Source organism: Vipera berus (assembly GCF_964194415.1).
Source record: "Vipera berus genome assembly, chromosome: 1".
Classification (NCBI taxonomy): domain Eukaryota; kingdom Metazoa; phylum Chordata; class Lepidosauria; order Squamata; family Viperidae; genus Vipera; species Vipera berus.
Window position 1 is genome coordinate 16,096,658 of NC_138202.1, and position 255,079 is coordinate 16,351,736.

Below are 255,079 nucleotides of genomic sequence, written 5' to 3' on the forward strand. Positions count from 1 at the left end.
TATGTATACATAATTTATATATAAATGTAGTGGAATCAAGGATGAGTTTGCAAGGATAGAAAAGAGATTTAGAGAGCAGTTTTGGTACAAAGTAGATATAATTGAACCCCCTTTTTACCTCATATCATGCTGTTAATTTCTTTTGATTACTATATTTACTTCTTTTCTGTGCTTTGCAGGGAATATGGTGATGGTTACCTAGGTTAGGGGTAGGCAACCTCTGCTCTTTTATGACTCATGGACTTCAACTCCCAGAATTCCTGAGTCAGCATAACTGATTCAGGAATTCTGGGAGTTGAAGTCCATGAGTCATAAAAGAGCCGAGGTTGCCTACCCCTGACCTAGGTTAAAAGAGAATTTAACAAAGATTTAAGAAAGCTGCAGAAATGTCATTAAATACTAACTCCAGTTTGTTCTAAACATCACAAAAAGTGAAGCCAACCTTTTTTTTCCCCTCTTCAACCTATACTACCAATCTGATAATAAGAAATAATTCAAAGACCGGGAACAACCTGCTTTTGAAAAAAGCACTGTTGAGAGCTTAGAGAAAAGGACACGGGTACCTATGGGCCTGGATAGCGCAGAGCCAGGCTGATCTGGATCTATTCCAATGGTACTTTATTAAGTTTTGACCTGCTGGCCCTCAGCATGGAAAAGGGAACTAGGACGTCTCCCCTGGGTGGATTATGTGACGGGGGGGGGGGGCGTCTGGAGATTCTCAATCATCCAAGTCATGGTTTTCTCAAAGGTGCTTTGTCAAAAGGCAGCTGGACTGTTCTTTTTTTGAGGAGGAAGGAAAAAAACACATTTCGCTTCTCATCCAAGAAGCTTCATGAGTTGAGACTTGATGGTGAGGGGAGGGAAGGATAGGTTCTGAAAAAAAATGGGGTCTGTGTGAAAGGATTTTATTTCTTGGCAGCCACCGAGTCCTTTTCCCTGAGAGATCTTGAGGCCATCTGGGGGTTTATCTATGCCCTCAGGGTCACCTGAATCAGGGTGCAATTAGTTGTGGAATCTTCTTGGAAATGCTGCAAGGGCTGCATTGTAGACTGGAAATAGGTGGCGTCTTATTCCTCCCCCTCTGTTGAGAGAGGGCTGCTCAATTCTAACACAGATGGTATTGTGTAGTGGGTCCGACGCAAGGAAGAGACGCCAGCCGGTGTGTGAGTTCAGCTCTTTATTGAAGGGGGGTAGTGAACTGGGGAATGAGGGCTACCTGGCCTCCTTAAATACCTAGCCAGGTAAGCGGACAGCCAATGGGGTTGGCCCTAGGTTTCCCGCCGAAACTGGGTTTCCCGCCGAAACCGTCCAGGCCAACGCCCCCTGGTGGCTGTTGCTATGCAGGTGCCTGCATACATAACAGATGGATTCTTTTACCCCTCTTTCAAATCAGTGGCCCCCTCTATCCAGAATGTGGACTTTGCTGTCTTCAAAACGATGGGGTGTTCATGCCATGGAAGAGACTTAAGTATCAGCCCTTCAGGGACTCCAAAGAGTGGGCTCAGAGGTGACATCATGGCTGTCTTCCAGTAGTTGAAAAACTGTCAAAGGGAAGAGGGTGTCGATTTATTCTCCAAAGCAACAAAGGGTGGATGCTCGTCAAGGGTTGATTAGCACTGATGCTGCTGCTGTGGTTCACTTGAGGCACAGATTATGCTGCCTTTCATGACTCAGAAAGGAGCAAAGCGAAAAGAAACGGAAATCAGAACAAAATAGGAAACCGAAATCATTCTGTTGATTTAAACACTTGGTTGATTTGTAACTTGGAATTCCCCTTTGGCTGGGAAAATCCACAGCAATCTCTCTGTAGTTTCTCCTCCTTCTCCAAGTGGAACATCATTTTGGAAAACTGCTTTTTGCTGGCCTTTTGTTTTAAAGCAAAACAAAACAAAACAAATCTCTGAGCTGAGAGATCACTTTCGATTCGTCTGACTGCTGGAGCTACTTCTTCAAAATCACGAGGATGCACCAAAAGGGGGGGGGAGAAGGAGGGGCTAATTGGGCCACTTCGAAAACAAGACATAAAAGGAGAGCAGAATTTTGGAAAGGCAGCCAGAATTTCTCTGTGTCTGGGCTTTCCATGAACATGGGTGGATTTCTAACAGGCCGTCAGTGTTTCACGTGCATGGAGAGTCTAAAGGACCACAGTTTCTGGGACCTCTTTAAGACACGGGTGAGAAAGAGCTTATGGTCCATCCTTATCATTGTTATTGTGCTTACTTTTTCCATCATTTACTGCTCGGGAGCCCCACCAGAGCTTGACTGCAAGTGCCCTAAAGACCAAGCCAAGCTGCTTCACAACATCTCCCAACTGGAGGCGGAAAACCTGAGTCTGAGGAAGCAGCTAGCCAAGATGGAAAAGGAGATGCAGGAGCTCAAGAGTGTTATGGGCCAGACTGAAAAAAAAAATTTGCAACTTTTAGAAAAGAAGCAAGAAGAAGCCGATGTCCTGAGCAAGGAATTGTCAGTATCCAATCAGTCCCTTAGTACAACCAGACAATTTCTGGAGAAGGAAAAGGAGAAAGCCCAAAGCTTGCAGAGTCAACTGGAGAATGCTCGGAAGGACCTCCAAAAGATTCAGCAGCAGAGAGATTCCTGTCAGAAAGAGCTGGTAAATGTGGTGGTGGTGGGGAAGATATTCATTGTCAAGTAAAATTAGAATAAACAAACATGGTGCATTTTTTGGACCCAGCAGAATGGCTTCGTTTGTTCCATCTAGCTCAGGGGTCGGCAACCTGAAAAAGGAAAAGAGCCACTGGGAACCGGTTCCATCACACATAAAAAAAAGTGGGAGCCGAGTGCGTGCGTCCATGCAAAACGTTTTTTCTTGCGCATGCGCGGATGCGCGCGGTTGCCATTTTTTTTAATGTGTGATGGAACCGGTTCCCGGTTGTGTGACACCGACGGCCCATTTGCAGAGCTACCGCCTTCGGCAGCTTGCAAACGTGCCGCGGCAGCTTTCCCAAAGAGCGGCGCTGCTGCCTGTTCGCGCGGAGGTGCGCGCGCACCTCTCCAAAGGTTTGGGGAGGTGCGCGCGCACCTCCGCTCGTTCGGAGAGGTGCACGCGCACCTCTCAGAACGGGCAGCGGCGCCGCTTGTTGGGAAAGCTGCCGCGGCCCGTTTGCAGAGCTGCCGCTTTCGGCAGCCTGCAAACGTGCCGCGGCAGCTTTCCCAAAGAGCGGCGCCGCTGCCCGTTCACGCGGAGGTGCGCGCGCACCTCTCCAAAGGTTTGGGGAGGGGCGCGCGCACCTCCGCCCATTCGGAGGTGCGCGCGCACCTCTCCAAACGGGCGGTGCCACTCTCCATTTGGAGAGGTGCCTGCGCACCACTGCCCGTTCGAAGAGGTGCGTGCGCACCGGGTGGCTGGGAGCCACAGGAGATGGCTCAAAGAGCCGCATGCGGCTCCGGAGCCACGGGTTGCCGACCCCTGATCTAGCTGGATTCTATCGGCTTTCTTCGGACAGCTACCATTAAATGGGCAGAAGGGTTCTTCCTGCCAAGGTGCCGTGGCTTTCATGTTCTCTTACCGAACCACCTGCCAGATTCTTGCTGGAGTACATGTCAGTCTGCCATTGGGCTGCCCTCCTCCATTGTTCCAACCTGGCACCTTTTGGATCAAGGGTCCCCAAGCCCCAGGGTGTGGCCCACTGCCAGTCCGTTAGGAACTGGGCTGCACAAGTGGCGGGTGCTTGGCTCACACGTACAGCTCCACCCACACGAATCTGCTACTAACATAGAACCATTCCCCTCTCCCCTCCCCCACAGCAACTTTTAGAAAAGAAGCAAGAAGAAGCCGATGTCCTGAGCAAGGAATTGTCAGTATCCAATCAGTCCCTTGTACTAACCAGACAATTTCTGGAGAAGGAAAAGGAGAAAGCCCAAAGCTTGCAGAGTCAACTGGAGAATGCTCGGAAGGACCTCCAAAAGATTCAGCAGCAGAGAGATTCCTGTCAGAAAGAGCTGGTAAATGTGGTGGTGGTGGGGAAGATATTCATTGTCAAGTAAAATTAGAATAAACAAACATGGTGCATTTTTTGGACCCAGCAGAATGGCTTCGTTTGTTCCATCTAGCTCAGGGGTCGGCAACCTGAAAAAGGAAAAGAGCCACTGGGAACCGGTTCCATCACACATAAAAAAAAGTGGGAGCCGAGTGCGTGCGTCCATGCAAAACGTTTTTTCTTGCGCATGCGCGGATGCGCGCGGTTGCCATTTTTTTTAATGTGTGATGGAACCGGTTCCCGGTTGCGTGACACCGACGGCCCGTTTGCAGAGCTACCGCCTTCGGCAGCCTGCAAACGTGCCGCAGCAGCTTTCCCAAAGAGCGGCGCCGCTGCCCGTTCGCGCGGAGGTGCGCGCGCACCTCTCCAAAGGTTTGGGGAGGTGCGCGCGCACCTCTGCTCGTTCGGAGAGGTGCACGCGCACCTCTCGGAACGGGCAGCGGCACCGCTTGTTGGGAAAGCTGCCGCGGCCCGTTTGCAAAGCTGCCGCGGCCCGTTTGCAGAGCTGCCGCTTTTGGCAGCCTGCAAACGTGCCGCGGCAGCTTTCCCAAAGAGCGGCGCCGCTGCCCGTTCACGTGGAGGGGCGCGCGCACCTCTCCAAAGGTTTGGGGAGGGGCGCGCACACCTCCGCCCATTCGGAGGTGCGCACGCACCTCTCCAAATGGGCGGTGCCACTCTCCATTTGGAGAGGTGCGCGCGCACCACTGCCTGTTCGAAGAGGTGCGCACGCACCGGGTGGCTGGGAGCCGCAGGAGACGGGTTGCCGACCCCTGATCTAGCTGGATTCTATCGGCTTTCTTCGGACAGCTACCATTAAATGGGCAGAAGGGTTCTTCCTGCCAAGGTGCCGTGGCTTTCATGTTCTCTTACCGAACCACCTGCCAGATTCTTGCTGGAGTACATGTCAGTCTGCCATTGGGCTGCCCTCCTCCATTGTTCCAACCTGGCACCTTTTGGATCAAGGGTCCCCAAGCCCCAGGGTGTGGCCCACTGCCAGTCCGTTAGGAACTGGGCTGCACAAGTGGCGGGTGCTTGGCTCACACGTACAGCTCCACCCACACGAATCTGCTACTAACATAGAACCATTCCCCTCTCCCCTCCCCCACAGCAGGCCCCCAAGCTGGAAAGTTTGGGAATCACTGTTCTTGATGGTCTGGGGCTGCTACTTCAAAATGCCCTTGTACAGGTAGTTCTCGACTTACAGCCATTCATTTAATGATGGTTCAAAGTTAAAACAGCACTGAAAAAAGTGTCTTATAACCCGTCTTTCACACTTATGACTGTTTCAGCATCCCCAGGGTCACGTAATCAAAATTTGGACGTTTGGCAACTGGCATGTACTTATGACGGTTGCAGTGTCCCGGGGGTCACATCATGACCTTTTGCCACCTTCTGACAAGCAAAGTCAATGGGGAAGCCAAATTCACTTAACAGTTGTGTTACTAATTTACCATTTACAGTGATTCACTTAACAACTATAGCAAGAAAGGTTGTAAAATAGGGTAAAACTCACTGAACAACTGTCTCACTTAGAACAGAATTTTTGGGCTCAGTTGTGGACATAAGTCGAGGACTAGTTGTATTGGAGTTCTGGGCATTGCCATTCCAACATATATGCAAAGTGCCAACTTGGAGAATGCACCTGAATTTGTCACCTGAATTTGACAACACACTGCTTTGCCAAATTTTGAGTAAATTGTTTGAAAACAAGTCTGTGAATTTCTGTTTAGGTTCAGGTTTATGAATGAATGAAAAACATTAATATATAGAGAGAGAAGAATTTGCAGACTGCATAAGGTTTTTGGCTGAACTTACATGAGCTTCAGAAATCTTGGCACTGATCAGTAAAGCTGTATCTTTTTTCTTATTTTACATGCTTCATGTGTACAGTATTATGTGGAAAATTACATGGAATGAACACATTTTGTTTTTAAATATAATTTCTAAATAATTTGGAAAGAAAATCTATTTGGCAATTGTGGGACACAATCATAGCATATCAGAATGATAGAAATAAGCATTGGAAGGTACCAAAAAATCTATCCAGCCAACTCAATAGGTCTGCAATTCTGAGATCCTGGCTATCATGGCATTTATTTCCTATTTTAGATATCTAACTGATTATCATTTGATGCACATGAATTTTTATTTATTCACGTTCTTTGCTAATAAGTAGAGCAAAATACTCATTTTTGAATCATGTGATCATTCCATTTTGCATTGGTTTTCTTTCCCCCATTAGAACATATTGGAAGAAAAACTCAAGTCTCCAGATAGTAAAGCTGAAGAATACAAAGGTAAGGAACAACCGTGTGGCTGTCCTAATGCAGGACTTTCTCCACTTCCAGGTTAAACAACTTTCCACTTATCCTTGAGTTGGCAGAAAACTGTACAGCATTACAGACATCTTATATTTGCCAGGGTTGATACTGATTTAATGCCTCTGCTTTTGCTGCTTTCCATCTTTCTGAATGTTATCAGACAATGGGAGACCACCTGCAGTTCACAACTGCAATGTGAGATGGCCATGGATTGCTGAGTTTTGGCAAATGGCTGAATTTGCTAATCTTGCTTTACCCACAGCAAAGCAAGAGATGGCAGGTTTGTTTGGCTGTAGACCTGCTGTAGGCCTGCTCTGAACCCGGATAATAATTTCATGTCAAAACTTGCCAGTTTAGCAATAGCAATAGCACTTAGACTTATATATATATATATATATGATAATAATTTCATGTCAAAACTTGCCAGTTTAGCAATAGCAATAGCACTTAGACTTATATATATATATATATGATAATAATTTCATGTCAAAACTTGCCAGTTTAGCAATAGCAATAGCACTTAGACTTATATATATATATGCCTGCATTACAGCATTCTAACCACTGTGCCATCAAGTGTACTCACTTATTTCTACAAGCTCTAAATTGGCAAGTTTATATAGATGGTTAGATCCATGCCTTTCTGCTTTATCAGCTTTTCAGGAAAATATAGGTTTAGCCCTCTTTATTTCTGCAAACCTGCTTCAATAGCCAAACTTGCCAACAGGCAGTTTTAAAAGTGCACGCAGCCCATGTCCATTTACTTTGGTGTTCTTTAGCATTACTTAGCGCTTGCCAGGGTTCTTTCAAAACTCAGCAGTTTTGAAAAGCTGTCTCATGACTTGGGCTGGGGACCAGGTGAAGGCAACATGAATGACACAGCAAAGGAATAATGTAGCTAGCTACAGGGCTTCTATCATGGTAAGATGGGAGAAGGAAAAGGTCCTTAGTGCCAACAGGCTTGGGCTTAAACTGGGTGAAGCAATCTATAGTCCCCATGTTAGCCTGCACTGCTAATAGATGGAGTGCTGGGAACAGCAAGAATGGATTCTTCTTATGCCTTGCAGGTATGTATAAGTGGAAGTGAAATACCATCTGGGTAACACAGTGTTTTTCTTTTCCTTTTTAGATAAAATAGCAAAGCTTCAGTCACAGATAGAACAAGAAAAGAGAAGCCGAGTTATTTTTACAGAGGAAAGGTAAGAAACAGAATTTTGCTTGTTGGTGGGAATCACAGGTCCTTCATAGCCTGCATCCTCTTTGACAATTTTTATAGTTTTTTCTTCTTCATATAAGCAGCCACATTACAGTGAGATAATAATAGAACAATAATAAAGTAACAGAGTTGTAAAGGACCTTGGAGGTCTTCAAGTCCAATCCCTTTTCAAGCAGGAGACCCTGTACCATTTCAGACAAAATGGCTGACCAATCTCTTCTAAAAAAAACTTCCAGTGATAGAGCACTCACCACCTCTGGAGGCAGGTTGTTCCACTGCTTAATTGTTCTAACTGACAGGAAATTTCTCCTTAGTTTTAGGTAGGATCTCTCTTTGATAGGTTTCCATCCATTGTTTCTTGTCCTTCCTTCTGGAGCTTTAGAGAGCAGGTTGACCCCTCTTCTTTGTGGCAAACCCTGCGACATTGGAACATTGCTATCATGTCACCCCAGTCCTTCTTTTCATTAAACTCAGTTCCTGCAACTGCAAAAGTTTTCATTCTTCCATTATCTCCTGTGCTGTTATCAAAAACTTAATAAGTAACATAAAATAAAACAAAGTGGTATAAGAGATGGAAACTATCCTATGGTCCAGGAACACCTGTGATAGGAGCATGGACGGAAATCCTTCGTCCAGAGTCCTGTTATCTCTAGGCAACTGTATGGTCCAATCAATAGACTCTAATGAACTCTTTCAGGAGTATGTATGGGGTTGGATCAAAAAAGTCAAGATGGTGACTGGAGTGACATAATCAGTGTTTTGTCTCTGAACCCTTTTTTTCTCTTCTAGAGATGCACACGAGCGCACAATTGGAGAGCTGCGTGACCAAATTGCAAGGAAGTGTCCCACTCCAAATATCTTAGATTGTGGGTACTATGCAGTATGGGTGTTTGTGATTTTGGGCCTTCTCATCTGCTGTGTCCAATGTTGCAGGAAAGAGTGATAGCATTGCCATTCAAGAAGGTCCTGGGATAAACTACGGACACTGCTGCAGCTTGAAAACTAAGTACTGCTCGTGGGAAAGAAAACCCTACTCCTTCTTATTTGCTCATTTGAAAAATAAATGTCTTTGTCAAGTACTGGATTTGTTTCCCGACAGAGATATATTTATGCATTGGTTTTTTTAAATATCCGAACTATTTTAAAGTTGCACTTTAAATGTATTATGGTTGGTCACACAGTCAGCCAAATGTTTGGACTGTATTTGTCATTTTTATCCACCTATCAAGTCCTTCTCAAGGATTTAGGACAGGCAGATGTGTTACATCCTGATTCTCACAGGATGTATTGTAAGATGTTCTGAGAAAAGCTGTCTTTTGCAATTGACTGATGGTGATTTTGTCAATGCCAATGGTGTTCAAGTGGTGCTCCAGCCAAACTCAGAGAGCACCAAGGACCCCTCATTTCAACCCTGAACTACAAATATTCTCATTTAATGGTGCTCCAGGTGTTTCGGGATTAAGCCAAAGTGCCTATTAGAAATAGTGCTGCCTTTGGTTTCTTTTGCCAGTTTCTCTATTTCCGTTTGCAGGTCTTTGTCTTTTGTTATCTTCTCCAGTTCTTTATCTTCTATTCTGCTGTCTCCAAGTACTGCCACATCCACTATCAGAACTTTTTTGTTTTTCTTATTAACAATTGTTAACTCTGGCATGTTATGTGGCAGGTGCCTGTTTGAATTCTCAAGTCCCAAAGCACTTTAGCTTCTTTGTTTTCTATTACTATGATTGTAAACACAATAATGTGAAATCACAGTTGCCAGTTGTTTAGCTGGCACATGGAGTTCTTCTGAAGACCAAGAAGTTGTAATGTATTGGCATAAAGTACATGTGGATCAAAGCAGTATGGCCTTTTGTAACTGACAGATGGAAATTTTGTCAATGCATAGATGTTCTTGGTATTATTATCTATAATATACTAATATTTCAAATAAACCACAGCATGTGAAATAAAAACACAATGCATACTTATCTATGTCCTTATCTGTGTCCTCACCTTGAAGGCAGATACTTGATGTATAGGAACTATCCACAATAAATCTCTATTTAACCTTTTCCAAATATTTAATCTTTGAATTCTAGAGATGAATCATTTGTGTCTTCATGGACTACAAAACAGCATATACTAAAATTGGATTGGGTATCCTGCCAATGTTTAGTATGAACATGGTTTAATTTGTTTGGGCACAGCATCTTCCGTGAACACTTGTCATTCTCTTAGGGTTAAGGATGATATATGAACCCTTCCTTTGGTGAAAGCAATTTCTTCCCATTTCCATGACTGTGTTTCTAAATTACAGTTATTATAATTAATGGCATGCAGGGAGGGTGTATTTTGGCAAGCAATTTTCCCAATCCAATGGGGCTTATGCATAATTCACCCATTGTGTGCTTAATTAATTCTTTATGCTGCTCCAATCAAGCTACCTTAAGTCAAACTAACAATTTACAATTCGTCCATATGGTATTAAAGTTAAAACTTATAAAACACAACAAAACTCACATTGTTCCTCTCATCATGACATGGCACCAACTACCTCATGAGCAGCTATCGTACTCACTCTGTAGGCCAGTGATGGCGAGCCTTTTATACACCAAGTGCCCCAAACCTGCCCCACCTGCCCCTGCCCCTGCCCCAACCACCCGCAGGGCCACCTACCACCTCCACAGCCTGCCACAGCAGATCGCCCAGGCGGCCCTGCAGTGCCATGGCAGCCACGCCCTCCGCCCATGCCCCACAGCATCAACTGCGTGTGACAGGGCACGAGGGCGGAGTCTTGTCCCTGCTGCCCGGCTGCCATGTCCTTGGCCGCACTGCTCCGTGTGGGCCACACTCAGGGGCGACTCTCCTCCCAGGGAGGGCTGTTGGTGAGGAGGGAGGTCTGGAGGGAAGCGGGGGTGAGGCGATGGCATGTGTGCCCACAGAGAGGGCTCTGAGTGCCGCCTCTGGCATGCGTGCCATAGGTTCGCCACCACTGCTGTAGGCCTTCCAGAAGCCTCCCAACATACTAACATGGATAGCAATAGCAACACTGGGTAGGACTTAGACATAGTGCTTTACAGCACTTATGAGAGATTTACAAATGTCAGCATATTGTCCCCAACAATCTGGGTCCTCATTTTACCAAGAAGATGGTGTCCAGAGGAAGGGCACCATCACCAAAAGAGTTCAATCCCAAATCCTGGGTGTTGTCATTTCCTAAAGTAGGGACTTGTAGCACGTCTGCCTTCCTGAATCACACTGGCTAGGCAGATTCCTTAAAAGGAAACCAGGCAGCAAAAAACCACAATGGCTGGACACCATTTAAGTTGACACCAGCCAAAGCATAGAGAAACTCAAAGAAGTAGTACAAGAGTGAAAGATATGATGTTGACCCGGAATCAGGAGAAAGCATAGAAAGCATTGATTGTGAATATGTGTGAATGGCCCCGCTATCTCTGGGTACTTGCAAAGTCATGGAAGGTCACCCAGGGAAACACCCAATGTCCCAAGTCACCCGAGAACATGCAGTGTCTTTAGGGAAACACACAAAAAGAACATCTTTAGCTATTTCTGCTTCCTCTTACTTTACCTATGGTGTGCCAGCTTTGCTGGGTGAATTGTTTATGTAATCAAAAAGTATAAATGTAAGGATTTCTTGTCATTTAGGGCTTCCTTTCTTTTAGAAGGGCCCACCTTTGTTCAGCTGAATAAAAACGTAAAGCTTAAAAGGCAATTTCTGGTTTCCTGCATTTCTTTATCAAGCAACACCTCAGATCCTGCACAATAGTGGGGAGACCTGGCCCAGAGAATCACCAAACACAGGACAAGACTGAATGGATAACATCATCATCAGGAAGGTTCCACAAGGGATGGACAGTCTTGGAGCTATCTAGATTGTAAGCTTTACGTGAAATCCCATAATGGGATTTAAAGGTAGAACTTGACATTTTGAATTGAACTCAGCAGCCTAATGGTATGGTAAGTAGTATGGTTCCCAAAGCAGAGGTGGCAAAGTGAGTCAAGATCATTTCTACATATGCTTCTGGATCAGCTTCAGCTTTCAGTCTTCAAGAACAGCCCCATGCAGAACAGGTTACAATAAACCAAGAGTGAGGTGAGAAGGATATGCATGCCTATCAAAAATACCTTCTGTTTCAGAAACATATCCAACTAGTACACACAAGAAACAAAGGTTGGAAACTGATCAAACAGAGAAGCAACCTGGAATTAAGGAGAAACTTCCTGACAGTGAGGACAATCAACCAGTGGAACAGCTTGCCTCCAGAAATCTTGGGTGCTCCATCACTGGATATTTTTAAAAAGAGGCTAGACAGTCACTTGTCTGAGATGGTATAGGTTTTCCTGTTTGAGCAGGGGGCTGGACTAGAAGATCTCCAAGGTCCCTTCCAGTTATACTCCACTCCACTCCACACCACTCTACTCCATTCCATTCCATTCTATTCTATTCTATTCTACAATGGAGTTTACAAAGATCATCTTGGTCATAGCTGCCACCTGTTCTTCAAGCTGGAGCTTGGAGTCAATAGGACTCAGTGCAGATTAGTCCACATTGGAGAACACAACTGCATCTAAAACCATAAATGTATTATTCCAGAATCTATTGGCTTCCAAATTCCCAGGTCATCCATAACAACAATCCATGTCATCTTAATTCCCATACTCAGCCTTGAAACCCAACTGACCAGGTCCCAGATAATCTTTAATCCAGAGATCTCTGCAAATGCTGTTCCATGTCATCTCATCACAAAAACTCAGACACAGGCCAACTGGTGTCCAAACTTACCAGATTAAGTGAAAGTTTTTTGAGAAGGGGAACATCATCTCTTCTTTCAAGGCAGCTCTTCCAAAGATCCATTAATGCCCATACCCAACCTCCCATTATGTCCCAGGTAGCTCTTGCCATTCAGATAGGATGGGGGTATAATCCATTAGAGGCAGAACCGACTCCATAGAGGATTCTATACTGTTCCTATAATTGCACAGACTCTAAGGTCCAGAAAACCAAGAATGACACATGGAGTTACTTCTCAGTAATTTCTTTTGTTATTCGACTACAGACAAAATCTTGCCAAACTAAAGCAATTATCTGCATTACTGTAGATGTACCATGTTTCTCTGAAAATAAGACCGAGTTGTAAACGACTAGCATGCATGTGCGGGGCAACCTTTACCTTTACCTTTTTGCATTAATTACTGCTCCAAAAGATGCACTAGTGTTTATTTTCTGGTTAGGGCTTATATTCAGGGAAATATGGTACTACGATACTATGTGTTCATCTGGCTGACGGTCTTAAATGGTGCTTACTTGGGGGTGGGGCTTATATTATGAGCGTCCTGATTTGTGCAGCTGATTTCCTGGCTTGGTCTACCCTGTTGCGCTGAAAATTTTGACGTAAGAGATAGATCTTGCATTGTGAGTCTTATATGGTTCAGGACCATGACTACTTGGGGCTACATGTATAAACCATTCCCAAAACAGAAAAATCACAGATAACAAGTTAACTGTGCTTTGATTTACATTCAGGTGCCAGAAGTCTAAATTGGAAAAATTAAAATTAAAACACAAACTGAATATTTGCTGCCTTATTTTTTTTTAAGTGAGTGGCCAACAACAGACAAAAAAAGAGAAACAAGAAACTACAGGTAATTCTTGATTTACAACCATTCTTTAGCAACTGTTTGATTTTACAACCGCACTGAAAAACTGACTTACAACTCCTCCTCGTGCTTACAACTGTTGCAGCATCCCCATGATTGCGTGATCAAAATTAAGAGGTTTGGCAACTGGCATGTATATATGATGCCTGCAGTGTCCTGGGGTCATGACTGCCATTTGCAACCTTCCCAGTCAGCTTATGACAAGCAAAGTCAAGGCAGAGCGCTGGATTCACTTAATGACTGAATGATTCACTTAACAATTGCAGCGATTTGCTTAACAACCATGGCACAGAAGGTCTTAAAAGTGCAACTCATTTAACAATTGCCTCGCTTAGCAATGGAAATTCTGGTCCCAACTGTGGTCATAACTAGCTGTGCTGTGTGGTTCAGACCCAAGGCCATCCGAGGTGGTCAAAAAACCTAAGGTGGAATCTATGAGCTCACAAATGTAACCTTTTTACATTTGTTTTGTTTATGGCACATCTAGAAAGCAAACAGGAAAGCCTCAATTGAGAATTCACAGCCACCATTTTATTTTTTATTTTTTTATTATTCCCCCAGTTGGTGACCCTGATCAGGCTTCCAAGGGGAGACCTCTTGCTTATCAATGGGGAGATGGTGAGGATTCTCCCCACCCATCCTTGAGTAGGCAGAAAACAATAGAGTACAGAAAATAGTGAGATGGGCGGCGTATAAATGCTATTTATTTATTTGACATTTAATCCCGTCTTTATTATTGTTTATAAATAACTCACGGAGGAGAATATTCCAGATATACTCCTTGGTCCTTCTATTTTCCCCACAACAACTCTGTGAGATGAGTTGGAATGAGAAAGACTTGAGTGTCAACCAACAGGCTTTCATACCTAAGGCGGGACTTAGAACTCACATTTTCCAGACGATTGGCCCAAAGTCCAAACTGGCATGCATGCAAGCATGAAGAAAGAAAGAAAGAAAGAAAGAAAGAAAGAAAGAAAGAAAGAAAGAAAGAAAGAAAGAAAGAAAGAAAGAAAGAAAGAAAGAAAGAAAGAAAGAAAGAAAGAAAGAAAGAAAGAAAGAAAGAAAGAAAGAAAGAAAGAAAGAAAGAAAGAAAGAAAGAAAGAAAGGCATGAAGTTCATAGTTAAATAAATAAGTTCTCCATGTCTGCTGCCAATCCTCTCCTGCCTCTCTTCCCAATCACTGCAGTCTCTGATTTGATGCTCCACCCTGTGACAAAGCCCAACAAATTTTGCACACCTGGAGGATGTCTTTGGATAGCATTAGGGAGAACTTTTTTTTTAACACTGGAGCTGCGAAGGATGCCCTAAGGCCTGTCCCTCTCCTGGGCTTGACCTGAGACAGGGTCAGACTGAAGAAAGAAAAAAAAAAGAGGGTCCATTAAATGCAAGCGAGGACCTGGCCAAAGTGTGAGCAGGGAGCTTTCAGTATAAAATACTAGCTGCTCTGTGCTTTTGACCTTTCTGCCAAATCCTGAAACTCTTGGAAAGGAAGCCCCGATGAGGTCAGCACTTGGGAGAGGAGGGTCCTTCCAAAGCACACAGTTGCAACAAATCTCCAGGGCAGTGGAGTTGCGAGGGCAGTGGCTTTGCTGGTTTCCAAGAAATCTTCAGCTGCCATGGGTGGGCGAGATATCCCACTCCTATCTGCAAAAGGAAAGACTGGGAAGGCGTGCGCCCTTTGCCTGGGAATCGCCACTGTCCTTTTCCTGTTTTGCTTTGTTGTTTTCCTGATTTTGTACACGCAGGAGCGCCACGAAAGGACAACGGTCCATCAGGCTCTGGAAAGCAAATCCCGGGAAAAGGATGCCATCTGGATACAACTGCTGTCTACCAATCAGACCCTGATTGAAACAAAACGTCTTCTGGAGATGAAGCAAAGGGAAAACAAAGGTCTCAAGTCTACCTTGGCCACCACTAACCGGACTTTAGGAGAAAAGATACGGCTTTTGGAGGAGACAGAACAGGAAAGGTCCCGGTTACAGGAGCAACTGGGAATTGTGAAGCACAACCTCACAACGATGGAAGGGCACTGGAACTCCTGCCAGGCTGAGCTGGTAAAATACTTTAATAATACTTTAAAAGCAAATTCCTAAAAGAATTCCAATCCCTCAACCGGATGCCATCCAGATCCATGGGAATGGCAAATTCCACTGTCACCCTCCAGGATAGCCATGGTGTAGTCTGGCTGGGAATTTTGGAAATTGTAGTCTCTGTCTATCAGGAAAGCATAACATTGGGGATGGTGGTTCTCACTGTGTGTTTTAGCGTCTTCACCCACTGCTCTCCATCTGTCCTTGAGTCAGCAAAAAACAAACAAACCTTCCCAGCCTTTGTAATCTTCTGATTTTCCTTCAAGATAATGGTGGACAAAATGTAATAGTTCTTACACATACCTCAAGGCTGTCCTTGGGGTAGGGTGAAGTGTCAGAATAAGAGAGAAAACATTGCTTTGCAATTTTGCATTGCAAAACATTGCAACCAGTATTGCTAAGGACAATTTAAGCCTGCTTCACTCATGAGCCAAGGCAAGATGAAGGCAATAATATGGGAAAACAGCAAAAAAAAAAAGGAAGTTGCTAGCCCATATTACTTTTGTGGTTAGGCCTTTGGAACAGTAGTTCATCTCTCAGAAAAGTAGATGAATGCAAATTAACAGAGAAGCCAAGGATGTCTTCATTTAGCTCCATCAAAAGGACCATCTGGGATCCTTCTGAAGTTTTTGATCCTAATTTATTAATCCTTTGCTATTTGGCTGGGGATGATGGAAGCGGTTATTCAAAACATCTGAGAAGAGTCAACTTCCTTCCTTCCTTCCTTCCTTCCTTCCTTCCTTCCTTCCTTCCTTCCTTCCTTCCTTCCTTCCTTCCTTCCTTCCTTCCTTCCTTCTCTGAAACCTCTGGAACTTACACATAGAAATCCATCAGGAGACAATAGCTGTAAAGCAAAAGTAACAGTCTTGACAAGGTCACAACAAGGCGACACAGAATTGCCTTTAGTGCTGGATTCCAAGAATAGTTTTTCTCCAGCTCCTTGTCTGCTGCTCATGGCACATGTTGGGTTGGGCTGCCAATTATGGGCAGTGCAGCGAATGGACTCCTGAATCCCCAAGCTACAAAATGCTTTACTTTAACCCCAGGGATTTCAAGAAATGGGCCAAAAATATTGACTTATTCCTGGTGACACCACTGCATCATTGATTACACCCCCAAGCAATCATTGGAGGTTGGGGAGGAAAACTGGCTACAAATGTTTAGTGCTCTGGTAATCTAACTGGCAGCTGAAAAAGACATTCATTGTCCTGATAGATAAAGATCTTAAGGCCCTACCCCAAATTGTTTAAATTTTAAGATGAATGGTTTAATGCTGTATTGTGGATTTCTAAATATATCATGCTTGCTGACATGTAACCCCACTATATATCATGGGACAAGGCAAACACAGACATAAAAATGGAGCTTTGATATGGGAAAGAAGGAAATGGTGGCTTGGTTGCTATTTTTAACAAATGAGTGCATGCATGGCAAACCTCAACGTTGCCGATTCATAACAAAAATTGCCAAGAGGGGCATAAATCACCTTCATAACATAATGGCACAGGAATGTGATTCAACTCCCCCCCCCCGTTCCTATAAAGTAGGGACCAGGGTGGTGAGGGAGACACAAGCTTTGGGAGAGATCCCCTTGTTGTGTCCTTTCTTCTGTGTAGAATAAAAGTTGTCCTCTCACTCTCCACCCTGGTGTGCGGGTCATTGTGCTTCCACAAACCAGGCACAAACTCGGCTTTTCTGGGACAGCAGTCCATTACCTGAATATGCTGAGGATCAAACATGAAACACACCTGCAAAGTGGCCCTTCCCACTGGGGGGGGGAGTGGAAGGGGAATTGCAGATGTTTGCAATCTCAGTAAATGCCAGGCTTCCTTTTGTGAGTTGCGCGGCCCAGTCCTTTCCCTAAAAAGGGGAAGGGCGTGCCTCAAGGGAGAAAGATGGATTTGCTTACTGACCCCATGATTCACTTAACAACTGCGGTGATTTGCTTAGCAACTGATGAGGGAAGGAAAGGTCCTAAAATCAGTCATGACTCACTTAACAAATGTCTTGCTTAGCAATGGGTATTTTGAATCTCAGTTGTGGTCAGGTCAAGATTACCTGTAATTCAGGATTCAGGCACCTGTAAAAAGGGTCAGTAAAGTCAAAGAAGGTAGCCCCGATTGTGCAGTCACTGCCCTATTTTTTTTAGAAGCATCACAGTCTACAACACATGAAAAACAATTTCAATTGCACAATTGTGACTGCTGTTTTGGCTTTTTTGAGTACCCTCCCCCTGGCAGCCTTGCAGAACACCATGGTTATCCTCAGTTGTTGTGTTCTCTTTAGAGGAACTTGTAATATGGACTCCAGAATAAATTATAACTTAATACTCTTTATTACATGAGACTTGGATACGTAGCATTAATCTAGTCCTCTTCCTGTCTGTTGCAAAGCCTCTTGGGACTTGTAGTCCAATCGTCTCAAAAGACGATTTTTACCCAACTATGAAATGAGCATTTATTTGTTTGTTTGTTAATCAATTTTATATAGTTGCTCAGAGCCACCCAGAGTTGCTTCTGGATGAGATGGGCATCACATAAATCTAATAAATAGATAATAACTATAGCCCTGACCAAGCCTCTGTCTTCCCAATTTCTAGCATTATAGTTGGTTAACCTTTATTTTCATTTCTAGCACATAGTTCAAGAAAATATTACATCTTTTGTGGCAACAATCACCCGACAAGCTGCAGAAGGAAAGAAACTCAAAGGTGAGGCAAGAAAAGGAACATGTAATACATTCCTTCCAGAACTAGACCAACGGAGTGTGAAAACAATCCTGCAACCATGAACAAACCTTCATCCATCAAAATGAGGAATTTGGTTCTGATTTGCTGGCTCTCACTTCTCAAGTCCTCCTAGGCATGAGAAAGTTCATTTTAAGTTCTATCTTCCTGGGCTGGAAATGAAAGCCTTGTATTTTATTCCTGTTCATTCTGACATCACTTCTTCTATCAGTCATGTTTGCTTATAAATGGCATGAGTTTTCATGAAGATGATCATTAGACATGTGATAAACAATGATTGAACATGTTCACTTCCTGTTTAAAAATGGGCGCTTTGGAATTTGGTCAAGTTCTGAATGTAGTTATTTTATTAGATTTTTTTGTTATCTAGGCTTTATTACTTTGTAAACAACTCAAGGCAGCAAACATATGTAATATCCCCCACCCCAATTTTCCCCACAATAACAAACCTGTGAAGTGAGTTGAGCTAAGAGAGAGTGACTAGCTCAAAGTCATGCAGCTGGGTTTCACACCTAAGGCAGAACTAGAACTCACAATCTCCTGGTTTCTAAAACCAGTATCAAACATTAAAACATTTATTTTTTCAACAGTCCATATCCCATCCCAATACCCCTAAATACAATTTTAATCTACAATTTTAGGCCCAGTACTCTTCAACATCTTCATCGATGATTTGGATGGGGAGATAGATGGAGAAATCAAATTTGCAAAAGACACCAAGCTGGTAGGAATAGCCAACACTCCAGAAGATAGGCTTAAGATACAGAAGGATCTTGACAGACTTGAACATTGGGCGCTATCTAACAAAATGAAATTCAATAGTGAAAAAATAAGGTTCTACATTTAGGCAAGAAAAACCAAATGTACAGATATAGTATAGGTAGTACCTTGCTCAATAGTAGCAACTGTGAGGGATCTTGGAGTCCTAGTGGACAATCACTTCAATATGAGCCAGCAGTGTGCTGCAGCTGCCAAAAAAGCCAACACAGTGCTAGGTTACATTAACAGAGGGATAGAATCAAGATCATGTGAAGTATTAATACCGCTTTACAACGCCTTGGTAAGGCCACACTTGAAATGTTGCATCCAGTTTTGGTCACCACGATGTAAAAAAGATGTTGAGACTCTAGAAGGAGTACACAGAAGAGCGACAAAGAGAAACTACCTGACAGTTAGAACAATTAATCAGTGGAACAACCTGCCTCCAGAAGCTGTGAATGCTCTAACACTGGAAGTTTTTAAGAAGAGACTGGATAGCCATTTGTCCGAAATGGTATAGGGTTTCCTGCCTGAGCAGGGGGTTGGACTAGATGACCTCCAAGGTCCCTTCCAACTTTATTATTATTATTATTATTATTATTATTATTATTATTATTATTATTATTATTATTGTTGTTGTTGTTGTTGTTGTTGTTTTTGTTGTTGTTTTTGTTGTTGTTGTCTTGTTATTAAAGATGATCAGGGACTGGAGGCTAAAACATATAAAGAATGGTTGCTGGAACTGGGTATGTCTAGTTTAATGAAATGAAGGACTAGGAGTGACATATCTCAGGGACTGCCATAGGGAGTCAAGCTATTCTCCAAAGTACCTGAAAGCAGGACAAGAAGGACTAGTCAAGGAGAGAAGCAACCTAGAACTAAGGAGAAACTTCCTGACAGTTAGAACAATTAATCAGTGGAACATCCTGCCTCCAGAAGTTATGAATGCTCCAACATTAGAAGTTTTTAAAAAGGGATTGGACAACCGTTTGTCTGAAATGGTAGAGGGTTTCCTGCCTAAACTAGAAGACCTCCAAGATCCCTTCCAACTCTGTTATTCTATTCTAAGTGCTAGAACTCAGCAACACTGTTTTTCAGTTGAGAGAAACCAAAATGCATCCTAATTTAGATTTTCTATAGTTTAAGAAAAATCAGAAAAACCTGAGGTCCCATTCCCTAAACATAGAAATCCTGGCCCTGTAGTGATTCTCGCCTCTCAAAAATGTTAGAAGATTGTTTAACAGATTTATTTTAAAACACTTTTTACCTACTTAGCAGGACAGAAAAAGCCCTCTAAATTTATGGATATTTCAAACGTGTTTGTTGGATGCAAGTACAAGAGAGAAGCGAGAGCTTCAGCATCTAGCATACGGTTGCTAACTCTTCAGGCAAAAAATTGGAAGGAGGTTGCCACTGCCTTGTTCTAGGGTTCCTCAAATTCCCAATGTACAGAATAATAGACTTGGGAGCAACCTTGGAGGTCTTCTAGTCCAACCCCCTGCTCAAGCAGAAAATATATCGATTCAGAAAAAATGGTTGCCCAATCTCTTCTTAAAAACCTCCCATGTTGGAGCACCCAGAACTTCTGGAGTCAAGTCATTCTACTGGTTAATCGTTCTGTTAAAAAATTCCTCCTTAGTTCTGGGTTACTTCTCTTTATTAGTTTCTATCCATTGTTTCTTGGTTTGCCTTCTGGTGTTTTGGAGAATAGCTTGACTCCCTCTTCTTCGTGGCAGCTTCTTACATACTGGAACACTGCTATCCTATCACTCCTAGTCCTTCTTTTCAATTAGACTAGTCATTAGACATACCCAATAATGTAGTTTATAATTGTTGCTGGTTCCCTCTTCAAGAAGTAAGCAGGGCACTCCTTAGTCTTTTGGAATAGGCAAGGTTAGCTAAATACTTACAAGGTTGTCTGCAAGATGTGGTCAAAAAAGTCAAGATGGCAGCCATAATAGTGTGATAAAAGTTTCCTGGTTTTTTTAAGTACTAGTACAGTAAATGAACTAGCTGTTGAATGCACTGATTAAGAAGCTTACACCTTAGGGAAGGGGAGGAGATAAGGAGCGGGCACTAAGCAATTATCCAGGTAAAATGCTTATATAGAAATCTGATGGGCACTTTCTTGCCTGCCTTAGATATAACTGAACATCTTCTGGAGCAGCTCAGCAGCAAAACAACGCAGTTGGCAGATGCAAAGCGTGAATTACAAGAGGAACGGTAAGACCAGCCAGATAAAATAGGGCATATTTACCTTAGTTTCCATAAAAACACAAAGATTTGCTTGCTGGATTGGGTCAAAAATCCATCCAACCTTATGATCAGATTTCCAGCAATGGTCATCCAGATGTTTCTACAAAGTCTACAAGTGGATGACAGAACCAGTCTTCTCCTATTGACGGTCCCCACAATTGTTTGAAGGTTGATTGCTTCTGTATAAGGGGGAACTCTATTTTTCTAAAACAAAAATACTAATGTCTGGAGGTTTCTCTTGAAAAGTCTACTTGTAACAAGCCTTATAGCTGTTGTTTGATTAGTTCCCATCATTACATGGCATTAGACCCTAGGAATATTGTGAAAAAAATGGCCACATGAAGGCAAGAACCCTTTGCAATTTGTGTTCCCAGCAGTTATTTTGAGTTTCACCATCTTGAACATGGCAATTCCATTTAGTCATTATGTGTGTGTAGATAGATAGATAGATAGATAGATAGATAGATAGATAGATAGATAGATAGATAGATAGATAGATAGATAGATAGATAGATAGATAGGAAGAACCCAAGTGCATCAAAAAAAGCCAATGGAGTCTATTTTGTCTGTAGTATTAAACAGGGAGGGAGGGAGGGAGGGAGGGAGGGAGGGAGGGAGGGAGGGAGGGAGGAAGGAAGGAAGGAAGGAAGGAAGGAAGGAAGGAAGGAAGGAAGGAAGTGCTTCATCCTAATGCTGTACAGTCATCCTCAGAGCCTAACTGGTGTGCTGGACTATAACTCTCATAATTCCCAGCCAGTATGGCTAAAGAGGGACGCGGTGGCTCAGTGGGTTAGGACACTGAGCTTGTTGATCAGAAGGTCAGCAGTTTGGCGGGTCGAATCCTGAGTGCCGCGTAACAGAGTGAGCCCCTGTTACTCATCCCAGCTTCTGCCAACCTAGCAGTTCGAAAGCACGTCAAGTAGAAAAATAGGGACCACTATGGTGGGAAGGTAACAGCGTTCTGTGCGCCTTTGGCAGCGCCTTTGGCAGTCATGCCAGCCACATGACCACGGAGACGTCCTCGGACAAGCGCTGGCTCTTCGGCTTTGAAACGGAGATGAGCACCGGCCCCTAGAGTTGGAAACGACTAGCATGCACGTGTGGGGGAACCTTTACCTTTACCTTTATGGCTAAAGTAAGACATTAGGGGGAGGTTTCAGGGTGCCTCCTTCTGATGTCTCACATTGGAGTAAGAAATTCAACACTTCTGTATTTATAAAATTTAGCAGTATGTATTAATTTCAAAGGAATAGAAAGTACAGGATTGGCCATTTCTTCAAGAGCTAGTATATTCAGAGAGATTTTGCCATACTGGCCGGGCATTATGAGAGCTGTTGACTTTTCCTCCAAATCAAAACAGTCTACATTTCACAAGAGTCTTTCCATTCCCTGTAGGTTTGTGTTCCATTTTCCACTGACTTCATTGTTTCTTCTTTCGCCCATCCTCTTATTGTGCGCTCTAACAGGAAGGAAGTAGGCAGTTCTTAGAGCTTTATTTTGGCAACTACCAGAACCTCTCAAATTCACATCTGAGAAAATTGTCCAACACACTGGACTTTTTCAAATAGATCCTAGATGAGGGATAGTTTAGTGTAGTGTTTCTCAACTTTACCAATTTTAAGATGGGTGGATTTCAAATCAGCTTTGCTGGCTGGGAAATTCTGGGAGTTGAAGTCCATCCATCTTAAAGTTGCCAAGCTTGAGAAACACTGGTTTAGTGGATTTTGGAACTGAACCAGGGGCTGGACTAGATGATCTCTAAGCTCCTTTCCAGCTCATGCATTGGATTACTCCTCTTCTAGGCTCCTCCTCCTGAAGCGCTAAGACCATCCTTCTCTTCTCTTGAGACTGTGATAGCTACTGCAGAAATAAATGCAGAATCTCGCCGGTAGTCATTCGAACTCTGTGCTTTACAGCATTCACTTTCAAATCTAATTTCACCAATTATTTATTTCCCCAGAAACAATTTTGACAGATATCGGCAAGACGTTGCAAATCAGGCACAAGAAAATGATATTCCATGCAACAAAGGCATCCTTAGTGACTTCAACCTGGTTTTCCTGCCCTTCATCCTTGGTGACCTTCTCTTCTTATAATCTAATTGATAGGAGATGGACATTTTCAGCCTCTTTTCTCTGCACTTCTGTGATGGACAGTTGGTTTGGGAGGTTACTCCTCCACTCTTCAAAGCCTTTCTAACTGTTGGAGGTGTGACCGTGGGTTCAAACAGCTCATCGCCATTTTAACACTAAAACACATTGTATTCACTTAAGGGCCAACATTTGCCTGTCTCTCGCAGAACACCTGGAAAATAAAAACTGGTATCTCGTGTCTCCTGATGGGTTTCCCACAGATAAAATGTTTTGGTTTTGATATATACTGGAGTCTCTTATGGGGTGCAAAAAGTTGGAAAAGTTTTCCATGAAGTACAAAAATGCAGAAAGCCGTCAAGCGCCAGAGAAATCAGGAGATTCAGGCAGTTCAAAGGAGTATAAAGGTTTATTGCAAGCTTAAGCTCTCTAAAAGAATCTGATCAACCAACAGTCAAAGGAAATGAGCGGGAGATAAGAGAGGAATTCAAGGTGGGCTGGACTTAGATCTCTTATGGGCACGCAGGGACTCATGACTTATGATGCGTTTGACCCCCTCCCTCAGGCTAGCCTGGTCATCTCCTACAAAAACATCATCCATGGTCCATTGGCAAAGTGTCGCTGAATTTGTGTCTACTATGTGATACCAAAGGAGAGAGAGAATGTGCGTAGTGGAGCTCAGGACAATTTGACATTGACTTCTAAGCAGCCAATATGGGCATGGGGGCCCTGTTCCATCTCCAAATGCCTTGTATTTGGTCCACTTGAGCACTGACGATGTAAGCTAGTTTGGCAGTGAAACGTCTGCAAGAAAACCACCAAGCTTGGAGAGCACCAAGGACCCCACAATTCAACCCTGAGCTGGCCATTTGTAAGGCTTTGAAGCAGCATTTTGCCACTTTGGACATCTAGCTGCATAGTAGAATTTTTTTTTTTGCTCAATGGCTGCATTAAATGTGGCTGAATGTTCTGTATTTTGGCTGCTGATTACATTATATATACATTTAATATATTTGATATGGGCTTTATGTTTTACATGCTTTTTCAATATATTTTGTTTATTGTTTGGGGTTGTGTTTAGTGGTATAGTTGAGATAGGCAGTGATACAAATTGATATATCGGTAATATATAAATAAACCAGGACTACTTGGAATAGCCATATACAATACCAATACTTCAGGAGCTACGCTGTTGACGGTTTGTTTCCTGGTACTGGTTTGTTGTGATCATTGTTCTCATTTGCTTTTTCCAATCTGTAGAATGAAAGAAAAAAAATCAGCAAGAAATAATTACAAAACAATCCAATAGAGCGAGCTCAGAATCCAGTAAACAAGTATTAACCCTAAAACATCTAGCAACATTTTAAGACAATGTACTTTTTAAGCTGGAAAGATTATCACTTTTATAGCCTCCCTTCCTTGTGGAACCTGGCTATTGGGCAGTTGCTGCTCCAGCTCCTAGGCAGGGTTACCAAACATTCATCAAAAAAAAAGACAGGTCCTCTCCTTTTTCTCTTCATATCGTCTGTCCGGTAGTCATAGCTTTAAAATCAAATAGTGTCTGGTTTTAAGAGCAGCTGTTCTCAATCTTTTGAGCCTGGAGGAACCATTTTTTCAAGCTTTGGGGAACCACTGCACATTCAGGCTCAATAATAGGCCAGAGGTTACCAAAATATTATATTCACTTCATAGTAGTCCTATATATGCATTAACAGTGTTCTTAAACTAAAAATAAAGAAACTTTCCTTTCCTCTGTCTCCTTCCTACTCCCAGCCTCTGTGGGGTAAGGAGGGGTAGGGCCAGCCCAGCCCCAGATCTCTTGCACCTGCCCTAAGATGGAGCCTCCCAGGGACCTGCAGAATGGCAAGCATGCCAAGCTGGCATGCAGGTTTGGAGCCTCTGGTGGCATTGGCATCTCTCTCTTGCACATGCTGTCTTACCACCTGTTGCCCCTCCCTCCACAGCTCAGCTCCACTTACTTCTCATACCTCAGCCTGGACTTTGCTCACCTCCCTGCTTGCATGTGAGTGGTCCCTGCTGCCCCTCCCCCAGGGTGCATGCACACTCTTGCACTCTCTGGTGGAGAATCCCAGGGTTGGAGGGTTTTTGTTTGGTCTCTGCTTTTTAAAAATAAACCAAAATCTCTCAAGGAACCATTAAGTGACATCTCACAGAACCCTAGGGTACCATGAAAGCCAAGTTGAGAAACCCTATTTTAATATCTGAGACTCCTTTCCCAGAGTAAAGTTAATAAGCATCACCTGAAAATGACAAGAGTTTAATTAGTTACGTGCTGAAGGCTTTGTCTCCCAACCCACTCCAGCACCCTAGGCCAGGGGTAGGCAACCTCGGCTCTTTTATGACTCATGGACTTCAACTCCCAGAATTCCTGAGTCAGCTGACTCAGGAATTCTGGGAGTTGAAGTCCATGAGTCATAAAAGAGCCGAGGTTGCCTATCCCTGCCCTAGGCCAACAGCTCCTGCTAGCAGGTTTTTCCCCAGTGTGTTCCATACTGTGTGCCTGTTTATTCTCTTGTAATCCCTTTCTCTTCAGTGAATGTAAATTCAGATAAACAGTGTGTCCTTTCCCCCCCATTTGTGTTCCCTACTGTGTGCCTGTTTGTTCTCTTGTAATCCCTTTCTCTTCAGTGAATGTAAATAAACAGTGTGTCCTTTTTCCCCCCATTTGTCCTTTTTTCCAATTATCCATGTTGTGCTTTGCCTATTCAGATAACTGGTGGCCCTACAGATCTGCAGAGCACATGTTCTGTCTCCAGAAAATATGACAAGGAGGGAATCGGCAGCAGGCATTTTCAGCACAGCCTCCCTGCTGTGAGAACTCCCTTAACCCTGGATCTAAGAATAGTATCTTCGCTCCTGACATTTAGGAAATTGTTAAAATCTTGTTCTTTTGAAGAATATTTGGGCCATGAAAATGAGGGTTGCACATGCTGGATGTAAAATATGGCATGGAGTGAATGTAATGCTGGTTAATGATGGTTCAGAGCAAGTTTGTACTGTATGTCATTAGAATGCAATTTGAGATTATTATTGCATTTCAAAATAAAAAGTGTCCACATTTATGGCTGACCAGATACCCCTTATAGACTTTTTTCATGAAATAGGGGAAAAAATGCACATGATTTGTGGTTTTCATTAGAAGAAAACTGCAAGAAATAGCTTTTTCTGGAATCATAGAGCAAGAGATACAGTAATATTGTAATTGTGTATTTGCTGCAAAGAAAATTGGGGAGCTCTTCCCTTTTACTCCTTTTTCTAACACTTCTGCTTTTTTTTCTTTCTTTGCTCCTTTTTTTTAAATCCCATTTATATCCCGCCCTTCTCCGAAGACTCAGGGCGGCTTACAATTTTAAGCACAAACCAATGTGCTTAGCACTCGTTATGTGTTGGTTTTATGTTCTTTGTAAGACTTTTAATTAAAACTATTTTAAAAGATTCACTATTTTGTTGAGGTTGCTTAGATTTGTACCAACTGAAGTAGCACATCGGCCTAGTCAACTCTCCCATTATGAATCATTATTATGGTGCCCTACACTGTGCGACGCGGTGGCTGCGCTTGTCGATCAGAAGGTCGGCAGTTTGGCGGGTCAAATCCCGAGTGCCATGTAACAGAGTGAGCGCCTGTTACTCGTCCCAGCTTCTGCCAACCTAGCAGTTCGAAAGCACGTAAAAATGCAAACAGAAAAATAGGGACCACTACGGTGGGAAGGTAACAGCGTTCCGTGCACCTTTGGCGTCTAGTCATGCCGGCCACATGACCACGGAGACGTCCTCGGACAAGCGCTGGCTCTTCGGCTTTGAAACGGAGATGAGCACCGGCCCCTAGAGACAGAAAACGACTAGCACGCATGTGCGGGGGAATCTTTACCTTAACCCTGTGTGAATCCAATGGTGTTTTATACAGTAAGCCATAGTTTTGTCACTACGTTTGAAATGTAGGAATGGAGACAGAAATTGGGGGGAATATAAACTGGGAAATGGGATAGTTAAAAAGGGAGAAAGAAAGAACACTGGTTTTTTGTTGGCTGTGAGTTCCCAGACCCACAAAGTAGCCAAGCCCACATCACCATCTTCTGTTGTACAATATGCAGGGCTTTTTTTTCTCATAGAACACTCAGAACAGAGTTCCGGCACCTTTTTTTGGATGTAACCTTGTAGGGTAAGCAAGGCAGGTTGTATGACATGTGTGAGTTCCGGCACCTTTTTCTTTTACAAAAAAAGCACTGACAATATGTATTTAGCCCTGCTGGAGATGTGGAGATGAAGATGCAACATATTTTCATGTATGGTGGACTTGTAAAAAGATCAAGGTTTTTTGGATAAAAATTTGGTGGAATATGCAGATTTTTAAGCAAAGGATAAAGTTTTGTCCGCAACTCTTCTTGTTGGGAATAATTATGGATGCTACGGTTGTGGACACTAAGTTGATGTTAAATTTAATTACGGCAGCAAGACTTTTGATAGGTCAGTATTGGAAGAAAGAGGAACTGCCGACCATAGAAGAGTGGACTTTAAAGGTCTCCGACCTGGCAGAGATGGCGAAGATTTCGGCTTATTTGAAAGATCACTTGCAAGAACGTTATATTATGGAATGGAGAAAATGGATTGAGTTTATCCAGAACAAGTATAGGGTTAAGAAGTTTCATGTAGCATTTGAATAAGTCTTCTTTCTTTTTTTCTTTTTCTATTTTAGTTTTTCTATATATATTTAATATTACTAAGGTTTGTCTTATCCTATATAAGCTAGAGAGTGATGGATTTTAGAGTTTATGGTTGTTAGTATATGGTTGTTTATGATTGTTTTTTTATATATACCTTGTATTTAGCTCTGGGAAGTGGGGGGGGGAGGGGGGAGGGGGGAGAGGTAGGGAGGGAGGGAGAAGGGAGGGGGAGGGGGGATTGTTAAAGATAAATTGTATGTTAAAACTTTTCAATAAAAAAAATATGTATTTAGCCCTGCGGTTCCCACCATTCCGGAATAGTGGAATGAGCCAAGGGCAAGCCTACAGCATAGCCCAGTGCTTCCCACACCTGGATAAATTACCGCCGATTGTCTAAAAGTGGTTTTTCTTTAAGTACTGAGACACAACCCGTTACCTATCAAAACAGCGACTTTTCTGATAAGCCGTTTTGGATAACGAAAGTCCCGCTCTAGCCAGACCTCAGCAGCAAAAAAAGGCAAGCCCGCTTGGCAAGTGAAGAACATCTGCGCAGACCAATAAGAGCCGCGGAAGGGACGTAGCGGCGCCTCTCTCTGGAGCCGGTGGTCGCGGGAGGCGGACCCTTGACCAAACCTTCGGCAGAACTCCATTTCCCAGAAGCGATTGCGGCGGCTCCAATCCATCTCTCTCTCTCTCTCTCTCTGGCTCAGGTGGCGGGAGGGCTGCGAGTAGTTGCAGCTGCGGGCTCTTTGCGCTTAAATCTCCAGGAGCGCCTGTCCGCTGCGCTGGTTGGGGTTTTTTTTGTTGTTGTTGCGGCTTGGCGGAGGCTCCGCCGAGGAGTAGGAGAAGTTGCAGGGGGGGAACGGAGACCCGAGGTTCTGGGAAGAGAACGGAAGTCAAGGTCCACTTCTACAGGCGCGCCCCGGGAAGCCTTTGCGAACGATCTCGGAGGCGGAGAGCTGCTTTAGCGGGTCGGGTCCTGTTGCTGCTTGTACCCCCAAACCAGGATTTTCAGTTTGACCCTTCTTGGATTTGTGTGTGTGTGTGTGTGTGTGTGTGTGTTTTGTCCTGATTCTACCGCCTTGCCCCAAACTTAGCAATTTGCAGGGCGGGGGGGGGGGCTGTTTCTTGGGGTCAAGGTGTAACATGCTTTATACCAGGGGTCTTCAAACTCGGCCCTTTTATGACTCATGGACTTCAACTCCCAGAATTCCTCAGCCAGCGTACGCTGGCTGAGGAATTCTGGGAGTTGAAGTCCATGAGTCATAAAAGGGCCGAGTTTGAAGACCCCTGCTTTATACAGTGTCAGCCTCTTCTCAGCCGGGATGAAAAGGCGGAATAGCTTCACGACGGATGCCCTCGGTTCCCTACCGTCAAGCTCTTCTGTTCAGAAGCCCTCCCAAAGCTGGTGCTTTTTAATCTGTAATTTTTTTCCCCCCTCCTCTGTTGGCTGAAGGGCTCCGTCCCAGTCCCGCGGCTGGCGAAAGGGACCGCAGGGGATCGGCCACCCCCGCCAGCCATGGCCGTGCAAGGAGGAGAAGGAAACCAGCCCCGATTCCGCTGGGATAATTGGAAGGCGTGGGCCGCTCTTTCCACAGCCCAATTTGCGATCATCCTCATTTTAGCGGCCGGACTAGCGCACTTAATAATTCAACGAGAAGGGGAGGACTGGCCGGATGGAGACGCGTTGTCCCCCTTGGAGAGAGCGAACCGAACCATCCAGGTGGCCGCAAAGCGCTGGGAATCTTGTCGAAATCACACGGTAGGGAGGATTGTGATTGACGGGTGGGGTGGGAGTCGGCGAAGGGAGCGGATCCCGGGCATCTGCAGCCCAAAGGGAGCCTCCATTTAATGAAGCGAATTGCACTCCCCTTATGCCTACTCTTTGCACCAAGGGTCTTCAAACTTGGCCCTTTTGTGACTTGTGGACTTCAACTCCCAGAATTCCTCAGCCAACATGCCTGGCTGAGGAATTCTGGGAGTTGAAGTCCACAAGTCATAAAAGGGCCAAGTTTGAAGACCCCCTGCTTTGCACCATAGGCCAGGTTTCGGCTTCTTTCCCCAAAACTCCTGCTGGGGTTGCACGTCCGAATGTAGCTGTCGCCACTATCCTCGACGTCGGAACGCTTCGTTTTCCAGTTTTAAGTCTTTACACGTTTACTCAGAAGTTAGCTCTGGTGAAGTCACGGGGCGGGAGAGAAACTTTCGTAAAAGAGGGCAAAGCAATCTAGTTTTTTTTGTTTGTTTGATAAGGATTTTTGTGTGAAAGTTAGAATGCGGGTTTGCTTGCTATTTGCTTTTAAAATGAGATGGGAAGCATTGAAATGCATCTTTGATCAGGTGCCATCTAGCCATGAATAATTGTTTTGCCACTGGAAATGTTTCCAAATCATTTAAAAAATTGGAAATCGTGGAAACAGTGACACTATTTCCTACATTAGCTGCATGGCTACAGCAGTCAGTTTGGACAGTAAAGATGCTGAATCCTTGAACTGAATGGACAGATTTTGTGGTACTGTGTCAAACACTAGAGGGAGGCAGAGCAGCATCTGCAGAAATTGTTTCATTTAGTTTCTATTTCCCAGAAAAACTCCAGGGTTGGGGGAGGGCAGAGGAATGAATGACATGTGTTCCTTCCAACCACAAGGTATCAGGAACTCCCCAATCACTAAGAGGGATGTTAGTTATCTATTACTTGCAATACCATCAAACTTTGAACTTTCAAATCCCAAACTCCAATTATGTTTGAAGACATTTTCGTGGACACAAACAAAACAAAGAGCAAAGTCCAAAACGTTTTTTCCCTATGATCTTATAATCCTAAAAACATTTTAAAACTGAGGTTTCATATACTTTGCCTGTATCAAATCCCTAAAGCCAATATCCAACCATCTAAATCAAAACAATTCAAAACTCTTAAAAGAATTGTTTGAAATTTGGACAGGGATTATGGCACCAACACAAAACAGAAAAACTGTGACAACATTTTGTTATCTTGATGAAATAGCCTACTTATACTTCAGGAAGAATGTTTTCCCCAGCTTTGATTCGGGTAACTCGGGTAAGCAAATGGGGGGGGGGCAAAGGCAGGAGAGGTCCTTGTAGTTTAGCGGTCCAAAGAGGTGATGCGTAATAGAATACATAATTTCTATGAAGAAAAATGCAATGGAAATGTTTCGTCTTGAGAAGACTGGCAAGGGAGGTGAGTTAAAATAGTGTGATGGGGTGTAATTTCCATTGGTGGATGGTTCTTCAGAGAGCCCTGGGCAAGAGGAGTACCTGCATATAGGGAGGAAATGGGAGGAAACTTACAGCTCCACATGTGGCTGTATTTTGAAGATATAGAGACGATTGTGATGATTCTGTCTTCCACTGAACAAGATATTTATATCCCATCTTTATTTTTCAATGCACAATTCAAGTTGGCCAATACTTCCCCCCCCCCCAATTTTCCTTTACAACAAATCTGTGGGGTCGGTTGGGCTAAGAAAGAGTGATCAAGGTCACCCAATTGGCTTCTATAGCTAAGTCAGGACTAGAACTCACAGTCTCCTAGATGATTGGCCCAAAGTTACCCAGCTGGCTTTCATGCCTAAGGTAGGACTAAAACTCAGTCTCCTGGTTGCCTTAACCACCTAACCAAACTTGGTCTCTTAGAATTAGAAACCAACAGACAATTTTGGTAGGAAGAAGATAAACTGGGAACAAGTTAATTACAGGTTCCTGTTAACTTTTGCAGAGAGGCAGTAAAACATCTAACTTGACTGTGATCAAAGACCTAATAATTTATTACTCTGTTTCCTTTTAATCTTGTTTCCCTAAAACCCATCCTGAGAGGGGATGTGCTTTATAAGAACTATTTAAAAGGAACACACATTAAACGTGGGGGGGGGGCTCTATGCTTGTTTTGGAGTCTATTCTCAAATATGCAGAATTAAACTTTACAAAGATCTCTACAACTGGTGTAACCTAATTGAGTGGGCTACAAAGCCCCAGTATTCCTGGGACAACAGTCTCATTCAGTATCTGAGGTAAAGGCTATGTTGCCCAATGGGCAAAGAAGTGTCAATGAGTTGCTTATCCCCCACCCCAAAGAATGAAGAAAGTGGGGAAAATTGTTGCTACTGTATTAAAGGAAAACACTTAAGGACCCCAGAGAGGTCTATTTGTATAGGCAGGGGAACATGTATCATTGAGTCTTGTTGGAAAGGAGGAAGAGAAAATATTGGAAAGAGGCAAAAGAAGGCACGGAGAGCAGATTAGATTCTTATAACGGCCACAGAACAAATCTAGTTTTAATCATTTTAAGGACACTTCAAGAATTATTTTATTACTATATTTTATACTGCCCTTTTATATATCACTCAAGGGACTAAATTTAACCTAGTATTTCTGCCTCCTGTTTTCCTCACAACAACATTATGAAATTTCATGACAGTGAGGACAATTAACCAGTGGAACAGCTTGGCCCCAGAAATCACGGGCACTCCATCACTGGAGATTTTTAAAAAGAGGCTAATCAGTCACTTGTCTGAGATGGTATAGGTTCTCCTGCTTGAGCAGAGGGCTGGACTAGAAGACCTCCAAAGTCCCTTCCAGATTCTATCCTATCCTAATCCTATCCTATCTGAGAAAGATTGATCCAAAATCTTCCTACTGGTTTTAAAAATATTTTATATATACTAATATTGATTTTGGGATGCTGGTTTTTTTTTGGTAACGGACTGAAGTTTAATAAAACTCAATTTTTGTATATAATTTTTGTCTGGCAAAATCCAGCCCTGCCTATAGAATTGAGACAAAATCTCTGTGAGACACAATTGCCTTCAAAACAGATGTATAAAACTTCCTCCTCAATAGCCCGTCTTTGAAGTTTGCTCGTAAGGAGGGTGTCCTCTGAAAGGATTGTGTGTTTTATTTCTTTTTCCTCCCCTGTCTGCTACAGAGAATGCTAGAAGCAAATACATCCAATCTGAGCTCCCAGGTGGCTGAGCTAAACGGCCGTGTACGTCTGAAAGAATTAGAAAATAAAGTTCTAGAAGGTGAGAAGAGCGGGGGGGGGGAGTTCTTCTCATACTTTCCAACCCAATGCAATGGTAGAATGAAATTATATATAGGTTATCCTCAACTTATGACTGTAATTGAACCTGGAATTATAGCTGTAAGTTGTGCTGGTCATTAAGCAGATCATCGTGTGACCTACCCAATTTTACAACATTTTTTGTAGTATTCATGAAATGGACACTACTGGCATTAAATGCCACAGTCGTTAAGCAAATCCATTGTTCATAATGGATGGGTTGGTTTTTTTTACTGGAAACTAGAAATAAGGCACGCGGTGGCTCAGTGGGTTAGGACGCTGAGCTTGTCGATCAGATGGTCGGCAGTTTGGTGGGTCCAATCCCGAGTGCCGCATAACAGTGAGTGCCTGTTACTCGTCCCAGCTTCTGCCAACCTAGCAGTTCGAAAGCACGTAAAAATGCAAGCAGAAAAATAGGGACCACTACGGTGGGAAGGTAACAGCGTTCCATGCGCCTTTGGCGTCTAGTCATGCCGGCCACATGACTACGGAGACGTCTTCGGACAAACGCTGGCTCTTTGGCTTTGAAACGGAGATGAACACCGGCCCCTAGAGTCGGAAACGACTAGCACACATGTGCGGGGGAACCTTTACCTTTACCTTTATAGAAATAGTTTCCAGCAAAAAAAAGTCTTTAAGTTACAGTCACATGACTGCAGGATGCTGTAAATGGCCATAAATATGGGCTGGTTGCTAAGTGTCCAAATGTGATCACATGACTGCAGGGGGATGGGGTTGGCTGTCAGAACTTTGAATCTGAGTCATAAGTTTCTTTTTTGGGGTCAGTCATAACTTCAAATGGTTGCTCTGCAAAACGGGGCAGAATGGAACCAAATTTGGCAAGGAGGGAGAAACTGGCAGAAGAAAAATTGAGTTGGAAAATAGGTCTGGATCCAGCCAGGTGCTGTGGGGGGAATGCCTCAATGTATCTCTATGAAAGTAGAAGGGAATGGTTGCTTAGAACAGGGTTCTCCAAACTTGTCAACTTTAACAGTTGTGGACTTCAATTCCCAGAATTCCTCAGCTAGCAGCATGGCTGACTGGAGAATTCTGGGAGTTGAAGTCCACAAGTCTTTAAGGTTGAGAAGTTTGGAGATCCCATCATAGAATATTGCTGACTACTCAAGTCTTAAGCCCGCCTCTCGCAGTGAGCAAATATAATCAACATTTCAATTTTCTTTTAAAAAAATGATTGCCCGCATTAACTGGAGCATCTTGTTAGTGTATGCATAAATGATTAAGCAATTAAAATTTGCAGCCTTGCAAAATTAAGTGGAATTGCAGTGTTTCAGTTCAAATGTCTGGATGGCCCAGGGCAGAGCTGCTATTGGAAAGAATTCCAAAGAGGTTCTGCATCTTTCCTTTTTTAAATAAGAATGGAGGTTTTTAAGAAGAGATTGGACAGCCATTTGTCTGTAATAATATAGCCTCTCCTGCTTGAGCAAGGGGTTGGACTAGAAGATCTCCAAGGTCCCTTCCAACGGTTATTCTACCAGGATATTTTGTACTATGAGAAAGGAATGAGATCTCAGCTTCGGAATGCGGTCCTGTTCTTTATGGTGCATTGCCCAACCTAGTGCCATCCAGACATTTGAACTGAAACACTGTAATTCCGCTTCACTCAGTTTTGCAAGGCTGCAAATTCTAATTGCTTAATCATTTATGCATACACTAACAAGATGCTCCAGTTAATGGGGACAATCATTTTTTTTTTAAAAAAAGTTGAAATGTTGATTATATTTGCTCACTGTAAGTGCAGATAGCAGGTGAAAATAGGGGTTTCCATTCTTCTCACATAATGTCTCTTTCAGGGTGATGCATGCATTTGCTAAGACAAGCATTAGAAGATGGGGAGGGGTAGAGAGATTAATAATAATAATGATGATGATGATGATGATGTTGGAAGGGACCTTTAGGACATCTAGTAGTACAACTCTCTGGTCAGGCAGGAAACCCTATACCATTTCAGACAAATGGCTGTCCAGTCTCTTCTTAAAAACTTCCAGTGTTGGAGCATTCACAGCTTCTGGAGGCAGGTTGTTCCACTGGTTAATTGTTCTAACTTTCAGGAAGTTTCTCAGTTCTAGGTTGCTTCTCTCCTTGATTAGATTCCATCCGTTGCTTCTTGTCCTGCCTTCAGGTGCTTTGGAGAATAGCTTGACTCCCTCTTCTTTGTGGCAGCCACTGAGATATTGGAACAGTTATCATGTCACCTGTTTGGAACACGGTTCAATATCTCAAAACAAACGAACTCATTTGGAATTCCAAGAACAAAGCTTTATTTGGAAAGAAGCGTTTGCAAAGGCTTGGTGGACTTAAGCTCACACAGGAGACTTCAAGCCACACAAAGAGATGTAAAACACACTTTTATACCCTGCCCCTGAAGCAGATTCCCCCTCCCTTATCGCTCTCGACACCCCTTTCCAACTACCCAATAAACTAATCTGAGGTGCCTAAACCGTTTCTCCCCCTTTCCCCAGTAAGTCCTTTGTGCACGTCCTACAGTCTTATCTACCACAGTCTAGTTTTCTGTTAGCAAAGCTTGGCTCCTATATTTATTTTTACATTTCCTCTCTTATGGTTTCAGTTAGCCAGCAACTTCGACTTTGTTTGTGTAGAGTTAACTTGTCTGAGGTTATGACTTCCAGGTGGATTCTCCTACAGAACATTAGACTCATTAGAAATTTCTGATTAATAATCTATTCCTTTCACACCCCTTGTCATTCTCTTCATTAGAATAGACCATGGGTAGGCAACCCGGGGCTCTGGAACCGCATGCGGCTCTTTCAGCCTTCTGCGGCTCCCAGTCATCCGCCATTTGCACAGAGAGAGACAGAGACAGGAAGAGGCACTTGCGCTTCCCCCCCCCTCTCTCTGTGTGTAAAAAAGAGTGGCCTCACACTGTTCTCCAAGAAGCTGACAAGCTTATTGGACGGGGCTCCTGCCTTTGCTGCATCTCAGCAGAAAGCAGTAGCGCTCTCTCTCTCTCTCTCTCTCTCTCTCTCTCTCTCTCTCTCTCTCTCTCTCTCACACACACACACACACACACACACACACACACACACACACACACACACAAACTCACAATGAGTGGGGGAAGAGGGCTGGCAGACCAAGGGCAGGAGAGCCAGCCCAATAAGAATGTGTGACAGCTTGTCAGAGAACAGGTGAAGCCAGCTCCCCGCCCCCCCCTTGTGCGTGTGTTTTGCGGCTCCCAGTGTTTTCTTTTCTCTGGGAAACGGGTCCAAGTGGCTCTGAGTGTTTAAGGTTGCCGACCCCTGGACTAGACATACGCAATTCCAGCAACCGTTCCTTATATGTTTTAGCCACCGGTCCCCTAATCATCTTTGTTGCTCTTCTCTGTACTCTTTCTAGAACAGACATGTCAAACTCACGACGTCACATGACATGGCGCAACATATCGGGACAGTTTTGCCACTGCTGGCAATGATGTGGGCGCGGCTTCCGCATGATGCATCTGGCCTGTGGGCAGCAGTTTGACACCCCTGTTCTAGAGTATCAACATCTTTTTTACATCGTGGTGACCAATTTTTTATTTTTTTTTATAATCCCATTTATATCCCGCCCTTCTCCGAAGACTCAGGGCAGCTTACAATCTAAGCACAAACCAGTGTGCTTAGCAATAGCCTTCATTCTATGTATATGCCTGCTTATTAGGGCTTTCTCCCCCCTCCAAGCGGCATTATTACAAAGTCAGCTTATTGCCCCCAACAATCTGGGTCCTCATTTTACCTACCTCGGAAGGATGGAAGGCTGAGTCAACCTTGAGCCTGGTGGGACTCAAACCTGCACTAATTGCAGGCAGCTGGTGTTACTTAAGGAGGCATTAGCCCACTGCTCCACCAAGGCTCAATTTGATTGAATATTTTCTGGGATAATAGCAGAAAAACATAGATATTTGGTCAGTTGCTTTGGGGCTTCTTACCTAGCTTTGTTTCTGCCTGGAAAACCATTTTTCGACTTGTTGCTTCAAAGAAAAGAAATGAAACTTTTTATTTATTTGTTAAATTTCTACACCACTCATCTCACTATCCAAGATGACTCTCGACTGGCATTTAGGGACTGACGATTAGAACTGTCTATGATTATAGAAATACTGTTTTATATTTGTATCTGTCCTGAAGAAAGTTGGAAGTTTTTTTTTTCCTGACCATTTTTCCTCTTCCGTACGCCTAATTTTGATGTTTTTCTGATCTTTTCTTTCTGTTATTCCCTTTATTCTGTTTCTTTATATTTGTTGAAATTTAATATTTTTTTAAAATTGCTTTGGAGGTTGTAGTAGCAATTTTTTTAATAGTAGATCTTTATAATAGTATATAGTAGCTTTATAGCAGCTCTTTTTTTCCTGTGTCTGGCAGATGAACTTGGGCTCTTGAGAAATTGGACTCAGAGGCTTCAGGATTTAATGTAAGTAAATTTTGCAACATTCGTTTAGTGACTGTTCAGAGTTACAGTGGCATCCCCACAGCCAGCCACATGATCAGAATTTGGACACTTGGCAACTGACTCATATTTATGACAGTTGCGAACTTCTGACAAGCAAGTCAACGGGGAAGCCAGTTTAATTTTAACAACTGTGCTACTAACTTAACAACTGCAGTGATTCACTTAACAACTGTGGGGAAAAAGATCATAAAATGGGGCAAAACTCACAGCCTCCTAGTTTCTACTCTGGTGCCTTTTAACCACTACACCAAATGGCCTTTTAACAACTGTCTTAATTAGCAATAGAAAATTTGGGCTCCATTGTGATAATAAATACAGGACTACCGATTATTTATTGATAATATGGCCATTGGGGTGGGGTAGGACTCTATTGTGAATGCAAAGATCAGATCTAAGATTTAATCAGCATTGTACCCTCCAAGTTATGTTCTGCAATTAAGATGAGACAGATGGCAAATAAATAAATAAATTTACTAATTAATTCATGAATTACTGAACTGGCAAATGGCTCTGAGAGAAATGTATTTATTATTAAATTATCTATTAAATTTATATGCCACACATCTCACTATCTAGAGCAACTTTGGATAATTTACAAATACCTAATCAATATCAGGATCAACACAATAATAAAGCTGAGGAAGGACTAATTTTTAAAATCAGGTTAGCTTTTCAGGAGCATTTGGGGGTGATGTCAAAGAAGCTCCACCCCTTTTCCACACATTCTGTGGAGCTTCGATAATATGGCTGCCATCTTGACTTTTTTGACACACACACACACACACACACACACACACACACACACACACCCCTCCTGAATCCCTTCATTTAGCCAGCCCAAACTGTTCTCCGCAGGCGTGCTGGTTGACTTTCAGTTTGTCTTTCTTACAGCAACCGCCAGAAGGAGGTTATTGTCCATTTGCAGCAGCAACAATTGTTGGTACCTGACTGTGGGCACCAAGTCCATCTCCACGTTGGCCTAACCTCCCTGTTGCTCGCCATTATTGTCATCCTTCAGGTTTAAGAAGCACAAGTGGACGTTACCAGGCACAATGTGAAAACAACCAATGCTTTGCTTTTTCATATCAGCGGCCTTCTTGGCGCTGTCTGATGCCATATCTAGCATATCATTTGGGGATAAGGATGTTAACATTATCTAGAACAATGGTTCTCAACCTTGACCACTTGAAGAGGCATGGATGTCAACATGCTGACTGAGGAATTCTGGGAGTTGAAGTCCGTACCTCTTCAAGTAGCCAATATTGAGAAACAACAATCTAGAATACAGTGGTGTCTGCAGCATGTGGTTAAAAAAAATAAGCAGGGGGGGGCCACAGTCGCAAATCCACTTCATGTATTTGCAACACTGTGTGGCCACCATTTTGATTTTGATTTTTTTTTACCACACCTTGTGTACATCCCTGTTATATAACTAAACTTTGGAGCAAGTCCTTGATGAGAGTGTTTTAAGGACTATCCAGAAATATTCCTTTCTTATCCCAACAATTTGATTCCTCCCTTAAATCCCCCCCCACACAAATCTTAACTTCAGCCATGTTTAAATTATTTTATTTCTCCTGGGATGCAAGGAAAGCAGTAAGTATTTTCATCATACTGTATTCATGTTAAAGTGTCTACTCAGAACTAGGAAAGAAAGGGATGAAACTGTTGTGGTTTCTGTCAGCTCTTTGAGTTTGAATTCCGCTATATTCACTTTCTGCCTTACGTTTGAATTTTTTTAAAATATTAAAGTTTGTATGCAGCTTTATGTGCATGTCGTCTAACATGCATAATTTTGCCTGATCTGCATAGTTTGCACCTTAATTGTAATTTTATGTTATTTTAACTCTCCTGTGCACTTTGATATTTACTTTGCCTTTTGGATTGTTTGTATCAAAAAGTGGGTAAGAAATTTAAATAAAAAAGACAAATGTGTTCAGTGCCTTCTTATTTATTTATTTATTTATTTTATTGGATTTGTATACCGCCCTATTCCCATAGGACTCAGGGCGGTTTACAGGGCAGTTAAAACCATGAATACAAAAAATTAAAACAATTAAAACAAATTAAATTCAAGCCCCAAGAGTAAATCTAAAACCCAGTTAAATTAACAACCCCACAGTCTGGACCAAATAGATCGAAGAGCCAGGTTTTCAGGTCCCGGCGAAATGAGCGAAGGTCGGGGGCAGTCCTAAGTTCTGTGGGTAGTTGGTTCCATAGCGCAGGCGCACCCACAGAGAATGCCCTTCCCCTGGGAATAACCCGCCGGCATTCATTAACCGGCGGTACCCTGAGAAGGCCCTCCCTGTGGGGGCGCACAGGACGATGGGAAGATGATGCCGGCAGCAGGTGTTCCCTTAGATATTCCGGACCCAAGCCATTTAGGGCTTTATAGGTCATTACCAGCACCTTGAATCTCACCCGGAGGGCAACCGGAAGCCAATGCAGCTCACGGAGAAGAGGTGTTACATGGGAGTATCGGGAAGCTCCCATCAAAACTCGCACGGCTGAATTCTGCACCAGTTGAAGCCTTCGGGTGGTCCTCAAGGGCAGCCCCATGTAGAGAGCGTTGCAGTAGTCTAACCGGGAGGTCACGAGCGCATGAGTGACTGTACGTAGAGCATCTCGGTCCAGATAGAGACGCAACTGGCGCACCAGGCGAATCTGGGCAAAAGCCCCCCTGGTCACAGCTCCTATATGATCTTCCAAACTGAGCCGTGAATCCAGGAGGACTCCCAAGTTGCGAGCCCTATCAACGGGGGGTAATACCTCATCTCATCCCCTATTTTTAATGATGGAGAAGGCTGGTCAGCCCGAGATGCCGGTATGAACAGCCACTCAGTCTTGTCAGGATTGAGACGAAGTCTGTTTCTCCCCATCCAAACCCGGACCGCCTCCAGGCAACGGGACATCACAGTGAGGGCATCACTGGGTTGGGTCGGGGTGGAAAGAAAAAGTTGGGTATCATCAGCGTACTGGTGATACCCCACCCCGAAACCACGAATGAGCTCACCCAGCGGCTTCATGTAGATGTTGAACAGGAGGGGAGAGAGGACTGACCCCTGAGGGACTCCACAAACGAGAGATCTCGGGGTGGACCTCTGTCCTCCCGTCAACACCGACTGCGAGCGGCCTAGGAGGAAAACCACTGTAAAACGGTGCCTCCCACTCCCAGCCCCCTGAGACACCGCAGTAGGATACTATGGTCGATGGTATCAAAAGCCGCTGAAAGGTCTAATGGGACTAGGACAGAGGAACAACCCCTGTCCCGAGCCCGCCAGAGATCATTCACCAGTGCGACCAATGCTGTCTCTGTGCTATGCCCAGGTCTGAAACCCGATTGGTACGGGTCAAGATAATCAGTTTCCTTCAGGAACAGAGGAAGCTGATGCGCTACCACACTCTCAACAACCTTCACCAAAAAGCGAAGGTTGGAGACAGGACGATAGTTATTCAAAATCGCTGAGTCCAGGGTGGGCTTGGATTGTATTGTATTGCAACCTTTTAAGGTTGTGCAAATGTAAAAAGAGGATAGCGTTTCAGGTTGCCTAAAAGCTTGCAAAATGCAAAAATTGGAAGGTTCCCTGAAAGTTGATAGCCAAATGAATTCCCAAACTTAAATTGTGGGATAGCCCCTTCTAGCAAGTGCAGCTTTCTCCCACATCAGAGAGTTTCCATCCATGTTTGGTTGGGGAATTCTGGGAGTTGAAGTCCACGCATTTCCAAGTTGCCAAGATTGATAGAGAATTTGCTGTCGTGACTGATTATGTGGCAGCAAATTGATCTTGGCGTTTAGAGACCACATAGTGACTTTCTCCAGGATGATGCCCCATACTGGTCTTCAGGGTACATATCACTGCTATCATTGAGATCATCCATCTTATTAGTCCTCTTCCTCTTTCCTGCCACTTTCCCCAGCATTATGGATGTTTTCAGAAACCACAATCGTACTTCTACTCCAGTAGTCTTCAACTTATAACCATTTGTTTAGTGACCATTTGAAGTTACAAAAGTAACTTATGAGTGGCTTTCAAACTTACAACCACTGCAGCATTGCCATTGTCATGCAACTGCATAATTGAATTAACAACTGCAGTGATTCACTTAACAACTGTGACAAAAGTCATAAAATGAGGTGCAATTCACTTAACGGCCTCATTTTGCAACAGAAATTGGGCTCAACTGTGGTCATAGGTAAGGTCTACCTGTACAGAACCGTAATCCAACTATGGAAACAAGGTTGGCATTCACACAGATTTAGCATGGGACCCATGAAGAAAAGTGATTAGTGAACTTCAGTTAAACAGAGCACGTGTATTTGTGCTTGCTGGCCAATTCTTCGTGCTTGGTTCCTCCTCCTAATGTGAGCCTAGGCAATTATGTCCATAATTTAACTAGTATTACATACAAATCAAATCAATGACTTTTCTTCTCTAAATTTAGGGTTATGGGTTGATTCTGGCTTCAACATAACTGCATTAGGGAAGGGAAGGGCTTATGAATGATTATACAGGATGTTTATTTTTATTCATTTACGATATTTATATCCCACCTTTATTAAGAGCCATGGTAGTGCAGTGGTTGGAATGCAGTATTGCAGGCTAACTCTGCCCGCAGCCAGGAGTTCGACCCTGACCAGTTCAAGGTTGACTCAGCAATCCATCCTTCCGAGGTTGGTGAAATGGCCCAGATGGTTGGGAGCAACATGCTGACTCTGTAAACCATTTAGAGAGTGTTGTAAAGCACTATGAAGCAGTATATAAGTATAAGTGCTATTGCTATTATTTTCAGAAATAATTCAAAGTGGCAACCCAACCCAACATACCTTCCTCCTCCTATTTTACACACAGTAACAACCCTGTGAAGTGAGTTGGGCTAAGAAAGAGTGATTGGCCTAAGATCACCTGGCTGGCTTTCATGGCCAAGGCGAACTCGCAGTCTCTTGGTTTCTAGCCCAGGGCCTTAACCACTACACCAAACTGGTTAAAACTTTTCTCTTGAGAAATACTTCAGAATTGATTTCTGACAGGTATTGGCTTCACACTGTTTTTGTAGCTTTGTCAAATAGATGTCTCTGCCAATTCGGGAGTTAGATTCCAAAATGGTGCTTGATGTCTTCTCCAATAGGGTCTAGGACAACTCACTGTAGCCAACTTGTCACAGTCAACTTGCCGTGAGATAGCAGCGAGTTGGCCGTGGTGAGTTATCCCATTCCATCTACAATAAATTGTTCTTATGCCCAGGTTCTTGTCATTATGCTCCTTCAAATCCCAGCCAACTAATGGTGACTGAATAAAAGTTCTGCAAGCTGTCCTGTTGCTGCTTCATGAAATCCCAACGTGATGTGTTAATGACAGACAGCCCCTTTTCTGTATAGAAATTTATCAACTGTTGTCCTGCAATTGTTACAGAAAGCTCCTGTCCTTTACTTGCTATGCAAGGCCAGATAGGGGGAAAGGATGAGTTTTTCATTTGCAAATAAAAGGTTACCCAGAAGCAGATTCCAAAATGGGCACACATACAATTCGGAAAAACATACATTGCCATGAACCAATCATGGAAGCGTACATTGTTATAATCCAATCATAAGCAACATCATGCACACATTTTCAGAACTTGACTTGCAACCGGTCACTTGGTGAGCGTTCGATTACAACAGATCTGAACAAAGGTACTAAAGACCCAGATTCAAAGGTACAAAGGCACTGAAAAAAGCGACTTATGAGCATTTTTCACATTTACAACCATTGCAGCATCCCCATGGTCATATGATCAAAATTTTAGATGCTTGAAAACTGGTTCATACGTATGACCGTTGCAGTGTCCTGAGGTCATGTCATCACATTTTGTGACCATCTGACAAGCAAAGGACACTGTAACCATCATAAATATGAGCCAGTTGCCAAGAGCTTGCTTTCATGCCTAAGGCGGGGCTAGAACTCACAGTCTCCTGGGAATTAGCCCAAAGTCACCCAGCCAGCTTTCATGCGTAAGGTAGGACTAGAACTCTGAAGTCTCCTGGTTTCTGGGCCAGTACTTAAATCACTGTACCAAACTGGCTCTCAAAAGGATGTTTGCCATCGCTTTTGCCAGTTAGCGAAGTAGTTGGCAACATTGGGGGTGGTACACAAGTTTAAAAGCATGGCTCTCTTCTAGGTTTACAGTCTAAAATTGGCCAAAGCAAAACAAAGAAATTGTACTCTACGCTTTGGATGAAAAAAAGGCAGAAGAAGTGGGGGGTTATCACTTAACAAAGAAGAGGTTGCATTTGAGATTCTCTGGACTTTTCTCTCAAGATGTTCTTTCTGAAGATGCTAGTCTGCCCATAGCGGAACATATTGCAAGGAACACTACTGTGGTCTTTTTATTGTGGTTTGCCGTAAGCCACAAATGAAGGGTTTCTCTTACTTTGGGGAGGCCCACGCTGAGCAATTTTAGCAAACGAAGAGCAGGCAGAGCTTGCAGTACGTCAACAGAGAGCGGTTGTAAGAAACCTCACCTGAGAAAGCCATGGAGCCCTCGGCCACGCGAGCCACACTAAAAGTGCTGGGTTTGTGTGCCCTGTTGCTGCTCCTGGTGGCTGCAGTGACCATCTCGGTGGCAGTGATGGTGAGGCAATCCGAAGCGGCCCGCCAGCTGAGAGGGTGCCAGGAGCGGGCATTGAACGAGACGGCAGCCCTGACATCGCGGGTGGCCGAGCTGGAACAGGAAAGAACCAGGCGAGAAAAACAACTGGAAAAATTGGCACAGAGGGAGAAAGACCTGCAGAAGCAATTGAACCAAGCCAAAGAGGGCAAGAAGAGACTTAATGCCACCTTGATGGGCTGCTTGGACAACATGGTATGTGTGGGGGCAGTGCGGAATGATCTTTGGAGGCGGGTGGCATGCTGGAAGGCTGATAACGTTCATGGTAGCTAAAGCCCTAGGAATACGAAGCCGTGCTGCATCAGTCTAAAGTAGTGTCTCTCAACTTTGACAACTTTAAGATGTGCAGACTTCAGCTCTCAGAATTTCCCAGTCGTCCACTGTGCTGGGAATTCTAGAAATTGTAATCCTAAAAGGAGCAGGGGACATCCAGTTAGGAAAGGCAGGCTTGGTCCAGCAACTTTCCAATTGGGGATGAGAATAGCAATTCAGTGGTTGCTTTGAATAATGAGATGAGTGGCATATAAATTTAATAAATAAGTTTTTAAAAAAACTTCTGCAGGATCCAATCTGAGTCGGTAACTGGGACCAGACGTTTGTCCTTCCAAGCTTTCAGACTTGTATTGGAGCAATTTTCCCATGCCATCTGTACCCATTGTGTTGGTATTTGCCAGTGTCTTAGAAACTATGATAAACTGCCCCTGTAAAGGGAGGTTCTGTTTTAGCCTCTGTGGCTAATAAATGCTGACAGATCTCCAAAAATAAAAGTAGCCCATTTGGTTTAGTAATCATTGCCATAACAGTTTGTGCCTCTTGAATTTACAGCCCCCCCAGGTTCTGTGGGTTCCCATTGAGCAAGCCAGTTGGGTGGCTGGATGGGTGAATTAAAGAGCCAAGTGCTCTGGATCCCAAACTCAAAAGCAGCCCACTCTGTCAGCCCAGCCTACCTCAAAGGGCTGTTGTTGTGGGGAAAATATAACAAAAGAGTAGTATGTTCATCGCCTTGAGTTACATATAAAGTAATAAGGGTGGGATAAAAAGTATTGAAACGAATAAAGTATTATTCAGAACTTTCTAATGAATCTGAAGGTGGATAGAAGAAGCCATCTGAAAATCATAAATAACAATACAGGTTATCTTATTTATCTTATCTAGATGTTGACAAGTACAAATGTGAAAAACAGAAGTTGCTAGCTAACTGAAACCGCAAGTAGAGGGAACACAACATCTGTATATACGGTTTAGAGCTCAAAGTCTCAAAAGCACAACTGCAGACAGATGAGAATTAAGTGTTGTTAATAGAAAAGTAGATGGTGCTAGATAAGATGAGTACAAAGGGAATGGGGAGGGCAGTGGTTTTAGGCCGACTGGATTAGGTGTCTGGTAAGATAAGGGGCATTGAGTGTGATAGGGGAGGGGGGAATCTGGGTCCTGGGTAGGATATAAAAATGTGTCAAACAGCTCTTTAAGGTGTGGCTGAACTCCTGTGTGTGTTTCAGTCCACCAAGCCTTTGCATATTCTTCTTTTTAAATAAAACTTTCTTGGTAGAATTCCAAGTGAGTTTGTTTTGGGATCTTGAGCCACGTTCCAAACAGTATATAATCGCAAATTTAAGATTATTTTTTGCATTCAAAAACATAGATCTCATTCTTTTTGTGGCCTTGTTTTGTTTTAGCGTGTCAGCATTTTTAATTATAGTTAAAGGATTTAAAAGTTGAAAGTCACCCAGGCCAGCCTGGATCAGAAAAGTCCCTGCCACTGTGTGGGATGGTTCCCCTTTTAACAGCCTGTAATTTGCTTTTCTACTAGTGGTCCTTTAAAGTCAAGATAATGTCACAATGGTGCAACTGATGTTATGCCATTTTTCATATGCTTCTATTGTGCTGCTGTAGCTGCCATCGTGACTATTTTGACACAGCCTTGCTTTCTACTACACCAGTTCTCCCAACCTTGGCAATCTAAAGATAGATGGACTTCTAGAATTACCCAGCCAGCATGGAAGTTGAAGTCCACCTATCTTAAAAGTTGCTAAATTGGGACCTCCGTACTTTATTAAACTTCTCTCCTTACTTTGATGCCCTAATCCATTAGATTATCCCCTTTTCCTAGGCTGTGATTCCCATTTTAAGAAAGTACTGTTAATATATAGAAAAATATTACCTTGCCCCAAATAAAAAACTGGAGATTCTCCATCTGTTTTGGAATAGGGTCAAACAAGCCTTGGGAAATTATAAGCCTATAAAGCTGAGAACACCACCTGGTAAATTTAACATATATGCTTTGGCTCCCAGAATTCCATGTTGATTGGGGAATTCTGGGAGTTGGTTCACACATCTTAAAGTTGCCAAGTGTGAAAAACATTGGAATAGATAGCATTTGAATAGAATAGAATAACAGAATTGGAAAGGGACCCTGGTGGTCTTCTAGTCAAACCCCCTGCTCAGGAATGAAACTGTTATGTATTGGGCTTAATTGTAACACCAGTGGTAAGCTGGAGCTAGCTAACGGCTCCCAGCAACTCAGACACCCGGTCTCCAGTGCTTCTATTGGCTGCCCCTAGGTGGCAATGGGTTGCTTTAAACCTATTGGCTGCTGCCTAGGGGCCAGGCTAAAAATTGCTGCAGGCTGCAACTCAGTTCCTCAGTTCAGATCCTGCAAGCAAATAAACATGACCATTGCTGAACTCACTCGCCTCGTCTTCATTCCTGTGCAACGAACTCACTACACAACACTGGCGACGAATGTGGGATCCTGCTTCTCTGAAGGAGCTGAAAGTCACTAGGGGAGAGGCAGCATACGCCTGGTGGGAAAGGCATTTCCCCCCCCATGGTCGGCTAGCCAGACACGCTAGCAACCAGTTCACTCAGTGGATCAGTCCCTGGGCATCGGAGAAGCAGGATCAGAAGACATAGGAACCAGCTAAGAAGACCTGAAGAATGCCCAAGGTTGGACGGCTGCGAGAGTTCGACATCAAGCAACCAGAAGGATGGCCATCGTACCTGTCCCAGGTCGAAAATTGCCTCCAGATGAACCAGGTTGCAGAAGATGGACTGAAGGCTGCCACGCTGCTCTGTGTGTGCAGCCCAGCAACATTCAATCTGGCTGAAAACCTGTTCGCGCCAACGCTGCTGGAGTCAGTCTCCTACGCTGAGCTAAAGAAGAAGCTTGGAGAATATTTCCAGCCAAAGATGTCAGTGATTGCTTCGCACTACGCCTTCAAACAACGATTGCAGCAGCCCGGTGAGACCACGTTGGAGTACATCACGGCCTTGAAGCAGGCCGCATGCCTGTGTAAATTTTCTGACGTCGAAGAGCGACTTCGAGACCGGCTCATCTGCAGCCTACAAAATCGAGAGGTGCAGCAAAAACTTTTTGCTAGACCCAATCTGTCATTCACTGAAGCCCAGGACGAAGTCATGGCAGACGAAGCTGCCGGGGGAGCCATCCAAACAATCTGGCCCACCAAAACAATGCAATGCGAAGAAACAGTCCACCACGAGGACGCCGAATGCACAGAGAAATCAGAAGATGAAGAAGATGCTGAAGTCGGCAAACTGCACAGATAGTCCGACACACAGCACCGCAGCAGCAAGCAACAAGAGACTCCTTACAAGGCAGATCTCTTACCTAGATGTAAAGGTTGTGGCGGCTGCCACCAATGTGCAGACTGCAGATTCTGGTCAGCCACGTGCCGGGCCTGTGGCAAAACCAGCCACATTGCAGCAGTATGCAGAGCTCGCCAGAGGGACCGGCCATCGAAGCGCCAGTCGGAAGATCCAACCAGGAAAGGTACTGGGGCCCAGGGGCCATTTAGTGTGGGGTTTTGTGCAAGCCGCAGAAGTGTATGCTGCACCGGGGCCTGACGCCCCCCCCCCCAGACCCAAATTTAAACTTCAGGTGGAGCTACAAGGTGTCCCCTGTAAAATGGAGTTGGACACAGGCTCAGCCGTTTCCATCATTTCTCTGGACACATTTAATTTCATGTGCAGTCGCAGTAGAAAATGGGCCAAACTAAGGCCCTCCGACATAATTTTAACAGATTTTCAAAATGCTAAAGTCACAGTCAAGGGTGAAGCTACCTTGGCCGTTAAATTTAAGGGATTTTTGGGCACCTGGATGTCATAGTAGTAGGGGGCCAGAGAACGAGTCTAATTGGACTCAATTGGTTTGATGCATTAGGCATCCAAGTAACCGGTATCAACCGGACACAAGCCGCGTATCTAACGTCAGTTTGCGAGGACTTTGCAGACGTATTTGATTCAGCCCTAGGAACATACACAGGCCCACCTATATCATTCAAGCTAGACCCCAGCGTGGTCCCCATTAGGATTAAGCCTCGAAGGGTTCCCTTTGCCCTCAAACATAAAATTGACACAGAAATAGACAAGCTTGTAGAACAGGACGTTTTGCAACCAGTTGATGGTGGGGAGTGGGAAACTCCTATAATAACACCACTTAAGGCCAACGGAGAAATTAGAATATGTGCGGACTACAAATGCACAATTAACAAAGCCCTTAAACAACACACATACCCTGTCCCAGTGGTGAACCACATCTTGGCATCTTTGCAAGGGGGCACCATTTTCGCAAAGTTAGATTTGGCACAGTCCTATCAGCAACTGCTGGTTGATGAGGCCACAGCCACTGCTCAGACAATCGTGACTCACAGGGGGGCTTTTAAAGTGAAGCGTTTACAATTTGGGGTTAGTGTTGCACCTGGCATTTTTCAGGGAATCATGGAACGCACACTTAAAGGCATTCAGGGTGTTTGCCCTTATTTTGATGATGTGCTTATTTCAGGGGAACCCACAGAGATGTTAGCCAGCAGGCTCAGAGCCATCCTACAGAGGCTGCGTTTCTTCAACTGAATTTTTGGGATTTCGCATTGATGCTAACAGCATTCACCCAGCTGAGTCCAAAGTGAAGGCCATTCAAATGGCACCTAGCCCTAAATAAAAAGGAGAGCTACAAGCATTCTTTGGCCTCCTCAACTTCTACCATGCATTTCTGCCTAACAAGGCCCCATTGGCATAGCCACTTCACAGGCTCTTAGATAAAAAAGCTTCATGGAAATGGACCAGCATTCATGAGAAAAGTTTCCAAGACCTAAAGGCACTTTTGTCAGTTAAATCTACTGTCACTCATTTTAGGGAGTCTAAACCAGTCTGTTTAGCATGCGATGCATCCCCTTATGGGGTGGGGGCAGTCTTGAGTCATTTAGAGAAGAATGGAACACAAGTTCCTATTGCATTTTATTCAAGGACACTGTCCTCTGCTGAGCGTAACTACGCTCAAATTGACAAAGAGGCCTTAGCCATTGTAGCAGGAATTTAAAAATTCCATGACTATTTATATGGCAGGGACTTCACGGTCTTCACAGACCACAAACCACTACTGGGACTCTTTACAACAGACAAACAAACACCCCACATACTTTCCCCAAGAATGTTGAGATGGTCTATTTTTCTATCAGCCTACACGTTTAAACTGGTTCACAAACCCGGCAAAGAAATGGGCCATGCTGATGGCCTGAGCAGACTCCCACTGCCACTAATTGAACCAGATCCGGCCCCAGCGGCCAGAATCCTGTCCATTCAGGATTTGCCAGAATTTCCCATCCACGCAGGGGACATAGCTGCAGAAACAGCTACTGATAAAACACTTAGTAGAGTGCTTTCATGGGTGCACACAGGGTGGTTAGATAAGAGCCCAGGCTCTGAATTCCACAGTTATTTTGTTAGAAGACATGAGCTATCAGCTCACAAGGCTTGTATCCTATGGGGAAACAGGGTCATAGTTCCCACTTCACTGAGAGATAGAGTTTTACAGTCACTACATGAAGGCCATCCAGGCATTGTCTGTATGAAAGCTTTAGCAAGAAGCTACCTATGGTGGCCAGGCCGAGACAAGGCCATTGAGGCACAGGTGCATGGATGTTATACATGCCAGCAATCAAGGCCTGAAATGCCACACGCTCCAGTTCACAGGTGGGAGCAAACACACACTCCCTGGTCTTGTTGTTGTTAGTTGCGAAGTCGTGTCCGACCCATCGCGACCCTATGGACAATGTTCCTCCAGGCTTTCCTGTCCTCTACCATCTTCTGGAGTCCATTTAAGCTCACGCCTACTGCTTCAGTGACTCCATCCAGCCACCTCATTCTCTGTCGTCCCCTTCTTCTATTGCCCTCAATCTTTCCCACCATTAGGCTCTTCTCCAGTGAGTCCTTCCTCCTCATTAGGTGGCCAAAGTATTTGAGTTTTAGCTTCAGGATCTGGCCTTCTAAAGAGCAGTCAGGGTTGATCTCCTCTAGGACTGACCGGTTTGATCGCCTTGCAGTCCAAGGAACTCGCAGGAGTCTTCTCCAGCACCAGAGTTCAAAGGCCTCAATTCTTTTGCGCTCAGCCTTTCTTATGGTCCAACTTTCACTGCCATACATTGCAACTGGGAAGACCATAGCCTTGACTATACGCACTTTTGTTGACAGGGTGATGTCTCTGCTTTTTAGTGTGCTGTCTAGATTTGCCATGGCTTTCCTCCCGAGGAGCAAGCGTCTTTTAATCTCCCTGGTCTAGAATTCACATAGACTTCGCTGGGCTCTTTCAGGGACAGCTCTTCCTCATAGTGGTAGACAGCCATTCTAAATGGCTTGAAGTAATCCCGGTTGCAAACATGACTACTGCTAGGGCCATCGAGGTGCTGAGAAAACTCTTTGCCACACATGAGTTGCCAGATGTCTTAGTATCAGACAATGGGGCCCAATTCACTGCTCCTGAATTTCAGGCTTTCCTGAGAGCAAATCTCATGAGACATGCAACGTCTGCCCCATTTCACCCGTCCACTAACAGTCAAGCTGAACGTATGGTAAGGACCATAAAGGAGTCACTAAAACACATAGTAACTGGGGACTGGCATCACAGATTGGCAGATTTTTTACTTTGCCAGCATTCTATGCCCTGCACTGCTACTGGGAAAAGCCCAGCAGAACTACGCTGGGGGAGACGCCTGATCATGAAACTGGACAGGTTGCATCCAGATAGAGTGGCAGCAGAAGCCTCTTGACCAAAACCCCTGAGGGGGCTGCAAGTGGGTGATGGGATGTGGGCTAGAAACTATGGGCATGGGAATCTGTGGGTTCCTGGAAAAATCACTAAATCATCTGGTCCTCTCTCTTATGAAGTGGGGCTGGAGGGAGGGTGAGTTGTCAGACGCCACATTGACTGACTCAGAAAGTGGTTTCCAGAATGGCCACTAAGTGAGGACTGCGTCATAAGTCCCTCCCAAGGTCCCCAAACTGGCAACCAAGCCAGCCCATGCATAGACTCTGAAGACTCTCACAGCACAAGCAATGAGGAGTTGGCCGTAGAGGAGGGGAGTCCGGAAGTGCAACATGGATCCCCTGCTGGAGCAAGCCAACCTGACTTTCACAACTGCTGTGCCAACTCTGCTGAACAGTTTGGGGTGGGCCAACCTGGAGAGGCCAGCCAGAGAGCACCAAATCCTTCCAGCTCAAGGATATTGGAACACTGCTATCACATCACCATGATTTGTAGTACACTAGTTGCATTCTCTGAATTGTACCACAGAATCCTGCAAAGAATCCTTTTTGCAAAGATGCACACATCCCTTGGTTAGGAAACCTATTTTTAAAACAGTACTGTAGGTGAGAGAGAGAGCAAAGAGGTCATAAAATGGAGGCCACAACCGCTTATTCCTAGCCTGGCACAGACACCCTCAGGAGACTTTACAGCTAAACCTATAATTTAACAACGCCTCCAGGTTGGCAGTCCCGTTTTAAAAAGACTGAAAAATAAAAATTCTGACCAGCCCCCAGCTGGAAGGAAACACAGTTACCAGAAGGAGATTGTGGGCCTGCATCTATTAAAAGAAGTATAAACAGATACAATTACCAAGTTTGCTGAGAAAAACAAAAGGCAGGCAAGACTATAAAGGTTAACCAGGAAAATCATTGTTTTTCCCTTCATTGTTTTCCAAAGCTGCTGCATTGTAAGAGATGGAATAAAAAAAGGAAGGGACTTTTGAGGGAGTTGAGAGCAAATATATGCAATTATCAAAAGGCTATCTTTCTGTTCACGTCGATTTTCATTTGGGGCACTTTCCTTGCCAATGAGTCACTTAACATTAAAAAAGTAGGCTCGTTGTACATGGAGTTCTATCAAATTGCTGTTCTGCAGCTCAGAAATTGATCATCCCTCTTTTCTGTTTGAAGTTGTCTTCTGCTGGATCCTTTGCCCTCAACTTAAGCTAAATGTTGGCTTCCTTTATTCCAATAGCAGGCTCACTTGCAACATTTTTTAAGCTTTGAGCAAATTTCTGGAGCATCACGGCATATCAAGGAACGCATGTGGCTTGTCATTCAGAGGTGGTTGTGTAGCCCAGGGCTTTTCAACCTTTCCACCCACTGTACCACTTTTAGGATACGGCAACATCTGAGTACCACCAGTCGCCTAGCAAGGTGTCAAAAACTTGATGACCAAAAAAAGGAAAAAAGTGATGAAGTACAGGTAGTCCTTGACTTACAACAGTTTGTTTAGTGACTGTTCAAAGTTACAATGGAACTGAAAAAAGTGCCCCCCAAGCCACAGCCAAGCAAGACACCTGCCTGCCCAGCGGCGCTCTTCCTCCTGTCCAAGGTTTTCATTGTTGTGAGCATTTCTGTTGAGGATTGGCAGCAGGGGCGGGATGGGGAGATGTTTGGTTTTTATTCCCCCCCCCCTCTGATGGGTGGTTGCAGCAGGTTTTGGTCGCTTCACAGGACCCTGGGACACTGTGACCGTCATAAATATGAATCTGTTGCCAAGCATCTGAATGTAAATCACAAGACCCTGGAGATGCTGCAACATTCCAGCTGATCAGCGCTTCTTCTGGGCTCAGCAGAAGTGCCAGAATCAGTGCTGAGCTCCAGCTGGATCCTGGCGCTGATCCTGGTGCTTCCGCTGAGCCCTGACAGCCCTGCAGCTCCAGCCATCTCTCGCTCTGGCTTGTGCGGTGCTGCCACTGGTTCAGCTCATTCCCCTCCCCCGCTACCACTTTTCTGGAACGGTCGCGTACTACCTGCTAGGTGCCAATGTACCACAGGTGGTACCCGTACCACTGGCTGAAAAGCTCTGGTGTAGCCGTTGCATTTATCCTTAAACCTCCTGATGCTCCATTTTGTCACTTGAATGTGTCCTGCTTTCTGCCCACCTCTCAAGAAGAAGTCGAACCAACCAATCAGTATGCAGGATGCACAACTCCACACAACGTGTAGTTGTGGTTTGGGAGGTGTGAGTGTTGGCCTGTCTGCAACCATCTGCAACCTGTGCTTTCCCATCAACCACTTTGTGGCATAGATATACATTGATGACTATGCACAGTTATGCACAAGTCTAAACCAAGCTCTAGAAACATTCTCCAACCACATCCCTTCATCAAACTAATATCTCCTATATGTGGTATATGCCCACAGCATTTTCTAGCAAGCATCTTTGCTAATTCTTATGTGTCATTAAAATTATTGATTTCTGCTGGCAACCTGGTTGCTAGTTTATCTGATCTAGGTTTGCTGAATCTTATTTGACCTAGGTTGCTGAATCTTAGTTCATGACAAGCTTTTGTTTATCTAGCATTAATTCATTATGGCATAACTTGTGGCATAGCTCTGGCTGAGGCTTTTTCATAAGCTGAAGTGAAAGTACCAGGCCTTCAGTACTGCAGGTGTTCAAGCAGGTGTGGGCAATTATGGCCTCTTTACGATCTGTGGACTTCAATTCCCAGAATTCCTGAGCCAGCCAGGCTGAGGAATTCTGGGAGTTGAAGTCCACAAGTCATAAAAGGACCACGTTTGAAGACCACTATGTTAAAGGATTTGCCTCAGCTAGTCTTTGAAAGAATAGCCGATTCTCTCTGGCCCAACTAAAATACAGCCTTCTCAGGGGCAGAGAAATAAAATGAGTAGAGACTTGCTGTATGTGCTAGGTTGTGTTCTCAGGGGAAAAAATTGCAATTAGGCATGTCCACCTTGGTCAAAATGGCAGATGTGACGTTGTGAGAAAGTTCTGCCTTTTTTCCGCAAAGTGTGGCACAACTTCCTTTGCAGTGCCATGGCACCCATCTTGACTTTTTTGACCATATGCCCCTGGCCTGACCATAGTAAACAAAGGCCTGGAGAGGGTGGAGTCACTCTGATCCTGGGTGAAGTCAAAGCTAATAGTAGACAGAGTCGAACAAAAGTGAGTGGGGAAAATTTCTTTTTGTTATACTCCACAGCAAGAGTCTTCAAACTTGGCCCTTTTATGACTTGTGGACTTCAACTCCCAGAATTCTTCAGCCAGCCTGGCTGAGGAATTCTGGGAGTTGAAGTCCACAAGTCATAAGTCACAAGTCCACAAGTCATAAGTCACAAGTCATAAAAGAGCCTTGGTGGAGCAGTGGGCTGATGCCTCCTTAAGTAACACCAGCTGCCTGCAATTAGTGCAGGTTCGCATCCCACCAGGCTGAAGGTTGACTCAGCCTTCCATCCTTCCGAGGTAGGTAAAATGAGGACCCAGATTGTTGGGGGCAATTAAGCTGACTTTGTAATAATGCTGCTTGGGGTGTGTGTGAAAGCCCTAATAAGCAGGCATATACATAGAATGAAGGCTACTGCTAAGCTTGTAAGCCGCCCTGAGTCTTCGGAGAAGGGCGGGATATAAATGGGATTAAAATAAAATAAAATAAATAAATAAAAGGACCAAGTTTGAAGACCCCTTCTCTACATCATTGTTTCTCAGTTGTGGCAACTTGAAGAAGGGTGGAGTTCAACTCCCAGAATACCCAAGTAGGCTCATTGTGCCTGATTTTATTACCTTTTTTGCCACATTTGTTAAGCAAATCACTTCAGTTTTTAAGTAAATCAGGTGGTTGTTAAGCGAAGCTGGCTTTCCCCATTGACTTGCTAGTCAGAACCTGGCTGGGAAGATTGCAAATGGCAATCACGTCACCCTGGGAGGCTGCTGTCATTGTAAATACATGCTGGTTGCCAAGCGCCCAAATTTGGATTACCTGACAGCAGGGATGCTGCAATGTTTGTAAGTGCAAGGACCAGTAATAAGTCATGTTTTTCAGTACTTTTTGTAATTTCAAACAGTCACTAAAATAATTGTTGTAAGTTGAGGACTACCTGTAATTGTTAACAGTAAAGAAACAAAGTTCTTTTCTTTTTTAACTTGTGATAATTTATTCTTAGAACATGATCACTGTGCATGGTCAGGAAATTCTTGCTCAGAAATAGAACCTAGAATGCTGGGAGTGCTGACTTAATACATATGGAAGGCACCTGACTAAAGATGGAGTCCCCTCGGTTTAAGCTCCATGTAGGTTTTTTGCAATAATGTGGTTTTCCTTCTTCATCTGAGATTTTTTTTTTCAATTACCAGTCAAGTTTGCAACCCAGGGATTCCCAGGAAAAGTTCGAACAGGTCCACCTCTGCCTAGGTTGGGGGAATTTGCTAAGGTTTGTTAGATGGTTGAGCTATATTACGAATAGTTCTCCCCACTCCCTCCTATTTTACACCATTAACTTCTGTCTTGCTTGCAGATCCTCTTGAATGCTAACCTGTCAGTTCTTCACAACGAAATGTCCACCCTTCAGGCGGAAGGCATGAAGATGGACAGCCAGAATGGCGCCTTGCTAGGTAAAGCATCAGATTGTTGTTGTTGTTGTTGTTATGGTTCAATGCACAGTCAGTCAGATATTTAGACTGGATTTGGCATTTTTATCCACCTATTGAGTCCTTCCCAGGACGAGCAAATGTTATTGTTTGATGATGCCAGGACTCTGGGCAGTGTACAAAGTTTTAAAAAATGATACAAAACCCACTAAAATGTATAACTATAACTGATTCACACAGTACTGTGAATGCATTGCATGGGCTGGTTTCACAAAACATTGAAAGGCACAAAAAACTAAGGAATGTTAGAATCCTAGGCCTGAAGGGGGTGAGGTGGTCTACTCACGGCTCTGCGCAGAAAGCCAGATGAAAGTAACCCAGGCTAATATCTATCTATCCCAATGTTTCTCAACGTTGGCAGCTCTCAGATATCTGGACTCCAACTCCCAGAATTCCCCAGAGGAAACCACTTTTTCAGAAGTGGTTTGCCACTGCTTCCTTCCTACAGCTGAGAGAATGTGTCTGGCTTAAAGTGACTCAGCTGTCTTGTGCCTAAGAAGACTAGAATTCACAGTCTCCCGGTTTCTTAGCCACTAATCACTTTAACCACAGGACCAGGGGTAGGCAACCTTGGCTCTTTTATGACTCGTGGACTTCAACTCCCAGAATTCCTGAGACAGCCATGCTGGCTCAGGAATTCTGGGAGTTGAAGTCCACGAGTCATAAAAGAGCCGAGGTTGCCTACCCCTGCACTAGACAAATCTGACTCTTAAGGAGTTAAGGGAGAGCAGTGTATCTACGAAGGCTCAGTTTCCCCCTTAGCTTCAGGGAGTCAAAACATCCAACCCAAGTTGGATGCAGGGTCCTTGGCTTGAAGCCCTTTTCTCTTTCCTGTTCCCCGAAGTGGAGATGACCAAACTAGAAGAGAAACTGGAAGAAGCCGTCGGAGCACGAGATGTTATAGAGGCAGAGAAAGGATACTGTGAAGCACGGGAGAAGGCGCTCCAAGAAAGCATGTGAGTAAAATGATTCGCTCTAAGTCAGGGGTGTTCAGCCTTGGCAAATTTAAAACTTGCAAACTTGAACTCCTAGAATTCTGGCTGGAGAATTCTGGGAATTGAAGTCCACAAATCTGAAAAGTTGCCAGGATGAGACACCCCTGCTCTAAGTGGACTCGGAAAGATCAGAACGTCTCCATGAAGAAGATTCTTTCTTGTATCATCACACAAAAGCGTCCCTGAAAGAAAACCTTAAAGAATTTTAATTTGCTTTTTTTTTTAACCCATTGCCCCCCAAAGATTCTACTGCAGAGCACTGGAGGCGGAATGAAACAAAACTCCAAATATATTCGGCTTTTTCAGATAGCAGGTGCTGTGCTGACAAGCGTTATTCTTCCCCTTGCGATGTTTAACAATGGCGAAAATCTCAAAGGATTATTGAATCTCCTGAGAATGCAGGAATCTCATCCTCCTTCCTTTGCCCAGGATTTCCTGGATACACTTGAAATCTTGCACAATTTCAGGAGAGAACACAACCCCATCTTGTGAGATTTCAGCAAGGTTCTCTCTACTTATTCAAATGCTAAATGAAACTTTTTAGTTCCATATTTATTCTGAATATATTCAATCCATCTCCTCCATTCCACAATGTATCTCTGTTGCGATTGTTCTTTCAAATGCGCTGAAATCTTTGCCATTTCCGCCAAGTTAGAAACGTTTAAAGTCCACTCTTCTATAGTCGGTAATTCTTCCTTCTTCCAATATTGCGCTACTAAAAGTCTCGCAGCCGTAATTAAATTCAACATCAACTTGGTATCTATAACAGTAGTATCTGTTGTTGTTGTTAGCTGCGAAGTCGTGTCCGACCCATCGCGACCCTATGGACAACATTCCTCCAGGCCTTCCTGTCCTCTACCATCTTCTGGAGTCCATTTAAGCTCACGCCTACTGCTTCAGTGACTCCATCCAGCCACCTCATTCTCTGTCGTCCCCTTCTTCTATTGCCCTCGATCTTTCCCAGCATTAGGCTCTTCTCCAGTGAGTCCTTCCTTCTCATTAGGTGGCCAAAGTACTTGAGTTTTAGCTTCAGGATCTGGCCTTCTAAAGAGCAGTCAGGGTTGATCTCCTCTAGGACTGACCGGTTTGATCGCCTTGCAGTCCAAGGGACTCGCAGGAGTCTTCTCCAGCACCACAGTTCAAAGGCCTCAATTCTTTGGCGCTCAGCCTTTCTTATGGTCCAACTTTCACTGCCATACATTGCAACTGGGAAGACCATAGCCTTGACTATACGCACTTTTGTTGACAGGGTGATGTCTCTGCTTTTTAGTGTGCTGTCTAGATTTGCCATGGCTTTCCTCCCCAGGAGCAAGCGTCTTTTAATTTCTTGGCTACAGTCCCCATCTGCAGTGATCTTGGAGCCCAGGAAAATAAAATCTGTCACTACCTCCATTTCTTCCCCATCTATTTGCCAGGAATTGAGAGGGCCAGATGCCATGATCTTGGTTTTCTTAATGTTAAGTTTCAACCCAAGTTTTGCACTTTCCTTCTTCACCCGCAACAAGAGGCTCTTTAGTTCTTCTTCACTTTCTGCCATTAGAGTGGTATCATCTGCGTATCTTAGGTTGTTGATATTTCTTCCGGCAATCTTAATTCCAACTTTTGATTCATCTAGCCCTGCCTTTCTCATGATGTGCTCTGCATATAAGTTAAATAGGCAGGGCGACAGTATACAGCCTTGCCGGACTCCTTTCCCAATTTTGAACCAATCAGTGGTTCCGTGTCCAGTTCTCACTGTTGCTTCTTGATCCGCATATAGGTTTCTCAAGAGACAAATAAGATGGTCTGGTACTCCCATCTCTTTAAGAACTTGCCACAGTTTGTTATGATCCACACAATCAAAGGCTTTAGCATAGTCAATGAAGCAGAAGTAGATGTTTTTCTGGAACTCCCTAGCTTTCTCCATGATCCAGCGTATGTTGGCAATTTGATCTCTAGTTCCTCTGCCTCTTCGAAATCCTGCCTGCACTTCTGGTAGTTCTCGATCCACATACTGCTGAAGTCTAGCTTGTAGGATTTTAAGCATGACTTTACTAGCATGAGAAATGAGTGCAATGGTGCGATAGTTTGAACATTCTTTGGCACTGCCTTTCTTTGGAATTGGAATGTAAACTGATCTTTTCCAATCCTGTGGCCACTGTTGAGTTTTCCAAATTTGCTGGCAAATTGAGTGTAGCACTTTTACTGCACTGTCTTTTAAGATTTTGAATAGCTCAGCTGGAATACTGTCACCTCCACTAGCTTTGTTGTTGCTCAGCTTTTCTAAGGCCCACTTCACCTCACATTCTAGGATGTCTGGCTCGAGGTCAGTGACCACATCATTGTGATTATCTGGGACGTTAAGCTCATTCTTGTATAGTTCTTCTGTGTAATTTTGCCACCTCTTCTTAATCTCTTCTGCCTCTGTTAGGTCCCTGCCATTTTGGTCCTTTATCATGCCCATTTTTGCATTAAACGTTCCCTTCATTTCTCCAATTTTCTTGAAAAGATCTCTGGTCCTCCCTATTCTATTATTTTCTTCTATTTCTTTGCACTGTTCATTTAAGAAGGCATTCTTATCTCTTCTAGCTATTCTCTGGAATTCTGCATTCAATTGGGTGTATCTTTCTTTTTCTCCCTTGCCTTTCGCTTCCCTCCTTTCCTCAGCTATTTGCAAAGCTTCCTCAGACAGCCATTTTGCTTTCTTGCATTTCTTTTTCTTTGGGATGGTTTTGGTTGCTACCTGTTGTACAATGTCGCGAACCTCTGTCCATAGTTCTTCAGGCACTCTGTCTATCAGATCTAATTCCTTAAATCTATTTGTCACCTCTACTGTATATTCAACAGGGATATGATTTAATTCATACCTGAGTGGCCTAGTGCTTTTCCCTACTTTCTTCAGTTTAAGCCTAAACTTTGCAAGGAGAAGCTCATGGTCTGAGCCACAGTCAGCTCCTGGTCTTGTTTTTACTGACTGTATAGAGCTTCTCCATCTTTGGCTGCAGAGCATATAGTCAATCTGATTTCTGTGTTGACCATCTGGTGATGTCCATGTGTAGAGCCGTCTCTTGGGTTGTTGGAAAAGAGTGTTTGCTATGACCATCGTATTCTCTTGACAGAATTCTATCAGCCTGTGCCCTGCTTCATTTTGCACTCCAAGGCCAAACTTGCCTGTTATTCCAGTTATCTTTTGGCTTCCTACTTTAGCATTCCAATCCCCCATGATGATAAGAACATCATTTTTTGGTGTTAGTTCTATAAGGTGCTGTAGTGCTTCATAGAACTGGTCAATTTCATCCTCTTCAGCACTGGTGGTTGGGGCATAGACCTGGACTACTGTGATATTGAATGGTTTGCCTTGGATTCGAACTGAGATCATTCTGTCATTTTGAGGATTGTATCCCAGTATTGCTTTTCCTACTCTTTTATTGACTATGAAGGCTACTCCATTTCTTCTTAAGGATTCTTGCCCACAGTAGTATACCTGATGGTCATCTGAATTAAATTCACCCATTCCTGTCCATTTTAGTTCGCTGATACCTAAGATGTCAATGTTCAGTCTTGTCATCTCTTGTTTGACCACGTCCAGTTTTCCTTGATTCATGGATCTTACATTCCAGGTTCCTATGGAGAGAAAATCTTTACAGCATCGGACTTTCCTTTCACCACCAGACATATCCACAGCTGAGCGTCCTTTCGGCTTTGGCCCAGTCGCTTCATTCTTTCTGGCGCTACTAGTACTAGCCCTCTGCTCTTCCCCAGTAGCATATTGGACGCCTTCTGACCTGAGGGGCTCATCTTCCAGCGTCATATCGTTTTGCCTTTTGGTACTGTCCATAGGGTTTTCATGGCAAAGATACTGGAGTGGTTTGCCATTTCCTTCTCCAGTGGATCACGTTTTGTCAGAACTCTCTGCTATGACCTTTCCGTCTTGGGTGGCCCTGCACGGCATAGCTCATAGCTTCATTGAATTACGCAAGCCCCTTCGCCACGACAAGGCAGTAATCCATGAAGGGGAGTATCTGTAATAATACCCAATAAAAACAATTGCGGAGAAAACTTTATCCTTTTCTTAAATGTCTTTTGCATATTCCACCAAATTTTAATCCAAAAAGCTTTAACCTTTTTACAAGTCCACCATATATGAAAATAAGTTGCATCCTCACAACCACACCTCCAACATTTGGGCTGGCAGTTTGGATACATACTTGTTAATTTTTTAGGATCTAAGTGCCACCTATAAAACATTTTGTAAAAATTCTCTCTTAAATTTTGGGCCTGTGTAAATTTTACATTTCTAACCCAGATCTTTTCCCAAGTATCCATTGTTATAACTTCTTGAAAATTCTGAGCCCACTTTATCATACAGTCTTTAACAAGTTCCGTTTCTGAATCAATTTCTATCAATGCATTATATATCCTTTTTATATGTGCTTGACCTTGTTCTCTAATTTGTTTTACCAAATTTTCATCAGTCATCAAAAAACCAACTTTCTGGTCCTCTTTCCATCTAGCCTGTAGTTGCCCATACTGAAACCAAGTTTGTACAATCTTTTCTTCTTTTAAAATATTATATGGCTTTAATTGCCATACATTCCTCTCTAAACTTAAGATTTCCTTATATGTAGTCTCATCATGTTTAAATCCCACATTTATATTTTCTATTGCGTGTTTAGGTATTGCCCAAATGGGTATCTTATAATTTAACTTATGTCTATACTTTTTCCAAACTCGCAACAGAGCATACCTTAAAATATGTATCTTAAACACATTATCCACCTTCTTATCATACAATAAATATGCATGCCAACCAAATAACAAATCATGACCCTCAAGGTTTAATAATCTCCCATGTGTTAAATTAAACCAGTCACTTATCGCTGACAAAGCAGCAGCCTCATAATATAATTTAAAATTAGGCATTTTAAGACCACCTCTTTCACGCGTATCTTGCATTATCTTAAATTTAACTCATGGCTTTTTCCCTGCCCAAACAAATTTATTAATTCCTTTTTGCCATTCCTCCAAATTTAAATCCTTTTTAAGTATAGGTATCATTTGAAATAAAAATAAAAATTTTGGGAAAACATTCATTTTCACTGCTGCAATTCTTCCCAATAAAGATAATTGTAATTTTTTCCAACTATCTAATTCTTTTTGTATTTTTCCCCATAACATTTCATAATTATTTTTATATAACTTCACATTTGAGGCTGACAGATATATCCCCAAATATTTAATCTTTTTAACTATTTCAAATCCCGTTAGCTCTTCTAAAACAGCCTTTTGTGATACTGTCATATTTTTAGACAATATTTTAGTTTTTTGTATGTTGATCTTAAATCCAGAAACTTTCCCATATAGCATTATTATATCCATCAATTCTACCACTGAATAATCTGGCTGAGTTACTGTAACAACCAGGTCATCTGCAAACGCCCTCAATCTATAATCCTGATCTCTTATTTGAATTCCCCTTATTTTTCCCAAGTCACGTATTTTAATCAGTAATATTTCCAATGTTAAAACAAATAATAGAGGTGACAACGGGCACCCCTGCCTTGTGCCCTTTTCAATATTACATATTACCTGGTGTATTTTTTGATGTCTGCCTCCTGAAGTAAGGAGGGTCAAAGCCATTGAAGGGTTTATTGTCAGCTGGTCCTTTCAGAAAGTAGGGCATGGAGTGAAAGGGACAGGAAAGGCAATGGAAATAAGGACATTGAATGGAGTTAACACTGTGTTTCCTTTCCAGGTTCCAATTTAAAGTAAAGCTAGATAGACAGACAGACAGACAGACAGACACACAGCAGTTGTTGGACTAGATGACCTATTATAAAGTCCCTTCGAACTCTGTTATTCTATTCTATTCTATTCTATTCTATTCTATTCTATTCTATTCTATTCTATTCTATTCTATTCTATTCTATTCTATTCTATTCTATTCTATTCTATTCTATTCTATTCTATTCTATTCTATTCTATTCTATTCTATTCAATAGAATATCTGTAGTTTGGGATTGCAATGTGGGATCCCTGTTGCTCTCGGAGCCTGATTCTTTGCTTGCAGGTGTTTCGTTGTCCAAGTAGGTAACATTATCAGTGTGAGGGAAGGTGGGGTTTGTACTTATTTATATGTATTAGCCTGCCCTGTCAGTTTAGATGGATGGATGGATGTCCCAAAGGTGCTTTTTCAAAAGGCAACTAGACTTTATTTTTCTTGAAGATGTTGTCAGAACTGAAGAAGCTTCTTGGACGAGAAGCAAAGCATCTTCAAAGAAAAACAAGGTCCAGTTGCCTTTTGAAAAAGCACCTTTGGGACAACCATGACCTGGATGACTGAGAATCTCCATAGACGGACGGATGGATGGATGGATGGATGGATAACAGGGTATTTATATATCAACCTGAAGGTCCTGTGATAGACTTTGGCATTGGCAGTCCCATGACGGTAGGGGATTCCTTTCTCTGCCTAACAGTTCGGAGGGCTCTTGGCAACCAAAAAAAGGAATCACAGCTAAATGGAGAAGGGGGGAACGATCCGGCTATAAGGGGTGCTTCCAACTCAAGTGACCAGTTATAAATCTGGCTGGGCCACTGAACCCTTTGCAAAGGGGCAGGTGGAAGGTCCATTCAAGGCCTTGTCTGAAAGTGCAGCTTCTGGAGCTGCTGTAGCAGTCGAGAGCCGGTAGTGTTTCCCCTTTGACTGATGTGCCTCCCTGCTTTTTCCTTCCAGGCACAGCTACCTGGCTGAGATCGCCTCCCTCCAGCACCGCCTGCAAGCCCGTTCCTCCTCTGCCCGCCGCAGGTGCCCCCCCTTCTGGTACTTATTGTGGGGACTGGCCAGTTTTTGCATTCTTTTCCGGCTTGTAAGTTTGGGAGCAGAGAGAAGGGGGTCTCTGGGGCAACCTTGCCCAAGGGTGGTGGTGGCGAGAGTCCTGAGGAGAGAAAATCTAAGGAAAGGCAGTTGGGAAGCAGAGGTCACCTCTGTGTTGTTGGGATGTCAATTGGTAAATGATGGATGGAAATGGAAAGTGGAGCGCTCCACCCAATTTTCAAAGCTCTTTGCAAAAGTTCATTTTGGAGTTTTTTCCCCAAGAATGAGCTATCCATTTCTCTGAAATCTGCTCTTGGAGGAGGAAAGAAGAGAGAAAACAGCAAACAGAAAGTAAGGAAAAGGAAAAGGAAGTGTTAGAAAAACGGAAGAGGGGAATCAGAATGAAAAGGATCTGCCACCTTTGCTTTGGCTCCACCCACCCCTTACCTTGGCTCCACCTATCCTTGCTTTTCCCCCACCCACCTTTGCTTTGGCTCTATCCACCCCTGGCTTTGGCCCCACCCATCTTTGCTTTGGCTCCACCCATCCTTGCTTCGGCCCCATCCATCCTTGCTTTGGCCCCACCCACCTACTTTGGCTCCACCCAATAATGTTTTGGCTGCACCCACCCCTCATCAATTGATTTAGCCCCACCCACAAAGGACAGTGATGTGCAATACTTCCAAAATATTTTCTTTGGCAAAAAATAATTTGGCCCTTCCGGACTGCATGGAATAAATAATTCTGTACATCATTGGATCAAAGTTGGAGTGGGGCCACTGAGAACATCAAGCCCACCCCACAGGAATCCAAGATCCTCCCCTGCACTCTTCCTTCATTTTGGCTCTCCGAGTTCTCTTTCTTGATTGTTGGCATTTTGTCATTTTCATCAAAGAACTGACATATTTTTTCTTCTAGTTTCTAATCCAACACCTTAAAACACTACACACCAAAGTGTCTTTTTTTTAGCCTCTTCTGCTCTTATTTTATTTTCACTGCAATTGTACTTTCAGAGTTTCCTCTTTTAGAAACTCTCACTTATTCTGAGTTTTTCCCCCCACTCCTATTACCTTCTCCTGCCTTGGAACTCCCTTGCTGTTAATGTATGAAAATCTGCTTTTCTGAGTTTCAACATTGTCTGTTGACTACACTGGATTTTAATTTTCTTTAAAATCAAGAACTCCAGCTATTTAGGGCCATTTCTCCCCAGTCGCCTCCTTCTTCCACTTAATCAGTGTACTCCTCCTTATAGCTCAGGATCAATTCATATATTCAAATGTCTTGACAATTAAAGTCTTGACAATTAAAAGACCTCTTTGGAATTAAACCAGGACCAGAGAAGGGGGCTTACACTGACCAAATCCCAGAATAAGGGTGATGAGACTGTGTAGGTAGGCTGAAGTGAAATTAATTGAAATCTAGCTAAAATGAAATTAAGCCAGAATAAAACATCAGGTTTTCGGTTGCTTCATCATTATAATAACATAACATTCTATAATACTGGGACCAGACAAAATCACTGGTCTCAGAGACTGAACCATATTGGATTCTGCAACATTATCCTGGGACATGTATATCCACCTTCATCTGTGATATTATACTCTGCATATGTTCAGAGAAAGTTGTAAAAATTCTAATTTCTAAGATCTAAGAAATAATTTCTAATGCATGAGAGCACAGCCATAGATTCTGTTCGTAATAAAGAAACATATTTAATTATATAAGAAATCAAACACTAGGAAGGTGTGTGTGTGTGTGTGTGTGTGTGTGTGTGTGTGTGTGTGTGTGTATGACTTAGAAAGGAAATCCCATTAAATGGGATTTCTAAGTAGATAGTAGATACAGGAATGAATAGTAAAGCTACTTATTCTGTTCTGATTTTAATACCAAAAATCAAAGGGTTTTTTTAGGAGTTATTTATTCTTAAAAGAGCAGGAAATAAAATGAATTTAGGGAAGGCTTTTTAGCTGTTTAGTTTTGCTAATATTTATTTTTATAATCATATACAGTAATGATATTTTCAGCTCCTAACCATCTAGTGCCTTTCTCAGGCTTACTAAGAAGTCAATTTTCCACTTTCATATAAAAAGGCAACATCAGGTTAAAGGAAGCTGATTTATGCCATCATAAATGTGTGCAAATTACTAAAGTGCTGTGAGAACCTGCTTTTTTGTTATTAACTCCTGTTATTTTACTTCCTTCCGTTTCCTTCTGCTTAAACACATTTTTATTATGTTTCAGGAAGGGCTGATCTTTTTCCTCTAAATCAACTAACCGGACCTTGAAAAAGATGGGAACTGATGGAAGATATTTTTTTTAACCCTTTCCCCCATACTTTAAAGGAGGAAGGAGAGCAGATAGACCCTCACAAGAGTGAACTGCAATGCAGCTCCTTGACTTACAACAGTTCACTTCGTGACCGTTCAAAGTTACAACAGCGTTTAAAAAAGTGATTTACGAACATTTTTTATACGTACGAACTTTGCAGCATCTCCAGGGTCACATGATCAAAATTCTGCCGCTTGACAACTGCCTCATATTTAGGATGGTTTGCAGTGTCTCCGGGGTCATGTGATCCCCTTTTGCGACTCTTCTGACAACCATGTTACTAACCTAACAACTGCAATGATTCACTTAACATCTGTGGCAAGAAAGGTTGTAAAATGGAGCCAAATTCACTTAACAAATGTGTCCCTTAGCAACAGAAATTTGTGGTTGTAAAGTCCAGGACTACCTGTATTATGTTTTGAGGAACAGAGCAAACAGATAAAAACAGCTAAAGACGTTTAAAGTGGAGAATAAAAATATGTCAGCCTGAAGTTTTATGCTGAATTAAAACCGTTTTCTAATTAGTTGACTACTTTGTTATGTAATTTAATTTCAGTATTTCAGGTATTGAGATTAGAAGCACACTGGGCTCTATGTCTCTGTGGAGATTCTTAGGTCCTGGTTGTCCCAAAGATGGTTTTTTTCAAAAAGCAACTGGACTTTTCTTTGTTTTTCCTTGAAGACGTTTTGCTTCTCATCCAAGAAACTTCTTCAGTTCTGACTGAATGGTGGACAAGAACTGAAGAAGCTTCTTGAATGAAAAGCGAAATGTCTTCAAGGAAAAATGAAGAAAGTCCAATTGCCTTTTGAAAAAGCACCTTTGGCACTTTGGTTCTATATTAGTGAGTGTCAGCCTTGGTAACTTTAAGATATATGGACTTCAACTCCCAGAATTCCCTGGCCAAGGGATTCTGGGAGCTGAAGTCCACACATCTTACAGTTGCCAAGGTTGATAAAACCTGCTTTAAAGCATCCCCTTTGACCAATATTCTCCAGATATTTTGGATTTCAGTACTCATAATCCTTAAAGTTATACCTGGGGATTGTGGATTTAAAACCCAAAATGTTTGCAGGACATCAGGATGGGAGGACTTATTAAAACTTTGGAAAATTTTAATTGAGGAAAAGACATAACTCAGGCCAAGACTAGAAACAGTAGAAACTCTAAACTTATTTGTGTAATGTTTTCCTTTTTTTATTAAAGTAATAATAGAACCTGGAATTCAAATTTTGAAATTACTGGGTGGAATAGTGTGGACTAAGAGATTCAAAAAATAAAATAAAATCCATATCATATGTCATCCACATTTAAATTAGGGAGCTCCTTTTATGATAGCATTCAAAAGAAATTAGACAAATCAATAGAAGAATATGATATCATTAGTTATATGGAACCTCCAGTTTAAGGAGTAATCTATCTCTGTACAGCACTTGTTAGAGAAGGTCAAGAGTGGTAATAAGCTGTTCTTTTTCAGCTCTGCTTGGAAACTTCCTCTCATTTACTGGGAGAGAGAATACTCCAAATAGACTTTTGGTTCAGATTTTGTCCAATTCTCAGGCCATGTTCTCAGTAATTCAGGAGCCTTCCAGCAGAGGGCAGTGCCTGCTTGTACTATATTCTCTGAATTTATTTTTATGCTCCTTCGTTTTCTTTATTGCAGCCAGAAATCTTAAAATGACAGGTTACTTGGCTCTCTCACAATGCTCAGCAGGGATGGGCTTAGATGGCAGGCCCCCAGGAAGAAACCTAGGGCTGTAGGCTAGACTGAGAAGTCACCCGTACATCCCAGACAATAGCAGAACATGCTGTAAGGTTGCCACTTGAGGAAAACACCAGGATGCATCCTGTTCAGCTATAGAGAAGGCATTACCTCCTAACCTTTTCCCTGCTGACATTCAGCAAGAAAGGGGAGTTGTTTTGTTAGCTTTCTTTATTCGTGTCAGAAGCACCTTCAAATTCTAGGCATACAACCTTCAACACTGAGCCAGTTAAAATAAGTTAAAATAGGTCGTAGATATACAGGTGGACCTCGACATACGATCACAGTTCAGCCCAAAATTTCGGTTGCTAAGTGAGATGTTTGTTAAGTGAATTTTGCCCCATTTTTACAATCTTTTTTTCCCACGGCTGTTAAGTGAATCACCACAGTTGTTAAGTTGGCAGCTCAGTTGTTAAGTGAATCTGGCTTCCCCATTGACTTTGCTTGACATAAGGTAGCAAAAAGTAATCACATGTCCCTGAGGCACTGCAACTGTCATAAATATGAGTCAGTTGCGAAGCACCTGAATTCTGATCATGTGACCGTGGAGAGGCCACAAGAGTCGTAAGCGAAAAATGGTCATCAGTCACTTTTTTCAGTGCCGTGGTAACTTTGAATTGCCACTAAATGAACTGTTGTAAGTCAAGGACTACCTGTATAGCACATGTAAAAAGTATGTAAAATAAATAGGATTAAAACTGACATTTGCCCAGTACCGGGCTATGTCAATAGCATTTTCTCTCACCAGCATGAAGTCTTCCTCCATACATGTTGAAGGACATTTTATGCACCGTAACATATGTGAGATGGGTTATTCTTTTCCACATTCACACACAGTATCTTCTATAAAGAAGCCCCATTTTCTTAGATCGTCCTTTGATCTTACTACCCAAGAGCTCAGTCTATTTAGTTTTATAAACTTGAGAAGAGTTCATTTAAAGTTCCGGTCTACCCAGACATTAAGCCATGCTTTTTAGTTACTCCCGTAAAGAGCAATTGGGATTTCTAAATTGGTACCAGTCAAAAGGTATCAGCGGGAACTTCCCCTCCAGCTGCCATCCCATTCTGCGCTGTTTCAAGTGTCACTGAGGGAGTAACAGAACATTCTGATCAAAATGGAAAAGGGAAAAAAATGGATGGATGGAAAGGTAAACTTCACAGACGAACGGTGACGAGCAACACCATTTGGAAAACAAAATCTTCCTACCAGCTCTGGTTTAGAAGCCTAATTACAATTTGTCTAGACTTTTGAATCTTTTCATAGCAACCCAAAAGGTCAAGATTCCATTAAGGAAGTTTTTTTCTGAAAAGGAGATGTGAAAATAAGGAAAGCTTAAATTACTTACTTTACTGCTATCCTGACCTGCTTTTTTCATTCATTCATTTATTCATTCATTCATTCATTCACTCACTCACTCACTCACTCACTCACTCACTCATTCATTCATTTTCACTAAAGCAAAAACTGAGGGAGCAGTTTTTGGTGGATTTGAGATGAAGAGATTAGCCTCCTTGCTTGCAACCATGGTGGAGCCTTTTAAAGGACATTAAGTTCACAAGCCTCTCTCTCTAATCACTTTTGGAAATGGCCTATTAACCATCTCCAACTATCAGAGATCTTCGGAACAACAAACTTGAAGAGTCTTCATTGACTAAGTTTATCCTGAATTCTTAACAAAAGAAAAAATGTAACTATATGCTTAAAAACAAAGAATTTGAAATAAACAACAAAAAGCTAAGTAAGATTTGGATCTAAGAAAGTTATAAACAGATTAAGGGTCCAGATAAATTTAGAATATTGACTTTCCTGTAAGATTTTAGAATTAATTTTTCTTTTCTTTCTCTTTTTTTCTGCACTTTTTGTTCTTTTTTATTCTTTCTCTAAGTTTAGTTTGTATTAGTTTTGACTATTGCAATTAAATTTTTAATAAAAATTATGTTTAAAAAGGTTGAGAAACAATGGTTAGCTGTTTGTCTACCATATATGCTTGTGTGTAAACCCATTAAAGAATAAGCTTCCTCTTGAACTTTTAACCAAGATAGCATAAAAATGTGCCACCCACAAATAAGCTGTCCCAAGGGTTGATATATTTGCAAATGGGACTATGCAACTGTATATGAGAAATACTGGTAGTATAAAAAAGTATTATATAAGCCCATCTGCAGATATTTCAAACCCATTTTGTGTCCGGGGGGGGGGGGGGGGCAGGGAGATCTGTATACTTTGGTGCTTAAATTTTTCAGCTTATCTGCAAGTATATACAGTAACACAATGCAACGGAAAATGGGTGGCTGACAGTTAAGAAAAAGTAAACACAAAGAAAGAAACAGATCACAAGCAGCCAGAAGACAAATTTCACACAACAATAAAAACATTCTAAGGGTTAGCCAAACCCAAGTCCTGCAGCTGTTCTTCATATGTTTTAGTCTCCGGGCCAGTGTTTCTCAATCTCAGCAACTTCAAGATGGGAGGACTTCAACTCCCAGAATTCCTCAGCCATGGGAAATTCCAGGAGTTGAAGTCCATCCATCTTAAAAGTTGTTGAGGTTGAGAAACACTGATTTCATTTAAATATATAGAAGAGCTCTCCCTGAGAGTGAGATCTAGGCAACAGCCTTTGGAGATTGTGTCCTCCATCAGTGGGAGGTTTTAAAAACAGGCTAGCAAGCCGCCATATGGCTCCTATATTGTTGACCTTCAGAAAGTCATTGAAAATTTGGCTGTTCTCTCAGGACTGGGTGAAAAGGAATGGTTTATAGATTTTCCTGCTGAAGCAGGGGGTTGGACTAGAAGACCTCCAAGGTCCCTTCTAACTCTATTCTATTCTATTCTGAACTAAGGAGGAGTAAATTACCTGGTGCCTATACACTAATTAGATAGCCTTTTAAGCTGTATTTAAGACAGGATGTTTTTACAGCTTTGGTGCAGCTATTTTACTGGTGAAAGAAAGGGGAATAATCTCAAGGAAATAACAGCAAATTGTAGAGTTATAAAAAAGATAACAGATAGTAAAACTGCATGCAATTGCAAGGAAATTATTAAACCAACAGGACATGAAATGTGAGAACAATAGCATAGTTTCCATGGGACAGAGATAAACAGGGCTGTACAGAAAATAAGCTAATTGGAGATTCTATTTAGTGATAACAGGGAAGCAGCAATGGTGGGAACAGAAAGGCAACAAAAGATCTAAGACCCAATGATTTATGACTGTATATTGATAGTCCTTTAAGGAGACATGCTTTGTGAGAAGTGGATAAAAGGAACTTACCCTGAAACAGACAACATGCTTGATTTGGAGACTATTCCCAAGCATCCTTATTCTGCAGAGAATAAAGCTTTGCAACAATCTCTACCTCTATTGTAATTCAGTTGGGCAGAACACATCAATCAGGCTGAGAACCTCCAGCATTCCTGAGACAATCTCTCTCTCTCTCTCTCTCTCTCTCTCTCTCTCACACACACACACACACACACACACACACACACACACAAACACAAACACACACACACACACACACACACACAGAGAGAGAGAGAGAGAGAGAGAGAGAGAGAGAGAGAGAGAGAGAGAGAGAGAGAGAGAGAGAGAGAGAGAGAGAGAGATGTTTACTAAATACTGATAAGCTTTTCCTAAAAAGGTAAAGGTGAAGGTTCCCCCACATGCGTGCTAGTCATTTCCAACTCTAGGGGTCGGTGCTCATCTCTGTTTCAAAGCCGAAGAGTCAGCGCTTGTCCGAGGACGTCTCCGTGGTCATGTGGCCGGTATGACTAGACGCCAAAGGTGCACGGAACGCTGTTACTTTCCCACCGTAGTGGTCCCTATTTTTCTACTTGCATTTTTACGTGCTTTCGAACTGCTAGGTTGGCAGAAGCTGGGACAAGTAACAGGTGCTCACTCTGTTACGCGGCACTCGGGATTCGACCTGCCAAACTGCCGACCTTCTGATCGACAAGCTCAGCATCCTAACCCACTGGGCCAGGCTTAACTCATGCGCTCGTGACCTCTCGTTTAGACTACTGCAACGCTCTCTACATGGGGCTGCCCTTGAAGACCACTCGGAGGCTCCAACTGGTACAGAATGCAGCCGCGAGAGTTGTGTTGGGAGTCTCCCGATACTCCCAAGTTACACCTCTGCTCCGTGAGCTGCATTGGCTCCCAGTTGTCTTCCGAGTGAGATTCAAGGTACTGGTAATGGTGTTCAAGGCCCTACATGGCATGGGTCCGGAGTACCTCAGGGATCACCTGCTGCCGGCATCAACTTCCCTCCGCCCTGTGCGTTCCCACAGAGAGGGCCTCCTCAGGGTGCCACCGGTCAGAGAATGTCGTCTGGTGGCCCCCAGGGGGAGGTCCTTCTCTGTGGGCGCCCCGGATTTATCCAATCGGTTGCCGGTCGAGCTCCAGATGGCGCCCGACCTTCGCTCCTTCCGACGCGATCTGAAGACTCACTTATTCGAACAAGCCGGCCTGGCCTGATGGGGGATGGGTTGGGATTTTATTGTTGTTTTTAATATATCTATTTATTATTTTAGTTTGGGCATTGTGTTTAATTCTTTTTTAACTTTTGTACCTTTGTATTTTTATATGTTTGCCCTGTTCACCGCCCTGAGTCCCTCGGGAGAAGGGCGGTATACAAATAAAATTATTATTATTATTATTATTAATTCTGTGTTGGGACTCAAGATTAGTTGTCATATAAAGTTGTAAGTTTATTGCTATACAGGCAGTCCTCAACTTACAACCATTTCTTCAGCGACTGCTCAAAGTTACAACGGCACTGAAAAAAGTGAATTACGACCAGTCCTCGCACTTATGACTATCACAGCATCTCCATGGTAATGTGATCAAAATCAGAGTGTTTGGCAACTGACATGTATTTACAGAGGTTGCAGCATCTTGTGATAACCTTTTGTGACCTTCCCAGTTGGCTTCTGACAAGCAAAGTCATGATTAGGGGAAGCTGAATTCACTTAATGACTACGTGGTTCGCTTAACAAGTACAGTGATTTGCTTAACAGCTGTGGCAAAAAAAGATCATAAAATTGGGTGTGACACACTTAACAATCACCTTGCCCGGCAATGGAAATTCTGTCCCAAACTGTGGCCATAACTTGAGGACTATGGATACTTGCAGACAGCTGTTGGAGGCATTATAGTTTGAGATGTAGCATCACAAGCAGTCAGCCATTAAAAAAAAGACTAAATAAAACCAAGACCTTGTTTAAGGAGTGACTTCTGACCCTAATTATCTGTATCTGGGGCCCAGTCCAGTGGATTTTTGTCAAGGCTGGAGGGATTAGATCATGTTCTGTACCAGCCCGCTACCGGCCTTGCAGAAAGGCAACCCCTGTACAAACGGCAGAGGCTGGAGAGCGTCTGAGGCTGGAAAACGTCTGCCAAGATTTATTACACAAACAAGCAACAAAACATGAAACAAGATACCGGAACTTTGATCCTCAAACGGAGCGGTTGCTTTCAGCAACCAGCCCTTCCCCAAACACTCCCTTTATTAGAGTTCAGGGCGTGGCCTCCCTGTGCCTCCTTCCGAGGAGTCCCACAGCCTTTCTCTGCTTGCTCCTGCTTGACTGCCTCCTGCGTCGGGCGTCCTTGAACAGGGCCAGCTGTGGGTCATCATCATCCGCACTGTCGGGCTCGCGCAGCTGAGAAGAGGGGCCTGGCTGGGGGCTCTGCGAAGCCTCCAAGCCATCATCAGCAAGTTCGTCTTCAACACCCTCCTCCTCCCCCTCGTCTGAGTCATCCGAGTCATCCGACCCGGCTGCCGGACCCACAGGCTGACCCTGAATCACAACAGATCAGGGGTGTCAAACTCAATTTCATTGAGGGCCGCATCAGCATTGCGGTTGCCCTCAGGGGGCCGGGTGGGTATGGCCAGGGTGGGCGTGGCCTACTGGGTGGGCGTGGCTAGAGTGCGTATGGCCTACTGGGTGGGCGTGGCCAGCTCTACATCATTGGCATCAAGGGTGCCTATGGGGGCCTGGGCAGGAGTGGGACAGATCTGAGGGTCTCTGGCAGAAGGAGGGTCTCTGGGCCAGGGCCAAGGCAGTGGGGGCCATTCCCTCACTGTTTCCAGGATGGCTTCGCGGGCTGCATGAAACCACTTCATGGGCCGGATCCGGCCCCCGGGCCTTGTGTTTGACATGTCTGGATTAGAGGTTGTTGATATAAAACAAAGGGTGACAAGCCTTCCAGAGATTTAGCATCTTATTCTAAGTCTTCAATAGGTTTTCAAAAGACCTCCCTTCCCCCCCACAATCACAACGCCCCAAATTGCCATGTGGTCCCAGAATATGTTGGTGGGTCAATCAGAGGGTTGCTTGGGTGGCCAGAAGTGACTGTTCAATAGTTCACTTAGTGCCTGTTCTAAGTTACAACAACACTGGAAAAAAGTGATTCATGACCATTTTTCACGCTTATGACCATTGCAGCATCCCCGTGATTTACATTTGGATGCGTGACGACTGACTCACATTTATTGACGGTTGCAGTGTCCCAGGCTCACGTGATCCCCTTTGGCAACCTTCTGACAAGCCAAGTGTGGGAGATGAAAATATAGTCCCCCCCCTCCTCTTATAACGAGATGAGGCTGGAGCAAACCTGAGATAGGCCCCACAGTAGTGATTTAAAACAAAGCTTTCACTTGAACATTATACTATTTCACAACACGAACATACTATTTGTAATCTGCCGAGATTGGTGCCATATGAAATTGCAAAGTAGATAGTTCTGTTCTGTGTATATTTGGAACACAAGTGTTGTAACCATGGGAAAAAGGGGAACTGCAAGTAGCTGATGGATGTGGGTTACAATGTACACGGGTAGAATGAAGGCTATTGCTAAGCAGATTGATTTGTGCTTTAGATTGTAAGCCGCCCTGAGTCTTCGGAGAAGGGCGGGATATAAATGGGATTAAAAAAAAAGTTATGTTCAGCAGAAAGTATATGTGTTAACATAGGTCAGCAGGGGGGCAGTAAGAGGTCAGCAAAAGTCAGCAGAAGTCAGCAAAGGTCAGCGGACCATCTGACTACAGTCTTAGAACAAGAAAGGGTATAAAAGGTTTGGACTGGACCTGATTCATTTGCCATTGGTCTATAGCTGTTCTATTGGAATCTGCTATTGCCATTTGGTCCTCATTGCAATGGGTTATTGGTGTAAAGGTAAAGGTGCACGTGCTAGCCGTTTCCAACTCTAGGGGCCGGTGCTCATCTCTGTTTCAAAGCCAAAGAGCCAGCGCTTGTCCGAGGACGTCTCCGTGGTCATGTGACCAGCATGACTAGACGCCAAAGGCGCACGGAACGCTGTTACCTTCCCACCGTAGTGGTCCCTATTTTTCTACTTGCATTTTTTACATGCTTTCAAGCTGCTAGGTTGGCAGAAGCTGAGACGAGTAACAGGCGCTCACTCTGTTACGCGGCACTCGGGATTCGACCCGCCAAACTGCCGACCTTCCGATCGACAAGCTCAGTGTCCTAACCCACTGAGCCACCGCGTCCCTTATGTTATTATACTATGTTCCAAATTAGTAGAAAATAAACCTCTGAATCTTAAAGTAAGAATTGTTCTTTGTGTTGCTGTCTTTTGTCTTTTCTGTTGATTTTTTCCACGACACAAGTCAACGGGGGAGCCAGTTCACTTAACAGCCGTGTCACTAATTAAACAACTGCAGTGATCCACTTAACAAACGTGGCGAGAAAAGTCGTAGAATGGGGCAAATTTCTCACTTAGCAACATAAATTTTGGGCTCAATTGTAGTCGTAAGTTGAGAACTGTCTGTAGGAACCACCTACCTGTAGTCTAAGGAACCATCCAGATTCTTAGTATCTTTTTACCCACCAGAACCCCAGACTTCCATGGCTCTCTTGTTCGTGACTCAGTTTTGGAGGGCAAAGAGGAGGAAAAGGGCTGGACAGGACACGATTGCTCTACTTGTTTGGCTTCTGTGCAGCATAGTGTGTGCTGTTTAGGTGACAAACATCACTTTGGGTCGATCCCACCCTCTGCCAAGAGTTGTGGTTGACGTCTTTGAGAGGGTCCTCTGAGACCCAGTTAGCAAAGGGGAGGCAATGCTGGCCTTGTTTTGACAAGGAGCTGAGAGTGGGCCGGCACAAAACAAACAAGGAAAGAGGAAGCGTTCTTTGATTCACTGATAACAAAACTGCTTTCTTGGAATGGTGGCTGTGTTATGCTAACCCATAGCCACCAGCTTCTCCAACTAAGCAGGAAGGAAACAAGGAGCCAAGTGGGAGGAAGTATTAATCAGATGCTATATAAACAGTTGGAGATGTATATCCCCACCCAGTTGAACCCAAAGGCTGAATCGTGTACTGACCAAGGCAGTTGATAACATGATGGAGAAGAATGCATACACCATGGCCACCTTGGGCCTAGACACCAAGGATGGCCAACCAAAGCGGGATTGTGGCTTCTACATGAAATATTTCTTCCTCTTCCTCTCCCTCATCCAGTTCCTTATCATTCTGGGATTGGTACTTTTCATGATCTACAGCAACCCCCTCGAAGGCACAGAGAAACACATCAAGGGGTTGACGAACCAGCTTCAGGAGAGCGATAAGAAGATCAAAGCCCTCAATGAAGAGATTGGCAAACTCAAGCGCCAGCTTAATGCCACGGAGAAGGAAGGCCGTCTGTTACAGACTCAAATGGTCAGGTTAAACACCACCTTGAGGCTTTGCAACAATGAAAAGGTAAGTCCTGGGAGAGGAAGAACATCGCCCCAGACCCAGCCTTTTTCTATTCACTTATGGACATGAAGTTGAGTTCCTTCTCCAAAGGAAGGGGGAAATGATAAGAGCATGGGCAACGAGGATGGATTATGAAGTGCATGAAAGATTTGTCCATTAAATAGGGCATTACAAATGAATTAAATATTAAGTTATTTTATTTAATTTAAATTTAAGTTGTTACCCTATGGTAAGGTGGGCGGCCAATAAATTTTATAAATAAATCAATATATTTCATTTCTTTATGGAATTTGCTATTATTTCTGGTGACAATTGCTTGCATAGATGTAAAGCCAAATCTTTCAGTGAAGGTGGAGGGTGTGGGACACATTTTAATACAAGCATGGCTATTAGTCATGATGGCTACATTAAACTTCCATATTCAGAGGCTGTCTCTGAAGTAGCAGATACCAGAGAATAAATGCCAAGGAAAAATACTTCTGCCTTGGGCGTTGTTGGAAATAAGGTGTTGTGTTGGATTCTTTCAGCTTCAGATGATAGCACTGCGACTTAACCCACTAAGTAGGTGTTATGCAATCCCCAAAGCTGTTCAGATCTTTTCTGGAGACTCTCTCAAATCCTAAGAACTTGGGAGGGGCAGAATTCTAGATCATTAAACCCTTCTAGGACATTGAACAATTGCTGACAAACAAGAGAGGGATGGCATTGGGGATGCTCCAGAAGACAAAATTGAAGTAGATTGACTCTAAGAGGAAGGGATGCACAGACCCATGGAAAGTGACCAGCTCCTTGCAAGAGAAGGTTAAACACCAGGAATGGCCAATCTTCTCCCAGGGAGTGGAGAAGGACATTTGTGGGAAAACAGCTGATGAGATTGCTTGGGTAGTGGGGAATTTGTGTCCAACCAGGCCTGGAAGAAACATCATGACAAGTTGTTTCCCATTCCATGTCTTTTGAGACAGTGTAGTTTGTGATAGTTAATTCGTGTATAGATTGGATATTTTTAAAATGAGATTAACCATTTCACAACCACAACGGTGTTTACGCACCTATTGGAGGCTGATTTAATTTCTTAGAACTCATACAAGCCATTGGTTAAAATCTATGTAATCAGAGGAGGCTCCGAAGCTGAGAAGGCTGGAAAGCAAGCCAGTGGCTCTTCTGTTATTCCCCAGCAGCCACTGAAGAAACATAATGGATTTTCCATTCTTTTCTAGACAAAGCTGAAGGAACAACAGCAGAGCAATGCAGCAGCTCTCCTAGCAGCAAATGAAAATAAATTCAACTTGCAGCTTTTGAATATTACTTGTGTTGGTGAGTATTGCAAACCCATCTTTAGTCTTTAACACACAGCTAAAGATATCTAAATTATGTTTTCTACCTATATCTCTTTCAGATTCTTCCTTTCAAATAATGTTTACATTGTCTTTGAAAACAGTTCAAGAGGTTTGATTGGTGCAAAATGTCAATACTGTATTTGGAGGGTGGATGGGCCACGAAACCAGAGAACTGATTTGCCATGCAGATAATCTTTCACTCCCTAACTTTGGTGTCTGACCATCTCTGACCATGGTGTGAATAGAATAGAATAGAATAGAATAGAATAGAATAGAATAGAATAGAATAGAATAGAATAGAATAGAATAGAATAGAATAGAATAGAATAGAATAGAATAGAATAAGAAATAGGAATAGAATAGAATAGAATAGAATAGAATAGAATAGAATAGAATAGAATAGAATAGAATAGAATAGAATAGAATAGAATAGAATAGAATAGAATAGAATAGAATAGAATAGAATAGAATAGAATAGAATAGAATAGAATAGAATAAGAAATAGGAATAGGAATAGGAATAGGAATAGGAATAGGAATAGGAATAGAATAGGGAGTAGGAGTAGGAATAGGAGTAGGAATAGGAATAGGAATAGGAATAGGAATAGGAATAGGAATAGGAATAGGAATAGGAATAGGAATAGGAATAGGAATAGAACAGAACAGAACAGAACAGAACAGAATAGAATAGGGAGTAGGAGTAGGAGTAGGAGTAGGAGTAGGAGTAGGAATAGAACAGAACAGAACAGAACAGAATAGGGAGTAGGAGTAGGAGTAGAATAGAATAGAATAGAATAGAATAGAATAGAATAGAATAGAATAGAATAGAATAGAATAGAATAGAATAGAATAGAATAGAATAGAATAGAATAGAATAGAATAGAATAGAGAGACCTTGGAGGTCTTCTACTCCAACTCTCTGCTCAAGCAGAAAACCTATATCATTCCAAGCAAGTCGCTATCCAGTCTCTTCTTAAAAGCACCCATAACTTTTGAAGGCAAGCTGTTCCACTGGTTAATTGTTTTCACTGTTAGGAACGTTCTCCTTAGTTCTAGGTTGCTTCGCTCCCTGATTATTGTCCATCCATTGTTTTTTGTCTTGCCTTCTGGTGCTTTGGAAAATAGGTTGACCCCCTTCTTCTTTGTGACAGCCCCTCAAATATTGGGACACTGCTATGTGAACACTGTTATGGGAGGCTACAGTTCTAAAAAGTGACTTAGCTTAATTATATGTAATCAGCAGGGCTTTTTTTGTCATAGAACACCCAGAGTTCCAGCACCTTTTTTGAATGGAACCTTGTAGGGTAGGCAAGGAGGGTTGTATGACATGTGTGAGTTCCAGCACTTTTTTTCCCCACAAAAAAAGCACTAGTAATCAGTATTTTAATTTTTTTCTGATTATAATTGCAAAGACATCTGTGGTGATGTGGTAGAAGAAGAGGGTTCTTTAATGCACACAGTCCTGTTCAGTTTTGCAGTATTGACCGGCTGGCTTTTGTGCTTGTTGCTTGGTCTACAGCACAAGTGAGTTCTCTGGAGAAGCGGCTGGTGGCCACGGAGCTGAAAAGCCAGATGGAACGAGACAGCTTAAGCCGGGACAGCAAGTCTTGGCAAGACAAAGCTGAAAAGGCAGAGAAAGAGAAGAACGAATGCCAGCTAGACAAACTCCAGCTGCAAACACGGGAACAGAAGTACCAGGAGCTCAAATCCACAGTGGTCCAACAGTTAGAACCTGCCCTTCAGAACTTGAGGAATTCAGGGGACCAATTTTTGAGTTCCTATGACAGCCGTGGCTGTTACCGCCATGAGGTTGAAAACACGTTCCGCTCTCTCTTCAGAAATCTACAGACCCATATTGATACCTTGGGACAACAACTTGACCAGAAGGCCAACGAGGTGAGCCAAGAGAATGCCCTGTTGCAAAGCCAGAAAGCTGCCTGTAAGCAACACCTGCAGGACCGGGACCAACAGATCAGCCTCCAGCAGCAGCAGTTTGAGTGGCAGAAGCAGGCCCTGCAAGAAGCCCAAGAAACTCAAACTCAGAAAATAAGAGGCGAATACAGGAAGATGCTTGACGAGAACGAAAGCTTGAAGCTGCAGCTCCAGCAGACCAAACAGGCCTGCATCAGCCTGAGGGTAAACAAAGACCCCAATTTCTGTTCCTCCTGGGCAGGGTTCATCCCCTGGCATCTCCACTAGACCCGATCTCAGCAGCTCTGAGATTCTAGAAGCAGCTGCTACTAGAGTAGACAGAAGCCTCTACTAGGGGTGGGGGCTGCCCCTCCAAACCCGGATGGTGGCTGAGGCCGTGAGATAGAAGCCCTGCTCTTTTATACCAGTGGTGCCCAAATGACCCATGTAAAAGAGGGGTGGGCCCTCAATTGCACAATATTAGGCACCCAGTGGTGGGATTCAGTCGGTTTGCACCACTTCAGCAAAACCGGTAGCTAATTTTTTTTGTTGCCTGGGACCAGAATGGACTTCCGGAAGCAGCATCCACACAGAGAACTGGTTGTTCACATATTTGAATCCCACCACTGTGGGCACCCTTGGGACCTTCTCATCTGCACCCAGGTTACTCCTGGGTGGAAGGACTGGTCTCAGCAGTCCCAATTTAGGGTGGGGGCAGGCTAGCATTGAAGCGCTATGCAGATAGTCCTCACCTTACAAGCACAACTAAGTCCAAAATTTCAGTTGCCAACCCAAACAGTTGCTAAGTGAGTTTTGCCCCATTTTACGACCTTCTTGCCACAGTTGTTGAGTGAATCACTGCATGTGGCTTTCCCCATTGACTTTGCTTGTCAGAAGGTTGCAAAAGGGGATCACGTGACCCTGTCATAAATACATGCCCATTGCCAAGCGCCCAAATTTTGATCATGTGAATATGGGGATGCTGCAATGGACGTTAAGTGTGGAAAAAAAAGTCATAAATCACTTTTTTTTCAGGGTTGTTGCAACTTCAAACTGTCACTAAATAAATGGTTGTAAGTCAAGAACTACCCTGGTATGTAGAAATAAGCAAATCTGTTTTTTAAAAAATCCCTTTTTTATGAAACGTCTATTTGGCCTAACCCAGCCTCTTTGCTATCCTGTATCTCCTCTGCATTCCATTCACTTATGTAACTTTAAAGATTTAAATAATTTTCTAAACCAGAAAAGGGGATTAGTTGTGGCAATAGAGCAAAATGATACTAAAGGAAAAAAAGAAACTAGGAGGGTCCATCTCCGATTTTAGAAAATGCCACAAGATGTTTTGTAGGATTTCAGGATGCTAAATATATCTTCGTTTGCTAGTAGCATTCATGAAAATAAAACACGTATAGTATAAAACAAGATAGCTTTTTAAGAAAATAAGTATTGGAAAAGCAATGGGAGTTTCACTTACTCTCTTTTGTTTAGTCTATTTCTGGAATTAAAGGCCAGGTTTAAATTGGCTGGCCTGATTTTTACAACTGCATGATCAGGCTGCTGAAATTAGGAGATGCATTATTTTTGGTGCTGAGGTTTTTTCCATTTTTTTTTTAAAAAATAGGCTACTAGGGGTTGCATTCAAGTTTTGGAAACGTCAGCAAACTTATTATTTTAAATTATTTTAAAAACAACTTCCTGAAAATAAAACACACGGACTCAAGACTTTAAGAGGCAGAATTGTGGCTATTTGTCACAAGAAAAATATTAATGATTTAGAGTCATCAAGTTAATTAGAGCAGTGGATTCAAGATAGACAAATAAACTTGGCATTGTAGAATTTTCTTACAAAGCTCAGTGCTGGTTAGAGGCTTATAAAATTAGGAAAATGGGTAAATTCATGGAGGATGGATTTTGAAAAGAGGGCTAAATGAAAACTCTATGTCCAGTGATAGTCTACGTTTGATGGCCAGCTATTTTTGGGAGAAGGAGAGCAGATAAAATCCATGATCTGCTTTGTTATGCACTTCCTGCAGTTTGGTTCCTGCTGGACCCATAACGTGGGATGGAATGGACCTTCAGTAGATCTTACACTTACTTTTGGAAAAAATATGGTGTATTCCTCTTACCATTTCTTTTAGCTGGATCTATGCATTTAATTTTAAATAAAAACCAACACTATGCTTGTTCCATAGACTTCAGCTCCGGGCAACACGGCTTTAAGGAACCCTTTAAGTCTGGGTCCACCTAATCCCTTTGGCACCTTTCCAAGGAGTTTGGGGAACACAGGAAGTCTCGGGAATCCTATAGGAGCTGCAGCAAGCTCTAATGCCTTCAGCAATCCAAACCTATGGGGGAGGCCAAGTTCACCGGCTCAGCCGAGTTCTGGATCTCAGCGGAATCTAAGCACTGCTGGTAAGTAACCCTTTCCTGGAAAGAATGGTTCCCTAAGATGCCTTTAACTGACCTAAGACCTCATATAATAAAATAAAACCTTTTTTATTGTCAAAGTACAACATGTGTACATTGAGATTAGCTGAGCCTCGCCCCCGTGCTCTCTCCCCCCAACACACAGTGACAACAAACCCTCCATCCTACCACACCATGTGAACCAACAACACCACACACCTCATGTCTACCATTTACAGCTGAGGATCACATTTTTGAGAGATAAAGCAAAAGGCTCAGTGCTTTTAGCTTTGAGTATATTTAAAACTGCAGGGACATAATTATTGCTTATTACTGGATTATAGTTGCTAGCCAACTGTAAGATTGCATCATCAGTTTTCTGACTCTGAAGGGTACCATTTTGTAGAATAACAGAATAACAGTGTTGAAAGGGACCTTGGAGTCTTCTAGTCCAGCTCCCTGCACAAGCAGAAGACCGTATATCATTCTGGACAAATGGCTATCCAGTCTCTTTTTTAAAATCTCCAGTGATGAAGCATCCACAACATCTGAAGCAAGCGACACCACTGTCAGGAAGTTTTTCCTTAGTTCTAGGTTGCTTCTCTCCTTGACTAGTTTCCATCCGTTGCTTCTTGTCCTGCCTTGAGGTGCTTTGGAGAATAGCTTGACTCCCTCCTCTTTGGGGCAGCCCCTGAGATATTGGAACACTGCTATCATGTCCCCCCCCTCGTCCTTCTCTTCATTAAACTAGACATACCCAATTCCAGCAACTGTTCCTTATGCTTAATGGACTGAAAAAATTTGGCAGCACAGTCTTGTCCCCAATCATGTAAATCAGGCTTATAGTAGTGTCAGCCTTACCAGGTAGACCAGGCAGGAAACACAGTCAGATAAGATAATTCTACTTTATTGTAAAGCTACATTGGCAGAACCTTCCAAGTCTAAAAGTATAATTCTCCCACTGTGTCCTTTACAGCCTGAACCTTCTTCCCCACTTACAGCTCCAGGCTATGCTGTCTCTTATCTGACAGTTCCTTAGGCAGCACCTTTCACCCCATCTTTCAAGATTATTCCCACATACATTACATGATCCCCCTTCTTAGGCAACTGAAAGGGATAACCGATATCAGCAAAGAGAGAAGTCAGTACTGTTACCCACCAATCAGAGTTTATTGCAAAGAGTTCAGTTTTGATCAGGTTTCCCAACAGCTGAAACCTGCAACTGGAAGCAAAGTTCAAAGATCTCAGCAGTGGACCTAGGAAGTCAACTAAATAAAGCATTCTGTTATTTATTTATTTATTAAATTTATATGCCACCCAACTCACAATCCAAAGTGACTCTGGGCAGCTTAGATTGCCATAAAAGCATAAATACAAAAAAGATTAAAATTAATCCGAGAGGGATTGGATTGGATTGATGCTAAATGCAGCATGATGATGCTGAACCAGTTTTCTCAAATGAGATTAACCGACCCACCCCAGAAGCCCTTTTTTTTGGGGGGGGGGGGAGAAGGCTGTAAACCACCAATGCCAAATTTATCTTTAATTGATTGTTCCAACTGAGCCTCCTGCTTTCATCTTTGAAGCAAGATCTTATCGAATTTTTCCAGATCAAATAGTGTATCGCTCAGTGTCTATAATTATCATTAAAGGCCCTGTAAATTGCAATTAGTTTTGCACACTCTTGATTGTATCGGGGATTTGTTTTACACTTAGTTCTGCTATTCTTTACTGGAACTTCAACCATTAGATTCTTATCTGGATGTTGAGTCAAGTCAATTGGACTTCTTTTTGGTTTGAAACATTTTGCTGTTTATCCAAGTAGCTTTCAGTAGCTACTAAAAATGTCTAATATGACCATCTCATCTTTTATGATTCAACGAGCTGTTAAAGCTGGAAAACTATTGATGAGCTATAAAGATGGGCAATAGCCCTTTTAAATTCCCTGTACTGTGTAATTTGATAATTGCTCTCCAAAAAGATTTTCTCCATCCAATATATTAATTAGAAATAATTATTTCTAGCCAGCTAGTTGTCATATTGGAAACTAATCTTGCAAAAAATAAGGGAATGATTGCTGTCAGGGTAAAACAATTTTTAAAGAATTATAGTAACTTGTGGGTAACATTTGAGGATATTATTGTGTAGACAATGGTACTAATATCCATAAAATCCCAAAAGGTGAATTCTGCCCTCAGGAGCTCATTCAACCAACCCATTTATACTAGATTGAAATGGTGATCAATTATTTAGTTACTACATTTTCCACCACTTCCATTCTGAAGATGGTAACATAGCAATTATTTCATGCTTTTTCCCCATAACAACAACCTTCAAAGACAGATTGGGCTGAAAAAGTGTGACTTTCCCAAAGTCATCCATGAAGCCCTGTGTCTTGGGCTGGACTTGAATGTGGGTCTCTCCACTGCTTCCCCAACAACTACCACTGTACACCTTTCTGGCTTTCTATTTAGCCAAGCCACACATACCTCCACACACATTATTAGTTCCCTTATTTTTTACACCGTAAAACTTAGGAAGGAATAGACCACTGGGAAGATGATACCATTGCATGAATATATACTGTACTGTACCCTAACAAATATAGGGACGCGGTGGCTCAGTGGGTTAGGATGCTGAGTTTGTCAATCAGATGGTCGGCAGTTTGGCGGGTTGAATCCCGAGTGCCGCGTAACAGAGTGAGCGCCTGTTACTCGTCCCAGCTTCTGCCAACCTAGCAGTTTGAAAGCACGTAAAAATGCAAGTAGAAAAATAGGGACCACTACGGTGGGAAGGTAACAGCGTTCCATGCGCCTTTGGTGTCTAGTCATGCCGGCCACATGACCACGGAGACGTCCTCGGACAAGCGCTGGCTCTTTGGCTTTGAAACGGAGATGAGCACCGGCCCCTAGAGTTGGAAACGACTAGCACGCATGTGCGGTGGGAACCTTTACCTTTACCTTTTACCCTAACAAAGGGCCATTATGAGGGCCCAACCTAGTATTAAGATTACCAGCAAGAATTAAATTAGTATTTGGGTGCATTAGAAACAATTCCAAAAGACAATCCTCAAACTCAATAGTTTGGTTTGGTAACTTATGTTACAGAAAATAAATGTTCATTTCAAACTAGTGTCCCTAGCCAGACTGACACTGGCTCATGACTAAAATGGATAAAAATCAGGAAGGAGAAGAATACAGCTGACTAAGAATACACTCAAAACAATCGAGGCATTGGAAAGATTGTAAGGGGCTGAAAATTGAGGCAGGAAGATTGAAGTCAGCTTTGGCAGGGTTACATACAAATACTGCTGCTCTTAAAGCACTGCTAGACTCCAGTTTTTAACCATAGAGCATTGGGAATTAGCTCCTGCAGTCCCAAACTTACACCAAAAATATTAACATAATTTCTTGCAAACTGATAGAGGAAAGCATCTGTTGGCACCCGGTAGCCAGCCCTAATCTTTATTCTGCACTACATCATGACTGATAAACAATTGTAAATTGGTGCAATGGTAGAGCAGAATCCACCAAAAATATAATTTAGAAGATACTTGTCCTAAGATAACATGGTAAAGAACATGAACCACCTTCTCCAAATTAGCAATCTAAATATCAAAATATGGAGCCACTCTCCAATTGCCTTATGTTAGAGAGACGTTCTTACACTTGCTTGGACCTTCTGCTTAAGAATTTGGAAACGATACTTACAGAACGACTCTTGGATGCTCAACAGGAGATTTTTGCTGATCTCCTGGAATAAAACAGGAGGAGCAGTTTTTCCTTCAGGAACTTATTGGACAGCATTGATACAATCCTCTAGTACACAGGTCTGCAACCCGCGGCTCCGGAGCCGCATGCGGCTCTTTCAGCCGTCTCCTGCGGCTCCCAGTCCTCTGCCATGTGCAGTCCCCCCCCCAAAAAAAAGTGGGAGTAAAAAAGTTCAACCAATCAATTCAAATATGCAGGGTAGGTGCATATCTCGCCTTGGCTCCATTCTTCAGTCAAACCCTGTTCTGCGCATGCGCGCATATACGCCCATGCGCACACATTTTTTGCGGCTCCCAGTTTTTCCTTTTGTGAGGGAACCGGTTCCGAGTGGCTCTTTCACTGTTTAAGGTTGCTGACCCCTGCTCTAGTAAGTAATCTGAGAATAGGATAGTAGAGTTTAATGATGTTCATTACAGGCTACCCCTAGCTTAAAGGATAGATCAGGTCAGAAAGGACTTGGTATTGTAATTTTGGTCAAATTCAAGCCAATGTGAAACTTAATTGATATCAGCTCTTAAACTAAAGCAGAAAAGCAGAATATGTATGTATGTATGTAGGTAGGTAGGTAGGTAGGTAGGTAGGTAGGTATTAAATTTATATGCCTCCCATCTCACTATCAAATGACTCTGGCCACACTAGGAGTTATTATCACTAAGAAGCACAAATTGGGGAATGGAAATAGCTCAGTTCTTCATTTCTCCAGGCTAGTTACTGTTCTCTGCTCCTTGTCCCAAATTACACGACTGTCTTGAGTTCCTTCTCAGTTCTTTCTTAACGTGGTATTTAAAATGTGTGAGCATGGATTGTTAGAGTAATAGTTCTTCATAATTTATTTTGTCACTTTGAGTAGAATGGTCTTCTGCAACCTGTTGTCTTCCACATGTGTTGGGATGCATCTACTGAAGAGGTTTGTTGTTAGCTGCGAAGTTGTGTCTGACCCATCGCGACCCCATGGACAATGTTCCTCCAGGCCTTCCTGTCCTCTACCATCTTCTGGAGTCCATTTAGGCTCCCGCCTACTGCTTCAGTGATTCCATCCAGCCACCTCATTCTCTGTCGTCCCCTTCTTCTATTGCCCTCAATCTTTCCCAGCATTAGGCTCTTCTCCAGTGAGTCCTTCCTTCTCACTAGGTGGCCAAAGTATTTGAGTTTTAGCTTTAGGATCTGCCCTTCTAAAGAGCAGTCAGGGTTAATCTCCTCTAGGACTGACCGGTTTGATCGCCTTGCAGTCCAAGGGACTCGCAGGAGTCTTCTCCAGCACCGTAGTTCAAAGGCCTCAATTCTTTGGCACTCAGCCTTTCTTATGGTCCAGCTTTCACAGCCATACATTGCAACTGGGAAAACCGCGGCCTTGACTATACTGAAGAGGATTTTTACCCAAATATTTTGACTGGGCGGAAAATAGATCTTGTGCTTGTGGTAGGAAGGCTGGTGATCCTTTCATTACTATGTGCAAATTTATATCTGCTTTTTCTTTAGAACAAACCAAACTCCAGGAAACCTTAAAGGCTGCTGCAGAGACTGGAAAGTTGTCAAACCTAGCACCAGTGAATCCAGTGGGGCAGCCAAGGTATGTTTATGTATCTGTGGTTTTCAAGTTTTCCAATGAGAGGGCAGCATCAGGTTATATTTGAATGGGCTGCTGGAGAGCAGAGTTTGTGCAAATGCTGATTGATTCTGTACCAGAGGGAGTTGCATAAACACTTAGATCCATCTTGAAGTTGAAATATTTGGTCTCCAACAGCAAAATTTCTGAAACTGACTCTGGGGTTAAAACAAAATCAAGAACAGGTAGAAAATAGGGGGCTTCAAAGAATTAGATTATGAGAATTAAAGCCATATAACGGGATGATACCATAATCTCAGAGGTTTTCAAAAGATTTTTGAAAAGAAGGAAGGGGGTGGGATCAGTTCAAAGTTATTTGCCATGATGGCTAAGCAGACTGCAAATCACAAGCAAACCATCTCCATGAGGTATTGAGAAAGGAAAAGCTGTGGAGTGCAAACCATGTTTTTCTGTGCTTCCTAAGAACATCCAGTTAGTCACTGTGAAGAACAGGATGTGGAATTAATACCAACCTTGACATGTGTCCAAATTCTAATTCTAAGTTATTTTGACAATCCTCTTAATTCTTTCCATGTATTTTGCTTTTCTTATTCCAGGAGCTAAAGGAAACGTTGACAAAGACAACTAAGAATTCAAAACAGCTCCTGACTGAAGTGTTGAGTGGGGACAGGAAAACATTTACCTCTGTGGAAAAGACTTCGAGCAGTAATTGAAGAGAGAAGGCCCGGAAGAGCTCTGGAGCCAGTGGAGTGGATCTCAAGTTTGGATCCTGCCCTCTTCTCTAACATAACTGACATTTAATTCTAGCTCAGTCTTAAAAGACACTGATGTCTTTCATTGATCCAACTTTGATTTCCTTCAGTATCTTTAGGTTCATTCAAATATCTTACCCTTTCATCAAGCTGAGGGTCCATTGATGAAAATTCCACCTCAGTCATTCTGTCTCAGGTTGTTTTACTCGTAAAATTATGGCAAGCATAGAATGTAATCCCTGTGACATCAGCCAGGTGAGATATGGATGCAATCCGTCTATATTTTCAGTGATTTCATACCTCTGCTACACTCGTTCAAGATGAAAGCAAAAAGGATGGAAATTGTACATGCACTCTTCACCTAAATGAAGTATTATTGTTCCTGCAGTTTTGTAAAATGCTGTGGCATATTTATGTATATAGCTTTATGTAGGCATGCACACATATATTGGAGAAGTTGTGTTTCTCTTGATTATTAGCTGGGATGAAGGTTTCCTGTTCACCACTGGCATCTGATTATACAGTCCACGGGAACAAAGTCTGACTCTGTGGTATCCCACTGAAGTTGACCACAATTACTGTATGTTTGATAACAGAGTTGAAAAGCTCTTTTCACTGAAACTCTGAAGAACTAAAAGAAGTAAAAAGTACCAAGCAGGGCAGAGTTGTGGTCTATCAGTGATGGCAACACTCTTTCTCAATATAACTTTGTTTGGGGGTTTCTGGAGGCATCATGCTAGCCTGTTTAGAAACAATATCATGGTCTGTAGATCTTGGTTTGGCCAGTAAACCCATCTTACATTTGTTCTATTACAATAACAAACCATTCTGTGGAGATAAACTGCTATTTACAAAATATATTCCATTCAAATGATTAAGAGGAACGATTCGGGCTATGGAAGGTGCACAACTAATAAACATCCTATGAAAATCTAGCAGAGAAGTGCTTGATTTTGATAAGAGCTGTTGTTTTTACTTCTTGTAACACTCTGAGGAAAGTGAGTTATTTATGAGAAAGAACAAGGGCGATCTAAACTTACGTTGCTTTTCTCAACTTCCTCACCTCCCACCCACAAAAATCTTTGTATTGCAGGACAGTGTTTCAGTTTTCTCTGGCAAGCAAAATTTCTCAGAGAGAAATTCAAAATAGGGCAAGAGTAAATTACTAAAAATGCAAACTTCCTTTCTAGGTATTTCACAAACATGGATAGCCTTAGCTCTGATTATGTTGGGAAGCAGAAATGAACACTGCCCTGTGTTGTATTTCTTGAAATAATACAGGTAATCCTTGACTTACAACCTTTTTTTTAACCAACCATTTGAAGTTACAACGGCACAGAAAAAAGTGACTTGCAATGGATCCTCACACTTACAACTACCGCGACATCCCCATGATCAGAATTTGGGTTCTTGACAATTGGCAGGAAATTTACAATGGCTGCAGCATTCTGGGGTCGTGTGATCACCATTTCTGACTTTCCCGCCAGCTTCCAACAAGGGGAAAACTGATTTGCTTAATGATCATGTGATTCATTCAAAAACTGCATTGTTTTGCTTAAAAAGGTTGTAAAATCAGGTGTGACTCACTTAACTACCTTACTAATGAAAATTCTCATCCCAATTTTGGTCATAAGTTGAGGACTACCTTTACTGAACTCTTTCCCTTGCCCCACTCCTGATATTATTATTATTATTATTATTATTATTATTATTATTATTATTATTATTATTATTATTATTATTATTATTATTATTATTATTATTATTATTCATCACACAATCAGCCAGATGTTCAGACTGGATTTGCCAAGGACCTGGGATAGGCAGATGAGGATGTTTGATGGTATTATAGATATCGTCGCTGGATGGAAGCAGTTCCTAGTAAGGCCGCCTTTTGCAATTGACTAATGGCGAATTTGTCAATGCCAATGGTGTTCAAGAGGTGCTCCAGTTGTTTTGGGATTGCGCCCAAGGCGCCTATTACTATTGGTACTACCCTTTCTTGCCTTTGCCACAGTCTTTCTATTTCTATTTGTAGGTCTTTGTATTTTGTTATCTTCTCCAGTTCTTTCTCGTCTATTCTGCTGTCTCCAGGCACTGCCACGTCCACTATCCAGACTTTTTTGTCTTTCTTATCAATAATTGTTAAGTCCGGGGTGTTATGTTGCAGGTGCTCTTCTGTTTGAATTCTGAAGTCCCAGAGCAGTTTAACTTTATCATTTTCTATGACTTTCTCTATTTTATGATCCCACCAGTTCTTGCTTACAGGCAAATGATATTTCTTGCAGAACTTCCAATGCACCATTGTTGCTACTTTGTCATGCTGCTCCTTGTAGTCAGTCTGTGCGATCTTCTTGCAGCAGCTGACCAGGTGGTCTACTGTTTCTTCAGCTTCTTTGCATAGGTGGCACTTACTGTCTGTTGCTGTCTTCTCAATTTTGACTTTGTATGCATTTGTCCTTAAGGCTTGGTCTTGTGCAGCCAGAATTAGTCCCTCAGTCTCTTTCTTCAACTTTCCTGCTCTTAGCCATTGCCAGGTCTTGTTATTGTCTGCTTTCCCAGCTATTTTTTAATGTACTGGCCATGTAGTGCTTTGTCTTCCCATGCCTCTATTCTGTTCTTCATTTGGTCTTTCTTGTAGGCCAGTTTGGTCTCTCCAGTAGTCAGTAAACCTTCCTGATATACTAATTTCAGTGCATCTTCATAATTGTCCTCATCCCAATTTTAGTCGTAAGTCGAGGACTACCTTTATTGAACTCTCTTTTCCTTGCCCCACTACTATGATTATTATTGTTGTTGTTGCTGCTGCTGCTGCTGATGATGATGATGATAAAGTTGGAAGGGACCTTGGAGGTCTTCTAGTTTGACCCCCTGTTTAGGCAGGAAACCCTATACCATTTCAGACAAATGGCTATCCAGTCTCTTCTTTAAAACATCTGGTGTTGGATCATTCACAACTTCTGGAGGCAGGTTGTTCCACTGATTAATTGTTCTAACTGTTAGAAAATTTCTCCTTAGTTCTAGGTTGCTCCTCTCCTTGATTAGTTTCCATCCATTGCTTCTTGTCCTGCCTTCAGTTGCTTTGGAGAATAGCTTGACTCCCTCTTCTTTGTGGCAGCCCCTGAGATATTGGAACACTGCTATCATGTCCCCCCTTGTCCTTCTCTTCGTTAAACTAGACATACCCAATTCCAGCAGCCGTTCCTTATATGTTTTAGCCTCCAGTCCACTAATCATGTTTGTTGCTCTTCTCTGTACTCTTTCTAGAGTCTCAACATCTTTTTTACATCATGGTGACCAAAACTGGATGCAGTATTCCAAGTGTGGCCTTACCAAGGCATTGTAAAGTGGTATTAATACTTCACGGGATCTTGATTCTATCCCTCTGTTAATACAGCCTAGCACTGTGTTGGCTTTTTTGGCAGCTGCAGCACACTGCTGCCTCATATTGAAGTGATTATCCACTAGGACTCCGAGATCCCTCTCACAGTTGTTACTATTGAGCAAGGTACAACCTATATTATACCTGTGCATTTGGTTTTTCTTGCCTAAATGTATAACCTTACTTTTTTCACCACTGAATTTCATTTTGTTAGACAGTGCCCAATGTTCAAGTCTGTCAAGGTCCTTCTGCATCTTAAGCCTGTCTTCTGGAGTGTTGGCTATTCCTGCCAGCTTGTTGTTGTCTGCAAATTTGATGAGTTACCCATCTATCCCCTCCTCCAAATCATTGATGAAGAAGTTGAAGAGCACTGGGCCCAGAACAGAGCCCTGGGGCACCCACTACATACTTCCCGCCATGTAGATTGAGGACCACATTGCAGCTACAAATCCATCTGTTGGTGATGCTGTCTAGAAAGCAAAGCTTCACTGATTGATGTGGAGAAGAGAATATCAAGAGAATATCTACCATGGATGAAGAGGATTAAGTTTGCTTTTGAGAAAAATCCGAATCTGTACATGCACAGATAAAAGCAATAGGAGGGAAGGAATAACAAAATAACAGAGCTGGAAGGGACCTTGGCGGTCTTCCAACCCCCTGCTCAAGCAGGAGACCTAATACTCTTCCAGACAAGTGGCTCTTCTTAAAAGCCTCCAGTGATGGAACACCCATAACTTCTGAAGGCAAGTCGTTCCACTGGTTTATTGTTATAACTGTTAGGAAATGTCACCTTATTTCCAGGTTGCTTCTCTCCTTGATTTGTTTCCATCCATTGTTTCTTGTCTTGCTTTCTGGTGCTTTGAAAAATAGGTTGACCCCCCCCCCACACACACACACACTTCTTTGTGGGAGCCTCTCAAATATTGGAAGACTGCTATGCTGTCACCCATTCTCCTTCTTTTCACTAGACTGTACAAACCCAATTCCTGCAGCCGTTCTTTATAGATTTTAGCCTCCAGCCCCCTAATCAACTTTTCTGCACTCTTTCCAGAATCAAAATTGAAAAATTGGAGTTACGGTTTGGGAAATAATTTTTCCTAAAGCTTGAGCATAAGAGTTTTTTTTCTTTTATTTTTTATAGCACGAGCCTGAAAGCAAAGAACAAACTAGTGGAAAAGGAAGGGGTTAAGATGAAGATGAAGGAATGTGAGATGACAATGTCTAGCTGAAGCTAAGCAGAGTCCCTTCATACTTGGTTTGAGAATCATCGGAAATACCATGGTGGTTAGCTAAATAAGGAAGGGGAAAAATATAGAAGAACAAATTGAAAAGGATGTTGGTTTGGTTGCTACATGACTACATGCACAAGCTGACCAGGAACTGAACTTGAGTTTTTCTTTTTCAGAGAGACATGCCACCAAGGTCCAACAATTATAACTCCAGAATCCCCAATACACCCCTTACCCCCAATCTATTTTTCCTGAATTTCGCATCTATGTCTACCTCTCCAGCTTCTTCTGAACTGCAAGAAATTCTCTTGTGTGAGAATCTGTGGTAGATCTGTCTTGACTCTTAGAAAGGGCCATAACTCAGCCTGGAGCAGGTGAGGGGGAAAATCATGGCTGCAATGTGTGGACTTGCAACTTACACGTCCTCTCATCAGCTGTCAGGTGGTGCCGACATAACAGTGGCAATTCTATGATGACCTCAAGTACAGATTGTCATTATGACCACAATGTGGTTGCCTGAGGGCATTGCTGTTTAGCTATAATGTGGCTTCCTTGGCTAAGTCATAATGTAGTTTCCTTGGCTTTAATATGATCTCCACTCATTGATTTGACCTCACTCACCATTGTAGTTTGTCAAACATAATTTATAGTTAATACATTATATACACTTATCTAGTTTGGATTTAGTTGTTGAATAAACCATGGATAATTAAAACAAAGATTAGGGTTCTCTGTAAACACAACTAGAGTGTTTGTATGTCAAAATGTGATTTATTTATTGAATTGAATTTATTCCTTGAATTTAAATAGCCACCCATTTCTTGCATATGGCTCTGGGAGGTGTACACAATTAAAACAGAAGGCTAAACCATTGTTTCTCAACCTCGGCAACTTGAAGATGGGTGGACTTCAACTCCCAGTATTTTCCAGTCAACATGACTGGCTGGGAAACTCTGGGAGTTGAAGTCCACCCATCTTCAAGTTGCCGAGGTTGGGAAACACTGAGCTAAAGCATCAACATAATTCAAACACAATTAAAAACTAGTTAGAAAACTATGGAAGTTGGGTGGAGAAAAGCTGGAACTGAAGAAACGAAAGTGGACAGCAAACATAGCTGGGTTTGCTGCAATGCATTCCACTGCCATCTCTGCCTGCTTTCTTGTGCTTCACTTAGCGTGTCAAAATCTGCAAGATGGCAGGTGCCTTTTGTCATGGTTGAATTCTATTTTACTCATCTTGCTTTCCCCCCCCCCTCTTTTTAATTTTTTTTCCCTTTTCTCTTTGTTGTCGTACACCTACCGGTATTCAAATAAAGAGATCTTTAAAACTTTGTCAAGACAAAATTAAATAAAAAAACCCCTTTCTACATTAAAAAGATGGATTTTTTAAAAAATATAATTTTTACTGAAGTACTTTTTAACAAGATAGAAATAACACCAATAGTAGAAAAGAAAGAGGAAAAAGGGGGAAATAGTGAATAAGAAATAGAAAATGGGAATGGGAATAGAACAAAAATGGCATCAATCTTTGTCACAGTAGTTATAAATACAGTTATATTTTACCCCTCTCTCTAAAGCTACATCATAATTTTCTTGTTTCCCTAGCTCACTCATAATAATAATAATAATAATAATAATAATAATAATAATAATAATAATAATAATAATAATAATAATAATAATAATAGTTGGAAGGGACCTTGGAGGTCATCTAGTCCATCCCCCTGCTCAGGCAGGAAACCCTATATAATTTCGGACAAATGGCTGTCCAGTCTCTTCTTAAAATTTTCCAATGTTGGAGCATTCACTGCTTCTGGAGACAGTTTGTTCCACTGGTTAATATTTCTAACTGTCAGGAAATTTCCCCTTAGTTCTAGGTTGCTTCTCTCCTTGATTAGTTTCCATCCGTTGCTTCTTGTCCTGCCTTTGGGCGCTTTGGAGAATAGCTTGACTCCCTCTTCTTTGTGGTAGCCCCTGAGATATTGGAACACTGCTATCATGTCCCCCCTTGTCCTTCTCTTCGTTAAACTAGACATACCCAATTCCAGCAGCCGTTCCTTATATGTTTTAGCCTCCTGTCCCCTAATCATCTTTGTTGCTCTTCTCTGTACTCTTTTTAGTGTCTCAACATCTTTTTTACATCGTGGTGACCAAAACTGGATGCAGTATTCCAAGTGGCCTTACCAAGGCATTGTAAAGTGGTATTAATACTTGACATGATCTTGATTCTATCCCTCTGTTAATGCAGCCCAGCACTGTGTTGGCTTTTTTGGCAGCTGCAGCACACTGCTGCCTCATATTTAAGTGATTATCCACTAAGACTCTGAGATCCCTCTCACAGTTACTACTATTGAGCAAGGTACCCCCTGTACTATATCTGTACATTTGGTTTTTCTTGTCTAAATGTAGAACCTTACTTTTTTCACCACTGAATTTCATTTTGTTAGACAGTGCCCAATGTTCAAGTCTGTCAAGGTCCTCCTGTATCTTAAGCCTATCTTCTGGAGTGTTGGCTATTCCTGCCAGCTTGTTGTTGTCTGCAAATTTGATGAGTTCCCCATCTTTCCTTTCATCCAAATCATTGATGAAGATGTTGAAGAGCACTGGGCCCAGAACAGACTTCCCTCCATGTAGATGCAGTTCCATTGAGGACCACACGCTGAGTACGGCTGGTCAGCCAACTACGAATCCATCTGGTGGTGATGCTGTCTAACCCACTTTTTTCTATCTTATCAAGTAGTAGTTTGTGATCGACTTTATCAAATGCCTTACTGAAGTCCAAGTAAATTATATCCACAGCATTCCTCTGAACCACTAATTTTGTCACTTGGTCAAAGAATGCAATAAGATTTGTCTGGCATGATCTGTTTTTGACAAACCCATGTTGGCTTTTAGTAATGACTTTGTTTGCCTCTAGGTGCTCTCTGATTCATTGTTTGATTATCTTTTCCAGAATCTTCCCAGGTATTGAGGTCAAGCTGATAGGTCTGTGATTTCCTGGATCCATTTTTTTTCCTTTTTTGAAGATGGGAACTACATCAGCTCTTTTCCAATCCTCTGGTAGTTCCCCAGTGCTCCAGGATCTTTGAAAAATATAGTTCAGTGGTTCTGAGATCACGTCTGCCAGTTCCTTGAGAACCTTGGGGTGCTCGTCTAGGCTGGACAGGTGCTCACTTATTGTTTTCTTGCCTGTCTTAACTTGTGTTTCTATTCTGTTTTTTATGGCACTATTTTTGATAGGTTGGTCTGTTTTTTCCCTTTGTGTAAAGACAGATGCAAAAAACGAGTTAATCTCCAAATCCATAAATCACAAATTCTTTTTTCTCCCTTTTCAGGAATAAATCCAGTCACTGATAAATGTAGCTGTTGTCTTTCTCTAAAACAAGTTAATTTTGCCATATCTGCTTGTTCTGCCATCTTCACCAACCAATCATCCTATGTGGGTATTTCAGAGTCTTTCTATTTTTAATTTAATTTAATTTAATTTAATTTAATTTATTAATATTGCTATACCGCCCTTCTCCCGAAGGACTCAGGGCGGTGTACAGGGCAAGAATAAAACAAGAGTTACAAAAATTAAAAGATAATTAAATACATGCCCATAAAAACAGTTGATACATTAATAAAAACCCCAATAAAATGATAATAAAAAACCCCACCAATCCCCCCTCAGGCCAGGCCGGCTTGTTCGAACAGGTATGTTTTCAGATCGCGGTGAAAGGAGCGGAGATCGGGCGCCGTCCGGAGCTCAACCGGTAACTGGTTCCATAGCTCCGGGGCGCCCACAGAGAAAGATCTCCCCCTGGGGGCCACCAATCTACATTCTCTGACTGGTGGCACCCTGAGGAGTCCCTCTCTGTGGGAACGCACAGGGCGGAGGGAAGTTGACGCCGGCAGCAGGTGTTCCCTAAGGTACTCCGGACCCCTGCCATGTAGGGCTTTAAACACCATTACTAGTACCTTGAATCTCACCCGGAAGACAACTGGCAACCAATGCACCTCACGGAGCAGAGGTGTGACATGGGAGTATCGGGAAACTCCCAACACAACTCTCGCGGCTGCATTCTGTGCCAGTTGGAGCTTCCGGGTGGTCCTCAAGGGCAGCCCCATGTAGAGAGCGTTGCAGTAGTCTAGTCGAGAGGTCACGAGCGCGTGAGTGACCGTGCATAGATCATCCCGGCTTAGATAGGGCCGCAACTGGCACACCAGGCGAACCTGGGCGAAAGCCCCCCTAGTCACGGCTCCTATGTGGTCTTCCAGAGTGAGCCGTGAATCTAGGAGGACTCCCAAGTTGCGAGCCCTATCTACGGGGGGTAATAATTCACCCCCCATAGCGAGAGGTGGAATGTCCGAATAAACCTGGGATGAAGGTATGCAAAGCCACTCGGTCTTGTCGGGGTTGAGTTGAAGTCTGTTCCTCCCCATCCAGACCCGAACCGCCTCCAGGCAACGGGACATCACGGTGAGGGCATCACTGGGGTGGTTTGGGGTCGAAAAGAAAAGTTGGGTATCATCAGCATACTGCACATAAAATAGTCTCACAGCAGTAACCGTATGAAAAAGTAAACTTCCTGGATCTTTTCTAGTTGACTGTCCACTAATCCCAGCAAAAAAAGTTCTGATTTCAGATGAAAGTTGATCTTTGAAATTCTTTGTATCATTTATATGTATTCAAACCCAGAAACATCTGTCTTTTTACAAATCCACCAGACATAATAAAATGACCCTTCACGCTATCCATATTTCCAACATAAATTTTAAGTACTTTTAAACATTCTAACAATTTTCCTAGAATCATATACCAACATCATTTTATCCCAAATTCACCTTTAAGTTAATGTAAATTTCAATCCTTGTAATATCTTCCCACTGTTCCGTCAATATGCTGTGCCCAAAGTTTTTAGCCCATTTTATCATACAGCCTTTCACTTGTCCTTTTTCTGTTTCAGATTTCATTTTGGTAATTAACGTGGTTATTCTGCTTCTGTCTTTGGCTGCTCAATTTCACATGTCCCATTATCTACCTTAAATTTTCTCCTTAACTGAGAAGATGGAATATTTTAAGGAACATTTAATAAACCACAGATAGAAAAAAAAATCCCAATGACGTGCTTGCTACGCGAGTCCTTGCAAAATATTGGCGTCTTCTTCCCTCCCCATAGAAAATTCTACTTATAAGGTTTTCCTCTTCTGCCAGGTTTTGGAGAACCGTAAGGTCAAGCCCCTTAGTAATGTTCATTCTGAGCAGTCAGACAGGAAAAGAGTTGATGACCTTCATTGTTCTGGCATTTAGCAGAAATCTGGTGTCTCCACCAGATAAAGAATGCAGCCTCCAAGTTTCTCCTAGAAGGAAAGGTGCAAATCAGAATGATTGATGCCTCCCTTTCAGAGGCCATCACATCTGAACAAAGACTACATACTGGGAAGCCTAAGACAGGCACAGGGCACAGCCAAGAAGTTTGGAGTTTAAACTTTCTGTTTCCCATAATGGATGAATGGCTGCAAAAGTTGACGCAGTTAGCAGAGATGGCTAAATTAACTGTTTTGATTAAAGAAAAAAAATGCAATCACTTCTACTTGGAAACCGCTTCTGAAGTTTGTGCTTGAGGTGGAAAAAATGGAAACTTTTTATTTTGGGTTTCACCGATTAGATACGTTTGCTGTTGTAGAAATGGCTACTTTATACTATTATGTAAAAGGAAAAAGTTGAAGTTTGATATTACTATCTTATTCTACTGCACCAAAAAGAGTCGGAAGTCAATGCCTTTTCTTTCTTTTTTCCCTTTTCCCTAAGCTTCTCCCTTCCCTTCCCCCTCCCTTATTCTCCTACTATTTTCTTTTTTTATATTATTCTAAACTAATAAAAAAAAATAAAGTTTCTGTTTCTAGGAGCTTCAGAAACAGAAGACCACATATCCCTGGTTCATTTTATTAGTGCACAATCTCACTTTACATGCACAATCTTTCTGAAATCCAATTTTAAAGAGAAAAGTACTGCAAGCACATTATTGAAGTGCAGTTGATCCCTTGTATCTAGGCTCATTTACAGCTTTCCCCCCCCCCATCATGAAAACAGTGTTCTTGTACCAAGATTCTTTTTGTTTAGCATTGCACCAATGTATATGTGATATAAATCAAGGTTGCTTTTGAAAAATTGCCAGTGCTGACACAGTAATTTGCATTGTGGATATTTTTGTGTGGTATTTTCCTGACCAACCCAGGCATTTCTGCTCCCATAAAACATCACACATAAATACCTTTGTTCAAAGTTTGCCTTTTTAAAAATATATATATAAAGTTCATTAATGTACGTGGCTACCACTAGCCTTGTTAGAATTACAGAATCACAGAATCCTAAGGCAGGAGTCCTTATGCAATCCTGGACAAATTGTTATCCAATCTTCTTTTGAAAGCCTTCAGTGATGGAGAACCCACAACCCTAGGAGGCAAGCTGTTCCATTGATTAATTGCTCTCACTGTCAAGAAATTCCTCCTTAGTTCCAAGTTGGATCTCTGACAAGCTTCCACCCTGCCATTTCAGTCAACTCAAAGTGGATGCTGTCCAGAGGCGGCCTAGTTATTTTGACAAGAGACAGAAAAATTAACCCCTCCCCTGATAGTAGTAATGCAATAATTAAAACCAGATCTCTACCAACCACCCAGTCATTCATTCCTTGAAGTGGCCACACATCACTGGTGATCTTAAGTCATCCTTAGGAATTTCTCCCAATCCCTCCACTACATTTACGGGAAGTTTCATTCCACAGGTTAAAAAGTTAAAGTTAAAAGGTTAAAGGACTAGGGGAGACATGGTAGCAGTATTCCAGTATTTGAGAGGTTGCCACAAAGAGGAGGGGGTCAACTTATTTACCAAAGCACCTGTAGGCAGGACAAGAAACAATGGATGGAAACTAATCAAGGAGAGCAGCAACCTGGGACTAAGGAGAAACTTCCTGACAGTGAGAACAATTAACCCAGTGGAACAGCTTACCGTCAGAAATTGTGGGTGTTTTATCACTTGAGATTTTTAAGAAGAGACTGGACAGCTATCTGTCTGAAATGGTATAGTGTCTCTTGCTTGAGGAGAGGGTTGGACGAGAAGACCTCCAAGGTCCCTTCCAGATCTATTCTAATTGATAGTATGAAAAACAGAATAACAGAATAATGGAGTTGGAAGGGACCTCAGAGGTCTTCTAGTCCAACCACTGATCAAGCAGAATACCCTATACCATTCCAAACAAATGGCTGTCCAGTCTCTTCTTAAAAGCCTCCAGTGATGGAGCACCCACAACTTCTGAAGACAAGCTGTTCCATTGTTTAATTGTTCTCATTGTTAGAAAATTTCGCTTTAGGTTACTTCTCTCCTTGATTAGTTTCCATCTATTGTTTCTTGTCTTGCCTTATGGTGCTTTGGACAATAGGCTGACCCCCTTTTCTTTGTGGCAGCCACTCAGATATTGGAACACTGATATCATGTCACCCCTAGTCCTTTTTTCATTAAACTAGACATACCCAATTCCTGCAACCGTTCTTCATATGATTTAGCCTCCAGCTGCTTAATCATCTTCGTTGCTCTTTTCTGCACTGTTTCCAGAGTCTCAGCATCTTCTTTATAATATGGTGACCAAAACTGGATGCGATATTCTAAGTGTGGTCTTATTAAGACTGTATAAAGCGGTACTAATACATCACATGATCTTGATTCTATCCCTCTGTTAATGCAACCTAGGACTGCATTGTCTTTTAACCTTTTAACTGTGCTGAATTTCTCCACCATTCTCCTTCGCTGGATGACACCACTGTTGGGTTCATCTACGGATAGTCTGACAGACAGAAAAAGAAAGAAGCTCTTGTATTTCTCCACCTCTGACATAATCATACACTTGACGTTCCCCCTTGTTTGTCTTTAGCAGCTGACAGCTGCTAAAAAAAGCATGCTGACCAATTGTTGACTGAACCTCCAGGTTCATAAAACCATGGAAGAGGGAACATTCCCACCAGGCACTCTCTCCCCGCCATATTTCCTTTTGCATTGTTTGTGACGAAAGATTGTGAAACCGATTGACATCAGTTGAGTAATTAATTACTTTGCCATTGTGGAAACCTCCCCACACCCACCCACTTTCTTAGTTGTGTCCTGGCAGAGGTATAAGTAATGCTGGAAATCCTTCATTTGTTATTCATCTAGCCACCACAAGCCTTTCCTGTTTGTTTGAACTTCTGTCATCTCCCTATACATGTGGATTTGGTTGTCTTATATTGAAATGGAGGTGGTGGGTTGGCTGGGCCGTTCGTCTTTTTCCTTTCCAGTGACTCATAAATTGTAGCAATAGCTGGCTCGACATGTGATGTCCCAAGATAAAAATAATAAAATGGAATGGAACAAAAATCAGGATGTACTTAACGAGGCACATGCTCACGCACTCCCCAACAAAATTGAGAAGCAGCTCAGTGATGGCAAATGTCCTTTTGAGACACTATAAATAATATTTTACAAGTCTCTGTTTCCTCCTCAGAGATTGCAGTGATGGGAAGTGGGAAATGTCTGCTTAGTCTTCCTTTAAGAATACCATCAAATGATCCAAGGCAAGGCACACAGCCTTCATGACAGCTGCTGCAGTGCTTCTAAGCAAGGGTCAAGAGGCTGTAGGGTTGATTCTCAGCCCCTTCTTGCTCCATTAGTTCCTTCCAGAATGGGACAAAAGACTCTAGTAGGTGCACAATTGTCCAATAAATGAGTAGCATTAAAACTAGCCATCAGTTACTACAACAAGCAAAACTAAAGAAACAACAGCAAGATCATTTTACAGATGGCCAAAATAATTGGATGCAAAGTGCCATTGGCAAATATCAGGACATCCATGCTGAGTACAGAGAGAAGCCAAAGCTTGTTTAGTTGGGAGTCTTGTTTCACAGAATCATTGACATGGATGTCCTTAGCTTTGAAGAGCATTTGGAAGCTTCAACTGATGCAGTTCTTGGGGGTCCCTAGGATTACCCATGTTATACCACTGCTCCGTAAGCTGCACTGGCTGCCAGTCTGCTTTCAAGTATAATTCAAGATGTTGATTATTATCTTTCATCTCTCTCTACCCGCTTTTACTGTTTACCCTCTCAGCTTAACGTCTTTTTTCCCCAGCAGTGGGCAGATTTCCAAACAAAGCACTGGATTACAAATGTCTATGGAGATTCTCAGTCATCCAGGTCATGGTTGCCCCAAAGCTGCTTTTTCTAAAAGGCAGCTGGACTTTGTTTTCCCTTGAAGACGTTTTGCTTCTCATCCAAGAAGCCTCTTCAGTTCAGAAGTCAGAAACTGAAGAACCTTCTTGGATGAGAAGGAAAACATCTTCAAGGAAAAACAAAGTCCAGCTGCCTTTTGAAAATGCATCTTTGAGGCACTGGGTTGAAAGTTACCAATTTTAGTGCTTTTTTTTAATGGTAATTTTATTAAAAGTTACAACTAAAAAGGTTAATACTAATACAAACCAAGAAAGGAAGAGAGAAGATGCAGAAATGAAAAAATAAAAAATGGGGAAGAAAATAAGAGTAAAGAAAACAAAAAAGAAATATATAAAGAAATGACTTCTCCCTTCATCGCAGGTATAAACAATTTTAATAACATATCACCTTCTCTTAAAACACAATGAATTATTTATTCTTCTCATATCTCATCTCTTATAAATCCTTAAAAACTCTTCATTTCAGTCCTGATCAGCAAAAGTCCATTAAAGGTTACCTAGGATAAATACACATCTATTTTAATGTTGATCAAATAAACCACTACAAATAATGTCTTAGAATTTTATTTCTTTCCATTTTTTCTTTGTCCCTTTTTTACAAAATTCTTCAGAGCATGAACAAATCTCTTTTGTAAATCCAATATGGGAAAGTTATCCAGGTCCCTATCCAGGTACTAATACCACTTTACAATGCCTTGGTAAGGCCACACCTGGAATACTGCATCCAGTTTTGGTCACCACGATGTAAAAAAGATGTCGAGACTCTAGAAAGGGTACAGAGAAGAGCAACAAAGATGATTGGGGGACTGGAGGCTAAAACATATAGGGAACGGTTGCTGGAATTGGGTATGTGTAGTTTAACGAAGAGAAGGGTGAGGGGTGACATGATAGCAGTGTTCCAATATCCTGCATATACACTCTATGCTATCATCCTCTCTTTGTTTTGTTGTTTGCATATCCCATTTAATTATTAAGACATGAAGACATTAGCCAGTTCCATATTTAATACTTGTGAGGACCCAAGACATTCTCGGAAATAAATATGGAAGTTTTGCAATACGGCAGATTCTCATTTGTTTATTTTCCTTTGATTAAAACAATATAAAATAATACCAATAAATTCAAGAGAGACAAGGAAACTGGGCAGGCGCCTGAAGATATGTTGGTTCCCTCCGGTATTGTGTAAACTATTTCAGGGAAAGTGGAAATGACACAAACTCCACCAAGAACAGAAGTTCCCTTCTCCTCACGTCATGATCCAGCTGGAGAGAAAGCCAACTCCATCAAGCCATAAACTAGGATAGAGCCAATCATGCTTAATCAAAACACGAAATGTTCACTTCAGAATAAGTTTGAGTCTCACTGTCAAACGTTGGTGCGGGTTGGAGCCCCGAGCTTTTGATAAAGAAAAAAAAATTACAGGAAAGAGAAATACAAAGATGTGGATAGGAAAAAAACCCTTTGCTTTTCTTACCTGCTTTTTACTGAGATGCTAATAATAATAATAATAATATAAAAGCGCAAAGCATCCAGAATAGGGTGGTTTACACCAGTGTTTCTCAACCTTGGCAACTTTAAGATGAGCGGACTTCAACTTCCAGAATGCTGGTTACCGAATTCTGAGAGATGAAATCCACCCATCTTTAAATGGCCGAGATTAGGAAACACTGCTCTGCACCACAAGGGAAACCTCACAAAAAACTATGGCTCTTTTAATAATTTGTTAAAACACTCGTGTCTTTTGCACAGTTGCTCCAGATGTTCCCAACTCTATGGGCGTATATTTGGGGAAGCTATTTTCTCTTGCATGCCATTAATATTTTACGCACGTGATGGTTTGTTCCATCGTTACGGAATGTTAGAAGGACAGCCAAACTTATTTTTATTTCTTCATGATCAAAGGGTAAAGAGAAGGATTAGTCTTATATTTACACTCTAAATAAAGCTGCTTTTTGGAGGCTTCCTTCCTGTTCACCTTGAAAAGACTAAAATCCTTTGTGAGACAGATCACTCAGCAACAATTGAAAGTGAATGCCTCTCTCCTGCCTATCAGGAGAGGAAGACCTCTTCGGAATCAGAGTTTTCAAGTAGCATAAATGTCTGAAGAGCTGGAAGCAACTGATTCTAGCCAAGAAACAAATGGCAATACTCAGTATCTGGTACCTTCTCCTGAAGGCAACTGAAGGTGCTAAAGGAAAGACAGGATGCCAGGAGGAAAAAGTAGGCAGGACCAGGCCTTCTCTCAAACAGATAGATGATTTAGGCAACATGAACATTTAGGCTTGCCCTTTGTCATCCCTGATTTTGCTTTGAATCCAGATTCCTCTCTGAGGGACTTCTCAAACTGTAATCACAAGCAGATTTGAAGAATAACAGAATTGGAAGGTACCTTGGAGGTCATCTAGTCCAACCCCCTGCTCAAGCAGGAAACAAGGTCTGGGTGGTCAAATGGGTGGAAAGCCAGGTGGGCAGGACCTCTCTGCAAGACAAGGAGGAGACAGGGCTGTATGTGGTGCCTGGCAAAGAAGAAGGAAAGGGCCATTTGGTCTCCTCTCTCTTTCTGTCTCTCTCTGTGTGTTAATCAAGATGGCAAATAGATAGGGTAGGGAGAGCTGGAATCACCCAGTGCACTAGGCCCACAAGTCACCCACATGTTGGGTGAATGCAGTCAAGGTCCGAAATTAACACTGCTATAATCCTTAAACATCCAGGAAATTGGATGGGAGCACAGCATCCGCAGAACAACTGCTGGGAGAAGGGACTATGGGGTAGGTGTCAAAAAAATCAAGATGGGGGCCACAACCATCCGGTCAAAGCTGATTATCAAAGCTTTAATGGCACTGATGTGATTGCCATCTTGATTTTTTTTTTAACCCTACCCACAGACACCCTGCATACAAGCAACAGGAAGAAGAATGCAGCCCATTTATGGCTTCGGATAGGTATTCGAAGAATGCCACACTAGTTCAGCTGCTTCTACTGACAGCAATAACACAGGATGGGTGTTACATAAATTGTTATTTTGCAGCAGGGATTCTTAAGTTTGCGGGTAGATTTCAGGGGCTCCATGAACTTAGAAGGGAAAAAACAGCCAGCTTATATTCACTAAGCTCTACCTGAAATTTAGCTGAGAAAGAGTCTATAGGTTTCACCAGACTCTGAAAGGGATCCATGGCACCACAAAGTTTCAGTGGGTCTCAACCCCACAAGGTTTGAGAATCCCTCTTGTATATCTTTGAAGCAAATCTCAGCTTCTGAACCAAGACAGACCTGGCTGTGGACAATCAAGTCTTTTAGCTGGATACACATCTCAATAATTCCTAATCAGCTTTTCTACAGGTAGTCCTCGACTTATGACTGAATGGTCAGAAGTCATGATGGTCATAAAACAAATGTCCCTTTTAATGACATTTCAGTGGTCACTAAGCGAACGCTGCAGTCATTAAGCAAAATGTTTGTTATAAGCTGGTTTTACAGAAAACCAGCATCTATTTCTGATTTTTGGCAAAAGAGTCATAAAGAGGGGGGCAGCCATCAGAAATTTGGATCTGGGGTGTAAGTATCTCTGGAGAGGTCCATCGTAACTTAGAATGGTCACTAAGTGACTGGTTGCAAGTCAGAGACTATGTGACTTGTCTTTTCCTCTGCATGACACAATCTAGGTCAGAGGTCCCCAACCTTTTGGGCACCAGGGACCAGTTCCGTGGAGAGAGGTTTTTCCGTGGACTGCAGGGGGTGTGGTTTTGTGTGCTGCCTGCATCTCACAGATGGGGCTTTGCTTGTTTGTGTGGACCGGTTGTTGGCCTGCTGCGGCCCGGTACCGGTGCATGGACTGGGGGTTGGGGACCACTGATCTAGGTGAAACTTTAATCAATATGGCTAGTCCATGTATGATAGGCCATATGCTAAATAAATAGACTGCATGATATGCCAGTTTTCTCTGTAACATATATAGGTAGTCGTCATCTTACAATAGTTCATTTATTGACCCTTCAAAGGTACAACGGCACTAAAAAGAGTGACTTATGACAGTTTTTCACACTTACGACAATTGCAGCACCCCTGTGGCCATGTGATCAAAATTCGGATGCTTGGCAACTGGTATGTATTTATGATGGTTCACTGCCCAGGGGTCATGTGAACAGCTTTGGCAACCTTCTGACAAGCAAAATCAATGAGGAAGCCAGATTCATTTGACAATTATAGCAAGAAAGGTTGTAAAATGGGGCAAAACTCACTTAACAACTGTCTTGCTTAGCAATGAAAATTTGGGGCTCGTTTGTGATCGCAAAATCGAGGACTACCTGTAGCATCTGTGACTATACAACAGGATGCCGCCTCATTCAGACAAATAAGGGATACGCCCAGCATGAAGCATCTTGTTTTAAAAGGACTATAGAAGCATGCACCATGTGTGGATTCCACAGAAAATCCTGCAGTTCTGCTCTAGGCTCCCTAACCTGGTCAGGGAAGTTGCATTGAGATCCCAACTTACAAAATTCTTAGCACATCTGGAAGGCGCCAGGCTAGGGAAAGCTGCTGCAGCAGACGGTAACTCCGCCACTCCCAAGGCTGCCTCTGGAGGGATAATGGCGACCGCTCCCCAGGAAATATCTGCTTCCCAGTTGTCTTTATGATTACAGATGGACCGAGAGCCGCCTGAGAAGGGAAACTCCAGTCAGCCACTTCCTGAATTGATTTTCCGCTCAGAGTCCCCCAGCAGGAAATGTAGCCCTGTTCCCAGTGTGAAGCCTTGATGCAGACAGGAAGGAGAGAGAGAGAGAGAGAGAGAGAGAGAGAGAGAGAGAGACAGACAGACAGACAGACAGACAGACAGACAGACAGACAGACAGACAGACAGACAGACAGGAGCATTTTTGCTGGCCATGTACTTCTCCCCCCGCCCCCCCCCCAGCTTCACTGAAGAGAACCTCTGCTAATGTAATTGAATAAAACGCAACCGGCTGGCTTCATAAATTGTGCTAGTAAATCTTTTTAAAGTCACAATGGCTGGGGGGGGAGGGGTAGTGGAACCATGTTACGATATGGGAAACAATCAGTAAGGAGAGTGTTTCTGGATTTTTTTTTCTAGTCTAGCATCCTGGTTCCTGTAATAGTCATCCAATTCCCACTCGCCTACCCAAAATTTCATATGCAGGATACAAACACCATAACTTTCCCTTCATCCCCAGCATTTAATATTCTTCAGTACAGCAGCTGCTGAGTGAAGCTACTTTTGGCTACCAAAACAAAACGTAGTAATAAACTCAACTATTTCCATGAACTTGCCTGATCCCTTTCGTGACTATTTGTCTTGAATACAATTCAATTCCTTTTTAAAGCTTCGGATAATTGTTGAAAACTTTAATCCAGAAGACATTAGACAGTAAAGCTGGCGGAAGCCATTTAGTCACTTGTTTAGTGGGAGAACAGATTTTATTTTCCTGGGCTCCAAGATCACCACAGACGGGGACTGCAGCCAAGAAATTAAAAGACGCTTGCTCCTGGGGAGGAAAGCCATGGCAAATCTAAACAGCACACTAAAAAGCAGAGACATCACCCTGTCAACAAAAGTGCGTACAGTCAAGGCTATGGTCTTCCCAGTTGCAATGTATGGCTGTGGAAGTTGGACCATAAGAAAGGCTGAGCGCAAAAGAATGGAGGCCTTTGAACTATGGTGCTGGAGAAGACTCCTGCGAGTCCCTTGGACTGCAAGGCGATCAAACTGGTCGGTCCTAGAGGAGATCAACCCTGACTGCTCTTTAGAAGGCCAGATCCTGAAGTTGAAACTCAAATACTTTGGCCACCTAATGAGAAGGAAGGACTCACTGGAGAAGAGCCTAATGCTGGGAAAGATTGAGGGCAAGAGAAGAATGGGACGACAGAGATTGAGGTGGCTGGATGGAATCACTGAAGCAGTAGGCGTGAGCCTAAATGGACTCCAGAAGATGGTAGAGGACAGGAAGGCCTGGAGGAACGTTGTCCATGGGGTCGCGATGGGTCGGACATGACTTCGCAGCTAACAACAACAACATTAGTGGGAGAGTCTGATTATTACATTTGAAGGGTCCACTTCAACATGCCTTCTATTCTTCTGCCAAAATCCTCTCTTTACCACCACCAGTACAGCTTTTAACCCTAAATCAGTGTTTTTCCAACTTTGCTGGGGAATCCTGGAAGTCCCCACATGTTAAAGTTGCCAAGTTTGCAACACGCGGCCTTAAATAAAACTCCCATGGCAGCTTCTCCCACAAGCACTTCCACAAGTGCAGAACCACCTTCAGCCTCTGGTGGCGCCATGTGCTGACTAGTTCATAGCTTGTGGGCCTCCTTCATTTGCCAATGCAAAAGTCTTTGAAGATGATTGCCAAGAGCTCTTCGGTGCCCACTTGGCCTGTCAGCCGCCCTAGCTGTCGCCGTGCCAGTCGCAGCTGCTCTGCTGCCAACACCAAATCCATAACCTGGTACTCAGCAAAGCATCTGAGGGCCTCCAGGCACTTCTGCAAGCTGAGCTGGTGACGTGCTTGCGTTGGGCTTGGGGAATCAGTTCGGGGGTCGCCGCACCTGCAGAGTGAGAATATAAGATTTGCAGTTCTGAAATGGATGATTTATTGGCATGTATGAATTATGCTGGGTTGTTAGTTGCATTCGTAGGAAATGTGCAGCCCCTGAGCATCTGCAGCTGAGATCCACAGAAGAATGCCTCAACAAGATACAAGATCTTCTCAACCTGCACGGGTAATTTTCGACTTATGACCGTAACTGATCCAGAATCACAGTCGTAAGTCATGGTGGTCATTAAGCGGATCATCATATCGCCATGCCTGATTTTGCAACCTTTTTTGTGGCGGTCATTAAGCAAACCCATTTTACTCAATGGGTGTCTTTTTTGCCAGAAACTGGCAAAAACACTGAAAATCACATTCATGTCAGTGTGAACTGGTTGTCAAAACATCCAAAATGCAAGCATGTGATCGCAGGGAGGGGGCAATGAAGCTGTCAGAACTCCAGAACCAGGTTGTACATAGCTTTGGGGAAGTCCACCACAACCTCAAAAGTTTGCTAAGCGACTGGTTGTTAAGCAAGGCCTACCTGTATATATGCCTAAGATTAAAGGTTCTATCTCCAATTCCCAACCGCTTAAATTAAGATATTATCTCAGGTGACATCCACACAATTTCTTTGATGTGCTCCTGTTTGTGCAACTGGCAGGAAATATTGCCCTTTATTCTGTAGCCACCATAGTATCCCACTTACTATACACCCCCGACAAGCCCAAGCTGCATTGTTGTCTATACAGCTTTAATGCACAACATTCTAAGAAACATGACTGGCAGTTCCCTCATCAGATATTTCAGCCCCCACCCAACATCATCCACCATGTAAAAAGTGCAAGTCATGGAGTTTTAAAACATACGTTCCTTACAATATACACATCCACCCTCAATTCTTCCCACTGCCTTCTTTTCTCCTGTTCTCACATGCGTGCCAGCTGTTCCTGCAATGCGTTCAGGAAGGCCACAATCCCATCTCCAGTTTTGCAGGACAGCAAGCAGGCAGGGCCTACACCTAGTCTGTCACAGGTCCTCAGGAGATTTGCTTGGTCTTCTTCTCCGAGTAGGTCCATTTTGTTCAAAACCAGAAGGTAGGACTGTGTCTCATTTGGCTTGTTGGGAGACAGGACATCTGCCACGGACATAGTTAAGTGGTCAGGCTGCTGAGCTGCTAGTTTCCCATCCAAAATGACCAGAACAAGGTCTGCATCATGGACCCTACAATGAAATAATAACAACAACAACAAATCACGCTTTCTCTCCTAAGCTACACCCTCAAGAATCCTTGTTAATTTCTAATTATAAACTCTACAAGGAAATAATAATAAAAAAGCACGCCTTAATTCTCTCCTAAGCTACACCCTGAAGAATCCTTGTTAATTTCCTAATTATAAACTTTTGTTCCAAGAGCCATCTTAAGGTTTATTTTAACAGACATCCCCAATGAAAAGATGCAGATCATAAAGTGAAGCTTTTTCCACAATGCAGCCTTAATTACTCCACACATAAAAACAGGGTGGAAAGGAGCTTAATAAATTCCTCTCTGGATGTCCACCCGTTCTTCCGTTTTGAGCATGGTGATAGCCAGATGTTCTGCCTGGACCGCTTTTATCATGGCTCCCAGTTGATGGATTTTTCTCCTATATCCTTATCCTGCACTTTGCACTAGGAAAGCAAGCACTTTCCTTTTGTGGGTGTTTGAGGCTATGTGATTTTTCACCTAGCCCATATGCCAGGCAGTTCTGAATCCCTACATCTTAAAGTTGCCAAAGTTGAGAAACATTGGTCTAGTTCAGGGGTAGGCAATCTTGGCTCTTTTATGACTCGTGGACTTCAACTCCCAGAATTCCTCAGCCAGCAGGGCTCAGCTTGGAAACCTCTCCCTTTCCCCTCAGAATGGCTGGCTCAGGAATTCTGGGAGTTGAAGTCCACGAGTCATAAAAGAGCCAAGGTTGCCTACCCCTGGTCTAGTTAAACATTGGTCTAGTACAGGGGTCAGCAACTTGAAACAGTGAAAGAGCCACTCGGAACTGGTTCCCTCACAAAAGGAAAAAATGGGAGCCGCAAAAAATGTGTGCGCATGCGCGTACATGTGCACATGCGCAGAACAAGGTTTGACTGAAGAGTGGAGCCAAGGTGAGATATGCACCTACCCTGCATATTTGAATTGATTGGTTGAACTTTTTTAGTCCCACTATTTTTGGGGGGGACTGCACATGGCAGAGGACTGGGAGCCGCAGGTTGCAGACCTGTGGTCTAGTAGTTAAAAAAAGATGGGTCCAGTGTTTCCTTCTTCCGTAAGTGAGCTTCTTAAAAAAAAAGTCTAGCTTTTCACTCTTCCACTGCTAAACTTACTAAAAAAGAAAAAGAAAAACCACCACGGAGGACAGCAACTACTGACTGCAAGGAAGGGTGCTTTCCTGCAAGAGTGCAGAGTAGTTAGTTCTACAGGTAGTCCTTGATGTACGACCACAACTGAGCCCAAAATTTCTGTGGCTAAGCGAGGTGGTTGTTAAATGAGTTTTGCCCCATTTTATAGCCTTTTTTGCCACAGTTGTGAAGTGAATCATGTGGCCATTAAGAGAATCTGGGTTCCCCCCATTCACTTTGCTTGTTGGAAACCGGCTCGGAAGATTACAAATGATGATCAAACGACCCCCGGACAGTGCAACTGTCATAAATACATGCCAGGGGCCAAGTGTCTGACTTTTGATCACATGACCATGGGGAGGCTGTGAAAATCGGTCATAAGTCAGGGTTTTTTCAAGTGACGTAATTTCAAATGGTCACTAAATGAATGGTTGTAAGTTGTAAGTCAAGGACTACCTATAGTACAGGCCTTTTCAACCAGTGGTACGGGTACCACCTGTGGTACATTGGCACATGGCAGGTGGTACGCGACCATCCTAGAAAAGTAGTGGGGGAGGGGAAAGAGCTGAACCGGTGGCAGCACCGCACAAGCCTGAGCGAGAGACGGCTGGAGCTGCAGGGCTGTCAGGGCTCAGCAGAAGCGCCAGGATCAGCGCCAGGCTCCAGCTGGATCTTGGCGCTGATCCTGGCACTTCTGAGCCCAGAAGAAGCACCGATCAGCTGGAATGTTGCAGCATCTCCAGGGTCTTGTGATTTACATTCAGATGCTTGGCAACGGATTCATATTTATGACGGTCACAGTGTCCCAGGGTCATGTGAAGTGACCAAGACCTGCTGCAACCACTCAGCGGACGGGGGGGGGAATAAAAAAAAACACCCCACCCACCCCACCCCCACTGCCAATCCTCAACAGAAATGCTCACAACAATGAAAACCTCGGACAGGAGGAAGAGCGCCGCCGGGCAGACAGGCAGGTGTCTTGCTTGCCTGTGGCTTGGGGGCACGTTTTTCAGTGCCATTGTAACTTCAAACAGTCACTAAGTGAACTGTTGTAAGTCGAGGACTACCTGTACTTCATCACTTTTTCTTTTTTTTTTTGGTCATCAAGTTTTTGACACCTTGCTAGGCAACTGGTGGTACTCGGATGTTGCCATATCAAGGTTGACTCAGCCTTCCATCCTTCCGAGGTAGGTAAAATGAGGACCCAGATTGTTGGGGGCAATAAGCTGACTTTGTAATAATGCCGCTTTGTGGGGGGGGGGCGAAAGCCCTAATAAGCAGGCATATACATAGAATGAAGGCTATTGCTAAGCACATTGGTTTGTGCTTAAAATTGTAAGCCGCCCTGAGTCTTCGGAGAAGGGCGGGATATAAATGGGATTAAAATAAAATAAAATAAAAATATCCTAAAAGTGGTACAATGGGTGAAAAAGTTGAGAAGCCCTGCTACAGTAGATGTGTTTGCCGATAATGAAATTAAGTGCTGCAGGCAAGGCAGATATCATTGCTGGGATGAACACAGTAGAACCACTAGTTTTGATGGGCAGCAGGAAAAGACAAGCCGAGATGGCCTTTCTGCGAAGGGAGGGGGACCAGGGATGAGTAGAAGATGAAGCCATGTATCCCAGCTCTCATGCTTTTGGGGATATTTTTTCACCTAAGAAACCTGCTTGCTGGATGATCTAAATCTGTTTAATTTGGATCCTAGGCTAGGTCTTTGCTTGTGCCGAAGCACAGCAGAAGCATACTTGCAACCTGTTTGTTCAGCTGTGTCTCCATGAGGTTGCCTCCATCTCTTACCCAGCCTATGAGACAGGCCCAGATTGTCCATAGTAGGACTGCAGTTAAAGCCAGATTTTCCTCCTTATTCCAACAGGCTCCAAAGGCACTTTCAAGATGCCTTAAGACCTGTTAGGCTCTGTCAGGAATTACAGTGGGGACTGCAGTGATTAAAGAGGGAAGCAGGAAAGGGATTGATGAGAAGGACAACCAATTTCATGCCACTATAGGTAGTCTTCAACTTACAACCACTTGTTTAGTGACCGTGCAATTTACTTAACAACTGCAGTAATTCACTTAACAACCGTGGCAAAAAAGGTCCTAAAATTGGGTGCAACTCACTTAACAACTGCCTGGCTTACCAATGGAAATTCTGGTTCCCATCTGTGTTTGCAAGTAAAGGATTACTTGTAAAGTTGGATGGAGTAGCACTCTTCCTCAGCAAGGGGGAAAGGCCCTTAAGACAACCACAATTAACCACAACTACACAGTGAAATCTCTAGAGATAGCTTACCTTTGACTTCTCATAGCCACATAGCTAACCACTATTGGAAACTGGAAGCTGGGTCTCCTACTTACATTTCTGTGCCCTGTACTGCAATATTTGTGAAGGGTGTGTGTGTGTAAAGGATGGCTCCCAATGCATAACCCCCTCCCATTCTGATCCTCCCATTCCAGAATTCCTTTCACCTCTGCCGAGCCCGGCTCACTCCTTCCATCTCAATTACATCTGTGGTCCTCCTCAGGCCTGCTGTGTCGCTTAGCACCACAGGGAAGCCGCCAATGTTCAAGGCAGTCTCTACCACATCTCGCGTGGTCCCTGCCACCGGAGAGACTATAGCAGTAGGCTTTTGGCCTAGAGAGTAAAGATTGTTCCAGTCAAGAAGGGGAAGACAATGGGTGAATTCACATGATATTCTTAGCTTAGCTTAGTTACAGAATTAACCCACTTGCTTGGTTCATGCAATACAATGAACCATAATCTAACCCAGGGGTCTCCAAACTTGACAACTTTAAGACTTGTGGACTTCAGTTCCCAGAATTCCTTAGCCAGCCATGCTGGCTGGGGAATATTGGGGAGTTGAAGTTCACAATTCTTAAAGTTGGACAAGGTTGGAGACGCCTGATTCAACCAATTGTCAGTAAACTCCCACAGACTAAGCCAATACCCCAAACACAAGATTAAAAAGATTCTCTTTAGAGATCCAGTGATGTAGTAGGGACAATGTTGAACCAGGTCCAGCGAGATCTAGGTCTAATCCACCCATATCCACCAAAGCTCATTTGGTGACCGTATGCCAGTCACTCTCTTCCAGCTCAACTTCTGTCCAAGGTTGCAATGAGAAAAATTGGAAGAAGGAGCTATTGACAAACTCCTAAAGAAAGCTAGGGTATAATTCTAAGGAACAAATACATTGACCTAAGCTTAGCATCTTACCTGAAGCTGCTAGGTTTTAGCTATCTTGGTTAAGCTACATAAACTAATCCAAGCCATAAGTGTAAACTCTAAATTCCCCAAACCCCTGTGGAGACTTTATATGTGATTGTTGGAAATAAGTACTATATTATTCTGATTTGTTTTGTAACGTGCTCATTTCCTTCTAGATAGTTTTTTTAAAAAATTTAAAATAACATTGGAGGAAAGATTAGCTGTGAGGGAGTAGCCTCTTATTGAGAATCCCAGCCATTAAGAGTTTCCTGAACCATAAGTGGTTGCCATAACATAAAAAGGCCAATATGGCTAGAGTCTCCTTTAAACCTAATGGACAATTTTTTTTCTGAAGGACATCTGAAGACGTTTCCAGCATCTGGAAACCACCCTCCCTGAAATAATTTAAACAAGTAAAAGCGATCTCCCCTTGACTATTTACAGAATAACACAAAGCTAATTAAAATGAGTCTCCGCAAAACGGCAAGAAGGAACAACAGGGAAAGGTCTTAACGCACTTTGGGGTGAAAATACATTTGCTTTGCATATTATTGGTTTGCTCGTGGTTTGGTAACTATTCTCATAGCATAATCATGTTGACCTTTAATAGCCTGTCCAAATGAATCTTCCTCTGATGTGCAGGGGAGAATTTCGGCTTCTAAAACAATATCTTTCCTAAACAACAGTTTGCCTTTATCTGCCTATGATTTTGTATTCATTCAATACACAACCAATGACCCATTGGGTCATCCTTTGTCAATATTTATTTATCTGAAGAGATAAATACAGGCAAATGACTTTCGATTTCCTTCCAGCTTCTCCAGTGACTTCGCTTGTGCAAAGCTGGCAGAGAGTGTCACGTGACTGTGACAGCACTGCAGTGGCCTCAAAAGTTTGCAAATATAATTGGTCTGAAGATTCTTAAAATTTCAATTCTACAGGAGTAATGGGTCCTGGATTTGTACATATTCTTTAAGTTGGCATACTTGAGGTACTGTGATTCAAAAATTGTTGGCCTGCGATCCACTATTTTGGCTAATCAAAGGTTACAAACAGACAGTAGAGTTTTGGTAATATATAAATTTAATTTACCAGTGTAGCACACCCCATGGGATAGGTTTGAGTGTCCCAAAGTTTGGGAGTTTCAGTGCTAGGGCCATTTGCTATTACCATTCCCTTGTAACCTTTACTGATTTGGGAAATTTATTCCATCAGCCTATCTGTTGTGATTCAGCGTCAGCTTGTGGTACTGGCAGCTGAGTCTGATGTTTCTGAAGAGGAGGAGGAGGAGGGGTTTGGAGAGCCTTTGGTGTTAGAGGGAGGCTCTGATGCACTGCAGGACTCTCAGCCTGGCCCCTCCCATCATGTTCCTCATCAGACTCAGCCATGTGAGCACGAGGTATTGGATGTAGATGATTCACAGCTGGATCTATTCAGGGATGCTAGGAGCAGGAAGCAATCCATCAGAGTAGAACAGAGAAAGGCAATGAGGCAACTTGGTGAGAGGAGGAGAAGGCAATGAGAAGCCAAGCCTTGGGACTGCTGATAAAAGGGGAAGGTGTGGGAGGTGCTGGTTGCTGAAGGCAACCATTTGAAGATCTTCTGCTAGAGTCCTGGTCTTTTATTCCTGTTTAACTCTTGTTTGAACTTTTGGTTTAACTCTTGTTTGAACTTTTGATTTCTTTGTAAATAAATTTGGTTGGGTTTTTCCAGCCTGTTGACTATAAAAAGGGGTTATCCCTGACATTCAAACAGGGCCGGTCGTAGGCTGGAACAGAACACTATCAGCCAGTCTATTTTTGACAGAGGTTTGTCTGTCTTGCAGAAGACTAATAAATAGGCTGAGCATTTTCAGTGTATTAAGCAGGATGTACCTGTAATGGAAGCAAGAATGGTTTGTAAAAGTAGAAAAGGATGAGAAATATAACGAACAGTATCAGTGCAAAATACCTTGTTAGATTTCCTTTTTTTCTTATTTCATGCTTTAATTTTTTTATTACAGCTTCTTATTCCTTTTTAATGGTTTTGTGTAACATTGCTAAAGCTACCTTAGGACTGGTCTTTGTTACTCCAAGGACAGTAGTGTTTTTAAAATGGATTTCCTTGTTATTGTTTTATTTCCTTGAATTCTTTCAGAACAAATCGTAGTATTGTTAATTGTCTAACAATATTATTTTCCAGGGGGAATCTTTTACATGCTCTATTATTAAACAAAATCGACAAATCAGGAAAAGGACCCTGAACTTTTCACTAGAAGACATGAAGTACAAACAAAGATACATATTTGAGTATTTAAAATTACTTGCATTCAAAGTTACATCAATTAAATTTTGCAGTATACTATTTCTGAAAAATTGCACTTGGATCATTTTTCAGTGCTAAATGGGCATTATGGGGTATGTAGGCATTAAAATTTATATTAGAAATGACTATTAGGAAGATTTAGATAGATGCTGTGATTTTTACTTTAGAAAATATGGGAAAAAATAATTATTATGGTTGGTCACATAGAAAGTCAGATGTTTAGGCAGGGTTTGGCATTTTTATCCACCTATCTTTCTGATATGCAGATGCTGTTGTTTGATGGTGTTAAAGGGATTATTGCAGGATGTAAGCTGTTCCAAGTAAAGCTGCCTTTTGCAATGGACCAGTGGAGATTTTGTCATTGCCAATGGTGTTCAAATGGTGCAACAGTTGATTTAGAATTGCACCCAAGGTGCCTATCACTATTGGTATTATATTTGTTTTCTTCTGCCACAGTCGTTCTATTTCCAGGACTTTGTATTTTGTGATTTTCTCCAGTTCTTTCTCTTCTCTTCTCTTCTCTCTCTAGGCACTGCAATGTCCACTATCCAGGTGTTTTTTTTGTCTTGCTAACTGATAACTGTTAAAGTCTGGGATGCTTTGTGGCAGGTACTTGCGTCAGATGCCTTTATTTTTTTATTTATTTTTTGCTACTGTTTCAGTTTGTTTTGTTTAATGAAATAATGGCAAAAAAAGTATACTAAAACAAGATCACAGCCTTCAGAGAGCTCACGTGATAACTATTCCTTTCTCTTAATGGTCTCAGCTTTGTTGTTCAGGGTCTTGAGAAGGTTTCTCATAAAAGGTGACTGACGAACCTTTCAGCAAAATACTGAAAGACTCCTGTCTTCATCCCTTGACCACTCTCTGACCACCCATTCTCCCATTCCACCATTCCACATGTCCCCAGTGCTACTCACACAACTGGTTGAGAAGGCTGCTCTTCCCAGCATTAGCAGGTCCTGCAATGACTACATGGACCCCATCCCGCAGCCTCTGCCCGCGACGGCCATCTTGCAAATGCTCCCTCAGCTCCTTCTCCAATGCCTTGACAGTGTCTTCCACTATGGGGGGAAAAAAAGACCATCATGGCGGATGCCGTGGGCCATCCCTTCCTCCCCTGCTTCTTTCCCTCCCTGCCACTGTTTTGGAGGACTAGGATCTTGCAAGAAATCCTCTGGCTCCTTTCCTGGAGCTCATGTCTAGGAATGATTCTCAATCATCCAGGTCATGATTATCCCAAAGGTGCTTTTTTAAAGGCAGCTGGACTTTCTTGGTTTGGGGTTTCTTCCTTGAAGATGTTTCATTTTTCATCCAAGAAGCTTCTTCAGTTCTGGCTTAATGGTGGGGAATTCCCTACCATTCAGCCAGAACTGAAGAAGATTCTTGGATAAGAAGTGAAACATCTTCAATAAAGTCCAGTTCCCTTTTGAAAAGCACCTTTCGGGATTTCCTGGAGCTTGTTCACCAAAGGGCAGCTTGGCCTCAGGGAGTTTCTAACAGCAATTTCCAAAGAAAAGAAGGGACACAGGGGTGTACAAGTACCGCAGCACCTATGTGCAAGGAGTGATTAAGAAACTCAAGGGCTGGCCGTAACTGTGTGATTGAAGCTCTGGCTGCTTTTCATGTGTGTCACGTAAACAGATGCTACCTTGATTGTGCCACTGTGGCTGACATCTTGCCTTTTTGACCACACCCTGAGGACCCCCCTGAGCAGAAGGACGACTCACCTTGAGCAAGGACATTGTCCTCAATATTGTCATCTTCACTGAAGTCGATGTAGGCCTCCAGATGAGCCAGGGTCTGCAGAAGAAAAGGACTGAGAGCTATTTTTCTCCAGGGGGAAAGAAAGAGGAAGACGGGGAGAAGGCTGCAGAGAAAGGATGTTTAAATATTTATGGAATATTTGATGACTGTTCCACATAAATGAGTAATAGTCTAATCTAATAAATGAGTCTGACAGTGCCTTTTCTGATGGGCTAATTCTATTAAAAGGCATAAGGTTTTATGAGCTGCTATGACCCCCTACATTGGCCTAGTCACTCAATGCATGAAGTAAGTAGCAACTCATAGGGCTGGAAGGGCCCTTGAAGGTCTTCTAGTCCAACCCTCTGCCCAAGGCAGTAATCATTATATCATCCTGGAAAAATGGTTGCCCACTCTTTTCTTGAAAACCTCCTACAATGGAGCACTCACAACTCCAGGAGCCAAGCTGCTCCACTGACTAATTGTTCGTGCTGTCAGGAAGTCCCAAGGTGCTTTTTCAGGAGGCAACTGGACTTTCTTCTTTTTCTTTGAAGACGTTTCACTTCTTATCCAAGAAGCTTCTTCAGCTCCGACTGGATGGTGGGGAATGGAAGGATTTATACTCCTTGCAGACAGCTGGCTGAGGAATTCTGGGAGCTAAAGTCCACAAGTCTTAAAGTTGTCAAGCTTGCAGACCCCTGAACTAGTTCCCTTAGCCATTCATTGTATGATGTAGCATCCAAACCCATTTCAATCAAATTTCCTAGTCAGAAAAGGTGCTTCCAGATTCCTTATTTTTCATCACCACAGACCAACTTGGTTCTCCTTCTACAATGCCTAAACAAAGAGTCAAAACAGGTAGTCTTCAACTTATAACAGCTTGTGTAGTGACCATTCCAAGTTACAACAGCATTGGAAAATGTGACTTATGACTGCCTTTCCAGTTACGGCCTTTGCAGCATCCCCATCATCAAGTGATTAAAATTCAGAGGCTTGGCAACTGGTTCATATTTACGATGGTTGCAATTTCCTGGAAAGGTGGGGGGGATATGTGATCCCATTTTGCAACCTTCTGACAAGCAAAGTCAACAGGGAAGCCAGATTCACTTAACAACCGGATTACTAACTTATCAACTGCAGTGATTCCCTTAACAACTGTGGCAAGAAAGATTGTAAAATGGGGCAAAATTCGCTTAACAAATGTCTCACTTAACAGCAGACAATTTGGGACCAGTTGTGGTCATTAAGTCGAGGACTACCTGTTTAGGTCATCATATGACTGACTAAATTTTACAACATTTTTTGCAGCTATCATTAAGCAAATCATGGTCATTAAGTGAATCCATTGTCCATAATATGTGTTTTTTACCAGAAGCTGGAAGTAAAGGCTGACTTGACTCCTCCCAAAGCCCTAGATCAGGGGTAGGCAACCTTGGCTCTTTTATGACTCGTGGACTTCAACTCCCAGAATTCCTGAGCCAGCCATGCTGAGGGGAAAGGGAGAGGTTTCCAAGATGAGCCATGCTGGCTCAGGAATTCTGGGAGTTGAAGTCCACAAGTCATAAAAGAGCCAAGGTTGCCTACCCCTGCCCTAGATTATAGAATGTGGTGGTCCCCTTTTGGGGAATATGTGGGGTTGAAGGCTATGCTTTATTAATCTACCTTGATGTTTACTTTCTTGTGCTTGTGTGTGTGTGTCTGTCTGTGTGTCTGTGTGTGTGATTATAACATTTTCAGCTCTTTTTATTACTGGACACAATCCAGAGTTATTATGCAGCCAGTTTTAGAAATTTGACAAAAAATACATCTGCAATGTTCCAGACGATAAAATGAAGGCATACATAGTATTTATTTTTAAACAAAAATCCAGATTTGAAAGAAAATGTGTTTCCTTTCCTTCCTATATCGATCCACATTTCAGGGCTTTCCTGCTTCCACATAACGCTTTTTTTAGCCTCTCCAAATATTTGAGCCTTTGTTTGTTTATTGTAACGGATCTCATTCTTCAGTACAAGGAATTCTCAGGTGTGTTCTAGAGCAGAGTTTTTCAAACTTGAAAATTTAAAATGTGTGGATTTCAATTTGCAGATTTCCCTGGGCAGTGGTAGTTGAACAGTTGTGCAAGTTGAAATCCACGCAGGTTAAAGCTGCAAAGTTTGAAAAGCCCTGCTCTAGAGTACCAAGTAAGAGGGTGAAAGAGATATGCACATAATATAACAGCAATAAAAATTGAAAGTTGGTAGAAATGTGGTATCTCAGACAGGCTTGGACAAAGCTAGTTATTGATTGACATCCCTCCTTTCTTCTTAAATACTAATAATAATTACAACAGAGAATCCAAAAATAACATCAAAAACAAAAAATAAAACCAACGTACACCTTGCCAACAGTTAAAAGCCTGAGGAACTAAAATGTGTTTTTTTGGCTGTCTTTTTAAAGGCAGCAAGAGTGAGAACAAAATGAGAAAACCTTCTCATGCTTGCCAGATTTTTAGGAAAGGCCTATTTTGCAAATGTTAAAATCTGGACAAGTTCATATGTTGCAATGGACCAAAAGGGAAATTTTAGAACATTTCTTTTTTTAAAAAGGGAGAGGCTGACAGATTTATGAGGAAAAAGTTTGTGTTTCCCCACAACAACCCTGTGAAGACATTTGGGTTGAGAGAGAGTGACTGGCCAAAGTCACTCAGCTGGCTGGCTTTCATGGCTAAGGCAGGACTTGAACTCATGGTCTCCACTTTCTAGCCTGCTGCTTTAACTGCTTGAAGTCAAGATTGCCAAATGAAGGCTATCTTACTCTGGCCACATCATGCAAGCTGACTCACTTGAAAAGTCAATCATGCTTATGACCATTGCAGCATCTCTGTGGTCACGTGATCAAAATTCAGATGCTTGGCAACTGGCATGTATTTATGACAGCTGCAGTATCCCAGGGTCATTTGCAACCTTCTGACAAGCAAAGTCAATGGAGAAGTCAGATTCATTTAACAACCTGCACTATTAATTTAACAACTGCAGTGATTCACTTAACAACTATGGCAATGAAGGTCGTAAAATGGGGCAGACTCACTTAACTATCCTGGTTAGCAATGGAAATTTTGGGCTCCATTGTGGTCGTAAGTCAAGGACTACCTGTAGTAATAACTGCTTTTATATTTCTATTTTTACTATATTATAAGCCACTCAGAGGCACTTTGAATAGCAAGATGGGCAGCATATAAATAAATAAACTGAGATGTTTCAGTTTCTAAGACTTCTAAACACCCCCACTCCAAGCCTGCTCCTTGCCTTTGTGAGGGTGTCAGTCCAGCGCTGATACAGCTGACCCAATTCCCCGTCCATCTGACGTAAGGCCTGCCGACGCTGGCCTTCCGTCTCAGCATGAATCAGGTCTCCTAGGCCTTCAGCTGCTGTGAGGTCTAGCTTGCCATTCTGGAAGGCCCGTTTGGTGAATTCTCCAGGTTCAGCAAAGCGCAGCTGAGGAAGTGCACCTGAAATCGGGAAGAGACTTTCTATTGCTTTCCCAGTAAAGACAGAACCTTTCCTTGCTCCCCTAAAAATGGTCGGGAAAGAAGGATTAGCCAAAATATTGAAAAACCCACCCAAAGCATTCAGGACGCCGCTCACCACAGCTGGGCCACCATGCACATGGAACTCCACACTGTCCTCGCCTGTGAAACTACCTGGTCCTGAGGAAAAATAACGAAGTTGGAATTAATTCAGTAAATAAATTCAGTAAATGACAAGGTCCATTCAGCTCCTCAGAGAGAGGCTTCTGCTTCCTCCCTTAAGAGAGTTCAAGAGAGTTTTTCTGGTGGCTGAAGAAACTTAGACTCATAGGGCTGAAATGGACCTTGGGGTTCTTCTATAGTACAGTGATGGCGAACCTATGGCACAGGTGCCAGAGGTGGCACTCAGAGACCTCCCTGTGGGCACCCGCGCCATGCCTTGGAGGTGGCAACTGTCCCTCTTCAACCAGCTGCCCCCCACAGGTGTCCCTCCCCACGAGTGACATTGAGGTGACCACACCCACCTTGGCTACACCCACCCAGTAGGCCACGCCCACCACATCCACACCCACCCAGTAGGCCACGCCCACCTGGCACCTAGCGATAAATAAGTGGGTTTTATGTTGCAGTTTGGACACTCGGTCTCTAAAAGGTTCGCCATCACTGTTCTAGTATAACTCCCTGCCCAAGGCAGGAGTCCTTATATTATCCCAGACAAAATGGATCTCCAATCTTTTCTTGAAAATCTCCAGCGATGGAGCACCCACAATTCTGGGAGGCAAGCTGTTCCATTCATTAATCATCCTGTCAAGAAATTCCTCCTTATTTCAAAGTTGAATCTCTCTCTGAAGAGCTTCCACCCACTGCTTCTTGCCCTCCCTTCAGATACTATAGAGAGCAAATCAATGTCCTCTTCCCTGAGACAGTCCTTCAGGTATTAGAAGATGGCTATCGTGTCACCCTTAAGGCTTCACTTTGTCAGGCTAAACATACCTAGTTCCCTTAATCGTTCATTGTATGATTTAGCCTCCAGAGCCCTTTATTATCTTTGTTGCTCTTCTCTGCACTCTTTCTAGGGCCCGAGCATCTTTTTTGTATCATGATAAGCACTTCATAAAAGTATCCGTGATGGGTATTCAAAAATAAACTGTCCTCAATCTGCAGGGTTTAAAGTCTGCAACTTTAGACTATCCTGGCTTAATTTATCATTCAGACAGTAATGATAAATTCAGTTGGATGATGGGACTTTTTCAGCCAGTGATCAAAAACATATTCTCTGGCAATGATTTAATCGCATTAGGTGAAGAAATAATTTCACACATCCTGAATCCACCTCTAAGCAATCTGATCAGAACACATTGAACTCTGATCGTCCCAAAGGTGCTTTTTCAAAAGGCAATTGGACTTTGTTTTTCGTTCTTCAGAACTGAAAAAACTTCTTAAATGAAAAGTGAAATCTCTTAAGGAAAAACAAAATCCAGTTGCCTTTGGGACAACCATGACCTGGATGACTGAGAATCTCCACAGACACTGACTTCTGATATTGTATTATATTTTCTTCAAACTGGTCTTACCAGCTTAAACTATTTTTCCATTTGTGTTTTCCTTTTCTAAAAACCTGAACACCTTTCCTGTAAGGAAAGAGATTTCCTTTCTTGCTTGTTCTTGGATCCTGTTTTTGAGTATAAACTTGCTCGACCTTCAGATCAATCTCAAAAATTGCTTTCACAGGCTTACCAGGATAACCAGAGATAATGAGAGAACAGGAAATGGGCAATGGAATATGGTATTGTCAGCCAGGGCTGAAGCTGCCATACCTAAAGATGGAGGAGGCACATAAGCAGGGTGGGCAAAAAGCCAGGAATCTTGTCTAAAAGATCCCTTTGAGAGACAGACAAGAAGGTAAAAAATAGTTAAATGAAACAAAGGAAAACTTGTCACCTGAATCAAACAAAAGAAGTTGGGCCTAACTACATGGGAATCCCTCCTGCCAAGTCCCATCATTTGCTACCAGAGTTGTAAATCAACAAGGCTAGACTAGCTGCCAGTCTACAATCTACTGTGTATAAACAGGCAGCAAACCCCACACTCATAGCACTGAGGATGTTACCTAGTCAGGTAATGAAACATCTGCAAGCAAACAACCAAGCTCAGAGAACACAGATTCTGTTACTCTACCATATCACAAAGAGTTTCATTCTTGGAATCCCTCATTCTTGACCTTAGCTACTTCAAAGGGCTGACAGATGGCCAATACCTGTTTTTTTTCTTTTTACGATCCTGTAATCCCTTAATTCATAGTAGAGTTGGAGTGACTAAATGGAGTTGAGCGTTTACTGGTCCGGATGCCCTTCCTAACACCTATGCAGAGTTTGTAGCAGACATTTTCTCTTTGCGCCCTGAGAGATAAACATCTGCTGCTACCAATGATTGAACTCTCAACCTTCCAAATGGGAGGCGAGTGTCTTCACCACTAAGCCATCAGGCTGCTCCAGTCAGTACCTTAATTGGACTATAGCAATTAGTTGTACATGCAGCTGCCCTTGAGGAAGCTTGCAGTGGTTCAGCATCCAATGGCCTAGATCAGGGCTTTTCAACCTTTTCAACAATTGTACCACTTTTAGGATATGGCAACATCTGAGTACCACCAGTCGCCTAGCAAGGTGTCAAAAACTTGATGACCAAAAAAAAAAAAAGGAAAAAAGTGATGAAGTACAGGTAGTCCTCGACTTACAAGAGTTCGCTTAGGGACTGTTTGAAGTTACAATGGCACTGAAAAAAGTGCCCCCCAAGCCACAGCTGAGCAAGACACCTGCCTGCCCGCCTGGCAGTGCTCTTCCTCCTGTCTGAGGTTTTCATTGTTGTGAGCATTTCTGTTGAAAATTGGCAGCGGGGGTGGGGTGGGGGGTTGTTTGGTTTTTATTTCCCTCCCCCAATCTGCTGGGTGTTTGCAGCAGGTTTTGGTCACTTCACATGACCCTGGGACACTGTGACTGCCATAAATATGAATCAGTTGCCAAGCATCTGAATGTAAATCACAAGATCCTGGAGATGCTGCAACATTCCAGTGGATCGGCGCTTCTTCTGGGCTCAGAAGCACCAGGATCAGCACCGAGCTCCAGCTAGAGTCTGGTGCTGATCCTGGCGCTTCCGCTGAGCCCTAACAGCCCAGAAGAAGGGCTGATCCTGGCACTTCCGCTGAGCCCTGACAGCCCTGAAGCTCCAGCCATCTCTCGCTCATGCTTGTGCAGTGCTGCCACCAGTTCAGCTCATTCCCCTCCCCCACTATCACTTTTCTAGGATGGTCGCGTACCACCTGCCAGGTGCCAATGTACCACAGGTGGTACCTGTACCACTGGTTGAAAAGCCCTCACCTAGATCACGGGTGTCAAACTTGGTGGAGCAGTGGGCTAATGCCTCAAGTAACACCAGCTGCCTGCAATTAGTGCAGGTTCGCATCCCACCAGGCTCAAGGTTGACTCAGCCTTCCATCCTTCCAAGATAGGTAAAATGAGGACCCAGATTGTTGGGGGCAATTAAGCTGACTTTGTAATAATGCCGCTTGGCGGTGTGTGTGAAAGCCCTAATAAGCAGGCATATACATAGAATGAAGGCTACTGCTAAGCTTGTAAGCTGCCCTGAGTCTTCGGAGAAGGGCGGGATATAAATGGAATTTAAAAAAAATAAAAATAAAAAAAACTCACTGCGTCACGTGATGTGTCAGGATGTATTGCAACTTTTTTCAAATTGCTGGAGCTGGGTTGGTTGTGGCCTCCACATGATGCAACCAGCCCATGGGCAGCAATTTGACACCCCTGGCCTACATAGTGAAGACCATTTCTATCTTGACGAATGCAACACCTCTACAGTAGGAACTGCATTAGCTGCTAGTCAGTTTCCAGGTGCAATTCAAGACATTGAATTGCTTACTTGTAAAGTCCTACATGGCTTAGGATCTGCATATGCTGCAGACCACCTGCTCCAAAATGAATTTCTCTATCCTGTGAGATTTGGAAGAGAAGACCTGCTATGGTCCTGTCCACAAGGAGTTCTATCTGCAGAAGTTTTTCAATGGTGGCATTCCTCTTGTGGAATCTCTCTGTTGGATTGTGTCATTATGGTTTTTTGATAGTCTGTTATTTTAATCCTTATTTTTGCTGTAGATTTCTCAAGAGCTATTTGGAGTGGAATAGCATAGAAATATCAATAATACAAATAAATAAACAAAATGAAATATATGCATTCCAAAGGGCACCAATGAAAATGATCACCCAGCAGAATTTTAGTTCTAGACTGAACTAGGATCAAAAGGAATGCTACCTATTTCTTTATTGTGACAGGAAATTTGCTCCATTCAGTAAATTGCTGGGTTCTTGGGGTTTTTTGAGTTTGGGTGGCCTTTTGCAGATGTTGCAGGCTCAATAATATATCTCTCTTCCACGCTCTGATATTCTAACCTAGTAATCAAATGTCTGCAGAAAAACAACCAAGCTCAGAGAACACCAAAAACTCATCAGTTCACCTCTGAACTATGTAGAGTCTGTACTTCTGGAATCTGTACTTGTTGTTCAGTCTGAGAAACTACCTCCTACCAGTCTAATTAAATGTGACATCTTTCATGTGGTAGCCTTGTGTAGAAGATCTTTATCTGTTTCATTTCTTCCCTCAAGGGGGTCATGTTGCATTAACTGGTTGCTTCAACTGAACTTGATAATAACCACCAATTTTCTTCACAATGATTATGGATTGTGCCTTCTTCCTTCATAGGTTACAAACCCATCTGAATGTCTGATTGCTGTATCAATTTAGGGCAAGAATTAGAAAAAATTACTACTCCAGAGGAACACAGCTGAGCAAAAACAGCAAACAAAAAAGTGCTTACTGCTAATGAGAGCATAATACTACTGTATGATCTTTCAGAAACTTTTTAAATATAAGAGATATGCTGCTGTGAAAGATTTGGTGGCTTGTTTAATACAAGCAGTTAGAACCAAAAAGATGATGATGATGATGATGATGATGATGATGATGATGATGATAATAATAATAATAATAATAATAATAATGATGATGATGATGATGATGATGGAAGGGACCTTGGAGGTCATCTAGTCCAACCCCCTGCTCAGGCAGGAAACTCTATAACATTTCGGACAAATGGTTGTGCAGTCTCTTATTTTTTTAGCATATCCCAAAGCTCTTTCTAAAAATGGTACTATTCCTTATAAATGGCACTGTTCCACTTGAAGCATTTTAAGGAAATGCGAAGATGAATTTTTGGATCTAAAAAGCCATTTATAGAAGACTTACCAGCTTGGTGCTGGTCCTGCCTGCAGAAGTTAAGAACTTAATTGCTTATTTAAGACCAGGAAAGGCTCCACAATGATTTGATTCCTGTGTTAATTAAAAGTAATTCAACTCAGTGGGCACCAATTTTGGCTTTACTGTTTATATTTATAGATAAATATGCCTATATGTCTATTTACTTGTAAAGATAATTCCCATCTTTACAAAAGGGAATTCAACAAATTACAGACTCATTGGTTTGCTTAATTAACTGCAAATGTGATGCAATGTCAGACGTGTGTGTGTGTGTTTGTGTCTGTGTCTGTGTGTGTGTTAGAGTGACTGCAAAGTTGAGAGATTGAACAGGAGAGCCTCCTGGTGGAAGAACAAGCTGGCATCCAAAAGAATTATTCTACTATTGACCAACATCTAATGCTCTAATACTTAATAGAGACATATTAATCGTTACTGGTTAGTGGATTGTTTAAATCAACAGAGGGGAATTACTGGTAATTTCTCTTACCATAATGTAGTTGAAGTAGAATTCCAATATTTCTCATATATTTGTTTCAATACCTGATCTATCTTGAAGGGCTGATATAGTGCTGAAAGTCTAATAGCATTCTCTTTTCCTCACTCTTATACCACAGAGCATCAAAGTGGGGCAATCTGGAGCTGCTTTCTCACACTCTCCTGTTTTCTCACATTAAACTCATGTTTTAGTAATAGTTTTGACATCAGGGGTGTCAAACTCAATTTCATTGAGGGCCGCATCAGCATTGCAGTTACCTTGGTGGGGTGGGGGTGGCCAGGTTGGGCTTGGCCTACTGGGTGGGCATGGCTGGAGTGCGTGTGGCCTACTAGGTGGGGATGGCCAGCTCTACATCGTTCGCATCAAGGGTGCCTATGAGGGCCTGGGCAGGAGTGGGACAGATCTGAGGGTCTCTGGCAGAAGCAGATGGGACCAGGGCAAGTGCCAAGACATGGTCCACTGGAAGAGCCTCACTGTTCCTCTCAGGTCATGAACAGTTCTGTTCCAAGAACAGAGTGGTAGGAAAATATTTGAGATGAGGGAGGGAGAAAAACAGGCAAGAAACGCAGCTGGGGAAGTGTCATCCTTCACGAGGAATGAAGAAATGCACCATCGCCTGGAAGTGGCCAGCACATGGCCCTCGCCTACTTCACATATCCGGCTTGGTGGGCTCTGGGGGAGGGGATGCAATGAGCAGCATGGGTCGATGTTACCTGGGCAGTGCTGCCCAGCCCCCCGCCTGCCCGGTTTTGGCAGGCAGTGGGGCACTCTCCTCACAGTGCTGAGAGGCTGAGCCGTGTGGCATGAATCTGAAGAGAAGTACAACACTGCCCAGCCCCTAGCCTGCCCGAAGTAGGCAGGGCCATGTGCTGGCCACTTCCAGGTGATGGTGCATTTCTTCATTCCTCACAAAGGGTGATACCTCCCCAGCGCATGCCCAGGGGGCAGGGCCGACACGGCAGGGGCTGATCCCTCACTGTTTCCAGATGACCTTGTGGAGCTAAGACTGAATGCATTTCAGCATAGATGGCCGCCACGAAATTGTACATTGGCTCCCAGCCAGCCTGGGCCGGGGCCAAGGCAGCGGGGGCCATTCCCTCACTGTTTCCAGGATGGGTTCGTGGGCCACATGAAACCACTTTGCGGGCTGGATCCGGCCCCCGGGCCTTGTGTTTGACATGTCTGCCATACATTGTCTTCAAGGAAATTCTATAGTCTTCTATAGATGATAGGTCCAGCCTATATTCACTGATTATTTTCAGATTATAACAAGTTACAGTAACTCCATAACATACAGGTAGTCCTCAAATTATGACCACTGCTGAACCCAAAATTTCCCTTTCTTTGATCCCTCCAATAAGTATCCATAATCTAATGCTTTCACATTAGAACTCTGACCCTGTCATTTGGGGGGAAAGGTGCAATTATGTTACATATACATTTATTGAACTGAGAGGGGCATTGCCAAGACAATAAAGAATTATGTATCAGAAACTTGATAAGGCTTTAACGTTGGACAAGAATCAATACAACAGTTACGCTTAGGTACTTTAAAATTCTAACCTGGGAACCAAAGTACAAGGCCTCGGTCCAGGATTTCAGAAGAGCTGGGATCACAGATCCTACGTAAAGTAGCTGTTCTTGGAGGTGGTGGTTCCTTTGTCCCTGTCATGCATAGCAAGGCTGAACAGCTAGCTGGGCCACTGGTTCGAATCACAGCCACTCCACACTTTCCTTGACCAGAAGACAAGGCAAAGATGGTGTCCCTCTTTGCAGCCTGGCAATATAACCTGGAAAACAAGAAGGAAAAAGGAGAGCCAATTCGGTCTAGTGGTTAAGGCACCAGGCTAGAAAATAGCAGACCATGAGTTTATGAAAGTCAGTGCATTTCTTCTGATGATGACAAACATGTCATCCATATAGTGACCCAAAAGGGGGACATCAGTCATGAAGCTACTCCAATACTATCAACGTACAGTTGCAAGAAAAAGTATGTGAACCCTTTGGGATTACGTGGAGTTTTGCATGAATTGGCCATAAAATGCGCTCTAAATGTCATGTAAGTCACAACAATAGAAAAACACAGTCTGCTTAAAATAATACTACACAAACATTAGCTGTTGTCATGTTTTAATTGAACATAAGATGGAAACATTCACAGTGCAGGGTGGAAAAAGTATGTGAACCTTTGGACTTAATAACTGGTTGACCCTCCTTTGGCAGCAATAACCTCAACCAAACGTTTCCTGTAGTTGCAGATCAGACCTGCACAAGGATCTGGAGTAATTTTGGACCATTCCTCTTCATAAAACTGTTTCAGTGTAGCAATATTCTTGGGATGTCTGGTGTGAATCGCTCTCTTAAGGTCATGCCACAGCATTTCAATCGGGTTGAGGTCAGGACTCTGACTGGGCCACTCCAGAAGGCGTATTCTGTTCTGTTGAAGCCATTGTTTTGTTGAATTACTTGTATGCTTTGAGTCATTGTCCTGTTGCATCACCCATCCTCTGCGGAGCTTCAGTTGGCGGACAGATGGTCGTACGTTTTCCTGCAAAATGTCCTGATAAACTCTGGAATTCATTTTCCCATCAATGACAACAATCCGTCCAGGCCCTGAGGCAGCAAAGCAGCCCCAAACCATGATGCTCCCTCCGCCATGTTTTACAGTGGGGATGAAGTTTTGATGTTGGTGTGCTGTGCCTTTTTTTCTCCACACATAATGTTGTGTGTTTTTCCCAAACAACTCAATTTTGGTTTCATCTGTCCATAGTATATTTTGCCAGTAGTGCTGTGGAACATCCAGGTGCTCTTTTGCAAACTTCAAACGTGCTGCAATATTTTTTTTGGACAGCAATGGCTTCCTCCGTGGTGTCCTCCCATGTACTCCATTCTTGTTTAATGTTTTCCTTATTGTAGATGTGTCAACAAAAATGTTAGCATGTGCCAGAGATTTCTGTAGGTCTTTAGCTGACACTCTAGGATTCTTCTTTACCTCATTAAGCATTATGCGCTGTGCTCTTGCAGTCATTTTTACAGGACGACCACGCCTAGGGAGAGTAGCAACAGTGCTAAACTTTCTCCATTTGTAGACAGTTTGTCTTACCGTGGACACATGAACATCAAAGCTTTTGGAGATACTTTTGTAACCCTTTCCAGCTTCATGCAAGTCAACAATTCTTGATCGTAGGTCTTCTGAGAGCTCTTTTCTGCGAGGCATGGTTCACATCAGACAGTGCTTCTTGAGACCAGTAAACCCAAAACAGGTGTGTTTTTAAAGGGCAGGACGGCTATCAGCAACACATCCAATATCATCACACTGATTGGAGTCAAGGTTGGCTCACTCCTGGCTCCAATTAGCTCTTGGAGAAGTCATTAGGCTAGGGGTTCACATACTTTTTCCACCCTGCACTGTGAATGTTTCCATCTTATGTTCAATTAAAACATGACAACAGCTAATGTTTGTGTAGTATTATTTTAAGCAGACTGTGTTTTTCTATTGTTGTGACTTACATGATGTTTAGAGCGCATTTTATGGCCAATTCATGCAAAACTCCACGTAATCCCAAAGGGTTCACATACTTTTTCTTGCAACTGTACCTGCTTACGTTCAAAAGAGAAATGTATGAAGGGATGTCCATGGGATCCCCAATATCAAGAGTCATTGCAGAAACAGTCCTGCATGAACTAGAACACCATGCATTTCAAAACTACACACCTAGATTTTGGTGCCGCTACGGGGGTGACACATTTGTCATCATCAAAAGAAATGCACTGAAAGACTTTCATACTCTACTGAACTCCATCTTCCAAAACATACAGTTCACAATGGCTGAATAATTACCATTCTTAGATCTGCTTGTCACCATATAGGAAGATGGAAGCCTAGAAACCACGGTTTATCGAAAGGCCAGCAACAATTCAGGCATTGGCGAAGAGTTGTGTCAGAACACTATATAGCAATGTTTCAAAAGCAGTAGACCACAGCTTCCAAAATCTGCAAGTGGGCATCGCACACAGCCCAGAGGCTACCATATGAAGACAAATCATGCATCACAAAGATCGCTTGGAGACATGAGATACTTCTAATGTAATCTACCAGATCCCCTGCATGGATTGCCCCTGTGACTATGTAAGATAAAAGGGGAGGAAGCCTACCACATTGCAAGAACACAAGCAAGCAGTCAAACGGGTAGATCCAAACTCATTGGTAGCCTCACACTGCAATGAACAAGGACATACATTCAATTTCACAGCTACTAAGATTGTCGGCTATGAGGTACAAAGATAGCCAGGGAAATGATTGAAGCCTGGGAAAACCTCCTTGTGAGTCAACAAGAGTGCTGATTTATCAGGTACTTGGGAGCTGAGGACTTGGCAGCACAAGGAAACAACAGCCAATAGCTGGCCATCAACATACCAATCAATAACTAAAAAGCCACACACAACCAAGCACCACATAATATTACGTATTACAAAGCACATGTTCTGCTACAGAGAAGTTCCCTGAGGATGCAAGTCCAAAAGCTCAGAACACTAAACCTCTGGTCCCGGTGACTAACTCAAATTGGATCTTGCAACATTATCTTGGGACACGTATATTTGCCTTCATTCAGATAATGACCATCCCTAATTAATTAATTCAAAAGTGCTGTGATAAAGTGATTAAGCACTTGATCAAAATGTTATGTGAGCTCAAATTACTGGAACCCCAATTTTACAGCAAGTTTCCTCCTACCTTGTGAAGATAAAGTAGAGAGAAGAGGGTACTCAATTATTATAAGTTGTTATCACTGTCAGAAAAGTCTAAATACAAATCTGATAAATAAATACAGGGGTCAGTGATGCCAATCTCAGATTCTTAACAGAGGAGGAGTATAAAATAAAATATGCAATTGTAGTTATATGTGATCGCAGATTAGGCAACAGTCAGTTAAGAGCCTACCAAAGCAATGGGGATGTAACAAACATCTCAGAAGGGACACCTCTACCCCCTTCTTGGTTTGCAAATGACACGGGGGGGGGGGAGGGGGGATCTACTTTCAGATTTGCAAGATTCTGTTAATGTAACTGTACAGTAAATACTATGCAATAATCGTGGGCATGCTTCTTGTCTGGACTACCTTGCATGGCTGACAGTAATACTGTGACACTACTTTTCTGCAAGGAATTTCAGAGAAGCATGTATCATTTATCCTCACTGCTCTCTTGTGTGAGAAGTTACAGTGAAAGTATGTCTAGACCAGGGGTAGGCAACCTTGGCTCTTTTATGACTCGTGGACTTCAACTCCCAGAATTCCTGAGAATTCTGGGAGTTGAAGTCCAGGAGTCATAAAAGAGCCAAGGTTGCCTACCCCTGGTCTAGACTATGTATCATGGGCACTCATCAACTCTGTACAAATAGGGTTGCTCAATCCACTCCATGGAGCTCTTGAATTTTTAAGAACTAGAAAGCTGGCCAACAAACAAAGAGAAATATGCTCCTGAAGCTGTTATAACTTACAGAGGCAACTTTTTCTGTTGGATTCCTGTCTTCTATGCAGTTGTTACAAAGTACTGACTTTTTTAGATGAGAAGGCAGCAGTAAAGGAAGGCAGAACTAGCCATGGTAAGACCACACTTGGAATATTGCATCCAGTTTTGGGTGCCACAATATAAAAAAGATGTTGAGATTTTGAAAGAGTGCAAAGAAGAGCAACAAAAATGATTAGGGGCCTAAAGGCCAAAATATACGAACAGTTGTAGGAGTCAGGTATTCTACTTTAATGAAAAGAAGGACTAGGGGTGACATGACAACAGTGTTCCAATATTCGAGGGGCTGGCACAAAAAAGTGGGTGTCAACCTATTCTCCAAAGCATCAGAAGGCAGGAAAAAGAAGCAATGGATGGAAACTAATCAAGGAGAGAAGCAACCTAAAATAAGGAGAAATTAATCAGCGGAACGGCTTGCCTTCAGAACTTGTGGGTGCTCCATCATTGAAGGTTTTGAAGAAGAGATTGGACAGGATCCAATCTAGGTCGGTCACTGGAACTAGAGATTTGGTCTTTCAAGTTTTCGGACTCATGCTGGAACCCATCCTGGGGAACTTCTCTCACACAAGTCCAAAAGTTTGGAAGACCAACCCAGATTGTACCCTGCAACATTATCGCGGGACACATATATTTATTTCCCTTTGTTTGTGAGAGATTGAACAGCCATTTGTCCAGAATGGTGTAGAGTCTCCTGCTTATGCAGGGGATGGACTAGAAGACCTCCAAGGTCCCTTCTACCTCTGTTTATTCTAACCTGTCCGCAGGGAATTGCATACCAAGAAAATCACCTCTTCACACATGCTTTCTCAAAGGCGAAACTTAGCATTTACAGCCACCCACCTGCAGAAGAGCTTGCAGACCCTTTGATTTCTTATAGGCAACAGCATTCTTTTGAAGAAAGGCCACATCGCTCCCAAGAAGGAATTAGAGCAAAATCGTTCCTGTCTTCCCCCGCCAACTGTCCTCCCCCAGCCCCATCCCGTCCAGCCTTCTCCCCTATGCAAAATCCCCAGGCTTCCTTTGCTACCACGACCTGACGTTCGTTTTTGGCTTCAACTGAGGGCAACGTGCCCTTTTGCAATGTGATTGGTTGAGGGGAGGGGCTTCGGAAGGGGCGGGCGCCATGGTCTCCCTTTTATAGTATTCGATTGCGGGGTCTGTAACTCACAGTCCTGCGCGTCCTCCTTCCGTTGGGCATCGATTTGTTCCATTGATTTTTTTACATAGGCCAGGGGTCTTCAAACTTGTCTCTTTTATGTCTTGTGGACTTCAATTCCCAGAATTCCTCAGCCAGTGTGCCTGGCTGAGGAATTCTGGGCGTTGAAGTCCACAAGTCATAAAAGGGCCAAGTTTGAAGACCCCTGACATAGGCGATAAACAATACGCATGTAGCGTAATCTTGCATAATTCAATATAACCTTCAGCTTATTTTTTTTAAGGTGAGGTTCTCCTTGGGCTGAGTGTGCCGTGTTTAAAAAATTAATTCGGGAGGCGAGATGATGATGGAATATTAGAGGGCGGAGAGGGGAAAGGAAGCCGAGAAGTATTTTTTTAAACGAGATCACACGAGGCTGCCGTTGGGCAGAAGGAGATTTAAAACGCACTCTTCGTATGCTCAGGTGTAGGCTTGTCTTGCAGGGCAGGTGGCTCTCAGACCAATTAAATCCCTGTCTGTACATCGCCTCCCTAGGTGGAAAAGGCATGCACGCATCCGCAAGCTGAGAGATGACGTAGCAGCCTTGCTCCGCGTGGTGGGAAGCTCTTGGAAGGATCCTGGCAGCAAGTGGGTAGCCCTAAAATAGGAGAACAGAAGCCGGTATAATTTTATTGCTGATTTATTTTAAACCTGTTACTACAATACTAAATTTGTATCTTTTTAGCCCGTGCAAACCACGTTGTAGCACCCGCTTCCCCCGCAGCTCTGGTTGTTTGCTGCAGGAAAACGTACATAAATCACCCTTCCGCAAAGCAGCCGTGCCTAAGAAACATGAATTTTATTATCCGAGGTTTTCTCTGCCGCTCGCCGCTGCAGGAGGAGGATGCTTTGAATCTTTATTTTTTTTCCCCCAGACTTAAAACCGCGGAAGTGACCGCTTAGGACGTGGCCGAGAGGGAGACGGGCAGACGAGGTTTAAAACTGAAAGCCGAAAGCGGATTTAATTTAGAATTTGCACTGAATGTTGCTTGTGGGGCCCTGGTTATATAAATTATACATTTATAAAAAGGCCTCCTCCCACTTGATAAATGCAAAAGTCATAACATCCTGATTTGGGCGTGACCGTTTTCCTACAAATACAAACTGGAGAGACATGAGGCTGATCGTGATTTAGGGGATGATTGTATATTAATAAAGAAGCTAGTGTTTGGGTGCTTAAAACCCGCTGTCGGCCCTGATTTAATCTGATTCAATTCACATATCATGCTTTAAGCTAGCCAACTTTGAAACCTGGAGTCAGTAAACGAGAAAATGAGCTCATCTGATTATCATAGCTATTTTCATCTGCAGGCCTATTTTGTTTTGCTTATTCCTTTTATCGTGTATTTATTTATGCTCGCCCAGGGAATTTAAGCCACATCCCAGCTTTTCCACCTTTTATCTTTACAACCACAACCCCAGGTAGATTAGATCTGAGAAAAAGTTACTCGTCCATATGAATATTTATGGCATGAAAATTTGAACTGGAATGTTCCTTTTCTACTCCAGCACGTCTTTTTAAAAACTTGGTCTTAATTCCTCCTTTTGCTTTTATCTTCCTATATTGTGCTATGGTGTTGTTATCTGTGGGTGCATTATTTATGTGAAAAGGATTGAAATAAAGTTGAGCAAAATTTTTAGAAACTTAGCTACAAGCAAAGATTCTCAGTAGGTGGCAGCATGTAGCCAGCCTTGGCTGATCTTGAAAAAGCTAAGTAGATGAGACCTGTGTAGGGCTTGGATGGGAGGCCACAAAGAATCTAAGAGGGCTATAAGGTTGTCAGGCAAATAAAGAAAAGACTAGCCTGAAGATAAAGGCAAGCTGCCTCCATATTGTCAAAAAGCAGCCTGGCTATGGCCTTAAAATTACCAGACATCAAGCATATTGTAAGGGAGATTTTTATCTTTTCATCCAGTATTTTTCAACCTTGGCAACTTTAAGATGTGTGGATTTCCCAGAATTCCCCAGCTAGCACCTTGGATTTTGGAAGCTGAAGTCCGTGCATCTTAAAGTTGCCAAAATTGAGGAACCGTGTTTTAACCTAACAAAAATCTGGTAAGATGGGCCAGTTATTTCACTATTGCAGAAAAGATGGGAATGGGAGGTTTTACGTCTCGTGATGTTTTATGCTTTAAATTCAGCATCCATCTTTAACTTTTTAAAATTATTTTGGAAACAAGGCAAAGCTTGGAATGAAGAAGAAGTCAAGAATTGAAATGAAGCCATGCCGTGAAAACAGAGATAAGAATGTATCTAATTTAGGAAAGTGCAAATAATCTGGGGAGGTTTTTCTTTTTAAATCTAATAGAAGCTGCTGGCAGGACCAACAGGATTACTGATTATTTGTACACAGTACCATCACAGGTTCTTTTAAACCAGGGGTCTTCAAACTTTGCCCTTTTATGACTTGTGGATTTCAACTCCCAGACTTCCTCAGCCAGCATGCCAATTTTACCCAGGTCAGTGGGCTCCAAGACCCCAGGGAGCCAACAGAACCACACAAGTCTTTTGGCAACACCCACCCAAACACTCAAAGGCTAGTGTTCACTGCCCACACTTTTACTACAGCTTCTATTGATTCAGTGACAATTCAAAGTCACAACGACACTGAAAAAAGTAACTTATGACCCTTTCTCACACTTACAATTGTTGTAGCATCCTCATGGTCACATGATCAAAATTTAGAGGCTTGGCAGTTGGCATGTATTTATGACGTTTTCAGTATGCCGGGGTCACGTGATCATCTTTTGCAACCCTTCATTGACAAGCAAAGGCAATGAAGTTAAGTGAATCTCTGCAGTTGTTAAGCTAGTAACACAGCTGTTAAATGAATGTGGCTTCCCCTTGACTTTGCTTGTAAGAAAGTCACAAAAAGGTGATCACATGACCCTGGGAGACTGCAACCATCATAAATAGGAGTCAGTTGCCAAGCGGCTGAATTTTGATCACCTGACCATGGGGGATGCTGCAATGGTCATTAAGTGTGAAAAACGGTCATAAGTACCTTTTTCAGTGCTATTGTAACTTTGAACAGTCACCAAATGAACTGTTGTGGGTCGAGGGACACCTGTACTTTTTCAGTAACTCAGGGTGGTGATCACGAATAATACAAGTACAGGTACTCCTTGACTTGCGGCCATAATTGAATCCAAAATTTCTGTAGCTCAGCAAACAGAATGACATTGTCACATCGTAGGAGACCAGTCATCATTTGGCTGCCCCCTTACCTCCCCATGTGTTTTATATGAGAAAGATATGTGTGTTACTTTGACATTATTAGAGTATATATAGTAGCATAATATGATACACTATGCTTCTATGAACTGTAACTCACAAAATTATGCAATGTATTGGCAAAACCATATCTATATGGTACAAATAGTCCTTGATTTACAATAAGTCAATTAGTGACCAAAATTACAATAGCAGGGGAAAAATGACTTATGACTGGACTTTGCATTTATGACCATCATAGCTTTCCTCACAGTCACATGATCAAAATTTGGGTGCTTGGGAATCACCATGTATTTATGACGGCTGCAACATTCCAAGATCATGTGATCATCATTTGCGACCTTGCCCACCCACCAGCTTCCGAGAAGCAAAGTGTGTGTGTGTGGGGAAACAGGATGCACTTAATGACTGCATGATTCACTTAACAACTGCAGTGATTTGCTTAATAACCATGGCAAAAATGGTCGTAAAATTGGGTGCGATTCACTTAGCACCATCTTACTTAGCAATGGAAATTCTGGTCCTGACAGTGGTTGTAAGTTGAGGACTGCCTGTAAATACGTCTTTGAGTGAAGCTTGATAATTGTATAGTCATGGCCATTTAGTTTTCTTGGCAGCAATAAAGGTAGTCCTCAACTTACAGCAGTTCATTTAGTGACTGCTCAAAGTTACAATGGCACTGAAAAAAGTGACCTATGACCTTTGATACTTATGACCATTGCAGCATCCCCCTGGCTGCATGATCAAAATTCAGACCCTTGCAACTGAATCATATTTATGATGGTTGCAGTGTCATGTTACCACCTCTTGCGACCTTCTGACAAGCAGAAGTCAATGGGGAAGCCAGATTCACTTAACAACCGTGTTACTAACTTAACAATTGTAATGATTCACTTAACAACAGTGGCAAGAAAGATCGTAAAATGGGGCAAAACTCATTTAACAATTGTCTTACGTAGCAACAAAATTTGTTTTGCTCAATTGTTATATATAAGTCAAGGACTAGTGGTATGGAGTTAGCTTGCTACTGTTTTTTTTCAATTTCCTAGTCTAGAGATTTCCTGGTAGTCCTCCATCAAACTACTATCTAAGTTTCAGTCCTGCTTAGCTTTTTTGATATCAGTCAGATCAGCTGGATCTTGATATCATGTATGACGTCAAGCGCCAATATACCTGTGGCTTTTGAAATTATATCTCCACCAGATGAATGTCCCCATTCTTTTCCATGAATTAGTGTTTTGTAGTTTCTTATCCACCCCAAAATCAGCTTTAAAAGTGCATCAGCCCTTGGTGACTACATTTCCTTCACATTTATTGTCAGGTACTTTATAAGGCTGTTTTTTTAAAAAAAATCAGCAAAAGGAATGTTTATCTCTAGTTACACCTGTTCTGGAAGGAGTCTAGAAATAACAACTTGACCTTTATGATATGAAGTTATTTGAAGCCAAGACAAGGTAGGGAAACAAGGATGAAGGTCATGAAATGAAAGGATTTAGAGAGAACCATGCTAATAGATGTGGCATAGATTAAAGAATTTCCTGAAAGAGTGGAATATCTAATCCAATTTCAGTTCAAAAGGGGGCCCAAAAGGCTGTACACTTCCCCCAACCTGCTTTTCTGTAGATCCAGCCACTTTTAAAAAACCTTTTACTGAAAAGCAACAACCCACCACAGAGACAGGAAACCCATAAAAACTCTAGTAGAAGTATGTGGAACATCATTTTTAAAGAACAGAGAAACCTACAAATTGCCCCCATCATGCAAGCTTCATAAACTGTAATTTGTGGGGTTCATTCACACAAGATGTGGCAGACACAAATATAGGGCGTTTGATTATGAAAGGTTCAGTATTACAGTAGACAAGAGATCTATCCTCAGCTATTTATAAGAAGTAGAACATCTATATTAAAAGGCAGCCAATCGCTGAGCTCCTCAGATATGGGACAGATTGACAAAATATCTTCTTTGCCATCATTTCCCATTTCATTGCATTGTTCTCCATCATGGATTTACTGTTTTCATTTTGATTCTGGGCTCTGTCCTAATTTAACCTCCTCTTCTTAAAGGCTGCTTTTTTTTTACGACTGTCATTTAACTGTTTTTATTTCACTTCTGCTAAAACCCAGTCATAGCCATTACGAAATACGTTAGTCTGGGTGAAGTATGTAGAACGGAGGGTGGGGGAAAGAGGAGGCAAATTCGACATATATTTAGGGAAAATTATCTGAGATACTACTGTCCGTGTGCCGTGGAGGAAAAAGTACGAGCAGTTCTGTCAGTCAGAGGATCCCAATTCAACCCCGGGCACGCTGCTGACAGATGGCGCTCGGGAGTCGCCGACCAACCAGATTATTAAACGCTCTTTTGCCGTCTCTTCGCTTTCCCCCCTCCTTTGTCCCTCGGTCTGCGCGCTGGCTCGCTCGGAGGCGCTTTGGGGCGCTGGAGGCGTTAGGAAGGGCCATCCGGGGCAGGTGCCGCTCACCTGGGCCGAGCAGGGAAGCCCCCTTTCCGGCGTCCGTCGCTCCAACCCGGCCCTGATGGCGCGCCGGCTGCCGCCTCAGCCCAGCTCCGGTCCTGTGCACGCCACCCTCCCGTCCTGGCGGCTGTGAAACCAGCCCCGGCTGCTTTCTTGGCTCGGATGAGCCGCCCGCATCCCGACGCCGCACTGCGATGCTGTTTTCCTGGTGCAGCCCTCAACCTTGAGCTCGGGAGCCACGATGCCAGAGACCGGGGCGGCAGGACCGGCGGCGAGCGCCCAGGAGAACAAGCGAGGGGGAGGCGCGATGGATGGGGAGGCGGCCGCGCCACCTGCCACCGGGGTCCTGGGTGAGTAAGCGCTGCCCCGGGTTGCCGTCCCGGGCCATGGGATGGCGATGGCGGCGGCGCGGGCGGGCGAGCGGGACCTCGGGCTAAACAGGGACCGCACCGGCGGCTTTTCCGCAGTCGGCCGTAGGTGTTGCTAAGCGCGGACTTTGTCGAAGTTGGGGAAGATTGGAGGGCGGCCGCGTCCCTTCCGCGGTGGAAATACGGGCTGGAGGGCGCCGGCTGGGAAGGCGCGCCTGTGCGGGTGTGCAAAGGGGCTGCAGTCGCCGCGACGCCGCCGCCGCTAGTCTATTGTCTCGCAAGCGGGCGTGACTCCCCCGACCCAAGAGCCCACCGACTTCAATCGACGGATTGAGGGGAGGGGAGGGGGGGCGTCCTCGAAAGCCTTGCCGGGAGTGGCTGGGCACGACGAGCAGACACGGGCGCCTCGTGGAATTGTACTCGAGCGCCCGGACCTGACCCCCTCTCTCGTCTCCTCCGGAGGTCGGCCGGTCTTCGGGGTGCAGGTGGGTGCGGCGTCTACCGCCCCTCCCAAAATTGCCGTCCCGCCGGCGGAGGCCGAAGGAGACCGGCCCTGCAGGTCCACTGCGGCGGAGGCCATCCGCGCCGTGCCTTTGGATGACGCCGCCGCCATCGGGGGGAGGCTGGTTTCGGCGTGGCCGTGGCTAGGGGACCTTAAAGGTCGCGGCGAGGGACTTCTAGGGCGCGCCTGGGCTTCTCCCAAACCCGGCCTTTCTAGACGCGCAGGACGTGGGCTGCGGGTGATGGGACTTGTAGTCGAGCGTGCCTGGAGGGCGCTGGCTCCGGAACGCCGGTGGGAAGAAGCCCGAAATATGTCTTGAGATTGTGCTGAGAGAGAAAACCCAGCCATTGTAAAGAGGGACAGGACTAGATTGGAAGTGAGGCCTCTCCCCTCCCTGTGTACCTTTGGAAACCTCTGGCCGGAGTGAACTCGTCTTTTTTTTTTCCCCTCACTCTTCCCCTTTTGGCCCACTTTGGGTGGAAAGACCCCTCAAGAGTTGAGTGTATGTGCGGGTAATGTGTGAATGGGGTAATATTAGAGCACCTAGAGTTCATACACTGCTTGATGTTTTAAAATTTCTCCAAGAGGCTAGGTGCGGGTTGTGCAGTCCCAGTGACTTGCCATATGTGCAACAGGATTCATGTCCTTGGCCAGTTTTGCCTCAGTACAGTTTAGACACAACTTACACACACACACACACACACACACACTTGTCTCCCCCCCATGTTTTTGTATAGGAGTTCTTCCTGGAGGAAAAGCAGGATATAAATCTAACAAGTAAAGTGATGAAAATTATTTCTTGCACAAGCCTAATCTTTCTTCAAGGTTAACAGTGGAAAAACTGGGAAGACCCTGGGGCAAATCTGTGGGAAAGAGTTTGGGGTGGGAATTATCTGTTTGAGATATGATTCCCCCCCCCACCCCCAATGGATTGAGAATCCATGCAAGAGAGAAGTGATAAGAGGCACATCTTGGGGCTGGATGGGTCACTCGGCTTTCACACGGCACGTGTCTTATGGATAGCTAGTTCCCACTGTTTTAATGAAACTTCTTCTGATCTGCTGCCCCTTAGCTTGAACTTAATTCCCAACTAGTAAGGCTTAAGGCAGGGGTCTTCAAACTTGGTCCTTTTATGACTTGTGGACTTCAACTCCCAGAATTCCTCAGCCACGCTGGCTGAGGAATTCTGGGAGTTGAAGTCCACAAGTCATAAAAGGGCCAAGTTTGAAGACCCCTGGCTTAAGGTATTGGACTTCAGCTCTCACAAACTGTAGTCAGTACTGAACTGAAATCCATAATTAAAGTTAAACACATGGGTTGGATTCATAAACTGTTGAACCATATTTTTAGCCACAATTTATTGAATAAAGCACACTTGGCTGGTTTCACACAATACATTGAAATTATTAAAGACAGTGTGCTAAACCACTAGTAGTTTTAACCATTATTAGTTGCCTGAGCCACAATAGATGGATTCCTACAATGCATTAAGCCCTAAGCTATGGCTGACAAGCTGTAATTGTGCCTTATATCTGAAAAACCAAAACCTCACAGTCATGTTATGGTTTAGTATAATATGTGTCTAGAATTTACATGGCCAATTACATTAAATTGCTTAGGCATAGGTGCATCTAGATGTTGGAGAGAAGAATGTATTTTATCTCTGTCCCCTCAGATGAAGGAAATTCCAGCAATGCTAAACAGCTATTTCTGAGGACAGAGCCTCAATAGAAAGTATTTTAGTAGCTTTCTTTTGCCCACCTTATTTTTTTCTAGTACAGTAGTTTTTCACCCCACCGAATATTATAGCCTGTATTTAGTTCTGTGAGTTAAAACTATCGTCTCTGAATAAAACAGCCAAGAATCAAGCAAGGTAAAAAGAAGTATCTCTTAGGCAGAGATTTTGAACCCAAAGATGGTTGAACAAAAAGGATAAGTTTTGCAGTTGTGCCTCTAAGAATGTGCACTTTTGCAGATTAATTGAATCCTCCAATTCTTTGGGTTGATTTGGCCCAGAAATATATCTTATTAATATGTAAATTAATGTCACAAACTAAATTTATTGGTGCAAATAGCAGAAAGCTTTCATTACCTAGATTCTAGCTACTTAAAAGTAGAAAATGCTTAACTGGTCAAATAAAGCAGAACAGCTGTACCGACACGCTATGCTCAGCTTGGTTGATTTTAACCTTGTGTAACATTTTAGTAGCTTAGTGTTTTGTTAGAATCCTAGCCTTTTGATTCACTTTTGATTCAATATATAGGGTGAATCCTGAAAATGAGTTAACTCGGAACTCAGATTAAGTATGTCATATGAATCCAGCTATGTAGAGACTTTGCATTGAAGCCTGCTGACATACGTGTGTGTACGTGCATGTGCATATATTCTCACTGTAGTGCCAACCTCAGCCCACACTACAGCTGTGCCAAGAAGATTTTGGGCACCCACAATGCCCAGCCTGTTTCTTTCATTGCCTGGAGTCAGTGCCCACAATCAGCAAAGACAGGACTCCTTTGTCAAAATCCCAATTCCTGTTGGATTGGCTGAGATGGGGGAATAATTTTTCAATCTTGTACCATTTCATCCTTGTTCCAGAATTTTCCTAACAAGTGGAGGCTGCAGTTCTGAATCTGTTTAATTGAGGTTGTATAACTTCTTAGTGTAGCCTAATAGAAAAACTTGTGCAAACTCTTAGTATGGGGAAGGAGAGACAAACACCCTAACAAATAGGAAAGGAGAAATAAGGATTGATGTTTTATGCTGCAAATCTTTATAGCCCATTCTTTCCCCCTTATTTTGTAGCACTATAAGGTAGACTACTCTTGCATAGGGAGGTTCCATGTGGGTTAGATATCCTGAGGAAAAGCTGTAAGGGTAAACAATTAAATGGATCAGACCAAAGTATGAGATCCTATTTCTGATAACAGCTAATTTTTTTCTGTCCCATCAGCAGACGGTATTCCAGAATCAAATATAAGATCTATCTTTCATAACTTTAAAGGCAATATCTTCTAGATATATTGGACAATAATTCAAATTACATATGGGGATGCTGAGCAAGCGTGGTAGGATTTGTTTTCCAGCACAGCTGAAGGGCACCAGATTGGGGAAAGTTGGCTTAAGGGATTCGAAAAGATCTGCCAAGCTAAAATGTACTCAACATACAAGGAACATCTACTAGATCTGTAAACAGGATGTCTTACATTGTGTTTCCAAAATGACTTGCCAGATGCCTCCGAGAAGCCCACCAGCAAGACATGAAATTTGCCAACCTTCCCTGTGTTATTTTCCTGCAGGGATGTGTTAACTGAGAATAGATTTCCTTTGAACAGGGAGTTTCATTTATTTGCTGTTATTCTACGAGCATCAGTGTGACTAGCTTTATCGCGAACATGCCCCCATTTTATACAGCTGAGTCTCAAGCAGATCAGAAAAGAATTTTGCCCTTCTTTGAAATGTAGTCCATATTGGCAGTAATAAATATGTGTTGATTGTGTTGGAATCTCAGAAGTGGGCACACACAAAATTACACATCCCTTAGTATCTTAGCTCGTGACAGCATAACGATTTCTGAACCAAATTCTTGAAACAAAGAAGAATTTTGTAGAGCAGCTGGTTGCATGCCACAAACTGGAGAAGAACACTAAAGTTCCCAAGAAGTGTAATTTTTTTAAAGGAACACATACTTTATTTACAACACACACTGCCATAAGAAGTGATGATGGTTACCATATATAAGTAGATAAATCCACATTCATAATTTAGTTTTCAGCCTTTCTGGTCTTGAATATCTTACCTAGGAAGCCTTTTCATCTAATTTATGTGGGCTGCTCTTGTATTCATCCAAAGGGTTAATATCAATTATTTCCTGGTGGTTAAATAGAACCGCCTTATTTACATATAGTATACCTCTGAATAACAAATACTAGGAGTTGTGCAAACAATGTGGGGATTGGTTATGGGGGAAGATGTTGCCCAATACTTTGTTCTTACTATCTTTGAAACAAATACAGATAGTCCTCGACTTACAACCACAAGAGAGCCCAAAGTTTATGTTGCTAAATGAGACAGTCGTTAAGTGAATTTTGCCCCATTTTACGACCTTTCTTGCAGCTGTTATTAAGAGAATCACTGCAGTTGTTAAGTTAGTAACACGGTTGTTAAATGAATCTGGCTTCCCCATTGACTTTGCTTGTCAGACATTTGCAAAAGGTTATCACATGGTCAGGAACACATGATCAGGGACACTACAACGGTGATAAATATGAGTCAGTTGCCAAGCCTCTGAACTTTGATCACATGACCATGGAGATGCTGCAACAGTTGTAAGCATGAAAAATGGTCATAAGTCACTTTTTCCAGTGCCGTTGTAACTTTGAACAAAGTGAACTGTTGTAAGTCAAAGATTACCCAGAGTAGTCAACAATGCTCTCAATAGTAGCTAGTACCTTTCCATAATCTGCGGGTTACAGTTGAATTGGGACTACAACTCCCATAATTCCAAATTCATATTGACTAGGTCAGGGGTAGGCAACCTTGGCTTTTTTTTAATGACTTGTGGACTGGGTCAGAAATTCTGGGAGTTGAAGTCCACAAATCATGAAAGAGCCAAGGTTGCCTACCCCTGGACTAGGTGTTCAGAGAGTTGTAGTCCAGCATACCCAGAGCGCATATGATTGGGGAGAATTGAGCTAGAGCAGGGGTGTCAAACTCAATTTCATTGAGGGCCGCTTAAGTATTGCGGTTGCCCTCAGGGGGCCGGGTGGGTATGGCCAGGGTGGGTGTGGCCTACTGGGTGGGCGTGGCTAGAGTGCGTATGGCCTACAGGGTGGGCGTGGCCAGCTCTACATCGTTCGCTTCAAGGGTGCCTATGGGGGCCTGGGCAGGAGTGGGACAGATCTGAGGGTCTCTGGCAGAAGGAGGGTCTCGGCCAGGGCCAAGGCAGTGGGGGCCGTTCCCTCACTGTTTCCAGGATGGCTTCACGGGCCGCATGAAACCACTTCGCGGGCCGGATCCGGCCCCCGGGCCTTGTGTTTGACATGTCTGAGCTAGAGGGATCTTTGCCTTTTAACTTCAGGGTCCTGTTTATTTCAAAGCGTCCAGGGACAGAGGCTGAATAACTCTCCATTTGAAATGTGAGGAATACACAGGAGGTGGCAGAGTAGGCTGATGTCTCTTTTTTTGTTGTTGTTTCACTTATAGATAGTCCTCAACTTACAACCACACATTTGAGCCCCAAATTTCCATTGCTAACCACGGGAGGCGTTAAGTGAGTTTTGCCCCATTTTATGACATTTATCGTCACAGTTGCTAAGCGAAACACTGCAGTTGTTTAAACAATTGTTAAGTGAATCTGGCTTCCCCAATGATTTTGTTTGTCAGAAGGTCGCAAAAGTTGCTCACATGACCCCAGGACACTACAGCAGTCATAAATACAATCCAGTTGCCAAAGTCTGAATTTTGATCATGTGACTATGGGGATGTTACGACAGTCGTGTGGAAAAATAGTCATCGGTCACTTTTTTCGGTGAAGTTGTAACTTTGAACGGGCACTTAGCATGGTTGCTGATCGGGCATGGAAGCCAGCTTGGTATAATGGATAAGGTGGTGGAGTAGGAACCAGAGTTTCTAGTTTTCTCTTAGGCACAGAGTCCCCTGGATTAATTTGAGCCAGTCGCTCTCTTCCCACCCTACACATCCTGGAAGAAACTAATAACAAACCACAATTTTAATAAGAAAATTGCACGGACTTGTCCATGAAGGCTCCAGAAAATAAAAGGGTGGTTTCTCTTCCCCCAGTTTTAGCCCAGGCAGTGAAAGTTTTATTTCTCAGGAAAAGAACTACAGTAGATAAAACTATTTCCAAGTAGTGGGATGTGTTTCACACTCCAGAGAACTCTTGGGGCCTCTCTCTCAGTTAACAACTGCCTGAAGGAGAAAAGTCCTGCTTGTCTTGACATATTTGCTTCCAGATGTGCTGATCTTTGTAGCCCATTGGCTTTGGGCCAGGTTCTGCCTTCACACCCATTTTCTGCTACTGCCTGTTCCAGTCCAGCTGGATTCTTGTTACACAAGCTTCTAGTCCTCATTGCTACATTTAGGAACAATAAGCTAACATTTCCTGCTTGGATTCCATCTGACTAGTCCCAGAATACAGGCAGTCCTCGACTTACAACAGTTCATTTAGTGACCATTTAAAGTTACAATGGCACAGCAAAAAGCGACTTATGAGCATTTTTCACATGACGGTGGCAGTATCCCCATGGTCACATGATCAGAATTCAGATGCTTGGCAGCTGACTCACATTTAAGACGGTTGACGTGTCCCAGGGTCATGTGATCCCCTTTTGCGACCTTCTGACAAGCGAAGTCAATGGAAAAGCCAGATTCATTTAACAACTGTGATACTAATTTAACAACTGCAGTGATTCACTTACCAGCCGTGGCAAGAAAGGTCATAAAATGGGGCAAAACTCACTTAACAAATGTCTCACTTAGCAAAAAAAAATTTGGGCTCGATTGTGGTCATAAGTTGAGGATTACTTGTACTTACTAGTTGAGCATCCTTGCAGTTGGTGTTCTGACACATCTGGAAAACACTCTTTTTGGAGAAGGATCTACAGGTGTTCTTGGCTGGAACTCTACTCTTGAATAACAAGAAATGTGGCAGAAACATTTCTGAAGATAATGATTAAAGGAATACAATAGTTAATTGTCTTTATAGCCAACTCTTCTCCAAAGAGATCCAGTGGCACATATAGTTCTTCCTTCCTTAGGCCAACTTTCTGACCAGGTTCCCGTAACACAATAAGTCAGAGAACAATAATGGGAGAATTGGGGGCTTTAGCACATCTTTACCTTAGGGATACTGTGATGTTACTGGAAAAGTCATTTACTCATTTAAACCAAATTTATGTGGCTGTCCATCTCACGAAAAGTAACTCTAGGTGGCATACAGCAAAACAGTAAACAAATTAAATTTATAGATTTAAAATTTAAATAAAAAAACAGATTTCAGCCATTCTAAAAACCTCTAAAAAGCTATAGACATTTAGAGCTTATCTTCTTTTGGAGTTAAGTAGCATCTGTTTCAATGGTTTAAAAGACCCGAGCCTATAGTATGTTTCTCTGCCTGGGTTTACATGTTAAGCACACGAGGTTAGGAAACTACGTATGACATTCATGCATGCAAGGGGTTAGTCACTGGCCTGTGTTCTCTCTGACCTTTTAGCTTTACAGCCCACACAAACATGCCACAATCATCACGTTTCTCTTGTTGAGATGGGCAGCTACAGAAATCAAACAAATAAATAAAATTGTGCCTTTTTGATTATAGCTAGCCATGAATGTTTCTGCACAGGCGTGTATGGATCCTGAACCCATCCCCGCTATCACTTACAGGCCATGCTTCAAATTCTGGGAAATGAAGTTTCTTCGCATTTCACTAGCGAAGGTTTTGTTTCCTGCACATGATGTCTGATGCAAGGCAAACCAAATTCTGGTTTTTGCTCCTGCTTCCAATTTTGGACCTTTTATAGCTTGTTAGTGGACAGCGGGGACTGTAGATCAATGGAGTCAGTATAGGCTGAAAAAAGCCAAAACTACTGGGAAATCCATTGTTGAGTTGTTGCCATAGAAATATCTAGCTTTATCATTCCCACTGCCTCCCCCTCCCCATTTCTCCATTTTTTCAGCGGAGATTTCCCAATAGTAAGTATACGCAAGAAAGCCCTTATTGATGACGTCTGGCTGGTGCTATCTTGCAACACAATAAAAGGGACCCTTTTGTGCAAGCTGGTGTGTGTGTGTATAGGTGGGTGGGTGGGTGTTATGTGCATATCAAGATGAACCAGAGAGAAAGAAAACGTGAGTCTCTTGAAGAGAGGCTGGTTTATAGGTCTGATATGACATTTAGCAAGAACTGACTAGCACTGCAAGAGGAATGCACTAAATAAAAGAATAAAGAGCACTTGATGGTGCAAGAAGCAGGCACTGAAGAGGTAAAGCATTGGTACGTATAATGGGTTATTAAATTATTCTGGCTTTTATATGTATTTTTTTAGAACATCTTTGTCTTTTTATTTTTGGAATGGCAGATCAACGGACTTCCAATTGTGATACATAGACTTCTAGGGCTGCAGTTGTAAATAAAGCCCAGCTTGAGGTGGTAAATACTTCACCTGTCGAATTTTTGCCTGTGTGGCAGCTAAGTGCATAGGCACAATACTTTTTGCAGAGGAGAGGATTGGCAGCCCTATAAAGAAGGAGCTAAACTTAACCAAGGCACAGTTTCAGGATATGAAAGAGGAAAGGCAGACTGTGCAATCCATGGGTGTCCTACCTTTTGGCTTGTCTGGGCCACTTTCATTGAAGAGGAATTGTCATGGGCTGCATGTAAAATATATAATATAGCTAATGTATCTAAATAACAAACTTCCTTTACTTTTTTATATTTTTCATTATAACATTGTTGGGGGGCGCATAACTAGCTGTCCAGGGCCGCCAGTTGGACATGTCTGATGTCATCTAAATTGTTTTCCACCAAGCTTTATATCATTCCTGCCTCCTTACGTCAGGCCTTACTTAGCCTTACTCCTGCAGTGAAATGTTTCTGCTCCTATGTAATAAAAGTGTTTATAGATCCTTTCCAGCAAAGTGAGAAACTGAGATTTCCCATCGGAGTCCAGCCTGTCAAAATATGCCCTAATACTCAGGTTGCCATGGGGTCATGGGTGGTCTACAGAACTCCTTCTGAACATGCATTAAAAAAATAAGCATGAATAGAAACGTATTTACTGATGTGCTTGAGTAAGTTTGTCTGAACAATTTATCAGTAGATTTGCATCGTTCATTCAGAATTTAATGTTGTACTGTTTAATACTGAAGGGTTTCCTATCATGTTAAGAATATAGATTCTGGCTTGTTCAGTATCAGTTTCCCATCGTGGCTAGGTAGGTACCCAGCCATGCATCTTCAAATTTTCTTCCCTGCAATACCCATCATCCTGAGCCAGGATGAATATTCTTGTCACTAGCTGGACATAATTGTATAGGAAGGCGTTGACTTACAACCATTCGTTTAGTGACTGTGAAATTATAACGGTGCTGAAAAAAGTGACATAAGTGATAAATGCTTATAAGTGTTTATAACCATTGCAGCTCGGACGCTTGGCAACTGAGTCATATTTATGACGGTTGCAGTGTCCCAGGGTCATGTGATCACCTTTTGCGACCTGGCAGGCAAAGTCAGTGGGAAAGCCATTTAATAGCCATGTTACTAACCCAACGGCTGCAATAATTCACTTAACAACTGTAGCAAGAAAGCTCGTAAAATGGGGCAAAAAGTGTTTATGACCATTGCAGCTCGGACGCTTGGCAACTGACTCATATTTATGACGGTTGCAGTATCCCAGGGTCATGTGATCATCACCTTTTGCGACCTGACAGGCAAAGTCAATGGGAAAGCCACTTAACAGCCATGTTACTAACCCAACGGCTGCAATAATTCACTTAACAACTGTAGCAAGAAAGCTCATAAAATGGGGCAAACCTCACTTAACCATTGTCTTGCTTAGCAACAGAAACTTTGGGCTCACTTGTAACTGTAAGTCGAGGACCACCCGTAGCCTAACCTAATGAGAGGGTGGGAAAAGATTTTTCATTGGGGAAAAATCTTTCCCTGTTATTATCCCTGACACTCGGTCTTCTGAAACACTGTCACTGAACATGAAAGCTCTGGTGGCTTTGTAAGGTAGAGTAGCAATTGATAGCCCTAATATAAGCCCTGCTGGATCGGTGGAGGGTGGTGTTCCTAATCCAGCACCCCATTCCAGTCTCTTAATGTGATGGAAACTGCATCTGGAGGAGCAGTGGGGGGGGCAGTTTTGGCAACCCAGAGAGAGGCCAGCATTCAGAGCCTGAGCAGTCCTCAGCTGGATGGGGGGAAAAGGAAGAGGTTCAGGCTAGTCACATCTTAGAATCTCTCAGGATAATCTAGTAGGTTAGAAAGTTATAGCTTTAGTTTGGCAAGATTATGTTCACTAGACGTAAGCAAATAAAGGGCTGAACTTGATTGGATTTTGCTGTGTCTTCTCTGGGCTCGGTCCTGACATTTCTACGATTCAGAGGAGAGGAAAGGCGGGTCTCCCACAGGAGAGGAAAGTAGAGGGCATCCAAGTCTCTTTTCAATGCATCTCAGCTCAATTAAAAGATGCCGGTTCCAAAAAGCACTCAATGATTCACCATTTGTACTTCTCTCTTTGCAGACAAGCTGTTTGGGAAACGTCTGCTGCAGGCTGGGCGTTACATCATGTCCAATAAATCGTGGATGAAAACGGTCCCCACGGAAAACTGCGACGTGCTGATGACTCTGGCAGGTGTGTGGGGTCAGAGAGGCGGTTGCCGTTGATTCTCTCCAAATGTAATTAGAATTGTGATTTTAATTTTCCTCTCGCTCTGCGGCTTCTCCCAAAGAACTTCTGCAGTTTGACATTCTGAACTAGTCTAGCTTTGATTGCTGGAATACAGTTGCTGGAGGTAATCTTATAGATTGTGGTGGCTTCCAGGTGCTGGGCCTTCTATTCTCAGGATTCACAGTAACCAGATTAGAGTTGGATTCAGATGATCACGTTTAGGGCTGTGTAGACCCATTAGAGCTGTGTTGACCTATTAATTTTATATATTTTTCCCTGGCTGCTATGGGTTTTATGGGGGTGTTTTTTTGTATTTTTTTAACATGTTTAGTCATCCAGAATCATGCATTTCAGATCAATCTCATAAATAAGTGCACCAAAGTGCTTGCTTTGGGCTTAATAGGTTGGATGGGCTCATCCAATTTCAAGACATTGATGAAACCATACTTTAAAAATTCATAACTTTGTAAATTTTTGCACATAATGTTTGTGCAATATAGCTGGTTGAATATTATCCTGCTCCTGAGGAAATGATTTATGCTGGGCTCCGTCAGCTGACAAAACTGAAACGACTAGATTCCAGTTCACCTTGACCTGACAATCCTTGTTTGTTCTTGTTTCCTCCAAAGTTTATAGCTTTTTTTTTTAAAAAAAAGGACAACGTGGTTACAAATGTCTACCTGAGAGTAGACATCCATTATATGGGAGGAGTGCATAAGCCAAAATACTAATCTAGGGGAATTTTATTCAATGTATCCAACCAGGATCTTATTACCAGAATTTGTTTTGAATAAAAGTAATAAGGTGGACAAGTGAGACATCAAAACTAAATGATTCAGCAAAAACAAAAGAAATAAAAATAAATATCTACCCTTGCATTAACTCCTGATGACAGCCTCCATATAGTTGTTCTTGTGAAGAATGATGGAACTAGCAAACCTCAAACTGGTGAGATTGCTCTGTCTCTAAAGCAACATTTCCCAGTGTGAGAACCTGCAATGGTGGTGCAGATTAACCTAGCTGCAAGTGCCCAAAACCTCAGGAAATTGCCAAATTTCACAAGAAGTCGTGTTCTTTTGAAAATGTTGCAAGATGTCAGGTTGGAACATCAACATTTTTGGAGACTTCACTCATGACTTCAGCTATTGTTTAAACTTATTATTAAAATAATTTTCACGCTATATAAGAAAAATATTCCGTGTGTCACAGTGCTGAAAGGCATCATGTAATTAGACCCTGGCTTGCATTTCTGTTACAGTGCAATGATCCACATGCTGACTGAGAATTTTTCCAGTAAAATTTAAGATCAGCTAACAGTTTCAGTTAGGAAGACAGATCAAGTTAAAGAAAATATGCCAAGCCCAAAAATGTTTTGGTCAGCCCTAGAATAGAGTTTAGGGACGCGGTGGCTCAGTGGGTTAGGACGCTGAGCTTGTCGATCAGATGGTCGGCAGTTTGGCGGGTCGAATCCCGAGTGCCGCGTAGCAGAGTGAGCGCCTGTTACTTGTCCCAGCTTCTGCCAACCTAGCAGTTCAAAAGCACGTAAAAATGCAAGTAGAAAAATAGGGACCACTACGGTGGGAAGGTAACAGTGTTCCGTGCGCCTTTGGCGTCTAGTCATGCCAGCCACATGACCACGGAGACGTCCTCGGACAAGCGCTGGCTCTTTGGCTTTGAAACGGAGATGAGCACCGCCCCTAGAGTTGGAAATGACTAGCACGCATGTGCGGGGGAACCTTTACCTTTACCTTTAGAATAGAGTTTATACACTTTCCTATACCTTTACTTTAACTTGTCCCCCCCTCCAATAATTATTTTTTCTACATATTTCCAAATACAAGTGTAGCAACTTTCCTTATACGTGATAATCTTTGACTTGAGACTCTAATTGAGCCCAGAATTATGGTCGTAAATTGTGCTAGTTGTTAAGGAGGTCACCATATTATCATGCCCAAATACAGTATATGGTGTTTTTTATTTGTAATGTTCATTAAGCAAATTGTCCACAATGGGTGTTTTTGTCAGAAACCCGAAATAAATGCCAGTTTCTAACAAAAAAAATTATAAATCTGGTGAAGTGACAGCAGGACACCACAAACAGCCGGACATCTGGGCCAGTTGTTGAGCCCCCAAAATGCAGTCATGTAACTGGGGGAGGGGTGTCCATGATAACTTTGAATTTGGTTCATAAGTAGCCTGGGGAAGTTTGTTGAAACTTTGAATACTTGCTAAGCAAACAGTTGTAAGTTGAGGACTACCTGTACTAGTGCTTCTAGGTGTGTCAAACTACAATTTCCATTGCCTTTGGCCAGCATGGCTAGAAAGTGATGGGAATTGTCGTTCAACATATGTGAATAATTCCCACTGCTTCTATAGGCCCAACATACCTTTACTCGAAAATAAGCCACTTGGAATTCCATGGGGTATATTTTGAAGGAAGCAGACCAACTTAATTATTCATGTTTGTAAATTGCAACTTAATTAATTTCCCTATCCTATCTAAAAACTGCATTTCTCAAACATCCAATTTATATTTTTCCCATCCATAACTCTGTTGTTCAGTTCAGAGGAGACAACTGGGAAAATAAAAGCCTAACCACAGTTATCTCAGCTCTGTAAACTCATGCCTAAGGGAGGACTAGAACTCCCAGTCTCCTGGTTTCTAGGTCAACCCCTTAACCACTATTCCAAACTAATTCTCAGTTTAGGTGATGGATAGAACTAAACCAGTGTGGTTTAGAAACTAGTTTAGGAATGACCAATATACTGTACATGTGAACCAGACACTTATGATTAATTTAAGGAAGCATGGATAAAACAGACCATGACCTAACATGATAGGTGAGCTCAGCCAGGGTGTGAGAAGTTGTTTTTTTGCCTCTTTGTGTTAGCAGAAGGAAGAAAACCAAACATGTGCTTGAAAGGAGATGCCAACCCAGGACAGACGCCAAATCGTAATGGAATATGGAGGTGCAGGAAAGTTGGGGGAAGGAACACTTCTGCACTTAAGCTTTCCGATTCCTTTTGAATCACCGCCAGTGGGGAGGCATTTACAAGCAGATATCACTTGGGAGAAAGGAGCTTGCATCACCCCAGGTCATTCAAAAACATAGCTAAAAACTGATGACTAATTGCATTTTGCAGCTCTTCAGCCACTATTGCAAAGGATGATCTGTTATGACATTTAAGGATATTCTGTAGGAGTAATGATTCACCCACAAGTCCAGAGGAGCCCCAAAGTTCTGATATATATATATATATCAGATAAAAGGTATGACTGACTGATGAGAACAAAATAAGTTCGAAATGGCCATATCAGCCTCCCTAATTCTTTATTAGCAATTTGAATAATTTACACAAATAATGAACTGTCGTAAGTTGTGACTATAGCCTGCGGATAGCCTTGGGTTAGGCTGAAACAGGAAAGAAGATTTAACCAGCAAGGTATTCAAAAGACTTGACAAATACTTAACACACACACACACACACACACACACACACGTATACATATATACGTATATACATCATATATACATATATACATCCATCCATCCATCCATCCATACATACATACATACATACATACATATATAAAAAAAAGCTATATATATATATATATATATATATATATATATATGTGTAGATCTTTGGTCATTCGGGTTTTTTCCCACGTAGAATTGGAGGTATCAGGGCAACGTTTATATAATGTTTTATTGATTTTTACATTTAAATATTTAAAAAGCAATGTGGCGGCTGAGTTAATCGATAATTCAATAACATAGAAATATCTTTACTACAAGTTTCAGACTACTACATTAAATATTTCCTCTCTTTTCCCTTTAGTATTTACTGTCTCATGTTTAAACTAATACAATTCTTATTGTATCAATTAAATAAAAATACCTTTACTTCATTTATCAATAATTTTTAGTTTATACATATCCTGGTTATTTTAACATTCAATCTCTATAGACTATCAATGTCCTAATTAGTTTTTCCCAATTTTTAGTTTCCCATTAATATTTAAATTTAATGTTTAATATTTATAATTTCCAAGTTTTAAATAACCATAGTTCCCTTTCTCCCAATTCATCACAAAATCTAATGTTCAGGATACACGTCTTATCTATTTGAATATATTCTATTTCTCACCATCGTACATCAACTAGTTAATAATACAGTATAACATTCTTATTTTCTATTAATTTCTAAATGTCTTAAATTTAGTAACAAAAAATTCTCTTATTTCAACATTAAATACTTCCTCTCTTTTTCTCTTGATGTCTACTCTCTCATATTTAAGCTAGTAATTTTTCATATTTATTACATTTACCAATAGATTTTAGCTTATATATATCTTAATTATTTTTACATTCAACCTTTATAAGTAAATTAATATTCAATTTTAACTTTTAATATTTATACTTCCAAGTTTTAAATAACCAAAGTTTTCTTTATCTCAGCTCATGACAAAATCTAATATTCAATGTACACATCTTGTCTATTTGAGTATGTTCTATTTTAATTCTCACTAATAAGTCCAACCCCCAATTTTCTTTAGCATAATTCTAGCTTTCTTTCTTTGCCAACTAGCCTTCCATGTCCGTGCTTTTAAGTCAACAAATAGATCTCTCCTGTGTTATTATATATATTGTTTGGAGTAGAAAAGGCCATCCAGTCGCCAATTTTTTGGAAGGATTAACAGATTGTCTCTCTATTTTTCCATCTCGACGTAGTTGTCCTGAAATATTTGTCTTCCCTTCAGTCTGTTCTTTTTCTTGATCCTCAAGTTTCTTTTGGTTAACATAGAAAGTCTTTTCCCTTTTCCATGTTGTCAGTCTCTTTTCTGGGTTTTCCATTAACTGTGTTTGTTGATCAATTGAATCTTCTATCATAGTATTTAATTGTTCCACTTCTTCTATTATATTCTGTGTAGTTGATTCTTTAGTTGTAATCAAAATTTGGGTTTGTATATCTAGGCTGACATCTGTAGCTTCTTATTTCATCAGTAGCTGTAAGAATAGTTTCATAAATTGCTTTCAACATAAAGAGAATCTGTTCCTGATCTTCATCATGTTCTCTTAGTAGGGGGTTAAGTTTAAAGGTTTACAATCAGAGAATGAAAATAATTTTGTCACTGATTGTAGAACACAGCTGGGCTTCTTACAGCTGATATCTGTCAAGTTTACAGTCTTATCTATAGTTTGGGCTTAAAGCCAAGTCTCTTTTAGCCATAACAAATTGTAATATCAGGGTTAGTCACAAGATGTCACCCTTTTTAGGTCCCAAATTTTTATAATCCTTTATCTAATTTTACTTCTTTTTGTAAGTAAAAACCCAAATCTTCAATAAGAATAAGAAGTCTTTTAGTCCACAGATTTTAGAAAAATAAAGATCCAATCAGAATCATGGTATTCTTACAACGTTTTAAACTCCCCTGGATAGTCAGTCGCCGCTGTTTTTAGAGGGTGGGATAGAATCTCCCTTCCCTCTCTCCACAGGGGGGTGGGAAATACTTTGGGCAGCTTATGCAGGTAAAAAAAATAGTTAGGATTGAAGAGAAGTAGATCTTGCCCAGTCTCATCCATGCTGCTTTGTAGGTGCCTGATGGTAAATTTGACTTTGGCTGTCTGCAGCCTAGTGACGAGCCATATTGCTATGGCCAGTCTTTCATCCACCAGTTTGGAGGGCTGCCCCAGATCAAGCGAAAGGGCTACCGCCCTCCCGCGATCAAGCGGGGATCCCCTCCTTGCTGGTCGCCCCTACAGGGTGACTTTCAACCCTTTCCAGGGTCCCCCAGCAGTGCGAAATCGGACATGTAAGACGGAGCTCGCCTTCTGGACATCTGTGGTGGCTGTGGCGGCAAACCAGAAGTCCTCTCATAACTGATAAATTAATGTCAGGCCTCAAAACCAAGAAAGACACGTGCTGGAATCAGATCTTATTGGTTGGCTACACATGAGGGACTCAGAATCAGAATTGAGCTGGAAGGGACCTTGGAGGTCTTCTTGTCCAACCCCCTGCCCAGGCAGGAGACCCTATACTATTTCAGACAAGAGGCTGTCCAGTCTCTTCTTAAAAATCTCCAGTGATGGAGCACCCACAACTTCTGAAGGCAAGCTGTTCCACTGGTTGATTGACCTCACTGTTAAGAAGTTTCTCCTTAATTCCAGGTTGCTTCTCTCCTTTAGTTTTCATCCATTGTTTCTTGTCTTGCCTTCTGGTGCTTTGGAAAATAAGTTGACCCCCTCCTCTTGCTGCAGCCCCTCAAATACTGGAATACTGCTATCGTGACACCACCTAGTCCTTCTTTTCTCTAGATTGGCTATAACCAATTCCTGCAACTGTTCTTATCAGGCCCTTAATTATCTTTGTTGTTCTTCTCTGTACTTTTTCCAAAGTCTCAACATCGTTTTTGTAACGTGGTGACCAGATCTGGATGCAGTATTCCAGGTGTGGTCTTACTAAGGTTTTATAAAGTAGTACTAATACTAATAGCAATTTTCTTTATTGTTCCACACCGATAGACAGAATTGTGGCATCTAAGTACTGTACTAGTTACATCCGGCATATACCGTATTCTGAGCTATTAGGGAGGGCTGTCTTCACCCTATTTCTCTCACATTTAATATCTGGAATGAGCTGCCTCTTATTCCTGTGGAATGCACTCTCCTGGGAATGCAGCCTACTATATCCCATCACAATCAATCTTCCTATTTGATGGTTTTGTTCAGGCATAGGCTTCATCCTCCAGTTTGCAAGCTTTGACCTATGTCTTCAACACTGCATGGTCTCCAGGCCTTCTATCAGTTAATTTGCTAATGGGCAAATTGATGCATCTTCTCTGTTTGATATCAATGGATATGTATGAACATTAAGGCATCTTGCAGTAGGCATCCAGCTGTTTTACATAAGTTTTGCTGCAGATGCATATTTGAGTCACAGCAATAACCTACTGAAAGACAGTGTTTTGCTAATGTGTCTTTAACTTAAAAATTGATGGCACTTGGTTTTTCAATCCGCAGAATTAAAGAATACAGCACTTAGCAAATAGAGATGCAATTCAACAAATTATGATTAAGGGACATGATACAGTCAGTGAAAAAAGAATAATAGCGTAGTTAACATTTCCTTCTAAAAATGTGATATAACATAAGCTCTTTACCATGAGTTAAATAACCCTAACCTTAACCCAATCTAAAGAAAATATCAAGCTGGCATGACTCTATGTGTGACATTTGTTGTGTGGATAGATCTTGTGTTGCAAGATTTTGGCTGAACATTGGGAGAAATTCTTGGTCCAAACTGGTTCGTTATTGGAACGTTATTAATGGTGATGGATTTGAAGTTCTTCCAGCATAGATAAAGGAGAATATTTGTAGCTCAGAGTTGACATGAGGGCCCTTGTTGTTCTCTGAGCTTGGTTGTTTTCTTGCAGACCTTTCATTACCCAAACTAAGTAACATCAAGGGACGCGGTGGCTCAGTGGGTTAGGACGCTGAGCTTGTCGATCAGAAGGTCGGCAGTTTGGCGGGTCAAATCCCAAGTGCCGCGTAACAGAGTGAGCTCCTGTGACTCGTCCCAGCTTCTGCCAACCTAGCAGTTTGAAAGCACGTAAAAATGCAAGTAGAAAAATAGGGACCACTACGATGGGAAGGTAACAGCGTTCCGTGCGCCTTTGGCATCTAGTCATGCCGGCCATATGACCACGGAGACGTCCTCGGACAAGCGCTGGCTCTTCGGCTTTGAAACAGAGATGAGCACCGGCCCCTAGAGTTGGAAATGACTAGCACGCATGTGCCGGGGAACCTTTACCTTTTTTTAAGTAACATCATCAGAGCGTTGATGATGTTACATCTGCAAGAAAGCAACCATGCTCAGAGAGCAACAAGGTCCTCTCAGCATTCTTCACATTATCCTTGGTAATGGATTCATTTGGACCTAGAGAGAATTTCTCATTCATTCATTCATTCATTCATTCATTCATTCATTCACAGAGGATTTCCCATTTATTTATCAATCAAATTTATATGGCCACCCATCTCACACAAAGTGACTCTGGGCAGCATACACTTGCAATAAAACTCAACAAATTACAGGTAGTTCTTGACTTATGATCACAGTTGGTGACCAGAACTGTTGCTAAGTAAAGTGGTTGTTAAGTGAGTTGTGCCTCATTTTATGACCTTTTTGCCATGGTTGTTAAGCAAATCACTGCAGTTGTTAAGTGAATCATGCAGTCGTTAAGTGCATCTGGCTTCCCCCATTAACTTTGCTCATCAGAAACTTGCTGGCATGGTCACAAATGGCAGTCACAATGACCGGGATGCTGCAACAGTTGTAAATACATGCCGGTTACCAAGCAACCAAATTTTGATAAGATGACTGTGGGGAGGCTGCAATGGTTGTAAGTGTGAGGACTGGTTGTAAATCACTTTTTTCAGTGCTGTTCTAACTTTGAATAGCTGCTAAACAAATTCTTGTAAGTTGAGGACTACCCATAAAACGTTATATAAAAGCCATTTAAAATAGTTAAATATGAATAAAAAAACAAGGTGACAAAAGGGAACATACCAGATGATACAGCCCACACATGGGCTCTCTGTTGGCGGGTGATCCCCAGGCTTCCTGAAAAAGTCATAGTTTAAGGAATTTGTGGAAGGGTTGGGGCCAATCTCACAGAGGGGAGGGGAGATTTGATGTCCAAAGGTTGGATACCCGAGACCAGCATCTACCAAACAGGTTCATGCTAAATACCAAATCCAAATACTGTATTTCATGCTAGGGCTTAACATAGATCTCTTAAAACATACATTCATGTAAATGTTGGGTTCCATTTAAAAGCATATGCAGTATTCCGATATTTTCACAAATTAACAAGGTACATGTTTTGCCCTAAACAGAAAAATTGTAAAAAGGAGCTGGCTTGGAACTAAAATGTGACATAAATTTACAGAGCTGGTATGATTTAAGGACTAAACTAATTATTGTGTTCATGGATTTGTTGGTATGAAAGAAGAAAAGTATCCCTGTTTATAATGTCATGGGAAATTGTACACTCTCTGTAACTAGATCATATGTAAGGGTGTAGGTCTATACATATGTTGTATATATAGTATGTTTAAATGTGTGTTGTGTATGTGTACACTTTGAGAGCAAGCAACTAAATTTCATTTTTAATGTGTGCCATTGTGCCCACAGTAAAAAATGACAATAAAAGTTATCTGTCTGTCTGCCTGCCTGCCTGCTACCACCTACCTACCTATCTATCTATCTAGAATGTAACATTATTCACTATAAAATGTGATCAAACCATGTGATAGAAAAGACAGCAACTCTGAGTTCACACTACATCGGACTAAAATGGGTTTTGGTGATGTGTGATCTATTGTGCTGCAAGAGCACAATTCTTTTTTTAACATTTGATTGGAACCAAGGCATTATGTTAATCCATAGTATGGTATATTTGGTTAAAATATGTGTGCACAGCAATTCTTGTTTCATTATCCTGGTTTAGGCTGTTATCTGAATCTGTCCAGAGTGTCAATAATCATAGATTATATTGTGCAATCATATTGCTCGATTTATGGGGCCGATACCACTACCCTCTCTTATAGCTTTTCTGTTTTCCTCTGTTTTTTTCATTTTTTTCTAATTGTCCACAAAATCCATTAAATAGAGAAAGATGGAATATCTTTACAATGGCTTACGACTGATAGCACTTACTGCTTCTTATTTAAAAGCACATGGTCACTCCGAACATTATTTTGTGCTCATTAATGTCTTTAATCTACTTTGTATTAATATTAATACCTGGCCTTCTCTAAAATAAGCCTGCAGTCATCTCAGTGATGTCCATAACAAGATCATATGTGGTCCAGCAGTTAATTAATTAGATTTAAATAGCATCATAGGCACATGACAGTTATAAACTTCAAGAGAGACAGAAAGACAGAAAGTTGTGCAAGAGAATTGGAGTGAGAAGTAATGTGCCAGTTTGTTTGGTTTTTTTTCTACTACATCAGAGCATCAGAAGAGACTGTGCAGGTTTTAAACAGAAGCAACACGAGGCAGTAAATAGAACGATGCATGGAAATTATTTTCACTGTCCTGGGAAAATAATACTTAATTGGACTGCATTCACTCAGCATCACTACACACTTTGGGAATGAGCCTAAAACTATTTTCACTAAAGGCCTACCAAGCTTATTAGATTTATATCCTGGCATTCCTCCCAGAACTCAAGAAAGTCTATGTAGCTAGCTTTCTCTCCAACTCTTGCTCACAGCGACAGTCCTGTGAGGCAGGTTTTGGTGAGAGACCAGGACTGACCTCAAGTCCATCAGTGAACTTCATAGTGGAGATGCGTTTGATCCTGGATATTTACTGCAGCAAAATATATGGGGAACTAGAATTTCCTAGGACAGGAGTGCTGACAATGTAAATAATCCCCTGTGACCTTGCACAGAGATGGGAAGCATAAATGAGGGCATCCTCTAATCTGTGAAAAAGGAGGGAGGACGTTGAAGGTTATAACATGGTTGCAGCAACCATAACTGTCAGAAGACAATTAACTGCTGAGTTTGAGTGAGCAATAAAGATTCTGCACTGGTTGTGCTGGATGGAAGTGTGGGAGACTTTAGCTTAGGTGTAACCAGATGAAAAAGAGGAGATTCTGACATTGAACACTAAACCACAGTTTTGGTGATGCCCATGCTAAAGTTATTCCTGAACAAGGATAAAGTCATCGGGCTGATGCAATAGATGTGTCAGTTTTGATGGGGGAATTGCTTAATGCATGATTTGAAAACTGCAGTGAATGCAACAAACAACAGCAAGTGAGATGGCTAGCTGCTATCATAAAATACCACTGATTGCCATTTGGTTCCTGGACTAATTGAAACCTTAGAAAGATTTACAGTATATACCGGTAATAGAACCCCTATAGTCAGCAGCTTCTGCAAAATTGGATTACTATGTCAAAATTGGCAAGATGGCGAATGGAGTATCACAATAAAGTCCATCAGCTTGCACTGACTCTGTGTCAGTGACTCTGCCATTTTGCTGACTTCGATGAACAGAGCCTTGGAAGTGGCTATCCATGGGAAATACGTTTGGTGTCAACCAGGAAGAAGGTTTTCTGCATTGTTTTGGAAGCTGTCTGGAACGTACATCGTGTTGAGCGCTTTTATATTCATTCAGCTCAGCACCAGAGTTTGTGACAGAGCTGCCACATGAATGGATCTCCACCAGTTAGGTTGGTTTTTGCTGACATGGAGGCCCCATGTCAATATACCAAATTATGCCAAGGCCTGTGATTGCCCTTTTATTTTCTGTCTCTTGGGAGTGTTAGTCTTACCCAATGTCATATTGGGCATTATTTATGACGCAGGGAAGACGTAACTGGTGCCTCCTAATTATAGCTGAACTCTAATCCCCAGAAGGCCCAGCCAACATAGTTAATAATCAGGGATCCAGAGAGTACCATAGTAGGTTTCCAGCTCTGCTCAAAAGCATTGGAATCACACACGTGGGTGTTTGGGATGTTTGGGGTGTTTGGAGTGTGTTTTTATGTTTGGAGTGAGTGAGTGAGTGAGTGAAAGAATGAATGAATGAGTGAATGAATGAACGAATGAATGCCATTAACTCCCAATTGGAGGAAGCGCTACTAGTCTTCGCATTATTAGAAATTTTGTTTCATCCTACCAGATACAACTGATGACCACACATTACTATGGTTGTTGAACCACATCCGTTTGGGAATCCCAGAGCTCATCATCCAGATTCGGCACCACAAGCACACCCGGGTCTATGCATTCTTTGTCACAGCAACTTATGAAAGGTAAATCCTTTTGGAGGTTGGCAAGAGGGAAAGATGGGCAAGTTGTCAGCAATAGATGGGCGATAAAGACTTAGACAGCCTAGTACAACCTTGGCTCTTTTATGACTCGTGGACTTCAACTCCCAGAATTCCTGAGCCAGCCATGCTGAGGAGAAATGAAGAGGTTTCCATGCTGAGCCATGCTGGCTCAGGAATTCTGGGAGTTGAAGTCCACGAGTCATAAAAGAGCCAAGGTTGCTTACCCCTGGCCTAGTAATTGAACTACTGCTGGAGGAGGCACTAGATTAGAAGACTAGTCTAAAGCAGGGTTTCTCAGCCTTTGAGCACGCTGGCTGGAGAATTCTGGGAGTTGATGTTCAAATATCTTAAAAGTTGATAAGCTTGAGAAACATTGGTTTAAAGACTTGGAGATGGAGCAAAACCATGAAAATGGATATATTTTCCAACATTACATGGTGCAGGCTTATATAGAATCAGACTACAGGTAGTCCTCGATTTACAACCATAATTGAGCTTCAAACTTCTGTCACTAAGTGAAAACATTTGTTAAGTGAATTTTGCCCCATTTTGCGAAGTGTCTTGCCACAGCTGTTAAGTGAATCACTGCAATTGTTAAGTTAGTAACATGGTTGTTAAGAGAATCTGGCTTCCCCATTGACTTTTCTTGTCAGAAGGTAGCCAAAGATGATCACATGATCCTGGGACACTGCAACCGTCATAAATATGAGTCAGTTGCCACATGTCTGAATTTTGATCGCATGAAGTGTGAAAAACGGTCATAAGTCACTTTTTTCAGTACTGTTGTAGCTTTGAATGGTCACTAAATTAACTGTTGTAAATTGAGGACTACCTGTAATAGTCCATTTGAGCCAGGATTATTTTCTCTAACGTCAACAAATCTCCAAATCTTAATTTGGAAAGCTTGGAATTGAGCCCAAAAGCTTATGCATGCAAAATAGAATAGAATAGAATAGAATAGAATAGAATAGAATAGAATAGAATAGAATAGAATAGAATAGAATAGAATAGAATAGAATAGAATAGAATAGAATAGAATAGAATAGAACTGGAAGGGACCTTGGAGGTCTTCTAGTCCAGCCCCCCACTCAAGCAGGAGAACCTATATACCATCTCAGACAAGTGACTTTGAGATTTACAGAACAGATGGCTGAAAATACATTTCTTCCTGGTCTTTTAATGTAGGACAGTGTCAGGCCCAAACCCAGAGATGACACAGCAAAATCCAATTGAGTTCCACTCTTTATTTGCTTATACCTAATGGACAGCATTGTCCCAAACAAACCTAAAAGCAGTCATCTTTTAAAACCATTCATTTAGTGAATATTCAAAATTACAATGACACTGAAAAAAGTGACTTATGACCAGTACTCACACTTATGACTGTAACAGCATTCCCATGATCAAATTCTGGTGGCTTGCCAACCAGCATGTATTTATGATGATTGCAGCATCTCAGGGTCATGTGATCACCATTGATTACCTTCCCAGTTGGCTTCCAACAAGAAAGTCAATGGGGGAACCAGCTTTGCTTAACAACTACACGATACACTTAACAGTCGTGGCAAAAAAGTAATCAAATTGGGTGTGACTCACTTAACTGTTGCCTTAACAATGCAAATTCTGGTCCCAATTGTGTCGTATGTCAAGAACTACCTGTGTAACCTTCTGCTCTGTTCAATATATCCTGAGAGATTCTAGGGTGTAGCTATCCTCCCCACAAGAGACTCCACAGTTTCTCTGAGAAAGCTGGAACTTTTTAAGAAGCGATTGGACAAACATTTGTCTGAAATGCTATAGGGTGTCCTGCCTGAGCGGGGGGGGGTGGATTAGAAGACCTCCAAGGTCCCTTCCAACTCTGTTATTCCGTTATAAAGTTTTGTGTTGCCAAAACTCTGCCCCACTGCTCCTCCAGGTGCATTTCCATCGGAGAGAGAGTGCAGAATGCAACATACTGTAGGTAATATAATCTGTGACATTCTTGTAGTCTCTTAAAGGTCATCTGCTGAGTCCAATTTCTCCTTAATCAAAGTAAACATAAAATAGTAAAACTACTTGCCGAGTTACAGAAAGCAGTAGATAAATCTTACTATATTTAATGTTGTAGATCAGTCTTTTTCATTCTGGTGTCTTATAGTTGTACTGACGGGCACCAACTTGCAAATGACTGGTATATACACACCAAAATCAATACATGACATATTTACTTATTAAATTTATATGCTACCTATCTTACTGTCAGGTGCCTCCGGGCAGAGAGAAAGAAGCCCCATTATTCCAGCAAATGTAGAAAACACAAAACAAGGTAGAGCAGAAATTGTAATTCTTCTTTTACATTCCTAGCCAGCATAGTGAAGGGAAAGGAATGCTGGGAGCTGTAGTTTAGCAGCTAGAAGGGGTAACAGGTTTAGTGTTCTAATTCTGAGTGGATTTTCTTAGGGCCTTTTTCCCATTGCTGATTTGAAATATTTTTCACCCACCTTTCGGTCAGCAAAAAACTACTGACATGGATTCCGGTGCTAGCTAAAAAATTTTGCAGACTTCCATTATCAAGATCATCTTCAGATTTCTCATCCAAAACCTGAAGGTAAACCTCATTTTCTCACTCTCCTGTTTGCCCCTCTCTTGGCAGTTTGCTCCGGGGGGCAGACGAGATTGGTTTGCGGAAGCCTGTGAAGGCCGAATTTGGGGGTGGCATGCGCAGTTTCTCCTGCGAGGAAGATTACATCTACGAGAAGATAGAAAACGAACTCTATTTTTTCACTTCTCAGGTGAGTCCTCTGGGGCAGGGAAAAGGAGAAAATCTCCTAGCACTGATGATGTTACCTAGTTTGGGTAATGAAACGTTGGCAAGAAAACAAGCAAGCTCAGGGAGCACCATGTCAACCCTGAGCTACAAATATTCTCCTTTATTAGAAAAATCTCCTTCCCTTTGGTTCTAGTTGCTGTTTGGTAGGAAATCCATTGATTGTTAAAGATGTCTACAGACGATCCTGCTGGGTTGATTGAAAAATTTGCTAGGCCAGACAAACTCCGGGTTGCACAAAGACTTATTATTTCAGTGATCTCAGGCAGAGACCTCCCCGATTTGTCCCCAAGGAGCCATGTTTTATTAATAGTTTGCCACTCTGCACGGAGGCTCTGTAGACTCCTTATAGCTAATGGCCCTCCATTTCTCTTTCTAACTTGGTTAATAAACAGGACTATGTGTTGCAATCGTGTCCCCAAAGCTTTGGACAAGGCATCTGAAATCCCTATGAACACTGCCCACAAATTGCAATGTTTATTGAAGGCAAAGAGGGAGGATCATGTTGACAGGATTGTATTCATTTAGTGTGAAATTCAATGAAATTCAGTGGAAATGAAATCAAATGCCATTCAAGGCCAAGAATGCCTCATGGCTTGGTTTGTCATAATCCAGACTTCTGACTCCAGCAGCCTAATTAGCACAATATTTCAATTAGACTAATAGGCGAATTCACCCACTTTGCATTCATTGGATGAATTTTGAACACAAGAGAGCACACTGACACACCCTCCTCTGGCTCTCCTTTCTTATCCCATGAGCTCCATGTTTGGAGATCAAATGTTCTTCCTCCCTCTGGGATCCCGTGGGAGCATCCGCTTAGCCCCTCATTGCCAAATGCTTTTGTTCATTTAGGGCAGGAGTCTCCAAACTTGGCAACTTTTAAGACTTGTGGACTTCAATTCCCAGAATACCTCAGCCAGCCGTGGTGGCTAGGGAATTCTGGGAGTTAAAGTCCACAAGTCTTAAAGTTGCCAGGTTTGGAGATCCCTGACTTAGGCCTTCCCTTTCTAACTCCTGCTCTTTCACATGCTGTGTACCAAAACAGGGTCAGTCTGGGTGGGTCATGGGGCACCCCCTATCCAATGCCCCCCATATTTGCACTCTGCTGCTCCCAGCTACGTTAATAGCTTTATCACATTTGCAGATCAGATCTGCCCTGCACAAAGCAATATTTCCTGCATGGACAGCTTTGTTGAGTGGGGTTATTTTCTCAGTCCTGGAACAGTCTGTCCTCTGTCTTTGCTTTGGATGGAGTCGTGTGTCCTGATTCACAGCTGGCTGGAACATTGTGGTCTAGTAGGAGAGAATTAATGGCTTTTAAGAGAGCTGTAGAGACCTGATCCAGTCATGGACATGGCTTTGAATGAGAGGTTGGTGACCCAAACTCTTCATGGCTTTTCCCTTCTGCTTTCAGGAACGCCAAAACATCATCAGGTATTGGCTGGAGAACCTGCGGGCCAAGCAGGGTGAAGTGCTTCACAACATCCACTTCCTGGAAGGGCAGCCAATCAGTGAGTTGGGGATGAGGGCCAGCAGGTGGGATGTGCTAAGTGCTGTGTCTCTGCCAGTTAAAACCAGGATTTTATTTTTATTTTTTTGCACAAGTTTCCATGCCATGCTAAATCTTCTCCTGTGCCATGTCTTTCGCTAGAAAAGCCTGGTTTTGAAATTGAATATTTATATACCTCTTATTCAAATTTTTGTAGCCACCCATCTCATATGTATGACAACAAGCAACTTACAAACGATTAAATATATATATATATATATGTATATGTATATATGTATATGTATATATGTATACGTATATATGTATATGTATATATAAAAAGAACGACATAACCATTTAAAAATAAGAGGAAAATAACATAAAAGCATATAAAAACGATGTGAAATACATAAAACGTTCAGCCCATAGTATTCCTTTACTTATGACCATTCATTTTGCTATTGTTCGAAGTTAGGTCTGGGTTGAAAAAAGTAACTTATGACCCTTCCTCGCACTTAACAATGTTGCAGCATCCCTTTGGTCACATGATGAAAATTTGGGTGCTTGGCAACCAGCATGTATTTGTAATGGTTGCGACATCCCGGAATCAGTGATTATCAGCCAGCTTCTAACAAGCAAGGTCAATAGGGGAAGGCAGATTCATTTAACATAGGGGTCTTGGCCACTTTAAGACTTGTGGACTTCAACTCCCAGAATTCCTCAGCCAGCATGGTTGGCTGGGGAATTCTGGGAGTTGAAGTCCACAAGTCTTAAAGTGGCAAAGTTTGAGGACCATCTGGTTTGACAGATAACACGATTTATTTAACAACCACAGTGATTTGTTTAATGAACGCAGCAAAACAAAGGTTGTAAAACTGGGTGCAACTCACTTAATGACTGCTTCACTTAATGACAGAATTTCTGGTCTTAATTGTGGTCATAAATCAAGGATTACCTGTAATACCATTCATCAAAACAGTCAGTGCAGCCACTGGTCGCCTTGCTGGTTGATTAAACCATGGCCTTTGAGACCTTGCAAAAAGTCAGAAAGGGATATAATGGCCGCATCAAATAAAAAAAAACCTAATCTCATAAATCCAGGCATGCTCATGTCCATTAATTTGGATTGTCTTATCTGTGATTTAGTTTAACAAGAGAGTGGTTGGATTGGGGTTAGTAGCTGGAATACCTGGGCCAAACCTGGCCCTTTGAAGGGAAAGTCTCAGGTCTTCACCTGTCGACCTTGAAATAAAACTGCTGTAATTGGAATTTTATCTGAACATATTGGATGAGACAGGCACCACTTCTTCCTTCCTTCCTAAGGGGCACCTTGTAAATTGAATCATAGATCAAGACCATTTTTAAAAAGAACATTTAATATTCACCTGCCAAATTAGATGCTTTTGTTCCTTCCCTGCCCCCAATTCCCATGTTCAAACCATCCCTGAAATGGATCGTGCTGAAAAGAATTTTAATGAGGTGAAAATTTAATTAGGGCAAAGTGTAGAATTGCAAGTGCAGGAGAATGAAGAAAATTAACAGAAGAGCATTTGTCTTCGCCTTCCTTCACCTCTGGACAGCTGAGGTGTCATCTAAATATTTAATAGAAATCCAAATAATTACAAATTTCCCTGAATTATAGCTCCTTCTTGTGGTGTAGGGTGGGGTGGAGAGGGGCCAGAGGAGGGGCTAGATAGCCTAAAGCACCCTTTCCTTAAAAAGATGAGGGTGCTGTAAAGTCAGAGAGGGTAAAATGGCTGAAAATTATGGTTACAGTACAGATAATCCTTGACTTACAGTCATTCGTTTAGCGACTCTTTTGAAGTTATAACAGTACTGGGGGAAAAACCAGTCCTTGCTCTTATGACCATTGCAGCATTCCCAACAGTCACGTGATCAGAATTTGGGTGCTTAGCAACAGGCATGTAGATAAGACGGTTGCAGCATCTGGAGCTCGCCATTTGTGGCCTTCCCAGGTGGCTTCCAACAAGGAAAGTCAGTGGGGGAACCTGGCCACATGATTCACTTAACAACTGCAGTGATTCATTTAACAAGAGTGGCAGAAAAAAGGTTGCAAAATTGGGTGCTACTCACCTAACAACTGCCTTCCTTAGCAATGGAAATTCTAATCCCAACTGTGATCGTAAGTTGAGGACCATCTGTATTTGCACCTAAGGAAACCAGATAGCACCAAGGAGAAAGAAATTGCACAGGAATCGTACCTAGTTCAAAAATGGAAATGAAATAAATGTGAGGGATGAATGTGAGGAGGAATAATAAAGATAGGTTGGCTATTGTATGAGGGCTAAGCATTAGGTCCCACACACGTTATTTTAGTCTGTCTTAATCATTGCTGTCAAAAGCATCAAGGCACATAAAAGGTGAGCTTTGTTCATCCTGACTTTTTTCACCATGCTGTGCAGAAACCCTGATCACTATAATAATATATCCTAAACATGTATTAGTATGCACTTGAAAGGAAGATGAGGTCGACTTTAAAACAGTCACTCTCTAAAAGAGATTAAGGGGGGGAAAAACCTGTCTATCCTTCCAAAAGCCACACAATTTAATCCTAACGCTGCTTTTAGAAAATCCCTTAACATTTATCACATACAGCAGATCATGGTGGAAAGCAATTTTATCACCCCATGCTGATTCTAGACTGTTATTCCTTGGTTCTTGGTATTTCCTTTTCCAATATAGTAATATATCCATTGTTTTTCACTGTTCGTCACTGTTTCCTGCTTGTTTTATTGTTCTAAAAAGTTGCACGACATCTAGATTGGTTCTGTTGATTGAGGTAGTTTATAAAGTGAACAAAGGAAATTTGGATAAATATTTATCCAAGATCTGTTTGAGGGCCATAACACACCACATGTTTATTATTCTTTCTCTCTCTCTCTCTCTCTCTCTCTCTCTCTCTCTCTCTCTCTCTCTCTCTCTCTCTCTCTCTCTTTGTTTTTTTTGGTTTTTGTACTTTGAGTTCAGTTGTTCCTCTTTCATATTGTGGTATTTAAACGGAGCAAGCTCAAGTTGTATCGATTTTGCTCATGCACCAAATGACCAAGCTTGCCTCTGGGTCTGACTTGAGCATAATTAGAAAATAAAAAGAGTAAGCCAGCTTAGTCTCTTGTTTGAAAGAGTTTACACCTGTAAGGCAAACAAAACATAGGCAAAACAGGACAATCCAGAACCCCCTGAGGAACTACGTATAGTGAGGAACAGCCTCACTGTTTACCTTCTAGTAAATAATTGCTATTTTATAAATAGACCAAAACAGAAACACCCACAGCCCGTTGTAGTTCCTTGAGATTAATGCTCATGGCACATTCTCAACAGTCTGAATGGGCTTTCCACCTCAAAAGGCTGCCCCCTTCATGCTCTGGAGTACATTTCCAGATTAAGTCTGTTTTGTGGCTTATTGCTAGCACAGTGGCTATCTGCCCAGGGACATGCTTGGCCATGATAGTGTCAAGGAATGGGGCCCAGGGGTCCGTGGTTAGTGTGGAGAGCTAAAAAAAAGAGATTTCTGGATCTTTGCTCTGCTCTGTTCTTCTTCTTTCTTTTCACAGTCCCTGAGCTGGCTGCTCGTGGTATCCTCCAGCAAGTGTTCCCCATCCACGAGCAACGGATTCTGAACCGGCTGATGAAATCATGGGTACAAGCCATTTGTGAAGCCCAGCCTTTGGGTATGGCCCCTTGATTCACATAGGTCCCTGCCTAGAACATTTACCTCCACACTTCTATTTTTTTTCCTCACTGCATTCTACTAAAGTAGCTCACAGGGTTTGTTCTGCTTTATTGGAGTTGAAAATTAATGCTCTTTTTCCCCCCGTTTGAAATGATAAACTGCCTATTGCTTGCCCAGCACAAAAGTCCTGACTCTCTAATATGATCTGAACCTATCCATTTTTCTGTAAATGTGGTAAAGAAACTAAATTTATTTCATGCTGAAATAATATTTCATTATGAAATAATGAAATAATAATATTTCATTATGGATGGAAACTAATCAAGGAGAGAAGCAACCTAGAACAAAGGAGAAACTTCCTGACAGTTAGAACAATTAATCAGTGGAACAACCTGCCTCCAGAAGCTGTGAATGCTCCAACACTGGAAGTTTTTAAGAAGAGACTGGACAGCCATTTGTCCGAAATGGTATAGGGTTTCCTGCCTGAGCAGGGGGTTGGAGTAGATGACCTCCAAGGTCCCTTCCAACTTTATTATTACTATTACTATTATAGATCAGTATAAGCATTTTACATGCAGATTTGCACTAAGTTCAGAAAACCAGATCTGCTATTACCCAGGCAAACACAGGATGGCAGTAAAGGATTATTTTTCTGAATCTTTTTGCTGCCATCTATTGGTTATACAGATGTTGCAATTCAAATACAGGGGTAGTGCAGTAGCAGTAGCAGTTGACAGCTAGAAGTTGCACATCATTTTCTAAGTGCGTGGAGTGGCTTTCATACTAAATATGAAAAAGATAATGGAAGTGAAAGAAACTCTGTATGATGGGGAAAAAGGTTGGAAATTAATTATTACTGTGAAAGTCGAGGAAGAAAGATGGATAAAGAAAAAAAGTAGTTGGGAAAAAAACAGAATAAAGACTGGTTGAGGTCAAAAGAGGCAGAGAAAATATAGTTTTTTGGAAAAGGAAGAATGATTTGAAGTTTTACATAAATCACAGATAACTATGTATCTACCTTGGTAAATGTTTATTAGAGACCTTGGAGGGACTTTGGAGTCCTAGTGGACGATCACTTGAATATGAGCCAGCAGTGTGCAGCAGCAACCAAAAAAGCTTACACAATCCTAGGTTGTCTAAATAGAGGCATGGAATCAAGATCACACGAAGTATTAATACCGCTTTATAAAACCCTAGTAACACCACACCTGGAATACTGCAATCAATTTCGGTCACCATGCTACAAAAAAGATGTTGAGACTTTGGAAAAAGTTCAGAGAAGAACAACTAAGATGATCAAAGGCCTGGAGACTAAAACATATGAAGAACGGCTGCAGGACCTGGGTTTGCTAGTCTAAAGTAAAGAAGAAATAGGGGAGACATGATGACATGATAACAGTATTCCAGTATTTGAGGGGCTGCCACAAAGAAGAGGGGGCCAAATTATTCTCCAAAGCACCAGAGGGTAAGACAAGAAACAATGGTTGGAAACTGATCAAAGAGAGAAGCAACCTGGAATTAAGGAGAAACTTCCTAACATTGAGGACAATTAACCAGTGGAACAACTTGCCTCCAGAAATCATGATGCTCCATCACTGGAGGTTTTTAAGAAGAGGCTAGACAGTCACTTGTCTGAAATGGTATAGGTTCTTCTTTTTTTTTTTGGTATAGGTTCTTCTTGAGCAGGGGACTGGACTAGAAGACCTCCAAGGTCCCTTCCAGCTCTATTCTATTCTTATTTAATTTTTATGCCCACCTACCGTATTTTCCGGCGTATAAGACGACTTTTTAACCCATGAAAATCATCTCAAAAGTTGGGGGGTCGTCTTATACGCCGGGTCATCTTATACGCCAGAAAAAAAAACAAATCAGTCGAGCGTCCCCGTTCTTGCAAAGCCGGGCCGCCCCGCGCAACTGAGCTATCTCCAGCGCGGCTACGGGACACGGCTGGGCGGGAGCATCGGGCGGCTCTCCCCACGCGAAGGCGGCGCTGCCTGTCGGCTCTTGTCCGTCGCAGAGGAGGCGAAGGCCCAACTGGCCCCGCCGGCCCTCCCGCTGCTCCCGCACTTCTGCCGGCCCCCGAGGCGCAGCGTTTCCCGGGCGGCAGGCAGCGCCGGAGGGCAGCCGCCACCCCGCCACGGCCGGCGCCTTTCCTGCTTCCCCCCCCAGGCCTTGAACTTCTCCCATTCGGCGCAGGGCGGGGCAGCTCCGCCCACAGCCTCTTTTTCATGTGCCGCTTCCCTCTCACCGTCGGCCGAGGCGCGCTCGGCCCGGGCTCCCGGTCCCTCTTCCCGGCCGGCTTCCCGCCCTGCCCCTCATGGAGCTGGACTGGGCGTGCAGCCTCTCGGTGTGGCTGCTTTTCCTGGGCAGCCTGGCGGTGCAGCTCCTGCGCTCGGACCTGTTGCTGAGCCGGCGGCTGCTGCTGTGCGTGGGGCTGCTGGCCGTCCTGCAGGCGCTGGGCCGTCCTGCCACTGCCCCTCAGCGCCGCGCTCACGGCGGCTGCCTGCTGGCTCGTCTCGGCCAGCACCGCCCGGCGGAAGTGCATCCCCGCGGGGGGGAGAGCGGTGCTGGTGACAGGTGAGTCCGGCGGGCGCGAGGCCCTCCCCTCGGGCAGCGGCAGGACGGCCCAGCGCCTACAGGACGGCCAGCAGCTCCATGCGCAGCAGCAGCCGCCGGCTCAGCAACAGGTCCGAGCGCAGGAGCCGCACCGCCAGGCTGCCCAGGAAAAGCAGCCACACCGAGAGGCTGCACGCCCAGTCCAGCTCCATGAGGGGCAGGGCGGGAAGCCGGCCGGGAAGAGGGACCGGGAGCCCGGGCCGAGCGCGCCTCGGCCGACGGTGAGAGGGAAGCGGCACATGAAAAAGAGGCTGCGGGCGGAGCTGCCCCGCCCTGCGCCGAATGGGAGAAGTTCAAGGCCTGGGGGGGAAGCAGGAGGGGCGCCGGCCGTGGTGGGGTGGCGGCTGCCCTCCGGCGCTGCCTGCCGCCCGGGAAACACTGCGCCTCGGGGGCCGGCAGAAGCGCGGGAGCAGCGGGAGGGCCGGCGGGGCCAGTCGGGCCTTCGCCTCCTCTGCGACGGACAGGGAGGGCAGGGCATGTAAGTATTTTCCGGCGTATAAGACAAAAAACCTTGAAAAACTTCTTAAAAGTAGGGGGTCGTCTTATACGCCGGGTCGTCTTATACGCCGGAAAATACGGTATTTTACAAGAAGTGACTGGGCAGCAGCATAACATAAAGTAGTCATTAGTATAAAGTTATTACTTCTATATTAAATTCATATAGTCACCCAATATATGGAAAATGGGGAATGAATGGAGAGGTATTAAGTGCAAATGCTAGCTGAGAAGTATGTAGTCTCTTGCAAGGAATCTTTGCCTCTGGGTGAACGTAATCAGAAGATTTCAGCAGTTGGTAACATCTCCTTGAACTTGGCTGACTTTGAAAAAAGCAGAGCTGGGTGATATTTACTCTAGGTGTGGGGCACCTTACAGGCTAATCTAAAAATATTTACTGTAGGTGTGGGGTAATCTAAAAATATTTCAGAAGACATTAATGGCAAATGACTTATCGTAGCCAAAAAAACAGCTGGGACATAGCTCAATGGTTGTGAGAATTTAGCTTCACTCCCAGTTAGGCTATATTGCTTGTCTCCTAAGAGTCTTCCTAGGATAGAAGCGCATGAGTAGCCATCACATTCCCATCAATTTAGGCCAGTCTTGTCAACTTGGCTGAAATGTTTTGAAGAGTAGAATGGCAGCCAATGAGTCTACTGTAATGGGGGAGTCACATCTTTCATATAAATCAAGGGTCTTCAAACTTGGCGTTTTTATGACTTGTGGACTTCAGCTCCCAGAATTCCTCAGCCAAGCATGCTGGCTGAGGAATTCTGGGAGTTGAAGTCCACAAGTCATTTAAGGGCCAAGTTTGAAGGCCCCTGATATAAATGCTGGTAATCCTCAACTTACAGCTGTAGATAAACCCAGAATTACGGTTGTAAGTAATTGCAATTGTTAAGCAAGTCGCTATGTTGCCAGACCCTATTTTACATTATTTTTTGTGGCGGTTGTTAAATGAATCTATTTTACACAATGGGCACTTTTTGCGAGAAACCAGCAAAAACCTGACAATAAACAAAAAAAATTGTAGGCTGTCAAGTGACTGGTTTTAAATTGAGGTCTATCTGTGTTTACAGTCAACAGTATGATTATTGTGTTCTGAACAGTCTTCAAGGACAGCTCCTAGAAGGCATTGTAGTAGTCCAGATGGGATATAAATAAGGCTACTTGTACTTCTAAATTTGCTTTTACGTTACCTGTCCAGAAAAAGTGTTTAGGCTGAAAAGGGTATTAGAAAAAGTTAGGAAAGTGAATGGAGATATGATTGATGGGTTGACAGTCACTTAAATCTGCTATACACTACCTGACAGCTGAGGAAAAAGGTCATTCTTGTTCCTTGTCCCTTTGTCATATTTGTTAGGCATATGGCGATAGCCTACATAGTTGGGTTGAAAATATATTAACCATGATGTTGTGACTTTAAGATGTTAATTGGCCAATGGGTGTGTAAGTGTTCTCATGGCCATAAGAGGGAGCTAGGGACGTAGCTTTTCTCTCTCTGAATTCACTGCTCTCTACTATTACTGTTTTTGCTCTATTTTGCTGTACTGTTGGTTTACTACTGTGATAAACCTGTACAACTGTGTATTGACCTCTGGACCGGTAAGAAGACTTTGTATTTGGAATACTCCTTGGATTGTTGCTATTGTGTATGACCTGGACTGTTTATTTTTGACTGTGCATTTTTGTTTTTACACCATCTCAAAAGTAAAATACTTTTTGTTATCACAACTCAGTGTACTCTTGTGGTTACTGTGTGACTCTTACTGCTCTCAGTACTCATCCTTGTCTGTGCAACTCCTTGGTAGCACAAGAAGACCTCTGCACATCAATCCTTAATAATATTAATGAAATGTAATTTGTTCTTTGATTGAACTGAGAGGTCTCTGTAGTAGCACAGTTTCAGGAAAGAGTGATCTTGTCTTTTCTTCCATGTTTTGTCCTTATGTTCTCCTGAAACTGTCCCTCTTCTTCCACCAGATGAAATATGTGACTATTTTGGGGTGAAGATTGCCATGTACTTCGCATGGCTGGGCTTCTACACGTCAGCCATGGTATACCCTGCTGTGTTTGGCTCCCTCCTCTACACCTTCACAGAGAATGATCAGGTGAGGCGTTGAAGTACAGAGCGATGGCATGGTGGCCTTCTGGATTTGTTCTACGTGTATCTGAAGAAGCTGAGAATCAGATTTCTGGTAGGTGTATGTATACTGTATATACGGCAGTCATCTTCATTCTTTCTGTTTTTTCATGGTTCATTACTTTTTTCCTTCCTTCTCTAGGTCTCTATCAAATAATAGCAGTTAAGCTGTAGGATACTTGGCACCTTAGACCCCAATATCCATTAGAAGCCCCTTGTGAACCTTGTGAACTGTGAACTATAAAGTTTAAAATATCCTATAGCTTAATTGTTATTATTGATAGAGATGAAGAGAAGGAAGGAAAAAAGTAATGGAAGTGAGGAAAAAAGAGAAGAAGAATGAAGATTACTAATGTATACACATAGCTTCTTTGGACAGAGGTAGAACAAATTCAGTGGCATCTATTCACAAGGAAATACGCATAGAAATATAATTATATTGTCACCATTGATTTGCCTTAGAATTCAGGGATTGTTTTCATGTGTGAATGAAGAGCAGCAGGAGGAGACAGAAAAGCTGGATGTTGAGGATAAATGTGGAAGGCTGGGTGGAAAAGGGAAAGGAAGAAGAGGCAGGGCTGTTTATGAGAATGAGAGAGCCAGAATCATACAATAACAGAGTTGGAAGGGACCTAGGAGGTTTTCTAGTCCAACCCCCTGTTCAGGCAGGAGACCCTATACCATTTGAGACAAATGGCTGTCCAGTCGCTTTTTTGAAAGCCTCCAGTGATGAAGCACCCATGACTTCTGAAGGCAAGCTGTTCCATTGGTTGATTGCTCTCACCTTTAGGAAATTTCTCTTTAGTTCTAGATTGCTTCTCTCCGTAGTTAGTTTCCATCCATTGTTTCTTGTCTTGCCTTCTGGTCTTTTGGAAAATAGTTTGACTCCTCCTCTTTGTAAAGGTAAAGGTAAAGGTTCCCCCGCACATGCGTGCTAGTCGTTTCCGACTCTAGGGGCCGGTGCTCATCTCCTCTTTGTAGGAGCCCCTTAAATATTGGAACACTGCCATGTCTCCCCTAGTTCTTCTTTTCTCTAGATTAGACATACCCAATTCCCGTAACCGTTCTTCATGTGCTTTAGCCTCCAACCCGCTAATCATTCCCGTTGCCCATCTCTCCACTCTTTCCAGAGTCTCAACAGCTTTTTTATATTGTGGTGACCAGAACTGGATGCGGTATTCCAAGTGTGGTCTTGTGGCTACGGAAGGTTGTTTGGGGTTTGGCATCCTGAAAGGGAGGAGATTATGTGGGAGAGTTTGAAAAACAAAAGCCCTTTAAGTATTTAGGGGGAAAGAGGGCAGAGGAAAGAAAAGGAAAAGAAAATGCTGATCTACAGCATAGGTCAGGGGTGGGCAACCTCGGCTCTTTTATGACTCATGGACTTCAACTACCAGAGTCAGCTATGCTGACTCAGGAATTCTGGGAGTTGAAGTCCATGAGTCATAAAAGAGCCGAGGTTGCCTACCCCTGGCATAGGTGGATAGCTGTGGCTTCTGGCTTCTCCATTGATGTTACTTATCAGAAGGACACAAAAAGGCATCCTATGACCCCAGGATACAGTCATAAATATGAGTCACTTGACAAACATCCAAATTTAGATCACAGGACCATGGGGATGCCGCAGTGGTCATAAGTGAGAAAAATGGTCATAAATTTTTCAGTGCCGTTGTAACTTTGAACTGTCACTAAACTAACTGTTGTAAGTTGAGGACTACCTGTATAGGATTTATGTTTGTTTCTTTAGAACAGTTTATTGTGTTGTTCATTCCTTTTCTGGCTACTTTTCAGAGTTATCTGTGCCAGAATAGCTCATAATGTTATTTAAAAATCCTAATCTGGTTATTCCAGAAGTATAAAATTATAATAAATAAGATACTAATGAAAATTACAAATAGAATAAAACAATCGTTTAAAATCCCCAGTTAGGATAATTAAAGAAAAACTCTATGTTTGCCTTAAAAACAAGTCATGGAATTCACACGTAAACTTTCCAGGAATAGATTTCTAGAAAATTAGTGGAAAAGGCCCTGTGGCCAGTTCTCACCACCCCAAAACTTTTTATTCATTGATTTTATTTATGAAATTTATATGCTTGCAAACCTAGCAGTTTGAAAGCATGCAACTGCAAGTAGATAAATAGGTACTGCTTTGGTGGGAAAATACCAGGGACATGAAAAGATCCCCCTCAGGCATCCCCTGGTTAACTGTGATGTCACCGGCTAATCTTTTCAACCTGGAAAATGCCTTGATAGGTGCTTCCGACACAAATATAGTAATAATTTATAGGCCACCCTTCTCACTCTCCAAAGGTTCTCTGGGTAGGTGAATTCTTGCTGAAGGACCACAGAATTGAGCCTCAGCATCTGCTACAAATTATGATGATGTGAAAATGTTGATACGTGCATTGCGATGTTGTGATGAATACATGGTCATATTAAAGGCTCGGGTAGACTTCTCTGGAATCAAGGAATGTATGCGTCACTCAGGGATGGTTGCATAGGTGTTCCATTTACATTTCTGCAAATGTAAAATTCTGGCTTGGGGCCACTGAAACAGCAAAGCACGGGAAGCTGGATCAACCAGTCATCATGCAGAACATGCACCACACACGGTTGGGATTTGGGAAGTGTGTGCATCGGCCCATTTGCAGCCATCTGCAACGTATACTTACCCATCAAACCCTTTGCAACATAAGTTTGCAGCGACCCATACAGGCAGTTGTGGGCAACTCTAAATCAGCCTGTAATTGTTGCATGATGTTGCATGCAAGTATGGAAGTCAATGGCTTGGGCCATGATGTCACAACCCACACCGTGTCCTCTCCTTTTACCCTCAAGAGTGCCAATGGGTCTGAGCAACTGATGACAACATTCTGGCAGGTTGACATGGATGCAACTGATCCCTAGGTTGGCCCCCTCTTAACCTTATAAAGGTTAAAACCATTTTTCTTTGGCTCTGGAACCAAATAGGCCAGGAAAGTAGAAGTGCTGAAAGGTGTAATATGATCGAAGCCCTGAACCTTTTGTGAATCTTTTAATGTCACATTCTGCCAAATGAAGGTTTGTTTGTTTTTTTTAAAGGAAGAGATAATGATACAAGCAGTAACTGGATTACTTTCAGTTATAGAGTCCAACTTGGCTTTCAGCTGCTGAGGTGAAGACTTCCTTCAGTTCTTAACGAACAGCCTCTCTGGATAGACAAGGAGGCTAATCAACCACCTGATAGCTAAGGAACGTGGTGCAGTTATGACTCTTTGAGCATACTATTATGTGGTGTGTATTACAGTAAACCCTAGACTTGCGCCACTTAAGGTGAGATCGCAAGATCTTCCTTCCAAATGCAATCATACTTGGCAAACCACTTGAAACATAGGCAGAAATAGAACAGGGAATGCTTGGCATCAGTTAGAACTTACTGGGTCTTATCATAGTCCCACTTTGTGCTATTCTAACAGTGGAAAGCTTTATTTCTCTACCAAGAGGACAATGTAGAAACAATAAGTGTCTTTTGTAATTCCCTCCAGGATCTTCTATTCAGATTACCTGCCTGCATTCACCGGGATTCTGCTTACTATCCTGGCTAATGATTTGACATTTTCTCTATAGTTTCTCAGTGTTTAAAAACATAGCCAAAAGACCCTAATTCAACCTGTGGCTGCTAATGCCATAAGTTGTAATTAGTTCTTGCATATTTTATTTATTTTTTATTTTTTTATTTTTATTACATTTATATCCCGCCCTTCTCCGAAGACTCAGGGCGGCTTACAAGCTTAGCAGTAGCCTTCATTCTATGTATATGTCTGCTTGTTAGGGCTTTCACACACACCCCCAAGCGGCATTATTACAAAGTCAGCTTATTGCCCCCAACAATCTGTGTCCTCATTTACCTATCCATTCCCTATGGACATGTACAAAAATCCAGTGCCTTTAAATGATGATCAGACATTAACTAAGGATGGACCTAACCTCTGTAATAGATAGTCTTCAATGTGCAACCCTTTGTTTAATGAGCATTTGAAGTTACAACAACACTGAAAAAATGACTTACAACTGGTCCTTGCTTTTACACCTGTTGCAGCATCCCCACAGTCACGCGATCGCAATTTGGGTGCTTGGCAACCAGCATGTATGTATGATGGTTGCAGTGCAACCATCATGTGACAGCCATTTGCCATCTTCCCAGCTAGTTTCTGACAAGCAAAGTCATTAAGGGAAGCTGCATTTGTATAACAACCACATGATTCACTTAACAACTGTAGTGATTCACTTAACAACTGTGCAAAAAAGTTCATAAAATCGGATTAACAACCGTCCTGCTTAGCAACTGGAATTCTGGTGCCAATTGTCATTGAAGATGGAGGCCCACTTGTCATCATTATCAATTAAGTAAATGTAAACTACCAAAGGCTGTGACTTCCATTCCTGTAAATGAACTTCTGGGAAACATCTGAGCATTGTTAAGAATAGTAAGATGGTAGAGGACAGAAAGGCCTGGAGGAACATTGTCCATGGGGTCGCGATGTGTTGGACATGACTTCGCAGCTAACAACAACAAGAATAGGGTGCTGGATCAGATGGATGATTTGATCTGTTGAAAAGGGATCTTCTCTCTCTCTCTCAATGGCTACTAGTATCCATGGTTAACAATGCATCTCCCAGCTTCAAAGGCAGTCTACCTTTACTAGGGTAAGCTGCTGTGTCCTCCACAGTGCTTCTGATCACCAACTAACCCTAAGGATTTTTACCACCAAGCCAGTCTCTATTTTTTGGCTTCGGAGAGAGAGAAACCCCCCCCCCCTGATTTTATATTGTATATATAATGACTAGGTATGAGTACGACAAAGGAACGTCTTCTTGCAAAGGAGGTCACCTTGAGATGTCAAATCCAAGGAGTGTGTGAAATGTCCCCATTTTGAAATGTTTAAAGTGCAGCATCCTGTTTTGAGTGGAACAGACTGTCTGGAACATTTTGAAAAGATTTCAGATTCAAAAACAGAGATGCCGCAAGCCTAAAACACTTACTTTTGCAGTCTGAACAGTCCTATGCTCAAAGTAGCACCATTCACATTTGAAATGAGACATATCTGAAATTCTGTGCTAGGAATGTTTTGGAATGAAACATTTGGCATACTACTGCTAAGGTGCAGAGGAAAGAGCTGTTCCCTTCATGTCATCAGATCTATCTGGCTGCCCATTATGGGAAGGTAAAATTTGAGTTAAATTATAGGCCAAGATTAGCTATGGCAAATCGTGACAGCATACTAAAAATCAGAGACGTCACCCTGCCAACAAAAATGTGTATAGTCAAGGCCATGATTTTCCCAGTTGCAATGTATGGCTGTGAAAGTTGGACCATAAGAAAGGTGGAGCGCCAGAGAATTGAGGCCTATGAACTATGGTGCTGGAGAAGACTCCTGCGAGTCCCTTGGACTGCAAGGCATTCAAACCGGTCAGTCCTAGAGGAGATCAACCCTGACTGCTCTTTAGAAGGCCAGATCCTGAAGTTGAAACTCAAATACCACCTAATGAGAAGGAAGGACTCACTGGAGAAGAGCCTAATGCTGGGAAAGATGGAGGGCAAGAGAAGAGGACGACAGAGAATGAGGTGGCTGGATGGAGTCACTGAAGCAGTAGGCGTGAGCCTAAATGGACTCCAGAAGATGGTAGAGGACAGGAAGGCCTGGAGGAACGTTGTCCATGGGGTCGCAATGGGTCAGAGACGACTTCGCAACTAACAACAACAAATAGGCCAAGATTACTGGTTTTTAATATTCTCATGACAGGTCCTTGGTGCCCTTTGTGCTTGGTTGTTTTCTTGCAAACATTTCGTCCCCCACACTAACATCTACCCAAACATCTATCCAAATTAACATCTAACATCATCAGTGCTAGATTAATAATTCTGAGCTACAAATATTCTTTATTGTGACATTCTCATCTCAGGAGAATTGTTGGGAGTTGATTTTTCTGATTCATGGTTAGCTGGGATAGGCAACCGTCTTTAGAAACTGTTAAGCTGTTAAAATAGTGGAAACCCCAGTCCTTCCTTGCTCTTCATTAATCATCTTTTTCCATCCTAATTAGACCAGCCGGGACATTTGCTCTGTTATATTTGCCATCTTCAATGTTATCTGGTCCACCCTGTTCCTGGAGGAGTGGAAACGCCGGGGAGCCGAATTTGCGTACAAGTGGGGAACTTTGGACACACCCGCAGAATCCATTGAAGAGCCTCGGCCACAGTTCCGGGTCAGTAGTATCTGATCTACCTCAGAAAAGAAGAAAATGCAAGTTTAGTAAATAATAATTTGTGCTGCCCATGTCCATGGAAAAAATCTAGGCATGACACATATATCTCAACATTCATAGTCATCCCGTTGTCCACCTCTCATTTAGCCCAGGATTCTCTGCTCGGATTTATTAATTAAATTTATATGCCTTTGTTGGGTCTAACATGGCACTCCTTACAATTTTAAATGGGCACCTGTTACTTGCAAGAGGGAGAAAACTCTATACATCAATGCTAGGGAGGTAGATTTGGCTAGAGGACTAAATCCATTCTCCCCTCTAACCTAGTTAGCTCCCAAAACTTGAGAACTTAGGAAAAAACGGAGTGCCAGCAACCTGGACCAAAATCTGCAGGTGCACCTCAAGTCACGACAGCAGGAGTAACAAAAACATTACGACTTACAGGGCCGTCATGGACTGGTTCCATTACGGTTGTAATGCGAAGACCACTTGCAATTGTTCTCTTGGTCTTGTAACAAGCCTAGGGAGAGTCCCCAAAGAATCCCCCAAGAGTCCCCCAACTCTTGGTGAGGTCAACCGCGTCATCTCCTTTCTTTGCAGGGTGTGAAGCGCATCAGCCCAGTGACCAACACAGAAGAGTTCTACTACCCACCTTGGAAGCGGTTGCTCTTCCAGTGTTTGGTGAGCTTGCCCATCTGTATCTTCTGCCTCTCCTTTGTCTTCCTTACCATGCTGGGCTGCTTCGAATTGCAGGTGAGGTGTACCTGGCGATGTGGGTAGACAGGGTCCACAATCCAGTCCATGTGCCTTTTTCTCATTTACTGTTTCCATCAGATGTCCTGGCTGACCAAAACACAATACTGACCTTCTCTTGCCCCAGTCTAAGATTTAAACAGTGTTATGCTGACCCTTCTGAAAAGACAAGGGATGCTTCGGCTATCACAGAGCCATGGTGTATAACTTTTACAATGCTTCCTGCACTTTCAGGGAAGATATATTCATTTTACATCTCATTCAGTTTAATTACTCAGTCGTTGTTAGTCCTGAGAGGGGGGGCGTCGTATCTTGTGGAAGAGGGTGGGAAATAATGCCATTGGCTGCTCATCAGCCAATCATCATCCTCAGAATATTCTCCCAACCACTACTATCAATGAGGATAATGCATTTTATTAGCTAGCCAAGGCTGCTATATAAATTTAGATAATATATCACTATTTGGCCATGACTATTATATCAATACTGAATAGCAAGGGCTAAAATATCCCTTTGAAACTTAAGAAGACCAAAATCATGGCATCCGGTGCTCTCAATTCCTGGCAAATAGATGGGGAAGAAATGGAGGTAGTGACAGATTTTATTTTCCTAGGCTCCAAGATCACTGCAGATGGGGACTGCAGCCAAGAAATTAAAAGATGTTTGCTCCTGGGGAGGAAAGCCATGGCAAATCTAGACAGCATACTAAAAAGCAGAGACATCACCCTGCCAACAAAAGTGCGCATAGTCAAGGCTATGGTCTTCCCAGTTGCAATGTATGGATGTGAAAGTTGGACCATAAGAAAGGCTGAGCGCCAAAGAATTGAAGCCTTTGAACTATGGTGCTGGAGAAGACTTGCGAGTCCCTTGGACTGCAAGGTGATCAAACTTGTCAGTCCTAGAGGAGATCAACCCTGACTGCTCTTTAGAAGGCCAGATCCTGAAGTTGAAACTCAAATACTTTGGCCACCTAATGAGAAGGAAGGACTCACTGGAGAAGAGCCTAATGCTGGGAAAGGTTGAGGGCAAGAGAAGAAGGGGACGACAGAGAATGAGGTGGCTGGATGGAGTCACTGAAGCAGTAGGCATGAGCTTAAATGGACTCCAGAAGATGGTAGAGGACAGGAAGGCCTGGAGGAACGTTGTCCATGGGGTCACAATGGGTCGGACACGACTTCGCAGCTAACGACAGAATATCCCATGCAATGCAACTGGTAAACCAGAATAGTAGAACATTTAATTTTTCTTAGCTTAGCTGTGGTTCTTCTGTTGTTTCCCCATTGAGGATACTGCTGATCTGGATAGCAACCACAGCTGGGCACCATATTACTATCTTAATAAATTGATGCCTTGAGACAACACACACCTAAAGCAGATGTGAGGACTTCAACTCCCAGAATTTCTTTCCTAGCAGAGCTGGCTGGGGAATTCTGGGAGTTGAAGTCCACAGATCTTAAAGGTGCCAAGGCTGACAAACCCTGCCATAAAGGATCCCTAAAGGTGCAATTCACATCATTCAATTGCAGTGGTTCAGGAATGGCCTGCACATCTCAGGAAAAGCAGTAATTAGTGCACTGCGTTTGGGAAGTAAGAGTTGCTGAAGCTAGAAGGTAGATTCATTCTTTGGAACAGCCCCTGTGGACATTCAACTTGCCTCCATCCTGCTGACATTTAGGAAAACTGAACCCTTTTGTGGAACATTTCTAGATTGAGCTGATACCATCTGAGTTAATTAGGTTACTAATTGAATGACAGGATTAATCTGGTGGATATGTGCTAGTAACCGATGTTATTGATTGATATTGACTGACTTCTATTATTACTTTATCACAGATACTATTTTTATACAGTTTATTGGCAATGTTTTAAGTGTGTTTTGTTAACCAGCTGGAAGTCTCGATTGAAAGAGAGAAATGTAAATTGAATGGATGGATGGACAGATGATAGATAGATAGATAGATAGATAGATAGATAGATAGATAGATAGATAGATAGATAGATAGATAATAGAGGTAATCCTTGACTTATGACCACAACTGGGACCAGAATTTTTGTTGTTAAACAAGTCAGCTATTAAATAAGTCTCACTCAATTTTACTACCATTTTTGCAATGGTTGTTAAGTGAATCACTGCAGTTATTAAGTGAATCAGGCGATCGTTAAATGAATCCAACTCTCCCCATTAACTTTGGTTGTTTAAAGCTAGATGGGGAGGTCACAAATGGGGATCACAGGGCCCTGGGATGCTGTAATCATCATAAATACATGCTGGTTGCCAAGCACTTGAATTTTGATCCCATGACTGTACTGCAATGGTCATAAGTGCGAAGACCAGATGTAAGTCACTTTTTTCAGTGTAACTGTGAATGGTTGCTAAATGAATGTTTGTAAGTAAGGACTATCTGTAGGCAACTTTGTTGATGGTCAAACTAGCTTAGGGTTGGGGTTTTTTTTTGGAAAATGCTTAAATTCATAGCATAGAAATAATTTAGCAATAGGAATTGGTAGAAATAAAGGACCTCTGCCCTTATGAAAAGCCATTTATTTGTATTTACCAGTGTGATGTAATCCTGGCTCTCCAATTTGTTTCTTCCTCCACCTTGATCAGGAATTTGTGCTGAGCATCAAGGAGCTGCCGCGCCTTGTTCGCTTCTTGCCCAAAATCATGCTGGCCGTCATTGTCACCGCCTGCGATGAAGTCTACAGAAAAATTGCCTACTGGTTAAATGACATGGGTAAATATCCACAGTGCACATCTTCTGATCCAAAGAAAACTCAGCTAAATGGAACCTCAAATGGATCAGAGGAAACTTTTTAATTGTGTCCAACCCGAGAGGCACAAAATTTGGGAATTTCTAGAAGCAGTCCAGATCATCGTTTCTCAACTTGGCAACTTTAAGACCTGTGGACTTCAACTCCCAGAATTCCCTCGCCAGTTTGCTGGCTGGGGAATTCTGAGAGTTGAAGTCCACACATCCTGAAATTGCTGAGGTTGAGAAACACTGTTCTAGATGCTGGGAGGAACTTCCCTAGCTAAATCAGTGAAAGGCCCACATGAGAAAGAAGAGCAGAGACAGGGGACAACATAGCTAATTTCCAGCTGAATGCTGTGAACCAAGGATGCTGAGCATCCTAGCAGTACTTCCCTGAAATCTAGGACTGGAACAACCTCAGAAGTGGGCTTAGGAACCAAAGTGAAACAAGGTTTTGCATGCTAGTAGGCATTTTCTCTCCCCCCAGCTCCTTATTTTGATATATTTTTGGTTTGGGGGGAAATTGCTCTCACTCTGGCAAAACACTCCTTGGTTTTAGAGGTGTAGCAATAGGAATTATTTTCAGCAGTTTGAATGCCATGCTTGTGTTATTTTAAACTTTACATTAACTGATGAAGGTAATAATCACGTGCTTTGAAAATCTGCTTCTTTGGGGGGAAAAGTGAAGTTTTTGTTTCTGGCTTGTGGTTCTTTTCACAGAATGCTGACGCATCAGTTATGAAAGATAGAGAAGCATTTGCAAGATCGAATCTGGGTTGGTAACTTGGACCAGAAGTTTACTGTTCTGGGCTTTGGGACTCATGCTGGAGCCCATGCCCGGGGAACTTCTCCCCACTGGAATACGTGCTTTGGGCTATTCTGTGCCTCGTATTGAGCACGTATTCCAGTAGAGAGAAGTTCCCTGGGATGGGCTCCAGCATGAGTCCCAAAGCTCGGAAGAGTAAAATCTCTGGTCCCGATGACCAACCTGAATTGCAACATCATCCTGGGACATGTATATTTGCTTTCATTCCTGAGAGAAGCATTTGTCTATGGCAGGGGTCTTCAAACTTGGCCCTTTTATGACTTGTGGACTTCAACTCCCAGAATTCCTCAGCCAGGCACGCGTGCCTGGCTGAGGAATTCTGGGAGTTGAAGTCCACAAGTCATAAAAGGGCCATGTTTGAAGACCCCTGGTCTATGAAGATTCTCAATCATCCAGGTTATGGTTGAGCCAGCAGTGTTTTTCCCGAAAGGCAACTGAACTTTCTAGGTTTTCTCCTTTCAAAACGGTTTTGCTTCTCATCCAAGAAGCTTCTTCAGTTCACCAGGGCTTCACCGGAACTGGAGAACTTTCTTGGATGAGAAGTGAAACATTTTCAAAGGAAGAAAACCCAAGAAAGTCCAGTTGCCTTTTTGGAAAAAGCGTCTTTAGTTCATAGAGAAGCATTGCAACAAAAGTACCTGAAGCTACGGTTAAGCTGGGGTGGACCCTCACTTTATGTACTTTGGACGAGGGGATAGATGGGGAACTCATCAAATTTGTAGACGACACCAAGCTGGCAGGAATAGCCAACACTCCAGAAGATAAGCTTAAGATACAGGAGGATCTGGACAGACTTGAACACAGGGCGCTATCTAACAAAATGAAATTCACTGGTGAAAAAAGTAAGGTTCTACATTTAGGCAAGAAAAACCAAATGCACAGGTATAGTATAGGGGGCACCTTGCTCAATAGTAGTAACTTTGAGAGGGATCTCATAGTGGACAGTCACTTAAATATGAGGCAGCAGTGTGCTGCAGCTGTCAAAAAAGCCAACACAGTGCTAGACTGCATTAACAGAGGGATAGAATCAAGATCACATGAAGTATTAATACCGCTTTACAACGCCTTGGTAAGGCCACACTTGGAATATTGCATCCAGTTTTGGTCACCATGATGTAAAAAAGATGTTGAGACTCTAGAAGGAGTACAGAGAAGAGCGACAAAGATGATTAGGGGACTGGAGGCTAAAACATAAGGAACGGTTGATGGAATTGGGTATGTCTAGTTTAACGAAGAGAAGGATGAGGGGTGACATGATAGCAGTGCTCCAATATCTCATGGGCTGCCCCAAAGAGGAGGGAGTCAAGCTATTTTCCAAAGCGCCTGAAGGTAGGACAAGAAGCAATGGATGGAAACTAATCAAGGAGAGAAGCAACCTAGAACTAAGGAGAAACTTCCTGACAGTTAGAACAATTAACCAGTGGAACAACCTGCCTCCAGAAGCGGTGAATGCTCCAACACTGGAAGTTTTTAAGAAGAGACTGGACAGCCATTTATCCGAAATGGTATAGGGTTTCCTGCCTGAGCAGGGAGTTGGACTAGATGACCTCCAAGGTCCCTTCCAACTATTATTATTATTATTATTATTATTATTATTATTATTATTATTATTATTATTATTATTATTATCTTCTCACCAACACTTGCCTGATATAAGATATGGTACCAGATGAGTCTGCTTGGATCTGATCTTACAAGTCTGGCCATACCTGTCAAGTGTCATTCCTGTGCCTCCACTAAATGCCAACTAATAGAGAATCAGTCTTTAGACTCCATTGCATAGACAGCAGATAATGGCCTGTATCAAATTCTCAGCCATAGCACACATCACCAGATATAAAAAAAGATGGTTACTACTCAGAGAACGTTTGCCAGGAATACCAGTATTCATTAAATTGTTGACACATGGTACCCAAAGAGGTTTGTTTGATTGACTGTTTATCATGTTTATTGATCACCTGTCTTACTGCAGTGACTTCTGGTTAGGTTCACCACTGCCACTGGGAAGTGTAGGGACCCACCTCAGCTAACCACCCAAGAAAGCAGAACTTTTGAAACAGGCATTGTCTCAAAAGGAAACTTTTATTAGGGGTTAGTGACAGTAGGGACGTCAAGGCGAGGTCTGGGGAAAATCCCGCTTAAACGATATAGTTTAGTAATATTCCTCCTCCCACCAGAGTCATAATGTCCATTTGAAATCCAGCCAATCCACAGCTGGCACGATGTATGGGTGAACGGTACAGTTGCCCCACATCTCAAGGTCTTCTCCAGTTTCGTTTCTGTGTAACTGTCTCCCTGATAAGGGAGACATATTCCTTTCTCAAGTGAATAGAGGCAGGAGAGGAAAGGTAGAAAGCAAAAGTTATCCCAAGCGAAAGCAAATTCCCCCCTTTCCCCCAGCAGAATGGTAAGCCCCAAAACAAGAGCACATAAGCATGGTAAACGAGAAGGATTTGGGGCCCTGACAAGAAGTCCGTTTATTCTGATTGTAGAAAAGACCCACCTAATTCCAAACTTCCATGTTTTACCTCCTCACCGCCGCCTCCTCATTCCTTTTCCTTGCAGAAAATTACCGCTTGCAGAGTGCCTACGAAAAACACCTCATCATCAAAATGGTCCTGGTAAGTCGAGCCTTTTTGAAACTTCTGTTTCAGTTCTAAAAGTAGGACAACAGTCTCAAAAAATCGAACAGGATGAGTTTCTCCAGACAGGGGCGTTAGTTTTGATGGCTTCGATTTTCTTTGGTGAGCCTTGGCAAGAAACTCTCTCCGTTGGCGAGATTAGATTTAGTCTTCAACTTACAACAGGTTGCTTAGTGACCATTTGAAGTTCCGATGGACCTATTTGGGAGATACCTGTGACCCAGACTTGAAGTTCTGATGGTCAGCTCCTACCCCCCAGGATCACGTGTTCAGACTTCAGGTGCTTGGCAAATTGGCCACATAGATGGCAGTTTGCAGGGTATTTTATAAAAAAAAAAGATGGCCCTTTGTTTTTTGGCAAGACTAGGCCATAGCAAACCATGGGCTCACTTAATGACCACCTTTTTACTTAAGGACTGATGCCAAAAAGTTCATAAAGTCATGTAACCAACTTACTTTAGTCCTGTCACATTGTAGCTCCATGATGGTCGTGACTCAATGACTATCTGTAATGCTTCTGTTTAATGCTGCTAATCACACTGATCCCCCAAAATGTTGGTGATGATGGGGTGTGCAAAAATGCACACTTTCTCTTCCTTTATCTGGACTGTTTATTCTCAATGAAGGTCATTTTGTTTTGATTTCAGCAGGACTGTTTTTGTTAAACGATTCAGCTATAGCCCCTCCGTAAATTGCCCAGACCTAGAGACAAACAGTGAGAAAGTCTTAATCTCGTTACATCAATTCTCTCTCTTATGGCTTTTCTCTCTTTCTCTTCTCCAAACAGTTTCAATTTGTAAATTCATACCTAAGTCTTTTCTACATTGGATTCTACCTCAAAGACATGGAGCGCCTCAAGGAGGTATGGCATTCGTGAATGTGGGAGATCACAGCCAAGGGAAAATGGGAAGGGGGTAAATTGCACTGTGCTCCATTCCAACCAGAAACAGGTCCAGGTAAATATGCCATTTTTATCAGGATATGTTTACGTCCAAAAATGTCCCCGGGGCATTCAAAAAAAGTTACATCCCAGAAAGCCAAGGACTATCGGCTACTTTGAATCCATTCCTAACATGGTTTTCTTTCTTCCTTCCTTTTTTATGGGTTCTTTTAATTTTTCATGGTTTTTTTTCTCTCTCTCTTTGTTTCTCTGTCTTGTCCGTATTGCCCTCCACAGCTCCTGTTCATCTTTTCTCTCTTGCAAAGCCTTGTGCGTCAGCTTAAAGACGCGGTCCTTCCCTCCATCACTCTCCAACTTCACCTCTATCTCATCTCCTTTAAGGGTTTGCTGAGTTTTTGCTGGCATCTGGGCATCTACAAAGTAGGATCCTGATGATGGAGGGTATCTGGAAGGGTGGGGGTGAGGAGGAATAAGCAGGCTGCAGAACCCCAGCTGCAATCCCATTTATTTGCTCCGATGCATTGTAAGAAGACTTGCTTTCCCATTACCAAAAGAAAAGAGGAGTTTGCAGTTACAGCTCTGACCAAGATTTACTTAAGATTGGTAAAAAAATGATGAAACCAGCATGGGGGCTCAACAGGCTTTCAGAATGGAAAGCAAAAAGAGTTTTGAAGTAATTGGGCGCTCACCTGCCTACAACGCCTTCAGGAAATTCTGATTTTTGGCAGGATGGTGTTGTTGTCCTTTGCAGAGAAATAGGATACTGGGAAAAATGTGTTTGGTTCAAAGAGTTGCACTTCTAGAGTATCTTTTTGCCTTCAATCCAAAATGCTGCTCCATCCTAAGACTTAAACACCCTTAGATAAGAAATCACATATAGCACATATAGCAGGCCACAGTCTTATGACCACTTTCTGGTAGCAGAAACTTAGTTTATTTCCAAACAATACGAATTAAGATGAAGATGGCAGGGTATAATAATACATTTCGGCAAGAAAGATAGTTCCTAAATTTGCGAACAACTGCACGCTTAATATTAGATTAATTTTGACATTTTAAAGGCAGGTTGGTTTCAGCTAAATTAATATTTTAGGACTTCCATCTAGTTCCTCTTATTTAAGCTCTTGCTTTATTTTTTTTTATTATATCCAGATAGTGCGGACTTAGGAATTTAGCTTCAGACCCTTGTACCCTTCTCATAAAAAAAATTGCTCATACTTCTTTCTTAATGGTAAACTATGTAACTTAGCTTTTTTCTCCAAATTATGCCCGATGATGATGGTGATGATAGATTTACATCAGCAAACAATCTCAGGTAGATACTTAGATGAAAGGAAACTAGGGAAAAAACAACAGCATATGATGTTAATCTATTTAAATGGTTACTTTTTAAGAGGGAAGTCAAGTTAAGGTCTAAATAATTTATAAAAGTTTTCCTATTTCTCACAAATGCATTATTTTGACTTTTTTTTTTTTGCTGTTGAAGCTTAGAATTATAGAATGAAAGGGCTGGAGGAGTCTTAAGATCTACTTCAAATTTTCTTGATCTTGACAACCTTAAGATGTATAGACTTCAATTCCCAGAATCCCTCAGCTGACATGTTGCCAAGGTTGAGAAACACGGATCTCGTCCAATCACTACATCAGTCCCAAGGCCATCCATCCTTGTTGGTTCCATTGTTGGCCAGTTTTTACCATTAGGAAAAGCTTGCCAATGTCCATCCAATTGTATGACCTTTTTTATGGCAGTTGTTAAATGAATCCGTGGTGTCACACGAACTCCATTATTTGCTTTGAGGCATTTTTGCTGAAAACTAGAAGTAAACTCCAGCTTTCAGCAAAAATGTTGTAAACTGTGGTCACATGACTGCAGAACACTGCAAATGGCCATAAATGTGGGCCAGTGGCTACGTGTCCGAAATAAAGTCACGTGACTGTGGAGGGAGCCTGGTCATCAAAACTTCAGAACCAGGTGGTAAGTACTTTTTTGGGGGGGTCCGTTGTAACTTCAAACATTTGCTAAGTGACTGCTTATAAGTCAAGGGTTTCCTGTAGAATGTATCTATAGCAGGGGTCTTCAAAGTTGGCCCTTTTATGACACACTGGCTGAGGAATTCTGGGAGTTGAAGTCCACAAGTCATAAAAGGGCCAGGTTTGAAGACCCCTGTCCTATAGAGACCCCAATTACAAAGAAAACTTTCTTACAACTGATAAGCGTGCAATATAACACGAAGGGAGAAATTGCCCATCCATGTTCCTGGATTCCATATGCTCTCCAAAGCAATTCTTAAAAATTGGTGAGTTGTCACGGCTTTGTTGGAAGTGAGCTCATCTAGTCAGGGAAAAGTGAAAGTGAATATAAGCTAAGGTAGTAAAGGGTAAACTAAAGAATGGAGGCCAAGGTCAAGGCTTATGTCTTCTGATATTTTAAATGATTCATCCTGACCATCACAACAACCATTTTGTGAGCATACCCACAACATCCTCTCAAAATTTGAAATGTGCCCGCTAGAACAAAAAGGGTTTGGAGGCTCTTGCTCTCTACGTAGTCGAGGATTGGGGTTCCCCTTAAAATGATATTTTTAGGACAGCCTATAAATTTATTGGACGATTCAGTTCCAGAGGTGAGTAGCTATTGTTACTAAGGAATAACTGCTGAGAATGACAGGCAGGGATGCACCTTGTCCCACTTCATCGGCCAAAAGAGATGCTTCAGTGTGTCCAGCTGACTGACCATCTCACAACTCTCCTCAGGTATGAGGGGCAGAGGGAATAATATTGTGAAAAAAGAGGAAGAGCAGCTACTAAGACAACTGTCAGATAAAAGAAAGCTGAATCCAGGGTGAAACTGCACTCTGAAAAGTCATCTCAGATAAGACCCACCCTAGTTCTCATGAAGATAAAGTGTTAATACCACTTTATAATAGCTTGGTAAGACCACACTTGGAATAGCGCATCCACTTTGGGTCGCCATGATATAAAAAAAAAAAGATATTGAGACTCTAGAAAGAGTGCAGAGAAGAACAAAGATGATTAGGGGACTGGAGGCCAAAACATAAAGAACAGTTGCAGGAATTGGGTATGTCCAGTTGAATGAAAAGAAGAATAGGGGTGACATGATAGCAATCTTCCAATATCTAAGAGGGTGCCCCAAAGAAAAGGGGGGGGGGGTCAAGCTATTCTCCAAAGCACCTGAAGGCAGGACAAGAAGCAGTGGGTGGAAACTAATCAAGGAGAGAAGCAACCTAGAACTAAGGAGAAATTTCCTGACAGTGAGAACAATTAATCAGTGGAACAAATTGCTTCTAGAAGTTGTGGGTGCTCCAACAGTAGAGCTTTTAAGAAGAGACTGGACAGCCATTTGTCTGAAATGGTGTAGGGTTTCCTGCCTGAGCAGGGGGTTGGACTAGACAACCTCCAAGGTCCCTTCCAACTCTATTCTGTATTCTATAAGATAAAGGGAGGGGCTAAATGCATTCAGACTTGTAAGATTCTGTTACCATAACCTCATGAAAAAAGTAGTATTGACCTGCATGACTTTGGCTTGCTAGTCTTGTCTGTCCTGAAGGGCTAATACCTGGATGCCTTACTCTTCCCTCCTGCCTCTTTCAGATGCTGGCTACACTCCTCATCACCCGCCAGTTCTTGCAGAATATTAAGGAAGTCTCTCAGCCCCACTTATACAGCAAGTTCAAGCGTGGTGACTTCAGTATGCAAAACCTTCGGGAGGTGACCCATACCCTCTTCCGCCTGCTGACCCAGAAGTACACATTCACCACATCATCGCACAGCACCAACCCTCGGCATCCCAGGCACGGTGACTCGCCGGCGGGCCACAGGCCAGAGGTCCATGAGGCCCCAGAGGGGGCCGCCAAAGGGGAGAAGAAATGCCTCAACGGGGGGTGCGGAGTGCCTGAAGAAGAGGAAGAGGAGAAAAAGGAATCGGACTCAGAAGACGAAAGCATCATTGACTGTGGGTTGAAGCTGAAAAAAGTGAGCTTTATTGAAAAGGCCGACCGCAAGACGGGGGATCCCAGTTTAGAGGACATGAGCTTCCTGGAAGAAGGTAGTCCCACCATGGTGGAGAAAGGGATGGACCCGTCCTCGGTCTTTGAGCTGTGTGAGGATGATGATGAGAGTGATGAAGCCTCGGAGAGCCCATTCAAGACCCTACCAGAAGCTAAGGAGCCAGCTGTTACTATGCGGACTCGGAGGGCGCGGGTGGGCAAGAACCTCACAGAAGGGGAGGAAGAAGAAGAAGAAGAAGAGGAAGATGGTTATGAGAATCGAAGACATGCCAGGTCCTCATGGATCGATCCACCAGAGGAGAACTACACCACGCAGCTTGCCCAAGCCGAAGTGGAGAGCTGCATGAAAAAATATGAGGTAAGACCCAAATGCGCTTCTCTAATAGGCAAGCAGGCTATTAGTGTGATTGTTGACTAATTAGTCTATTTAATTAATTGGTATTTGGACCTTTCTTTTTTAAAAAAAACCTTTCCACTATGAAAGATGGTGAGCTCTGAAAGTTACTCGTTTTTGCTATCTTTGGAGCTCCTTCCGGCAAAAGAAAACAATGCGGCTTCAGACACCAACGGCTAAACTTCAGAATAAAAGAAGTTTAGAGAAGAACAAATGAATAAGGTGCTGCATGGGCTCTGTAGTTCTCTCTTGCACATGCACACACAAGCCATCCCGACATTTTGATCCTGTCCCAACCCAGGACACTTTTCAAGATTACCAGGAGATGTTCATCCAATTTGGCTACGTGGTCCTCTTCTCGTCAGCTTTCCCCTTGGCTGCGCTGTGTGCCCTGATCAACAATATCATTGAAATCCGGAGCGATGCCTTCAAGTTGTGTACGGGGCTCCAACGGCCCTTCGGGCAGCGGGTGGAAAGCATTGGAGAGTGGCAGGTAAGCCTGGATTTTTCATCTGGATGCAATTAGCCAGTGGAATGGCTTGCCTTCGGAAGTTGTGGGTGCTCCATCACTGGAGGCCTTTTAAGAAGAGATTGGACAGACATTGGCCTGGAATAGCAGAAGGTCTCCTGTTTCAGCAGAGGGTTGGAGTAGAAGACCTCCAAGGCCCCTTCCAACTCTGTTCTGTTCTGTTCCAACTTCCACGAAGGCAACAGTCCCTCCCTTCTTGGCCATGGACAAACTGATGCAGGTAGTCCTCAATTTATGACCATTTAGCAACAATTTGAAGTTACAGTGGTGGTCAAGCTGCATCATTGCAGCAGCCCCATGGTAACATGATTCGGATGCTTGGCAACTAGCCTGAATTTATGACAGCTGCAGGTTGCTGGGGGTGGGTTTAGCGTATGGTGTACATAGCCAGGGAAGGCTATAATGTTTTTTTTATCACTGGGTAGTTCTGGCAGCCTTATTAGTTCACACATGCAAGGCTATCCATGGTCCATCATAGGGGCAAACTAGCTTTGCAGCAGCTGGCTAGCAACGTTTGGAGTTGCCGTGTCCCAAGGTCTCATGATCCCCATTTGTAATCTTTCCAGCTGGTTTCCAATAAGCAAGTCAAAGGGGAAAGCTGGATTCACTTAACAGCTGCACAATTTGCTTAACAACACTGGCAAAAAGTCATGACATTCTTGTGCGGTTACATGATGAGTCACTTAATGACGTTGCCTAACAGCAAAAGTTCTGGTCTCAATTGTGTTTGTAAATTGAGGACTAACTGTATTCTGAGGTAGATTATGATTATGAAAGCTCTATTTACTTACTTAAAAGCCATTGATTGACAGCTCACTGCTCCTCTTCCACAAATGAATTTTCCCCCCTTTTGGTGAAAATCACTGCCTTGGTAGCCATTGCCATATCATACGGGTCCCTCAACTACATATTGATTGAAGGACATCTCGTTTTACCTGTCACTCTACGGCTTCCCTCAAGTTTGCTCCTGTTGCACTGTATGGGTAGTCCTCAACTTACGACCACAATTGAGCCAAAAATTATGTTCCTAAGTGAGACAGCTGTTGAATGAATTTTGCCCTATTTTGCAACCTTTCTTGCGACGGTTGTTAAACGAACCACTGCAGTTGTTAAGTTAGTAACATGGTTATTACGTGAATCTAGCTTGTCAAAAGGGGATCCCATGATCCCAAGACACTGAACCCATCATAAATGGGAATCAGTTGCCAAGCAAGGGATCACGTGACCATGGGGATGCTGCAGTGACTTTGAACTTCAAACAGTCACTAAATGAGCTACTATAAGTGGAGAACTACCTGTATATTATGCAGCCTTTCATTTCAAGTTGCTAAAAAAAGAGAAGGGTTCTTCTGAAGTCAGTCCCTGCAAGTGCCTCATTTTTTTAAAAGGCCTTTCTCCCCCCCTCCCCCCCTTCAGAAAGTGATGGAGGCCATGGGCGTCTTGGCGATTGTGGTGAACTGTTACCTGATTGGCCAGTGTGGGCAGCTGCAGCGTCTTTTTCCTTGGCTGAGTCCTGAAGGTGCTATAATATCTGTGGTGGTGCTAGAGGTAAGACTGCAATCTTCTTCTTCTTCTTCTTCTTCTTCTTCTTCTTCTTCTTCTTCTTCTTCTTCTTCTTCTTCTTCTTCTTCTTCTTCTCTCTCCTCCTCCTCCTCCTCCTCCTCCTCCTCCTCCTCCTCCTCTTCTTCTTCTTCTTCTCCTCCTCCTCCTCCTCCTTCTTCTTTTCCTCCTCTGTGTATAGTCCTCGACTTACAACCATTTGTTTAGCGACCGTTCGAAGTTACGATGGCGCTGAAAAAAAAGTGACCTATGACTGTTTTTTTCACACTTGCGACCGATGCATCGTCCCCATGGATGATAGAAGAGTATATGCAGCAGGGATGGGCAACTATGGCAACTTTACAACTCATGCACTTCAACTCCCAGAATTCCTGAGACAACCAAAGTCTGGATGGAGGCTGCCACCATGTAATAGAAGTCCCTTTTTTTTTAGGTGCACTGGCAACTGACTCATATTTATGACGGTTGCAGTCTCAGGGTCCCCTTTTGCGACCTTCTGACAAGTCAGTGGGGAAATCCTTGACAATCGTGTCACTAACTGAACAACTGCAGCAAGATTCACTTAACAACAGCAGCAAGAAAGGTCGTAAAATTGGGGCAAAACTCACTTAATAACTGTCTTACTTGGCAACAGAAATTTTGAACTCATTTGTGGCAATAAGTTGAGGACTAATTATATTATTCCTTTGGTGGACTTCCTAAGCTCTCTCTTCTACTGTATATATTTCATATTTATCCAACTACTGAGAAAGAACAGCTGATAATTAGAAGGAGCACTGATACGTCATGATTACAATGCCAGGTTTTTGTTTATTTTGTCATTTTTTATGATTGTTTTATTTATTGGTCGTTTACAGTTGTTGTAAGCTGCACAGAGTTGTGTAAGATAGGCAGCCATATAAATCTTTTAAATAAATATGTTGCTGGATTAAAGCCCGGAACAACAGTTGCACTCATTTTATTATCTTAATAATTTATTATCTTAATAATGATTATGCACTCCAGACTTCAACACTACAGGTATTCCTCAACTTACGACTGCAATTGAGCCCAAAATTTCTGTTGCTAAGTGAGACAGTTGCAATTTTGCCCCATTTTACGACCTTTCTTGCCACGGTTGTTAAGTGAGTCACTGCAGTTGTTAAGTTAATAACAAGGTTGTTAAATGAATCTGGCTTCCCCATTGTCTTTGCTTGTCAGAAAGTCAAAAGGTGATCACACGATGCTGGGACCCTACAACTGTCATAAATATGAGTCAGTTGCCAAGTGTCTGAATTTTGATCATGTGACCATGGGGATGCCGCAATGGCCGTAAGTGTGAAAAACGGTCATAAGTCACTTTTTAAAATTCAGTTGTAACTTTGGTCACTAAATGAACCGTTGTAAGTCGAGGATTATCTGTCTTAGGGAGGGGCTGTCTTCATCCTCTTTCTCTCACACATAATATCTGGGCTGAGTTCCCTCTTACTCCTCTGGAGTGCCCCCCCCTCCCTCCCTTCCTCCTGGGGTTCCACCTCCTGACTACAGTCCATTGCAAGAGCCCCAGAAACAGCCTAACCCCAGGCCTGGGAACCCGAGCCAAGTCTTAGGAGAAAACTTGGAAAGTGGGAGCAGAATATATCTTTGGGAATATTTTGGATGCATCATGCAAAGACAACTCATTGGCAAAGATCCTGATGTCTGGAAGCCTTGAAGGCAATGGAGAAAAGCCAAGACTGCAAGATTAGATATCATCATTGGTGACTCATCTCACAAGACCTCAAAGTCTAATGATTACTGAACAGCCCTGGCGAAGTAACATTTGTTACGTCAGGAGGAGTTAGAAGTGACTGAATAGCAGTCTGTTTCCTGTTGCAGAAGTACGCAGTGGTCTGACTTTGAGTTAGTATAAGGTCTCAAGTGATAGCACTGAAAAATTGAAAGACAACAGACATTAGTTAAATGTCGGGGTTCTTGTCTCAGAACTTGCACGTTTGAGACTTTGCAAGATTTCAGCCCATTTTTAAAAGTACATACACAATTTTTCATTTAAGCAATTTTGGGGGATGTAGACACTATCTGGTTACAAGTGTAGCAGAGGCCGTGGCGTCTGCAAGTGCTTGTCTGATGACCTTTTGTCGTAAGGGCCGCTGCATTTTATTATTTCCTGTAGCTCATTTTGTTATGTAATTTTCCATGTAAACAAATGAGGTTCAAACTAAAAAACCCCAAACACCTCTCTTATATGATGGAACAAAAATGTTGATTCGAGTTTGATAACAGTATCTTAAAAACACATTTCTTCTGATAGAACCCGTTTATTGGTGTTCTGTATTGTTGTGTGTGAACACAACTTGCTTTCTGCCCCTTTCTGTCCAGTCCACTACCAGATCAGTAAATTAGCTCCGAAGGAAGGCTAAAACTCCTTTATTGCGATTGGCTGAAATAGCAGAATTTTGCAAATCTGATTTAAATGATGATGATGATGATGATGTTGGAAGGGACCTTGGAGGTCATCTAGTCCAACCCCCTGCTCAGGCAGGAAACCCTATACCATTTCAGGCAAATGCTGTCCAGTCTCTTCTTAAAAACTTCCAGTGTTGGAGCATTCACCACTTCTGGAGACAGGTTGTTCCACTGGTTACTTGTTCTAACTGTCAGGAAGTTTCTCCTTAGTTCTAGGTTGCTTCTCTCCTTGACTAGTTTCCATCCGTTGCTTCTTGTCCTGCTTTCAGGTGCTTTGGAGAATAGCTTGACTCCCTCTTCTTTGTGGCAGCCCTTGAGATATTGGAACACTGCTATCATGTCACCCCTCACCCTTCTCTTTGTTAAACTACACATACCCAATTCGAGCAACTGTTCCTTATATGTTTTAGCCTCCAGCCCACTAATCATCTTTGTTGCTCTTCTCTGTACCCTTTCTAGAGTCTCAACATCTTTTTTACATCGTGGTGACCAAAACTGGATGCAGTATTCCAAGTGTGGCCTTACCAAGGCATTGTAAAGTGGTATTAGTACTTCACGTGATCTCTCTATACCTCTCTCCCTTTCTTATATTCCTGTGAATTAGGGAAATGCCTAAGCCTCTTCCAAATATGATTTGTCTGTGCTGGATTTACCATACATATTTGCATATAAACCAACCTCACATTTTTAACCAAAATACCATGAAAAATATACCATCCGTAGATAAGCCAATTATAAAGATTAAAACATACAAACATGTTTAAAACTGGCTTATCCACAGGTGGCACATTTTTTTCGTAGATGGCACATTTTTTTTCATTGTTATTTTGGTCAAAAATATGAGGGTCAGGTTACCCACAGATGAGCTTTTAATTGTTATTACATATGGAGCACAGAGATACACGGGCACTTTTTAAAAGAATTACTGTACAGTATATAGTTGTGAATACATACATCCTGGATAAGCCAAACCCAATTTTGGGGATGTATTTTAGCAGCTAAAACTCTTGGCTTATCCACAAGTCTCTTGTGACAAGTTATGGCAAGTTTATGTTGCCATTTGGGTGGTGGACATTGTCTAGCCTAGCGAAAAGAAGGACCAGGGGTGACATGATAGCAGTGTTCCAATATCTGGGGGGTTGCCACAGAGAAGAGGGAGTCAAGCTACTCTCCAAAGCACCAGAAGGCATGTCAAGAAGCAATGGATGGAAACTAATCAAGGAGAGAAGCAACCTGGAACTAAGGAAAAACTTCCTAACAGTGAGAACAATCACCAAGTGGAACGGCTTTCTTTCACAAGTTGTGGGTGTTTCATCACTGGAGGCTTTTAAGAAGAGATTGGACAGCCATATGTCTGGAATGGTATAGGGCAGGGGTAGGCAACCTTGGCTCTTTTATGACTCGTGGACTTCAACTCCCAGAATTCCTGAGCCAGCATGGCTGATTCAGAAATTCTGGGAGTTGAAGTCCACGAGTCATAAAAGAGCCGAGGTTGCCTACCCCTGGTATAGGGGCTCCTGCTTGAGCAGGGGATTGGACTAGAAGACCTCCAAGGTCCTTTCCCAACTCTGTTATTCTGTTGTTCTGCATCTTTGTCAAAGTCATCTTCCTTACTCTTTAAAGCCTGTCTCTCTTCTCTCCACAGCATTTTGCCCTTTTGCTCAAATATATCATCCAAATCGCAATTCCTGATATCCCAGCCTGGGTTGCAGAAGAGATGGCCAAACTTGAATACCAGAGGCGAGAGGCCTTTAAGGTGAGTCTCGCAAGAGAGATGCACAACTTTGAGTCCTTGCTTTGCTTTTTTAAAAAAAAACAATACAGGTGGTCTTCCATTTACAACCATTCATTTAGTGGCCATTCCAAGTTACAACAGCACTGAAAGTCGTGACATGACCAGTTTTTTCACTTATACACTTAAGATGTATTGATGACAGATGTAGTGTTCCACGGTCATGTGATCACCAATTGTCACCTTCCCAGCTGACCTCTGACAAAGTCAAGTGGGGCCGGGGGCGGGGAAGCTACCACATGATTCATTTAAGCCTGCAATGATTGGCTTAACAACTTAGCTAACTTGGCTTAGCAAAAAAGTTGTAAAATCGAGCACAACTCACTGTCCACAGTATATTTTGCCAGTAGTGCTGTGGAACATCCAGGTGCACTTTTGCAAACTTCAAACGTGGAGAGATGAAACCAAAATTGAGTTGTTTGGGAAAAACACACAACACTATGTGTGGAGAAAAACTGGCACAGCACACCAACATCAAAACCTCATCCCCACTGTAAAACATGGCGGAGGGAGCATCATGGTTTGGGGCTGCTTTGCTGCCTCAGGGCCTGGATGGATTGTTGTCATTGATGGGAAAATGAATTCCAGAGTTTATCAGGACATTTTGCAGGAAAATGTACGACCATCTGTCTGCCAACTGAAGCTCCGCAGAGGATGGGTGATGCAACAGGACAATGACCCAAAGCATACAAGTAATTCAACAAAACAATGGCTTCAACAGAACAGAATACGTCTTCTGGAGTGGCCCAGTCAGAGTCCTGACCTCAACCCAATTGAAATGCTGTGGCATGACCTTAAGAGAGTGATTCACACCAGACATCCCAAGAATATTGCTACATTGAAACAGTTTTGTGTGCAGAGGAGTGGTCCAAAATTACTCCAGATCATTGTGCAGGTCTGATCTGCAACTACAGGAAACGTTTGGTTGTGGTTATTGCTGCCAAAGGAGGGTCAACCAGTTATTAAGTCCAAAGGTTCACATACTTTTTCCACCCTGCACTGTGAATGTTTCCATCTTATGTTCAATTAAAACATGACAACAGCTAATGTTTGTGTAGTATTATTTTAAGCAGACTGTGTTTTTCTATTGTTGTGACTTACATGACGTTTAGAGCGCATTTTATGGCCAATTCATGCAAAAAACCACATAATCCCAAAGGGTTCACATACTTTTTCTTGCAACTGTACCTGTAAGCATGCATTGGCTCCCCCTATGTGACCTGCAAGCTTAATTCCAGCCTATTGTACAAGGCCAGGCCAATTTGGGGCAAATTCTTGCTATCCCACTGCAACAGTGAACTCCAATCAAGAAACTTTCACTCTCTGGAGCAGCATCCCATAGTAGTAAGAGCTGCCCCATCTCTCTGAAAACCTAGCTTTGGTCCCAGGTCTGGGGTTTGTCTAGGATCCCTGTTTGTTTTTTGTCACCTGTAAAATTATTTTAGTTTGGGCTGTCCATTTGGTTTAAAGTTTTTTAAGCTGTTTTGTTACGGTTTTTCAGTACAGGTAGTCCTTGACCTACAGCCACAATCGAGCCCAAAGTTCCTGTTGCTAAGTGAGACATTTGTTAAGTGAGTTTTGCCCCATTTTACAACTTTTCTTGCCACAGTTGTTAAGTGAAACACCGCAGTTCTTAAATTTTGTTGTTGTTGTTGTTAGTTGCGAAGTTGTGTCCGACCCATCGCAACCCTATGGACAACGTTCCTCCAGGCCTTCCTGTCCTCTACCATCTTCTGGAGTCCATTTAGGCTCACGCCTACTGCTTCAGTGACTCCATCCAGCCACCTCATTCTCTCTCATCCCCTTCTTCTCTTGCCCTCAATCTTTCCCAGCATTAGGCTCTTCTCCAGTGAGTCCTTCCTTCTCATTAGGTGGCCAAAGGATTTGAGTTTCAGCTTCAGGATCTGGCCTTCTAAAGAGCAGTCAGGGTTGATCTCCTCTAGGACTGACCGGTTTGATCGCCTTGCAGTCCAAGGGACTCGCAGGAGTCTTCTCCAGCACCATAGTTTAAAGGCCTCAGTTCTTTGGCGCTCAGCATTTCTTATGGTCCAACTTTCACAGCCATACATTGCAACTGGGAAGCCATAGCCTTGACTATACAGACTTTTGTTGGCAGGGTGATGTCTCTGCTTTTTAGTGTGCTGTCTAGATTTGCCATGGCTTTCCTCCCCAGGAGCAAGCGTCTTTTAATTTCTTGGCTGCAATTCCTGTCTGCGGTGATCTTGGAGCCCAGGAAAATAAAATCTGCCACTACCTCCATTTCTTCCCCATCTATTTGCCAGGAATTGAGAGGGCCGGATGCCATGATCTTGGTTTTCTTAATGTTAAGTTTCAAGCTAAGTTTAGTAACATGGTTGTTAAATGAATCTGACTTCCGCATTGACTTTGCTTGGCAGAAGGTCACAAAAGGTGATCATATGACCCCGGGACACTGCAGCCATCCATGGGGCTGCTGCAACGGTTGTAAAGTGGGAGAAATGGTCATAAGTCATTTTTTTTCAGTGTCGTTGTAACTTCAGTCACTAAATGAACTGTTGTTAGTCAAGGGTTATCTTTATGCTGGCCAGAGTCCATTGGAGTTGGGCAGCTAATAAATTCAAAAAACTAAATAATAATAATAAAAAGCTAGATTCTTGGAAAGGAATCTAGATTTAGTGAAAGGAAAAAATATATATTTTTTAAAAAATCCTGGCAACTGGAAATGTGTACTAAAGCCTCCATTTACCAATGAGTAGCTAAGGGAGGGCCTCTACAGTCCTTTTGATGCAGAAGGATATTATTTCCCAGTTGTCACAAATGACAAGAATCTCTTCCAGCCCCGTGGTATTTTGCAGCTAGCTGCTCCCGCTCCCAGATAATTCCATTTACTTATTTGCAAAATATCCATCATTATGTTTGATGTAAAAATATGACCTTTAAAAACAATTCAACTAGCAAAGTATGGAGCACAATGGGTGCTTATGGGATGGCACATGCTATTTTCCGGAGCAAGTGTCCCTGCTCCACCCGATCATCTTTCGGAATGATAGTTTATTACAGTTAGTCCTTGATTTACAACAAGTTCATTTAGTGAGCGTTTGAAGATACAAAAGCTCTGAAAAAAGTAACTTATGACCATTTTTCACATTTACAACTGTTGTAGCATCCCCATGGTCATGTGATCAAAATTCAGACCTTGGCAACTGATTCATATCTATCTATCTATCTATCTTTCTATCTATCTATCTATCTATCTATCATCTATCTATCTATCTATCTATCTATCTATCTATCTATCTATCTATCTATGTCAAATAATTGTTAACTATTTAGATTACCTTGCTAGGCCCCAAACATGGGGCAAAACTTTATTTCCTGTTTCAGCCTATCTTGAAGGCCATCGAACAGGCAGTAGTCACACCGGACAGCTCATATATTTATGTTAATTCTTTGTTAGTAATTTACATATATATATATATATATATATATATATATATATATATATATATATATATATATGAGATGTTTACAACGTCTCGGGTTATGTCACCAGTTTTTGTGGCCTTCTGACAAGCAAAGTCAATGGAGAAGCCAACTTCACTTAACAATCATGTTACTAATTTAACCACTGCAGTGATTGCCGCAGGTGTAGCAAGAAAGGTCATAAAATGGGGCAAAACTCACTTAACAACTTTGTCGCTTAGCAAACATAAATTTTGGGCTCAGTTGTGGCCGTAAGTCAAGGACTGCCTGTATTAAAAATAAGGGTGAGAGAGCCCTCTGCCTGTGAGTTTAACGTGTCAAAAAGGACAGAGAGTCTTCAGGGAACAAAGGGGAAGCTGATGGGGGCTGCAATAAATCATTAATTCTTTTGTTGTTATTCCTCCCCAGAAACACGAGCGACAGGCCCAGCACCACTTCCAGCAACAGCAGCGTCGTAAACGGGAGGAAGAGGAGCGTCAGCGCCACGCTGAATATCATGCCCGGAAAGAACGTGAGAGCAGCCGGGAGGAAGGCAAGGCTAATGGTGGCGGGCAGGATCTTGGACACGAGAAGAGTCAGCCCAAAGGGAAGGGTCCAGGAGGGTCAAGCCACGGATCAGAGAAACCCAAACGGCCCAGCTCCCTCCTGGCCACCAACAACGTTATGAAGCTCAAGCAGATCATCCCTCTACAGGGCAAGTTTTTATCAGGGAGCACCGGGGCAGCTGGCCCTGGGACGGCCCGTTCACCCCAGTCCCCCACTAGTACTGATAACAAACTACCTGGGTTCCTTAGTTTCAAGTTCCTTAAGTCCCCAGAGACAAAACGGGAAGCCAACACTGAGAAGGTGCAGTCACCCACTAAGCCTTTCAACCCCAGCAAACTCTTCAACTTCAGCAAATCCGAAGGGGGCAATGGGGCATCCTCCCCGCCACGGCCCGGCCCTTCGGCAGATGCAGGCGAAAAGCCTTTGGCCAGCAGATCACATCTCAACGGGTTGGCAGATGAGGAGGTGTCTGAGGACCTGGAGATCCGAACAATGGTGGAGGAGGAGGGGCCAAGCCACAAACTCTAACCCCTCGGTGGGGAGTGAGAGCCGGGGAGGAATGAAGAGGAGAGCGTGGGTTGCTAGTTGGTTCCTCAAGCAGAATTGGGGCAGCCTCTGCCTTTAATTGGGAGAGGTTTGCTGGGTCTGTCAACCCTTTTCCAAGCAAAATCAGGGTAACCCTGGCTGAGATTTACATTTGGAAGGGAAAAAAAAGTTGAAGATGGTTCCAGAGAGGTTTTGATGGCTTTGGCCTGGAGACTCAGTTCTGATATTGATGGTTGTTGATCTAAGTCAGATTTTAAACTGACTTAGAGTAAGGAAAGCAAACTGCAAATTAGAAGCGAAGGATATGAAGCAGAGGGGTAGAGGGCGCTTCCACTAACCCTTAACAGGTTGTGTTACACGTCTTTCCCCTTATTTTGTCAGAGCTTGGGCCAGGAAGGCATCCTAGCTCAAACTGATTGCCTAAATTTTAGCCCACATTCAGAATTGATCACATTCCCAGATGCTTCTCTGTCTTTAACACAGATGGACAAGGCTGCAAAAAAGTGGGTGCAATTTCTTGTTTAAGAAGTCACGACCTTTTGAAAATATCATTAATCTTCATTGGAGCGTTTTTACTTTCCCTCCGGAGTTTTGTTTAGCGAGAACCCCTTCAGGTCTTAGATAGAATTTCAGCCATAGCTAGTGCAGTCTTTCCCTGGGTGTAAATATTTCTAAGAGCCACAAATACTGGAATTTGATAGGGGAGGAAACTTTGCATTGCTTTTCCCTCCTTCCATTTAAATCATAGATGATCCCCGTGCATTCCCGTTTCTGCTTGAAGAACAGCCTCACGCGGCAGCCAAATCCAGGAAGCTGAGGAGGCTGGAAGGGGAGGGGGAAGATTGGAACCATGGTCCATGCATGATTGACATCTCTTGCACTAAAACTGGGAAAAAAACCCCACAGTGACTTTCACGTTTCTGAGACACGATTCAAAAGCTGCCGCGGTCGATCAAAAAAAAGAAAAAGAATTGGGGCAAGTTATTATTAAGAGTTCTTGAAACAAAGACCTGCCACCTATTTTCTTTCTACAAACTCAGTAATAAAGAAATCAAGAAATAAAGGGATGGGGGATAAAATCTAATTTGGAAGGAACTAGTTATTATTTTCTTGCAATAAGGACCTTGACCTGTGACAGGCTGTGCCAAGGAGATTTTTCTCAATTTGCCGCCCAATGGGGAAAGCAGTTACAGGTAGTCCTCGACTTACGATCACAATTGGGATTGGAAATTCCATCACTAAATGATCTGGTCGTTAAGTCAGCCAAGCCCTATTTTGTCACCTTTTGCCATAGTCATCAAGCACATCATACATGCCACTTCCCAAGCGCACAAGCGACTGCGAGGATGCCGCAACAGTCCTAAGTGGCTAGTCATAAGCCACTTTTTCCAGTGCCATCATAATTCTGAACGGTTGTTAAATGAACGGCCGTAAGTCAAGGACTAGTTGTAAACTGAGCTAATTTTTAATGACTTCATGGAGAAATCCGGGCAGTTGGCTTTGCCAGAATATGAAAGAGTTTGCGACTGCTGCTGTTGCTGCCCTCTGAAATACTTCTTTCAAATTCGGAGTCCAGCCTGTACAGCAAGGATTTCCTGGTCATTTTTTATTTATTTATTTTTTTAATCCCATTTATATCCCGCCCTTCTCCGAAGACTCAGGGCGGCTTACAATTTAAAGCACAAACCAATGTGCTTAGCAATAGCCTTCATTCTATGTATATGCCTGCTTATTAGGGCTTTCGCCCCGCCAAGCGGCATTATTACAAAGTCAGCTTATTGCCCCCAACAATCTGGGTCCTCATTTTACCTACCTCGGAAGGATGGAAGGCTGAGTCAACCTTGAGCCTGGTGGGACTCGAACCTGCACTAATTGCAGGCAGCTGGTGTTACTTAAGGAGGCATTAGCCCTCTGCTCCACCAAGGCTCCTATTTCTTTAGTAGTATTAACTGTATTAAGTTAATACTGCTTAGCTTTTAAAATATTTAGGTGCATCCACTTGCTGAGTTGAGAGGATAGAGTTTAAGCTAAAAAATTTAAAAAAATCCAGAATTCATATTGGAATAAATAGGAGGAGGGTAGGGAGAATGGAATTTTGTCATTAATTTGTCCCGAGTAGATAATAGCTATCGTTATCACCTTCAGGAACTTTCTACCACTTTGGAAATGGGGTGGGTGGAACTTTTTTTTTTTTAATCAGGCAGTGACTACCGGTATTTGTACTTTTGCCCTGTGGCCTAAATTTCTCACAACTGGTCTGGATAGGAAGGGAGGGGGAAAAAAATCCTCCTTTAATCTGGCAGCTGCTTTCAATATGCAAATCACTGTCAACCCCCCCCCCTCTTGTTTTGTTCCTTTTTTTTTTAAAGAGCAATTGAACCCGTAGCCAAAAAAAAAAAAATAGCAGTATCTCTTGGTTTCCAGCTTTGCAGAATCTTTGAATGTAGTTTTGTTAGCAGAGACGGCCTCTGGCCCCCACCCCACCCCCCCAACACAGATCTACGGCAGCATCTCAAGTTTTGTCAGCTTCCCCAAATTAAAGGAAAACTGCTTTGTCTTTTCTTTACTAGTCCAAAGGAGTCGGTCGCTTTGCAGGACGGAAAAGAAGTGATTCTAAAGGAAGGGACTTCACTTTATCTTCTATACACAACCCCCGTCCTTCTCCAGAGCAATTTTGCCATCGCCGCAATACATAATTGACTGCTAATATATTTGCTCCCCACAAGCCACTGCAGTGATCAGGTTGGAGAGGGATTTCCAGCAGGTGCCGCCGGCCACCTTCCTGGCCTGCTCCCGAAAAAGCCCCTCAGAGGATTTTCGACCACTAAATCCTCCAAAGGAAAGGGGGGGGAAAACAATAAGCAAGTTCTGATGTCTGTCATCCGAATCACTCCTTTGTCCGATTGGTGAAGCCAAGTACGGGCCTAGCTGCATTTCCACCCCACGCAGAATGCAAAAAAGGGACTGACCTGCATGGCTTTGATGCTCAAAGCTTCCTCTCTCTCTCTCTCTCTCTCTCTCTCTCTCTCTTTTTGTGGTGGCATCACTTTCAAGCTGTTTCGCAAGAGCAATAACACAACGCTAGCAGCTACCAAGTCCATTGCTGGATGCCAAGAAAATAGCCATGAGAGAAAGACTGGTATGCTGGCTTGGACTCATCCTGGACACGTGTGGGTTTTTCAACATAGCTTTTCTGTCTTCTTCTATCAAGTTGGCAGAAGAGGAATCCCACTCGCAGCTCTTAGCTGGGACACCAAGGATTGCTCTCTTCTCTTGGTGGACTTGCCTGCCTGCATTTCATTCCCTAGCAAAAATGGGCCACTTTCATTCTGCTGAATGGTTGGAGTACGAGGTGTCATCGGGATAACCAATCCATTCTCCTGCTTTCTTCATTGCCTAACTACGGAATGTGTTTTTCCCAGTGACCCAGCCTTCATTCACGTTTGCCATGTCAGCCAAGCAGAGCTTAGCAAAACAGGCAATTCACAGAAAGGCACAATTTGAACGCGCCAAGAATCCTCCCAGGCCAGGTGGGATTTGGGGTGGGCAGGAAGGCTCCCTTCCCCTCCTCTCGCACCCCCCGCCCCCCCAAATTCTGCAGCACCCCAGGCCCAACCCAGATATTGATCGCAGAGTACCTACAAAAGCACTGGTCTCTTTCATGTCTTACTCTTCTGAGTAATTAGCTGTACCAGAGGATTTGTTTTTTTAACAAGAGGAAAGCAAGGGGGACGGTTGATTTTTATTTATTGATTTGCTGCATTCTAATTTATTTCTGTGACTCGACCAAGGAGGCGAGGGTGGGAGAATCTCAATTTCTTTTTATTTTTGTCATATTTTTGTAAATTTGGCAGAAATGCAATAAAATTATATTTCAACAAAAGGAATAAAAGTGGGGTAGGGCAGGGCTGACGCCAGCAACTTCTGCAGCATTTATTTATACAAGGGCCTTGTGGTATAACTTTTGCTACAGAGGATACATTATAAAAAGGTTGAGGGGAATCATTTATTTCATTTATATGTTGCCCATCTCACTGGGTGGCTAATCTGAAACCTATTATCGAATGTGGTTTATTATATTGAACGTTATTTAATTGTGACTTTACAAGTGCCACTCACTTTTGGCTGGTCCACAGAAAGTGCTGTGCCAAACTCAAGCCACATTACTGCTTAAGTGCCGTGTGTAAAAGCAACCACTGCCTTAACATTAGTTAGGCTTCAGGGAGGCTTTAAAAATAGTTTCCTTCGAGTCCTAGTGACTGCCTGAAGTAGTCCTTGCAGTTTTCTTGGCAAGGATTTTTGGAAGTGATTTGCCATTGTCTCCTTCTTAGGGCTGAGAAGAGTGATGGGCCCAAGATTGCCCAGTTCGCTTTGTGCCTAAGGTGGCACTACAACAGTCTCCCATTTTTTAGCCTAGGCCCTAGAGTCCTTAGCCACTGCACCAAACTGGCTCTTTTAGAAATACAACCATGTGTTAATTCCATGTTACTGGAGTTATACTTTGCAACTGCTTAAAATAGCCTTTGGTGACCTTGATCCAGCTAAAAGTAATCTAGCTTCATATCTTGGGCTAAGCAAGGGATCTTTTTAGGGTACCTTTTGAACTTTTGAGAATATGGCATGTGTTCTCACAAAATCTCTTTGGGGAAGAGGCTGCCTGCTCACAAAATGGTTAACACGAGGGATGTAATTTGCAATTTGCCATCTTTTCTGCTGGAGCTGGTACTTTGCAAGCCTGTCGCTTCATTTCCTTAATTAAAGGGTTTCCTAAAACTTGTCCAATGACCCATAGAATTTTATGGGTTCTATGAAAGGTGGTTGAGATGTACACGGACAATCCTAGAGGTAACAACGTGGATCATTTTGTTAAAATATGGCCAGATTCTAGGTTTCAACTGAAAAAAATCTGGGCAGCCCCTAATTTTTGCTATAAATCTACTGGTTATCTGTGTTTACAGCCCTAATCCAGAAATCCTATTTTAAGTATCAGAGATTTGTCAGATTTTGGGAGCAACAGACACAAATCTTATTCACCATTTTGATTAAGTTCTATCAAACTCAAGTGTTGACTTTTAGCAACCAGACAAATCTTCCAGAATGATCTGCCCCAAAACTGACACTTCATGTCTTTATTCATTCATTTGGGTTCACTCTACGTATAAACTCCACTCCTATTTTACAGGCACCTGGGTTTAGCTGATCCCTCTTTCCTTCCATTAGTCTACACAGCTATAGGAACCTGATTCATGTATTTTGTTGAGTCAAAACAAAACCACTCCTATTACGGCAAGGCACAACAACCAAACAAGACAACGAAGTCATGAGCTGCCCTGCCACCCCAAATTTGATTATGTTCTCTCTCTGTAATTTGAAACTAGGTTCCTGTTGGCTTTACGCTATGGAATCTTACAGCTATGAATCAGGCAGGCTTTGGTTCCACTTCCACAGTCACATATTGCCATAGCTGACAAAGTTGACATATTGACCGTATATTAGAAAGGCACAGCTTGGGTTTTCAGACCACATGAAGTCCTTATACATACAAAATTCCAATCAAATTAAATTAAAAAATTACTTTTACTTCTACATTTAGAATTTAGAAATAGAGTAGTCTCCAGTGGGGCAGAATCTACTAAAACCAAATTATTTTTCTTAGATTACAAAGTATCGCACATGCATAATTTGAAATGCATCAACATAGTTTGCAGAATTCATCAAAATACACCATCATTTGACTTGGTGCATGATGGGAACTAGGCCCATTAGGAATTCCCCCCCCCCAATCTGTATTAAAGATGATGCTAATTTATTACTTGGCAATGAGAACAATTGCTGCTTTTCACTGTAAAAACCTAGCAGCGATTACAACTATCACACCCCCCCAAAAATATAAGGTGAAAAACATCTATTAAAAGAATTAGGGAGTTTCAGCTGTTGAGAAAGGGCAACATAAAAAGGATGCATTTTTAAATAGAGCTAAAACATACCAGAGCTTAGAACTCAGCTTCCCAGCACCTTAACCGCTACTGGAAATTGCATCAATAAGATATACCCCACAGGCCTCATGCTAACCCAGAGACCAACCACATCCACACCATCCCGTGACAGCTTATGTTGGGGTGGGGGACTTGTGGACTTCAACTCCCAGAATTCCTGAGCCAGGGCTGGCTTACGAATTCTGGGAGTTGAAGTCCATATGTCATAAAAGAGCCATAGTTCCCCACCTCTACCTTATGCGAATAAGCCATTATAGCTAACTCACCAAATCCACACATTCATCATACATACATTCCTCACTCTCTTTTTTTTATAATTGCCCCTAAACTAAGTCAATCTGCTTTGATGCCCAGGCATGATGTTGCTGCAAAAAGAGCAAGGGTGTGGTCACACAGCTTGCTTGCTGAAACAGCCAAAGGATATTGGCAGAGAATCACGTCTGTTAGCAGCATATCAGTTACTGAAACAGCCAGTCACTATTTCATTTGCCTGGAAAATCAAAAGAGTTTTCTTCATTTGTTAAGGTTCCCAGCTGACTTAAAGACAGGCGACCATAGCGAGAGGCTCCGAATCAGAAGAGGTGACTGTAGCCCAATAGACAATTACTTAGATTAAGGCATCTCATGTCACCTTGGCTTAAAATGTTAAAGCACCTCATTGCACAATAGCGGGGTAGGAAACCGCTCTTTCTTTCAAATCTATGTTCCCTCTGGATAAAAACTGTTGTGGGCTATGGAGCAGGATGAAGGAGTGGTTGGGTCCAGAGCTATTTTAAAAAGTGTGCAGAATTATTTATAATTATTTTGACCTTAAAAAAATATTCCAACCTTAGAATGAGTATTCTGCACTATACCACTCTTACCAAGAGTGTTTCCAACTTCAAATCAGATCTAAATCATTTTCACAAGCAACACTTGGCTGATCTTGAAATGTTTCGCAAACGTCCAACAGACACATGTTCTCTAACACACACACACACACCCCTCTCTTTCAAGCAGCTGGCTGCACAACAGGACACTGACCCCTTTAGCAGGGAGCTGATTTCTTGCACAAGGGGTTTGCAACTCATCTCAGAACTGCAGGCAGCTCTAGAGAGCGATGTTGCTCACCCTTGCCCTAGTTTCCAATAGAGTGTTTTGGTGTTTTTTTTTAAACAAGAACTCGTCCAAAGTGGTGAGAAATATCCCGCTTTATTCTACTTGAAAAGTTGCAGAGAACTGGTCCATCCAAAGAGTGGTGCAAAAGAGATGCCGGGCAAGCCCAAGTGGGTTTCTGCTTGCAATCTATGACCGATGTGCTAATGAGTTTCCTGGGGTGAGGGGGAGCCAGAGGGTGGGGGAAGAGGAGACAGGCCAAAGAAGGTAACATGATAACACATTTGCCAGCAAACTGGGTACAATCTTCGCCAGAGATCATCAGCTGCAGAGAGACCACGGCAAACAATCTGATTCCCCCCCCCATTGCTGGAAAACAGAAAATGGTATGCAAGTAGGAACACACCTGGAGAAGGATTGGGTAAGAAGAAAACATTCCACCCACCCACCCCTTCCACCCTTTATGAGTTCCTCCAGTTATCGAAACAAATGTAAGTCATGACACACACCAGCAGTTGTACAGTAATTGTGAGATGGAAATTCTCAATCATATGAACAGAGGACACAATGGGGAGGGGGTGCCGTCAGCATGAACTGAGCTCCCTCGAGAGATCAGCTCATTTTTCCAAAAGAAGGGGTAGCCACAAAAGTGGATTTTTTTTTCTTTTTTTAAAAAAAGCACTGATCACAGATTAAACATCATTATTTTCTGACTCCTGAACATGAGAGCGTGAGCGAACGCACGCATAAATAATACCAAAAAAAAAATGGAAAAAGAAACACCCCCCACACACACACCCAAAATAAATACATTGGCTTCTACAAAGTCAGAAATGGGATAGCTGCATGATGGAGGGCGGGAGGAAGAGGCAGGGAAGGCAGAGGGCTGACGGAAGTGTGCATGTGTGTGTGTATGTATGTACATGTGCGTGCCTGTGTACACACTAAAAGACACACAGAAAAAAAATAAAAATAAAACCCACACAGGAAGCGCCTGTAAATTTTAACACAGAAGACTGGAGAGAATTTTTAAGTGTCCTCATTCATATCTTGGCTGTCTGTCCGGGCAATTTTGCGAGGTGGGGCAGAGTTTTCACCTTCTATTTCCACTTGCTCAGGATCTCTTTTCTTTGCTGCATTCTAACAGGAGGGGGAAAAAAAAAGACAAGAAAAATTAGATTTGCTTGACTCCCTCCCGCTTCCAAGTCCCCAAATCTTTTCTCAGGGTTTTTGAAGTTGGATTCTCTCCCAAAGCAAACATCAGATACCAATTTTGCTTCCAGCAGACTTCTAACAGTGCAAACAAGCAAGCAAAAAATGGTATGCCACAAGCCGCTTATTATCTATACCAGGGGTAGGCAACCTTGGCTCTTTTATGACTCATGGACTTCAACTCCCAGAATTCCTGAGCCAGCTTGGCTGGCTCAGGAATTCTGGGAGTTGAAGTCCATGAGTCATAAAAGAGCCGAGGTTGCCTACCCCTGATCTATACCAAGTGAGATTCCACTAGAGCAGCTATGCTGACTCAGGAATTCTGGGAGTTGAAGTCCATGAGTCATAAATGAGCCGAGGTTGCCTACCCCTGATCTATACCAAGTGAGATTCCACTAGAGCAGCTATGCTGACTCAGGAATTCTGGGAGTTGAAGTCCATGAGTCATAAATGAGCCGAGGTTGCCTACCCCTGCACTAGAGTTATGGATCTGTAAGTTGTTTTTAATCCGCTGTCCTCCCTATACTCTCTCTCTCTCTCTCTCACACACACACACACACACACATGTACTTGACAACAATTTTCACAAAACCCCTACCTTTTTGTCCCACTGCTGATGTAGGTAACGCAAGAGTATATTTGTCTTTTCTGTGACAATTACTGTTGAAGAAAGGCAAGAAAAAAATTGATCAGTCCAGAATGAAACAAATGCACAAGAAAGCACTGCAGGGTTCTGGATTTTGCTGACTGCAGGGTTACGGGAGAGGGAGGCTGCCTGCTTGGAGAAGAGAGCTTAAACCAAAGGCAGAGAGCAGCTGTCACTCAGTGGGACAGCTCACATTTCACACGCAGAAAGTCACAGGTTTGATCCCTGAAGATGATATCTCCAGCCCAAAGAACATAAGGAAATCATTTCCACAGGATCCTAAGTGGCTTGTATAAATCAGGTGCAATGCTGGCTACAGAACAACTGGTTCCATCAGGAGGAGGAGGCCTTTAGCCTTATTCAGGACTAAATAATGAAACTACAGGTAGTCCTCAACTTACAACCATTCATTTAGTGCCCAATGTTACAGTGAGAATTGGTTTGTTATAGTGGTTAATTTAGGCAGGGGTTCCCAACCAGGGGTGGGAGACGATATTCAATCTAGGGAGTGCGAAAAACTGGGCTTTCCAAATTATAGTGTACATGCAGAATTCGTTGCCGTTATTTCCAACTTTTGTAAGGGGTGCGAGAATATATCAGAAGCGTTCCAGGGGTGCGGGGTATAGAAAAGGTTGGGAACCACTGGGGTAAGGGGTTGTTCTAGAAACCAGGACTTTGCTCCTCTCCTAAGCATGAAAGCCAGCTTGGGTGATTTGGGGCCAGTGATTCTCTCAGCCCAACCCACCTTGCAGGGTGGTTCTTGTGCAGAAAGGAGAAAGGGAAGGGAAGGGAAGGGAAGGGAAGGAGGGAGGGAGGGAGGGAGGGAGGGAAGAAGGAAGGAAGGAAGGAAGGAAGGAAGGAAGGAAGGAAGGAAGGAAGGAAGGAAACAGGAGGCAGCAGCACTATATACACTCCTTTGAGTTTTACCAAAAATTAGGCAAAATATAAATCTCCTAGTTCAGTGGTGGCGAACCTATGGCACGCATGCCAGAGGCGGCATTCAGAACTCTCTCTCTGGGCATGCGTGCCATCACCTCAGCCCCGCTTCCCCCTGCAGCCCACTCCTCACCAGTAGCCCCCCCCCCCCCCACTGGGAGGAGAGTCATCCCGGGTGCGGCCCATGTGGAGCAGCGCGGCTGAGGACATGGCAGCTGGGCAGCAGGATTCGCCATCACTGTCCTAATTTAAACCAAAGCTCCTTCTCTCTAGTCCCACTGGTTGTTTATCAGCCAGATGTCTTGGCAAGAAACCCATAGACAAAGGCGTACAATAAACATCTTGCCTATTGTTTGTCCCCAACATCTGACCTATTATAATGCCATAACCCTGTGCATTTGCACTTCGACACATGGGGAGGAGGGGAAGCTTCCAAACAATTCAGGCAAGGGTGTTGACACCACCACTTGACATTCAAGGTAGCTGAGAATCAGATGACCAAGAATCCTGACCTGCTGCCTGCTACATGCTGGCATGGACCACAGCCGCGTTCCCTCACTTGTAGCTCTCCCAGTTGCTGAAGCCTAGTTTAGGGCTACCATGTGTACTATTTTTTGTTCCAGATGCTGTTCTTTCTTAGCTTTAGTGAAGCTACAGGGCATTAAGGCACAACAATTACAGATGTGTACTGGCTTCCCAAGCAAGAGAGGTCAGATAATCCAATTCTGGAGGACCGTTTCAGATGGATTTTACTTCTCTCGTTCCTGCCTTCTCTACAGAGTCTAGGAAGGAATTTTTGCTCCCTCTGCCATTTTGCCCAATGGATTGAGGCTGGGTACAAGAAAGAGCGAGCTTGTTCCTTCTTTTAGAAGAGTGGAAAGGAAATATATTATCGGGTCATTTCCTGTGAACAATCGAACCCAAACCTACTGAGCTGCTTAGGAATTCTAAGAGTGGTAATCCCAATTTAGATTCAGGGCATCCAGTCCTAAGGAAAGCTATCTAAAACCTGTCCCCTGTTGGAATTTGTCAAGAATTTCTGAATCTGTCACAACAGTTGTGACAGTATCCCAACCGTTACAGTCGGTTATAGACTTGATGGAAATTATAACTCAGTATGGTAAGGTTTCTGGGTTTAAGGTGAATAGTAATAAGACTAAGATATTATCCAAGAATTTATCTATGAGTGAAAGGGATATGTTATCTAAATTAACAGGTTTTGAAATAGTGAAGAAGGTTAAATATCTAGGAGTATATATTGCAGCCTCAAATGTAAAATTGTATAAGAATAATTATGAAACACTATGGTTGAAGGTACAAAGGGACTTAAATAATTGGAAAAAATTACAATTATCATTACTGGGAAGAATTGCAGTTGTTAAAATGAATGTTCTACCAAAGTTTCTCTTTCTGTTTCAGATGATACCTATATTGAAAAAGGATGCCAAGCTTGATCAATGGCAGAAGGGTATTAACAAATTTATCTGGGCGGGGGAAAAACCAAGAGTTAAATTTAAGATTTTACAAGATGCCAGGGAAAGAGGGGGACTCAAGGCGCCGAATTTGAAATTGTACTATGATGCGGTTGCCTTGACCTGGGTTAGTGATTGGCTTAATCTAACTAACAAGAGAATACTTCATCTTGAGGGATGGGATTTGGTATATGGATGGCATGCATACTTGCTTTATGATAAGAAGGTAGACAGGGCTTTTAAATCCCATATTCTTAGAAGTGCTTTATTGCGTGTCTGGAAAAAGTATTATTATAAGTTAAATTATAAAATACCGATTTGGGGAATTCCTGGACACGCGATAGAGGGCGTATCTATGGGAGTGAGTATGGATATGGTTTCTTATAAGGAACTACTTAGATTGCAAGGGAATGATTGGCAACTTAAACCAGTAGAGGAGTTAAGACAAGAAAACATAAGTTACTCTTGGTTTCAATATACCCAATTGAAAGCTAGGTGGAAGTCAGATCAAAAGGTTGGCATCACAACTACAGATCAAAATTTAGTAAAGCAAATTAGAGATTCAAATTGTGCACATATAAAGAGGATATATAATGCTTTAATTGAATTGGATTCGGAAACGGAACTGGTTAAAGACTGCATGATAAAATGGGCACAAAATATTCAGGAACCAATTTCGTTGGACACCTGGGAGATAATTTGGGTCAGAAATGTTAAATTTACCCAGGCTCAAAATCTAAGAGAAAATTTTTATAAAATGTTTTATAGATGGCATCTGGATCCCAAGAAGTTGTCCAACATGTATCCTAATTTACAGTCTAAATGCTGGAGGTGTGGTAGTTTAGAAGCTACCTATTTTCACATGTGGTGGACTTGTAGAAATATAAAAGCTTTTTGGATTAAAATTTGGTGGAACATTCAAAAGATTTTTAAGAGAAAGATAAAGTTTTCCCCGCAATTGTTTTTATTGGGCATTGTTGTAGATTGTGATGTTAAAGAAACTAACTTGATGTTGAACATGATAACGGCAGCACGGTTACTGGTGGGACAATATTGGAAGAAGGATAGTTTGCCCACTGTAGAAGAATGGGTGTTTAAAGTTTCGAATCTTGCAGAAATGTCTAAGATTTCTGCTTATCTGAAGGATCATTCACAGGAAAGATATATTTCAGTTTGGAGGAGATGGATAAATTATATTCAAAACAAATATGGGCCTAAAATGTACCATTTAGCTTATGAGTAGATTTTAGTGGGATATTGTTATTGGTACGTTGTTGGTAGTTATGTTAAAAGAGAGTTAAAGCGCATTATGAATTTGGTTAATTGTATATTATGCATAATTTTTATTTAGAATATGATTATTGTAACTATAATCCTGTATTTAGCTCTGGGAAGTGGGGGGGGGAAAGTGGGGGGGTTTGGGGTGGGAGGGATTTGGGGATATATTGTAAAATTTTGTTTTTGTAAAACTCTTTAATAAAAAATAAAAAAAAAGAATTTCTGAATCTGGCTGGTCTCCATTTGGTCCAGAAAGATATATATTACTGATCCAAGCGGCCCAATCCCAAAACTGGCCATCCCAACCTAATTCTGAGCTAATATCACATACATTAGAAATGACTTCCAAGACTGGAATGCTTTAAACCAGGGGTCCTCAAACTCTGGGATCCCAAGGGAGCATCCACTTAGCCCCTCGTTGTTCATTTAAGGCAGGAGTCTCCAAACTTGGCCACTTTAAGACTTGTGGACTTCAGCTCCCAGAATTCCCCAGCCAGCCATGCTGTAAGTCCTGTATAGTCAAAGCCAGGACTTGTGGACTTCAACTGAGGAAATCCAGTTGGCTGGCTGAGGAATTCTGGGAGTTGAAGTCCACAAGTCTTAAAGTGGCCAAGTTTGAGGACCATCTGGTTTGATTCTACAGGACTTACAGCTATTCATTGAGTGGCCATTCGAAATTACAAAGGCACTGGGGAAAAAGTGATTTATGGTCACTGCAGCATCCCCAGAGTCAGATGGTCAAAATTCGGGCACTTGGCAACGGGCATGCATTTACAACTGTTGCAGTGTGCCAGGATTCATTTTATGACTTTTCTTGCCACAGCTGTTAAGCGAATCACTGCAGCTGGTAAATTAGTTAACTTGGCTGTTAAGTGAAACTGGTTTCCCTCATTGACTTTGCTTGTCAGAGGGTCGCCAAAGGGGATCATGTGACACACACCCCCCAGGCACAGTGCAGCCATCATAAACACGAGTCAGTTGCCAAAAATCTGAATTTTGATCGTGTGACCGTGAGGATGCTACAAAGGTCATTAAGTGTGAAAAACGGTCATAAGTCACTTTTTTCAGTGCTGTCGTAACTCCGAACGGTTACTAAATGAACTGTTGTAAGTCGAGGACTACCTGGACTCCCCTCAGAGCAGAGGCCCCCACCTTTTGGGCACCAGGGACTGGTTCTGTGGAGAGAGGTTTTTCCATGAACCAGATGGTGTGTGGTTTTGTGTGCTGCCTGCATCCCGCAGATGCGGCTTTGCTTTTTTGTGCGGACCGGTTGCATCTCATCCTCTCATCCTAAGCCAGGGGTCAGCAACCCAAAACAGCAAAAGAGCCACTCAGAACCGGTTCCGTCATACACACAAAAAAGTGGGAGCCGCAAAATGTACGCGCGCATGTAGGCATGCACGTGGGCACGCACGCGCATGCGCAGAACAAGCAAAAACATACACCACCCCTACACCCGCACCGCATCCTGAGCCGCATGCACCTGTCACTGCCCAGTGCCGCCAGCTTACACGGGGGGTGGGGGGAGGGACGGACTCGCAGGCGACGGGCACTAGGTTGCTGCGGCGCCTTCAGCCCGGGCGCCGCCGGAGCCACCCGAATGCCCTGCCCCTCTCCCGGGACCTCCAAACCTCTGCGTTTGATGAATGCAGCAGCTCTCCAAACCGCCGCCGCCCCATTTGCAGAGCTGCTGCATTCCTCCGTGTTTGAAAGAAACTGAAAGAAACACGGACGAACTCAGCAGCTGTGCAAAGAGGACGGTAGCAGTTTAGAGAGGTGCGCGTGCACTCTCCAAACCGCTGCTGTCCCGTTCGGAGGTCTGCCACGCTCATCAAACATGAACGAACGCGGCAGCTGTGCAAACGGGACAGCGGCGGTTTGGAGAGTGCGCACGCACTCTCTCTCTCTCTTCCCGTCAGCCAGCTTTGGTGGGGCTGCCTGCCATCCTCTCTTTGCTCAGCTCCGCTCTGCCCTGCTCGCCTCCGCCTCCCTCGCCCGCCATTACCTCAGGCAACATCCTCGCTAGTCCGGAGGCGGCCACTGGAAGCGGGGATTTTAACGCCTCACCCCCTCCCTTATCCTTCTCTCTCTCTTCCCCGCCGCCGCCAAAGAGAGAAAGAGAGAGAGAGAACTTCAATCTGCGCGTGCCACTTCTTCCCTGTCCCGCCAAAAGCGCCCGAGCAGAGCGACGGCGCTCCGTCCCAACCACCCCAGGACTAGCGCTCGCGGAGATTCCCGCAGCGCCTCACTTGCTCCTCCGCAGACTGAGGAGGGCCTGACTAGGTGCTTCCTGCCCAGAGCGGAGCGGAGGCGGCCATGGCGGGGATTTTAGCGCTGGGGTCCAAGCAGTCCCACGCTGGTCCAAACAGCGAAGGGAGAGGCGAGACGTGGCAGCAGCAGCCCCCGTGAGCTCCTGCCGCCTCCCCTCATAGGAAGGGGAGGGTAAATCGCTGCTAGCCGCGGCAAGGAGAAGGGGGGGAAATCGCCCTTTCCTTCTCCCTGCCGAGGCTGCTAGCCACGGCAAGAAGGGGGGGGAAATCGCCCTTTCCTTCTCCCTGCCGAGGCTGCTAGCCGCGGCAAGGAGAAGGGGGGGGAAATCGCCCTTTCCTTCTCCCTGCCGAGGCTGCTAGCCGCGGCAAGGAGAAGGGGGGGAAAATCGCCCTTTCCTTCTCCCTGCCGAGGCTGCTAGCCGCGGCAAGGAGAAGGGGGGGGAAATCGCCCTTTCCTTCTCCCTGCCGAGGCTGCTAGCCGCGGCAAGGAGAAGGGGGGGAAAATCGCCCTTTCCTTCTCCCTGCCGAGGCTGCTAGCCGCGGCAAGGAGAAGGGGGGGAAAATCGCCCTTTCCTTCTCCCTGCCGAGGCTGCTAGCCGCGGCAAGGAGAAGGGGGGGAAAATCGCCCTTTCCTTCTCCCTGCCGAGGCTGCTAGCCGCGGCAAGGAGAAGGGGGGGAAAATCGCCCTTTCCTTCTCCCTGCCGAGGCTGCTAGCCACGGCAAGGAGAAGGGGGGGGAAATCGCCCTTTCCTTCTCCCTGCCGAGGCTGCTAGCCACGGCAAGGAGAAGGGGGGGGAAATCGCCCTTTCCTTCTCCCTGCCGAGGCTGCTAGCCACGGCAAGGAGAAGGGGGGGGAAATCGCCCTTTCCTTCTCCCTGCCGAGGCTGCTAGCCACGGCAAGGAGAAGGGGGGGGAAATCGCCCTTTCCTTCTCCCTGCCGAGGCTGCTAGCCGCGGCAAGGAGAAGGGGGGGAAAATCGCCCTTTCCTTCTCCCTGCCGAGGCTGCTAGCCGCGGCAAGGAGAAGGGGGGGAAAATCGCCCTTTCCTTCTCCCTGCCGAGGCTGCTAGCCGCGGCAAGGAGAAGGGGGGGAAAATCGCCCTTTCCTTCTCCCTGCCGAGGCTGCTAGCCGCGGCAAGGAGAAGGGGGGGAAAATCGCCCTTTCCTTCTCCCTGCCGAGGCTGCTAGCCACGGCAAGGAGAAGGGGGGGGAAATCGCCCTTTCCTTCTCCCTGCCGAGGCTGCTAGCCACGGCAAGGAGAAGGGGGGGGAAATCGCCCTTTCCTTCTCCCTGCCGAGGCTGCTAGCCACGGCAAGGAGAAGGGGGGGGAAATCGCCCTTTCCTTCTCCCTGCCGAGGCTGCTAGCCACGGCAAGGAGAAGGGGGGGGAAATCGCCCTTTCCTTCTCCCTGCCGAGGCTGCTAGCCACGGCAAGGAGAAGGGGGGGGGGAAATCGCCCTTTCCTTCTCCCTGCCGAGGCTGCTAGCCGCGGCAAGGAGAAGGGGGGGGAAATCATCCTTTCCTTCTCCCTGCCGAGGCTGCTAGCCGCAGCAAGGAGAAAGGGAGGGGAAACACGCCTTCTCCCACAGCGAGGAGAAGGAAGGGGGGGAAGGCACCTTCTCCCCGCCGGGGCTGCTAGCCTCGGCGAGGAGAAGGGGGCAACCTTAACCCTAACCTCCCCCACCACAAACGAAGGGGTGGCGAAGGCAGCAGATCTGCAAGCCTCCGCCACCCCACCCTGCTCACCTTTTTACTTCTTCCTCTCTTCCTCCACTCTGCCAAGTACAGTTAAAAAAACAGAGGTTTGTGGGTAGTCCCACAAACGGTTTGTGGGCGGTCCCACAAACCAACCAATCAATTTAAACTTTTCAAGTTTTTTTGTGAGAAGTTTAAATTGATTTTTTTTTTGAAAAGTAAACATGGCAAAGGGAGGAGGCCTGGGAGCCGCATGGGACAGCTCAAAGAGCCGCATGCGGCTCCGGAGCCGCAGGTTGCCGACCTGTGTCCTAAGGTGATATAATGGGATGCTCTGAGGCAGGGGTCCCCAACCCCTGGTCCATGGACCAGTACCGGTTGCTGGCATGCCATGGGCCGGTATTGGTCCATGGAACAGGGGTTGGGGACCCTTGCCTCAGAGCATCCCATCCTATCACCTTAGGATGAGAGGATGGGATGCCATTCTCAAAAGTGCTCTTCTGTGTTGTAGATGCAGCCTGCTCCCAGGTTTACTCAACAACAAGTTTCAAAAGAGGGCAGGAGAAGAGTTAAGGGCAGAGAAGGTATAATGCTCACTCTAAATACAACCCAAGACGTGCAACGGCACATGTACGATTACGGCTTCAAAACAGTTCTTTCTGCCTCCACTGCATAAAGCAATTGCTCAGCAGAGTTTGAAAAATAGACCTTCACGGTGAAATTTAAACTGGAATCTGGTTTATAAGGTTTATATAAGGCACTCTGAGGATAAAAAAGCACTATGGTCTTCATACTGTACTTGCTGCGTGGCTTGTGGAAACGTCCAGATCATTCTCTTATCCACATAAGGCTTTTGGGGAGCCATACAGAGATAGTCTTGAAGAAAGTACATGGCAGCTATTAGAAAAATATAAGCTTACTCAAAAAGACAGGAGAGGCAAGAAATTCAAAATTGGCTCACTCTCTTGGGCATAAGAGAGAGTGAAGCAAAAACGCTGGCAAGCATTTGTGTCTGTATGTGTGAATCAGTCTTGACTCCTGGTGACTGCCTAGATCACAGGTCTGCAACCCGCGGCTCCGGAGCCACATGCGGCTCTTTCAGCCATCTCCTGCAGCTCCCAGTCCTCTGCCATGTGCAGTCCCAAAAAAAAAAGTGGGACTAAAAAAGTTCAACCAATCAATTCAAATATGCAGGGTAGGTGCATATCTCGCCTTGGCTCCACTCTTCAGTCAAACCCTGTTCTGAGCATGCGCGCATGTACACCCATGCGCACACATTTTTTTGCGGCTCCCAGTTTTTCCTTTTGTGAGGGAACTGGTTCCGAGTGGCTCTTTCACTGTTTCAGGTTGCTGACCCCTGGCCTAGATAAATCAGAAGCGGTTTGCCATTGTCTGCTTCTTAGGGCTGAGAGACGTGACTGGCCCAAGGTCACCCAGCTGGTTTGTGCCTAAGGTGAGACTAAAACTCACAATTTCTCAATTTCTAGCTTGGTGTATTAACCACTAGACCAAACTAGCTCTTTTATTATCTGTAACTGACAGTGAACAATCAACTGAAATCAAAATTATCCACTGTTCTCGGACCACCTGCTTTTCTATTATCGTAGCCTACATCAACATGGTTGAGACACATACATACAAACCAGTATTTCTCGTGGTGTATATTTCCTGACCTAGTTTACTATGAAGGACTGAGAGACATTTTCAGATGAAGTCTCACCCTGTAGACAAAAGCCTCAAAGAATATTATCTGTGCCTACGAGTTTCAAGATGCAGAAGGTACCTTTCGCACTAGAGCACTGCCTCAACTCATTCAACAACAACCACTTGCTACTTTTTGGGCCAGGGCTTGGAGAAGACGGTGGCCACTTAATCCCAGGCACCTTTGGAGATGTGATTTGTGGCAGCAGAACGGCACCGGGCGCCTTACAGCAGGGGTCTCCAACCTTGGCAACTTTAAAACTTGTGGACTTCAAGTCCCAGAATTCCTCAGCCAGCATGGCTGGCGGGGGAAATTCTGGGAGTTGAAATCCACAAGTCTTACACTTGCCAAGGTTGGAGACCTCTGCCTTACTGACAACATACATAGCTTCTAAAAAATAAATAGAAAAGATCGTCAAAATGAGTTGCGCATGGAGCAGCTAGTTATGAATGGCTCAAGCCTGAGCCAAACCACAACTGTTTAGACACTTCAATCTTTTATATCTTGCAAATGTAGACTAACAAGGCAGCTGTGCTGGGCAGAAGTGCTGCAGAGAGTGGGTTACTAAGAGCAAGAAGTATGCTGTGGGGGGCCATCAGCCTAATTATTCCAGCTCTCGGAGTCCAGAAGAGCCTTCTGTGCATTCGCACCTGCCCTGTGGAGCATCTTGCCCCCAGGAGTTGAGGTCAGCTTCAACCCTGCCGACCTGTCATAATAGCCAAAAGCAGGGGTAGGCAACCTCGGCTCTTTTATGACTCATGGACTTCAACTCCCAGAATTCCTGAGCCAGCCAAGCTGGCTCAGGAATTCTGGGAGTTGAAGTCCATGAGTCATAAAAGAGCTGAGGTTGCCTACCCCTGGCCTAAAGCCTTGGCTGTGCTGGTTGGCTTGGGGCTCCAATGGGAGCCTCTCACAGTGGAGGTGGTTGATCAATTAGCAACAGATTCCACCTCCCTTGCCATCCTGCTCTGCCCCCCCATCTTCTAATTGGACCGCAGTGTTTGGCTTTTGTATTAGCTTATTTATGTTTTTAGTTTATGTAGTTTTATCTTTTATGATTGTAAACTGCCCAGAATTACCTCTGAGGTACGGCGGGCGGCCTACAAATTTTATAAACAAACAAGAGGAAAGCCGTGCTTAAAGAGTTTTCCTTGGTAACAGAGTTAATGCAGATATAGATGGCAGATGAGATGAGGAGGAAAGGGATAGAAAAGGCTGGTTGGGCAAACTGATGAGTGATCTACTGTATTGTTATTGTTGCTTCTTAATTGATATTTTAATAATTTTAACTTATTGCAACCCGCTCAAAATCTTTTCAGTTAGGCAAGTTATAAAAACTGTGCTATAATTATGCATCAAATCAGAGGTGACAGTTGAGATAAAATTGGGGGGGGGGGGCAGGTGGACAGCACACGGACGCTTGGGTAAACAAATGGGGAGCATCAATTCAGCTGTACTCATCCTATAAAAACACTCCAAAATGCCTGCAGGTTTTACTTTGGATAATTGAAGTTGATCCTAAATGCTTCGGGCAAACTTCTACAGTGGGATAAAATGTGCAGATTTGAAGCAAAGCATTTTTCCCCCATTTCCTGCACATCCCTATCCAGACAAACTGGATTAAAAACGGGTTACAAGGATGATCAGGGAATTGAAAATTAAGTTTCATGAAAAGAGATTGAAGGAAATTATGATGTTTCACCTCCAGAAAGAAATGGAAGAGGTAAATGAGAAGGTGTCACAGCTCTGTTTTTATCACCCCAAAGGGGAAGAAAAAGAAGTCAAGGAATAGTGGCTGTAAATCACAGAAACATTTTTAGGAAATATTTTCTACAAATAAGAGTTTACCAGCTAAACATCACCATGATGTAAAAAAAGATGTTGAGACTCTAGAAAGTGCAGAGAAGAGCAACGAAAATGATCAGGGGCCTGGAGGCTAAAACATAAGCCAAAGGCAATTTTGGGGATGTATTTTAGGAGCTAAAACTTTTGGCTTATCCACAAGTCTCTATGACAAGTTAGGTTGCCATTTTGGTGATGGACCTTGTCTAGCCTAGTGAAAAGAAGGACAAGGGGTGACATGATAGCAGTGTTCCAATATCTCAGGTGCTGCCCCAAAGAAGAGGGAGTCAAGCTGTTCTCCAGGGCGCCTGAGGGCAGGACGAGAAGCAACAGATGGAAACTAGTCAAGGAGAGAAGCAACCTAGAACTAAGGAGAAACTTCCAGACAGTTAGAACAATTAATCAGTGGAACAACCTGCCTCCGGAAGTTGTGAATGCTCCAACACTGGAAGTTTTTTAAGAAGAGACTGGACAGTCATTTGTCTGAAATGGTATAGGGTTTCTTGCCTGAGCAGGGGGTTGGACAAGAAGACCTCCAAGGTCCCTTCCAGCTATATTCTATTCTATTCTATTCTATTCTATTCTATTCTATTCTATTCTATTCTATTCTATTCTATTCTATTCTATTCTATTCTATTCTATTCTAATTCTAATTCTATTCCAATTCCAATTCCAATTCCATTCCCATGTCCATTTCCATTCTATCTCTTACTCCATTAACAGAACTGCTAAGTTTCTCTTAGGCTCAGCAGCCATTTGGTTTGCTTTAATTTGAATTATGGCTAAAATGGCCACACCCAGTCTAGTGATTTTGTGTTGTGAGAAAGTCAGTCATGCTGGACATCCATCTTGATATTTTGGCAAATTTCAATACCATCAATGAAATAATATTTTGCTGGAGCAGCTTGGGGGGTGGGTAGCATTAGAAAACTGAATAAGAGAATGTTGGTGTTTAAAAAAATAAATCATGAGGATCAATAAAAAATACTCAGGCAAGACTTAATTTCATGACAAATAGGCTGCAGTACCCCTAAGGTCCATCTTACTCATCTCTACTAGCCCAGGAGCTGCATCTAGTCCCCACGTTGAGTCACACTGTTAAATAACAATCAACTGATCTCTGCATTCTAAAATACAATGTAGTATTTTAAAACTGATAGTGCACCCATTTTTTGATATGGTCCTCTTTGCTGCAGTCCTTTGACATACCCCAGCTTAAGTGATGTACCTTGAAAACTCTGAACTAATTTATAAGAAGACTAAACAACCCGTGACCAGTTGGGTCATCTTTTCAGAAACAGAAAGAGAGAATGATCAAGGACAAAAAAGCTGTGGGAGCAGGAATGACTAACATCCTGGAGGCTTGACGTAGCTGACCAACTTCTGGCAACCAATAGTGGACTGATACACTCAGATTCCAGCAGGCTGGGAAGATTGCGCTGTGGTGGCGCAGTGGTTACAATGCTGTATTGCAGGCTGACTTTGCCCACAGCCAGGAGTTCGATCCTCACCAGCTCAAGGTTGACTCAGCCTTCCATCTTTCCGCGGTCGGTAAGAGGACCCAGATTGTTGGGGGCAAGATGCTGACTCTGTAAACCGCTTAAAGAGGCCTGTAAAGCACTGTGAAGCGGCATCTAAGTCTAAGTGCTATTGCTATTACTACAAAAGCTTCAGGTGGTTGCATGGCATCACAGCAGTATTGAAGCGACCACAAATTTGCCAAATTTCAATCCCACACAAGTCACAGTTCCTGGATTTTGAACACATTCTATAAGGTAACCTAGTTGAGAGGACTTTGTTGAAAAATGGTTGCCTAGTGATGTACTGTTTTGCCCGGTTAAAGGTTACAGATGTAAGAGTTTCAGTAGTATACAGCAATAGCACTTAGACTTATATACTGCTTCACAGTGCTTTACAGCCCTCTCTAAGCAGTTTACAAAGTCAGCATATTGCCTCCAACAATCTGGTCATTTTACTGACCACGGAAAGATGGAAGGCTGAGTCAACCTTGAGCTGGTGAGGATCGAACCCCTGGCAGTCAGCAGAATTAGCCTGCAATACTGCATTCTAATCACTGGGCCACAACGGCTATAGATGTAATGTAACTTAGAAGATATACAAAGAATTGACAGCAAGTACTGATGACACATCCTTGAATTTCTTATATCTTGTTCGTGTAATGCTGCACAAGGTTGAAATAATCCTAATTCTATCCCATAATTTTAACCCAATTAAGATGGTTGGTGTCAACTGCCTATTTTATGCATTTTCTGTCTTTTACAGCCATGGTTGAAAGTTTTTCCATATTTATGCATATGTAGTATATCCAATTTCATAAAAATCATATAAAAGTATTTCTAGCAAAGAAATAGTAAAATAAAGCTTCTATATGCAATCCAAATCTATCTCATACTGCTAGATAATAGATTGTAATGAACTATCTATGTTTCAACATAACTATAAGCTTGAAAGAAGAATCAACTCTTTCAGAAGAGTTCTGGATTAAAAACTGAAGTTTTGATCTGACTCTGCATAAAAAGGTAAAAGTTACCTATATTTTTAATTGTCTAGAAATATTAAATACACAAATTTCCTTTATACATATACAGTAACATGTTTCCATGGACAGTGGGCAGGAATAACAAAAGCAGGCAGGGACTTACTCTGTTCTGATGGATATTCCCGTGTTGGAAGATAAACTGAAGGTCTTCTGTTCTGTAAATAATTTTAAAAAAATAAAATAAAATAAAAAGTTATGCTGTGTGTAAGAGGCTGTTCAGTCCCCATATTGTCAGGCACTCAAAACTGCAATTGTAATTGAAGATTTTATTTTTTTATAAAATAAGAAAAAGATAACTTCCCAAACAGATCATCAGACATCATGTCCTAATGAAAGCTGACTTAATGCTTATTATTTCCTGGAATTCTCCAAAGGGTGCAGAATCTGTCAGGTCCCAGTTTGATTCAGAAAGCTATTCCTTCACTCCCAAATGAGTATAGGCTGACCATTTAATGCATTTATTAGATGTATATCCCACTTCTCATACAAGAGAGCAAAAGACAAGACACATACTGCTCTCCTCCCCTGTCCCTGCTAGGTTAAGAAAATGACTGACACAGTTACTTAGTGGGCTTCCATTAATAAGAATGAACAAAAATCTGGGATCCCTGTTTCTAATCCAACACCTTAATCACCACCACAGTCTCTCAACAGCATTGGACAACTATGGAGGTTAAACAGACTCTGCTTCTAAGTCAGCAATGGCAAACCTATGATATACATATCAAAGGTGATGTTGCCACAATGTTTTGGGTGACACACCAACCTGCACTAAACACCCGACAACTATTCTCAAAAGCAGGCACCATTCTCAGGCAATTTTCGAAGGATGCACAAGAATAGGTTGTGCTCTCTTGTGGCTTTCAACCCCCCCAGAAGTCACATAAGAGGACCGTGCTCTTGTGCTGCCTCCAAAAATTATGTGAGAATGGGGTGTGCTTTCGCACAATTTTCACAGGCTGCACAGGACCTGGAAGAACATTTTTCTAAAGCCGCTTCAAAAACAAAGGTCTTGTGCAATCTGGAGTTGAGTAGGCCGCAGGGGCAAAGAGAACACCATCTAGATCAGGGGTGTCAAACCGCTGGCCTGCAGGCCGGATGCATCATCTGGAAGCTGCGCCCACCCCTTTGCCGGCAATGGCAAAACCGCCCCGATACATTGCGCGACATCACGTGACGTTGCGAGTTTGACATGCCTGATCTAGATCTAGAAAGTAAGGCTGATCCTGGGGACCACACATGATAGGACTGTATTTTTTGCTAAATAAATGAATATGTAGAAAATTATTTCTCTTTTGTTCAGGGGTGGATGGGTGGGTAACACACCAGCAGAGTCAAGTTAGGCATTTCCTGAAATTTTGACATACCAACTCCCAAAAGTCTGCCATCACTGTTCTAGATCAGGGTTCTACAACCTTGACAACTTTAAGACTTAAGGACTTCAGCTCCCAGAATTCTGGCTGAAGAATTCTGGGAGCTGAAGTCCACAAGTCTTAAATGTTGTCAAGGTTGCAGACCCCTGTTCTAGATAGTTAAAGGTAAGACCTGGCCTGACTCTTGAAGAAAGGCATTCAATAGTTTTGTTACATATAACAAAAGCATTCATTTGTTTTGTTACGTATACAAGGTAATCCTCCACTTACAACCATTTCTTTAGTGAATGTCTGAAGTTGGAGTGGCACTGAAAAAAGTTATGATTGTTTTTCACACTTATGACCACTGCAGCATCCCCATAGTCACGTGATCACAATTTGGACACTTGGCAACTGGCATGTACTTATGACAGTTGCAATGTCCTGGGATAATCCCCTTTTGTGACATTCTGACAAGCAAAGTCAATGGAGAAGTCAAATTCACTTAACCACTACGTAACTAACTTAATGACTACAATGTTTCACTTAACAACCGTGGCAAGAAAATTCATAATAGGCAAAACTCACTTAACAACTGTCTTGTTTAGCCATGGAAATTTGGGGCTTACTTGTAGTGCGTTGAGGACTACTTTATTTTCTTTCTTTTCTTTCTCACATTTTTCTTTTTCTTTAAACAAGTTTGAAGCAGATTGCTGGACAGTGAGTGACAAATTGCCTAAAATATTTAAAAGTATCTTTCTACTGGAATGTGTTCTGACCCATTATACCTGGATGGAAAATTCCAGATTGATAGAAATTTAAGATTTTACTCTTGTGTCAAGTACAGTTTTCTTCTGCTACTCCCCTGATCAACTCCATGAAAAGTCTTACTTCCATTCACATATTATCTAGAAGTATGAAACACAGTTTAGGTAATGGTTTCCCCTTTCCAGTCATTTCTGACAGTAAAACGGCAATGCTCACCTATGTTTCTTAGTTAAGGGAGCCAACATTGTCCAAAGACACTTTGTCATGTGGCCAGGATGACAATACATCGAAGCACACAGAATGCTGTTACTTTCCCACCAAAGTGGTACCTATTGATCTGCTTGCATTTGCATGCTTTTGAACTGCTAGGTGTGCAGGAGCTGGGACAAGTAACAATGGCTCACCCCTTTGTGTGTCGCTCAGATCTCAAACCTGTGCTGTCAGCCTTCCAGCTGACAAAGTCAGCATCTTTAACTACTGAGCTAACATGCCCCCCTCTGAAACACCCTTTATCCAAGTTCTGTTACAAGTAGTCATCATTTAGCAACAATTGGAACTGGCAACTCGGTCTTTAAGCAAAGTGGTCGCTAAATAAAACCACAAACACGCACATATTCTCAGCTTTTCTTTGCTTTATAGGCCTGCAAAGGCCAAAAATATGTATGCCCTTAGGGCGGTTCCTGCCTCATGGGCGCGACCTGTCGCCTGTTTTCATACTCCCCTTAATGACGGGCCCAAGCCTTGGGACTCCGAGAGGTGGTTGGGCTTGGATAGGGGCCTCGAGTTAAGACGTGCTAAGAGGCCCCTGATCAGATTCTTAGCCGGTTATTTTAGGAGGTTAGGGAGGAGGAGGGAGGGGGGGATGGGGAGGGAACTTGTAACCGGCACTCAGTCTGGTCCTGTTAGAGGTCCTGGTGGGACGGGGTTGGGGGAGGTGGCTGCTGGCGCTGGGAATGTGGGGGTGGGGTATCGAATCCCCACGGCGATAGGGTATGGCAGCAGGTGTTTGCGAGGAGGGTCATATCAACATCTGGGATCGCGCCCCCGCTATCTTCGAGCGGTGGCGCGCTCCGACCCTCCGGTTAGCACCCTCTTACCCGGGGATGAGGGTGATCAGGCCCCTGAGCTCAGGCTGGTCTATTTTAACGCTAGATCCGTAGTTAATAAAGCTCCCCTCATCCGTGATCGGATTGAGGAGGAATGTGCGGATCTAGCGTGCATCACGGAAACTTGGCTGGGCTCGGAGGGAGGGGTGCCTCTCACCGAGTTATGCCCGCCGGGTTTCCGGGTGCTGCACCAGCCACGGGCTCAGGGCAGGGGTGGTGGGGTGGCAGTGGTTATTCGGGAGACATTGTGTCCCCGGGAGGCCACCATTGTCCAGATGGCCGGGAGTGAGACCCTCCTCTTGAGGTGTGGTCCTCGGGTTCAGTTGGGCTTGTTGCTTACATACCTCGCGCCCAGCTGTGTGGCAACAGCCCTGCCCGAGCTGCTCGACACCCTCTCAGGGTTGGCGGTGGAGTTCCCCAGGCTCGTAGTCCTGGGTGACTTCAACCTGCCATCACTGGGAGGGTCGTCGGAGTTAGCTCGGGAGTTCATGGCTTCCATGACAGCCATGGGCCTGACCCAGGTTATTGAGGGCCCGACTCATGAGGGGGGTCACACTCTTGACCTGGTGTTTCTGTCTGGACAGTGGTTGGATGATCTGGGAGGGGGTTCTCCGTCCATCACCCCTCTGTCATGGTCAGACCATTACCTCCTGAGGCTAGTTTTCCGTCATGCCATCCCCCGCCGCTGGGCGGCGGAGCCGACCAGGTGGTTCCGCCCCAGGTGCCTAATGGACCCAGATCGGTTCCAGAGGGCGCTTGGGCCTATACCTATCACCCTTACCCACAGCCCAGTCGATGCCCTGGTGGAGGCCTGGGAAACGGCAGCCACCAGGGCACTCGACTGCGTTGTACCCATGCGACCTCTGACCCGACGCAGATCCCGTTGGGCCCCATGGTTCTCTGTGGAGCTCCGGGAGATGAAGCGGCGGAGACGAGGTCTAGAGAGCGGTTGGAGATCCAGCCGATCCGAATCCGACCGATTGCAGTTAAGAACCTTTATAAGGTCTTATCTTGCGGCGATAAGGACGGCGAAGTCTGACTACTTTGCCGCCCTTATCGCGTCCGCAGATAATCGCCCGGCCGCCCTGTTTAGGGTGACTCGCTCCCTCCTTAATCAGGAGGTGAGAGAGGATCCCTTGCAGGGACGAGCCGAGGAGTTTAGTCATCATCTGGCGGACAAAATCGCTCGGATCCGGACCGGCTTGGACTCTGACTGGGCAGAGTCTAATGTGGAGGAATCAGGCGGTCTTGAGCACGTTATCTGGAATGAGTTCGACCCTGTTTCCCCTGATGATGTGGACAGGATCATGGGGAGACTGAGCACCACCACCTGTTTGTTGGATCCGTGCCCCTCCTGGCTAGCTTATGCGGCTCGGGAAGGAACACGAGGCTGGTTCCATGCAGTAATAACTGCTTCCTTGAAGGAGGGTGTCTTTCCTGCCGCCTTGAAGGAGGCGGTGGTGAGACCCCTTCTCAAGAAGCCTGCTTTGGACCCGGCTGTTTTAAACAACTACCGTCCAGTCTCCAACCTTCGCTTTCTGGCGAAGGTTGTTGAGAGTGTGGTGGCGCATCAGCTCCCTCTGTTCCTGGAGGAAACTGATTATCTGGACCCGTACCAATCGGGCTTCAGGCCCGGACACAGCACGGAGACGGCATTGGTCGCGCTGGTGAATGATCTCTGGAGGGCTAGGGACAGGGGTTGCTCCTCTGTCCTGGTCCTATTAGATCTCTCAGCGGCGTTCGATACCATCGACCATGGTATCTTACTGCGGCGTCTCAGGGGGCTGGGAGTGGGAGGCACCGTTTTACGGTGGTTCTCCTCCTACCTCCAGGGCCGCTCGCAGTCGGTGTTGACAGGAGGGCAGAGATCCGCCCCGAGGTCTCTCATTTGTGGAGTCCCTCAGGGGTCGGTTCTCTCGCCTCTCCTGTTCAACATCTATATGAAGCCGCTGGGCGAGATCATTCGTGGTTTCGGGGTGGGGTATCATCAGTACGCTGATGATACCCAACTTTTTCTTTCCACCCCGAACCAACCCAGTGATGCCCTCTCCGTGATGTCCCGGTGCCTGGAGGCGGTTCGGGTCTGGATGGGGAGAAACAGGCTTCGTCTCAATCCCGCCAAGACTGAGTGGCTGTGCATATCGGCATCTCGGGTTAACCAAGTTATTCCATCCTTAATGATGGGGGGTGAGGTGTTACCCCCCGTCGATAGGGCTCGCAACTTGGGCGTCCTCCTGGATTCACGGCTCAATTTCGAAGACCATATAGGAGCCGTGACCAGGGGGGCTTTTGCCCAGGTTCGCCTGGTGCGCCAGTTGCGTCCCTATCTGGACCGAGACGCCCTACGCACAGTTACTCATGCGCTTGTGACCTCCCGTTTGCACTACTGTAACGCTCTCTACATGGGGCTGCCCTTGAAGACCACTCGGAGGCTTCAACTGGTGCAGAATGCGGCCGCGCGAGTTGTAATGGGGGTTTCCCGATACTCCCATGTAACACCTCTACTCCGTGAGCTGCATTGGCTTCCGGTTGCCCTCCGGGTGAAATTCAAGGTGCTGGTTATCACCTATAAAGCCCTACATGGCCTGGGTCCGGGATATCTGAGGGAACACCTGCTGCCGGCATCAAATGCCCTTCGCCCAGTGCGCTCCCACAGGGAGGGTCTGCTCAGGGTCCCGCCGGTAAGAGACTGCCGGCGGGTGACACCCAGGGATAGGGCCTTCTCGGTGGGAGCGCCTGCCCTCTGGAACCAGCTGCCGGTGGAGCTGAGAACTGCCCCCGACCTTCGATCATTCTGCCGGGGCCTGAAGACCTGGCTCTTCGAGCTCTCGGGCCCAGACTGAGGAGGAATTTTTAATTTGGGGTTCTTTTTAACTGACTACAGGGTTAATTTAATATTTTTTAATTTGGTTCTTAATTTTTGTATTTTGGATTTTTAATTCCCTGTAAACCGCCCTGAGTCCTCAGGGAATAGGGCGGTATATAAATATAAATAAATAAATAAATAAAATAAATAAATAAATAAATAAAAATGCGAGGACTGGTCACAAAGTTAACTTTGTCATCTCCACTGTAACTGTGAACTACTACTAAACAAGGCAGTGGCTAAACAAGGACTAGCAGCTGTAATCAATTACTATTATTTTGTTTTGGGAGTTTTTCTTTTTAATGATATTCAGAATTTACAAAAGTAAGATGAATTATATGAACACACAGAAAGAAAAAGGAGCCACTATCGAAAAGATTATAGCTATGACAGTTTAAAAATAAGTTAATCCTTTAAAATATTACCGAATTCTTTCTTATTGTGACAGCCTATCATGTGGGATTTTTTAAAAAAAGTATTTAGGAAAAGGAACGAAAGGTAACCAGCTATTAATACACCTTTCTTCACTTCCCTGTAACACATATAGAATTAGATCTGCGAAATTAAATCTTTCAGATTTTTTTTTCTGCTATCAGCATCTACTACTAACTCTACTCAAGACGAGGATCAGCCAGCATACATTAAGAAAAATAATGCAAGGTTTAAACATGGGCATGGATAATTAAGTCTGAGACTGATGTGCATTTGTTGATGATTCATGTTTTCCTCAATTGCCATTATCTGTTTTTTATTATCTTATTTGTATTGAGTTTTTCTTACCCTGGTTTGGCCACTCAGAGTCACAATTGCAAGATAGGTACCTATATTAATCAATTAAATATATAAATAATCCTTGATCTGCATGAAACCTCCAGCTTCAAGAATCAAGAAAATCCCCAAATTTTGGAATTAATTGTCTTTTGCAAGGAAGAAACAAAAGGGATTAAACTAGGGACCCTGCAGCATTGCCATAAAACTTTTGGCCAGCTACGAATGCCATATTCTCATGAATTTACAACCAAAGGGACAAAGATACTTACCGATGCTTTGCATACAGAATCTGCATGGAATCGGCTGAAGTTGCTTTTGTTATAAACTGGCAGTCCTTTCAGAAAGTCAGCCTAGAAAAAAGAAATTCCAATCACAGGCAAGTAAACTAGACCTCCCGGATCTGAAGTAATGCCCCTCTGATCCCAGATGGGCCACACCATATTTTGAGCAGTCAGCAGTGCGTATTTCCTTTCAAAAATGGAACTTTATCCTTTAGCAGTTACCTTTCACCATCGAATTTTCTTTGATCTCCCATCTTTATAGCTCTCTCTAAATAAATCCAGCTACCTAGGACAAACAAGCCATCTGTTTCATACCGGTAGGTAACTCTAACTTGCGTAAGCATGGTGCTCCAACGTTTCTCCACCCCTAACAGACAAGGGGAAAGGAGCAGAAATGGAACAGTAATCAAAGCCATGTTCTTAAAACCTGAGGCTAGAAAGGAGTCCTCTAGCTGTACTTCCTAACTGAATAATATACCTTACATTGTTTGAACAGAGTCCGTAGACAGCCAATGGTCTGAGATGCTCTCGTTTGGATTCCTGAATTGAGCAGGGTTGGATGCCATGGCCTAAACGAGCTTACTAGTTTGGTGATTAAGTACAGGTAGTCTTCGACTTACAACAATTCATTTAGTAACCGTTCAAAGCTACAATGGCTGAAGTGACTTAGGACCGTTTTTCACACTTACGACCGTTGCAGCATCCCCATGGTCAGGTGATCAAAATTCAGACACTTGGCAACTGACTCATAATTAGGAAGGTCTGCGGTGTCCTGGGGTCACGTGATCGTCTCCTGTGCCCTTCTGATCAGCAAAATCAATGACAAAGCCCAGATTTACTTAGCAACCGTACTACTAGCTTAACAATTGCAGCAGTTCGCTCAACAGCTGGGGGCCAGAAACGTCCTCAAACGGAGCCAAACTCACTTAACAAATGTTTTGCTTAACCACAGAAATGGGGGGCCGCCCCTCCTTGACTGAGGTCGTAAGTCGAGGACTACCTGTACGGTACCCTAGCAGAGGGTACTTGAGCCTCCAACACAAGCTCCCCCTCCCCACACGGACACCCCCCCAAAGGCAGAGGGAAGCTGGAGGAGGAACGTCTCCTCCTTAAGCTTAGCCGGGCGATGTGCAACCCAAGCAAGGTCTCTGGACCTTTCCTGATCCACGGCTGAAATCTAACCTCCCCACCCACTCCCGCGACCCCATCTTCCCACTTCAAGCGTTCCCCTGACCCTTTTGGCAAACCTTCCAGCCCCCTCCATCAGAAATCTACGTACATACATACACACACACACACACACTCCTCTAGGCCTCCTCGCAAGGTGGGGTCCTGGCCGAGCCCTCACGCACGCACCCCGAACCACGCACCAGTCCCCCCCCTCCCATAAGGCCCTCCTCCCTGAAAAACCTTCTCGGCGCGTGCCAGGCGTCTCGCGGCCCTTCCTCCCCATCCGAGAGCCCCAGGCCGGCCCACCCCCGGCATCCTCCCGCCTCTGCACAGCGCCTGGCACTCATTGCGCCCGGTTTAAGACCACCACCCGGCACGCCCCCTCCCCCGGGGAGCCCTGCCTCCTCCCTGAAGGGGAGGGGTCGCAAAGCCGGGGTGGGGGCTGCTTCCATCTCTAGGGTTGGGAGTGCCCACCTACCATTTTCCCCCACCAGGCACCTCCTCACCAACTTCTCATCGTCGTCGTCGCCGTCCTTCTCCTCCTCCTCCTCTCCTCCTCCTCCTCCTCCTGGGTTCCCTGCTCGGCGACGCCCATCAGAAAGGCCATTGGTCGGCTTATGGCGGAAACTGAGTTCCGATTGATTCACGTCGACGTCGCTCCGAAAGGAGTACCCACCCTCTCTCTCTCTCTCTCTCGCCCTCCGGTGAACTACGGAAGGGGAAAAGGAGAAAAGACGGAAGTAAACCCCGGATGAGATGGGCTTCCTCGGTGGCTTCATGGGGAATGTAGTCCGTCTAGGAAAGGGAATCGCCGTTCTCTTTTTCCTAAACCCAACCTTCCCCAAATTTTAAGTGCTTATCGCGGGCCTCGTTTGAGATGTCTGGGAGTTGCAGTTCAATAGATTTGAAGGCTATATTTGGGTAAAACTGGAGGCGTCTTTCGGGGTCTGTTCAGGCTTTGTAAATTTCTAGAGGCATTTTCTGATTACTGTTGAAAATAGATATTGAAATCTAACTCTACAGGTACACGTTGCAGTGACCTTGGTAATGGCCACCAGTTTAGATGATTTAAAACAGGACTAGAAATACGTATAGAATTTAGTTTACCAATGGCTATGAATTCTGATAGCTACAAAGGACTTTCAGAGTCAGGCAATAGGTAAAATACCGTATTTTCTAGGAAACTGGGAAAAGGCTATTATTCTCCAGTCTGTCTATTTAGACTGCACAATTCCAGGATGCATTTTGTAACAAGGAAGTTATTCACTTATCATATGGCCTTTGGGGAGGAAGAGTGAGATTAATCACATGTGCCTTTATAATATTTCGTTGATTACAGTTACATAGGTGTGCAGACTTTTCTAGATAAAAAGCTGGTAACCAATTCTGATTATTTTTAGAAAACGAAGCAAGGATGGATCTGGTTAGCACTTAGAATATTACTAGAAATCACAGAGCTGTGGATTAGATTGGGAACCAAAAAAGCAGACGCAGGTAATCCTCAACTTATTCAGCCCAAAATTTCTGTGGCTGAGACAGTTAAGTGAGTTTTGCCCAATTTTTGACACAGTTGGTAAATGAATCACTGCAGTTGTTAAGTAAGTAATAGGGTTGTTAAGTGAATCTGGCTTTCCCCATTGACATTGCTTGTCAGAAGGTTGCAAAAAGTGATCATGTTATCCCGGGATACCGCAAACATCATAAATATGAGCCAGTTGTCAAGTGTCTGGATTTTGATCATGTGACCATGGAGATATTACAGTGGTCATAAGAGTGAAAAATGGTCATAAGTCACTTTTCCAGTTAATATGCTTCAGAGCAAGTATTTTTCAGATCACACGTCTTATATTACAGATATTTATTTATTTATTTATTTATTGATGGGATTTATATCCCGCCCTATCTCCCGAAGGACTCAGGGCGGCTAACAACAAAACATATAATAAGTACATAAATCAAGATAAAATGAAATTGAGAACATCAGTGCAATAAAAAATTAGAGAATTTAAAAAATGAATTAAAAATACTAAATATAAATTAATTAAAATGCCTGTCAGTCTAGGTCAGCCTGGTGGAACAGGTGTGTTTTGAGGCCGCGGCGAAAGGATTGGAGGTTTTGGGCCATCCGAAGCTCAGGGGGGAGCTGATTCCATAGGGTTGGCGCTCCCACAGAGAAGGCCCTCCCCCTGGGGGTCGCCAGCCGACATTGCCTAGCTGACGGTACCCTGAGGAGGCCTTCTCTGTGTGAGCGTACTGGACGATGGGAATTTGTTCCCGGCAGCAGATGGTCCTGCAAGTATCCCGGACCTAAGCCATGTAGGGCTTTAAAGGTAAGTACCAGCACCTTAAATCTCACCCGGAGGGCAACTGGTAGCCAATGCAGCTCACGCAGGAGGGGTGTAATATGGGAGTATCGGGGAGCTCCCATCACAACCCGTGCAGCTGCATTCTGCACCAGCTGAAGCCTCCGGGTGGTCTTCAAGGGCAGCCCCATGTAGAGAGCATTACAGTAATCAATACGGGAGGTAACGAGTGCATGGGTGACTGTACGTAGGGCATCTCGGTCCAAAAAGGGGCGCAATTGGTATATAAGACGAATCTGTGCAAATGCCCCCCTAGCCACGGCTCCAATGTGATCTTCAAAACTGAGTCGTGAATCTAGGAGGACGCCCAGATTGCGTGCTCTATCAATGGGAGGTAACATCTCTCCTCCTATAGTCAGAGATGGAACCTCTTGGACTAAACGAGATGACGGTATGTACAGCCACTCAGTCTTGGCCGGGTTGAGTCGAAGCCTGTTTTCTCCCATCCAAATCTGTACCGCTTCCAGACAACGGGACATCACATCAAGGGCATCACTGGGTTGGTTCGGGGTGGAGATGAATAGCTGGGTATCATCAGCATATTGATGATATTTCACCCCGAAGCTACGGATGATCTCTCCCAGCGGCTTCATATAGATGTTGAACAGGAGGGGCGAGAGCACCGAACCCTGAGGCACTCCACAATTAAGAGGCCTAGGGCTTGACCTCTGCCCTCCTGCCAACACCGTCTGCGAACGGTCCGAGAGGTAGGAGGAGAACCACCGCAGAACGGTGCCTCCCACTCCCAGCCCCTCAAGACGACGCAGTAAGATACCATGGTCGATGGTATCAAAAGCCGCTGATAGATCTAATAGGACCAGGACAGAGGAATAACCTCTATCTCGGGCCCGCCAGAGATCATTCACCAGCGCGACCAATGCCGTCTCCGTGCTGTGCCCTGGTCTGAAACCCGATTGGTACGGATCTAGATATTCAGCTTCCTCCAGGTTCAAAGGGAGCTGTCGTGCCACCACGCTCTCAACTAATGACCACAATTTATCACAAAGTTTCTGTTGCTAAGCAAGACGGCTGTTAAGTGAGTTTTGCCCCATTTTACAACCTTTCTTGCCATAGTTAAGTGAATCACTGCAACTGTAGTGTAACATGGTTGTTAAATGAATCTGGTTTCTATTTTAAGTTGTTGTCTTTAGGCTCCAAGGTCTTAGAGTAGGGGTGTCAAACTCGCAACGTCACATGATGTGTTGTGACATATCACGACTTTTTTGCCATTGCTGGCAATGGGGTGGGCGCGGTTTCGCTATGATACATCCGGCCAGCAGTTTGACACCCCTGTCTTAGAGGATTCTTTATTGAACATATGCCTTTAAGTCAATGTTGCCTCTTAGTGACCACATACATACATGTTCTCTGTGATAATCTATCTCTAACTTGGTCTTTCAGGCCTTCCAGCAGTGCCCCCATCGCCACTGTAACTGAGTTTGTTCCCCTCCTGCTGGTCAATCTCTTCTCTTTCCTACCACCTTTCCTAGCATTAGAGCCTTCTCCAGAGTTGTTTCTTCAATAAGGAGAATATTTGTAGCTCAGGATTGAAATGGGAGTCCTTAGTGCTCTCTGAGCTTGGTTTTTTTTCTTGCAGATGCTTCCTTACCCGAAAGAGGTAACATCTTTAGTGCAGAAGGGAGAGCGGTTTGCTCTGTTTATAGAGACCTGCCTTGTCAGTAAGAGTGGTAAGAGTGTTGTTTTTTTCTTGGTAGATCTTTGAGTAGGTTGTTGTCTGTTGTGTGACCTTGTGGTTCCTTGATTGGGGTACTGTTTATTGCTTGATTGTTGGTCTAGTACAGGGGTAGGCAACCTCGGCTCACAAGTAGCTGACTCAGGAATTCTGGGAGTTGAAGTCCATGAGTCATAAAAGAGCCGAGGTTGCCTACCCCTGGTCTAGTATTAATCCTGGTGTTAATTTTGTTGTAAGCTGCTTTGGATATTTTTACAAAAAAGATAAGTCATGATTATCAGAGCTCCTCTGGGAGGAAGACCAGTGTAAAAAAATAAAAACCATCAAATGAGGAAAGAATCTGCTATATAAGGGAGACAGTTACATCTCCATTGTAACTGCTTCTCAAAATTGCCTTTTATTTTAAATGCATCATTCTGAATATTTTTACAAAAAATTCCCCCTATAAATGGAGAAAATAAATCTAAGAAAACTAAATGGAGGCTGCATTCTCACTCTCTTTTAGGTGTGACTAGGGTCAACTCCATTCCCCTCTTTGCCTAATCCACTCAGACCCAAATTGACCCTTCCTGCCCCCTGCAGTCCCATCGAAATGAAACAAAAGCTTTCTCACCAGCTCACAAGTATCCCCCCCCCAGGACAGCCTTAATAAGGGAATTGCAACATGCTAGTAGCAAGGTGAGAAATTCCTTAACATTCCATCCTCAATCAGCCTGATTATCTCAACATTACATCTCCATAACAAGGGTCTTGTCCTGAAAAGGCCACTTTATCTAACAATCTAGGACTAGAAAAGGACCTGGCTACTACCCCTAAACTGATCCTTAGTACTTCCCACCTTGTAGCCTCCAACTTCTATAAAAAGTTTTGCTTTCCCATTATTCAAGGTTCCTCTTTCTTGTAAAACTATGCAACCATCATTCCAAGAAACAAACTTCTCTATAGTATTGTGCTGTGAATGTCTGAATTTTCCGTAACAACCAAGATCTAAATTTGGACAACAACAACAAAAAAACAATTACATGATAGAAAGAGCACAAAGATTTCCAGAAAAATAGCAATACTTAATATGTTTATTTTAATGTTTGAAACAGGTTTATATTCCTTCTTGGGGAAATTTTAAGATTCACAAACCAAAATAGGAACCACCATAATCACCCGTGTGTAAAGGATGCCATGTGGAACTATATACCACGTTGTAGCATTTTCTAGCAAGAAAATGGAACTAATGTGCCAAGCTTCCAACTTTGTTTGAAAAGGTCTCACCAGCATCAATTTTAATGAGTCAGAGATTTTCTGCCTTTTAGCATTCTTCGAAGGATCACTTCGATCCCCTTAGCTGTGCGGATACGTCGAATCCATCCATGTTTGTGCTTTCGCTTGATATTTGATGGCTGGTACTCATTGCCCCGGGCTCTTGGACGAACCTGCTGGTAGTTCCAGGGCACAACTGACTTAGGAATGCTTTGGAAAGCACTGGTAGACTCTACTGACCAAAAGGAGTTAAGAATCTGTTGCCATGGAGTGGAAAAAGCAGACGAGATTCGACGCTGCCAAAAGAGAGAGGTCATACTTCGTGCACCAACAGGAGAAATCTGGGAAAGAGAAAAGGAGAAATAAAAAAAAATATTGTAAAGGTCAATTTTTTATTCTGCTTTTCCTCTTACACTCTGAATGGTACAAAGAATTCCTCTCTTGCTTGACAAGGCTGATTAACATAGGCTTTGCTTGTGTTATTGCACAAGGGTTTTCTTATTCTAACCTTCCTTTGCTGATGCTTAAACTTAGTAACTCTAGGAGTAAAGAGGGAAAGAGAGGGCTATAAAACTTGCCTATGAAAGCAACCCCATTGTCAGTCATGTGACCCCGAATTAATGGGGACAATTTAAATAAACATGATGCTGTTTGTTTGGGTCCTGACCTACGTCCTCCTTCCTGCAAATTTTAAAATTGACAGCACAAGAATTTTAAAAAACAACATAGAAGGAAAAGAACTTCGATTAAGTATGGATAGGAACTGGAATGTCTTTGGAAGAACTATGAGTTATAAAATAGTGATCAACAATGATGAGCCTTTGTCCACATGACAGAAGTACCCAACTTGACAGCATTTCACTACTAACATAAAATGATGAAGAAAGGATCACGTTAATCCTTTGACAACTGACTGCCTACCTGTAAAGCCACCTACAGAATTTGAGTTACTTTTCTGAGAGCCAATTTGAAGCCTACTTACCTACAAACAAGCAGGTGGCTATCCGAGTAGGGCCTCCTCAGTCGTGGCACCGTTCCCAAAGAAGGGGGAGTTCCTGTCGCCTGCATTTAGAAAGGTAGCAAATCAGGCAAGGCTTTATTACCTTAAAATTATTCTGTTCCTACCCTTAGTTGTTAAGCAGTCATATCCAATTTTATGACATTTTTTTTACAATTACTGCAATTGTTAAGTGAATTAACTTGGTCATTAAGCAAATTTAGTTTTCCCCATTGACTTTGCTGGCCAGAAGCCTAGTGGGAAAGTTACAAATGGTGATCTCATAAGCTGGGGATGTTGCAACCACTGTAAATACGTGCCAGTTGTCAAGCACCCAGATTTTGATCATACGACTGTGGGGATCCTGCGACAGTCATAAGTGTGCGGACTACTCTTAAGTCACTTTTTTCCAGTGCGGTTTTAACTTTGAATGGTTCTAAGTTGAGGTCTGTTTGTATGTGGCACACTACAAACCAAGGGCATCATCGTTACTCTGACTGCCACTTATATGCTTCAGCCAGAGCACAGCATTTAAAGTTGCTAACAGATAACTTATTAGGACCCCATCAATAATCTTATTTCATCCAAGGTACAAATACATGAACAGTGAAAAAAGACTGCCACCTCTATAGAGAACTTCCTATCTGGATCAGATTGGGGTTAATTGCCAAGAGGATGATCTTACCAGACTATGTGAATATTTTTCATATTTCAACATGCTGCATTGTTTTCCCTTATTTGATTTGATATGGTATTATATAGACTAATCAATAAATCATAAACTAAACTACTAAGAAGAAGAATTTCTTAGTAATTCTCTGTAGAGACAAGAAAAGAAAAACTTATTTATTTGAACAATCTGGCCTGGTCTGATGGGTTTGGGGTTGGATTTAGTTTTAACACACTTTTAGTATTGTATTATATTGGGCATAATTATTTAATTCTTTTTAACTCTTTAACTTTTGTATTTACATTTTGCTATTTATTGCCCTGTACACCGCCCTGAGTCCTTCGGGAGAAGGGCGGTATAAAAATTTAATAAATAAATAAATAATAAATAAATAAAGAAGACAAGGCAATTTACCTTTGTCTTGAGAACCTAAGGGTCTGGATTCACCAGGGGCTTTCCAGAGAAGCTCAAGAAGTAAACATTCTCTGAATGGACACATTACCTATCCCGCTCTCATCACACCACCTTCAGTACAGTAACATCACATTAATCAAAAGCAATAATGTATTTTCACAAGGGCTACCAACCGAGAAGCAGTCCCTGAACATTTTCAGAGGCCTTCTTACCGTTATCTAGACTAGTGTTTCTCAACCATGGCAATTTAAATGCTGGGGGGGGGAAATTCTGGGAGTTGAAGTCCACGAGTCTTCAGCTTGCCAAGTTTGGAGATCCCCTAAGCAACAACGTCTATGGAGATTCTCAGTCATCCAGGTCAGGGTTGTTCAGAGGTGTTTTTTTCCAAAGGGCAACTGGACTTTGTTTTTTTCTGGAAGACGTTTCGCTTCTCATCCAAGAAGCTTCTTCAGGTCTGGCTCAGAAGCGAAACGTCTTCCAGAAAAAAACAAAGAAAGTTCAGCTGCCGTTTGAAAAAAAAAGCACCTTTGGGGCTCAGCAACGATCTATTAATTCCTGGGACTTTAAGGAGGCCGAGCAGAGAGAGAACTGGTGGGCTTCGGCGGGGCTGCCTTTCGAAGCGCAGGTTCACCGCATCCCGCAGAAGGCGGAGCGGAGCCGGGAGCCTGAGTGGCCGCTTTCCGCTCGCGTGCGGCGCCGAGTCGCTGCCTTCCTCCGCTTTAATACCTCCCTCCGCCCCCGTCCCATCCCCAACACCCGTACTTGCTCTTCCTTGAAACCGAAGTCCTTGCGGTTGGTGCTAAGGAGTCAAACGAAAAGCTTAAGCAGCAGGGGAGGCGATTCGCAGCGATATCTTCCGGGTCGCGTCCGTTTTTCCCTGCCGGAAGGAATGGCAAAGGCCGTTTAGCTTGTAGATGCGACGCTGAGAGAGAGGAGAGAAGGAGCGGTAGCAGCCTCACCCTCTGTCCTAGGGCGACTGCTGCCATCTAGTGATAATTCCTATTTTAGCAGCCTAAATCGGGTCGCCCAAACAGCCGGCTGATGTCAAGAAGTTTATTTGAATAGCCACGCCTTTTTGTAGGCGCGTTTAACCTATGGTGTGTCTTCGCTGTCGTCACGCCCTTCCGTCTAGAACAGGGGTAGGCAACCTCGGCTCTTTTATGACTCGTGGACTTCAACTCCCAGAATTCCTGAGTCAGCGCTGACTCAGGAATTCTGGGAGTTGAAGTCTACGAGTCATAAATAATAATAAACCTTTATTGTCAAAGTACAACATGTGTACATTGAGATTCGCTGAGCCTTCCCCCCCCTGCTCTCTCCCCCCAACACACAGTGACAACAAACCCTCCATCCCACCACACCATGTGAACCAACTACACCACACATCGGCCTCCCGAGTCAATTCTGCATAAGATTATGTCCCATTTAAAAGCCTAACAGCCCATGGATAAAAGCTATTTTTCAGCTTGTTGGTACGGTTGGCTATATTCCTATATCTCCTACTGGATGGTAGGAGAGTAAAGAGATACCGTCCAGGGTGTGAGTCATCCCCGAGAATCTTCCTCACTCTTCCAAGGCAACGAGCCCTGGCGATGTCATCCAGTGGTGTCAGGGAACAGCCCACAATGTCTTGTGCTGTGCTCACTACCCTCTGTAATACTTTCCTATCCGCGGCTGTCAGAGCCGAGGTTGCCTACCCCTGGTCTAGAAAATAGCAAAATGGGGAGGTGTTCCCCAGAATTCTTTGCGTGGGAATGTAGTTGTTTTATCACCGCTCTCTATAGAGATATAGATCCTAGTAATTGCAATAGGATAAAATAAATGTTGTATTTGTAAGAATTTAAGGCTTTCCTATTAATCAGTTATTAACGTTCAATCAACACAAAATTCAAATTGTATGTGTTATGTATTGAGAACTAATGGGTTGTGAAACTAAGTATCTAAAACTGTTTCGGAGGGAAACTTAAATATTCAAGTTTGGGCGGGAGCGAGCTAACGCCCCAGTGGCGGAATGTATAAATTATAGGCACTTGCCGGTTTTTCAGTTCTGAGTTAATAAACTGTGTTGTACCACACCGGTCTGGTCATTGCCTCTGAACCCCACTACACAATAGTGGCCATGAAGGTGGGATGCTGCTGGTAGAGAGCTGATCCGAGCTAAGAGACTAAATCACTGGGTTGCAGAGCCTGGTGGGACCATGTCCCTGGCCGGCCTGCCAGTAAGACGCACTGGAGGTACAGATATCCTGAGGGATCTGTCCCCAGGATCAAAGGCAACACAGCTCCTTACCGCAGCAGTAAGGCAGTAACCAGGACCTCACAGAACTCCCGGAATGGCAAAGCTCAAAAGGCTCAACGAGTTTGACATAACCCATCCGGAGCAGTGGAGTTCTTATGTCTCCCGAGTAGACACCTACCTATGGGCGAACCAGATCAGAGACGATAGCTTAAAGGCAGCGACCCTACTCTGTGTGTGTGGGCAAGCTACGTTCGACATCACAGAGAAAACCTGGTGGCCCCGGCAAGCGTAGAGTCAGTGACATACGCAGACCTCAAGAGGAGGCTGAATGAACATTTTGAGTCAAAGCTCTCAATAATCGCTTGGTGCCATGCTTTCGAGCGACGAGAACAGAGTCCTGGAGAATCGGCAGCTGAGTTCGTGGCCGCACTTCGACAAGTGTCACACCACTGCGAGTTTCCAGATCTGGAAGACCACCTCAGAGACAGACTGCCACCTCTGTAGCTAAAGTCTTTCAACTAAGAACTTCCTATCTAGATCAGATTGGGGTTAATTGCCAAGAGGATGATCTGACCTGATTATGTGAATATTTTTCGTATTTCAACATGCTGTATTGTTTTCCCTTATTTGATTTGATATGGTATTATATACTAATCAATAAACCATAAACTGAAGTACTAAGAGGCAATTTATCTTTGTCTTGAGAACCTAAGAGTCTGGATTCACCAGAGGCTTTCTGGAGAAGTTCAAGAAGTAAACATTCTCTTAATAGAGAAATGTTTTTTTTACTCTTCATTAATTTATTGAAAGCTCAGGTACATCAAGGCTATAGTTTGACATGTGGTTTAATTTTGGACTAATGTAGACACATTTTTTCCCCACAGAATATAAAGTTTGAATTCACTCTTAATTAAAAGATGCCTCCTACCAATACAATATCAAAGAAAACTGAACATTTGCCTCAGACCAGCAATATCTCTATCTGGAAAAAAAGTTTGTAGATTCAAAGGGATTTGCTCCAAATTTTAAAGCAATAAGCAGCATTAATTACAAATAATCTAGCCCTTTGTTATATGGAGCAAAATATATCTGAATGTTCTTGTTCAAATTTACTCTGGAATTATTCTGTTCCTTAGTCTGAATAAAGGCAAAAGAAAACATTGTGGTATAAGTAGCACCTTCTTTTACAGTCAGTTTCATAAGGAAACAAAAAACAAGAGGCCCAAATAGTGAAAACAAGTATCTTCAAAGACATCCCTGTATAATTTATATAGTTCCTAACAGTGAAGCACTTTGAATTTGATCTCCAAATGTGCTTTGGAGAGCCCTGGAGAGCAAATGTAACTCCATTTGTAACACCTTAAAGCAGTTCCATCTTTTCCTTGGATTGTGCAACTGATGAACAGGCCCAGGAAATAGTCACAGCTGCTGTAAATTATTTAAACAGATGTTACATTCGCCCTCCAAAACCCTTTTGAAAATTAAGGAATTAAGACTATGAAGCACATTGGATTATGTGTTAGAACACAGGCAGTGAAACAGAAATATGGATCAGAAAAAAAAATACTCCTCTAAGCCTATTGCTCTTTCCTCCAATCCTTCATATCTATAGGCAAAAGATATAAATGAAGTTCTTTTCTTGAATATTTCTTTCTTCAATTTCATCCTGTCCAAAGATTGGCAACATAATAAATAATACATCAGCATAATAAATCTGCTGATGACTAAAGAGCAATAGGGAGACCAGCAGTCTTCACTTGCACTTGTGCTGACACATCTACAGTAGCGAATGTAGAAGATGATCCAGGATCAGTGCTTACTCTGAGGAGATCCATATTTACTTAAGGAAGTTGTCTAGTTTAGTCTGGTTGATGCCAGAAGCAGAAGATATTATTCCGGTTTGCTTCGAAACAGTTCTTTTCTTGCTTCTCATAGTCAGGGGCCGAATCTCTGTTGGAAAAGTAGGCTGAATGAACTTGGTTCTGCCTCCTAAGCCATCGTAGCCCATTCTTACAATCCCTGTATTTTTCTGGGGTATGCTTTTTAGAAGAGTTTTCTTAGTCAGGACTGACTTTCTTATAAAAGAAGGTAAAAGATCTTCATCGTCTGTGTCAGTAGAGCAGTTCTCCATTGTTCCTTTCAGAACTCTTGATAAATTGGCCACGGATGCCGCCGGGTTTTTATCTAGCTTGATTTTTTTGGCAGGAGCAGCAGCTGCCTTGTGAGGCCTTGGAGTCTCTACATCAAAGGTAGCATTAAGGTCAATCTCATCATTGTGAACAGGTTGATGAAACTTTGGATTCAGAAACTGTGCAGGAGCAGGGCTTTCAGAGACAAGCCGGCTAAGCGCTTCACTGGTTAGTGATGGCGCTTTTATGGTATCTTGTAGGACTCCTATCTTTTTCTTCAAACTTGTAATCTCCTTATCTGCATTTCTCAGATCTGTCTGCGTATTTTTCAACTCTTCGGTTGTTTTCTCCAACTCTAGAACAATTTTCTGGAGCTTATGATTAGCAGAAAACAACTCCTTTCTCAGTTTTTCGACTGTATCATTTGATGCTTTCTGGGACTCCTTCAGACTTTCGTACTCCTTTTTCAGTGAGATGCAATAGACTGCAAGCTGTTCCACTGCTGCTTGCCCTGCTCCCATTTCACGGATCATCTCTTCTACTTGGGAACGCTGACCCTGTAACAGTGTCTCAATTCTCTCCATAGATTTCACCTTCCTTCGTAATTTTTTAGTTTCTTCCTTTGCATTCTTTGTTTCTTCTTGTTCCTGTTCTAAATATCTCATTTGTTTCTTGAGTGTAGAACACAGCATCTCCACGTCAGAAACAGTTTTCTGGAGCGATTCTATAGTGGCATTACGTAGATCCAGTGTCTCTCTCAATGAATTTACAATACATTGACAATCTCGTTTTTCTTTCTCTTTCATGGATAGCTGAGCTTTCACCCTATCTAGTTCATTCTGTAGACTCTCTGCATCCAGTTCTGACTGCTCCTCTAGGGCAACATCAAAAAACAATTTGTTGATTATATGTCTTTTTCCAACGTGGATTCTGCACTGTGGACAGGTCCGACTTGGTGCAGTATCAAACCACTGGATGAGGCACAAATGGTGGAAAGTATGTCCACAGTGAATAGCTGCAACATCAGTCTTATTGTCAAAGAAATCAGAACAGATGGTACAATGGGCACGGATAGGCATGATGGTGTTAGGTTGCAAAAATCAAATTTGGCTCCTTTCACCTTCTTCCGGCTGGGGACAGAAATCTGAATGGAGAAATGTTGACGCATTACCTATCCCGCTTTCATCACACCACCTTCAGTACAGTAACATCACATTAATCAAAAGCAATAATCTATTTTCACAAGGGCTACCAACAGAGAAGCAGCCCCTGAACATTTTCAGAGGCCTTCTTACCGTTATCTAGACTAGTGTTTCTCAACCATGGCAATCTTCCGGCGCGATCTTAAAACCCACCTTTTTGAACAAGCTGGCCTGGCCTGATGGGATGGGGTTGGGTTTTATAAATTGGTCTTAACTTTTAATCTGTACTAATTTATTACGGGCATTGCTGTTTAATTACTTTTTAATAATTTTTAATTTTTGTATCTTGTTTTTATTATGTATTGCCCTGTTCACCGCCCTGAGTCCTTCGGGAGAAGGGCGGTATACAAATTAATTAATTAATTAATTAATTAATTAAATAAATAAATAAATAAATAATAAATAATAAATAAATTTAAATGCTGGTGGGAGAATTCTGGGAGTTGCAGTCTACAGTCTTCAACTTGTCAAGTTTGGAGACCTCTGAACTAGACTAAGCGACAACGTCTATGGAGATTCTCAGTCATCCAGGTCAGGGTTGTTCAGAGGTGCTTTTTTTTCAAAGGGCAACTGGACTTTGTTTTTTTCTGGAAGACGTTTCGCTTCTCATCCAAGAAGCTTCTTCAGGTCTGGCTCAGAAGCGAAACGTCTTCCAGAAAAAAACAAAGAAAGTTCAGCTGCCGTTTGGAAAAAAAAAAGCACCTTTGGGGCTCAGCAACGATCTATTAATTCCTGGGACTTTAAGGAGGCCGAGCAGAGAGAGAACTGGTGGGCTTCGGCGGGGCTGCCTTTCGAAGCGCAGGTTCACCGCATCCCGCAGAAGGCGGAGCGGAGCCGGGAGCCTGAGTGGCCGCTTTCCGCTTTCCGCTCGCGTGCGGCGCCGAGTCGCTGCCTTCCTCCGCTTTAATACCTCCCTCCGCCCCCGTCCCATCCCCAACACCCGTACTTGCTCTTCCTTGAAACCGAAGTCCTTGCGGTTGGTGCTAAGGAGTCAAACGAAAAGCTTAAGCAGCAGGGGAGGCGATTCGCAGCGATATCTTCCGGGTCGCGTCCGTTTTCCCTGCCGGAAGGAATGGCAAAGGTCGTTTAGCTTGTAGATGCGACGCTGAGAGAGAGGAGAGAAGGAGCGGTAGCAGCCTCACCCTCTGTCCTAGGGCGACTGCTGCCATCTAGTGATAATTCCTATTTTAGCAGCCTAAATCGGGTGGCCCAAACAGAGCCGGCTCCGCCGGCTGACGTCAAGAAGTTTATTTGAATAGCCACGCCTTCTTGTAGGCGCGTTTAACCTATGGTGTGTCTTCGCTGTCGTCACGCCCTTCTGTCTAGAAAATAGCGAAATGGGGAGGCGTTCCCCAGAATTCTTTGCATGGGAATCTAGTTGTTTATCACCACTCTCTCTAGAGATATAGATCCTAGTAATTGCAATAGGATAAAATAAATGTATTTGTAAGAATTTAAGGCTTTCTTATTAATCAAAAGTTATTAACGTTCAATCAACACAAACTTTGTAGTGTGTTTGTTATGTATTGAGAACTAATTGGTAGTGAAACTAAAATATTCAAGGCAATGACCCTACTCTGTTTGTGCCGGCAAGCTATGTTCGGGGAAACGTAGAGTCAATGACATACACAGACCTCAAAAGGAGGTTGAATGAACATTTTGAGTGGAAGCTCTGAATAATTGCTTGGCGCCATGCTTTCGAGTTATGGCAGACTTGTTTATGGCTTGCAAAATAGAGAGCTACAGTAATACCTATTCGCCATGGAAAAACTGACTTTCCAAGACACTTTGAAGGAGGTCCTGGAGGAGCAATGAAGGTTCCCCGGCCACCAAAACCACACACCAGCCCCGCGGTGATCCACTAGCAGTGATCCACTATGAGACCGCAGATGAACTAGGGGAGACCAATGGAGAGAGCCACCCAGACGGCAATGCTCAACTGCGCTAGCTGCAGGGGACAGCATAAAAGGGCAGAGTGCAGATTTCACACAGCTGTTTGCTGTGCTTGTGAAAAGCAAGGGCACATCGCCAAAGTCTGTAGAGGTCGCCAACTAGAAACATGAACTGCGGCGCCACAGCAGAAAGGTAAATGGGTCCCTGGGCAGAACAGGGTTGGCTACTGCTTAGGGAGAAGTATCCAATGAATGGGAGCCCAACGCCCCTCAAGGAGAAGTTAAAACTCCAAATTAGAATTCAAGGGGTCCCTTGCTCCATGGAGCTAGACACTGGGTCAGCCCTATCAATCATCTCATACAAGACTTTTGATTATATTTGCGGACAAGTCAAAAGGCGAGTTCCACTCAAGCCATCAAGCCTTATACTAACGGACTTCCAGAACTGCCGTGTTACTGTAAGGGGGGAAGCCACCATTAGAGTTAAGGTCAAGGAGTTTGAGGGTCCCCTCAGCATTGTGGTCGCAGATGGACAGTGCACCAGCCTAATTGGACTGGACTGGTTCGAAGCTCTGGGCATCCGTGTTGTGATGGCTATCCATTGCACAGAAACAGCTGACCTGGGAGCCATATGCCAACAATATGCTGATGTTTTCAGCACGGAGTTGGGTCAATACAGAGGGGCGTCCATTTCACTCAATCTTGATCCAGCAGTCACTCTGATCCGAGTGAAACTGCGCAGAGTGCCTTTTGCATTAAAGCCAAAGATTGACATGGAACTTGACAAACTGGTGCAGCAGGGAGACCTTCAACCTGTGGACAGTAGCCTGTGGGAGACTCTCATAGTAACACCAGTGAAGCCAAACAGGGATGTTTGCATCTGTGCAGACTACAAGTGTACAATAAACAAGGCACTACAGCAACATGCTTACCCAGTTCCGGTGGTAAGCCACATACTCGCCTTGCTTCAAGGAGGCTGAATTTTTGCCAAATTAGACTTAGCCCAGGCATACCAGCAGCTGCTAGTCAACGATGCCACCGCCAAGGCATAAACCATCATCACACATACAGGGGCATTCCGAGTGCGCCGCCACAGTTTGGAGTAAGCGTAGCCCCCGGTTGTTCCAAAGCATCATGGAACGGACACTTAAAAACATACCCGGTGTCTTCCCATACTTTGACAAGGTTCTAATCGCAGGGGAATCAGAGGAAGTCCTGGTGGAACATCTCCGGGCAGTAGTTCAACGTTTTCGTGAGGCAGGCTTAAAATGAAACAAAAGTGCCAAATTGGCGTGGAATCCACAGAGTTCCCTGGGTTCCGAATAGATGCTGCTGGAATCCACCCATCAGAGGCCAAGCTTAAGGCAATTCAACAAGCCCCCAGACCCAAATCTAAGGGGGAACTGGAAGCATTCCTAGGCTTGCTGAATTTCTACCTCTTGTTCTTGCCATATAAGGCTGCCCTGGCAGAACCACTCCACCATCTACTGGACAAAAAAGCACCCTGGGTCTGGTCAAGCACCCACAATAGGGCATTCAAGACAGTCAAGTCGCTGCTATCCTCAAGGTCCGTCTTGGTTCATTTTAATGAAAGACTGCCAGTAATGCTAACCTGCGATGCTTCACCATATGGCATTGGGGCAGTGCTAAGCCATCAGATGCCAGACGGTCGCGAGGCCCCCATTGCATATTACTCCAGAACATTATCATCTACTGAGAGGAACTATGCACAAATTGACAAAGAGGCTCTTGCCATTGTTGCAGGTGTCAAGAAGTTCCATGACTTCTTATATGGGTGACCTTTCACCGTCTTCACAGACCACAAGCCGCTGCTTGGCCTTTTTACGGCTGACAAGCAGATGCCGCAGATCCTGTCACCGCAGATGCTGCAATAGTCAATCTTCCTGGCTGCCTACTCATACAGGTTAGTCCACAAGCCAGGGAAGGAAATGGGCCACGCTGACGCGCTCAGCCGACTGCCGCTGCCACAGACGGATCTGGACCCAGCCCCGGCTGCGCACATCCTGGCAATCCAGGACCTACCCAAAACACCCCTACATGCAGGGGACGTGGCCGCTGAAACCGCCACAGACAGAATGCTGAGCCGCGTTCTCAACTGGGTGTTGAGGGGATGGCCAGAAGCTCGGCCAGGCCCTGAGTTCCAGCACTACAGGTACTGGAAAGATGAGCTGACAGCCCACAAGGGTTGTGTACTGTGGGGCAGCAGGATCATTGTTCCACCCAGTCTTCAAGCCAGGGCGCTGGAGTCATTACATGAAGGGCATCCCGGGATCATGAGAAGGAAGGCTTTAGCCAGGAGATATTTGTGGTGGCCACACTTGGACAACGACATTGAAACCCAAGTAAGGAGCTGTCAGGTCTGTCAAGAGACCCGACCTGAGATGCCCCAAGCACCCATGCACCGCTGGGATACCACGCACACCCCATGGTCTCATGTGCATATTGACTTTGCAGGCCCATTCCAGGGGCAGGTATTCCTCGTTGTGGACAGCTATTCCAAGTGGTTGGAAGTACTACCTGTCCCATCGATGACCACCACCAGGGTCATCCAGGAGCTGCAACGGCCCTTCACCACACAAGGTCTACCAGACGTCATTGTGTCTGACAACAGGGCGCAATTCACAGTGGCCGAATTCCAATAATTCCTAAACACCAATATGGTACGGCATGCAACTTCTGCTCCCTTTCACCTCGCTTCCAACGGTCAAACCAAGCAAATGGTGAGGTCCACCAAGGAATCGCTCAAGCAGTTGACAAGTGAGGGATTGGAATCACCGCCTGTCAAATTTTCTACTGTGCCAACACATGACTCCTAGTACTGCAATGGGTCGCAGCCCAGCAGAACTAAGGTGGGGCCACCGGCTCACAACGAAGCTCAACCGACTCCACCCGGACAGGACAGCAGCAGAAACAGCTCAACCAAAGCCTCCCAGGAACCTACAGGTGGGTGAACTGGTATGGACCAGAAACTATGGGCAGGGGGCACCCTGGGTTGCAGCTAGAGTAACTAAAGTAACAGGGCCATTGTTGTACGAGGTGGCTCTGGAAGATGGTGGAGTGGTTAGATGCCACATTGACCAGTTATGGCGTTGGCAGGCTGGGTCAACCTCAGAAGTGGAGTTCGAGAGGAATTCAGCCACTCCGGGTGACTATACTTTTCCAAACGTGCCCACACCTGCCAGGGCTGCCTCTACAGAAACAGAGGCACCACAGGTCATGGAACCATCTCTCCCATCTGGTGACCAAGACAGCCAGCACGCCACGGGTCAACCAGGGGCAGACGATCGTACAGGCAAACCGGACTCCCAAATGACATTACGGCAGTCTGACCGAATCTGCAGGCCCCCGGTCTACCTTAAGGACTATGTGCCTTAAGCAAGGATAACAAATATCCTAGGAGGGAGGGGTGTTATGTATTGAGAACTAATGGGTTGTGAAACTAACGTACCTCCAACTGTTTTGGAGGGAAACTTAAATATTCAAGTTTGGGCAGGAGCAAGCTAATGTTATAATTGGCTGACGCCCCAATG

The 255,079-nt window shown here is 43.3% G+C and overlaps 7 protein-coding genes across 15 annotated transcripts; 4 read left to right on the top strand and 3 right to left on the bottom strand.

Annotated features, from left to right (window-relative positions):
- The first annotated feature begins 3,789 nt into the window (after nt 1-3,789).
- LOC308660078 (uncharacterized protein) lies at nt 3,790-23,413 on the top strand. Of its 2 annotated transcripts, XM_081314300.1 has the most exons (8): nt 3,790-3,963; nt 6,241-6,295; nt 7,449-7,518; nt 13,134-13,178; nt 14,939-15,247; nt 17,918-17,993; nt 20,930-21,011; nt 23,005-23,413. In XM_081314300.1, the coding sequence occupies exons 5-8, from the start codon at nt 15,062-15,064 to the stop codon at nt 23,138-23,140; spliced, it is 480 nt and encodes a 159-aa protein (XP_081170426.1). In that variant the 5' UTR covers nt 3,790-3,963; nt 6,241-6,295; nt 7,449-7,518; nt 13,134-13,178; nt 14,939-15,061; the 3' UTR covers nt 23,141-23,413. The 2 variants fall into 2 exon arrangements, with proteins under 2 accessions (XP_081170426.1, XP_081170425.1); XM_081314299.1 differs by lacking the exons at nt 3,790-3,963; nt 6,241-6,295; nt 7,449-7,518; nt 13,134-13,178 and having other exon boundaries at nt 14,748-15,247.
- Nucleotides 23,414-28,581: 5,168 nt separating this feature from the next.
- Nucleotides 28,582-39,287, top strand: LOC308659326 (uncharacterized protein). Of its 2 annotated transcripts, XM_081312845.1 has the most exons (5): nt 28,582-28,787; nt 29,273-29,578; nt 32,762-32,858; nt 37,276-37,324; nt 38,255-39,287. In XM_081312845.1, exons 2-5 carry the CDS (start codon nt 29,336-29,338, stop codon nt 38,385-38,387), a joined length of 522 nt encoding a protein of 173 aa, XP_081168971.1. In that variant the 5' UTR covers nt 28,582-28,787; nt 29,273-29,335; the 3' UTR covers nt 38,388-39,287. The 2 variants fall into 2 exon arrangements, with proteins under 2 accessions (XP_081168971.1, XP_081168972.1); XM_081312846.1 differs by lacking the exon at nt 28,582-28,787 and having other exon boundaries at nt 29,101-29,578.
- Nucleotides 39,288-75,927: 36,640 nt separating this feature from the next.
- PLVAP (plasmalemma vesicle associated protein) lies at nt 75,928-89,006 on the top strand. Its single transcript, XM_081312802.1, has 6 exons — nt 75,928-76,322; nt 77,537-77,633; nt 79,175-79,791; nt 81,759-81,978; nt 87,222-87,312; nt 87,906-89,006. Exons 1-6 carry the CDS (start codon nt 75,963-75,965, stop codon nt 87,910-87,912), a joined length of 1,392 nt encoding a protein of 463 aa, XP_081168928.1. The 5' UTR covers nt 75,928-75,962; the 3' UTR covers nt 87,913-89,006.
- An 18,305-nt stretch (nt 89,007-107,311) lies between these two features.
- GTPBP3 (GTP binding protein 3, mitochondrial) lies at nt 107,312-133,893 on the bottom strand. Its single transcript, XM_081320338.1, has 9 exons — nt 133,788-133,893; nt 128,982-129,208; nt 121,694-121,780; nt 121,380-121,582; nt 118,077-118,149; nt 117,267-117,410; nt 113,304-113,469; nt 109,392-109,682; nt 107,312-108,474 (listed from the first exon to the last, which is right to left on the bottom strand). The coding sequence occupies exons 1-9, from the start codon at nt 133,853-133,855 to the stop codon at nt 108,243-108,245; spliced, it is 1,491 nt and encodes a 496-aa protein (XP_081176464.1). The 5' UTR covers nt 133,856-133,893; the 3' UTR covers nt 107,312-108,242.
- A 5,956-nt stretch (nt 133,894-139,849) lies between these two features.
- Nucleotides 139,850-209,889, top strand: ANO8 (anoctamin 8). Its single transcript, XM_081312661.1, has 18 exons — nt 139,850-140,203; nt 150,989-151,099; nt 162,845-162,977; nt 165,628-165,766; nt 167,219-167,315; nt 170,866-170,982; nt 176,079-176,206; nt 182,322-182,483; nt 183,084-183,236; nt 185,845-185,971; nt 189,381-189,436; nt 190,245-190,319; nt 190,635-190,778; nt 193,971-194,744; nt 195,082-195,273; nt 196,726-196,857; nt 200,960-201,070; nt 204,977-209,889. Exons 1-18 carry the CDS (start codon nt 140,095-140,097, stop codon nt 205,640-205,642), a joined length of 3,426 nt encoding a protein of 1,141 aa, XP_081168787.1. The 5' UTR covers nt 139,850-140,094; the 3' UTR covers nt 205,643-209,889.
- On the bottom strand, nt 181,988-237,259 carry DDA1 (DET1 and DDB1 associated 1). 6 transcript variants are annotated; one of them, XR_014024484.1, is made up of 14 exons: nt 237,154-237,259; nt 235,494-235,574; nt 228,465-228,516; nt 214,562-214,623; nt 213,735-213,891; nt 196,774-197,100; nt 195,100-195,357; nt 191,048-191,696; nt 189,914-190,159; nt 189,319-189,402; nt 185,792-185,936; nt 183,349-183,395; nt 183,136-183,247; nt 181,988-182,499 (listed from the first exon to the last, which is right to left on the bottom strand). XR_014024484.1 is itself a non-coding variant. In XM_081312660.1 (5 exons), the coding sequence occupies exons 1-5, from the start codon at nt 237,154-237,156 to the stop codon at nt 213,781-213,783; spliced, it is 309 nt and encodes a 102-aa protein (XP_081168786.1). In that variant the 5' UTR covers nt 237,157-237,259; the 3' UTR covers nt 212,832-213,780. The 6 variants fall into 6 exon arrangements, 1 of the variants encoding a protein (XP_081168786.1); XR_014024482.1 differs by lacking the exon at nt 183,349-183,395; XR_014024483.1 differs by lacking the exon at nt 183,349-183,395 and having other exon boundaries at nt 183,136-183,326.
- Nucleotides 237,260-242,965: 5,706 nt separating this feature from the next.
- On the bottom strand, nt 242,966-250,831 carry LOC308679531 (E3 ubiquitin-protein ligase TRAIP-like). Of its 2 annotated transcripts, none has more exons than XM_081346748.1 (4): nt 248,126-250,298; nt 244,829-244,943; nt 244,279-244,540; nt 242,966-243,047 (listed from the first exon to the last, which is right to left on the bottom strand). In XM_081346748.1, the coding sequence occupies exon 1, from the start codon at nt 249,511-249,513 to the stop codon at nt 248,143-248,145; it is 1,371 nt and encodes a 456-aa protein (XP_081202874.1). In that variant the 5' UTR covers nt 249,514-250,298; the 3' UTR covers nt 242,966-243,047; nt 244,279-244,540; nt 244,829-244,943; nt 248,126-248,142. The 2 variants fall into 2 exon arrangements, with proteins under 2 accessions (XP_081202874.1, XP_081202873.1); XM_081346747.1 differs by lacking the exon at nt 244,279-244,540 and adding an exon at nt 250,583-250,831 and having other exon boundaries at nt 242,968-243,047; nt 248,126-249,578.
- Nucleotides 250,832-255,079: the final 4,248 nt, after the last annotated feature.

Excerpts from the sequence above, each read along its gene's own strand:
- LOC308660078 (XM_081314299.1), top strand. The coding sequence starts at position 14,810 with ATGGGTGGGCGAGATATCCCACTCCTATCTGCAAAAGGAAAGACTGGG. Across the intron at positions 15,248-17,917 it reads ACTCCTGCCAGGCTGAGCTG|CACATAGTTCAAGAAAATAT; the intron begins GTAAAATACTTT and ends TTTCATTTCTAG. Across the intron at positions 21,012-23,004 it reads CGTGAATTACAAGAGGAACG|AAACAATTTTGACAGATATC; the intron begins GTAAGACCAGCC and ends TTATTTCCCCAG.
- LOC308659326 (XM_081312845.1), top strand. The coding sequence starts at position 29,336 with ATGGCCGTGCAAGGAGGAGAAGGAAACCAGCCCCGATTCCGCTGGGAT. Across the intron at positions 29,579-32,761 it reads AATCTTGTCGAAATCACACG|AGAATGCTAGAAGCAAATAC; the intron begins GTAGGGAGGATT and ends TGTCTGCTACAG. Across the intron at positions 37,325-38,254 it reads CAGAGGCTTCAGGATTTAAT|CAACCGCCAGAAGGAGGTTA; the intron begins GTAAGTAAATTT and ends TCTTTCTTACAG.
- PLVAP (XM_081312802.1), top strand. The coding sequence starts at position 75,963 with ATGATGGAGAAGAATGCATACACCATGGCCACCTTGGGCCTAGACACC. Across the intron at positions 76,323-77,536 it reads GGCTTTGCAACAATGAAAAG|ACAAAGCTGAAGGAACAACA; the intron begins GTAAGTCCTGGG and ends ATTCTTTTCTAG. Across the intron at positions 81,979-87,221 it reads GCGGAATCTAAGCACTGCTG|AACAAACCAAACTCCAGGAA; the intron begins GTAAGTAACCCT and ends CTTTTTCTTTAG.
- GTPBP3 (XM_081320338.1), bottom strand. The coding sequence starts at position 133,855 with ATGTGGCCTTTCTTCAAAAGAATGCTGTTGCCTATAAGAAATCAAAGG. Across the intron at positions 121,583-121,693 it reads CGGCGTCCTGAATGCTTTGG|GTGCACTTCCTCAGCTGCGC; the intron begins GTGGGTTTTTCA and ends TCCCGATTTCAG. Across the intron at positions 118,150-121,379 it reads GGACTGACACCCTCACAAAG|ACCCTGGCTCATCTGGAGGC; the intron begins GCAAGGAGCAGG and ends TTTCTTCTGCAG.
- ANO8 (XM_081312661.1), top strand. The coding sequence starts at position 140,095 with ATGCCAGAGACCGGGGCGGCAGGACCGGCGGCGAGCGCCCAGGAGAAC. Across the intron at positions 182,484-183,083 it reads AGCCTCGGCCACAGTTCCGG|GGTGTGAAGCGCATCAGCCC; the intron begins GTCAGTAGTATC and ends CTTTCTTTGCAG. Across the intron at positions 185,972-189,380 it reads CTACTGGTTAAATGACATGG|AAAATTACCGCTTGCAGAGT; the intron begins GTAAATATCCAC and ends TTTTCCTTGCAG.
- DDA1 (XM_081312660.1), bottom strand. Across the intron at positions 228,517-235,493 it reads ATTCTGTATGCAAAGCATCG|AACAGAAGACCTTCAGTTTA; the intron begins GTAAGTATCTTT and ends AATTATTTACAG. Across the intron at positions 214,624-228,464 it reads GGAATATCCATCAGAACAGA|TAATTGTCACAGAAAAGACA; the intron begins GTAAGTCCCTGC and ends TTTCTTCAACAG.
- LOC308679531 (XM_081346748.1), bottom strand. The coding sequence starts at position 249,513 with ATGCCTATCCGTGCCCATTGTACCATCTGTTCTGATTTCTTTGACAAT.